Genomic DNA, 243,793 nt, shown 5'->3' with positions numbered 1-243,793 from the left:
CTTACTTTTATTAGTAGTAAACAAGGATAGGTCACTCAATGGTGTATAATAGTAAAATAGTTTTATACAACCATTTAATAAGTATTAGCATTTTTATCTGCCCTATAGTTTCCTGTTGATTGTATTCAAGCTCTAACCTTCATGATGTGCTGGGTGATTATTTGATTATTGAAGCCAGCGCACGGATGCCTGCCAGTGCTATCTTTATAAAAAATAAAAAAAAATAAAAATAAAAACTCATAATAGAGTTTCACTGTTGTATCTTTAAAAATGTATGCACAAAATAAATAATCATGAGGCAAACAAAGCTATTCCTGGTACATTACCATTAGTATTGAGAGTATGTATTAATATTTATAGTCTACTTCACACTATTACATTTGCATGGCTTTGCTCGCCACAGTCTAGTTTCTAAAAATGGATATAGGACATTTCCTCTAGATTTACAAAGCGGCAGTGAAGAGCAATCTCATTATGGTGATTATGTTTACACACAACGTATTTAATACCTTCACTGTAACTCATTCTCAGAAATTGGTTTGGTTTCTATTTTCAGCCTCCATCTCATACTGTAAGAAATGGCCCAGGATACAAGGTGAATGAATATCTTAGAGATTATTTAACATTACACAAGTCTCTCTCTCCATGGTGTTTGTTTATCACCCAGTCATCTGGAGCTTTGCATCTGTTTATCAGTGTGTACATATTGTACACTACAGAATGTCAGACTGAATAGGAGTGAAATACATTGTGTCTGTGTGTGAGGGAGATAAAACATTAAAAAAGAATAGGAGTGGAGAGAGAGGGAGAGAGATCAAAGAATATGGCCCTGTATCTAAAATGAGTTTGGAAGGTTCTCCCTCCTCTCTCCATCCGGCTCTCCCCTGATCATCGACCCTGAGGAGAATAAACTCAATCCATGTTAAATTATGGATTAAGGCCTGGCGTTGGCTATGGTTTGGCAGCTGGCGGCTGCATGCGCGTTCGAGCTGCACTGAGTTTTAAACACTTCTCCCTTCTGCTACTGTTGCCTCACCTCGCTGCCTTATCAAAATCAACATCAAACACTACACAGATGAATAACTGGATTTAAAAGAGACTGTATGAATATGTAAATAATCTCTCTGCAATGTGCTCTCTGTGAGGCTGTGGCATGTGTTTCGTTTGCTTTGTGGATGAGTTACCCTTTAGCATCACCTTTTTCAAGTCACGTGTTTTTCTTACTGGTGATTTTTTTGTTCACAGATGAGCTTTGTTCTTTCAGCTTCGTGATAAGATGATTTCAAAGGTTCTTGTTAACATTTTAATTGATATTGCACTCTGTTATCAAGCTAAATTTCAAGTACATGGTGTAATCACAGGACTGCAGAGCACCAGAAATGCAAATACTGATTTCAGTAAAAGCTATCAATATCCATATACATTGAAACTCAAGTATGACACGAACAATAAGCAGAAATATTTTGAACTTCAACTATTAATAATCAGTATTGGCAAACAGCCAAGTCACTATACAGTGAGCAGATGTTGACATTTGATAAACTATATGTGAGCAGTCTGTCACATACCTGCATATTTGTCTCTGCAACATTGTCACAGCAACATAATGTTTGTTCAGTCAGCCCTCAGGCGTAGCTCCACTTTTGCAGTTTCGGGTAGGCAGCACTGGCTGAATGCACGCTTGGCCTTGGCCCTCTGCTTACAACATGTTAATGCACTTTATATGATGTAGCCTAAATGAGTTACTTTAGTAATTCTGTCATATAATATCATCATCATATAAGTGTTCTCCTTTTTATTTAGTCATATTCATTCATGTATTCTGTTTGTTTTGTCAATCACTTTGTGACTGGTACAGTGTATTTACACCATTAAGGATCCTAGTCTAGTTCACACTCACACGTCTGTTGTTCTTTCCTCCCTTATATAGTAGTATGAGTGTCACAGTTTTGTCAGTAAACATTCCTATAATCCACTGTTTGCAATTGCAGTAATTGTGAACAATAGCCATGGAAATCTACCTAAATGTATAAATCACAAATTACAACAAATATTCAGCCACAGCCTTTTATTCACAAAACCAGCTGGATATTGAGTTACTCCCTTTTATCATAAATGTAGCACTTTCTTCTCTTCTTGTCTTCTCTAATAATATCTTTTTAGTGGACAGTTATAAATACCAGGAGAAAATGGCAATTCTACATCTTGCATAAATATAGATGTATGAGAAATAATTAATGTATAATTTTGGGAGAGTTTGTGATCGAAAATAGAAATCTTTATCTGTTCTCAACAACAATTAGTGCAGCAAAAATACGCTTACAACACTTACAGTAATTTCATGCAAAGCAAATCTCATAGGGCAGTCAAAGGCATCAAGATAATGTCCAGTTTTAACATCAAACATGATACATGCAGTTTCAACATAATCAGCATGCTGCCCAGAACTACAAAACACTGTGATGAATCTCAAACAATGGAAACAAATTAATACATACATACACATTCTACTTTATAAGAACCTTACAACTTTTACTTTATATGTACTGTACAATACTGAAGTCTTCTAAAGGCATTGTTCAGTTTTTGGAGAAATCTTTCTTTCTTACCCAGAGTGAGACAAACTCACAGATGTTTTTCATGCTGTTGTTTGCAGCTTATAGATATATACTGTAGAACAATAAAACTAGCCAAACTTGGCTCAGCTAATGCAGTGTGGAGTCATCACTAGCATCCTGAGGGTTTACTGTAACACATTGTACTCATTCGCCTATCAGTAACAGTTACAGTTATATGTGGGCTCTTGTAAACAGAATGTAGATCAGGCATTATGGACTTACAGGCATTTGGCGATTTGAATGGGGATGAGATGCCCCTTCTTAGAAAAATGACCAAAATGCATGCCCCTAGTTAACATTCCACCCCCCCTCTTCAGCCCCTAGTAGTAGAAAGTGCAGGGATAGAGGGGTTGTTTAGTTGAATATGTTATTCTCATTGATCCTTTATCTGAATAAGGTGTGTGCAAGTTAGAATCTATGGCCCAACAATGGCTCTGAAATATCAGCAGCCTAACTGTGCTGTGTATTGATAGGTCCATGGCGCTGTCCATGGTGCTGAAGTAGCAGACAGTCCCGCAGGTCTTGGATCTGTAGTATTCTCTGGACTACAGTATATTGGCAAGGGTGGGTTGGCCTGAGGAGTTAGGATGTTATCAGTGACCTTCCTTACAAAATCAATACATACATACATTTGGTCTTTCACACTTATCTGCCTAATTCCTTACCTAGAGATACAAGGTTTTCATGATACACATTCAATTCACAGAAGTTGACGGCCGAAGGCTTGGTAAACCTACAAACATTAAAAATAATGCCATGCAGTCAAAGATTTGCAACTGAGGTAAGACAGTAAGAAACATTCAGGAACAAGATCATGCTCCGGTCTACATTCATAATGGCAATTTGCGTTTTTATGTGAGAGAAATCACAGTGATTCCAGTGATTCCTGCTTTGATTTGTAAAGGCGTTCCAATGGGCTTGTGGTTTTGAGGCAGTTCCCATTAGAACACATTACAGTAATAAGTGGCCCTCTTTGGTTTCAACACTATTCTCTCATTTGTATAATGTACACCTTAGTAATGAAAAGCTTTCAGATAGATAGATAGATAGATAGATAGATAGATAGAAAGTGGAAACTGCCCTTTGAAATTTAGTTATACTGGTATTATTCACGCTCCTGAGTTTAACACAGTGACACTTGGGAGATTTAAAAAAAAATCCTTTTTGGGGAAGTGCATGTGTTAGAAAATCACAGGGCATGGGAAGAGTCCCATGTGAGCCATTTAATGGATAAACCTATACATGTATAGCTTTCTTAACTTTTTCTTGCAGATGTCATGTTGCCAGCTGATGCTGGTTAATCATCACAGGAACCTTTGTTTACTCTGCACCTCAGATCCTGACTGCACTTCGACTTTGACTCAAAAGTGGCGTTTTCAACTGGCTTCAGAGTCTCTGGCTGTTGATTTGTTTCTGCATCTTCATGGGGCTCAGGACTCTGATCTGATTCAGCACTCTGATTGGACACTGAGAATCTGCGTGTCTCCTGATAGGATGAGCAGAGCTTCTGCCATTTATTTCGATTGGCATCTATCCCATCGACCATCGGCTGCAACTTCCTGTTGAGCTTCAGCATTGACTGGGTGTGACACATGAGAATACAGTTGATATTAAAAACTCCCAAATTATGCTTTTATTTTTGTGATTTTTAAAATGAGACCCACCACACAGTTTAACTTCAGACATCAAGGGTTACCTACCTGGTAAAGGGGTTTACATATCCCATCTATCCACTCCAGCTGTAAAGCAGGCAGTTCATCTTTGCGATTGCGGTCAAATATGGCCTACAGAAAGGGTAATAATCTTCTGTCATCCAAAACATTTCTCATAATTTAATAGCATGAGTGTGTGCTGGCAACTCTGTATGAGATAGAAATCTGTGTGAAAAGTGAAAAACAAATCCCAGTGAGAGATGAGACTTTGAAAGCCAGCTTACTTACCGCTGGGGTCAACTTAAGCTCAGACCTCTCTCTGTCACCTTGTTCAAAGAATTCACTCGTCACCAGCTCTGCAACCTTGGAACATGAATGCCATAAATCATTATTTCCTTATTTTACTCAAACATGATGTAACATTTTGATGTTAAAACATAGGGCGCAAAGCTAGTAGGTGCATGCATTTTGCTATATGTTGTGCTCAATTTACTTTTACTGGTATAGCAAGGAAAATTCCTGTATTTTTCACAGAGAACATGCACATTTCTCGAGTCTAAAACTGCCAGTATGAAATAGTTAGAACATGCAAACAGGTCCTTTGTTAACCAAATTCCACCTATAGTTTTACATTTCCAAGTCCTCAAACATAAAAGCACAGATGTGAGAAAAATGAAACCTGTTTGGATATCTTCCAAGGACGAGTGACCGCACCCAGATCGCATCCTGTCATCAGCATCGACCTGTCGATGACATCAAAGCTCATTTATAGCTGCTTGTTTTATTCTTTACAGTTAAAGTGATATTGGCACAGGACATTTTTATTTAGCACAAAGTTAGAAACCTGAGAACTTCTCTGTGTCCTTCATCTGTCCAGCTGAATTCTCCAGACAGAACACACTCAAAGAACTTGGTTCTGCGCCTTACAATGCAATGAGACAGTCAAGGATACAGAAAATGTTAAAAGACAAAAAAAATACACAGTTTTCACCAACCACAATATCCAACCTATTTCAGTTTTATTATATAATCATGACGTATTTCAGCTCTGAATTCATTAAAAAGACCACTTACTCAAAGTGCAAAGTAAGGTCAGTGGAGAGAATAGCCTGCTTCAATAGTTGCATTATGTTGCTATACTCTTTAGAGCAGAGGTTTGCAAAGATATTGTGACCCTGTGAGAAAAACAAATACAACAGCATGCAGTAGGGACACACACAAAAGCAGGCAAGGATGAATAATAGTAGCTATTATATAGTGGCTAATGTCTCCTTAAGGCCAATGCATTGGTAAAGTCATTGCTCACTGTCAAATGCGGCTCCCATTATCAATGTTAATTAGCAATGTGTATAGACTTTCTCTGCCCTCTGTTAAAATAAATCAATAGAGAACACAGTTCCTGATGATCAAACTGATCAAAGCAGTCTCATAATGTCACTGGTGGTCAGTGCTGCTGCCTACAGCACCGGCCCAAAGCTCAAACTGCACACCAGTGGCTTTCCATTAGCCCAAAGACAAATTGAATGTTAAAACTGTCTCCAAAGAGGGATCCGGCATAGTCATGGATGATCAGGTCCTTTTTTTAAGTTTTTTTGGTGTTCTTTATTGTGTGCATTTGTGTTTTGTATGTGTTTTCTTATTAAGTTGGCTGTCAACACTTGTGGTGTGTGGCATTGAGCCATTATTGTACAGACTAGAAAATAAACACCATGACACCATGTGATATTGAAACTATTTGTAACATGCAACATTGTATTTGATGCTTCTCTTACAGTAAAAATGATCCAATTCATTGGCTAATCCAAGTTAGAATTCAAATTTCATTAAGGAGTAAGTGTTCACAATATGTTATATCACTTCAAGTTTGACACGTGCAGCTCCTTGGTAAAGGAAAGCAAACTAAGGAAAACTCAGCTAAACCAGTAAAACTGTATCAACATATGAGAAATTCTGGTCTGACCTCACTTTGTAGGATCATGACTGCATGGTTGAAGTGATGATGCTCCAAGGTGGCTGACGTCCCGTAGAGCAGAGCCAGAGCAGAGCCGGTCCTGCAGGACAAAACAAAGCAGTGACACTTTCAGACACTTATAAGACAGTTGTTCGTCATCATACTTCAGGCCCTAACTTACTTAGCTTGAAATGCGTTGTTGGTGCCTCGGTGGTCCAAGTCATGACACAGGCAGCCGACCATTAGTGCCAGTATCTCAGCCTCTGACAGGACATCCTGGAAATTGGCTGTCTGTTATAAAGCAGATAGGCATATTCTTACCAATCCAATCATTATCTATCTATTCTGTTTAATTCTATTTATACTGTACTAGCTTTTGCCATTTGGTGGATGTGATGGGATGGGAAGTCTTTGATCAGGAGCTAAATTTGATAATTTGTTTATTGATGTTTGCAAGCTCTCAGCTTACCTGATCATTTAAGTTGATCATTCTCTTTGAGGCTTAACCCAAATATTCCTCTTTTGAAATTTTTCTTAATGATGTTTCTCCTGGGATTTTTCATCCTAATGATGTTTTCTTTAGCGACTGATTGTTGATAAGTCCACTGAGACTTAAAAATAACCTCAACAACTTGTTATCCTCATCAAGGGTCTAAGTTTGGATGGGTTTTTTTGGTGGAAATTTGCCAGACAGTTTGACAGTAGGGAGGGAAATCAAACCCAGAGAGAGATTGCAGGGGGGCATCATCTGACACAAGACTCAGATGATGAAAAAGAAAAGTTGGAAATCTTGAAACGTACTGTGATCATAACGAACATGCACTGCGACACATTGAAGGCATGTCTCCAGTTGTGATAGGCCACAGTTCGATAGTTCTTCCTCACAGTCAAAAGCCAGCGGCACAAAACCTACAAGAAGACAGGCATACAGGTGAATATACATAAAAACACACTGCCATATCACAGAACATATTCCAGGGCCTCACCTCATAGTCAATTTTAAACTTTTGGACAACACCAAGATCCAGAAACATCCGGAGTGACGCGGTGATCATGGCGTCGTTGTCCAAAGAAAAGTCGTTGAAGTGAAACTCATCGATGCCTAACTCATTGCTCAGGGGGATCTTAGCTGCCTTAGGGGGGGCAGAGGACAGAGCTGTCAATCACACAATGCCAGCAAGGTAGGATGCTAAGCACTAAAAGGTGTTACACTCACACTTATCAGATTTTGTACATTTCAGAGAGTTGGTATAGTGATAATGTGCATATATAAATGTTGTTTCCTCTGAGATTACCTTGAGTCTGTCAACTTCTACCTTGGAACAGGTAGCATGGTAGGACAACATCTGAAAAAAAAGTAATCATGCAAAACAGTGAGACATTAAACAGATTAAAACAACTCTTAAAAAAGACACTGTTGCAGAAGATAATATGTTCCAAGAATTTTGAATTCTATCTAACTTTCCTACTTCTCTTTATGGTATGGTAGTCTTCTCTTTATATTTATGGTAGAGAACCAGAACCATGTTTTCTGAGGAAAATGTGGCTGCTCAGGTTAGATACCGGGCAATAGATCAGAACCCAGATGGAGACGCTAATGAGAGCCACTTTCCTCAATTACTATTTTCTTATACATTCAATATGTTGCAGTGCTTACATCCAGTGCTACAGACTGCTTTGCCCATGTCTTCTTAACTTGATTGTACATCATAGTGTTGTTGATTCCAAGTCCACAGAATATCACAAATGCCTGTACACAAAGAAAAAGTCAGAGAAAAAAAACAAACACATAAAAGGAACCTTAAAAATGTGGCATAATGTGTATCCAATGCAACAATGAACACTTAAAACAAAGTTTACATGGAACAGCTGTAATTTAACAAACCTCAAACAGTCTCTGATCTGCATCATTGAACGTCTTCCTGTCTAGGCGGTTCAGAATTTGTGCAACCCCTGCATGAAGCACACACACACACACACACACACACACACACATTGTTGAGTTTCCTGTAACATGAAAACTGGTATCCTAGTGAGGACAAACTGATTATTTCTGGTCAATTTACCAATTATCTGGTGAGTTCGATTCCAGATAGGGACACATAACACTGATCTAATGTGGAACCCAGAGGCCTGGTCCGCCTGTGGAAGACAGTGACAATGGAGTTTATGTTTGTTTGAGAAATGATCAGGCCCACATTCTTTCTTTGACTATGAAATTAATTAAAACAGAACGCATACATTTGTATTTGTTGGTGTTTGTGGTGTGTGTCCATGCATTTGTGTGAGCTCTAATAGATCTAAGCGGCAGACTATTCTGTCCACACCTCCGCATCAAAGCGTGGGTCCTGACACACATCACTGATGTTAACAGGCAGTCCTGTGGAAGCCACCAGCTCAGCAATGCTGTTATTGATTAGCCAATCGGAACACGATAGCTTCTCCATGCTGATGTGGCCAATAACACAAACAGGAAACAATAGTCAGGTCTGGGCACTTACACGTGCAACACAACAGCAGTAAATATTGACTGAGTTTATTTTTCTTCCTGCTATCTACTATCTTACTATGGATTTGTATGAATGCACATCACATCCATTTATGGTGTGTGTTGCTGTTTTGGCATTCCCCTATGTATAACCCCCCCACCCTAGAATTAATAAGCTAATCATTCTGTCTTTTTCACGATCCCTCTTTCACCTGATGTCATGGTCCACGTTGCACAGGGGAGACATGAGCTCAAACGTCTTGGAGAACTTCACCACCTAATGATAAAACATGCATCATCACAACTAGCAGGAACAACACTTAGAAACAAAGATAGGAGAGTTTTGCATAAGAAAATCTACATTTATTAATAGTAAAGTTAAAGTAAATGAATCTGTGAGGTCGGAAAAACGTAAGAATTGATAAAGAGCCTCACAGGTGAGTCGATGTCTTCAAGTAGAAGCACAGAGCAGCGTTCACACTGCAGCAGCGTCAGCGCTCGCTGCATGATCTTCCTAACAATCTTCTCCAGGTCGGTCTGCTCCTCAAACAGGTCGTTGACCACCTCCAGCAGAGCCTGTGGCAACAAGAAAGGACCCTAATGACTTATGTGGATTGCATAGTGTTGACATATGTTTGCATCTACATTTTTTAATCAAGTATAAAAATGTTGATGTTATTGTTGATTCTCCAGTGGCTATAAAACAACCAAACATATTTTTGTAAATGCACAGTTTATATTCTCTTACCCTACTCCTTTCATACTCCTTGCGAGACTCAGAAAACAACTTGGCATTGGAAATCGATATTCCACAGAACGGTAGATACATCTGCAGTACCTGAGTAAAAGTAAGAAGAAAGAAAAAGTTCTGAAAAGCATGCATAATCAATAACAATGTTTGTATGGTAAACAAAATGGCATAAACTAGGTAAGAGACAAAGAAAGAGTGAATGGGGATGAGGGTAGAAAGTCATGATTGAGTTAGTTGCTTCTCTGCACAAATTCCTCTCAAATAGATTAATGAAGTATTGATTTGGAGAAAGAAGACATTTAGTGAGACATCAAGGGCCCTTAAATGTTGAGATAAGCTGAGATGTTTTTTCTTTTCTTTTTTCAGTGTCTTTGTTGTGGTAGTCCAAGATCCCATTTTGCAATAATGACACACACACACACACACACACACACACACACTGTTGCAGCTGGTAAAAAGGCTTACATTACTGCAAACTCAAAACTTTGTTTAAGGTTGATTTCTTTGAAGTGGAGGCCACAGAACAAGTTTAATTAGAATAGATGATTTTCCACAACTTTATTCTGCCACCTTGTGGACAAACTGTTGCATCTCAGTGCACCTGAACTCTTGCAAAGGTGAATAAACATAAAATGTTTGATGACTACAGAGATTTACTGCACCAGCATCTCTCTGTCTTTTCAATGTATTTACCCTACACAGAGTGAGTCAAATTTTGCACCTTTTCTTTCGTATTGCCTAGCTACACACTTAAACAAGAAGACAGTACTTCTTGCATGTTCAAGATACACAATGTGTTACAGTTTTTTTGGATTGCTAACATGCATTGTTCAAAACTCTTCACACAGTCAGCGAAACAGAAGTCTATGTGGACTATATGAACTCTTTTCTCATTCATGTACCACCACCTGCAAAACACTTTGCAATCTGCAGCACATTGTTCAAATGCCAACACCCTGTTAAGACACATTCAAAACAGACTGATGGCTGTTTTTGTGCATTTCTGCAGTAACCATATTGAAATATCTAGAACATTTTAGCAGAATATTTACAATAAAACAAAGTAATAATTCCAAACAGCTGATTCCAACTGAAAAAAAGACATAAGATGTGATGTTGATGAGAACTTGTGGCCAAATGCAGGAGACAGGGCTGACTAGAACCCTCACAGTACTGTACAGTGTGAGGGATTATACTATAGCCTACATGTTGTTGATGGTTTTTGTTGTAATTACAGTATTGTTGCAGCCCTGGAACTTCAGGAATTTGTTTTTGGTTCAACTTTTTATTTTTCACAAGAAAATTACTATATGCACAAATATATAACAAATAAACGATATTGAAGCAACTTTCTGATTCATTCTTGTTACATTTACTTTAGTAAAGTCAATAAAGGGAACTGGTATTATTCTCTTTTTATAATGAACTACTAATTATTGTGTTTTGATTGACAATGTATGCTTTCTGAGTGAGAGTTGTTGCCAATGTTTTTGTCCAACAAGCTTACAGTATTTTGAGACATGTAGGAAGTGTTTGGTGGGTTTGGAGGTGAGGTTAACTTTGGCCAAGATGTATGTTGGTAATGCCGACGGTATGAAGAGTTTAAAAAAAAGTGGCTTTAGTATTGACTGATGCTTGTTAGAAAATCGAAGAAAAAAACTGTATTTGCTCATCAATAACCTGGAGGAATGAAAATCTATTTATAGGCTGTGGAATTGTTAAAACATATAAATTCTAGGAAACCAATTCCAAGTGGAGTATTCACAGAGCAATTGAAAGTGTATCATTCAAAATGTGTTTCCTAAGTGTGCATATATATTGCACAGCCAGACATAGTAATGTGTATTGCACAAGAATCCAATTTTAACTCCATCTCTAAGATGCCCTTAATGGTCAAACCAACTGCAATAATACTGAAGATGTTACATAAAAAGCCAATAAAGTGGAGGTGAATGTGAAAATCCCAACATGGATCTGAGACATAACAGCGGTTCACCTTCTCATCATCCTCGGTAAAGGGGGTGCCCATGGGATTTTTGTTGATTGCTTGTACAACACCTATGACTTCTCCATCACTGTTACAGATGGCCATACAGAGGATGGACTGAGTCTTGTAGCCTGTTAACTTGTCTATCTCATCACTGAAGCGGTGGTCCTGGAATAGTGTACACATAAACACGTTACAAATATATCAAACATGCACAATGCCACATTAATACACATATACACACATATACCTAAATGCCAGCACGTTTGACGGTGTAGTCCTGAATGAATAGTTGCTTCAAATATTAGGAGGTTTACGCACTTGTGTCACGTGCAATAAAGCTGGAGGCCTCTTGTTTTTACTATAAGCAGGAAAAACTGTAATACCTCTGACACATATCTACACTATTGCAGTAATAGACCTCAGGGGGATCAGCATTACCATGTAGCCCTAGCTTCCCATGCAGCCCAGGGCCATGATATAATGATGTAGAGTGCAACTATTATGGTATAGGACAAGATCTGGCTTGTGGTAAGAATTATAACGTTTGATTCCCTGCCATTTTCTTTGAATCTTATAGAGAGAGATTTTTATTCTGATGTAATTACCCAGAGTCTTTTCTCCATTTCTTTAAGTTTGAGTGACCCTTCTACACTGAGCGTTCCTTTGCTCAACTCACAGAGTTCAACTTCAAAAACAGCTTTCACTTGTGAATACTTTGTATGTATGAATGTGGCCAAAGGGGCGCCCCTTTATGTCATTTATTCCCAATAGCGAGCCTAACACCAGTCAATCATTAAGCAATAGCTTCACTCACTGTAAATACCTCTGCATTAACTTTAGTCTAAGTAAAATAGTGTGTAGTTATCGTACACATGTAGTTACTTTTACCTCATATGCGTTTGGGATGTTTACAGTTTCCCCATGCTCTGCCACATATCCAATGATTCCTTTTCCCCATGGCACCTGCACTTCATTGGAGTTCAGGGTGCTGGATGATGGTCTGACAGTGGTGCCAGAGTGCACATCAAAGAATTTGGACACCAGTGTCCTCTTGTGTGCGGGTCCCTCCACAAGAAAAAGCGAACACCTGTCTGCATCCACCAGGATACACACATTGATCAGGATCTTATAACTGAGGTTTGTCAGGTCCAAATCATTGGAGATATCCTTTACTAACTCCAAGAAAAACTCCCTCTCGTTGGTTTCCTTAAGTCTGTATTTGTAGTCGATGGCGCTGGACGCGTACTGGGGCACGTTGACCCTGGACTCCAGCAGGGCGCTCAGGATGTGCGCGGTGGTCGGAGGCAGGGAGCTGGCTTTACGCAGGAGCGCACGGCGCCTCATGCTGGACTGGGACTCGTGTTCGCTCAGGCTCACATGCTCGTCGTAGGTTCGGTGTGCGGTGGTGGCTTTGGAGCGGGCGAAGTTCCTTCGCAGCTCCATGTGGGACGATCTGCGCCTGAGCCCGTCTGAGTTGGTCGGCCAGAGCGGGTCCCTGGCAGCGCCGCGCTTCTCCTCGGCTGTGGACACTTGTTTCGACGGTTGATGCTCCTTCAACCATCTGCTAACTTGATCACATTTTGCCTTTCGAATGAGATACTCCTCGAAGAGATCTGGGTGGCAGTCCAAAAACGCTTCTATATCCGAGAAGTCAAATGTTGTCATGGTGAAAGCTGCTGTGAGAACCAAATGAGACACTCAAATGCAAAAGAACAAGAGTTAGAGGAGAGGAGGACGGGGTGATGCGGCTGCAGCCGAGTTTTTCAGAGAAGTGATGTGCTCAAAACATGTGTTCATTCACTCCCCTTTATTTGAGACTGCCCATCGTATTCCTCCCTGAAACACTGGGAGCAAACGTGGTCAAACAGATTCAGTTTACTTGAGACCGGATCGATGATGCCTAAGAGACGTTACAGCTGTCAGTCAAGTCGAAATTGAGCTGTCTCTGGGGTTTTTTGTGGAATACTATGCAGAGGTGTAGAAAAACATAGCGCCTACATATTCTCCTTAGAAATTGAAAAACAAACTGCAGGGTAGGCTGTTCACTCGCTCTCTTCATTCTTTACCACCAGAGACACTGTACAGGTCTCCAATCAAAACCGAGTACATATTTAATGTTTTCTTTATATTTTAAAAGTGCAGGCAAGACACCATTTTTTTATGCACAGTGTGTAATAAGAGTAAGGTGTTTGTTTGAAAGTGACAACATGACAAATATGTATATTTAAACAATAAAACATGAACACACTCACACTCAACCTCTATGTTTGTAAAATGTTTTTTTTTTCTGCCCAAGGCCCCTGAGCCTCAGATAGGATGTGGGTGGATGGTTGGGCATACAAAAAGTCTGACCTTGACACCATGGACCAGTGCAACAGTCGATGCATTGTGGTGTATTTTGTAGCACACTGAGAAACAAACTGCAGTATTTCATTGTTCTGTATGAAGACTTGCTGCACAGGCCCTGTGTCAAAAGTCTAATTTGATGACAGTTTATATGCTTACTTATAGAACAATCCTAAATCAAATTACCAAAAACTATTAGATACACAGCAAACCTGGGGCTGGGGCCTGGTAGTGGTTTGGGAGTAAGGACCCAATGCTAGTTTTTGGGTCCCTAGCAGGTTTTTTTACCCGAGGGGTTAAATTGGTCATTTGCAAAATTAATGGAGAAAATACCCAAAATGTTACATGTTTTTCCTTTAGAGAGAAGCAAGTTCATTTATCAGAGTGTTTGCAAGGTTATTGGTAACTATAACAACTACAGATTAAGTTGAACTTCAACCCTGTGTACAACCCTGTAGGGGTTAAGCATTGCCTGCATGTGCACAATAAGTTAATATTATAGGGTAATCACTGCAGGCTGTGGCACATTTATAATGCTGCTGCAGCAGCAGCAGCAGCAAGGAATGTAATCCGGAGAGCGGCGGCTCCGCTAGGGCAGAGCAGGATAATTGGTTACTGGACTTGGCTTAGACTGCTTGATAGGTCTTGGGTGTTTTGCTGAGACTTTGGACAGGGTCTCTTGGGAATCCCAATTAAAAAGCAGAATGCAGAATATGGGTCTTGTGAGGGCCAACAAACAAGGCAAACCTTGCAGCTTGGAAAGCAGTCTATGTCATGTCCAGGGAGAGGCAGCTGCATTGATTATAGTGTTAGTGTTCCCAGTGTGCTGATTGAAAAGTATTTAGATGCAGTTTACAGGGGAGCAGATCAGGTGTGCTGTCCCATTTTAGAGGGCCTGAAAATGTTCTGGGATCTCGTAGTAAAATCAGGGATTACTATGCTTTACTTTTATTTCACTACAGGGATTGACACAATGAGGTTCCTTAATTGGGACAAAATCTCATCAAATGGAGTTTGAGGATTAATACAAATCCTTTTATATGAAAAGTTTTAGAAATTCTCCTAACACACACACACACGCACACACACACACACACACACACACACACACACACACACACTCACATACACGCACACACACACGCACACACACACACACACACACACACACACACACACACACACACACACACACACACACACACACTCCAAAATGGATAAATCACTTTGCATTTTGGTTACTTTGGTTATTTTTTACTTTCATCAGAGTCTTTTGTGTCTGATAAGTTAGCACTATTCATGCTCAATCAGTCAGTAATAGCACCACAGATAGCGCATAGCCGTCCACTAAATCCTGGAAGAAGATGTTCTACAAAATGAGCACGTTATGTCTAAATCGACATTAGAACAGGATGATCCTCGGACTGAAATTGTCTTCCAGACATGTGGCTTTTTCTAAGACATGCAGTTTGAATGTATAACTTGTTATGTTGCAGAGGAATGGACACAACGAAAGATGACTCCTGTAACCAAACACCACACAGACACACATAGCTTGTATTTGGTGTCAGTGTGTGCTGGCTGGACCCAGCTTGATTTTCATTCCACCCCATGCTTAGTTGTATGAGTTCACCAAACTGTGAATGTGTAATATTATCAGATCTGCACTTGATGACTGAATGATGGGCATCCGGGGCACTGATTGCCCACTGGATATAAAAATAGTGACATAATATGAAATGTCAGCACATTTTGACCCCCCCAGTTATTACAACTGTAAGCCTAGCAGTGTGACATGGACAAACAATTACATTCCAAAGGTTACAGTTGATATTTTTTCTGATCTTATCAAGCAAAATGTGAGATGTTGTTTCAGTCTCTCGTCTTACAAAAGCTAATTAAACCACGCCTCGGTTTAAACGCTATGTGCTGTGGGCTGGATTGGGTGTCACTCACTCCGATTCTATTGTTCTTTAATGTAACACCATCACTCTGGCTGAGCCCGGAATCCAAACAAACCTCACTGGTCACAAGAGAAGACGAGGGAGTCCTGTTCTGCCAAAGAAGGCTTCAATGTTTCTACAATTATCCATTTGGACTAAGAAGACTGCTATTTTTCTGCCATTTACCAAAGACTGAAAAAATCTATCCCATTGATATCTCTAAACCACTGGCCAGGTAAGTGAACATGACTGTGGGTTGTAGGGATTCTTTCTGATTAATTGTTGTTGATTAAATCTTGTAGTCGCAGAGTTAAAACGTTTTTTATTTAATTGAAATAAACATACATGTTTGCATTAGTATGCTTTAACTTATGTTAAAATGTGTGTAAACATAACATTCATTTATGAGCCAAGCTGGTTGTGTTAAATTTAGGAAGAAACAGGTAGAAACATCTGTTCTCCTCCTGATTGGTATTGTTATTATCACCAGACCAGTGGGTATAACATTCATGATAAAAAGAAAAAGGTTTCACCACAGATGTGGCTTAATCCTCTGTATTCTTGCCCTCATTTACTCATCCTAGTGTTTCATCCTGCCTTCTTCACCCTCCTTTATTCTGAGTCAGAGCACCAGCAGCCAGATGGAGCCCAGGTCCTCCCTTAAACCTGGCATCCCTCCGGCTTTACATGGCCATTATCACTTTGGTAATGGAGGAGCCATCATATCTGAGTGAGTGTAAAAACATTCTGCGTAGAAATTTAAAATGGAATACATAAACTGCAGCACCAATAGATTGTTGTTTCACCTTTACAGGCATACCACCAGTCAAAAACGATATTACAATACTGGCAGAAAGAAAAGTAAAGTTCGTCTCAATGACCAGCTGTGAGTAGCCATGATTAATCATAACTATTGTCATTATTAACAAGAATGATAACATTAATTTCATTTCTTTTCTCAGCATACCAAAACCAACTGATGTAAATATGGCGTGAGTGCTTTTTTTTTGCAAAGTTAAAAATAAAACTGGTTTCTTGCGTCTGCCTCAAAATCATTTCATTTCCTGGTGCTTCTAACAGGGAGAAAATGATAAAGATAGCAACTCCAAAAGAGCATCCCTATTCATCCCATATCTCCAAGTTTGCAATGTTCCCATCCTTCCACTCTCCAGATGACCCTAAAACAGGAGTCAGAGCTGCCTCCCAACCATTCCTCAACCCCCTCATCCCAAATAGTGCGCCGGACATCACTCTGCTGAGCAAAACTATAGGTGAGAGGGCGTTGTGGTAAAAGGGGAATGATAAAATAGATGTTCTTAGAGAGGTTTAAGATGTCCTTATTTCCATGTGCAGGTGGTCCATACAGACACGAGGTCTTGGAGACAACCATGAACACCAGGAAGAAAGCTGTTATGTGGACCGGAGAACACGGCTTCTGCGATGTGAGTAATGAAATATGTGGCTTTACATTATCATTAAGGTTTGACAAATCATCAAATCACAATATTGTTCTGATCATTTTCTAAATGCTCTAACATCTTCCTTCTAGCATACAAAGCCATTGAAGGGAGATTACCAGGTTTTCTACCCAACTCCTCCAAAGACAGTGTTGCCCAACCCTAAACTTCGTGACTGGGATTTGTCGATATCTGAGCGGACAAGCAACATGCTGAAAAATTTGGAAAGGACACACTGGCTCACCTCATACCAAATGCACCACACAGGTAAAGAAGCCTAAATGTATGTTAATATATTAGGGACTGTACAAACTTTATTTGGGGCGGGGAGTGGGCCTGAATCTTCTATTTCATTTACAGAACTATTCTTTTCTCCGCATGTGGCAAAGTACATTTTTATAAACTGTGACAAACTCTCCTTCTTTTCTGACCGCCACTCCTCCCCAATCATTTCTGTTCAGTCCCTGAGCAAGAAGCTGAAAAATAAGAACACAGAGTACATTTTGCTATTAGAGAAGATGAAAGCCTCTTTGCAATGTAATAATCTAGTAATAGGATATGCATGATTTTAACATTTAAATGATTTAAATCAAATACCATAATATAGATTTTTGATTTTTCAAAGGATCGGGGCCAGCAAATCCTCTAAAGATAGATGACTTCAAGGACAAAATCTGTGACATTACTGGGATGAATTCACACACTGCACCACTGGTAGAATCCTTGAGAACATTGCACCTTTAACAGCAATAGTGACAGTGTGTAACACTAATCCTATTGAATTCCTTTCCCTACAGAGAGAAAGGTCCTTTCCGATGTTTGTTCCCTCTAAACCCAGAGGAGAATGTAGAAGAAGACAGGGGAGCACCTGCAGTCCCGCTGTTGCTGAACTCCTTAATCTATCTCCAGCTCCAAACCAAGGCATTGCTTCAGATGCTATAAACCAACATAGGCCAAGAGAGATCACAGCTAAGTGTAATGAGGCACCAGATCCAAACCAAAAGGGTCACAGTCAATCAAAGTACAGCTGTGGCTCCACAGAAGCATGGAGCACTGAGCCGTACCAGGAGGTCCTACACAAACAACAAAGTGAGAGCAAACGCTCTGCATATAAGAGCAGAGGGAAAGAAAACTGCAAAGTCCAGTTTGATGTAAGTCCAAGGCAAGAATCTGCCTCACAGAGCAGCCAAGAGGCTAACGCTGCCCCGATCGCAGGTACAGAGCGACCCCTGGACCTGTACAACCGGCCTCTTTCCCAGGAAGAGATGGAGGTCAACAAGAAGAAAAGCCTGATTGAGCTGCATGTAAACGATGAACCAAGTAGTAAAATGCAGTATTATAAAGCTGGAAGAAATGTATCTAGCATTAGTCAGTCATCTGTGGCCAAGGATCTGGCAGGTATTGAATCACATGTTGAGTTATCCTTAAGGGCAGCTTCAGAGCAGGATAAGCTGGCAAAGGGCAGAGAGCTGCCACACAGTATTTCTAACCCCTGCATCCTGCCGAGGACTCCTCTCATGGCGAGCATTCATCCAGTGGACAGAGTCGGGACTGTGGGTAGAGAAGGTGCAGCTCTCTGCCTCCTGGACCTTCAAAATTCATTCAGTAAGACGAAGGCCCATCGCAACTTTAACAGCTCCATCACACATGCTGCTGTGAACCTGAGGGACAATGTAGTCACAGGGAAGAAACATGACTTCTATGGGATCAACTGTTACTACCTGCATGGCTAACCTAATGGACATGAATTCTCACATCCTAGTAAATAATAATAATAATAATAATAATAATGATGATGATTTGAATTTTAAAAGCAAGTGAATACCTAAGATTTAACCACTACTGAATACTTGATGTTGACATTTAAAGACCACAGAGTTTATAGCATTGCAATATTTGACTTTGAAAATCATCTCTCTGAATTTATGTGCTTTGAATTCCACTTGAAATTTCCAGAAGGTCATCTAAAATGGTGAAATAAAAAAATAAAAAATAGATATTAGATTTAGGTTTGATGAATTCAGGTAAAAAATTCAAGTGTCTGATATTTAAAACGTTGCTTAGTTAGTCAAATTCTGATTATTTTCTTTAAACGGTCAAATAAATCAGGTTGCTTAAATTGGATTGGTCAAATCAAGACACCACAATTCAAATTCTAACATCCAGCATTAAGCAATTAAGCCTGGAGGAATCCATCAGACCTCTTATATTTGAGTTTGAATCTTTCATAATGAATTTGGCTGATTATAATTTTTAGATCAGAATTTGAGAAACTTGAATATAGTTTCTTAAATCTGTGCATTTGAATGTTTTATCAGAATTTATAAACCTTGAAAAAAAAATCTGAGTGTAAAACCACATACCGGTACATTAAAACTCAAATTCTGATGGATGGTTTTCAAAGTAGAATATTTTAATGCAATAAATTCTGCGATGTTTCCATTTCAACATTACCTAAAACAATCATGGTTGCATTTCACAATAAGATACTCAGTTGCTTCTTGGGCTAAAAAAAAAAAAAAGCTATACATTTTTTTCATAATATCCACACTGAAAAGGTTGGCACAAAAACAGAGTAACAATAAAAGAACTGCAGAACATTGTTAATTTGCTCTTAGGTTCTAAGCATTTAATTTGCAATATTCAATAGAGTTCATGATGAATTATAGAATAACGGTCTTACATAAGGTTCTCATAAGCCACAGCTCATTGAAAGGGGAAAAGGCAGCCTTGAAAGCTCACTTCTGTGAGTTCAGCCTGTGCGGACTATAGCCTACAGAAGGAATATTCAGCGGCTGTAAATTCATAATGCTTTCCAGATGAATACTTTGGTCTTTACTGTAACCTTTCTAATTTTACAGAGAAAAATACTATTATGAAAATTATTTTTTTCTCTCAAATGTCACACAAAGCTCACAGCAGAGCATTATGTTGGCTGTGTTATGGAATCCACCTCTCTATATCGTAAGTGCTGCAGTAACCTTCTAGCTCGCCAGTGTTCACACGTAATCTGTTGCAATCAGGCTGACTCTCCGTGAAAGGTTTTTTGTGACAGGGAGTCCTTGAACAGCAAGCCTGCAGCCTTGTGTGATATAACAGCCTTTCATTCAGACTTTCAGAAAAGGAAATGATAATGGCTCTCACAGCCAAATAGACAATTCTCTTACTGATTTGGACAATCCTAAATTGTGATGCTATACCAAAAAAAGATAAGGTTGGTGGTGGTGTTGTTTTTGTTGTTGTTGTTGTTGTAATTTTTGTTTGTTTCTTAGTTTTTTGCTATTGTGCAACAAAACCTGCTTTTTTGGGCTATAAAAAGAAAAACCTCCATTTATGTTGCATTCAAGGTCACATACATTTGCAAACCTGCATAGTCACTCACTATGCATATGCAAATCTTTTTTTCTCTCAGATTTTTTGTACATTTTTCTCATTATGCCATGAGCACGACTGAAAATCTGTAATTCTGCAATATGTCCAGCAGGTGACAGTATATCATAATTTACGGCCTTTAAGTTCTGTCATTTATTATTCTGACGTCTTGTCGTTTTGGAGACTTTGACATCATGTTGATTATTTCATTTGGTTAGTAAAAACAAAAAAGAGTAATTTACCTTCTTATCTACAAGTGGAAACAATAATCTAAAATGGAAACACATCTGCAATTAAGTACACTAATTTAAAAGACCAGAATTAAATGCCTCACTTGCAAAGTGATGAGTTTGACCGTGTGTCCTTGCTTTTGAGGTCATCCTCAATACGTCACGGAAAAATATGCTGTCAATGACACAACGCCCGCCTCTTTAAGGGGACGCTGAGCTCTGTCCTACATTTCAATTGGAGGTGGCTTCAGTCAGTTACGCACTGTGGTGCCCTCCTCCATATAGCGGTGGAGAAATTGATGCTTCTCAGAGCGGGGCTGGACGGTGCGTGTCTGTGCATGTCAGACTGGAGACGGCAGGCTGTCTGTTTGACGCTGGCATTTGAGTATCTCTTCATTGGCCGCGTTCTCTCATTTGGATTCAGATAAACCGACTGTTTCCAACATCTCTGTCAGTCCTCATCACCTGGAATTCACATCTGTTACTCTGTCAAGGTGAGTGCGGTTTTTTCTTTGGCAAGTAAAATTGAGTTGTCTTTTGCTAAGTAATTTAATTATTTGGAAATCATGTCAGTTGAAGAAGTCTTTTAAAAGTTCATTGCAGTAACTGCTTTCTTTGAGGCAGCATGTAACTGAAACATTTCATAGCAGTGAGAGAGTGCTTTAACATTTCATGAAGAGTGCTCCCTTGTAAAGGTTCAAAGTTAAACATGCCTAATGTAAACTAGGCTACATTTACTACCACATTACTTTAAACTTTGCCTTTAACTCTCCTGTTGGGTTTCCCCAAACAGTCGAGCTTTTGCAATGTTCCTGTTATGATCATGACGTGATTCATACAGTAAACACCAATAGATTATTTTAGTCTCCATGGTAACTCTGATCCCCCTTCCTTTTTTCTAGACAAGTAAAAACAAGTTGTGGGGGATCAACTGTTAACTGTTAACATATAAATCAATAGTATAACAGTAGCAAGCTATCAGTATAACCTAGTCACAAGCCAACAGTGTGAATAATATGTCTGTGTGTATGAATGGCTGTACCTCTCATGCTGAGTGGATGTAGGTGTGTGTGTAAAAGTGAGCGCAGATAGGATCCATTTTCAGATTTAATCAGGGCTTGAGCTCATCATCTCATACTCACGACACAGTGTTTTGAGCAAAAACATGAATATGGAGGACTGTACAATATTGATGTTACCATGCAGATGGCGTAAAAGAATATATGCCAGTTATCAACACACTTCCAGATAATTACAGTTCTGTGTAAATCCACCAAAATAATAGTGATTCTCATGCTAAATAATATTGGGTTTGTGCCAAAGCGTTCCAGTTAAATGTCTATGTCAATCATAAATAATTTGGTTGAGTCAAAGGTGTTTTGTTTGGTACTGTGGCTCACTTACAGTGTGGCTATCATTTTAGGACTTACTGGCTTACTTTAGCTCTTTTGGGTGTTGTGTCAACAGTGCAACAGAGGAGGCTTTTCTGGGGCTGTGTGTTGGAGCATGTGTGAGGCTCAATAGGGGCCATTGGAGTAAAGACATGGAGTAAAGATGGTGGATGGGGCGCACATCCTGCCACAGATTGGTTTACAGGTGAAGGACAAAATCACAAACAGTGGAAAAAGTTTCAAAAACTGGGCACTGCTTTTTGAAATACTCTAATAAACACTTGGGAGACGGTTAAATTCAGCATGTGTACTACTTCTCTTCTTCCTCTGTCACAGCTGTGTTCACCGGGCTCAGTGGATTGTTTGTTGCCCAATGTTATTCTTGCAGCTTCTAAGCTTTTGTTCCTAACACACCCAAATCAGTGATTGCAGTCAAACACAGGGAGACTGTGAGGGAGAAGATCACTAGAATTTGAGGAATGCAGCAGCAAGAAAGAAAAAACTATGTGTCTGTGCAAGACATGTATTTAAAACAGTAGTGGGACATTGCATTGCATGAGGTCACCTCCATGGTAATTTCAGCTTTCCCTTGACATGGAGCTGAATCTTTAAATGTATGTGCACAACCTATAATCTATTCAGTCACCAAGTTATATTGTAACCTGTGTAGCAATGCTCCAGGGTCTGCACTAAAAAGATAATATGAATGAATATCCACTAAACAACAAGTGAATAATGCAGGAAGTGGTTGTATAGGACCAGCAGAACAGCTGTTGTGAGCATCTTGTGGCCAGGGGTAGCATATTTTTGCATGGGCAGGCCTCTATAAATAATCCATGTGGTTTCACATGTAAAAAGGCAGGTGTGGTTTAAGGCAATAGAGAAATGAAAGTAGTGGACCACCAACAATTTTTTTTAGCCTGAACAGGATCGGCTACATTTCACCGCTGCTTGTTTTCACAACAGTAGCAGTATCATATTTCATTGAGCGAGACAGACAGTTTTATCCTCACTGATTAAAAACCAGAGCCGTGTGAGTTTTAAACATTTAGATGTAATAACATTGTGCACCTTAAAACAATGTCAGTCTAGACACTTTCAGGGGTCCTTTTGGTTCACCCAGCCATTGCATCCCTGGTCAGCAGCTGGGCTGTGTTTAGGGTCAGAGATTCTAGAGACTGGGTACATTTCGTGCAGTGTGTGATAGATGGCTCTTGGGATGGCAATGTTAGTCCGTTAGTAGGTTCACCACTTTGATGAATTGAACCGATTAGAATTTGGTGGCCAAAGGTCAAAGGTCACCTCACCTCTGTCCCATTCTCATGTACGCGATATCTCGGGAACACCTTTAGAAAATGTGCACTCAAGGATGAACTGATTAGTATATTGTGGCCAAAGGTCATAGTGACCTCACAAAACATGTTTTTGGCCATAATTCAATAATGAATACGCTAATTATATATTTTATATCCAAAAGGTCAACTTCATCATAATGTTCTGCAAAAATACTTTTCTGGACATTATTCAACGCCATAACTCAGGAACAGAAGGGGAGATGGGTATATTTCACATTTGATCAAATACTGAATTGGTGACACTAATCCTAAAACTGTGATGATTGTATTGATCTTCTGCTGGTTTGAAGTTGTGTGTGAAGCATCCCCGTTTTAGAATTTGTAGCTTCTTTGCAGCAACATCCATATCTGAAGCATTGTCTTCTGTAAAGGCTACAACTTTGTGTTCTGTCCTGTTCCTCCGGGAGTCCACCACAAGCTCATTGGTTGATGTTGAGCTTCAGGTGATTGTCGTTGCACCATGTGAGGAAGCTCTCCACCAGTCCTCTGTAAAAGATATATAATATATAATATAAAGAAATCTCTAAGTAAAGACAACATGTTTCTGACTGGAAATTATTCACTGGGATTATACATGGCAATATAATGATAACTTCCTTTTTGACATAAGATACACTTAATTTGTTTTATTACATTCATAATATATGTAGTCTTTACTAAATATATTATATAAGTGTGAACAGACATGGATGTAAACTGCAACGTCACTGGTTGGCGGAGGCATACAACCATGATGCGGTAATTCTAAGATGATTCAGTCAATAAAATCAAGCCAGAAATAAATGGTGTTGTTTCTATTGTTAGGATAGTGAAAATGTCAGTGTGGGATTATACATTGTTCATATTTTGCAATAAATCAGGTCAATAAAACTCAACTACAAAAAGAAAAGGCAGGCTTAAAAGATCTGTGGGTGAGGCGTGATCACACGAAAATTTTAAAAACACACGCTGCAAGTATTGTCCTTTAAAAAACACAACTGCAGTCTAACCACAAAAACACAAGCTTATCAGCTACAGTTTGAGTCAGTTTCTGGTGCTGTGATTGTCTATCTTCTATGATATACTATAACAGAGAGGGAGTCATGCTGTGAGCTAATCCATACTCCAGTCCAGAGTTTAGGAATTAAGTAAATCTCTCAAGATGTGGTAACTTTTCTCAGTCTGACAGTTTATCTCTCTGTCCATAAATACTGTAGAAGGTAATGGAAGACGATGCCACATCTAAATATATCTGCACAAGAAGGATTTAGAGATTGCTTGTGGCAGTGCAGATGTTTGTTCCAGTTTTTGTGATACCTTTTTTAGGCCTATTTTTTCTCCAGTACCACCTCAATGTCATCATCCTCTATTCTAGGTCAAGACCTCTGGATTAATATGAGAATAGATGTAGAGTTGCTGCTGATGGATCCTAATCAGAGCAGCAGTTGAGTGGTAAGCACTGTAATCTTTAATTTGGGAAAGCAACGGCTGAATCGTGCTGTCACGCAAGTTGCTTCATGTGACACATCGAGAAGAGCACTTTGAACATTTATGTTTTTCCCCACTCTTTTGTCAGTGAGTGTTGAACTAAGCTGCGACTATACTCTCCTTACCTTATGAGCTGGTGTTGAGTTATGAGGCTGTCAGGCTCCCCCACACTGTGACTATAACAAAAGAGAGGACCTCTGCCACACTCGGGGCAGATAAGAGACAGAAATAGAGATGGGTGGGGTGGGGGGGGGAGAGAGAGAGAGAGCGCGTGGGTGTGTTACGGGAGGGAGCGCATTGAGGATGTGGTTGATTAACAGGATGCGTTTGTGAGTGTTTAATGTAAAGCCTGTCATGTCAGAGAGCAGTACACATGAATGAAAAGACGTCTTGTGCTGCAGGAAGTTATCGAGGAGGGACTTTATCTGTCTCTTTCTCATTATTACAACCATAACTCTGCATGCATTTTCTCTTGGGGTGAACATGATGAGTAAGTTCACCTCACAAAAAATGTTGCAGATAGCGAAGACAGGCGTGCATGCTTTTAGCTTAGCAGCGTGAGCCTGGTTTTTGGAGTGGCTCCTTCTGGCCCTGGCAACCTTTCACCACAACGCCTTTGAACACATCAGGGGCATGCTTTGCTGCCATCTGTGTGTTTCTTTTAGAGAAGGAGTGGCCTCACACGCAGACGTGGGCTGGCAAACGTTACCCTGCTGGGTCCAGAGATGTACTAATGAATAATAGATCTCATGCTGGGGTTATGCCAGTTTTGTCTCTCTGTTAATTCTCTGTGCTAATGGCTTGCTGGATGCTGCCATGCTGACATGTGATTGATGAATATATATGTTTAAAGACAGAAATACTTTTACTTTGACTCTGTGATGACCTGATTCTGCAGATGGATTTCAGAAGAGTGCATTTTTCCCCTAGTCCTAGTTACACTTTCAGGTATTTTTGGGGAAGGATAGGCCTACGGGCCGAAGTAATGGCTGGAGTAAGCAAATTAATTACTGCGCTAGATAAAAGTGACAGTTTTTCACAGGGAGGAAAAAAACAAGAGACTTTCAAGATGGTTTCCTGTGAAACTGCCTGTGTTCTACTCACCACTCTTCAGAATTGGATTCAGACAGCAGTGTTACTTCTGCTTTTCGACTTAATGCAGCCTGTTGAAGGGCCTTTTCTGAAACTCTAATCACATCAGTTTTGATTGTCACAACATTGCGTTGTCTGCCTTCCAGTTGATTTCTCCCCTCAGAGACATTACATCAGCTTGATGCTGCGCTTAACGTAAAGAAATATGGAATGGTATTAAATCACAGCACTCTCTCTGTGTCACACATTATTTCCCTGTGGCCATAGTGACCAGAGAATATTGTTTTCTGCTAATTTCTGATCCCACCCTTTCCTTCGCTCCTTTTATGTCAGGGTTTATCTTCTCATTCCAAGAAATAGTTGTTCTACATTTCACATAATGAAATAACAAAGAATAAGTGGCATCATCCCAGCAGGGTAATGCACCAATGTAATAAGATAACATTAAAGTGGTAACCTTTAGACGCAGCAAATGAGAGCCCAGCGCGTCTCCTTTCGTGGGTAGTAGCTATTAGAAAATGTTCTTAATGACTGCTTCAAAGCAAACAGGAAGAATAATCAGTGTGCTCATAACAAACCAGCTTCTGATGCAGAGAAAGATTAAAGGCAATCAAAATTAAGCAAGGTGTTCTGATTTGGGTTTATCCGGATGGATGGGTGGCAGCATTAGAGGAAAGGGAAATGTCTCTCCTCTCCAGAGTTACCAGAGTTTGCTTTGTCGTTAAAGAGCTTTGTATTGAGAGGAATGATCTGTCAAAGAATGACTGGTAGACTGTAGAGTTAAGGTGGTTACCACAACACCATTAGGTGTTTGGTAAATGCAGAGGCCATTTGTTTTGTCAAGTTTGTGCTGACTGTTCCAGAGCTGGAAAGACCAGAGAGAAGCTTCAAGCTTTTTTTTGTCTTTTTAAGCAATTTTAAATCAACATTGATTTTCTTCTATTTAGATCATTCTGTTTCATCAAACCAGCCCATCACACATTAAAGAAAATCTAATTGGATTTAGTCCAAACTGAAAAGCCATTCTTTTAATCTTTTTTCTTTTAAGTCTTTCCCGCAGCTTTGTTTGTTTTATGCATAAACAGTGGCTATTTTATAAACAAAGGCTTCATAAACATAAGGAGCACCTGCTTTTCAGGGGCTGGAATTGGAATATAATTTGACTCACAGCTGAGTTTTGCAAAGTAAATGTTATTTAAAAGATTTGGAAACCTTTATCTAAATATAATCTTATGGTCTTGGTAAAAGTCATTATTCTATCTATATTACCATCCTACCTCTGGAGTAGCTTCAGGTACACTTTCGCTCACTTGTCATTGCTGAACGTCAGCAGTATTGTGTCTCTCCTAAAATGAGTTTCACTACTTTCACTTCATATGAGCAGTATGTTTTAGAGTCCTTTACAACCCAACTCCTTTAAATTACTGTGGTGCATCAGTGTTTCTTGTCATTTGTGCAAACATGACTCGATTTCCTAAGAAAGCTGCACCAAAGGGGGTTCAACCATATGACGTTTATTCTGGTCATATCCTAATGATGCCTGAAAGCCTGTTGGGCTTGTACATCCTTAGGCAGACTCTGGAGAAAGTGGAAGGACAGTGGAACATCTGCAACATGAACTGCAGAATGTAATAGAGGGCTTTCAGCTTCTGCCAATCTAGTTAGTGCATCTTAAAAGGATATTAAGCCATTTATAACTTCAACCGAGATCTAATAGCTGACCAAGGATTTGTTGACAGTTGTCTGGAACGCCTAAAGGCTCCGACACACCAACCCGATTATCGGCCGTCGGACAGTCTGGTGAGGTCGGTGATTCAAGTCTGTTCGATGTGTTCGGTGTTCATTTTGGCTAATTTCACTTGTTGAATTGGCAAGTGGGCAGACGGCCTCAATGACCAATCTGATTGGTGTAGTGCTAGCCCTTGACTAGCAAATCAGTGCATGAGAAAACCGGAGCTGACAACGGCAGTATCTTCTTATTACTAGCCATCGTATGTTCTTCCGTTCAGTGAGTAATGACAACAACGATCCTTCTTGACTATCAACACTCTCTGATGAAAACAATGACTGACGACAGCGTGCTCTGTGTTTACTAGGTTTAGAGAGATGTTTCGTCATTTCTGCTTTAAATCTTTTGGGCAACAATACAGATTAGCGCCACCTGCTGTTTTAAGTATTACGTCTTGCACACTTGCAAAACATATGTTCAAGTCGGCATCACTTTGATGTGTTCAGAGGCACTTTTTTGAGAGATGGGATCCAACTGATCAGTCCGACTGCATTTTCTGCTGACGGTCGGCCGTCGGGTTGGTGTGTCAGAGCCTTTAAAGTAACATACGTAACTAGGCATATTAGTTTTAAAATGCAGAAATCTCAGCAGCTAGTGACACGTTTTGTCAAGCACCTGCAGACATTTATAGTTATTTTGTGCAACTGGACATCATGAGTTATATTTATACTATATAGAAATATAAAAAAAAAATGCTATCTATGCACAGTGGTGCGTTTTTGGCAACATGCTCACAATGACAATGATAACATGCTGGTGTTTAGCGGGTAAAATGTCTACCATGGTCATCATCTTAGTTTAGTAGTTTAGTTTAGCACTAAAGGCAGTGGAGTTTGATGCTGATGGGAATGTCATTAGTTTTTAAGGTATTGGACAATTAAATTGACTTCCTGGTGGCATTAGATTAAAAGTCAGGTGATCACCAAAGTGATTACAATTCGTCCTGAATGAGACACAATTGTCTGTATCAAATACCATGGCACCTATCCAGTAGTTTTCAGGACTTCTAGAGGAGAAGTCAGGGGATCACCAAAGTCATCATAAACCATCCAGTGTTTTTAAGATATTTCAGTCTGGACCGACCAACCAAGATGCCAACACTGCCATCTCTAGAGCCTTCAAAAATGTAGGCTAATATTTGCCCGCTGTGATACTTTGATACTGCTTCCCCAGAGAAGTTGAAACTTTTTCTCTGCAGTCCCGCGGTCAGATGGAGGTTCTCCAATAATATGACGATTCTGCTAAGTGAGAAAAACAGGACAGCCAGTATGAGTTTGAAGCTCCTGCTTGTTACACATCTGTCTCCTCCAGGTGTCATGCTGGTTTCTCATCATAGAACAGTTGTGGGTTTTACCCACCCACACTTTACAGGAATATTCAAGAGATTTCTGTTACATCTCCACAGAACTTATTTAGCATTTTGTGTAAGAGATACTTTGAAAAGAACATCTGCTTGTATATCTGTTCATTTGACAAAGAGATTACAGGTTAAAGTATGACCTGCGAACTAATGATTTACATGAGTGCTTATATTATACTCTAAATAGACTGAACTCCAGTTAGCATGTCACTCAGAGAAATTATAGCTTTACTGTAATACACAGGGAGTCTGAAGAGATGTATAATGATGCCACATCCTCTGATATTTCTCTGTATTTTAATTTTAAAATTGTATCCAACCCAGAAAATATAAAGGGCACAGTGACATGGTCTAAATGGTTGCTGAGATATAATATCATACCACGTAAAAAATGGGTCCCAGAATAACATATTAAAGAATTTATATGTGAATACTAGAGAGTATACTGTATACTTTACAAGTATTCAGTTGTTGTCCACTAAAACTTGGTATACCAATTTACTCAATGTAATGAATTTGACTTTTTCCTATATGTTGCTGTATCATGTTATGGATTTTATCCACACTGCCTGCTAGATATGGATTTAATGGAATACATGAATCAAAATCATTCTTTGTAAAGGTCAGCATGATCTTCATCACAAAGGACTCCTTTATTCAAATAAAGCAGTCAGCAGTTGGTGTACAGCATGATAAAGATCTATATTTTGTATTGCTTTTTCATTTTATTGTTACCAAACCTCCGTGAGATTACTTCTCCTTATCCTCAAAACATTATTTGTAAATATTTGTGTTCATGTACAGTTTATGCACTGCATAAACAATATGTCCATGTGTCTTTTTGTGTTCATGCATTCATAAATGTAAGGGAGGCCGTCTTGATGACAGTGAAACTTTCCCCTGGTTCGTGTTTATCTTTTGTCCTCAGTAGCTGTCAGTGTTCATGTGATCCCCTCTGTTTCTTTGACCACTGGACAAACACATTTAGCACTCACTGCCTGTCAGCGTCCCTCTTTTCACCAAGCTGTGGTGTCAGGCATGACTGTTCTGCTCATTAGCATGAGCCACAACCGCTAATGTGAGACTTACACTGTCTTCATGTTAGACTACGCTGATTCTTTTCTCATATCTTCATGTGTTTCCTTCAGTCTGTAAACAACAGCAACAACTGCCAAGTGAAGTAAAAATTCATACTAACAGTAAACCCCAGCCCCTACATCACTGCTCCTCTGTAATCTAATATAGTTTTATTGCAATCACGTACTGCATTTCTTCATTGCCATCATAGAGCGTGTGCTCTTTAGTGAAAAAGGGTAATTACTTGAGGGGTGACGTCTAATACTGCTCTCGCCTCGATGAAAGCCTGAGAAGTGGTGTTGTATCAGATGAAAGGGTGCCCTCATGGTGTGACGGTGTGACAGACCTGTGCATGCATAGCTGGTGTGATCAGTGGAAAGTGGATGAAATAATCATAGGAGATAGATAGATAGACAGACAGACAGACAGACAGACAGACAGACAGACAGACAGACAGACAGACAGACAGACAGACATTTAACATTTAGTGTCTCATCAATCATGGTCGGTAGCTCAGTTTGCGTCTGGGGGCCTCTTTTTGTTTGTCCTGCCACTTTGATCCATTGTTGTGGTTGCATTTTGGTTGTTGAGCTCCATCAGACAGAGCAGTGGTGTAGGCTTGGCCGAAACACGGAGGTTTCACATGACTATGGTTTTGTCTGTCCAACACGAGAGGCTGTGGCCATTATGCAGCACAAAGCTTGCAGATGCAGAGCAGGTAATGTGATTAACCTTGCTAGGGCTTCAAAGTGGTTGTCAAAACGTGGCGTGTCTGATTCAGTCCGATACTGTTTTTGTAATGCAGAAGAAAAATTACCCAAATATTGGATTATTATTATTTGGGTCCTTCCTGTTATCCAACAACATATATATATTTCCATGAATTACTTCATATATGCTTTAAAATGTGTCAAATATTTATAACATGGTTTTAATTATAGATTAAGGTCTTTATCATATAAATGCAGAATAATGCACATTAGAAACACATTTTTCTTTCTTTTTTGTACATATGCTCAATTTTGTCCCCAATGCATAGTAATCAACTTCTACTATAAGCCGTAAAATTATCAAATACTCAGTTTGATAATTTTATAGCATGCATGCATTTGCCATATCGTTATAAATTTTCATATGGGAAAAACATCCTTAAGAAGCCCTAACCCAAACTATGAAAAAAACAGACACTACACTAATAAGAAGAAAATAAATTCAGACCAAAATTTCATCCTGGCGTTGTCTCTCAGACTGAATCTCACAGATGTTCATTTAATGCAGCAGTGATCTCAGACCTAATAGTCCACAAACTTAGTACTTCTGTGTGTCCTCAGTAAAGCTAAACTAATGTCCTGCTTGTTCCCACATGGATCAACATGATTTACACATCATGCCTGCTTGTTTATCAGCTGTGACAAACTGCCACTCACAGTGCATTAGCTAAATGTGTCTCTATATGCTGACTGGTATACCAGGCACATCACGTTAATTAGTCTGTGTGAAGTGTGGCAGTTGACTGAGGATTGCCACAGTTATTTTCACATTCTGTTGACGTGATAAAATTACATTCCACTGCATCTTTACATGTGATGCTTGCCTTTTAGTCCCCCATCACTGAGCTGTGATGGAGATCAGCTACTAAAATACTGAACCATGAGTATTTTCAATAGTATGCTACTTTATACTTAATTTCAGAGGGAAACGCTGTTTTACTCCACTATGTTTATCTGATGGTTGTAGGTACTTTGCAGAATAAGCTTTTTGATTATTTGAACAGATGCTTACACATTAATGCATCAGTAATAATATAATACAATATATAGAGAATAGTGTGGCTGAAACTGGTGTCTATTTTTTCAATTAATCAAATAATTGTTTAGTCTGTAATAATGTCACAAAATAGTGGGGGAAAATCCATTACAGAGCATTAGGTCTTCAAATCTTCATGTATTTGTTTGTTCCAACCAGTGTTACGTTTTGTAATAATAGTTCTGTAGTTTTCCTTAAGTAACTATCTGAAGAAATGTTGCATGTACTGAGTACTTTTTCAGTGCGGTTTTGCTACTTTTACTTTGGGTCTGTCTACATCTTCCAACACTGCTGTACGTACTAGTGTTTGCTTTAGATTCATATGATCCTTAAACGCTGACAATCCATCACTCTTTGTAAGGGTAAGATTTGAATTATTCAAACATGCGGTCTCATCTCTGTGCAGACCAATTTATGTCCTCCAGTCTGTCTGTCAATTGCATTCGCTTATGATGAGAACCCTTCTGTGCAGCTTTTCTTATTACATCCCATATTCTGCTCTAAATAACCTAATGCATTTTTCAGTGAAACAGAGCTAAAAGCCTTTTAAATGGCTTGCCTCTTAAAGCCATCTTTCTCTCCACCCTCTCTCCTCCTGACCCCATCTCCACCCCTTCTGCTCTCAGTAAAGGGAATGTTCCTGGTACTCCAGCCTTAGCGTGCACTGGCCAGTCTGCAGCGAGATGGGCTCAGAGGAGCACAGTTCAGCCATGTCGCAGAAGATGTCACGCAGCAACAGCAGCTCCTCATCCAAACTCGACAGCCGCCAGGTAATGCACAACAGCGATGACACTGTAGGAGTCTCCACATTCCTTTTTTTCCTGATTGTTCACTTTGTGTATTGTGTAACTGCCAGTCCTTAGGGATTTCTCTGTGTTATGGGAGGAGAATGATCTGACAGTAAATGTCTTAACCATACAAACTTCTGCTAATAGGCCCTGCGGTTTTCTCAGATGTTCTTGCAAGGCTCTAATTGGCTCTTAATAAATGCAAGCTGGAGGAGACAGGCTCATCTGAGTCTCTATTTGCATTTTCTATCTTCAACAGCAAGGACCCCATGCTGCCAACTTGAGAAAGACTTTTTCCCTGCCTCAGTCTCAGACCTTTAAAGTCCTCTGAATTTCTAAAATGCTAATTTGCAACAATTCCCTCGAAAGTATAGTTCTCTCAAACACATAATAGTGAAGATAATAGCACCATGTACAAACTGTTGTTGCATTTGCAAGTGTTTATCTGCAGGCAGCAGACTCATAAATTTTTTATTACACGCAACAGCTTTGGAAATGAAATCCTGCCCACAGGATACACAGACACTAGTGGCCCATCACTTTAGAGTAACAACAAATACAGGGACTGAAAAAGAGTTTTAAAGGTCCTATGAGATGGTGCTCTTTGGATGCTTTTATATAGACCTTAGTGGTCCCCTAATACTGTATCTGAAGTCTCTTTCCCGAAATTCAGCCTTGGTGCAGAATTACAGCCACTAGAGCCAGTCCCACAATGAGCTTTCCTTAGTATGTGCAATTTCTGTGTCTGTAGCTATTGAGGAGGAGGGGGGAGAGGGGGGGGGGGCAAGGTGGAGGGTGGGGGTGTGGCCTTGACCAACTGCCACTTTGCTCGTTTGAAAGCCATGATGTCTCTCTCTCATGGGTGGACCAAATTCTCTGGGCGGGCAAAGCAGAGAAAGGGGCGGTAACCTTGCTCCTTATGATCTCATAAGGAGCAAGATTCCATATCGGCCCATCTGAGCTTTCATTTTCTCAAAGGCGGAGCAGGATACCCAGGGCTCAGTTTACATCTATTGCCATTTCTAGCCACTGGGGGACCATAGGCAGGCTGGGGGAATGCATATTAATGTTCATGCCATGGGACCTTTAATTAAATTAATAAGTAAATACTCAAATGGCTGTTTTAAACCTCATAAGCCTGAGATGTCCTTGGATCTAAGTTTCAAATCATCAATAAAATTGAATTAACATTTCCTCAAAGAAAATCTAAGTTGTATTTGTGGTTTTGGGGTTGTTTTCTCACTCAAATGTGTAAATTTGAGGATTATGTTCAAATTATAATAACAAAAAAATCACTTCAAATCTTTCAATTTCTGCTGAGCAGTTGGTCAGTGCATTAGAAGAATAGTTGAACTTTTTGCAATATGAGAGTGGCATCAATCTTCTCATCTAAATCTCTCAGCAAGAGAGCAAATTTCCCAAAATGAACATGGGTGATAGTTATGGTTAGTAATGTAGGTTAATGTTTTGGTTTTGCAAGGACATGGCTCCTTCCTCACACACAATGGTTTTAAAGCTGCAGCAGGACATACACTGTGATGGACAACTTTGGAAACATTCTTGATTTACAATGTTCTTATGTTGAGAGCTCTCCCTCTAGCATGTCATGTCTTCTTCAGTCATATTTCTACGTTATCTCTGAAAGTCTCCCTTAACCTTGAAGGAAAATGCTCAGGCAGTGTGTGACATGAATCACTGTGTGACTGTGTCAGTGGGAGCAGTGACGAGCGCTCAGGGAGAGTGAAAGAACAATCCACAAGCTACACCCTCTCCATCCCCAAACCTCTACAGAAATGAGGGTTTATTTTAGACAGCCACGCCTCCAGCAGTCAGCCTCTCTGACTGATGCAGTTTGTTAAGCCAGCACTATTATACACTGGAACATTCAGGCACAACAAACACATTCACCTCAAACCTCTGTCAAGAACCCAAAGTCTCTCTGGGTAGCTGTATTATGAACATAATTAATTAATTAAATAGTTTTTGTCCCACTTGGATAAATGTATTAAGTTTAGGATATGATCCTAAAATACTGCCTTATCAGCATACAATATTTTGTTCCTGCAACAGTACCCACATATATTCTATTTATGATATAGAACAGAGAAATGCAGCAAAGCATCATGTTTGGATAGCTGGAACCAGTGAATGTTTTGCATTTGTGCTCTATAAATGACTCCAGCAATTCAGCATTGCACCTACCTGAAGTTGGAGAGTAACAAGATTTTTTTTTTTTTTAAATGGTCAAGGGTACATCCAGTTGACCTCATGTTTAAGATGCTAACCATATAACCACAATTTTCCTGGTGTGATTCCAGCTGGGGACCTCTATCTCAACCTCTTTCCTCTCTATTCATTGTCAAACTGTCAATAAAGACAAAAATAAAATAACGTTCCATGATGGCACCACATTTTTTCCAATGAAAGTTGTCCATTGGGCGCATACACTGAAAAAGCATTCAGATGCAAAGTCGGTTGACTTCCTGGTGGCTGTTGCTCTTTTTCTAGTGATTGTGAATGGAGAAAACATATTTTTGAGCATGTGTGCATCACGTGATACTGCAATACCGAGCGTGGCCACTATGTCAAAATCGCCCCACAGCCCAGCGCTGCACCTGGGGGCCTGTCCTACCTTATTAAATGTCCCTGCCTTTCCTAGCTACACACCCCCAGTTTCTGTTAAACATGTATAACCTCCCAGCCCAAGCCAAGATAACCCTGACGACATCCTCAGGGGTTATTTTTCAGTGATGCAATATTCTCTGTGTCAACAAAGATGTTACAAAACCCTCTGTTTATGCTGCCTTCCTAGAATCCTCACCACTGAAGTACATGACAGAGCTATCTGGATTAGTCTATGATGAAATATCACCTTAATCTCTGTATTTGCAGGGGGATTTGGATTTCAGCGTTCTAATCTCAGTCAGGAAATTATTATTGTGAAGAGTTGAGATTAGACAGGTAAGCTAATTTTGTAAATGGGACCATGAGGTGGAAGTAATGTGTAAAGTTGTGGACACCAAACCTCATAGGGCTGAATTTTCCCTACAGCAAGTCAGTCTTCTCCCACTCCGACAGCTTCCCACTGACTGACTGACACTACCTTGAACACACTATATGGTTTTGACTTAGGCATTGACTCTGTTTTGTCGTTAGTTTTATGTTACCAAAGCTTACTGCAACTTTGATCTGCATGTGTGTGCACAAGAGTGTCTGCAAATGGGTATCTATCATCTCAGAGTTCTAACCATCTGTGCCCACAGGACAGCTGGGAAATAGTGGAGGGTCTGCGTGGAGGCTTCAGCAATGTCCTGGAGCCCCAGAAACAGGAGGGCTACATGTTAAAGAGGAGGAAGTGGCCCATGAAGGGCTGGCATAAGGTATAATCAACCACCTCTGAGGTCCTTAAATGACCCACGTTACCTCGCACTTACTCATCTCTTAGATTGATGGACTGCATGACATATTTACACGTAGAGATGGTCCGATACCATTTTTTGCTTCCCGATACTGATTCCTATACCTGAAATTGCTTATTGGCTGATACCGAGTACCGATCCGATACCAGTGTGTCATATATTTTATTATGTTTTAACAACTGTATACTACTAACCCTGTATGGATGTGATATAATTTCTGTCTTTGTTGTTGGTCTGGCTCAGGTTAAACTCTTTGTGAAACATGAACAAACACAAACAATGAATGCCACAGAACTTTCTTTTACTATCCAGTTTGACAGTCAGTTATAACGGAAAAAGATCATAAATAAACTACTGTACCGTAGATTTTCTTTAGGGCTTTATTACGTGGTATCGGATCGGTGCATAAACTCCCGTACTTCCCGATACCGATACTAGCGTTTTAGGCAGAAGCGGAGCCGATACCGATATTGGAACATCTCTATTTACATGTACTTGACAACTGAACGTCATTTCCATTTCCCAGTTTTACCCAGGATCCTTTTCCAAAAAATCTGCTGAGATGACTCATTTGTGTTTTAAACTAATTGATTTCTCCCTCAGAGGAGTCACATGTGACCTGGGTCAGTGACTGTTTACGCTCTGTCTAAAAGCTTTCACTGGGATGATACTACCTAGCTGCATTAGCTGATGGCATGTAGGTTAATAGAGCTGTATACATTTAGTATTGACTTATAGTCAGAGCATTTAAGGTCTTGGTGCTTTCAACAGAGCACCAAGAGTCACATTAAAAAGAGAGTGGAGGAGAAAGATTGCAAAGTGAGGGAAAGAGTAGTAAAGGCAGACAAGATGCAAGGCAAGAGCCTGGGATGACAAACATTTCACTGCAGAGACATTAACAACATTCATTAACAAAAGGCAGACTCTGTCATCATCATAGAGTCATGACAGTGATTTCAGACTTGCTGTCAGGGATATTTCATATAGTCCTGGCTGCATCTCATTTGCTTATTGTCCTCCCTTCTCCCTACAGAGATATTTCTTCCTGGACAAGGGCATCCTGAAGTATGGCAAGTGCAGTGCAGATGTGAGTACAAAAGCCTGCTGGCTGCATACTATGTGGTTACAGAAGATGACAAAGGACACTTTGTGTGTTGTTGTACTGCTGGCTGTCTTTCCCAGAATATCTATATGTGCCTGTAGACACAAAAGGCCCTCATTCCCTCACAATCTCATTGTCATTGATAGGAATCACACCGTGCACTTTACCTGCCAATCTCACATAATTCTGTATCAGCCATGCAGAGGCTCTGCCTGGCCAGGGCGGCCAGAGCCAATAAAAGCATATAAGGATAATAGTGAATTTTAAAACTGAAAAGCATCCCGTTGCATTTGTATTAAGTCAAGTCCAAAATATTCATAACACTGTGTTGACTTTGCCTTGCAGATTGAGAAAGGGAAACTGCATGGCTGCATTGACGTGGGTCTCTCAGTCATGGCCATTAAGAAGAAAGCCAAGTGCATCGATCTTGATGCTGAGGAAAACATCTATCACCTGAAGGTAAACCACAAGGCTAATGAATATAAAGTATTTTTGTAGTACAGATTTACAGAAAGTGATGTAAAACATGGATTATTCAGATTATTCCCTTTTGATTCCTGGAACAGATGCTAACATTAAAAATACTTTAGAATGACAGAACATGTGTTGTATATGTGGGTCAGGGAGAATTACAGTACTTGTGTGTGTTTTCTCACCTTCACGCCTTTGTCACCTTACTTGTCCTTGAGTTGATTTCTGATATCTGCTCTGCAGATTAAGTCACAGGAGCTGTTTGATGAATGGGTTTCCAAGCTGCGTCACCATCGGCTCTATCGGCAAAATGAGATTGCCATGTATCCTACTGAGAAGTCCTTCTACTATCCCCACTACCCCTCCCCCAACTCTCCGAGCATGGCGGAGACTGCCTCTATCAGAAAGGTATACCAGTGCACACTGTTACTGGAAACGCTGTGGTCTATTTAAGATAGTTATTCACTAAATGCTTTCAGCTCTACTTCTATACAAATTGTTATTGGACTGACCTTTGGGTTTGTTTGCTCTTTCAGTGCATGTCTATACGAAGGCAGTCCACAGTGCATTCTGCAGGAGCCTTCCCTTTAAGCTGCAACAGCCAGGCCAAAGTAGCTGCCTGGCTCCAGTCGTCTGACGACATGGACAAGTGCTCCAAAGGTGAGGCAGTAGAACTGACTCTCGTGATTTCTCAAAGTTTCTCCACACTCAGTAGTATTCTAAAGCACTTCTTAATACCATTTTATGTGACTTCCCTCCTGCCTCTTGTTTTCTAAGCAAGATGATAAAATGTAAAGATCTGATTTGGCTAAGAGAGCTAAGAACCATTGGTTACATTTTATTGTTATTTCCATCCACTTATTTAGTGTGCCTGAAAGTTTGTGATCTATTTAGAGCCTCCTATTACAGTACAGTTGCCATTGAGATTAAAAGAGGCAGGTGATCTAACGTTGAGAGTCCAACTTTTTAATTTGTCAAATGCTTCAGTTAATACTAAAACATCTGTCTGCCTGTTGTCTTATTTGCAAGTAAGATAGGGCTGGCATGGTGTTGTTGTTTATAAAGAAAGAAAGCTGTTGATTATATAAAAACGGTAGGTCTCAGTTTTCATTGTGTCACATGTGTCAACACCTGCTACTTAGTGAGAAGTTTTGCTTTTCTAAACTAGAAACTTGGAAACTGTACACAATAATCCACTTTTTTAAGTGAGTTACTTGTGTGTGCTGTCCTTTGTCCCTATGAACATGAATGAAGTCTTGGGTGTCACTGACACCATGGATCGTAGGTTAGGGAACAGCCATTTGTACAGCCATTTGAACAGTCTGTACATGGAGAAGTTCTTACTGGCCAAACCAGCACATGCAAGTGTTTCTGCGCTGCTCCTTTCTGATTCCTTTTCTCTTTCTTTTACTCTCTTCCCGCTTCTTAACCTTCTTATCTCAATGCTGATCTTTTTCCTCCTCTCAACAGACTTGTCAGTCTGTGAGGGCTACCTGCTCGACCTCAACCACCTGCTTCAGAGTATGGAAGTCCTGCACCGTACCTATTCTGCTCCATCTATCCAAGCACTGCAGGTCAGCACTTTATTCCTGATTCATTTCACTTTTACATGCAGAGTCATGCTGAATCACATCCAAAATACTAGATGACTACAATTATTATGCAATGTAACTTGTCTTAATTCGTCTTTTATCATTTCTCTCCACCAATAGTTTTTGTTGCCCTCAAGTCATTTGCTACTAAATATAGAATACTCTCTGTCTCGACCATCAGTATCTTCCTTTATGTTCACTAGGCAGCTACATTTGACAGCCCCAAGAAGGAAAAGAGACTACCAAAGAAATGGCGCTGTAAAAACTACAACAAAGATGTCAAAACAACTCTGCAGGTAAATATCGTGACAGTGTGATCATATTTTATATTTTTTAGAATTAGTCCCTCCAAACTCTACTTCTCCTGCTCCCATTGTAGGTACCCAGCTGCATCTCCTCTGGCTCTATCCGGCTGCACGCTTCTAACCCTAACCTCTCCACCGCTGCACTCGCCAATGATAAGGCTGACACTGAATCCCTGGATTCCACTTTTGACGTGGCCAAGCTTCAAGAGGACTTTTGCCGCGTTGCCACCAACTGTGAGTAAAATATTATGAGCTGATATTTTTACAAACTGAGAAAAACTCCACAAGTGCACATAAATCCATCTGCCTGCTGTCTTATTTGCATCTAAGACAGGACTGGCATGGCGTTGTTGTTTATAACAAATTAATGTGACAATGGTGCAGCCATAGCAGCTGTTGATTACTGAAAAACTGTTTACATTCATTAGAAGTCTGGTGATGTGCCCTGTCAGTATGTCCACTAGCCGTTGCTTAGTGAGTACTTTACATTTTCTAAACCACAAAGCTTGGCGAATAGGGAGTCCTAATTAGTTTTCTGCTACTTCTCGTTGAAAACTTATATTCAGACAACTGATGCTTAACATCATGGCATAATGAGAATGATTTATGTTTTACATAATGGCGTTACAATTCCCACTTTTTCTGTAAAATGGGTTTAAAGTTTGCCCCAGGGAACAGCTGTCGATTCTGCTGGCAAATTTATGAAGCTAAGGATGTGTGATGAGCTTTATCGAATGAAGTGATTGCATTAATATTGCCAGCGCTTTTCAACAACTTAGCTTCCCACGCACCTATTGTGAAGTGTGGTAAAATGTACATTTTACACTTAACATTGTAGATGTACACACACACAGATTGTGATTTCATAGGAGATTTCACACTCATTCCATTTTATTAGAACCGTGGTGTGATAGACTGTATCCACTGTGACTGGATCTGCATTGCACTGAAATAAATGCAAATTCTTTTTTTCTGCAGTGCATGCAACCATGAAGACAGCCATGAGTTCACTAACATCTGAGAGAGAGAGATTAAAACAATGCTTGGACCACGAAACAATTCCCCCTACATCACCGCAGGTTGTCGGTTTGAAGAACACGCTGGCAACAGTACGTAAAATAACACAAACTCACACAGACAGTTATCAGTCAGGAAAAATAAATTAGGTATTCCACTTTCTTTTAGACTGTTACACTCCCCTCAGATGCCGTGTCCTCCCACACCACTTGTCAGGCGTGACACATTGTCAAGCCTCTTAGAGGGATTACTAGCTGCGGTGTGATGTCTGCCCACCTGAACATGACCATGTTCAACAGTCATGTTTCCTGTGGCTGCTGCCTCCCACCCACAGGCCTTTATTTTCTACTTTGATAGTTACACACACTCATTGTCATGCTGACTAGTACTAGGACCAGTAGAACCTCTGCGCTCTCTATGCCAACATGTTTCTTTGACTTTAAATACCCTGATGGGTGTTTGCTTCTACCTACCTCCACCTCAAATAGAGTCAGTAATGGGTGAGTAATATAGTTTGGACTCCTGTGGCTTCCTGTCTGATATTATCGCACATATAGGTCTCTATAGAAAAGATAAATAGGATGTGTTGATGAGCGGTTTAAGTAGTAAGGGATTCATTTCAGCTTTCAGTATTAAAGGCTTTAGTGGTTTGGTGTGTGCTATAAACAATGTTTATGCTGGTTATGTTTTCAGGCTTTAGCCCAGAACTCTGAGCTGAGAGAGCGCCTGTGCAAGATACACGCAGAGTCCCACATCGTAGAGCCCACACTAATAAATCTCACTGCCCCTGTGCAGGTGGGTGCAGGAATGCAGTGACTCTACTCTACACCCCCCCTTCCCCCCTCCCTCCCCCCGCGCCCTCCCCAAACACCCATCATGATGATTATTATTATCTCCGTCTTTATTTTCATCCCACACAGTCTTGACTTTGCCACAGAATAAATGAGCTGTACTTTCCATCTAATCCACATTCAACAAATGTTGCTTTCCTCCTCACCCCCTCACTAGACTCACTTTCTTTTATAATGACAGTGACTATAGAAAAACAATTCTTCACTTTAAACTTTTCAGGGAACACAGCCCGGATGATGAGTTATTAGTAATGAAATTAGTTAAATTTTCATTATTTGCTATGAGAAAGTGCTTCCTCTCAGCCCCGGTGTTGTGTCTCACGATCACATGGCTCAGGGGAAGACTACCTGTCACATTATCGTCTCCTGCAGTAAAGGAAGCTCTTTGCTCTCTTAAGCAGATTTGCTGACCAGAGAGTGTGAGCTGATCTACTTAATTGTGTCCCTGGAAATTTGTTTGAACACACGGTGCAAAACTAATGTGCCTCCTCTGAGATTATCTCCAGGCTAATTAATCAGCTTCAGCAATAACAAAGGATGGAGGGGTGTGATCACTTCCATGTGTGGCTCTGTGGAAAGCACTTATTGTTTGTAATTGGTTACATGTTTTAAATTGTTTTCAGAAGAATTATATGAATGCTATGAATCCATTTTGAATGTGCATCTTGTTCAATGTCCACCTCTTGTCAGACAGAAGAGTTGGTGTGTACACCTGTTGCACACTTGCACTTTTGACTGTCTCTTGATAATTAATACAGGAATACATTGTTATACAGTCTCTAGAAATAGGTTTGATTAGTACAATATATTCTCAATATGTTGTTTCATTGGTCCTACCTTTATACAAATTTTAATTCTGAAGAAGTATGGCCAGTTTATGGTTGTTAAACACTCAAACAATGGCACATTAACGTGTTGCTGTGTATTAAAAAAAGAAAGAGACTCTTTGCACTTTTTTACATAATGTTTCAATTCAGTTGTCGCTAAATGTCTATAAGCTTCCATGAAACTGAATAGATGACTGTCTTTCAATATATTGCATATCGGATGTGTGTTGTGATACTCTCATTATCCACACATTGTGATTGTATTATATTCTGAATTACCCTCTGATTGCCGCCCCTTCTGGCTATGATGATGTTGCCATTTTCCTGTTTTTAATTATAGCTATGAACACTGTGTCTCCTAGAAACAGGACTGTGTTGATGAATCCCGTCCCCTCATGCACCAAGTGTCCAATGAGAGCAGAGCTTCAATCACAGAGTCTTTGTCCGAGTTCTTTGATGCACAGGAAGTTCTGCTGTCCGCTAGTTCCTCTGAAAATGAGGTGAGAGCTAAACTGTTACAATTAGCAGTTGTACTGATGTGTCTTACTCAGAATCAGCCAGTGGCATAAACTGACATTTAGGGCTGCAAAATTGAATTATATTTATTGTTAATGTTATGTAATTTGTCTTGTTAGCTTCAAATTGAAAAAAAGAGCTGCATGATAAAATGGAGTAAAAAATTAACAAAGACAGAAATTACCAGATGTTCTAAATGGATTTATTATCATCCAACATTTCATCAATTCTCTCTGCAAAATGTGTTTAACTTTTAAGCACATTATGGCAATTCAGGGCTGTTCAATTGCAAAGAAAAAAACATGCCTTTAACCTAGCATCGCTTTCTAGCAAAGTTTTTATCACTTCAGTTTCATTTTTCTTCAGTGTTCATGCAGCTTGATCCGATAGCAGCTGGAGTGGAAGCAATGAGAAAATGGCAGTTAATTACTTTAATCTAAAAATACAGCAAGTCGGGATGCAAATTAGTCACCAGGTCCGAAGGGACCATTCATTTCTAATACAGGATATTTTCTGCTGATGTGAAAGGATGTTGAAAGAGATTTGCCCATTCCCTTTCTGCAGGTGGTATTAAAAATGTATATATTAACTAAATTGAGGATGTTTTTTTTTTTAGGTATCAGAGGATGACTCTTATATTAGTGACATTAGTGACAACATTTCCATGGACAACTTCAGCAACGAGACAGAAACTGAGAGACCAAACTCAGGTAAATGTGAGAGAGAGCTATAGGACATAAACTGTGTGCTAGATTCAATAAATCTTGACCTCTTACACCATCTGTTGCCAGGCTCTGTCCTTTGTCAGCGCAGATCATGCCTGCCCTCGCCCAGCCCCAACAACAGCACCATCAGCTTGTGGAACATTCTCAGAAACAACATAGGCAAAGACCTTTCCAAAGTGGCGATGCCTGTGCAACTTAATGAGCCACTCAACACCCTGCAGAGACTGTGTGAGGAGCTGGAGTACAGTGAGCTGCTCGACAAGGCTGCTAACACACAGGACCCTTTTGAACGTATGGTGAGATTGCAAATTCACTGTTTGCTGTTTGAGTGTGTATGCAGAGTATTTTTTGCTCAGATAACATGTTCCCTTTTAGCACATAATGGGCCTCCTCTGACAGAACTTCAAGCGCAATTGTAAGAGCCAGGAATAAGCCCTTCCTTTTTGCTGGCTGTTATTCCTCTCGACCAGGGACTCTAGCTGACCGCTGACAGAGGTATTGTCCAGTGCTAGAGCGTGTGCCAGCCCTGCTTATTACACATTATGTGGGAGAAACCCTAATCTCTGCCGGCAGATTTCCAGCAGGAAGATTTCTGCCTCTTTCAGTGTTTCACTTTTGTTCACATTTGCATTGACTGACTTTGGAGTGATGGAGTTCGTTGGTTGAATTTTGTTCACTGTTGTGTGGGAGGTGTAGAGATACATCCTGTGGAGTTGCCTAGTTATAAAGGACAAATGTGCCATATACAGTATATAAATAGGAAATGAATAGCAGCTGAAGTCGGTGTCAGCTCCAATCTTTGGCCTCACATTATGATGTTGAAGTAATTATCAGTGCTCTCTTGGCTCAGTGCAACTACTGGAGGAGAATTCAGACAGTTACTCTGCTCGTTACAGCATGTAGATAAATGAACTAATAATATACGGTACTTTAAAATAATGATACAGCTCAGTTAGTTTAATGTGCTGATGTCTTTTTCGACCACAGTCGAGGTGACTCATTATTCTGTAATAAAAATGATAAATTAAGCACTACTAACTGGATTGTTTATCTTTGTGCAGGTATACGTAGCTACGTTTGTTGTATCAGGCTATGCATCCAGCTACTACAGAACTGGGGGAAAGCCTTTCAACCCTGTCCTGGGGGAGACATACGAATGTGACCGGCCAGATAAAGGCTTGCGATTTGTTGCAGAGCAGGTATGCATGAATCCCAATTTGGGTGCTATTAACAATCCCAGTATTCCAATAATATATTCATTGAAGCATTTATTGAATCAATTTACCAACCCAGTTGTTTCACATTGCCAGGTCAGTCATCACCCACCGATCTCAGCTTGCCACGCAGAGTCTAAAAACTTCCTCTTCTGGCAAGGTAGTGGAAGATAGAAATCAGTCTAATCCATTGTCAGTGTCTTTAAAGATTGCAGTAGTAGCTGTTCATCCACAATAAATGTTAATGTGTACATTTGCTATTTTCTGATTGATTTTGTAGATGTGAGGTGTAAGAACAAGTTCTGGGGGAAGTCAATGGAGATTGTTCCTGTTGGTACCACTCATGTAACTCTGCCGGGGTCAGTCTCTTCTGCATCATGTACTATAGGACTGGACAGATACACACATACACACTGACTTGACAAACCACTGGCCGTGTCAAATAAGAAGCAATGTCAACAGGTGTCAAGTTAAAGGTGCTGTAGGTAGGATTGCGAAGATCCAGGACTTAGCCAAAAAATTTGCACATCGACAACTTCTCAGTCCCTCCCCCCTTTCTGCTAAAGCCCAAAATGGTCTCCTAAGCCCCTCCCCCCACAAGGGAGAATGAATGTGTGTGCATGAGCAGTGATTGACACGCAGTTAGACACTCCCCCTGGCCCCGATTGGTACATCTGAACAGGGAGCGGTGGATTTTTGCAAATCGCACTACAGGCTGTATGTGGCGCTTTTTTTACCTGCTTCATATAGTTCTACTCGAACATAGGGTCGGTTTCAACAAATATGACAGAAAGTTGGTTTTATAAGTCTTACCTACTGCACCTTTAAAGGAACACGCCGACTTATTGGGAATTTAGCTTATTCACCATAACCCCCAGAGTAAGACAAGTCCATACATACCCTTCTCATCTCCGTGCGTGCTGTAACGCTGTCTGACGGCTCCAGCAGCATCAGCCCATCACAGAACATGCAGGTGACTGGTTCCAGTAATCCTACTGCTGCGAATAAGTGACAAAATAACACCAACATGTTCCTATTTACATGTTGTGATTTGTAGAGTCACAGTGTTTTCAAAAAACAACGTAACATGAGACACAGCCATCTTCTAACCGTAAAAAAAAAACGGGAACTATATTCTCAGGCGGAAGAATATAGTACTTTGTGCGGAGTGATATGCTCGCAGCAAGCCTGTCTGAGAATATAGTTCCCGGTTTGTTTACGGATAGAAGATGGCTGTGTCTCATGTTACGTTGTTTTGTGTACATGCTGTGACTCTACAAATCACAACATGTAAATAAAAAACATGTTGGCGTTATTTTGTCACTTTTGTCACAATTGGGAGCAGTAGGCTAGTTGGAACCAGTTACCTGCAGGATCTGTGCTAGGCTAAGCTAATGCTGGAGCCGTCAGACAGCGTTACAGCACGTACGGAGATGAGAAGGGTATGTATCGACTTGTCTTACTCTGGGGGTTATGGTGAATAAGCTAAATTCCCAATAAGTCGCCGTGTTCCTTTAAAAGAAATGTTGTTTTTATTAACATTTTTTTCTAGATTTGGAGACCACTATGAGTGGAACAAGGTGACGTCCTGCATCCACAACATTCTCAGTGGACAACGCTGGATTGAGCACTATGGGGAGATCTCCATCAGAAATTCCAGCAGTGATATTTGTCAGTGCAAGATCACTTTTGTTAAGGTGAGGCAAACATGAAAAAGGTAAAGTTATATTTAGTAGCTGTATGCAGGGCTGCACCCACCCTAATGGCCCCCATTACCACCTTCAACAACTTTTTCTGATGGAATGCTCTTTGAGGGCTTTATTATGAAAATTGTGGCCCTTCAAACAGTGACCATTATGCCAACAGGGAGTGCTATGCGCTTTAGCTACACAATACTTCCATTTACATTTCTCATGACAAATGTATTCTTTATTTTGTAAACAATTTTTTGCCCGTTGAAAATGTTTGGAACGGGCAATTGCTTAGCCTGTGGTATTGCTGCTTGGAGAATTCTTCAAAACCAAATTGTACCCCAAAATTAAAGAAGGACCCCAAACCACTTAATATGTACCTCCACTGTATAGCCTACTACTGACTTACAGTGTAGGCTATGTCTATATCAGAGGAAGACATTGTACTACTGTATGTACCTGACAGAGAACGGGACAGATTCAGAATGTAATCACAAAATATCACAATGAAAATGTTGAGTAATCAGACATTGACATTACCGTCATGGACTCATGGCAGTGTGCTATCCATCCGGCCCGTTATGAGAGCTAATCAGCACATATCTGTGTTCATCAACCAACAGAACCGGACTGTGTGCGTGCGCACACTCAGAGAAAGAGAGAAAGAGAGAGAGAGAGAAAGAAAGAGAGAGCGACATCTCGTGTCGTATGATCATTAACGAATTTAACACTTCAGCAGAGGTGTTCATTTCCATACAGGTTTAGTGGCGTGACGGTTAACGGTGAAGTAGGGATTTGGTATTTTGGCAACGGTAATGTTATTAGTGTTGTAAGTTAGCAGTAGACTTAATTAACCCGACCCAGGGTGAGTCTGATGAAAACTGATGTGTCTGCCCGGTTCAACTCTGAGATTTTCTCGCATTGCACAGTGCTGTGAAGGAATAATCTCAGAGATTACATTATGTTCTGCCAGCTCACAGTAACTTAATACAATAGCAGGAAAAGAGTCCCCCCCCCACTGGCACTGCAGACAGACAGACAGACAGACAGACGCTCCTGCAATTTATATATATATATATATATATATATATATATATATATATATATATATATATGACACTCTAGGCTGAATTATGCTTCTCTGCAAGGTACTGCAATGCAAGACATTATTTGCATATGTATATTTATTTGTATAGCATCTTTCAAACACAAATGCTGTAAAAGGTCTCTTCCAGTCAAATATATCCAATACTGTAAAACATAGTGATAAATAAGGCACAAAATGTAAGTATAATCCAGGTCCTTCATACTGTAGCGCTCTCTTTCTTTCCTCTCTCTCTCTCTCTCTCATTCCCCGTATGTTTGTGTTGGTTGACATCCCTTGGTGAACACCAGGGGGTTTGATCAAAATAGCCTACAAGCATTAAAGAAAGCATTTTTCCATATATATAAGTCCCATGTAATCCCCAGTAAATGCTGTAGTCCCTTCATTAGTCCATAAACCTTCTACACAGATGCTCTTTACCTGCATGCCACCAAGAACCCCTCGATGTTTTTTAGTGTTTGAAGTATGGAAGTCTTTACTGTGAGGAGAAGGTTAATTGCTTTAGTGTGTGTCCATTTGAAATAAAAAAAATCCTGAAGCTGTGCAGGGTAGCAGGTCCAGACATGTCAGAACTTATTATTACTCATCTTCCATTAAACACACCAGCCCAGCAACACAGCTGAGGCTTGGGATGGTTTAACCAACAGCAACATCTGCTGACTACAAGAGGACGTGATCACAATACCTGCATTGTCTATTCATGCTCCCTTATAATACTATGTTCTTCCCCCACTGCAAATTATTTTCGCAGGCCAAATACTGGAATTCAAGTGTGAATGAGGTGGAGGGAGCTATCACAGATAATAAAGGGAAGGTCATCCACAAACTCTTTGGAAAGTGGCAGGAAGCAGTTTTCTGTGGAGACCCACCCTCAGCCACATGCATCTGGAGAGCAAGTATGACATCTTTCATAAGAATGCACTGAACGCCTTGTTATGCATATCTCCTTACGACAGTATCTGATGCAGTGGATGTTATTTATTTGCATTGTAGATGCAATGCCAGTAGACCTTCAGCAGTACTATGGTTTCACAAAGTTTGCTATTGAACTGAACGAGCTGGACCCATCCCTGAAACTGCTGCTACCACCCACAGACACTAGACTGCGTGTGGACCAAAGGTACATTCATGCACGTTATTGATGACTTTTAATAATCTTGATAATAAATCAATTTAATAAATAATGATTTATTAAACGTATTGTAGATGAGTAACACTATTTTTTAATTGGGGTAAAAGATTTCGAAAAACCTGGTTAAAATAGTTATATTTCCGCCAGAGAATCATCATCTGACATCTGATTTTTTTTAAACAGTGCTATGTCAGTGAATATATAAGCACCTATTATTATCTGACATCATGGATCTCAATCATATCCTCTTGACACACTGTTTTGAAAAATGTCCACCCAACCCTATGGTCAAAATAGTACAAAGATAGACACATCGATACTCATGTTACGAATAATAAGTAACTGCAGAGACTTTCAGATTAATCAAACTAATTTTAGCTCACATTTTTAAGGTTTAAAATTCTGTAAACACTTCTGCAAGAGCCACAGAAAGAAGAAGCATTTTTCCATCAAATTTAAAAAGTGGCACTGCTTTTAGTCCTTCAGTAGTCTATATCCACGACGTTCAGCATTGCTCCATTGCCGCCGGAAATTCTGCTTTTTTTGGCTAGATGTCCCATTACCTTAGGCTTTCTTTGTGTTGGAATTTTAAACTCTGGTCGATTTATGAGGACTATGGTTAACTGCTCCTCAGATCTCTGTAGGGTAAAACAGCTAGCTAGACTATCTGAGTTTTCTGTTTAACGACTAAAACAACCTTTGAACGTACACATGTTCCACCAAAACAATATCCTTCCCGAGGCTATTTTGCAGAGGCACCTTGGCTCCGCTCGGCCTTAGCACCGCCCAAGACGATTGTGATTGGTTTAAAGAAATGCCAATAAACCTGAGCACGTTTTTCTCCCATCCTGGAATGCTCTGTGGACTAGCCAGACCCTCCTTCGCAGCGCTGTGAAGGAATGTCTGGCAAAGCGAGACTAGTCCTTTAGTATCCTAAATTATGTATTTTCTTGTCTCTCCATAATTAGGTTATCTTTCTGTAAGGATGCAAAACCAAAGAACATGAGTGAAGATTAAATTGGAATATTACAGATTAATGTTTTACCATGTTTGCATAATTAATGTGTCTGTCCTGCTGGCAGACTGCTGGAGGAGGGGAACTTGGAGGCTGCAGAGGAGCAGAAGCAGAGGATTGAACAGCTGCAGAGAGAGAGACGGAGAGTCCTGGAGGACAACAACGCAACACATCAACCTAAATTCTTCAGGTAGCCTAAATATCCAGACCTATTTGTTTTTCACGAAGAAAGTAATTTATGTAAAAGTGAGCATGTCTGTTCTTAATGCTAAATACTTAATACTTACTTACCTACTACAGGAGGTCAAAGGATGATACCTGGGTGAGCAACAACACATACTGGGAGCTGAGGAAGGACCCTGGCTTCGTCCAAATAGATTTCCCTACGCTGTGGTGACCCCTGAACTGCAGAACTCACACATTTCGACCTGCACATGCTCTACTGTGATCCAGGCTGGGTTCTGGTGATATCCCAGCCTTACCATCCACATTCAGTGCAGTTCATCAAAGTTAATGCCTTAATAGCAAATGCTTATGTAAGTTGTGAAAAAATGTTTATGCAAACATATTATATGAATGTTGATACATTTAGGCAAATTTTGCCCATGTTTTCACCTGGATATGTTACACTGTATCACCAAAACTGAGAAAATGAAAACTACTTGGTATAAAGGATGACAAATCCTTTTCATAACTTGTCCACACTAGCTTAAAATGTATTGAACAAACGGGTCACTTTAGCTGTCGTCTTATCATGGACATTCTCTACCTCTGAGATCATCTAGCCTTGATATGCCATTGATGAAGTGTACATATCCGTTATTTATTCTCCACCTGCCTGATGCCTTACTCGTACTCATATTGTTTAATTTATTTTTGTTGCATCTCTGAGATCTTTTATTTTAAATGTATGTTTTGTAAGGACCAAACTAGAAACGATCTTTAAATCCTTACTCAGCTTTTCTTTCTGTCTCATAAAAGTAATTACTGCTTTTTGCTATGACTGTGTGAATGATTGTGCAACTATGAGCAGCAGTAGCAACCATTTTTCACTCTATCAATTGCACCATGGACCCTGGGCTTTAGGACCAAAAGTGTCCAAAACTATGCTCCATGAGCTCAAATAAAATTCTGATGCTTTCTTTTTGTGGAGTCATTTGTGACGGTTAGTTTGAAACACTGAAAGGTATGAACCAGACCGTTATCATAATCTCCGCTTAACTGAGATGCTGTCGTAAATGTCAGTTAAATTTCGAAACAGGAAAAGAGAAAACTTCACATCCCCAGAGGAGGAAGTTCATTTTGTGCCTTCAAAGCAACATCATTCTTATTTTCAGTGCTATCATGTTATTGTGAGCAATAGGAACATCCCATGAAAGTTAAGTTTAGTTAGCTCTGGTACTTTTGGAGGCCACAAAAGGCTATTTCTGTCAAATGATATAGTTTTTCCTCAGGGATGCAGGTTTTGTGCTCCTCCCACCATGGTAATAATATGGGTTGGCCTCAGATAGTGTAGCTCACAATGTGCAGTTTTTATTGTGGCTGTGTCACACAGATGCTGGAACTGTTTACTGCCTCGAGCCACTTTGAAAATTGATTAAATGTTGGCACACAGGCAGCTAACTCAGTTAATTTCACAGCTTTGTGATCTAGCCACTTTACTGTGGTGTAGGTGACTTATTGTCTATATTTTTTGCTATACTGTTACCAAAATCCAAGGTTAATGAACCAATAATGGAGCCCTGAAACAAGTATAGGTTATCAAGTTAAAAATATACAGGTATATCTGAATACATAAATAAATAATAAATAAAGTAATAATAATAGATTTTATTTGTAACTTTACATTTGGAGCAAATCTCAAAGTGCTACAGTTAAGATCACAATGTTAGGCTCCAGTCCGACCCGGAACTGAGAAACAGGCACACGAACACAGATGAGCAGTTTAGTGTGTTTATTAGAAACGATGTTTGATAGTGGAGGAGGGAGATGGCCAGGATAGCTGCTCCAGGTAGGGTCAAAGCCGGAGATCAGAAGGCGGGTGTGGCCAGGCAGCGAAGATGACGGCTGGGTGGAATGGCTGGTTGAGAGCGGAGTGGCGAGGTGAATAGGCAGCGAGGAGGCAGATGAAAGCTGGTGAGCAGCGGGTCCAGAGGCAGAATCTGAGCAGAGAAGGAATGCGTGAGCCAGAGCATAAATGAGGCAACAACCAAACTGGAAACAGAGAAAACAGGGATAAGTCTCTCAAGCACAGAGTAGAGCCACGTTACCACAAGAATGGTTGCAACGAACTGGCGCTGAAGAGGTGAACAGCCCGGGTTGATAACTGTTGGTTGATTACTGGAATGATCTGCAGCTGGCTAGAGCAGAGCAGGTGAGAGTGGCCACGCCCCTTAACCTAGATCCTCTTGAGTGACATGGAAGCGGGTGGAGACCTGGTGGAGACAGACAGACAACACACACACAAGGGAAAGGGGAACAGGAAAACAGGCAGGGACAGGGAGACAGACACTGATCCACAACACACAAAAGCATGGTAAAAACATCAATATAAAATACAAATAGACAGTGCAAAGACTTGCAGGGTTAGTTAAAATTCATAAGTTCTGATAAAAAGAAATGTTTTTAGTGCTTTTTTAACTCAATAGTCTCAATAGTTTGAGGTGCCCTCAGATGGTCGGGGAGGGCATTCCAAATCTGAGGAGCAGCAGAACAGAACAATTAGCCCGATCACCCATGTGATGAACCATGTTACATTAATTTTATCTAATAGAAGGCTACAAAGGTGTTAGTCAAAAGAGAAGGAACAAGATGCTGATGATTTTGCCATCAGAGTGTACACAATGCAACATACAAAATGAATGTGGTGAATAGTTTATTCCTATAGGTGGCAACAAATAGCCATCAATGGTGCAGATACAGTACAAAGACCTCCGTGAACTTGGCAGTGCTAGATGATTTGGACTGAGCAAAATCTTTGAACTAGACAGCAACATGAGGTTTTTACAAAGTATTGATGAAAATATCACAGTTTTTTTTCATATAATACCAGGGGTGGGTGAGGGGTGGGTCATATATCACTCACCCCTGGTTTGAGTAAAAAATAATTAACAATACACAGCAGGGTATAAATACATACATAATATATACCAATGCTTAGCCATTTGCTGCCCGTTGTAGAGCTGGGAAAAAATAAAACAAACATGCAGTGCAATTATTATCATTATTATTATTTTGTTATATTATTATTATTATTATTATTATTACAAGTGTTTTGACCGACACATACAGTTGCCTCAGTAACACATCAGCAGCTTCCTGTAGATATGAAGGCGGAGCGTCTGCGCGTTTTTTGTCCAAAACAAGATCCACTTCACTGCACACCATAACCGATACATGGTGAAGCCTTGTCTGCTCTAGAAGTCTGGCCGCAAAGAACGTTTCTTCATCACTGAAACAAGGACTTCGGGTAAGCGGTAATTAGCGTTTGCATTTAGTTTCGATGTTTGTTTGTTTTTCTACAAATGGAGACTGATGTGTTGGCTGATGCTGCTAGCATGTAGCTACTTTTTCAAAGTGAAGAAATGTTTGGAAGTGTCTATTGCTTTACACGTACGTTATTTTATGTTGTCTTGCTTGCTGTGCTGTAAAAGTGCATTAAGTGTCATACGTTGTAGTGGTGTTATGTTGACTTACTTTAAAGAAATAAAAGAAAGAAAGATGATTGAAGGATCGTAGCAACTAACGTTACACTAGTTTTCAGCCTGAGGAGGAGCTCACATGGGTGGTACTTTTCTTCAAGCGCACTCTTGGTGCTTTTGTTTTAAACCTCAGCCTCGCAGGTTTAAGGGATGTTTGCCACAGCCACCAGAAACTTCGTGGAGGAGGTGGATAATGGGGGTTTGCTGATCCCAGTGTCCAGTCTGAATGACACTATTGCTCTTCTGACAGTGGTGGTGAAGCGCAAGCGTTTCTGGGTCTGGCAGAAGCCCAAGTATATTCCCTCTGATTTTAACCTCAATGATATACTAACAGGAGACATACCTATAAAGCCAGGTAAACATCAAACCACTCTATACCACTATACTAAGTTGTATTGATTTCTTTTTTTAAGTTCTCAGAAAACATAAATGTTTCACTGTTCACAGCTGTCATAGAGACAGACTTCATTAAATACAATGGGACATATAGGGACAACCTCCAAGGGACTGTGGACGCAAAGTTTGCCCACGCCAATGTGAGCCTCGAGGGTAAAGACTCTTCCAAACTCCAGTCATCTTTTGGCAGTTTGAAGAAGGACGAAGTGGATGTGCAGAAGCTGCTGCTAGACTCCAAAGGCCGGTTAGTCGCCCCCCCCCCCACCCGTTTCCACTGTCCTGTTAACATGACAGTAATTTTACTGTAAATGTCATCTGACATGCAGTCAAAGATCATGTTGTTAAAGATGTGCGCAAAGCAGGAATGATCTTTGTCCGACCATAAAGTTGCATGCAAAAAAAATTGAGGCTCTGTTGAATAATTAACACGCTCACAAGAAAATTGCTTGTTTTGGTTCAGGATGAATTGGTTTTTTTTATTTTAAAATTCAAATCAGTTTAAGACAATACTTTACAGATTTCCCAGTCTGTATACATTTCATAATATTCCAAGAATGTTCCTTTTTGTCAGGGTCCTGGACATGTCCCATGATCTGATCAAGCAGACAAAGGAGAAGCCCAGACAGGTGTTTGGGGTTGTGAAGGAGCGTATTGTGACTACTCAGCCCTGTTCGGTCATAGAGGAGGTGCAGCAGGGAGGACAGTATGCAGGAGTACTGAGCCTCTGCGGGCCCAAGAGCTCAAAGGTACAGTACAGTATTAAACTTATTCTTATGGTTGTGTAATGTTTGTAATTTAATGCGTAAGAGTTCATCACAACAGAAAATCCCCCTTTCACTGTTATATTATAAACAGGAGTGAATGCTGATTCAGAAGCATTCACAATATTGTTTCTGATTGTTCCGTAAAATATTTGGCCACCTACTACTTCTGCATACTTTCAGCTACAAAAACCATTCAAATGTCAAAATGTTCAGCACCTTAACGACATTTGTGCTGGTATTCAACTTTTCTCCACCATTTACAGTTTTTAAAATATTAAGTTTTTTTCTTTTTACATTGAAATTCAATGGAGCAATCTTTAAATCCTCTTCAGGCTTCAGGCTCCACTTCTAAATGCTACTGCTCCCACATACTTTCACCTACAGACGTCATTCGAACTTTTCACAAAAAATGATTCAGGTTTTTGATATCTTTTTACAGTTTTTGTGTTATCACTTTAGTGCTTCTTTAGGCTTTCTCTGTGTTTTGAAGGGCTGCTCAGTGTGGGTGATGTCACAGCCGTGTAGAGGACAGAGAACATTGTCTTAAAACTTTCTCTTTAACTTGCTCTCACGTCCACAATTCTTACTTCTCATACACCATTTCTACGTCAAAACGTAGATATACTTTATACTACTTTTTTGCCAATGTGCTCATTTAAGCAACAGGCTCAGTGAGCCTCAAAATGACAAGAGCCACAAGCAATCCTTCATTGACAGCCCTCCTTAAACAACCTCAACTTTTCTGGACGAAAGCACAAAGTAGTAGTTTTTCAAATCACTGATATGCCCACATTTTTTAACTTTATCTACACAAATGATTTATCAATATGTTTGCAAATGCTTTTTGGTGCTGGGCGATATGGAGAAAATCAGATACCACGATATTCTTTTTATTTAAAGATTCTTTTTTGTGCATTTTAGGCCTTTATTTGACAGAACAGCTGAAGGCATGAAACAGGAGAGAGAGGGGGGAATGACATGCAGCAAAGGGCCGCAGGTCAGAGTCGAACCCAGGCCTACTGCATCGAGGAGTAAACCTCTATGTATGGGCACCCGCTCTACCAACTGAGCTATCCGGGTACCCACGATATTCTTGACCAAATGCCTCGATATCGATATTCCGGCGATATTTTAGGGTTGACAATTGGTGCTTTAACAAAATATCCTCACACTTAGATTTTAGATAAATAATCCTCAGTAATGTGGACATAATATCTAAGTAGGGAAAAGGCAAATAATAGAACAGACTGGTAAGTTCAGAAAAGTACATCACTTTACTGTAATGCAGCCTTTAAAACCAATTCAATTTCAATTCAATTAAATTTTATTTATAGTATCAAATCATAACAAGTTATCTCGAGACACTTAGAGTAGGATACAGATAGAGTAGGTCTAGACCACACTCTATAATTTACAAAACCAGGAAAAGACACCACTTATGTCATATCACGATATTACGATATTCAAAATCTAAGACGATATCTAGTCTCATATCATGATATTGATATATCGATATCTTGCCCAGCCCTAGCTAACAGTGAGGTCATTATATTGATAACACGTATGTTTAGGCTTTTTTCAGGCTTCTTCAATGGGAAGTTTACCAAGGCTCTTTCAGTTAATCTCAGATAATATGCTATGACTTTTTTCTCTCACTTTTTTCGACATACTATACTGTAATTTTTTAATGGCTTTTTTCGACATACTATGCTATCACTGTTTTCAACATAACATCTTTAGTGGTACAATGGCTCAGTTGTTATCACTGCTAACAATAGGCAACCAGTAAGAAGTCACTGCACACTCAGACCCAGGTTTGATACCCAGTCCAGGATATGACTTTTTTTTTTTTATCAGTTTTGTTTTACATACTATACTATGACTTTTTTCAACAAACTATACCATGACTTTATAACTTTTTTCGATATACTATACTATGATTTTTATCATACCATACTATGACTTTTGAATGGCTTTTTTTGTCAGTTACATTGTTTGGTGGCACACTGGCTCAGAGGTTAGCTCTTCTGCCAATAAGCAACACTTTATTGGTCACAGCAGATTCTAACCCAGGTTTGATACCCAGTCCAGGCTGGCCTTTTTCATGATGCTTTTTTCGACATACTATACTATGATTTAACATACTTATACTATGATTTTTTTAAACATTCTATGCTATGACTTTTAAATGGCTTTTGTGACATACAATGCTATTACTGTTTTTAACATGAGCTCTGTTGCCAAGAGGCAACCAGCTAGTAGTCATTGCAGACACTCTGATCCATGTTCAATATCCAGTCCAGGCTGGACCTTTCCGTGACTCTTATTATTAAAACATTCATTCATGAAGATCAACACAAACTATGACTGTTTTTGTCTTTTTTGACATAGTATACTAAGACTGATTTTTCGACATACTATACCATTACTTTTGACATATTAAATTTTTTTCCGACATACTATACTATGTCTTTTTTATGACGTGTTTTCTGAAGCAGGACAACCGATGCCATGTTGTCTGGTGGCAATGTTTTATTTCATTCACGTAAACATGTTTTGTCAGTATTAGTCCCTACTGAGCAGAAACAACCAATCAGAACAGTTTTACCTTCAGTTCAGTTTGAAGCAGAAAAGTGACAGTGAAAATTAATAATTGTATTGAATAAATTAAACAATAGGAAAATATCAAAGTGAATCTTCTGGGTCAGATCCCACTCTTCATCATTAGCCTCGTCTTCATCAGGAGCAAACTCACTCCAGGAAACCTTGTTCATCTGAGACGGAGTTCATCCTTAATGACAGGTTACATCTGTGTGCAGGTTTACAATACACAATAATAACTTTATTTAATACTCAAACACTTTCATTCATGAAGATCAACACAAACTATACTATGACCTTTTTTCTGACATTCTATACTAGGACTTTATTTTCCTTCTATACTATGACTTTTTTATGGTATTATTCAACATTTCAGTAAATTCGTACTAATCAAAACCATTCCCACTTTTCCAACTATTCTCAATACTTCACCTTCTTCTTACGCAATTATGCAAAATGCAATGCATTTTTTTTTAGGGATGAAATCTGTTGCGGTGTAGCAGGGAAGAGTAGGGAATGGTGGACCCAAAATGCAGAGGCAAGGCCGGTAGGCAGACAGCAGGTTAGTGGTAGAGGATCTATTTAAAATAAGGAGTCCAAACAACAAAAGGGAGTCCAAAAAAGCCAGCAGGCAATACAAACAGAGTAAAAAGAAGCAGGCAAAAACTAAAGTCCAAAGGGAAGCAACAAAAGAACAGAATAACAAAAACAAAGGAAATCCAGAAACAGAAACTACTGACCAAAACTCACGGACGAGAAGACAGGACTGAACACGGTTGGGTAACACGCAAAATGATCTGACACTGGACAAGGGGCACACCAAGACTAAATACAGAGGGTAATGAGATAACACAAGACAGGTGACACAAGGGGTGGGAAAAGGGTGAAACACATTAGGCTGGGCAGAGCAATCAAAAAAGGTGGGGAAAACACAAGACAAGAAGTAAAATAGACAAGACAGAAAACCAGGGACTTCAAAATAAAACAGGAAACGGAGCAAAATACAACACAGAAAACAGACTACCAAAATAAGACAAAACACCAAAACCATAACAGAAATCATTTTATAAATACCTATAGTTGTGCCTGCATTCCCTCAATATGTTTTTGGTATTTCTTTCCAGGCTGGCCCTTTCAATGACTTTTTTGTTATTATTAAAACATTGATTCATGAAGATCAACACAAACACACATACTGTACTATGACTGTTTTTGTCTTTTTCGATATACTATACTATGACTTATTTTTCGACATACTATACTATGACTTTTTTTTACATACTTCTATGACTTTTTTCGACATACTATACTATGACTTTTTGGGACTTTTTGTCGACATACTATTCATTGACTTTTTTTTGACATACTATACTATGACTTTTTTGTCGACATACTATACATTGACTTTTTTCAACAAACTACTATGACTTTTTCATTGCTTTTTTTGATACTGTAAACTGTACTACATGCTATTATATGACTATTTATCACTTTTTTGACATACCTATACTATGACTTTTTCACATGCTATACTATGACATTTCTTTTAAAAAAAAAAACTTTAAATTATTCCACTTTTGTTCAATACATTATTGGTATTATTCAACATTTCAGTAAATTCGTACTAATCAAAACCATTCCCACTTTTCCAACTATTCTCAATACTTCACCTTCTTCTTACGCAATTATGCCAGCAATCATGCAAAATGCAATGCATTTTCTATTTAGGGATGAAATCATTTTATAAATACCTATAGTTGTGCCTGCATTCCCTCAATATGTTTTTGGTATTTCTTTCTCAGTTCATGGCATCCTACTTGCATGCTATGCGAGTAGGTGGAGAGAGTAGAGCAATATTTTTTCTAGTTAGGAAGAAGTGGAATTTAGTGGTTAGTTTGATGCTTCCTCTTATACCTTATTTACTCTCTGTGTTATTAAGTATAAGAGAGAGCCTTTGCTCTTTGACTCAGAGCATAAACTGTTTATGTCCTAGAACTAGATAGATCAGTGTTTCTCAACGGGGGCGGTACCGCCCCCCAGGGGGCGTTCAGAAGATGATGGGGGGCGTTGGAAGCAATATTTTGGAAAGGGGGGCGTTGAGGTGCCGTTGGGGGGCGTTTGTTAGAAAGCTAGTTTAAACCAAAGATTCACAAAAATGCTGAATAAAAAAAAAGCTGCCAGTTTATAGCACTGCGACTGGACGAGACGGGTATCCTAACTTTTCTGTGCTTCTGTCAGCTTTGTTTGGCGCAGCTCCGTGCTGCCTTCATTGAAACGGGACATCAGAGTATCGTCTTGAGCTCTGTAGCTACTACGTGACGCTGCGTTCAGATAAGAAAAAAAAGCAATCACCGCGACGTCCTGTTGTATTCTTTAACCCCCCCAATGTAGCACAAGTAGACTTTATATTTCACAGTAACAGTTTTTCATCAGATGGTTTATTAAACACAACGTTTCCTACTGTACCTGAATGCAGCTTCATTTCACGGAGAAAGAGAGAAAGAAAAGAGACATGCGAGAGATATTGACTGTGCTTTGTTGTTTGGGAAACATTTAGCTGTTCCATACACTCCCGGACAGTTCAGGGCTTGTGTTTGGTGTTTTAAAACTTTCTTATGGAAGCGATAGAGGCAGTGATGTCACGGTTTACTGTACGGGACTCTCACACCACCAAACACAGCGCGATGTGGGGTTTCGTTTTCTCCAAACGTTTTTTTCTGCTATTTACTCCCAAGACAGGCGATAGCAAACATAGCTAGACTCTTCTAAGCATTAAAAAACGGCTCTCACTAACTTTCAAAGGTTGTAAACTTATTTCCATTCGGCAGTAGGTGTCGTTCTTTCAAGTCGTTTGTCATCACCAAAATACTTTTGTGTGTGTGTGTGTGTGTGTGTGTGTGTGTGTGTGTGTGTGTGTGTGTGTGTGTGTGTGTGTGTGTGTGTGTGTGTGTGTGTGTGTGTGTGTGTGTGTGTGTGTGTGTGTGTGTGTGTGTGTGTGTGTGTGTGTGTGTGTGTGTGTGTGTGTGTGTGTAATCCTTCTGCTTTTACCCCTTGATAAGTGCCAGCTTGTTTTCCGTTGGAACAATTCGATTTTAGATTTGAATGAAAAATAGATTTTAATGTTAAATTGCTAGCTGTTTCTGATTGGCTACTGTTAGTGTTTGTAATAATAATAATAATAATAATAAGCATAATACATTTTATTTAAAGCGCATTTCATGACACCCAAGGTCACTTCACAAACAAAAAAGGACATTCAAATTCTAGTCATCTTATAAAAGTGCTGAGGTTCACACCAGGGACATGCAGCAGGTCTTTTGATAATACCTATTTATAGTTTGAATGTTACATATCTAGTCGTTCTGATTGGCTGCTGTTATTTAATTTGAATGTCAAATGGTTGCATTTCTTTTAAAAACCTGTAAATATATATAATTTCTATTTACATGGCGTTTTTGATACCTGGGAAACTAATACATGTGTTGTTTGTCATTCAATGATTTGATTTTTTGATTATTTTTGATAACGATAGTAACAACAATAATAGGCCTATATTAAGGCGTAATCATTAATATTCAGGGCATTTAGCCTACATAATATTTGATGGGGGGCGTTAGGGACCTGGATAATGGATAGGGGGGCGGGGGCACAAAAAAGGTTGAGAACCACTGAGATAGATACGTAATAGGTTCCCTATAATCAATTCCATTGTAGCCACATCCTCATTTTTACATCCTTTGGAAGCAGACACACCAGCAAAGTTGCCATGCATCACCAATAACTGTTATTCAGCAGTAATTGTTTTAGAGTGATATTTCCTTTACAACTGACTAAATTCGAACTAATCAAAACCATTCCCACTTTTCCAACGATTCTCAATACTTCACCTTCTTCTTACGCAATTATGCCAGCAATCATGCAAAATGCAATGCATTTTCTTTTTAGGGATGAAATCATTTTATAAATACCTATAGTTGTGCCTGCATTCCCTCAATATGTTTTGGGTATTTCTTTCTCAGTTCATGGCATCCTACTTTGTCCAGAATTGGTTTCAGTTCCACATGCAACTGCATGCTATGCGAATAGGTGGAGAGAGTAGAGCAATATTTTTTCTAGTTAGGAACAAGTGAAATTTGTGCCAAATGCAAATTTTGGACAACTGTTAGTGGTTAGTTTGATTTGTCTTCCTCTTATACCTTATTTACTCTCTGTGTTATTAAGTATAAGAGAGAGCCTTTGCTCTTTGAGTCAGAGAGACTGATCAAAGCATTCACTGTTTATGTCCTAGAACTAGATAGATAATAGGTTCCCTATAATCAATTCCATTGTAGCCACATCCTCATTTTTACATCCTTTGAAAGCAGACACACCAGCAAAGTTGCCATGCATCACCAATGACTGTTATTCAGCAGTACTTGTTTTAGAGTGATATTTCCTTTACAACTGACTTGAGTTTTGTTATTATTTGTGTGTTTGGTCTCACACGCCTGCGGTATTGTTGCAAATCTGCAGGTTTCATTGAAAGAGAACGGCAGCTTGAGTAAAGACAGTAACATCACCATGGAGATTCCCATCCATACTACCATTGCCTATGGTCTTTTAGAGCTAGAGATCAAACAAGATGGGCGCTTTGGTGAGGAAGCATTCACGCACAACTGATTCAACTCTTACTGTAGTTACATTTCACATATTTGAAATGTAACCTGTTGTATTTTCTACAGAGCTGTGTCTGATGGCAGACACCACTGGAGGTTTTGAAGTCGATGGCCTTGCTAAGAAAGGACTGTTGGGTGTCTCTGAAAAAAACTACCTTAGACAAGGTAAATTACAGTTTTCTTCTCTGCAGCCATAAAACATGTGACTTTAGATGGTTGTTGCAGCTGATAACATGTTCAGAAATGCATGTTTTCAAGTTACAAAGGGCCACCTTATCATAACGGTGTGATAACTGTGTGTTAACATGTGCTTTGACCTATGATACAAGGTCTAGTGTGAACTTGTGCTGTTAACTTATTTGTTTTCTATACATTTCTTCTAATAAATGCCTGGTTCAATCTTAGTTTTTAGTGACATGGTGCATGCCATGCACACATTTAGTCTGAATGGTGGATGAGAAAATGTGTTCATTTGGTATTTTATTCAGAGATGGAGCAACTGAGCGATCATTTCCAGCTGCTTTCAGCTCTTCCTGCCACCACAAGGTCCTTTCTGCTCCAGCAAATCACCAAAGTTATGGAGGACCAAGAGGCCGTCAGTTCACTTCAGAATGTGGTAAGCAGGGACAGAGAGGTCTTATCAACACAGAGTTATATTGTGGAGTTAGCAATAGGAACTCTGGGTGTTTTCCTCTGTCTCAGCTGGACCAGATGTGCCTGGATAAGAGACCTGCCCTGGGTGATGTCACAGAGCCCCAAAAACAGAACATCCAACCAATTCTGGACCTTTTGGAGCAGTCTGGTCAGGTTGAGTCCACACCAGTCCTTACAGCCCTTAACCTTGTTACCAGCGCAATGGATGGTGAGAAAGTTGTACTCAATTGAAATGTTGCTTGAAGTTCTCAAATTATGAAAAACACTCCCTCAGTTTAAGGTCAGGAAGATAAGTATGTGGATTTGCAAAGTTCCCACTGCATGCAGAATATCCTGAAAGTTTTTTATCCTGTATCTGGGTCTTTGTCTTTCAGAGATGACAAATGATTGTCTTGCTGTCTTGGGAATGTGCTGCAGCCTCACAGTGTTACAGGCTCTGGAGCTACTGGTTAGTAAAGTCACTTTTTTACAAGGAAGACAACACAACAACATGTTATGTACGTTTTTTTTTCATCTTCAAATCACATCAAATCACACTTTTTATCTTTGTCACACCTGTTCCAGGTGCAGTGTGTATTCGGCAAAGGGGAGTTGCAGCTGAGCAGCGCAGGCCTAGCTGCACTGACAGAAGACGTCTTTGAAAAGACTGAACATCTATTTGCCTCCTCTAATGTGTCCCTGAAGAGAGACGGGGACACAGTAAAGACAGAAATAAGCCACCTGGCAGGAAATCGCCCTCTGGTCTTGTGTATCGCTGTCAGAGGTCTCGCCTCGTTGGCCCACTGTGATTGAACTGAAGACACGTTTACAGTTTATCCGCCAGAAACTTGAAACGTTACACTGGAATGAGGTAAAGGGGATCGTGTAGATTACGTTATTTTTGTTATTTGAGTGTTTTTCTCTTTTTGGTGCAGTGCACGTTCCTCTAAAACAGTGTTGCATTTCATTGTAGGATAATTATATAGATAAATGTACTGGTGTTAAAACAATTAGTGAATTAATGCTTTTGTCAATCGACGACAAATCGTAAAAAAAAAATAATTGACAATCAAAAAGTTTAGGTCATGGTTTGTTGGACAAAACAAGCATTTTGAAGACGTCACCTCAGACTCTAGGAAAGTGTGAGGTGCAGTTTTTTTAATTTCTGATTTTATCTAGAAAAAAAACAATTGCTTACAAATGTAAAATGATCCACTTTGAGATTATAACTTATTAAATAAGGCATAATACCCTACAAGTTGTGCGTTACTTAAAGGAGAATTCATGCCTTCAAGCCAATGAAAAGTAATCATTGTGCACACTCTTTGATATATAATTTAAATCTTTAATTTACCACTTATTATACACAAACGATAAAGGGGTTAAATGATAGGAAGGCACCTGGTTCTTACCATCTTATTTTGGGTCATAGTCTCTGAAAGAAGCTTGTCTTTTTTGTCTTGTGTTCTCATGTAATTACATTTTAAATACAGTATGATTTGTATACATGTGTCTCATTTGTCAATGTTGTGAAAACTTAACTAAAACATCTCACTTTTAAAATAAACACTAATGGATTTTTGTATGTAGGGTCTAATGTCACGTCTCAGCCATGGATCTGTAGGATAGTAATCTTGTACTTTAACATTCTTTGTGGCTATATTTTGTCTGCAATAACATTTCAATGAGTTTCAATGTGCCTTTTTAATTGTGAAGCTTTATTTCAGGTTTTGACAATATTGGAAATTGTTTAAACTTGCTACCTTTTTTATCTGTGTCTTTGTATGTTTGTAAAAAAAACATGTAAATATTCTTTTCTCTACCAGTTTGCAAACACATACTCAACACAACATGTTTGTCAAGTAATTGTGCCAAAAGAGCAAAGTAAAACCAAAGTGGATCATTAGAAAACACGAGTTATTTACTTGACATCTGAAAATACATATTTATTTGAATTCTTGTAAAATATACCATTTAATAAGTAAATATGAGCTTTATTTTAAACGGTTAAGTTTTAGTAATATCACATCAAAAGGGATGGTTCTCTGAGATGCAGTACCCTGTTCAAGAGTCCTGTGGAAAGTTTTTCTTTCAAGCAAACACAGACAGCACCATCTCAGCGTGTCTAACAGTCTTAATTAGAAATACTGATGCCTGACAAACATAATTCATGTAATCTGTTGTGCTTGAGTGAAAGAGAAATAATTGCTAAACACTACAGAAATACTTTTTTCTTCTGTACAACATAAAACAGTAACTGGCATGACATTTTCTATGTATGAGATTAAACTGCAAAAACAGAGCATAAATATCGCCTTGAGGAGGAAAAAAGGTCTCAAAAATGACACTGTTCTACATGAATGTTTGTAGTCCCAAAATGAGATGAAGTACTGAAGGCATACGCACTGTAAACTGTAACATTGAGGTATCCTTCTTTTCTTGCAGAATAAATACTTACATCTTACATACAGATGTAAAATTAAAACAGGACATGACAAAAATTGCATTTCCTTTAAAACACCCTGACACATGGCCAGTATCTTCTTTCAATCCGCAGGAATAGAAAAGATTCTTTAAAAAGTATTTTACCAATAAATAAGTACACTTCATGTGTTGTGAGTTGCATAGTGTGCTAGAAAAATAATCTGGCAATTCAGATCAAGGTGACTCTGATGCAGCTTTGTGCTGGACCCATTTTCACACAGGTCTGATGTCCAACACTGTCCATGTGTGCAGTACAGTGTTGAATCCTACGTCCCTTCAGGTGTCCCCTTTCATCACAGCTTGGACAGCCATGTCAGTCCTGTAGGGTGTAAAATATCAGTAGACCCAGCTGACTGGAACCCACTGCGGCTCTATGAACAATCGCTCCACCACCTCCTGCAGTTGGTCAAAGGCTTTGTCCAGATTGTCGTTGACAATAGTCAGGTCAAAGTAGTGGCAGTATGCCCGTCGGATCCTGGCACTCTCGTCCACAGTCTTCTTCAAGTCGTTCTCCTGTTACAGAAAGAGATTCAGCCCGTTAGGATGATGGAAGCAACAACCATTTCACGAGTAATAACCCCTGAAAGGTCCATCATCATTTATAAGTATTTAGGAACCTTAAATCCTCTCAAAACGTACCGTGAGTAGTTTGGTAGTAAGTCCAGCATCTATAACAGCTTTGTGCATAGCTCTTAGTGTGTCCAGTTCAGGAGCAGCAATAAACACCACAAATGGCATAAACTCAGCAGTCCTCAACACTTTTAGGGCCTGGGCAGAAAATAATATTTCACAACTAAAGCTTTAGGGGGAAAAGAAAGAGATCTTCACAATGAAAGTGTGTGCCTTTGACTAACCTGAGGGTTGACGTCCAGGATGCAGGTACGGCCCGCATTCACCACTTCATGGATAGAGTTAATATTGGTGCCATAAAGGTTGCCATCGTACTCGCCATGCTCCAGGTAACGGCTGGCCTTGATGTCCCTCTCCATCTCTTCCCGTGTCACAAAGCAGTAGTTCTGGCCGTCTCTCTCCTCTTCCCTCGGACGGCGTGACGTGACTGGAGGTAAAAGGTGAGGAGAGGGGTTACATGTACCCTGGCAGGGAATCTAGTTGCAGGCAATGTAACTACCTCTGCTGTCTGTCCCACGCACTCACAGGGTACAGTGGTTCCATATCGCAGTGGGTTCATGACAATAAGTCTGTTCTTCAGGCTCCGCCTCCCAACTCCCTGGGCTCCAATCAGAACCAGCGTTTTCCTCTGAAACGGCGGCATCTTGGCTACTTCCTCATAGATCTGCAGCTCATAACGGTCAAATTCTGTTCAAGGCAATTCACAGGCCGGATGAGTAGCGTAATGTCATCTATGCACTAACAATTTAACACTGCAAACTTTTCACAAAATCTCTTGTATGTAGAAACATTTGCTCCAGTGGTGATGCACACCTGCATTCTTCGAAGTGAGGTACATCATTTTTTTCTTCTTTTTCTTCGCAGTACCACAGAGCATCCCTGAGACAACAAAAAGAAACGGTCAGAACAGCACATGGTGGTGCTAAAGGAAAGAGTTTCCTGACTAGCATAACTAAGCAAGAAAGAGTAGCGAGGAGCATGGTGTCTATAAGTTGGCTTCTGTGATTAGAACAAACCTGTTCCAGAAGTATCCCAGTCTCTTCTCACAAAAGCTTTCCTCTTCTCCTCCAAAAACTGACTGGGGATGAGACCAGTGGCTCCACCAACAACTTTGCGTGCCTACAATGAAAGAGTAGTTGAAAGATGATACTTCACGTAGTAAAGGAATACCATGCCTAGGTATCTGTCACAAACGTGTTCTTCCTTATCGTGCAGCGTTCAACAGTCAATTCCACCCCATTTCTAATAAGATGTGCAGCTCTGGTTGAAGCAGCAATGTCCCTCACCACCATTGCTGAGTAAAATGTGTCTACCCACCTGCCACCAGTTGGGGTCCTCCTTGTTGACTACATGAAGGATGTCTCCTTTGGAAAAGGCCAGGCCTGCCTCTTTACAGGGGATCAAGTTGTCTGTGGCCGGATTATAGTTGAAGTGTGGCTTCAGATAAACCTACAATTTAGGGTGTGAACAAGATAGCAGGCAATTTAATCATACAGAGAGCATACACAACAGGATTGAGCAATACCTTAAATCCCTATTAAAATATCTCGTCACATTTTTTTTTTTTAAGATTTGTGTTTTTGTCGTAGCAGATTTTGTCATATCTTCTTTATTTGGTAGTGAGAATGATGCACAGGAAAGGCAGGGAAGACATGCGGTAAAGTGCCCTGGGCCGGACTCAAATCCGGGCCACTGCAGAAGGACTCAGCCTTGATGGTACCACACTACCTAGTGAGGTACCAGGGCGCAAGCTGTGTGATGTTAATAATACAATTTGTTCATCTTGGTTCATGAATAATTAATTTATCAGTAGTGCCATGACTGTAGAACAAACTACTCATGTGTCTGACAGCTCTAAAAATATCAATATAATGTTACACAACAAAATGTGTGCGTGCCCACTTCCTTTTTTCCCCTATACATATATTTTTTTCTTGTAATTCACAAGTTAAACTCTTACAATGACTGTGTGTAACAAGCATTTAACCAAACAGTAAAATTAGATCATTCAATCCTTCCCAGCACAAAGGTCAGGAGTGTCAGCTGCTGTGTGTGCCTGTTACTGTAAGAAGGAGAGGGGTGCTCCAGTGAATAGAGTGGTGTGTGTCCCAGATAGTGTGAGAAGAGTGTTATTAATAGACCCTCACTGGGCTCAATTTTCAGAAGCCTGGCATTCTGAGATCACCCAGGTCAGGCAGTTCTCCCCCAATCACTGAAAGGTACAGTACGACTCCTTGCCTCGCCTTGTACACCTGGCACACCGGGACTGACACATCCTGTCCTCCGGTGCGCTTTACACACGGATTTCAAGATTTCAATAAAGTTTAAAAGCGCTAATAAAAAAAGATTTCCCAGTGTAACAACATTTTTAGCGTTCCACAGGTGAAACACTAGACAGGAACACATAAAATGCAGCCTGCTTTTTTCCTCACCCACCTGTGGAGGAGCCGGTGTGCCTCTGTAGCTGGGCAAGACCTTGAGTGAGATGCTCCCACTGCAGTCCCCCAACAGCTCCTGGAGTTCATGGGGGTTCCGACTGACCTTACGACCGTTCACCTCGTGAATTATGTCCCCTATGTGTAGCATGCCCTGCCTGTCAATCGAGCTGCCGTGCAGGATCCGTGCGATCACCATCTCTCCCTGCTCCACACGGAACGTCACCCCCTGAAAGAGAGTCATTTAGTATCACACATCCGCACTTCCAAGATCATACGGGAGGTCTATATCATTGCATAGTCTGTCTGGTTGCTGAAAAAGAAGCAACTATGTCGAGTTATTGTGTAAAACTGAGTCACACCGTTTTAACAGATGGTCAATAAAAGAGGACATGAGTAAAACACTTATCTAGCTTCCTCTGTAGAGCTGTGGTTGATATAAATTCCTGGCTAACTCACCAGTGGTTCGCCAGCTTTTTTCTGGATTCCAATCATCCTTACAGCATCAGCTGGCATGAGTGAACTCGTCAACAAGGCATTGCTGTTCACTGCAGCGTGGGGCATTTCATAGCACTTTGCAGCCACTTTGTCATGAGCCTCTACCAAAGACTGAGGCAGAAAAAAGCAGGATGAGAGAGAAGAACAGACAGAAATAAGATAAATATTCTGGTTCAGAATCTCTGTACCACTAAGATATCTTGATGTATATTTCCAACACCTTTTTCTCACTAAGAAAGAAAACAATCACTGCAACGATGTGGTTCATCTACCAAAAACTAACAGTGACATGCATTCGATAGATTACCATCAAAGAGTTAAGACATAAATCACTTAACTGTGCACATTAGAAAAAAATGCTCTTATGACTGCATCAACAGATGAATAACATATATAGAGAAGATAAGTCAGTCTTGTTCTTACCGTAGCAGCCACAACACAGAGTTTGCATTGGTCTGACTACAAACTGCATCAGCTATTGTGAAGGTTTACTGAAACAGTAAGTCTTCTCCCCCTGACTTTACCCACATAACTCAGCCTGCTATTGGCCCAAGTAAGTACACCCCTACCTCCCATGACGCAGCTTGTAAGTAGTTGAGAATATACAGGGCGACAACGGAGCTGAACTGCCATCACTTCAGAGAGTAGTAGCCAATGGTTGGTGTAACATGCTCCGACATCCATTCCCACACAAGTAGAACACAAGCTAGACCATTCACTCTACAATCTCTGGTACGTTCACCCCACATTACAAATTGTGTACAAGAAGAATGAGGTCGATACCTTAAAGTGCGGCTCCTGAAGGATTTTGATAAGCTCAGCTGCGGCAGCATCTTTTTCTGGCAGGTTGTTGAGGGAATCCAGGATCTCCGTGACCAGCTGAATATTATTATCCTGCACAGCTTTTAACTTAACTTCTTCGAGACGCTCATGGGCCTACACACACACACACACACACACACACACACACACACACACACACAAAAATCCAAACCTCTTTATTTCTATTAGTAATGGGAAAAAATGTAGTTTGAGGCACAAATCATGATTTTTTTAACCCCAAAATTTGGTATTTTTGAGCATATAACCCTTTACTATGTTTAAAGTAAATAAAACAACACTGAAAGTGCAGAGCTGAAACAACACATTCAACAACTTTGTCGAGCAGGTGCATGCCATATAAAAAAACATGTTCCCATACCAAATTCCTAATAACATAATTTAAGTGGCTACTTTATGACAACATTTTTGTCCCTTCATGTAAATCTTGTTTCCTTGTCCTAAGGCATCAGTCATCTGGCTAGTGTGTGAGCCAGTCATCTGGCTAACATGAAGAGAATTTCACAGTGAATTTCTCCACCAGCTACACTGACCACACAATGGGCTTTGGTTCTGTTTTTACAGAAAGATGAGAAAGAGGTAGACACACAACATTAGGGTGCACCAAAAGGATAAAATGTTATTTCACGGTAATTTCGGATCTCAATATTGATGTAAATAGCGATATAGTACATTTCTGGGAACTCAGCTCAGAGTCCGTATGGTAGTGTTACTGAGAAGAGTTTAACACCCTGCTGTAGGCTTAGTTTTATCACATGGGGAAAGGAGATCATATGTTATTCCTTGACTGATAGAACACTGTATTGTTTCAAGTGTTGCTCTTGTTCTGTCCAAATACTGAAGGTCAAATTACATAAATGAGACACCATTAAAATGCCATGTTCTTGTGACTTCCATGTGAAACATTAACAGATCTCAAATCAAACTATCCCTGTGATACACACAAGACAAAGGGAAATTACACTAACTGTTCAATATACAGTATATATGACCTCATTCAATGGTTCGATTTGATATGACATTACACTAAACTACGGTACATACAGGCCTATGTAGCAGGGAAAAAAATGTGATATCCAAGGAAAGCAGTGCTCCGTTTGTTAGAAATGAGAACAAGAGCTTGCCTTTTCTATAGAAAGCCATTTGTCCTTCATGCTGTCAGCGTCAGTCCTCTTTTAGCTATGTGAAAATTTGATTTAACTGGTATTAAAAAGGAACGTTTTCTGTCTACTCAAGCTTAAGCAGATGCTTTAAATTCAATACAATATGTAAAAACTACACGAGGTGTGAACTACCCTGCACATAGCAAATCTGATGCTTGTTTCTCTCTTCTAATGACAAGTAGTTGTACCTTGCACTGGCCAGCGTACCTTGCATTTCCTGCAAGTAATTTAAACCTTGACACCGGAACAGTGGGTACACTATAAGATTAGTTAACGTCACAGGGTAGCACATTATGAGATGCTTTACATACGCTTGTTCAAAAATCATGTTTAAGAGAGAGAGAGAGAGAGAGAGAGAGAGAGAGAAAACGGCTTGAACTATTTCTCCTTCCAGACCGCAAAATTAAGAAATTACCCATTGTCTCCTAGTTGAAATATGTTGTTGAGCCTCACATTGTACACCGCCAGGATGCAGTCGCAATCCTGGACGTGTGGCAACATGTGACACTACATTACACCTTCATTTCCTCGGGCTCACAGTGACATTTGCTCCTCTTCTAAACTATAGCTAGAGCTTGATGACCAGCTAATGACATTATAACTCTCTGTGTGTGTGTGTGTGTGTGTGTGTGTGTGTGTGTGTGTGTATATATATATATATATATATATATATATATATATATATATATATATATATATATGTGTGTGTGTGTGTGTGTGTGTGTGTGTGTGTGTGTGTGTGTGCGCGTGTTTTACCTTTGCGAGGGAGCGAATGATGGGGCTCTCCATGATGCCTCTGAGGAAGATGAGGTCAATATCTTTGGCCCCTGAGTCTGATGGCAGGTCTTTCAGGTTGTCCAGTACCTGCTGCATTGCTGAAGGGGCAAAAATACACGTCAAAGGTTGGGCTAACAGAACGCTACCCACACCCTTGACCTTTTTGAGCTTGAGCTGCTTTGGGAATGCAGGCAGAGATGTTAGTGACAATGCTCATAGCCAGTAATACTGAAAACAATTAAAAATTCTGAGTCAAAACAATGTGACTATAACAAGAGCTTACAAGGCAAGAACAATAAATGGACAGTCTATCAATGGGCCAATTCACAGAGAACACCCCTTATTTCTTCTACAGCAGCAACAAGCACGCAAAGTCACAAAGGGTTTGTTCTACTAACAGATCTGCCTTGTAGAGGCTGAGAGCACACAGCAAGAAACTTGAGCTCGAGATCCTGACAAATACAGCTTTAATTTCATTTTCAATTATTATAATTTCAATAAAATGTATACAAAACATCTTACTGTACTTCCCAGTAATTATCTTTCCATTAACATTTGTCATAAATTCTGTTTTTTCAGAAAAATAAGTAGTCCATTTGCATTTTTTTTAAATAGAAGATACTATGGGAACCAAACATTTGGCAGTTTTGCAATCACATGTCAAAATTTTTTTGGGTTTTGCCATGTTTCACAGAGAGACAAATGTGAAAGTTCAGAGGCAGCAACAAACCCGCCCACACAACTATGTCTGGGCAGTGGGCACAGTACCATTTGAATGGTAATGAAATGTCAAATCTTGCAAACAACATTACAACAGTTCCCATGCATTCGATTAGTTAGGACTTTGTCTTTGACAGCTTACCTTTGCCTGACTTTGCATTGGCCACAGTCATGTTTAATATTCCTCAGCTCAGGGCGGTGAAACTCTCTTAGAACGGCTAAAAGCTGCCCAACTGCCCGCTTGCAGAAACCAGTGTAACTGCTGCAAAAGGTAGAAAACCTGTTCAAGTCAGTAAACTGTACGCCAAGATCGCCATACTGTACAAGCCATGTCATTAATTTAATCAAGCTGACATTTACTAACACGTGTTGCTGTTGAACAAATGCCGATACAGTATGGAGGGATGAGACACAAAATGACAGAAAACATTTCTTTGTCTTGTCTTGAGCTACTGACATGCTCATGAAAGAGAGCATGTTAGTACAGAGAGCTCTAATGAATTAAGAGAATGACAAAGAGGGCCATTGAATGACGTCCCGTCCATCTTGCTAAAGGTTGTGCCAGTTACACAGAGGTGGCCCCTGGAGACTCTGTACAAACATGATCTTCAAACAGAGCAAGTAAAAACAGCCCTATGCCTTAGTGCAGTGGTTCCCAACCTTTTTTCCTTGGCGCCCCCCCTACTCATGCCTAAGAAAAGCCGAGCCCTCCCCCTCCCCCAAAACCGAAGTTGAGGTAACTCTGGAAATAGAGCCTTACTTTCTTTTTTGACACAGAGCAGTTATCAGCACTGTTACGTTTCTCCACCATCTTTCATTCATAAAATAGTGATGCCGTGGCAGCAGGAAAAACGAGGATACAACAGAATATATAGTTTTCATACAGACTTTTGTATACATTATATATTCTAGTGTATTATCATAATTTGTTTAACGTGCAAATATTATTTTTTTTTACCTCAACCTCAAACCAGATAAAGACTCGCGCCCCCCCTGTGATCTTTGCCGCCCCCCCTGGGGGTGCCCGGACCCCAGGTTGGGAACCACTGCCTTAGTGGGTAGGTGGACAAACCAAAACGAATTCTGGACTTTTTGAGCACAGGCCCCATTTAACTTTAAACTGTGTGAACAGCAAAAATGCAGAAACAACAAAAAGGCAGATAATCTTTCAGAGTCAAAAAGAAACAAGAAAGGCTCAAACTCACCTACAAACTGTGTTCAAATCATCAGTGCAGTACTCCAACACGGAGCCCCACGTTTTCTACAAAACACATTATTCTTCTTAGTTTTGGTGAAATTGACCAAGGCAATCTAAAAAAACAACTATGTATTGATAAAAGCAGCTCATGCTAGTAAATAATTACCATGATTACTACTCATTACCAAGTCTGATAAAGCTCAGCTCAGAAAGAGTGATAGTGGGGACAGTGAAGTATTCATTGTTTAGTTTTCTGTAGATATAAAAAGATCAAAAGTAACTAAAAGAAGCCTTTTATTAATGGGACATGGGTCTATTTCACTGAACTACTATAAAGATTGTTCTAGTTGCTGTCATCACCAGGTCTTACTGCTCTGCAGTTGCCCAAATAGGCTGGAAATTAAAGCAACCATTCCATAAACATTTAAATCAGACTTGTTTACAACCATAAAACGTTTTGAAGTAGGCTACAATTCTCACCACCAAACAAGACCAAAACTAGAGACCAGCTTGCGATGTCTTCAAAAAGGTATATTGCTTTCAGTACTAGTAACAGTCACCCACTTTGAGCTCATTCACAACTTTCATAAATTAGGACCCAGTCTTGATGAATGAAGTTGAGCTGAGGCAGAAAGCACACAGTTGCAATTAGCTAGAGTAACGTTGCACTGCCTTTTATCAGACAGCCAGGTGGGACGTGAAAGCTATGTGCTCATGGTGGCAGATAAGTTCATAAATAGTAAGTTAGTTCTAATGTCATGGGAGAACACTAAAGAACAGTGGAGCTTAATAAGCCTTCAAGAAACGTGTTGGCTGCAGTGGTTTAAATTTGCTATCAAGCTACACGCGCACTAAGCACGTGCAACTACCACTTTCAATGTAAGGTAACGTTAACTTAGCTAAACATGCTAATTAGCCATTGGTAGCTAATTAGCAGTATTATAATTTTATATTTGACATATTTTAAACTGCAGCCACATGCTGTCAGATCGTCATTGGCGTTAACTCCACTAACGTTAGTGCCCGTTCCGTACCAAGTTAATGCAAGCCATTGCTAGTTTGTAAAGTTAGCTCATATAGGTAAGTTAGGAATGCTAATGATTGCTAGCAAACACTAGCGTGCGCTTACAAGTTAGGTAGCCATCTTTCAGAATTGACCAATGCCGTTATTTTATTACAAAAGGTAAGCGCACTTAACAGAGCTAACTTCGCTGGTTTAATTAATTATCTCTTGCGAATTAACTAGCTAGTATATGAAGTAACAGTTAGCTGCAAGTCCAGTCATTGGCTAGTAGTAATCGTAATATCATGTGGCTCAGACTAGCTAACGTTAGCTAACGTCAGCTGGTCGTGAGAGCCAATAAACGAGGGTCCCATGATGAGACCCTGTTAAAACAAATAAATGGTAAGTTACCTGATTTAAGCATTACCATCCAGTCACACTTTCATGCTTCCCTCAGTTTCAGAGTTTGCTATTTCGCAGACCACTTGCGCAATAATAACTTGTTAGTGCATTTCCAGTGTGCCTGCTTGCGCCTACCCCATCTAGTGACAGTGTGATGTGCAAATGACATGCCGTTCAAGCGATATCTAGGTCATCGAAATCCTGCACAGCACAACCCGGCCATATTATTTATTGTAAACATTACCTTACAATAATTCAATTCAACTTTATTTCAGACAAACGGGTCCATATCAATATAAAATACCTGTAGATGAAAAAAAGGTGTGTGGAGGTAAACTGCATCGATGGTTTCTTCAAATACTGTTTCCCCAATAAATGCAATGAGACCCTAAAGAAAAATCGTAAATACCCTCTGATTGCTTTTGATTGTACACTGTACATACTCACTGCAATATTGTGAGTTGACCGATCAATACAACTATTTGGTCATCATAAATTAAAACATACAATAGCCCTTACGATAGTTTGTTCAGCTACCAGGACTTTAAATCTGTAGTTCTGAATTAAAAAATGTGCCAAAATAGATGGAAAATTAGAGCGCTTTACTGAATCTATCCATTGTCAGTAGAGTGCAAGTAATAACTGATTTATCTTTTCGCTCTAGCAAAACATCATGCGCCATATCAGTGCCTACTATTGCATAGCCAACAACATGTTTAAGAATAAGAAACTTTGTGGAAACACTTACCCCATGAGGAAGATATACTGTATTTGATCTTGCTATCATTGGCACCTGTGATAAACCATCCCCACATCTGGCTACAAATAATCCCATTTGTACCACCCATCAGCATAAAGAACCAAACAATATTCCATTCCCCAAATCTGGTAATTCAGCTACACTGAAGCTTCCTAAGAGAGCCAGAGCTTAGTTATAGAGAGCACAGTAGCTTGGACCAGGTGTCATAACAGAGTTAACCCTGTGTTGCGTGATTCGCTTTTGATGTATCCAGGTCACTTGATTGGATTAAACGGTTAATCTGTTTACATCGTGTACATCACAGCTGGCTTGATAGAACAAGTGAAATATACAATACTGTAGTGTACTCATTTTACAGTTAATTTGTATTTTACTCTCCCCAAAATATAACATTAGTTACACTTCATGTCCCTTGTATGTGTTTATGCAAATGTATGTAGGTGTGCGTGTACATGTGTGCTCATATTCATTTATGTATGGGGGGGTTTTTCTTCATTTTTTTTTTCTTTATCACTGGGTAAAGATTGCAAATATATGAGAATTTACTGTAAACTAAGTGAATGAATGGCAATAAAAGTATCAACATATAAGATTAGCAGACATGAATTATAAACTATTTGCCCCACTTGAAAATGTCTTAAAATGTTTAGATGCCTGTTCACCAGTAGAGAGCACTGTTACTCCATCAGTGCATGACACACATGATATATTGTTTAACATACCTACACTGTAGATACTCCACATGCAAGGTATTTTATTTTTATTTAACCTTTATTTATATTCGTAGGGCATTGAGATTTTCCTCATTTTCAAGGACGATGAGTTTACATCAAGAGTCATACACAAAAACAACAGCAATGACAAATAAACATGAGCAAAGTAGCAGATGGGAGTACCTCTAACCTTGGAGTTTGTTGCAGAGCGTTCCATGTGCTAAGGGCATCGAAGAAAAAGGCCGTTTTACCAAGATCTGAACGCGCACAAGAAACCCTAAGAGTGAGCTAATTGTTGGATCTGGTTTGGTATATGTCAATCCAAATGAGTCAGAGTGAGATAATGGGTCAACATGTAAAACATGTTATTGACATGTTGACCCATTTAACAACATTACAGACTAAAATAGTTGCATTACACAATGTTTATTCCATGCAGCACAAGTTCATTTCATATCAGTAACAGATGTGGCAGCAGCTTTGTGGGAAAGCTGGTCTGGCTATGAGAGCTCCAGCAGCATCACCACAGTGGCAGCCCATCATACCTATAACACAAGGAAGTTAAATAAAAAATGTTGTTTTCGACAAACATTAAAACCTATGTAATATGTTTTCCTGTCCCTATTCATATATAAGTGGAAGACAATTAATTAAAAACATCTCTCAATACTAATTAATCCAACACCACCACTTACTACAACCTTAAAACTCAGCACTTTTTTGACACAATGCAAACATATGGCTGTTGTATTGAATTACACTGCATTGATTGGGAGTTTGTACTTTTCTGGTATTTCATCTCACATATTTTATCATGCCATACCATACATTATATTGCATAAAACTGACATAGACAACACAATTTAGTTTTTTTTAAAAAGGCTTTACAAAATGTATAAAAAGCAACATTTTAATATAATTTACCTGACGTAGTTTGATTCTGGAATACTCTCTGTGCTCTCCCTCACCAACACATCTGAAAATATAGTATCTGGGGTGTCTCTTTTCCCGTACCTATGCATGGAAAAGAGTCAAGCAACATATCAATACTTATTTGCATGTACTTTAAAAATGACCTGAAATTACAGTATGTGATAGAAATATGAACGAAGAAGAACTAACCTCTGTCTTGTAATGAGATTGATGTAGTGCCTTAGTGCAGAATAATATTTGGCAAGCTCCTCAGGTGGTGCGCCTTCCCGGGGACTGGCCGGCTTGGCTGGGTATGCGTTTATGCCAGAGTGAATACAAGCCAGCAGACACAGAGCCAGAATACTCAGCGACATCACAGCACTGGAGCGAACCCTGGATCACAGTCAAAATGCATAATACAAAAGTATTATTCAACAATGTCACAATGCCAAAATCCGAAATGGAAGCTCCATATTGGAGTGTTACTCCACCATAAAAATGAATAGACAAAATGTATAATACAAAAAGTATTATTCAACAATGTCACAATGCCAAAATCAGAAGTAGAAGCTCCATATTGTATTGCTACTCCATTAAATAGATACAGATACAACATTAAAGCTGCCAGATCCAACCATACTTACTGAAATTCAGTCGAAAGTGTGCCTTTCAATTTAAAGGTAAGAAATAAAAAATATTGCTTACATTATAATGCAACACTTCTGCTGTAGTTGGCTTTCTCGCTGTTCAAGGTACCTTTGTCAGATTCCCAACATTGCCTGTGCTTTATACAGTGTGTGTCAGATGGGGAGGGAGGGTCATTTCATTCACTTTTAGGGTACTCCTGAGAAATATCTACTGCCTTATTGGTTAAGTAATCCCTGAGTGTCAAGGCAATGAAACAAATGGAGATACTCAGTTACATTATTGTGAAAAGAATTAATTAACATGTTAATTATTTAACTTGAATGTGTATGTGTTTTGTTTTTCAATATATTGAAATTAACTGCATTACACATTTCCTGCATAAGTCAACATGTGTGCTTTAAGGATTGAATTATTCCTGAATGACCACTCTTGTGTTTTACAACATGATCACCACCTTGGCAGCAAATTATAATGTTAATTACGTATAGATTCACATACGCACACATAATTGATTCATATCAACTTGAAATGTAGTTATTTTATCCTTAATCATTCTTGTTTCTACATTAAATCCACTAGGTAGGCCTTAAATGTTTGAAAGGTAGAAAAGCGTACCCTTAATTACAGCAAATTTCACTTCTGTTCAAAAGTAAGTTTTAATGGCAAAGTATATTCCTTGCCAAAGTAGTGGCAAGAGCGGAGACAAACCTCTTTTCATTTAGAGTGTCCACTTAAGAGTCACGGCCAGCGTGACAAGTCTCAATAAAACCAATGGCGTGTAACTTGAAATGGCCAATAATGGTCTGTTGTTTTCACATTAAGTTGAAATATGTTTGGGAAGATGATGTTTCAGTTTATAGAGAAATGCAGAGGGGGTCTGCATCAAGAAACAAAAACATTTAATTATGCATAGATATTCTGAAATATATAATCCTGTTAGAAAACTGTAAGAATTTAAAGACAAGGCAGATGGTAGTCCTTATTATCACATGATGATAAAAGTCCTGGTATAATACTTATATAAGTGATTAAGTCAAATGTTTTGAGGGGTTAGCAGTTGTAATACAGCAGGAAAAAAAAAATCTTCAAAAGTCTCAAACTCATTAATAAATGTAAATACTGTATGAATCCATTAATTTTATATTAAAATCTAATGTACATAATCTACATGAATGCAAAACCGTGGCACTGTAACTCCACTTTAAACACTACTGACAGAGACACAGTTTTATTAAGACAATATAAGAAGAATAACTGAACAATTTTGGCCAAACCAGGAAGCATCCCTCAAATGACACCAAATCATACAAGAAAGGACAGTAAATCGCTCAAACCCATAGATTTTCCATTCCAGTTGATAGAGGGCACAAAAAGCTTTCAGCCCCTAAATGGTAAGATTACTTTAATGGCAACTACTTTCTTTGAAGAGCACTCTATTGAAATTTGACAGTAGATTGTTTTCTTATGACAGTCATAGTTCTAGTCGAGAACTCTATTCCAGAGCGTCTTTGAAAAGGAAATACAAACTTCTTACTTTTTGCCTCATTATAACAGAGCATATGAATCAGCAAAAAAGTGCTTACATTTTAATACAATGATTTAAATAGACATATCAAAGTATCACTCCCCATATCCTCTTGACGGGCAATACGAATCTGTCAATATGAATACTCCAAAATTTCCAGAGAGCAAAGTTCTAAAGCACTGTCAAAACTAAAATACATTGGAAATGTAGTGGAGAAAGAGAAGGCCAATAATAAATGCCTGATTTAAACACTTAGTCACATCAGCTTGCAGAATACCTTGCCAATAAATGAAGACCGGGTGGATAAAGCACAGAGAGCCCTTTAGTGCCATGTCTGATACGGTTGATGTGCTCTCTCGTAATACTCCTCATCAACACCCTCCACTGAGAGAACACCAGATGCAGCCAAATGCCAAACCACCTGCAGGACACAGACTTGTATCAAAGAATTTAAATACTCACTCCTTAATAATATTATTATTTACTTGATTTGATGTATATTCAAATACAATTCTAGAATGCTAACAGCACATGTGCTATATGGGATTTTAGCAGAGGATTGAAGCGTGGTTGGGGCAAGTGGAGATAAATGATTTATGCACAGCCAATTGCATACAAGAGAGTAATGAACATCTTTCAATTAATTATCTCTTTTCTCTGTGCAATATGTGGTTGCCATGCACATACACTGGTGAAAATATATCTGCAAATAAAAGATAACCGTTATACTGGTGCAAACAAGTGCAATGACAATACACTTTTGTGCTACCTAATGCTCCTTATCCAGCAATAAATCTATTATGCAAGACTGCTACTGCGGTTTCCAAAAGCTAACTAATCTCCCTCAATATCTTCCATCATAGACACTATGGCCATTAGTGGCTACACAACAGCGGGTAAAATGGCTGTGCAGCTAATGAGAACATTAGCCACAGTAGCAATGTTTGAGTCAAACAACTATTTTTTTCACCTGTTTCATTTTTCCCTCTCAAGTCATTTTGCTAACCCACTAGAAAGCAGTTGGTTTAACAGTTAGTGACATAAAAGGTCATAAACTAAATGTATTAAAGGATTGCATTTATTGGTTTTGTACAATCTCACACATGCCAGCATTAACAAATTAAAATAGTTGACATTTTTTTGTCTTTATTAAAACTATAAATATTTAATATTGATCAACAATTTCAAGTCCATATAGTTGCTTTTTAGTGGGTTTTTGATGGGTGTAAAGATGGAAACTTAAGATTTCACTATTATTGTGAATCATTCTTCACTTTCAGACAATGTAAGTACAAACAACACAACCACAAGGCACGTAAACATTCAAACACCAAGTTCCATCAGGCTGTTTAGGCATCTTCCGCTTCATTACATTTTTACATTTGGCTAATGTTCTGATCCAGCATGACTTAAAACAAGTCAATGAAACGGAATGGTCACTTGCTAGGAAGTTATAAAGGTACTCGGGGTGTGGGTGTGTGTGTGTGTGCTGTTTGGATCTCATGCTCCACAAAAATGCTGGTCTGCTTAACAAAAAAACCTGCACTTTTTAATCTTCAAATGATAATGTATCAGTGTATTTCAATGTGATGTCATGACAGGAACTCAAATGTTTATAAAAATCATAGCGATGAGATCTGAAAATGTTTTATAATTTAATCAAAACAAACTGTATTTTATTTAGAATAGCACAGCATGTTAAACCCTAAATGCTGGTTATTTGCCAAAGACGGCACAGTTGCAGACTGTAGAAGCCCTTTATGTTGCACAAGTGCTGACCAACCTATCTGTATGTTACCAGTTCCCTGAAAAATCTCTTTGCACATGTTAAACGCTGAGTGAGTGGATGTCACAACTACTACTTTGGCCAAGAACATCTCTTTTCCTGGAGGGAGCAATCATCCCGTTTGATTTGGTTGAAAGCATCAACTGGAATGGCTTGTTCCTGGCAGACAACTGCTGAGTGAATGGGAAACTGTTTTGGTACTTTCTTGAATATTTACTTTTCATGAGGCTTTATTATTTATCTCCACTACATTCTTAAGGTCAGTCATTTAACAAAAAAAAAAGAAAAGGACTTTTAGTTTTAATAATTTGAAGATATCTAGAATGGTATTAAAATAATTTATTTTTAACCATCACAATATGTTAAAAACATACAAATTTTCTCCAGGACTCAAAAAAACATTCAAACAAACACTGTGATTTTACAAATACCACCTGATGCCCTCTATCGGTCAAATAATATATGAAAAGGAAAGGTGTACACAATTAATCAACATGACGGGGCAGTGATTCCTACAGTATTGCTGTACAATCCATTTTCATTTCTTAAATAACATTTTTTGATAATTTAAGTGACAATGACAATGAATGCTTTTAGTTCTACTCACAGGGATAGGAAATTATGCATCCAAAGTGACAAAGCAGTAAAGTCTGTTCACAACTTAGATGATGTGTCATTTTGTTACTTCTACATCATATATGAAGTCTTCTGGTAGCATCTCCGTGGGCATGCTCATCAGCTGCTCATCATACATGCGGAGAGTCCAGAGTTTCTCCAGCTCGTAAACTTCTCGGGTCTCTGGAAGCATGAAGTGAACAACCATATTCCCTGAGACAGAGAGAGGAGCAGGGAAGTGAACACCACTGGTAACTATCGACAAACACCAGTTTATATAAAAGAATGTTAAAGTGGACATTAGAAGATAGGATCTCTACGCTTTGCATACCGAAGTCAATACACATCCAGTCCTCTGCATCCTTTCCTTGGATCTTGACATTCCGAGCGCCATCTTTCTTTAGAAACTTGTACTGGGAGGAAAATCATTCATTGTGTAAGTTTCAAAAACAAAACGCAAGTTGCACATATCAACATTTGAGAATGACAAAACAAATGTTAGTTACCACTTTGATGGCATAAAGTGCCATTGCGCGGAGGTGTCTCGGCGATACACCGCTGACAACAATGAAGTTCTCTGTGTATTTGATCTGCTCTGGTACTTTAATCACACAGATGTCCACTGCATTTTCCTGACGCAGTAAAGACACCAGCACATCGAGAGTGAATGTCTCAGAGGCTCCTGAAGAAAACAGTAAAAACATTTTGTCTGACAATAATCAAAAGTATGTGAACGCTATAGTGCATCTTTTTTCACTCATTGCATGGTATATCTGTGTTGAAACAGAGACATGCAATCACATACAATAATTAAAGCAATGCAGGGTGACTCAGGGGCCTCATCCATTACAGTTACTAAGGCTGAAACTAACAATCTTCTCAATATCCATTAATTTGCTGATTATTTTCCTGATTATTCACTTTATTGTTTAGTTGGCGCATCAAAAAACACACAAAAAAAAAAAAAAAGTCAGTCACAATTCCTAAATCTGATACAATTAATCAATTAGTCAATCAACAGAAAAATACTCAGCAACTATTTTTTCTGCTGTTGCAGCTCCAAAACTTTGGAATGGACTGCCTCTGCACATTAGACAGGCCTCCTCTAGGTCTAATTTTAAAAATCTTCTTAAAACCCACCTCTTTTCTTTGGCTTTTAACACCAGGTAGAGTATTGATCTTATGTGCATACTTGCATATTTTTATTGTGTGCGGGCAGTGCATTTTATTTTATTTTTTTTAATCTATTCTACTTATTTAAATTTTATTTAATTTTATTGCTTTTTATCTTTATATTGGGTACCTCATCTTTTTATTGTGCTTTTATTGTGTTATTTATTCTGTTTTATCTTTTTGTGCAGCACTTTGGAAACCTTGTGTTTGTTAAAATCATGCTATATAAATAAAGTGGATTGGATATTTTAATAATCAATTGTTTTAAGTTATTTTTCAAGCATAAAAAGCCACACATTTGCTGGTTTCAGATTCTCAAATGTGAAAGAGTATTATAATAAACTAAATATGTTTGAGTTTTGGACTGTTGATTGGACAGTCCAATACTCAAAACAAGCTATTTGAAGAAATTGCGATGGGCATTTTGCACTACTTTTGGACATTTTATAGGCAAAATGATCAATCTATTATCTGGGGAAATAATCAGCAGCTTAATCAAATTAATCATTGTTAGTTGCAGCCCTATAAGAGCCCAATGTGATGTCTTTAAATTTGTAGTTTTGTTCAACAACTAAAACCCCCAATATATTCAATTTAGGGTTGTGTAATGTTCATTATAATTAATTAATTAAAAATATATATTATTCTATTAATCGATTCATCATTTGGTCTATTAAATTTCAGAGAACAATGAAAAATGTTCATCACAGTTTCCCAAACCCCAAGGTGACTTATTCAAATGTTTTATTATCCAAACATGGATATGTAACACAACAGTGTCCAACTAATAGTTCAACAAGAAAGATACAGTTTACTTGACGTATGGTAAAAATTACAAGATTACTCAATTCTAAGAGATTTTAAAAAAAACATTATAAAAAGAAGCTATTTAATCTGTTATATCGACCCGTTCAATGATTAGTCGACTAATCTTTTCAGCTAACAGCTACTTACTTTGACTCAGGGAACTGCTGTCACAGTCCATCTCATGCGATACCTCTTGAAACAGGCCAGTGCTGCTCTTGGAATCACTGCTTTCACTACACATCTCTGAATAAAATCGTTTTGGGTCTAAGTGACGGGCGGAGACGTGATGCCCGTACGGACATGAGGATAAACTTGATGTAAAACGTCGAGGCAAACACAGACTGTCACGAGATTTGGGGATCGAACAGACGCTTCTAAAAACACCTGTTTTCTCCAGTAAACCGCTACTTTTAAATACCAATGATACCAGTTTCTTAGAGCGACTTAGCATATTCATATTCATTTTAACTCGTACAACATAACACTATCAGTCAATGCCATCCACGAGCCCATGTTAAAATGAGCTAAAAACAGGAAGTAACTCTCGTCCTTGTCTTTTAATTGGTTCGCGCGGCTCCTTCGTTGGTCACTTGCCTGAAATAAATGTAAAGCACCCCCTATCGACCACAAAGTGTATCTAACTCAAAACATCAGATGGGCATATTCAAATATTACCACTTATAGTTGATGGCAAATTAAAAACAAGAGACAAGGTATACAATTGTATTATTTACATTTATTTCTGTAGGAAACATTTCAGAGTGAAAAATCCTAAAAATATATTGTTTTACAAAATCAATGCATCCGTCCTTAACGGGGTGTAATGTATAAAATTGTAAACATACAGTGATTGTAAAAATTTCAATAATTCTATATTAATTCAACCTGAGGTATAATCTAATTGGTCAGCACATTGTCATAGAAACCACAAATTCAAGTATGTAAACAAAATGTTGTGCATGTGTAGATCAGAGCAATGTCCATTTTTGTATATTTTGTTCCCTTTGTTGTATAGGACACTGTGTTCGCTGTAGTCGTCATTGATCAGCACCGTCAGAGTCCATAATTACATTCAGTCTCAAGCCCACAGGAATATGGTCTGTAAGACCAGCCAGCTGGGTTATAAAGGTCACCTCTTCAACTTCCTGGATGGAGAAATAGAGAGTGCATGTTTTTTTATGATGCTTTATGCTTTTTAAAAATGGGGGATAACTTGTTTTAAGACCTTTTCTATAAGTACTGACTCATAGTCAGTAGTTTTGCCATATGCAAATGTTTAAATTAATTATATGGCATCTAAAAGTAAATTGTAACTTGAATGAGAACTAATGGAGAAGAAGACCGAGTAGAAGAAAAGAAAAAACACACAGGGACACGTACTGTTCGGCAGTGCTTTGAAATGGAGCTTTCGCGATATAGGATGTAGTCGATCCGACGACCAATCCACGGCTGACCAGTCTCAGGGTAAACCAAAGGGCAGCCCTCTGCAGCAACAGGAGGGGAGATATACTGCTTTCTTAGATCTACTCTCTCCAAGGTTCTACACAGATACACAGAGAGAGAGGACAGAGTGGATCGTCAGATCAGCTTCAGTGAATAAACAGTGAGTAAGGAGTTCTGGTCATGTTACATTAGTAGTGATGTGCTGTGCAGAGGCTTAAGAAAGTAGAACTGAGTGTACCTTTGTAAATTTTCTGGGGTGTTTACGTCATCTTCATACAATGTGGGCTGCTCCAGCAGAGTACCTTTAGATGCAAACCAATAAACTGTTATTATTTGTCTTGCATGTATGCCATATTTGCTGTAGTCTAATTGCTTGTAATGGTACGCACCAATGACCCAGGGCTTCTCTTTTCCAGGCCCTGCCCTGCAAGGATCTTTGTATTCCTCAAACAGATGGTGATTCTGTTCCAAGGTGTCATCTTGACAAACAGAAAACAATTAAATACAAAAGGTGCTTTCAGAAAAGAAAAAAACATTACTTAATTAAAGAATAGAATACTGTCAGAAACACACCAGGTGAGCAGTTGTCAAAGTTGAAATCTCCACTGAGTACATCAAAAGCGACATCCTCGTCAGGCAGTTTGTTGGCAGTTTGAAAATCACCAATCCACTTGGTAACCATGTTCAACTGCTCACAGCGAATTTCCCCTTCACCTGATTAAAGAAAACCGAGACCAGCTGTAATAGGCGTATCTCATCTTTGTTTTCTCAAAGGAAAATGCCAAATTTTGAGTCAATCTGAGCAGACCAAATCAGAAAATTTGACTTGCCTTCTGGTGCATGAAGATGTGTGCAGTTAAAATAGCCAACCACATTCTTCTGTTTCTGATTCTGCCCGATTAGCACCTGAAAAAAAAAAATCCAAAAACATTAGCATTACTGAGTTCTCTAAAACTGTCATCTTCAATAAACTGTTTGACTAGTATCAAACAGTGGTTATGTGACAACTTTCTGCTTCTGAACTCGCCCCTGAAAGTTGTATCCCTGAGATAAAGCAGCATATTGGGGACTTAGGCTTGTCTGTCCAGCAGAGTCTCAGGAGCTTAGGTGTGGTTTTTGATTCAGCTATGTCGGTGGATCACCACTCTAAATTAGTAGTTAGGAACTGGTTCTTCCAACTGAGAAATATTTCTAAGTTAAGAACACTTGTGACTAAGGATGAATTAGAGATGATCATTCATGCTTTCATTTCTTCACGTTTAGATTACTGTAACAGTCTTTTTACCTGTCTGAGTAAGAATCGGCTTTATCGTCTCCAGACTGTTCAGAACTCTGCTGCAAGGCTTTTAATGCACATTAACAAAAGAGCACACATCACACCTGTTTTAGCAGCACTTCACTGGTTACCAGTCCAGTACAGAATTCAATTTAAAATCCTGGTAATTACTTTCAGAGCCTTGCACGTTAAGTTCCTTCATACATCTCTGATTTGATACAGATACATACCCCCACCCGTAGTCTGAGATCATTAGGTCAGATGCTATTAGTGGTTCCCTGCACTCATTTTAAAACTAGAGGTGATCGGTCATTCCAAGCAGTGGCTCCTAGGCTGTGGAATGACTTGTCTCTCTCACTACGTTGTGTGGATTCTCCCGAATCTTTTAAAAAGCAGCTGAAGACTCTGCTGTTCAAGCAGGCTTTTACTTAGTCGAGCGGGTTTTATGGTTGTTTGCTATGTTTTCTGTTTGTATTTCAATTTGCTTGTATTGTGACTTCTTGTGTTGTATTGCATTTTATTGTGAAGCACTTTGTGATTTTTATCTGTGAAAGGTGCTATACAAATAAACCTTACTTACTGTGTTCATACTGTGACAAAAGCATGAGTAATAATAAATATGAACTCCACAACACAAAAAGGACAACTGCATTAACTGATAGTGGCCTAATACATGATATTAAATAAGGTACCTTAGCAGAAAGGAGGCCCTTTGCAGCCAGTGCGTCTTCCCCACGGCCGTTGGGAAAACAGCGGTACTGGGCCTCGAGCACAGGGAAACGGCTGGCTAGAAACAAGCCACTGTTTAAGAACTTGAAAGAGGAACATCTGCATGGTGGCTGGCAGGCATACACACCAACGTCATACAGTATGTGTCCAAATACAGGTCTTAGTGCTTTGGTGAGCTTCTGTGCTGCCCTCTTATCAAACACCTCTTCTAGGCACAGTATGTCCACATTTGCTGGAAACAATGACGACACTTCCCAGGGTATATCGTCCTGCTGGTGGAGACCCTGGGAGAGCAATGCTCGGGGGGCACTCCGGTGACCTACTCGGCCCTGCTGGTTGGAAATCTGATTGGAATTGAAAAGGGGAGAAGGTAAGTCAGACGACGGCTCCTCTGTATCATCACAGGGCACACAGACCACGTGACTATTGGACTCTGGAATTGAAACATGTACTTCAGCTAAATCGGAATGATGACTCACTGGGGGCTGTGCTTGTCTATCAGTAGCCCCGTATGTAGGTGAGTTAACTGTGGGAATGAGGCTGTTTGAGGGGCTGAGAGTACCACAGCTGCTGGGGGAGTCAACAAAGATGCAGATATGAGGTCGACACACACCCTGCACAATGTGCTGACCGATGGCAGCCGCCCTGCGCTGGGTGTGCCCCAGGTTGTTGAAACGAGCCAGGCTGTCAGGCAACAGACACAGGTTGGCTGTGGCAAATCCAAATGATGCCTTTCCTACCAGCTCAAAGCCCCTGTGTGTCTCCTTCTCTGGTGAGGATGGTGTCTCTCTATGGTAGTAAAAGGGCCTGCGGCAGGCCTGAAGAGGTGCCCAGAGAATAAATCCAACAAGAGCCAAGGGGGATGTAGCGAGAAAAAGAATTAAGAAGATAATAGAGCTGAAGAAGACTTTGAGTGGGTGGAGGTAGCATTCCTGCTCCAGTCGCTGGGTTTGCTCCAGGGTAGTGGACTTGACCACAGCAATGAGGCGATCAAGAAACCAGAAGCAAGGCAGGATGAATGCCCATCCCACAGCATGGATGCCTGCAACAAACCCATTAGGAAATGGAGACGACTGCAGGGCCATGCCTCTGCCCCTTTTCTAAGCAACAAACAGGATGAGCAACATCAGGACTTCCTGTTCTAGCCTCATTCCAGGACAAAGTCTCGGTCATGGGCTCCACTGGACACTAAGACAAGAGAAAGAAATTAAAATGATTAAAATGTAATGGCGTAGCTCTATTCTTACAACCCATATTAAACAGTTACATTGTGGGTTCTCAGGAATAACTGGATTTCATTCTCACATTGACTTCATGTCCTTACATGCAGTTGTAAACAGACAAGACCAGCTTACTGCATGCTTATGCAATGCATCATGATCACTTTTGAGGAGGCAAAGAGCAAACAGCCTATAATCCAGCTGTCACCATCTGCACAGTGTTGCTAACCACTGGCGATATGGGCCTGTCTGAACACCACACCTTTGTGTGTATTAAAAGATTAATTATACAGTTTTTAGTCATTGGGTGTGTCAAAGGTAAAACCTAAGACAAATTTTGTATAGATTTTATTTTTTCCATTTCTAATCTGATAAAACAATTTTAAATCTCTAATATAATATTTTCAGAACATGTGATACAATGACATAAATTCAAGAAGTCTGGATACTATACATTTTAATGTGAAAAATCAGACCATATAATGCAAACACTGTTTTAGCGTGGATTTGCCCTTTAACCTTCAGTATGTTGCACTCAAGCGGTCACTCATATTGCAGACGTCGGGCTCTATACTTTACTATACTATACTATAATAACCAAGGGACCTTTTATCGGTTCCTTGGCTATTAACAGGACAAAATAGGACAGAATACAACCAGGAACAAATCCCTAGCTAACACCCCAATTATATTTACAATCACCCCATTCAAAGCAAGCTACCATAACTTGAAGTGTTTTATCGTCAAGGAATGCGAGCTTTCTGTGTCATTGTGCCTGCCTGGTCAGTGGATACTCCTACAGATAGCTAGCTAGGTTAGGTGGGTCACAGCAATGGTAACGTTACTCTGTTAGCCTGTGTGCAGGCATGCTAAAATAACTGTTTCACTTATAGACGATTTAGAAAGAAGTTCAAATCTGCATAAACATTGATGTTTATAACCGCATATGGTTGCGGTATAATTATAGCACCTGAGCATTGAAATCTCACACTTAACAAATGCTTTAAATAGTCTACCTTTTTAATTATCGCAAATGAACGCTGTCACTTGTTCTGTTGCGTAGCTAGCTTAAAACAATCGGCTAACGTGGCAGCACAGATGCGGTCTTACCTTAGCACGAAAACTGGGTCAGTCCGTCTGGTGAACCCATACAGCAAACAAGGTACTAATACACTTATTTAATTATATTTATTTATTAGGGTTGTCAAATGTTCAAAGGAAATGATCAGTTTCTAACTTAAAAACAGATAACCGGTTCAGTAAAGAACGTAAAACACTAACCCACACTTCTCTCAGCGGCTTCTCAGAGGCTTTTATTAAGCCACACCCTAATGGGGTTGTCATGGTGCCAGGCCCGTCTGGCACGTGATCTTACCTGAGCTCGTTTCACTGAGCTGACCTACTACTGAGTAGGATAGTAACTAAAGCAGACAGACAGAATAATATACTAGTTCCTGTTTGATTTTAATATTGAAAATAAAGGAAAATATTTTATAATAAATGCTATATTTACTTTCTAAATACCACATCCACAAATGCAAATTCAATGGTTATAACCCTTTCTTTCCTGTTTTTAAGATATGCAACCTTTTTGGAGCATCTTGGACTAAAGTTGGTGCTATGATTTTTAGACTATTGAATAAAAAGCCTTGTTGTCCTCTTTGCCTGTATACCCCTGAACCTTGTGTTGTCAATGTTGTAATGTGTTTGTCTTTGTATGTCCTATATGTATTGTATATACTTTTGTATTGATTAAAAATAAAACAGTAGGATAGTTACTGTAACCAAGTGAGTACTCTTCGAATCAGAATATCCAACTAAATATGCAGTGACTTCAGGACAATTTATTGTGCAGTCATCGTGGTTGCAAGTATAATACATGTTTACATTTATTTATTCATTTTGACAAAATGTTTACCATTTCATGCCAAAAACCTATAATTAGGTTAAGTATTAATCTACAGGTATCAAGTACACTGTGGAGCAAGCTATAGTCCAGCATGTGTAGCCTACATTAATGTTGCTGTTAAATTAATAAATGATGAAGATTATTTCACCTGCTAGAACAATTATCTTGCAGAGAGATAATAGGAAGGCCCATAATAAACTCCTGATGATAGCTTTTAGTCCCTTGAGTGATATTACTCCAACCCAGTGGTGGAATGTAACTACATTTACTAAAGTACTGTGCTTGAGTATAAATTTGAGGTACTTGTACTTTACTTTATTCTTTTCTTTTTATGCCACTTTATATTTCTCCTCCACTACCTTTCAGACAGAATTATTGTACTTTTACTCCACTTCATTAATCTGACAGATTTAGTTTCTAGTTACTTTACAAAACACACAAATATATTTTACTATAAATTAAACTACTCAACAATATATACTGTAAGTCCAACTGAAATGATTATGAGACGATTAAACACTTAGTTGACTAACAGAACTATTTTCAATCATTTTCCTGCATTGAGTACTTTTACTTTTAATACTTTAAGTAGATTTTCCTGATGATACTTGCATACTTTTACTTGAATAACATTTTCAATGCAGGTCTTTTACTTGTAACGGAGTATTTTTACAGTGTGGCATTAGTACTTTTACTTAAGTAAATGATCTGAATTCTTCTTCAACCACTGCTCCAACTCTAGACATCACTTGTCAACTAAACAGCATTTTTTTTTTTTTTTTTAAATACATACATAACACATAGCATGCAGTAGGCTCATAGCATTCATAACATAGCATTCAGACCTCTGAATTGCTGCTCACATGTACTGAAACAAAATGGTAATTCAATGTGATTATCAGGCTAGGTCCCTGACCGACTCACTCATCTCATGATCTATGATGCTAGGCATACAGTACATCCTTTCTGTTTAGCAGGCATCAATATGCTTAACTGATTATTTCTGTAACAGGTTAAGAAATTAAACTGCCCCTGTTTAATACTGAATATTGGTTAAAATAAGAACCCACTGTTAAATGTCTTTTAACAGGTTGACCTTTTTGTTTGTACATGAAATCAGTTTGAGAAAGACTGAATGCTTTGTCTTTATGGCCTCAATAAAGTTGGCTGTTCAGTTTTACCATGCTTACTTGCAAAGTGTATATGACTAAGCAAATATGTAACTGTGATTTATTTTGTTGTGGTTTGCCCATTTTTAGAATGGCAGGTTTTATTGTGTGCACAAAATCATAGCAGCACAACATTTATCAGTGTTTATTTCCAATTTGTATAAGTTTTGCTGGTCTCATACAGTCATGTCTACCAGAGAAGGAGAGGCCTTCCATCCTTCTCGGCCATGTCGCAGAGGCAGGTGAGCACAAGGAGCAGGTCCCTCTGAAGTTTTCTCGGTGCAGTGGTCATTATCCTCTTTCTCAGGAAATCTGAATTATTGTAGTCAATTGTCTGTGTGCTGTTTTCGCAAGGCCTCTCCTTCAGGATCCCATAGGCGTTAACAATAAATTCAGTGAAAGAAGGGTGAAGTTTTAATTTATACCCGAGCTGGTTCAACCTCTCCATGAGGTCAGCATACCTCTGAGTGAGATGAAGCTGATAGCCTTCATCTACCTTCCCTGTCAGAGGGTGTGTGGATACCTGCAAAAGAGGAAGAAAGGCACATGACTTCCTTCTGGTTTATATTTTCTGTGTGTGTGTTTTTTTTTTTAATATACTGCTAATGGAACTAGTTGTTCAGATTTGATCTCTTATTTGTGCAATGTCACTCAACCACTTTTTTGTAGATAAGTAAATACTAGTCTTCCTTTCTGACCTCTCTAATTTTTTCTGGAAAATTGAGCAGTGTGAAACCATAAAGCCTCCTGTGGCTCTGGAAGACATGGGACAGAATCCTCCTATCGAGTTGGTATGCAATCTCTCCCAGCAGCCTGTTTGGACCTGCGGTGAAAAAATACCTTTTAAAAATAAATTTTTTTTCTTCTTTTTGTTACTGCTCTAAAATGTCTGTATGTCTGGCATCGCTCACCTTTGACCTCAAAAGGCAAATCAGCCTGGCAGCTTTGAAGCTCTGCTTTCTCACTTGTATCTGCGAGCACCGAGCTTTGGAGGAAAGACTTGAAGTCGACAGGGGATGAGGTCCGTTGGTCGTGTATTAATCTGGTTTGTTGCAAGTCTTTTCTGAATTGTCTCTCGTTAGAGGTGTTTTGCCACAGACTGGATGGGTGCCTTCCTGGGAATGAGCAAACTGATGACACAGAAACCTTACATGCTTCCTCACTGCAACAGCCTTTTCACTTGCTGGTATTGACTAGCTACAGACTGTACACATCTGTTTTAGCCTCTTTCCACTGTCTCCCAGTATGTTTTAGGATCGATTTTTAGATCTTTTTGATTAATTTGAAGCCTCTTTGTGGGCTGGGTCTTTCCTTATCTTTTAGTCCCATTACAAGGCTTTTGTCTGTTCCAGAGTCACAGCTTAAAACCTGAAGAAACAGAGCTTTGCACTCAGGACAATGAGGCTCTGAAACGATCTGCCTGAAGGAATAAGGCTTGCTGAGTCAGGAACAGCTTTTCAATCTTGTTAAAACCTTCATCAGAGAACTTACCCTGAATATTTTTTTAACCTGATTTAACTTTAATTGTCCCTTTATCTTTTCTTGTGTATTAGTGTGAAGTCATGTACTAAATTTGCAACCTCATGAAAATGCTCTTTAAAGAATATAATTACTACTCATATGTAAAAATGTGGTAAAAAGAAAAAGTAGAAAAAATAAGAAATTTTAACACTTTCTATAATTGTGAATTTACCCTGAAGTCTTCGAAAGATTTAACGTTAGAGGAATATTTATGTTACATAGGAACATGGAGACTGTTGCTTACATTGATTGCGATTTTTCTTAAACTGTTTAAATGTGCTCTAGAAATAAACTTTAAGTACTTACCATACTTGCACATGCTTAGCTACACTTTACTGTACCATTACTCTGCTTTAACAAGAAAACAAGGGCAACCAGAACTCCACACTGACCTCAGTTTACAGGGGTTTCTATTCTAATAATTTTGCCACTGCCCTGACTAATCTAAACTGCACCGTGGCTGCCATCTAGTGGCAGAGAAAACAGTTACAATACCTGGCAATTCCTCGAGAGAGTCACTGTTGAAGCCCTGCATCCTGGCTCTCCACAGGTCTGCGTTTTCCTGGATTACGCTAAACACGGACTTCAACAGATTATTTTCCTGTTCAAGTAGTTCATTTTTTGAAAGCAAGCCATTAATGGTTTGCTCCAGGTCCATTATGGGGCTCCTGGTTTCACTGCTGAGCCACAAAACACCTAAAACCTTCTGGACGTTGACAGAATCATATATATATATCAAATCACAACAGAGCAGAGTTCTGTGATGCAATTCCGTCAGGATTCTTTCACTCAATACAAACGACAGAGATCAGGTTTAGAAAAGAACATTTATGCACAGCATTAAAGTTTATTCTTTACCTTGGACATAGTAGTTTGACAAAAAAAACAAACAGGATCTGCTCACTAGCTTCGTCTAGGGCTTTCCACCATATCACAGTCTTCAGCAGCTCATGTAGTTTGCTCGGTTGCCATGGCGATGGATCTGTTAACATGCAAGTTCAGCAGTTGCTATGCTTTCATGCACTGCACTTTTTTTTTTTATTCCTAAAAGTGCAAGGGCTACCTGAGCTCGCATGTCAACAGATTCATCTCCATGACAACTGATCGAACTCCTTCTGCGGATGAAGACTGCTGAAAGCCCTGAAAAAAGCTAATGTCAAATCTTTATAGAGTTAAAAGATTTCATAAGCCATGAGATATCAATTTCTAAATCAAAGTAGAGTATTGTACAAGACGTCATAAAACTTCCCCAAAACTACAACATAGACAATCTATATATTATCAAAAAAACAACATTTACACTGGGTGAAGCAAAATATTCTCAAACTATGCGATCAATGCACATCACAAAACTAAATGAAAACCAACTCACTCGTCTATCCATGAACTAAAAGCAAATTTCTGTCAGAATTTCTACCTGTTGTTCCTCCTGCTCAGCTCCCCCTTGCCCTTCCAAAGATTGCAAGAATATAGAGGAAGATGTTGATGATGTCTGTGTACAGGTTAAGAGCAGCAAAGATGTATTCTTCTGGACTCAGGGACAGTTCCTTGTTGCCGAGCAGCAGCTGTGTGTCCACCGCCAAGAACTGTACCATAGAAGACATGCACAATGGATTCAATATTTGTCTTTTTCTATCATTAGTGAAACACGGAACTCACAAAATCTGACAGGTATTTAATTCATTATGATGCACGACTAAAACAACTTTTCCACGAGCAGATGATCCACCAAAACACAAACCGCCCAAGACATTTGTGCTTGGTTTAAAGAAATGCTAATAAAACCAGAGCACGTTTTTCTCCTATCCCGGAATATTGTGTGGACTAGACAGACCTTCCTCCGGAGTGCTGTGGAGGAAGGTCTGGCAATGCTAGACTATGACCAATCAGATACCTTGCCTTTAATCTATAGCAACACTAGCGTTGTTGTATTATAATGCAAAAATGCATAATTCCAGTTGTGTTAAACCAGACAGGGGTGACTGAGATTTCATGCTACTCCTACAGCACCATCATCATCATATACAGTAAAGCTGGAAGACAATTGTTGGTCTAAGTACTCACACAGGTGAAGAGCAAAGCTCCCAGGCCAGCATACACAATGTGCAGAATCCTGTCACGGATGAAGATGCAGAGGAAGCCGAAGATGATCAGGACAATTAAACAGACGAAAAGCACACCGTAACAGGAAGTGAAGTCGTACTTGGTCTGTGGGAGGAGGCCAAGAGAGACATTAAGGTCACATCAGAGTATGAACAATGTACATGACATGCATACAAGAGAAAGGCACGGTCGCATACAAACCTGCAGAGAGAAGATGACCACTGTGAAGCACACAACTGCCGTGATGCCCACTGCCATGACCACCGTGTCAGTGTCATGAAAGCTGGCGATCATTCCCACCATGTAGGACATACTGAGGGTCAGGACGGACTGAAAACAAGAAACACAAATACATCAGCCATGCTGCATGTGTTTGCGTGAAGTTTTATGGCAAAAATAGGAAATAGAAAAATCATTTATCATATTGTAGTTACAAAACAGGGATTTGTGAGACTCAGTCTGAATTTGATCTGTGTAAACTTTTAAGAATAGGGAAGTCTTATATCATAACTGTAGGCACAAAATTTTATAAATACAAAATCTCATCTTTTCAGAAAAGAAGCAGTCTCATCTCTCACTATACCGCCTCAAAATACATGTTGTTTATCCAATTCAATTAATAATGGGAAAAAATGTTTTATCCAAGGCAGTTGTATGATTCATAAACCAGAAGGCCTACACAATGATGATTCAATCGTCCAGATCAGACAACACAGTACTTTCTGAGCTGTACCTTCTTCCCTCTCTGTCTTCTATTTTGAAAATGAAAAAGAAAAAAAACGGGCTTACTAATGCGACCAGGTTCCAAGGATGTCTTCGGCGAACGCTTCCACAGCAGCTGATCACACAAACCGACACAAAGAATATGACATAGGACACCAGGTACGTCCAGGTGTTCACCATGACAAATGTCTTGATTTTATCCACGAAGGTGAAAACAGCCACAAAGGCAAATGTCACCATCAGCTGAGCAGTCAACACCAAGAAAACCTGGAGAGAAGAATGGATTATTAGGCAGCAGACACATAATATTTTTAACAAAGAATGCTTTTTTTAATTATTTTTTTTAGATGGATCTCAAGTTGTATCAAAGTACATGATTAACTCCAAAAACAGAGATTATGTTTTAGATTGTGTTTGTTTGTCAGCACAATATGTCAAAAATGTAATTTCAATGAAATTTCGTGGAAAGTATCGTGAGACAGCAATAATTATTTTTGGTGCAAAAAAAATCTTTTAGATTAAAAGATCATGCTTTACTTGACATAAATGTATATTGTGCTTGTTTATCACTACATGTATTTTTTGCATTAAATCCATATGTATATTCAGATAAATACATTTACAAACATTTTGTATTCCTAAAACAGGTATGGCAGTTGTTGATAAATCCAGCAAATTTACATAAAAGGTACTTCATTGCATTGATGATAATTCATATTTAAATTTTTTTTTTTTTTTTTTTTTTTAAAATACAATTATGTCAAAAATCTGTCCCGCGCTAGCCCGGTTAACACTAGACCCTTCTCAGTTGTAACTGAGAGTGGTTCTGGGAAAGGGGCGTCCAACAGACACCGCTCAAATGCCTCTGGGTGCATTGGATAGTCCTTCAACCAATCAGACTAACAACCCGGGTGACGCTGCGATTCGGTAGCCGTCATGTTGAATGTAAACAAAAAGCTGCTCGCCGTCGCTGCGCTATCATCCTCGCATGAAGCCCGCCTCAACATTTGTGAGTGGTGTAAAGCCCGCCTCAGCGGTTGTGATTGGTGCCTCAATTTTGGGGACATTGGAAATGTGTTTGAATGGGCTCTTCGTCAGACGGACTTGCAGAGCAAATCTCAAATTTGCCGGTAGTTCGTCAGGGTTTACCCAGGCATTGGTTTGCAACACTTCCCATGATGGCCTCATACACCCAGCCATAATAATGTGACCTTTTCTTCCACTACACTCTCTCCTTACCTTTCGAATGAAGGCTCTTCTTATGGTCTTGTTATCTAATCCAAAATCAAAATCCTGATTCTCATGAAAGGGTGGTGGGTCCTCTTCGCTATGGTAAACATCATCTGCAGTGACACCAACCAAAAACATCAAATTGATTACATTACACTACGAATGTAATTCCATATATTTAAAAAAGATGCAACAATGTTAGAAACACTAACCGCTGAAGTTGCCATTAAAGCCCTGGCCTGGTGGAGAGTATGGGGAGGAAGAAGGGTTGGCTCCAAATCCGGAGCCGCCTTGAGGGTTCATTCCGAAAGCTCCAGGGACGCCCGGTCCAAAAGCAGTCGGTGGAGGGAAAGGGAAACCACCAGGAGGAGGGACACCACCAGCAGCATGGAAACCAGCAGGTGCAGGGGCTCCGAACATGTTTGGACCTGGCATATTCATGTCAAATGTGACCGGAAACGCTGGCTGCCCAGGAAGCAAGGGTGGAGAGGGTACGCCCTCCACGGGAGCGTATGCAGTCTTCTCGGTGGTCATCTCTGGCTTGGATCGGGAGCACAGATCCGCTGGAGTGTTTGATTATTAGGACAGATGGAACAGAATAAAACAAAAAGGAGAAGTCACATGAAAAGGTTCATCAAATAAACAGCGCTGTTTAGATAATCACGGTTGACATTTTTATTTTTTATCTAAAGAACATAGGTACATCGCCAGTATGTACACACACAAAAAGTCAATACCAGAGGTGCATATACAGAGAAAATATATGTTAAAAAAAAAAAAATAATAGAAAATGTAATACACATTAAATCTATCACCTGTACATGAGAAATGTATCAAACACAAAATCAGTCTTAATTGCCTTTTTATTCTTAATGTCTCTTTATGTGTTGCTGTATTGGTGCAGTTCTTGATAAGTGTTCAAAGTTTGGTTTGGAGTCCGCCCACTTCTTCCTGTGAATGTGGAATTTTCCCAATAACAAGATTAACTGTTGACAATATCTTAATCCACGTCATTGCCTTCAAATCAAATAATAATAATGCATTTATACTTAAAATTGAATTGATTGCCCGGTTTTCCTTCTTATACGATGTTGACTATCAACCCAAAATATTCTAGTATACATACAGTGAAAGAACAACTAACGGATTGTTTTTTCTTCTAGTTTACAGAAAGCGCAAGAATATTCTATATCAAGTTTGAATATCTTTTGTCTTTTTTGCTGGATATATTTTACACAACATTTTGAAGGAAACCTCTTAACTTTGTTATTAAGACACAATTTGTCTCCAATTAACCAGATTTTCTGCCAATTCATTTCTCCATAAAGTGAAGCCCAAAATAAACTTCCAGAGGGCAGAGTTAGATCTTATATAATTCCTGATGTGTTTATTTGAACATTTATTATTGGTATGTCAACTCCCCCAAGGAATATACCACTATTAAACGGATTGATTATTGAAATTTCAATTACTGAACCTCTAAGAATTTGCAGCACATTCTTTGGCACAGCATCCAAAACTATACTGCATAGTCTCTTGGCGTGACTGTAACCGGAATTTGGAGAATAATTAATTATACGTTAGTAACTGTCCATCAGCACTAAGGAGCTGTTTTACCAATACAATACCATTATCAACCCACTTTCCAAAATACAGAGATTTATTTTTATATTGAATATTCTTGTTATTCAATCACCGTTGACCCGAGTCCACAGCGCGATAACGCTGTAACATCACCGACAAGACGATGCTCACTTCCGGTATATACCATAATGACAATTGATAACCTATTGTCTATGTTGATAACCGATCGACAACTTAATTATAACAAGCATTTACATGCGTTGTACATACTGTGTAGTTTTACCACTAAAGTCGCATTAGTTTGAGGGTTAAACGAAGGTTTCAGCTCCGGGTTGGATGTCAGTGAACAGCATTTCAATTTCCCGAGTTTCCAGGGGGACTCCCGAGGTTTGCTAAATGTAGCTAGGCCACATAAATCCCTTTTAGGCAAGAAACGGCCATTTAGCCCACATAACAGCGGGATATTTGCGTTAAGGCACAAAAATAACTAATAATGTGATAAAGAACGAGTTAGCTACGTTTGGGTATAAATCGTACAAGATGGCCATGTTTTTTATTTTTTTACCAAACGTTAGCGTTGGCCAATACGACTGGACAACTGAAAGGCAACAAAGATCATCAAAGTCCAGATATTAAAGTATTTCAGAGCTACTTACATTGCCTGTAATCAAATGTTCAATCCCAGCTAGACCCCTCCAAAAATATTTCTGGTAGTATTTCGCAGGTTCTGTCCCACTTGGAATTTTTATGTTGCTGCCTGTAAACTGTGGGTTACATCTCCGCCCCCAAGATGCGGAATGTTGCGTTCAGGACATATTAAATGGTTGGTAGGGATGGGAAACTTAACAATGCAAACCGCAATGGGGAGGGTTCACTTTCTTCGGACAATCACGGTATGAGACAGAGTTGGACGTGTGGAAAATAATGTTCATTAACAATATCGAATTATGTCGACTAAATGTGGGTTTAATTAGGCTACATTGAGCGACTCGATTGGCTGAGATAAGCCAACAAGACAGCCATGTTTTCTTGTTTTTCTTGACACTTCCATATTTTTTCAGCAATAACGTTGGAGCTTTTAGAAAAGTCCGACTATATCTGCGACTGGTATGTTTACGTGAACGCTTTTTACAAGCCGAACAGTCAGATTCAGAAAACTCCGAAATTACATGAACGCGGCAGGAAACCCGTCTGCTGGAATTGCTAGAATTGCGTCAGTAGCCTAAAATCGAAAGTAAAGTGCGCATAACTTCCTGTAGAAAATTGCTGGGCCTACAATAAAGTGTAGAGCGGCCTAAATCCTTTACATAACTTTTTAGTGCATAGAATATTAACCAATTCAAATAATAATTGTCGGCATGATTTTATAAATTACACATACATGTGGCACAGTGAATCCTTAGGATTAACTGTATCTCTGGATGGCTAGCTTAGTGATTACCTATTGTCCAGTAAGCCTATCATCAGTGGGGATTTATATTTGCTAATAATATGTTGGTTTCATGTTAAGACATAAAAAAAAACTTTGAAAGATTAACAATAATTTGGAGGCCCCCCTGACTGACTCTGGGGACCCCTTAGGGGTCCCAGACCCCCTGTTGAAGATCCCTGGCCTAAGCGAAGAGTTCAGAAAGGATCTTATCTGCAGTGGTGTAAAGTATCTGGAAAGTGCATTCACTAAAGCACGGTACTAATTGTACTAAAGTGCAATTTTGAAGTGCTTGTATTTTACTTGAGTATTTCCATTTAATGCAACTTTATACTTTTTCTCCACTACTTTTTACTTCACTACAATTAGCCTATATGACAGCTTCAGTTACTGGTTACTTTACATATAATAGTAATAAAATCCTAGTATAATAATATCATATAGGCTAATAATATAAAATGTGTCATGCCAATAAAGTATCCTGACTTGAATTCAATTGTAGAGTTACACCCACTTGAGAGAAAGTTGTGAAAACATTTTCGAAGATCAGGAAGGCACCAGGCCCAGACGGCATGTCTCCCTCCTTCCTAAAAGTCTGTGCTGACCAGCTGGCCTCCATCTTCACAAAGATCTTCAACAGATCACTGAGCTGTGTGAAGTCCTCTCCTGCTTCAAATGTTCCCCCATCTTCCCGGCCCCCAAAAAATCCAACATCACAGGATTAAATGACTACAGGCCTGTCGCCCTGACGTCTGTGGTCATGAAATCCTTCGAGAGGCTGGTGTTGAGCCACCTGAAGGACATCACAGGACCCCTACTCCACCGCCTGCAGATTGCTTACCGGGCAAACAGGTCAGTGGATGATGCAGTCAACATGGAACTGAACTACATCCTGCAACACCTCGACTCACCAGGGACATACGTGAGGATCCCGTTTGTGGATTTCAGCTCAGTGTTTAACACCATCATCCCAGAAACCCTCCGCTCCAAACTTACCCAGCTTACTATATCAGCCCCCACCTGTCAGTGAATCACAACTTCCTGGCAGACAGTAGCGAACCGGTGAGGCTGGGAAAAATCTCATCTAGCTTCTGGCCCATCAGTACTGGCGACCCACAGGGATTTGTGCTCTCCCCACTGCTCTTTTCCCTCTACACCAACAACAGTTGGTTGTTGTTAAACTCCTTACATTTGCAGACGACACAACAGTCATTGGCATCCTCCAGGACAGAGGTTAAACAGCTAGCCCTCTGGTGTGGTCAGAACAACCTGGAGCTGAACGCTCTCAAAACTGTGGCGATGACAGTGGACTTAAGGGAAAGCCCCCCCATCACCATACTCATACTCACAATACTGTGGTTGTTGTGGAATCCTTCAGGTTTCTGGGATACACAATCTCACAGGACCTGAAGTGGATTTCCAACATCAACACCATCAGGAAAAACGCCCAGCAGAGGATGTACTTCCTGCGCTGGCTCAGGAACATCAACCTGCCTCAGGAACTGCTGATACAATTTTACTTTCCTGACTCCTCCAGAGTCAGGAAACAGGCAGGAGGCATCACTACAGTACCATCACACCCTGGACACAACCTGTTTCAGCTTCTCCCCTCTGGTAGGCACTACAGAACACTGTTCACCAAAACAACCAGACACAAGAACCATTTCTTCTCACAGGCTGTCACTATGATATCACTTAACACCAGTCCATAGTGTCAGGATCAATCCGTTTGAGATAATCGTGTAACACCAAGCATCCACCTTTCAGTAATTTATATATTTAATAGTGTTAAACACATAAATTAAACATGTAAATATCTGTCAATTTTACACTGTGTAAACTCTCATACCTACCTACCTCAGATATATAAGCAACCTGTTATATTCATCATTTTTTATTTATTTTAGCACTATTTGCACTTTAGCATTGCCCTCTGCTACTGTCACACTGTTTACAATCCTCATAGAGCTGCTTGTTTACATGTGTGTATGTATGTACATATGTATGTGTATGCATGTATATATGTATATACACTTTTTAATATACAAATGTGTATCTGTGCATAGTAGTAAAATTGTTATGTTTACCTTGTTCAGCTTTGTTGTCCTTGTTATTAGCTGTATGTCTCTTTCTGTGTATGTATGAGAGCAACAACAAAAAACGTGTTCACACTTACTTGGCCATTAAAGTTGATTCTGATTCCACCACTGCTTAGCTGCTTAATGCTTGGCGATAAAGAACCAGCAGGTGTCAGGAGGCCACAGCTTTTGTGAACCTAAGCAGGCAACCAGGGAGACTCACAAAACGGAATTTGTTTTATTGGAATAAACAGACTGGTTATTCCAGACTCTGCAGCTGCTTGCCTGCTCCTCTGTGGTACCATAGGTCACATCACAAGTTCCTTCACAGCTGTACAGAAACATAAGTGGTTGGGACTGTAGGGAAGGATTGTAAACAGGTGAACAAAACAGTGAATGGAGAGGAGTGTGCATTTCAGCTGTTTTTGTCTGCTCAGCCACAGGAGAGCAAAGATATTGCAGTATCAAATTACATGTTTTAATAATTTATCATAATTTATACAAACATATTGCAAAAGGTTTGGTTATTTTGAGGTTTTTTATTTATTTCATTTGGTCAGCCTGAGGGAATCTGGCAAACAGCTTCTTTCAACTAATGGTTGTGTAATGTGGGAAAAGGGACTTCACCTACTTACTATTTTGGAGTCATTGCAGGCCGGATTCATGTTACGCAAACATCTAAGATTGATTTAACATGTAAACAGAGGCAAGCATCAAATTATTCAGCAGTGTTTCAAGTGAAGATCCATTTCCAAAATTGTGTAATCCAATATTAGTTAGTGACACAGGTCCCCGGAGATGCAGCTTGCCAATTTAGTTTCTATCTTGAAATTAGTTACGCAAGACTGTTTCTTGCTGAGAGATGTTAATAAAAGTCAAACAGATTATATGACTATCAAATAATAGCAACACTTATGCTGCAGCACTGCACAAAGACAGCACATACAGTAACTGAACACTAAAGGCAGTTGTTAACATGTACACATGCATTATTTTGCCATTGGTTAGTTTTTATCCACAACTGAAACCATCACGTGACATGATTTCATCAAACAAATGAAAGGCTGTAAGCAAAACCGACATCAACACAAAAGAATAAAAAGTTGAAGGTAAATTTTCCTTTTATTTCACATATTAAATGTTTGCAATATTTTGAGTCATGCATTACAAAATGCAAGGTGAAACAGGTGATGCCCTTGCATTGGAAAACATTTTATGTCTAATGACATCAAATGTAAAAATTTTAAAAAGTTAACAGTTCTCACACTGTCTATCAAACTGGTCAAGTATAAAAAGCGACGGATTTGAGACATTAAATCTACAGAAAACAGAAAATGCTTTGGACTTATTGCTACCTTTACACTCATCTTTTGTTCTTTATACACAGTGTATCCTTTTGTTAAGCCAAGTTTAAACATCCAACAAATGCTTTTAATCATTAATCATCAATCATTAATCATCAATCATGCAGCAGCACATGTGGACATGTTTAATAGTAGGCTTCATACTAACATATGGACACAAAATAAAGGGTTTATTTCTGTAAGGCTCCATAATAAATACATAAATAGCATAATTTAAAAAGGCACATTATGAAAAATGTCATCAAAAAGAAAGATTCACATTCATCAATGTTTCTTCCCTTATGCTGAGTTTACTTGAGGTGCAATTTAAAAGGGAAGAAAGCTGAGTACTTTTACCAGCTTCAGCTGTAATTTCAGCATTTCGTCTTACCAGCTATCAAGAAAATGCATTTTAAAAGGGAACTAGTTGACAGTGTCTAATCTATCTCACACCAAACAGTTATAAAAAAAAAAGAGAACAATCTTAACAAAACACTAACTTCTATATCAATGTCTGCATAGCTTTACCAAACTAAATACTGGTCCAAAACTATGAAATACTGAAAACTGCATGATGACGTGACATACTGTTCTCATATGTGTTTGGGTTTGTTTTCAAAGAAGTGAGGAAGAAATCTGATCATAAGACGTGACTGCAATTTGACATTTTATACAAATTCCACTGCAATATTTACATACAAAATTCAGCAATGGTTGACATTAGGTCCAGTGAGTCTACTTCAATTAACATTAAATATTTTACGGTTGAATAAATATTAAATATTCATATATATTCAATAGTGACAAAATACTGCTCTCACTTGAATAAAATATACAGTAATTACTAATTTCTCTCCACATTTTAAGGTGATTTTCTTCAGGCTCTTTGGTAGAAGGACTGCTAAGTTAAAACCTGGGAGTGACAACTATCATTCAGCCCCTACAGGCTTCCCATCTTATAGCTTCGCCCTCTTCATGACATCCTCTGCTTTCCTCCTTTAAGGTAGTTTTCATGGTTTTACTGCATGCGATCTGTCTGGAGCTGCTGAGGTTGGTACTGGCTGAAGGCGGCAGCAGCTGCCGCAGCTCCTGGGGTAGCAGCAGCGGCAAGTGGCTGCTGGACAGCGTATCCATACCCTGCTGTAGTCATGTAGCTTGTTGGTGCTGGTGAGGCTGCGTACGGATACTGCTCGTATGCAGCAGCGGCGGCGGCAGCAGTGGCAGCAGCCGCAGAGTACTGGGCATACGCCGCTCCAGTATAGTCAAGGTATGGAGAAGTGGCAGCAGCAGCTGTTGCTGTAGCAGCAGAAGGCTGTACATGAGGGATCATCATGCTGGGTTGGACAAAGGCCTGAGGGTAGACGTAGTGGGCAGGGAGTCTGTAGGACACAAAGACACACAGGGTCAAAACAGAGCCACAGGCAGTCATCTTTTCAACGCAGAAACTAAATTCTGGAAAACTGAAAAGCAGGCCCCTCAAAACTGTCAATCCAGTTCTCAGAACACAGCAAATCCATTCATTAACAACTGAAAAACCCTACCTAGAAATGAAAAGTTAAGGAAGCAGCAAAACCACAAAGAAACACAAGCGCGGCTTTTAATTTCAAAAAGCATCTGATCTGAAACACAGTAAGGCATTAAAAGAAGACACAGCCCAGCTCTGCACCCAATGTTTCACTGAAAACAGTATTTGACAAAATGCGAACTTATCGCACAACACCACAACATATCAGGAAGAGAAGTGGACATTATTCTGTCCACATACGGTCACACCAACACCACATGTACAGGCATGCCCACACATGTTAATAGGTTCTTAAACACAAACAAATAGGGCATAAAAAGAGGCTTTTGGTTTCTTGAAAATGCAATAAATTGCAATTAAGCTACCGAGTTAAGCAACATTAAGTGGGTGCTTTCTTGCATTAGGTTCTGCAGAGGCCCTGTTGTGTTTATTTGCTTGAAAAAATTAATTTATTTTACTATTTTAAAGGGGGAAATTGTTTAAGAGTAGATTAGGTAGGAGCTCTCCATTGGAAGAGCAACATTCTGTATATAGACCAGGGTATAAATGGATAAATACAAGCCTGGGTATCTGGGTAAATTTGGCTCCACTTTAAACTTGTGTTAAAGTCACCCTCAATAAATATATTGCGGAGCAGGTGTGAAACTGTTATATCTGGCCATAGAAAAGTGTCCCCTCCCCCTCTTACAAACGGACACCCCACACAAACATACACACACCAGCTTGACTGACAAGGGAGGCTGGAAGCATGCTATTTTTGCTCCCCTTGTCATCTCCAAAGGACAAGCTGATCTTCTCCTTCAGTAACACATGGCAGGGCACTCGTCAACTGTAATGGTCGTAAATGCCACTCGACTGTCTCAGTGACTTTCCATAATTTACTTGTTTATTATCAGACTAAAAAGGTGTCCTGGCTGGTCAAAGTTACAAAGTGGAATGCTAGATCCACTGCTGTAAACAAGAGCTAACTGTTTTGTACTAGAATATGTTACAATTCTTGTGTCAGACATGACAAATCCAACTACGTGTATAATTTCCAACTTGCCAAGATAGGAACCAACATACCCTTTCATACCCTTTGTGATATGACCTTGTTTTAATATCAACAGTTCACACGCCAAAAGGGCACAGCTGACTTAAACCATCTCAGTTGAAAGAGATGGGAGGAACATTTTGTGGTCCTGCACGTCAAAAGCTAAATAAAGGTGCTTTGTAAATCACCAGGACACAAGGGTAATCCCCAGCACATAACCAAAGACTTCATGGGCACATGGCTCGGCCCACCTGTTGTCCACAGCTGAGCGGCCCTGTCTGTGCCATACATTATTAACAGCGCTGCTCAGTGACTCCCATTTTCCATCTGAATTTGAGAGGCCTTGGAGATCACTGTAGCCAACAGCTGCTGTGTAAGAGACCGACTAAGATCTCTGTCTCCAACCTATAGTGCAGTGAATATCTGAATGTGCGTGTGTGTGTGTATATATACACACACATACATACATACACACACACACACACATATACATACACACACACACACACACATATACACACACGTCTGGCTTTTTTGGTTTATTGCAAAGCTAAATAATGAATCCATAATCACATCTATAGTTAGTTAACATCTAAAAATAGTTTTATACATTAGCTTTCCTGATAGAGTACCAACATGGGGGCAATTGGACATATTCTTCTGTGCTATCTTGTGGTGATAACACATTTTTTGTTTTCATACCCCCTTCACATTTTAATTTGATTGTTAAATGACAGCCGCTGGAGTGATGAGGAAAAATAAAAAATAATACAAATGCTCAGCATCATGTACCTGCAGATGTAAGCTACAAGTGAAAGCAATGGGTTAATAACAACAAAAAAAACACAGCATCATGGGTAAGGAAACAAAAACAGAACTCCCACATGCAAGCCAGTGTTTGTTTTGTTGTGGGGGATCGATTTTCAAATGAACACACAGTGTGAGTGATCATCAGCCCCCTTTTGACAACAAAACACCATCAACTTAATGTTAACATGAAACTGGGGGGAAAAAAAGAAACCACAGGCTAAAGCACAAATCAATTATTAAAAAGGGAAAAGAATCAACACCCCGTTGCAGAGTTACAACTCCCTATCCAAACTCACAAAGTCTGCACAAAAACCTCCTGCACACCCCCCCACCTCCCCCACTGCAAGTAGAAATAAGCACACAGTTAAGCTGAACACCACATCATACTGAAAACAAGGCACACACCAATCTATGTACTATGGAAAACTGGGAAAAAAGACTTCCATGCATCTAGTCACCATTTCAGTTCGTTTGTGTATGTCAGAGTATACAGGTAACACTTTAGCGCTCTGCCCAATGCAGACTCAGCTATTCCTCAAATCATCATGTCCCTTCATCAGCTATTTTAACCGTTACCGACCCTGTCAGATCAGAGAGAGACAACATGAAGTCAAGTCCTGCAGTGGCTGGGGACAAATGATCACTTCCTTCACAGTCAACACCAAGCAGAAGAGCACACATCCACACTCACATGTCCCCATTCAGGATTTAATAAGTGGAGGCAATGATGAATGACACTTTCACAACAATAAAAACACATTATATTAGACCATAAAAGACAGATAAATGTCATTTTAAACAGACAGATTTTGTGAAAGAAATGTCATTTCTGCAGCATAACATACCCATAAGGCCTTTGGATGAATGCTGGATGGATCTGAGGCATACCAAATGCAAATCCTAGAATGAAAACACACACTTTAGTTTGAAGTACTGACGCTTTTTTAAATGCAATAGAGATGATTTTGAAGAAAGTGTCAACTTTCATTATCCAAACATCAAGACTACGTCACAGTGCCTGTATGAGAGTGTGTAAAGATAGTTGGGCTGCTGCCCTTGTATGCCACCTTGATTATCTTGAAGTTGGGAAATAAAGCTGTAGTCCAGTCCCTCACCTGGCTGTATGACCCTGGGCTTGGCCCCCAGGTATGCCAGGTTCACATTGGCTTTCCTGCCGTCTATTATGGGGTTGGGGTCCTTGCAGGCTCTGTCAGCAGAGGCCCGGTCTGCCATGGTCACCTGAAGGAAACAGCACATTTTCCATTGACCTCATGGAGATTTCTACCTGTACAGTTTTGTCACATTGATTAGGTGGCACCCACAAATTATGGATAGTTTGTTTTTAAGGTCAATCTTAGTGTGGTCAGGTTATATTTGACTAAGGGTGACTAAGGGTTCTGCTATATGAGCAATTTCTAAGCTGGCTGCCTGTCACACAGAACAGGAAACATGTAGGCTACAGTCTACAGGGGCCAATACTGGATCAAATGACCGCCGACTCTGCACGTGTACGAGCAACTTTAAAAATGGCAACTCAGAACTAGTAGTCAACAAGTTGGTACTTACAAATCCATAACCTCTGGATTTCCCCGTCTGCCGATCGGTGATGACAACAGCCTCCTCTATGTCTCCAAACACCTCGAAATATTTCCTGAGACTTGAGTCCGTTGTGTGATAAGGCAGACCTCCCACAAAGATCTTGGTGAACGTGGTGTCTTTCTGTGCCGAGTGCATCATTTGGAGATATGTGTTTAAAGCGCTTTCCTGGAAGTAGTAAGTTGAGATAAAGTAGAACAGCGTTGAGAAGAGTTGAGTTAAAGGGAGAGAGTGTGCAGCGCGGACAGGCAGCCCCCCGGTGATGTGACTGTGGCTCTGAAGGAGAAGGAGGACACCTGTTAGTTTGGTGCGGGAGGTTTCCCAGTTGTCAGTGTGTGACACAGAAACTTAACTCCACCCAGATCCAGACCACCACCCTGGTGCTCAGTCTGCCTACTGGTCTGCCTCATAAAGTTGGTCCCAATCATCACAGAGAAAGAGATATTGGCCAAGGCAAGTTTGAGAAGACGTAAGCTTTAAAACTAGATGGATTGCAATGTTATTTTGTCAGATATACTCCCCTGACCCCCTTGACATTTTTGACCAGGTGCCAAAAATTGAGTTTTTAACCTTTACATTTCAATGTATATGATCATTTACATTTTTATTCCCCAACACAAATGTCTAAATACTTTTTCAAAGCCCCCCGCACTGCCAAGAATAAGATTCTGGTGGGAAATACTAAATCCCTTTGTATGTCTTTGGGCTAAAAGTTGTATAAAATTAACTGAGTGTGAACATACTAAAAATCAGCCTTTTATAAAAATACTCATTGTTTGTTTGATTTTAACTCTACAATGTAACTATCCGAGGTTGCTAAAACCCACAAATGCCCAGAATAAATATCAAGGACAGAACCTCAGTGTCCTCAATGGTAGCCAGTATAACAAGTCTCTTATTAGTTAAATAGCCTGCTGTATAATACTGCTCTATAATCTATTTTCTTTTCTTTAAAAAACTGTTGTGAATTCAGGGATGATTTACAAACCTTATAAAAAAAAAAACTTTAACTTTCTTAACAAATCCCCAGCTGCCCATTAATTAATCAGCACATTACATACTTAAGTGACCTAGATGTTGATATGGAGTTGTGTCCATTGCTGACACATGAATTTTCATTTGTGTAATATAACACAAGTTTAGAAAAAATACACCAGTTGAGCCCATGGGGGCGCTTTAATTAATTTAACTCAAATGTGACATCTTAGGCAACACTGGCCTAATTATGAGACAACTTGGAAGCACCACACATTTTGGCAATGTTTGATTGCCACTAATAGTGGGTCAAGAATTTAAACAATAACAGGCTTTCAATTTAGTACCACATCCGTTCTTATTATACATCTCATGTTTGTGTTGTTTACCTTGCCAGTGACAGGAGACATGAGAAGCCAGAAGGTGGAGCACACATCACTGTTGACGTCTCATCTAAGGGATGTAGTAAAGAATCACACCCCACTGTGATGGTAATGTTGTGTACAGTGCTTGACTAAAGCAACACACACCATGGGATTTCTGCACATTTTCCTCTAAAACACAATCTGTTATAACATAATTTAAGGTAGGATATTTTTGGCTAAATATACAAAATAATTGTTTTTCGAGAATGTACGAGCAAATTTCAGTAGGAGCAAAATCCACTGCAGAACTATTCCCTCTTTCTGCACGCTTTAGATATTGACTTATAATTAAAGGTCCCATTAGGGCATAGGGATATTTTCTGGATTTTTCTTGAATACACTGCAACACAAGAAAGGACGGGAACTAAAAACATAAAACTGATAGTCATGCTGTTCTCCTGCACTATCACACCCAACTTTAAAAAGGACCTAAGTATACAACCTCTCAGCAGAAAAAAAGTAAGATTAGAGAAGATTTGAAAATAATTGAGTTTAGACTGAGAGTCATTAGATGTGTAACGGAAACATGTTTATCAGTGAGATAGACAAACTACTAAAACTACTACTAAAACAGTAAATTATACAAATGCAGTGAGCTTGAATCCAAATAAAGAGTCAACACAGTACGCTGATTGTAAATGTTCTATTCTAGAACATTTTGTACCAATTAAAACAGTTTGCGATACATTATAAATACAATTCTGTACATTATAATAGTGTAAATACTATGTTCAAATACATTTTTATTTACAACTCCTTATGAGGGAGAGCAGCTTTGTTCTCTTCTTTTAAGTAAGGTCTTGGGTTTGTTTCATTTACTTGATTACAGCTTGGATATACAACTATTTCTAGTCAGTTCCACAGTTCACCACTTCCATAAAAATATAAGTTCATAGGACAGCTCTTCTTCATAACTAAACTACTTTTTGTTCTGTAACCTGATACCTTCCATCACCCATTCATTCAACCCTCCATGTGAAAAAAATGCATTATTGAGTACCTTTTAACATGTAGTATTATATATCAGGCAGTTACATATAAAATGCAGATGGACAATCAGTTAAAAAGGTATTTAGTCAGTCAGCGAGGCTGGGTAGCATTTTGAATGCCTTTGGGCATCATGATATACATACACAGGTTTCAGGTCCATACAGTTAGTTAGTTTAAAACTCAGTCAACTTGTTATGGAGTTCATTGAGTAGCCTGGGGTCAGCTCTGGGGTTTATGTGCCTGCCTTTATTAAAAGAAGGCATTAAGGCATCAGTGCATCCAGGCCTTGGTTAAAGCCTAGCTGCTTTGTTCCGCAGATTAAAGTGATGACACATGGTTTCTCAGTCACTTCAGTTAGACAATATCTCATCAGTCCAATATGGAAGACAGTCGGCGAACTCTCCAAGAATCCTTTCCAGTGCAAGCATTCAAACAGCAACAGTCTCATGCTGAATGGTGATTATTTCCTCCACAGTGTTACAGTACTTCAACAGGATAATTTAACATGATAACTGCAGTCAAACACTGAAAGCAACTCAGGTTTAGCAGATTTGTCCTCCGTTCAGGGTATGTGGCATTACTCCTAGAGACATGGCACTAAGCTTTACTTGGACACACAGATATGTAGTGTTTACCTCCACATACGCACATTATAAAAACAACACAATACTTGTAACAGCAGATATGGAACCGTAGTTCTTTGGTTACCCCTGACAGATCATATTGATGTAAATATCAATTTTATTAACAGTAGTACATTCTTAATCTTCATATTCCAAATTACTCCACTATGAGCCTCAGGGAGGATGCATTGTCTTATAAAAATATTATATATAATGTTCAGAAACCAATGCAAGAAAATGTATGTGGGTAATATTTCCATATGGACTACCAGTTGAAAGTGAAGTTCTCTATCAAAAATATCACCGTATAGAAAACTCAGATATGTGCATAGTGAATTTTCAGTGAACAGTAATTAGGATAAACCTTTGTTAAATGCACAGGTCAGATATGTTTTAGGAAAGCAGACACACCCAAAGAATACATCAGCATCTCCATCACACAGAGAGGAGCCATGCTGAAGTCAGCTTGCGGTTTACCCTTTAGGCACTAGATCTGAGGACCACCCTTGGGTCCCTGTCACTCCTCAGAAAGGTGGCCCTTCTTTGGGTCCTATCTGATGAGAGTCTGTGGTTCTGTGTCCATGGAGGGCGGTCCTCTGGTGAGACGAGATGGCTTCACAAACACACCGTGACCTGGGGGGCAGCGGAAGTACACCCTGCCCTGGACAGTCCCGTTGTGCTTACCTATAGGAAGATCAATCGTAAAAGATATGTAGAATAATTGTGGATCATTTGTAGTTCTGGACATTTAAACTATGTGGACCTCTCATACACAAGGGAAAAAGCATTCCATGCTATTTATATTAAACAGTGGAGCCTGAGCAATCCTGGACTTTTGAGGCTGATACCCATGGAAAAAAGCCTGCAGGCCCATAGCCACTTTTTATCCATGGCCCCATCGTGGGTTAAGCTGGTGTAATAATGGTTGGTATTTGTTTTTTTATGAGGATCCCTAAAATATAGTTATTAGAGAATTGTGACCAACATATGTACTGAGTGGAATGTTTAAAGGCGCTCTCTGGTGGACAAACTATGTCATTACGACACTATTTCTAAATTACCTCAACATATTTCAAGCAAAAAGTATATATACTTTTTATTAGTTCTTGTTTTTTTTAAAAGGACTTACCCACTGCCATGTCAAGCTTCACACCGATCCAGATCCCTTTAGCAAACTCCACCCCTCCGACGTAGTGGACCGTTCCTCTCCTCTTCCCCACCCACACCTGCTCCCCTGGGGCCATCCAGTCAGGAAGCTGAGCTACAGGGGTGCTCTCATCTCCGCTGGAATCTCCTGAGGGCTCTGCGCTGCTGGGGTTTGGGCTGGGACAGGGACTCCCGTGGGGCAGATCTCCCTGGGCCGGCTCCTCGATCGGAGGTTCTCCTCCTGCTCGCAGAGTCGGGGCCGAGGATGGGGCTATAGATAAAGGTGTGACTGGGGATGGGGATGCTGAAGATGGAGCTGGAACTTTGTCAGGCACAGATACTGGGGTACTCGCTGAAGTGCAAACTACAGTTGTGTTCGGGCAGGACACAGCTACACTAACAGAGCCTGTATTATTTGGACAGTTGCATGTAGTAGTTGAAGTGTCTTCAGGAACAGATGAGTTAATAATACCAGAGAGATCAGAGGAGCGTTGATTACCAGTGTCACATGTTTCTTTCTCCAAACACTCCTTCTCCCATCCCTCTGTAAAATGTGCTAAATCACTGTCTCCACCACTGTCATCTGCCCCTTTAAAGTCAGTGAACTCCTGGCTGGCACTGAGAACAGAGTTGTGAGGCAGAGGAAGTGTTTGGTGCTTGTCTCTGACAGGCGAGGAGCCAGGGTGGATGAGCAGCTCCTGAACCCTACCTGCTGAGAGAGGAGTCTGCTGGGCGTCACTTCCAGCAGAGACACTTTTGGTTTGGGTGCAGCCTCTTCCAGCAGGGCAGCCGAGAGAGTCATGCGGGTCTCTGGAAGGGCAGCTGAGCTGGTCAGAGCTCTCACTGGCACTGAAAGGCATGTCAGACAGCGTAGCGTTGGAGGCACTGTGTGAAAAGTAGCCACTAGTGCAACTGCTGGCCGTGGGGCTTCGGGGCACCTCTTTCTCTCCACTCCCACCTCCACACTGGCTTCCCTTCAAGTCAGACCGGGATGATAGAAACCCCTCCTGGTTCTCCAGATTGGCGTTGTAGATCTCAAAGTTGGCAAAGTCCTCTGGGATGTAAGGCTGGAAGCTGCTGTGGTCCTGAGGGCCCCGATTGAGATTCAGAGTCATGTCCACACCCGTCTCCTCGTCCTCAGAGTCCTGTTGACCAAAAAAAGTGTGGCAGGACAAAAGACACATCCCACCAGACATGATGTCAGCTGTAGCCTGTAGCCTGAACATTAGCTTATATAAACACTATTTTTAAGTGAATGAAGACAACGAAAAATGGCGTGATGGAATGTGGTAATGGAGCTTGAACATGTATGTATTTTCTTTTTTTTTTCTTAACCTTGCTTTAGGGGTTTGCTGCTGTACTATTGTACCCATGTGTGGGTTTACACATCATTGTTGAGCAACTGTTACTGTAACATGGCAGTGTGCTACTGCCACAAATTCTACAGTTCTTCTGAGCTTTTCACTGCAGACACTGCAGAGAAAAGACCACGAGACAACGTAAACCTAATGGTCTCAAGGAACTGGTGATCTTGAGAGTTGAGAGAGGTATATATAATAATGTGAGGGAAGTGCAAAATATGGGTGCTCCAAAATAAATTAGACCTATGAAAAATAATAATTATTAGGGCTATAATTACATCATATTGTACTCATTCGTACAATATTATCTTGACAGCGCTGTAACAGTTGTCATTAACTTTTCTAAAACCTAAATATTAACATACTGAAGAAAAAAAAGTCAGTTGTCTCTTTTTCTATACAGCAAATAACAGTTTTCCCTTCTCTACACCATCATAAATGTATATGTATAAAATGTGGTGAGTCCAGTGTATGGAGCAGGAGGGGTTTTATCATGTGTTAAGACATCAAAAACTACAATCAAAAATGGGCACTACATGGTGCAATGCAAAGATGAGGTTTCACCATTATATAACTTTATGTCTTTTTGACTTACTTACAGGTGGACCTTTTAAACAAAGTATGTGTGTTGCTAGGGAGCTCACAATTTTGTGTTTGAAGTGTTTGACCCTCATTATGTGGAGATATACTTACAGCAGTGTGAGTGTGTCACATTAGTGTGTGTGTGTGTGTGTGTGTGTGTGTGTGTGTGTGAAAAACTCTTACAGTAACCCTCAGAGCCGTGTGTGCTGGTGTGTGTAGCACTTACAGCAGTGTGTGGCAGTGTGTGGCTGAGCTGCCTGCTGGTGGGAGTGGAGGTGGGGGTGGAGGTGGAGGTGGAAGGCTTGCAGTGGCCCTCGCTGCCTGCCCTGGGCCGGCGCCAGGGACAGGGAGGAGGGAGCAGTGCAGGGCTGTCCACACATGAGCGCATGCTCTGCGGATGGGTCAGAACAACACTTCACACACACACACGCGCACAGCATGCATGGAGCTGGGCAGGCCAGTTACACAGTTAGTGCCATGCAGTTTGACATTTCACATAACAAACAGTGCTTGAAGTGTCCTAAGAGTGAGTAACTGTACTTTTTAGTGCACCACCACTTCTTGTGATATGTTTGTAGTCTCTTGACCCTTGTTCTCTCATATCCACACACTATTATATTACTATTACTACACTCTAATCCTGCTGTTTACTGAACCATTTTGCTGCTAGCTAAATACCTCTACTTCCCAACCACAGCATCCCTGACATGGACTGATTTGTAGCTGCACCTCTTGTATTCCACTTCAAGCACAGTTGAAGACAAATATACAAGGTTAGTTTAAATAGTTGGAACAGGCACACTATCACAATGATCACAAACAAAATCAGGCATGAGATTTTATAGCATAGCTTTGTCTAATATACCGTTGTGGCTCTTCCCAGTTGAAGTCATGCTCCTGTGAGTCATGCTCTTTCATTTCAATACAGTGACATAACCACAGGGGATGGTGCCATCGTGTTTTTTTCGGCCAGTCACACAATAGCAAAGCAATTTTCACAAAACTCATCAAGCAGCTTTGGACAATTAGTAATTGTTGTCAATGTCAATAAGTGTACCATGTTGTGGAAATGCAATTTGATGTGATAAGTGACTTGGTAAAATGTAAAAATGAGGTTTGACAGAGGACTGACAAAACAAGGATATGTTAGAGCAACATGGCAAAAACATGAATTCTCCCCTCTTGAGAAAGAGGGAATTTATCCTCCTTACCTCTTGTCCCAGCAGTGGCCGGGCCTCCAAGACTTTTTTCGCCTTGTTCTCCTCTTTGACAGGCAGCAGGGACTTGAGGAACTTAGGTGGCTGAGGGGAGAGGACTTTGAAGGGGCTGGAGTTGAAAAACGAAGGGCTGTCTGGAACCAAACCTGTGTGGTTGCATTCAGAGATAAGTAACCCAGTTATAATGTAGCAACACAAACACTGTTTCACACACAAAATAAGTTAAGGATGCAATATAGCTGCTGCACATTTGCTGTTTCTATAGTTTACCTGGATTCTCCTTGCTTTTGATGGGTGTGGTACAAAGCAAGCCCTCTGGGGGATTGCAGTTGGTGCTGTCCACATGATCACAGTGGTCCTAGACAATAATACACATGTTATATTGCAAAGTATTGCAGTGAGGTTAAAGTAGAGCTGCAGCTAAAATACTTTTAACTGTGTACAAGGTCAGGGCTCAAGTGAAAACCCCTAGTGTAAAGGAGGGGGCAATTATGACAAGCAGCATTTAGCTCAGAGAAAAGCTATGCATTTTGAAAAGGCTAATGCAGCCAAGAGTTAAATGTAGTCTAACATCAGACCTGACTTACCTTACAGTCTTCATCCTCACAACCAGTCAGGTCTGTTTTACTACATGAAGACTGGAGAGCAAGAAACAATGTGTTATCAGCGTCATATTATCTAATAACAATTATTTCCATATGGATCTGTGGGCAGTGCAGTGAGTGATGTATTCATTACATGCTGTACATTTGGTGTGCTGATACTTCTTCTTAGGTGTCTCCCCTTGGTAGTGAGCACTTCCTTCACTGTCACAGCCTTCAAGGGAGAAAAAAACAAGACAAAAAAACAAGACAGGTGCATCTTAACATGTCAGTCACTCAGTCAGATTGTTTGTGTTTCAGTATGTCAGTATGCTACTGTGTAAAATACCTGTCTTAGCCTCTCCAGACTGAGGATGTTCTCCACTTCCAGAACTCCCCGTGTGTACTTCTCTATGTAGGTTTCTCCATCCTGAGTCTCCTCACTGTCCCCGCGAGCAGCCATGAGGGCCAAGGTTTCTCTTTCCTCTGGCTCCTCTGAGGCCTGAACAGGAAAGAAAAAAAACGAAGAAAGGGCGGATGAAGATAAACACCAGTTATTTGTCACACATCTGGAAAGCAGCCATTGCTAGACACAGAGAAAAAATGAAAAAGTTGTACCTTTGGTATGTTGGAAACGATCTCATAAGTCACACCACAAGAATAAAGCGCATTCTTTAAGGACATTCTTCTCTTGAGGCTCTGAGTGAAACTCTGTAGAAAAACAATACTATGTTGATCATCAAAACACAATCCATTGCTGCTAACACCCACCTCTGCTGTGGGCTGACCCCCCTCTGATTAAATCTGATCCCTCTTGTACCAACCTGTTTGTTGTAGATGTTGACAGCGATCCTCTTGCGGAGCACCAGCTCCATGGAGGCAGGGTGGCTGAGCTGCACCGTGGCTTTGATGATCAGATAAATGCGTTCATTAGGAGACGTGATGCGGTTGAGGTGCACAGAATCATGGATGGATGAGTCCCAGGAACACACTGCCGACACCTGGTGAATTGGAAGAGTTGTGTTTTTATTAATGTAGCTTCACAATCATCTACAAAGAGAGAATCTGTTCCAGTCGGTTGTGTCACATGGATTACTGTCACGTAGGTGGGCTGTAGCTTTGGGTTTGCAGCAGTTTGCTAATGAGCATTAAAATCACCACCTCATCACACTTACGCACAGTAAAGAGGGCGGTGTGCCCTGTATGGTTAGCGCTGCTGTTCAACATCACACAAAAGGGAGGACTTTTCTTTTAAATCATTGCTTTCATGCATCATGCCACACGATTACATGGCTGTGTAATTGTTCAATTATGTGCGTAATTGTAGGAAAAAAAAATATGTTGCCATAAAGTGCTCTTGTCTGTGTGTAATTATCTGAGAAAAAAAAGAACATCTAGCAACAATTGAAGTAGTAAAATCAGCAAAATTCTACAAAGAGCCTTTGTGAAACCGCTCACGACGAAACATTTTTACAAAAATACACAACATACAACTAGTAGATGAAGAAGCAATGAATACACCAATACTTTATGTTTATGCAGTGTCACTCAGCTTTGTAAGTCACATCACAAGCTTTGAAACAACAGCTGCATTTGTACTTGTTTATGTTTCCTAGAGTTCCCTTTTTGGCCACAGGAGGGCAGTAAAATCAAACCAATTGTTTACCTCCTCATCACTGTGCCTGATAATGGGCAAATAGAAGAACTGGCTTCCATGCTCCTTGGGCAGGATAGAGTTAACGCCTGCAGCATGTGGGCCGGTCAGCTGCTCATTCATTGTCAGATTATCCGCTGGGGGCATGAAAGACAATAAAAGAAAGTTAGTGTTCGTACAGGCCTGAAAGGAACCTGTGAAATATCAGTTGAGATCAAGGATGTGTCTGCTTTACCATTTAAATCCAGGAAAAGAACAGGGATGTGAGCTTCCACTCCTGCAGGCGGGGTCCTACAATTAAGTGAATATGAGGTTAATGGCTCCAAATGAAGTGAGTCTGTCATGTGCATGGGAGTGTGTTTGTGTTTTTACCAGTCTGCGGGAGCTCCAGGGATGCCACTGCCAGGTGCAGGTACCAGCACTGCGTTTCTCTCTTCAGTCAGGCCCACCCACTGCTCCACCAGCCGGGCCTCACGCTCAATATCCTCCTCTGACTTCTCTGCATACATGAATGAAGAGAGAGGTTTCATCACAACACTAAAAATACAGACAACACACGGCAGCCACGCTACAGGTCCTTCAGCAAGTGGTAGCTATAACACAGGGCCGAGGACTTGCCGTGTTTGTTGATGATTTTCTTGATTTGTTCATCGAGGTACTCCCGACGTTTGATCAGGGCCTCTGACCAACGCTCTCGAACACAGTTGAGGTCTTCCTCCTGGAAACAGGCAGAGACCAGAATCAGTGCCAGCTGGCTCAGTAAGGCAGAGGACCTGCTGCAGGGCACAGAGCAGTGTTAACAGGGCAAGGTGAGGGTGCACAGGGCGGATTTGTCTGAGGGAGCTCTTTATGCCAAGCCAAGTGAACGCTAATTCAGACCAATTTAAGTTCCAAGGTGCATTTTTTTTGCTGAAAAACGATTATGGTCAAAATCTCAAAACACACACACACACACACACACACAAATAAAACCACCTTTTAACCCTTTTGCAACTCACACACATGCATTCACTCACACACACACAATGTCCACAGTAACCAACAGACCTCAAAGCCAACCTTATTACGCTTCTGAGGTGAGCACACTTCCACCAAGCAAAGTACTGTAAATCATGCAGCCATGCAATGCCCATATGAAATAGTGAGGCTTATTATTCCTGCAGCTCTTCAGTAGTGACAAGCATTAGTGTGCAGCAACCTGAGGGGGAAGACGAGAGAGCGGGACAGGATCCCTGGCAGACAGACTGCTGGCTGGGAGCTCAGCCATGGGTGGAACTGTATTTTGCATCGAGGGCTGCCAACGAATGGTTGGTGCAATTGCTAATTACAGCGTCAGAAATCATCCACATGTGCAGCTGCTTTTTAATAAAGCACTCGTTTAGTTGGCACAGCCCTCTGCCTCCTGCCTCACATGCCCTCAGCAACAGGCCTAGTTGCAAACATACGATGAAGTTGGTTTCCTTCATGCTGCAGAGTGAACTACAGGGTGAGCAGCAGCAGTGGGAGACTGAAAGGGTACCTGATAACTATCCATATCGTCTTCCTTCTCTCTCTGGCAGGAGAGAACACACTCAGTCAAATGTGGTGAACCAGAAATAAGCCCTGACATGACAGCTCATAGTTTACCATTCACTGCTCATGTAACTTTCTAGAAATCTGAGATGTGATGTGAAAGATACATTTACGTCCATGTATGCATGCTTTTGAGTAATAAATGCCTTTAAAAACAATTACAAAACCAGTATTTACTCCTCTCTAAAATCAAATTGTCGCTTCCTTTCTACATCAGGGCACATCAGTGCATGTTAACAGAACAAACAGGGCACTAATGAGATTGCACATTCCTTGGCCTTCTTTAGACTCACTGCCAGCTACTCAGATGACACGAAACCAGAGTTGGACTAAACATACTTCCGCTAAATCAGCATAATATTGTACATCACTGGCATGAAACCAGCGTAATGTTCCCAAAACGCAGAATCAATTACATACAAACCATCATCCTATTTTTGTTCACACAATAGGTTCATAGTCTAAGTTGCATGTGAATATATGCAAAAATGTGTATTTGTGTTTCACAGACCTGGTAGCTGTCGAGTGGTCTCTGTAGTTTGGTGGAGCGAGCAGACACACAGCCGATAGAGACAGACAGCACAGCCTCCACCAGCAGAGGCAGAGTGCCTGAGTTTTGGACTGGCTTCACACACACCTGCAGCCTCCTGGAGTGACCCTGCTTGGACAAATCCCCATAATTCAACATCAGAATGCTGCTGCCAGCGCTGCACTCTCAAAGTACTGTAAATAATTGCAACAGTTAACAGTAGTTACAGTATGATTCTCTTAAATGTGTATTTGATATAGTGCAGCCAGTCTGACCTAAAGGGAAACTTGCTCATAGTTTTTTTCTGACCTGTCGGAGTTGGAAGACTCCTCCGGTGCTGATGTCTTTTCCAGGATGCAGCTCCACAGATGAGTACTCTCCCTGCTCGTTCAGCTCCTGGATGGAGATCACCAGCTCAATCCTACGAGACACCTCACTCCACCTAGAACACGCAACAGCCAAGATTAGTGAGGTGTGAAACCGCAGTGTGTGTGTGTGTGTGTGTGTGTGTGTGTGTGTGTGTGTGTGTGTGTGTCAGAGCATATGAGCAGAGTAGACAGTGAGAATTTCCACTGCTCGCTCACAGAGCTGTCCGTTTACCTCCGCTCCCCTGCTCCCCCGCTCCAGGCCGCTCCGCTAAATATCGCTCCACGCTCAACTCAGATTTCACGCCTCTCCACTCAATCGCTCACCTCTCACTCACTCCAGCTTTGTTGTATTTATCAGATGAACGTAGCCAACCCATCCTTTATGCCTGGAGCTCGACAGCAAAAGTCTGCCGGATGGAAGGCACTAGCAGCATGGAATGGGCGGGCGCCATTTATCTGCATGTACTGTGCTGCTGCAGTAACACAGAGTAGAGCTTGGGCATGCTTCAAACTCATGGTATGAGTGGTACCAGACCTAAATTGGAGAGGTATGGGGCAGGAAATAAGGCGATGCTCCAACATTTGAAAAATCCACTCTGCACTCCATCTAAAATCCCCCCGCTCGTGTTCCACTCCGCTCACATGCTCTGGTGTGTGTGTGTGTGTGTGTGTGTGTGTGTGTGTGTGTGTGTGTGTGTGTGTGTGTGTGTGTGTGTGTGTGTGTGTGTGTGTGTGTGTGTGTGTGTGTGTGCAAAAGTGTGAGTGAAACATGTGATGCATGTACCTGTCTCTGAGCGTCTGGGACTTGGCCTCCAGTGCGTCTAACTCCCAGAGCAAATGTCCATTCCCAGCACAGCGGTGACCCCACACTTCTATGGCCAATGCTCCATCTGATATAAACTCCAAAAACTCATCTGTCACATGCACAGCATAGTCCTGCACAAAGACAAGAGGTTTGTAGTGGAGTTGATTTGAAAATAAAAGTAGTTAACAAAACTTACGGGAATTTAAAAGCTAATGCTTCAAGCTGAGGCATTAACAGCCTCAAATTGAAACAACTAGCAGCTCCTTTTAATGTACCTTGCAGTGATCAAACTGGACAGTAAACTGGGCATCTGGGCTTCGAGGGGAAGGTCTGTCTGGGCTGACCATGGGAGGAGCCACAGTGGGCTCACCGTGCTCCCAGAAGGTGTACTGACAGAAGACAAAGTTGGAAAGGTTGAGCGGCAGACCTGTGGCCTCCCTGATCCGCACCTGCAGCAAAGAGACAAGTAGACAGGATGAAGCTGAGTTACTGAGCATTGTTGTACTGTTTTACTAAACTATCCTTGTACAATTCCAACATGTCCATCTTTGTTACCCTGCAGGTTAGCCTCTTGGCCATGTGGACGATCTCCCCGTTGGTGTCCATCACCTCATAGCAGCTACACTCACTGGAGTTCTCTGACGAGTCGTCTCCCCCAGACAGGCGCTCTGGTACGACTCCACTCACTCGCATCAGCTCAATGTGCAGCCTGCCTGCTACCTGTACATAGAGGGCAGGGAGACATCATCCCCCTCCATTCAAATAAAAATGCCTAATAATATGTACATTTTAAATATATGTATATCATACATACATCTTACATATGGACCTGATGTAATAAAGATATTGGAAGGTTGCACCATGAATCATTTATTTGTGTATTAATCTGTTAATGTTGGTGCACTCTTACCTCTCCCTGTTGGCTGATGATGGGGACTGCATACTGCAGTTTGACATCATGGAAAAGGCACTCCAGAAATATGTTGGCCACTCCTATCAGGTTGTGGTTCTCTTGGGCCTCATAGAATAGGTCACAGTGTTTATTGTCTGCCTTGTTATACTGAGAAAAAACAAACAACAGAGAACAACCTGAATAATCCCGTCAATATGTTCTACTTATCTGATTCTGATTCTGATCCTCTGTTTCTTACCATCTCATCTGTGCCTTCCTTCCAGTCCCTGTAGTGGTCTCTCATATCCACCAGTTTGTTTTCCAGCTTCTCAATGGTCCACACTTGGGTCCCCTTTCCTTTTCTCCGCACCTGAATGGCCGGCTCGCTTACTATTGCTCCACGCTATATAAAAAAACAGAAGACAATTCAACTTTAGCACATATTCATACTTCAACAGCTGACAATGACATCTGTCCAGTAAGGTGATGTGGTGCTGGTATGTGATTGCAGGGGGTTCAGAGGTCTGACCTTGCGGTTGGCGCTGAGGTTGGCTGCAGGAATCTGAAGGGTGACCTGATAGTCAGTCAGTTTGTTCATCTCCTCTGCCAAAAAGTTGGCTTCTCGCACCAAGGTGTTGGCTTTCACGACCTGCTCCCTGAGTCGAGACAGGCTCTGACGAAAAAGCTCATCACTGACACATGCACGCAGACACACACACACACACACACACACACACACAAACACAGACAACAGAACACAGAGATTATTCATTCATTCATGAAGCTGAAGACCTGTCACCTATCATGTACCCTCAGTGTGGACTTAATATGCACAGCATTCCTATATACAGGAACAGCTAGTGAAAAACATACCCAGAGCTGTGTATGTGACTGACTGAACTTTGACTTGTGATGCTTACATTTTAGTAAAAGGGTCACTGATTCTTGCATCTCAGATTTGGCTCTCAAACCACAGTGGCTGGAGTTAACCAAGGGTGGCAAAATAAAAAATAAATATCTGTAATGGCTAAAGCTAACTAGCTGTCACCTCAAATATCAGGTCACTGTTACAATGATGTGCAGGAAAATGTTCAGCTTTTCAGTCCTGAGGCAGGCCTCCCTGCAGTGGACAGAGAGGGTGTGTCAGTGCATTCCACAAACCGCTCCTCGGTCCACAGTCGCAGTTTGCCGTGTGGTGTGTGCGTCGGGAACGTAAGGCGCTCGCTGCTGCTCCGGTGGTGTTGGGCCGTTTTCTCGGGAGACAGCTGTTGCCGTAGCGACTCCAGCTCACGTTCATACATCACCCTCTGCTCCTCTAGAGCCGTCTGCTTCTCCTCCAGATACTGCTTCTCCAGCACCTGGACCACATTCTGCATGGGGTCTACACACATGAGAAACAACAAGTCCTGATTATAACTAACAGGAAAATGACCGTACAAACACCTGAAAACAAATTATTATTCATTTAAAAAATATATATTATTGATAATTGCCTTATAATGCACTTCACCTTATGGACTCTGGCTTTAATAGAATGTATTAATTTATTAAAATCCACGAATAGTCTCTGTAAAATAAAAGAATTTTAAATATTTTTCTTATTGTTACACAAAGTTTTGTTTTTGTAATGTGTGTTGTCGGCAGTTTAAAAAATATTAGAGCTAAAATTATCGTTTAAATTCGACAGATTGACCGAAAAAGACTATTTTGATAATTCATTTCAAGTCATCATTTTAGTCTTTTATCAAGCACAAATACCTTTGGTGACTCCATCTTCTTTTCTCTGTTTTGTATAATTAAATAAAGTAAAGTAAATCATCACACAAAACAGGCAATTTGAAGATGTGAACTTGAGCTCTAGGAAATTGTTATTTGCTTAAGACTAATTGTCTAAAAAATATATAATCAAAAAATGTATCAAAACAATAATCGATAATGAATATAGTAATACTTTCATCTGATTTCACTATTATCAGAATAATTTTTCGAAATCTGTCTTGCATCCCAAGAGGTACACAGTTTCACATACATACAAAAATACAAAACACAACATTTAACTTAAAAACAAAACAATGCTACAAACATGTATCACATCAGACATTAGGAAGAGTGGATGCTAATGGACTTTCAGCCCTAACTGACTGTTCGTCCCACCTCAACTCCACTCAGGTTAACTCTGACCACAAACATTTACATTTGTAGTAACAATCTGCTGAGAAAATAGTCAGCGGATTGTTGTAATTAACGCTAGAATTTTTTTATTCAAGATAAGGAGTATTTCTTTACAGTAGTGGCATTTCTAAAAGATGGTACTATTAGGTTAGATTAGCTAGAACAAGCTGAAGCTTCAGAAACCTAAGTTGAATATATACTGTATACAGCTGTGGCCTGGGGATCATATAGATTGCAGAAGGCAGATTAACCTAATCATACCGTTGTTCCCCAGAGTCTTCATTATGACCTCCATCTGGGCAAACTCATAGCTGTAGTCCTGCTCAGAAGAGGCCTCGCTGGCGGTCTCCACATCTGCCTCGATGTAGCTCTCTCTGGGGGAAGCTCTCTCCAGCTCCTTTAAACGGTCCCGCCGCTTTCGTTTAGGCAGATTAATCCTGCAGAGCAACAGGACTTCCAATCAGTGACATTTAATTTCATGACTCTTCACACATTTCAATATGGCCACACTACAGCACGTCTTATACCTGAAGAAGTGATTGTTGCCCCATAAGATACGATCTCCATGCCACAGGTGCACCAAGGAATCAATCATTGTTCCATTCACACAGGTCCTGCAGAAAACAGAGAAATTACTCAAACTCTGATAATGAAGATGTCAGACGGCATTATCATCTTCATATTCAAACAGGGAAAATTAATTGAGAAGGAACAATCCTTTTGTAGTGAGAGGGAGACATGGCTCTGATATCAAAGCGAGAAGCTCAGAGCATAGATTCCTGTACAGTGAGGTCATGTGAAACACTCAGGTCCACTCATCCATGAAGAGAGAGACAACAGCGATAGATAGATAGATAGATAGATAGATAGATAGATAGATAGATAGATAGATAGATAGATAGATAGATATGTATGTATGATAGATAGTATGTTGAAGGTAGTTGTATTGTAGCTCACCTGGCATTCCCTATGGGCATCAAGGTGACATCACCGTCTGGGCACAGCTCCAGGACGCAGTGCTCCGGCTGGATACCGATCCCAAAGAGTTGGATGTCCTGGGACGTGTCTGCGCCAACACGCGTGTGCTCCTACACACAAGTGGAGGAGAGATTATTACAGATTATTATTTATTATTATATAATGACAGATGAAAATAATTACACCCAACATATTGATCCAACTTTTAGGTCATAGCCTACAAAATGTTGTTTGCTGAACCAATTTGCACAGGAGTTTTGTCATTCGCAAAACATAACATTTCTAAAACCGAAGCAAAATCAGACCTAAGTGAAAAAACTTGTGTGTCTCTCTCATTGCAGAGTGGGCGTTGTTAAACAAACATCCCAGCTTCGAGAGGATGTCCTACCCTGCGGCGAACTAACCCATTTCACATTACCATAGTCATTCCACACTGATATGCCAGGCTGGCCTGCAGGACCCAGACAAAGGCCTGTTGTTCTGTACGCCGCACAGGCTGCTTTCTCACATGCCTGTGCTCTTACAGGTCCAACTAACTGGTTGGTTCCACTTCAGTGCATTGCAATGTCTCTTACTGGACTCTTCTCTGCCTTCACAGTGTCATCTGAATCACTGCACCATATGTGCTGTGTTTCCAGGCCTTAGTTAATGAGGAAGTGACTAAAATGCATTTGGCAGCAACTTATCCCTAAAATTAGATAGTTATTAAGAGAACTTTCTGGCTTTCGTACAAACTTTAGCCATTATGAGGTGTTTTGGATTTGTGACTATTCCAGCCACTATACACCAAAAATACAGCCTTTGCCATGAACAACATGACAACATGGCACACAGATCTTTCATCCATTCATGGCCTTCACCCATACAATTGTCTACAAATCTACAAAATTTCCATTTTATTTAGTGGTGCCATTAAAACAAAATGGGTCTGCTTCTTTGGGTTGTATATTTATCTTCTTTTAAAGCTCCTGAAGTTGAAACTAAATGGGAACAGATGCAAGTTCAGATGTTAATAAAACCACATAAATTAAATACGGATACTGGAAAGTCCTCATAAATGCTTTTAACTGTTTATGTTATTTTTCCAGTGTGGCCACCTGGGACAAATAAGTAAAATCCTGACGTACTTAAGGCAGCAGAGTGAAGATGGTAGTGAGTACTGTGTAGTATCTCAGCTAGATATCATGCGAATAATGCATTATCACATTGTAAAAACTCCTATTACCTTCAGGTAGTAGACCAGTAGCTCATTTAGGGCAGGATCAGCATTCAGATTGACAAGGAAACACTTGTCTTCACCCACTTTAATCCCTGATGTTTCCAGAGAGATGCCCATGCTCTCCAGCTGCTTCTGACGTTCCTGTAAACAAAGATAATGACAGTTTAACTGTATGTATAAACGTGCTTATTGAGATTTTGGAGTCTGTTTATGACTGTTGTGCATACAGTGGCGATCTCCTCTGTCTTTCGTAGTTTCTCCTCCCAGGTGACAGTCATCTCCTGAATGAGTTTCTCAGACTCGTGCAGTTTCTCCTTCAGTTCAGGAGCCTTCAATGACTGATGGGAACAATGAGAGGAGAAAAAAAATCTGTATCATTGTATGATTAATGACAAGTCTGGCATGAATTAATTAATTTAATTTCGGAGCGTCTTGGGTCCACCCAATCCTTCCTCTCACCTCGGCCTGAGAGAGTTGAACTTTGAGCTTCTCCACCTCTTCCCTGAGCTCTCTGATAATCCGGGCGTTGGGGTCTTCGTTCACCACGGCGTGGTTGACGATTCTCTTGGCTCTGTCGGCATAGCGTAGCGTGGACAGAGTCTCCTCGTAGTTATCAGCTGCTGGACTCACTGTGGCTATCATGGCTGTCTTGCTGTTGCCGCCAAGGTTGTCCTGAAGACAAGAAAACATGTTGCAAGAAAGCATAGCTGCTAAGTCTTCCCTTTTTGGTCTGCATGCATGGCACAGTGCATGTAGTGCAGTGCCAGTTTTTGGTCACTTTAAGTCACATTTCAGCACACCTAGAACAACCACATATCATTACAACAACCAAGACAGAAGGCAGTTATAAATATGGGTAATTTGTGGGTCAAACCTTTAGTAGCCAGGTGAGCACTGAGTCTCTGTATGGCACAAACTTGGCCTTCCCCTTTCCTGCAGACTGATCAGCCAGAGCCGAAATCACACAGCCCAACGTGGTGAGAGATCTACACACACAGACACACACACACACACACACACACACACACACACACACACAGACACACAGACACACACACACACACACACACACAATTAGCTTTAATCAGTCAAATGGTTAATTGGACTTCAAACATTTGTATGTCTTTCATACAAAAAATATACCCACTTGTTAATATTGCTGCCCTCTTTGAGTCTCTCTCCAGCAGCTCCAGTCTTTGACACTCGCTCACTTCCTGCCAGGTCAACCAGACTCATCTTGCTCACTTTCTCCCCGGAATTCTGTTCATCATCACGACATGAACAGTCAGTCAGACCCATGATAAGACAAGTTGGATAAACACAAACTAGTTTCAGTAAATTCAAGGAACAATTTATCGTGAAAGTGGCTGAATAGCAAGACTGACCCCAGACTGCAGATCATAAAGCGTTTGTGTGACAATGATACTGAAGACGCCGTGTGATCGGCTGCTTTCCTCATTCATGTTGGTGGCTGCAACTGTGCGAGATTTGTTCCCCTCTGACATTAACACCTCAATGTCCTAAAAAGATAGAGAGTGAGGTCATAAAAGAAAATACGTTGCAGGAAATTTAAACACATTTCTCTGGATTTAGGTAAAACTTGCACATCGACCATTAAGATAACAGGAAAGTCAGACGGTATTCATGCTTATGGCTGTGTGCCATATGATTTAGCTGGGTCACAGCAGGCAGTGGGCCAAGGCTGTGGGAAACCACTGCACTAATATCAGGCAGAGCAGAGCACGAAGGAACAGGGTGGAGATGTTTAAACTTAATTAAGGAAGACCCTGCCAAGGCTTGGCATTAAAACTACAAGAAATCCCATGACTACATACCACATTAGGAATATGTGTCATTACAGTTTCTGCACTTGGGAGGATATAAAACATAATGGTTATTCCAAATGTAAATCAGCGGCTTGACAACTGGGGATGTGATATTGGATTTAGCTTCGCCTCTGGTCGCAGTGTGATGACAGAAAGGTGAAAGACACACCTCAAAGTTTGTCACAGCCAGCTGAGACAGACCATCCACGTATGGACCCAAGACTTTGTGTTCCCGAACTTTTAGGGAATGTCGGCTCCTTCAAAAATAATGAAAGCAACACAATGAGTAAGCGAAAGAGAAGACAAAGGGAGGAACAATTAGCATTTCAATTTGGGACATACATGCAAAAAGAAAGAAGAAAAAGTGCAGTCCTTGTCATGTAAAACCTCTTGGCACTTATGGCAGTTCAATAAACTATATCTTTGAGAAGCTAGAAGCATCTCCTCTGTACTTGAGTCTTTGATTAGAATGAAAACGTAATGCTTCAGGGTGGGTTTCGAGAAGCTCATATGACTCATTTTCCCTTCTCTTGAAACAGTAATTTAAATTCATTTTTTGGGAAATAAGACAGCTTCCTATTGGTAACCATTGCAATTCAAAAGAACTTCAATAGCATAAATATCTCTGGCAGGATTTCTCATTTTATAAAGTTGCATTTGTTATTAATTACTATTTGTGGAAACGGAATGGCTCGCATGTTATGGCAATATCTAAATAATTAACTATTAATCAATGGGCACTACAACTGCAATACAAATGTTAACAAGAGTTTGATGCCAAAATCATTCATGTAAAAAAGTTTCTGAATTTCCTTAATTGTCAACAAATCATATTTAGGACCAACACAAATAATGCGTTTCTCCATCTCTAAATATTCTCTCACTTCCCCAGCCTGCCAAACATTCACAAATGCTTCATTAAAAAAAGGCAAAATAATGTTCTCACTCAGCCGAGACAGTGTTACTAAACAGGAGTAAATTATAGTGTATTTGTTGACATGAAGAATAAACATTATTTTGTAAGACAATGCCGATTAGACTTTCCTGATCCTAATAAAATACATGTGCCGTGTCACAAGCTTTAACTAAGGGTAGGTAGGTGTTTCACAAGATGGGGGCAGGTGGGTAAACTGAAACTCATCTTCACCTGGCCGCCTGCCAGGTGTTGAGGAAAAATCGCATAGATCAGTAAGTCACTGAATCCCTCTTCATGGCTACAGAACGACAGATGTTGGCGGAAACCAGCTTCCCTGCCTCCACTCTAGTAATCTACCACCCACTGCAGCAAACAAGAGGATGCGACCACAAGAAAGACCACGGCCAACTCATAGTGTGACAGAGATCCTATTTAAACTTGATGTGTCTATACCACAGCTAGAGATGGTCCGATACCGATACCAGTATCGGTATCGGCTCCGATACTGCTTAAAACGTTGGTATCGGTATCGGAAAGTACTGGAGTTTATGAACCGATCCGATACCACGTAATAAAGCCCTAAAGAAAATCTACGTTAAAGTAGTTTATTTATGTTCTTTTTCCGTTATAACTGACTGTCAAACTGGAGAATAAAAGAAAGTTCTGTGTTTGTTCATGTTTCACAAAGAGTTCAACCTGAGCCAGAACGACAACAAAGATAGAAATCATATCACATCCATACAGGGATAGTAGTATACAGTTGTTAAAACATAATAAAATATATGACACACTGGTATCGGATCGGTACTTGGTATCGGCCGATACGCATGTTCAGGTATCGGAATCGGTATCGGGAAGCAAAAAATGGTATCGGATCATCTCTAACCACAGCCAATGTTTACTCCTGAAAATCACAGAGGCAGATAGACCAAGAGAGTGTCAGGCTTGTTATATAAGCGAGAGGAAGTTGCCATCAAAATGGCTCTGGCTGCATCTTCAGACATCTGCAGTACACAGTGCACTCCACTGTAGTCCCTCTCATGGGCTCGGCTCCCAGGCTGCTCTGATCGCTCTCTTGCTCCCAGCTTCACTAACAGATGTCCCTGAAACACACTCTTTCACAGTTCGCTCTCCCCTGCAGTCTGTCTGCCAACCCACATCAGACCACGGAGGTGAAGAATGCAGCAGTGTCAGAAGACGATGCTGGCCGCCGTTCTGCAGGAAATGACTGGGTTGAGCTTCCTACTCACATCATTCTGTCGCCGTCCCCCATACAGGCTACTAGACACAACAGAGCTATAAACAGAAATGCTAAACTAACACAAAGTGGAAGCTGAGGCAGAGGTCACAACTCGTGCTGGAGTTGGAGTGAATCAAAGCTACGAGAAAATGTCACCACAGTTTGTGTAACCAGCTGTCACCCCAGGTCAAAAGCATTAACAATGAATTAGCTCATTAAAATCAGGGAGGCTATGCAGGTTACATGTGCTTACTCTGAAGAAGACGTCCACACTCACCCTTTGGGATCGAGCAGGTCACGGACCTTCTCGTTGTAGATCTCCATGTAGGACACCTCCACCTTAAACGTATGGCCCTCGTTCTCCTCTCTGTGGACCCTCTCAAACAGCGAGCAGCAGAGTCGAGGGATTAAACCCGGCTGATCCCCATTCCCCATCATGGAAAAGGACTTGCCTGAACCTGGATGGACATTGCAGAGTCACACATGATTGTATCCCCTACAGATAGAGGTCCACACAGTGCAGTGCTTCAATAACAGTGAAACTTAATATGAGTCCCTTCTCTGAGCACACTAACTGTTTGATTTCAGAAACAACTTAGCTACATCATATGTCATATATCATGATCATGAGATAACAAATTCTCTACATGTTGTAACAAGCCTACAGCCATGAATGTACTTTAGCAGTAGCTAAATGCTAACGTCAGCATGCTAACAAACTAACAATGACGGTATTAACATGCTGATGTGTAGTAGGTATAATGTTTATCATGGTCACCATCGTAGTTTAGCCCTAAACACAAAGTTCATTTGAGGCTGGTGGGAATTTCATTTGTTTTGGTCATTAAGCAAAGTATTGGACAATTCAAAATGTTGACCTGATGACGGCGCTAGATAAAATGTTAAAGGATCACCAAAGTATTATTGTATTTCATCTTCTGGGGACCATGAATTTGAACTTGTTTTGTTTGTGTGTTACTTGTTCCGCCTTCATGTAAAGTGTCTTTACAGATTCTGTATTTATATATTTATATATATTTCAGTCTGGACTAAAATGGCGACCAAACCAACCGACTGACCAACCTTCCCATCCCTACAGATACACTGCTTAAAATATGGGTTATTGATTCGACTAAGACTGCTAAGAAACAGCAAACTAAATGCTGTGTGCCTTTCTAATTCCCATCATGACTCATTTTTTCTACTTTCATACATCAGGTGATCGGAGGGCCACTAAAAAAATATGTGTGATCTTCTTTCCAAACTTTTCACTAGCTGTGTCTCTCTACCAAGTGTTTCCCTCTGAGACAGGAAGTGGGATAAAGGAGCTAATTTGATCCAGGGTGAAGAAAGGATACGAGTTAAGTGATTCACCAGTGTGATTACAAATGCAAGTCTTCCTGTTCTTTAAACTTTCTACGGACACATCTGCAGACAACTTGACTTGCCAGTATACCTAAGTATAATAGAGGCAATTCATCATTTATAAATGCTTCAAAGGCAGCATGATGTAAGGGATTTAGCAACAAAAAGTGACTCAATGTAGATTTCCTCTGGATGTTTAGTTACCTGTTTGTCCATAGGCAAATATGCAGGCATTATATCCCTGGAATGCATTTTCAAGTATTCCCTCTCCAAGGCACTTGAACACCACCTCTTGACCTTTTAGACAAAGAATCACCATGGAGATTAGATAACCATTCAGATTTAGAAGTAATACTAGTCGTCTGATTTGCGTCCTTAAATTGGTTCAGTAACATTAACACAGAGAAATGTATCGACAAGGGCCAATAAACAAGGAAGAATAAGATTCTATGAAAGATGACAGATTCCTGTCTGGTCACGTGGAAAATGCTCACTGTTATGCACGCGTTGAATGGGACAGCTGTTTAACGAGCTAAATAAAGCCCGGGCCCCGGCCCTTGAGGCAGCCCTTCACTGAACAGATTGTCTTGTCAGTTCAGCACAAAGCAGATGTAATCATTAAATTTCCGTCAGAAAATGAGAGCGATATGACAAGGAAAACATGTACAATGATTACGTAAATCTGCCCTGGACTGGCAGTAATAACCTCTTTTTTTATAAATGTTACAAAAAATGTAGCTGTAACCTTTTCTGTGGAGCACTCATTAGAGTAATGAATGGTAGATGATAACATAAGCACAATGGTTTAGTTATTGTACATGTCCAATATTTTAGCATATATTGGAGAAAAATAAACACGTGGTTTTATTGTTTTGAGACAATACAAAGACGACTAACTCAATTAGATATTTGAATGTGTTCTCTCAAAACGCAAATGGCCGTGTCTGGCCTCACTGTGCTTTGCTTTGCATGATGCAAAAACAGCTTTCCATCAAGTAGGGAGCTTCCCTGCTCTATTGCTGCACAAAGCTCAGCATGTCTTTACATGGACACGTGATTTGAGTTCTTTGGTGATGAGTAAAGGATCAGTTTCAGCATTTACAGTATGACTCACCAGCATATTTGGGAACGTTGGACTCATCCATGGACCAGAAACAGTGGTCAAAAGCGAACACCTGCAGAGGAGTCAGCACAGGGAGTGTAAACACACACTTCTTCTCACACTTGTCCAAGCATGTACAGTACAACACAACCTGATCTTAGTAGTGGTCTTACTTCTTTTGTGGTACTAAAAAAAAAACAGGCTTATTGTGCTGTACCATGCCACCTTGCAGTAAATCAGCAGGACTAAGCTTGTCTGAGTGAGTAAGATGAAGTCTAACCAAGTATTGTTCGAGGTAATGCTCGTTAAGACCGCACCATGACTGTCTGCACAAATCCACTGCTAGCTGCCCCGAGTTTTGTCATAGTGGCTGGAGTTAAATTAATTCATAAATCAGGGTCAGCGCTCCCCAGAAGAAATTCCAGCACCCGGTGACCCTCGTCTCCAAGGAAACGGGGCAGTAGCTGCTCCCGGTGGTGCAGGCTGGCTCTCAGCCCTCAGCGCTGGGTCTCACAACACAGGCTTCAGCAGCAGAGACCCCTTGTGTCCCCCAGGCACCTGCGTGAGCCATGGATGGATAACACACAGAGAGGATGCTCTCTGGGAAAGAGCAGTGGCCTCATTCACCTCCTGACAGACAGAACAGCTCCTGTTACTGTATATGCTGCAGATCCACATCCATCTAACTTCTCCTTTGAGTAGTTTCAATTAGTTAGTATAGAAATATCTCATTTATATTTCATATCTGCTTGTTTAAAACACTCTGCCCATGTTGATAGGAGATATATAACTTCCCAAAGTCCACAGTGAACTAGGTAATAGAGCTTTTATGTACTGTATGCTCCCTCCCTACCTTCTGTAATTAAATCTATAATTACGTGTCTGTGGTGTCTCTCTGTGATTTCAAATTATTGCTGCAGAAACTATGTGCTTTCTCTTTCCTGATTTATGGTTTGAGGCCACTCTTATGGTGCCATTTAGATTGTTTCTTGGATGCAATCTTTTACATGACTGCATTAGAAGGTTTATTGATGATTTTATAATCGCACTTAATTCTGATTTTGTGGCTTATTTTGTGTTATTTTCCTTCATGTTGTTTTTCTGCAACTCACTGTAGCTCAGCCACTTGTTTTTTTTAACATTTCTTCCATGTTCAACAATTGCTCCTGCACTGTCATCCTGCAGTGCAAGCACAACACTGCTGCACATTACTACTCCTGGCTTCCAGTGGACTGCTGCTGCTCTGCCAAAGCACTTTCCCCTATACAAATACCCCAAATAATCGAACTCCCTTCTAATCATAATAAGGGCTATTGGCCAGGGAACCACTGGTAGCACAGTCAGCACGGGAAGCACTGAGATCACTGATTGCTTTGAAAGAAAGACCTCCTCTTGTGACTTCAGACAAGTGAGTGGGTGCCATTCAGAGGAACAAAAGTGCCATCATTCTCAATTAGAGCTGGTTTGGTAACTAGGGCTTCAATCTCCTCTGGCCTGTCTCTGTCCAGCCTGAGGGTGTAACTGCGCAACAAATTGTTCACGATTGGACAATTACTATTAATCAGCAGTGCAAATAACGATGAAGCTGAGAAGCAGAATGCCCTTTTTGTCATTTCTTGGATGAACACTGGTCAAACGTGACTGGATTGCAACCTCAGTTTACCCTTTAGAATGCAGGGAGACTAATTTGAGTGCCACTATAACTTAGCAGACAGCCACATGCTCGTCTAGCTGAAGGGTATTACAGGGTAACTCAGGTTCACAGGCCCCCAGAGACCACGCACGCCTGTGGCCCGCGCTAACGCTCCCCCGGTCCCGTCAGTGGCCGAGTGCACTGAGCACAAAGCCCGTCCCTGGTGTGTGAAACATCTCTGAGCTAGTCACCAGCATGTTGTCAAGGGGGGAGATGGGGGTGCACTCCAACAATGCAGCTTTGAATGCGCACACACACTGCCCCAGTGTCTGCGCTCATCCCTTTCTCATTGTAGAGCCTTTGTGGGTGTTCACGAGATCTTAAGAGCACTGACACATTCACACGGACATCTATCCGCCTCCTGCTGACCAACCAAACTACTAAAACACTCTCAATCATGTCCCTAGAAACAACGCCACAACAGTAGATCGACCTGTGCAGGATGCTTCTCTTCCCCTCAGGGGAACGGTGTTGCCTGTGCAGAATCCTGCTTCTGGATGATTTCACTACGTGTGATAACAGGAAAGTCAGTGAGAAGTACCTACCAGATGACTATTGCTGCTGACAGTTTGCATCAGCTCTGTTGACACTGGCCAGTTTTTTGTCGTTGTAGCAACAGAGACAGATTTAATTTACATACCTTAGATTGTTTCCTGTTGAATGAGACAGGCAATCCATCATAAACAGAAGAACACCATGGTGGGTGAAGCAGAAAAAAGACAGAGAGAGAAAGAAATGGTTAGCATTGATACACAATTTAACAGTCAGAACATGTTCACACTCAGTAAGATGCAGCTGCACTTCTCACAGTAGGAAACTTCCCACTGTCTGTGTCGACACAAACAGCTTTTCTGAACTGAAATATATGCGTTGAAATCAAAACAACTTTTTTTATGAAACCTCAGACTCCTTTCTAACTTTCTACATTTCTCAAATTTCTGGTGTGACTTCTTCATTCACTCCTTCCCTCATTTATTCACTCATTCATTCACTTGCATACAGTGGCGTTTCCTGGTGGTAGGTGCTGCTGTGATTGGGTTCATAATTGGGCCAGTGGAGCGTGAGGAAGGGAAGAGATTTAGTATTCAATGTCCCACTGACTGTTGAGTAAATAGCTCTTATGCCTGTGGACTTAACAAAGAGGCCAGGTTGGGGAAGCCGCACTCAGAATAAGCAGCTGCCGGAACTAAGGACAAAAGGGTAATATATATATATATATATGGCACTAAGTTATGTAGGATTATTCTCTTGGAGAGGGAATTCCCCAAAGCAGAACTATAACATTCAAGTCCATACAAATGTTACAGCCATTATAATACATGGCGAGGAAATTATTATTTTCTGCACATGCATGTTGCAGTATGATGCATTGCAACCTATACACCACCCTAGTGCTTCTACATCTGCCACAATCCTGTCCTTCAACAGTCAGCAGATCCCTCCTGCAGGCGTCTCCTGGCACAGAGACAGAGGTGGGCATCACCTTCACACAGTAACTAATACAGGGCAAGACTGAAATACTGCACCAAAGTGTCTCACACAAACTGAGCTGAGTCACCTACAATAGCATGCCTGGAGAGCTGCACGAAAAAATTAAAAAGAATGCTCTTCTGCACTTTTATTTTCATCTTAAGTATTAAATTATATAAAATGAAAGGTATGAATTATGAACAGATTTCCTTTGAGGACTATACCCAGGCCATTAATAACTATACCAAGGCTCAAGCTCATTATGATGGGAGACAGAAAGAGAGAGAGTGGGTAGAGGAATAAAAGGAAGAGGGCCTTGTTTGGGTTCATAGCCTAAATCTGAATCTGGGCCACTGACAACCACTGTGACTGGGTCTCAATCAGAGCGGACAAAGACCGCAGCAGGGCCCCGTCCTCTGGTCGGGCAGAGCAGAGCGGGGATGTCTGTGATGATCTATGAGATATGTATCAGCATCAGACAGCAGGGAGCACACATCTAAGACTTCCTATGGGCAGACTAGTAAGTGTGATCAAGGACCACTGACCTAATGCATGCTAACTTGAAAGGTAAAAAAAAAAATCTTCAAATGTCAGCGTTGCTACAAAGTGGAGATGTCAAAGATGAAAGAAAAACGTGGGAGAGTTATGACAACAAATAGATGGACAGCAGCCACAGCCCTGCGAAGAATGATAAATGGACAAATACAGAGAACAGATGTATTCCTATGGAGAACAAAAGGACAACAGATACAAGACCGGAAAGACACACACACACACACACACACACACACACACACACACACACACACACACACACACACACCAAATGTGGAGACAAAAGACATGCAGTTATGGAATGCGTGCAGTCTAGACTCTGCAGAGAAGAAACTAACTCTACTGAAGAGCTGCTGCAGTGGTTTGGTGGCTGTTGCTCATTGTGCCTTATACTGTATGTACTGTATATGATATGCCGGGTATGATGAACAAAACAATGGGGGGAACTGTTTCGGACAGGCTTTATTTAGGATTTCATAGAGCTACAATTTCCTCACAAAGTCTCATTCCAAAAATGGACTTAATTTCATTCTTGTATTCATGGAATAGCGTATTCCCCTACCTCCTCCATCTATCACAACGTTAAAACCTCCCCCTTTAATAAGTTACATTAGGCTCCAGTTCTCCCACTCTGCTTTGGACATAATCTCTTTAATCGCCACAGAAATCTGCGACCTTCTTAGCAGTTTTGTACTATGCTTGTAAATGCTATGTACTCCACATTTGGTTATTTAAATCCTTTATCGTTTTACGCTGATGTAATAACATTTATCATTACTAGTTACTCCAAATAATCTTGTATTTTCCAAGGTATTATGGTCAAAATCTATTAATTGAGACCATAAAACATGCTCAATTGGTAGAACAGAACAAAACCATTTTGTTGCACTTCTATTACATTCAATACAGTGGGTGTTGCATGTGATTGTTTAGCTCCGCAAATAACAATTATTTTCATTATTGATTAATCTGTGAATTGATTTTTCAATTAATAGTTGTTTTCTATTAAGTGTCACAAAATAGTTTAAAAAACTGACATAGTAATCAGAGTCGAAGGTGATGTATTCAAAGTGCTTGTTTTGTCCAGGCAGCTCTCTAAAGCCCAAAGATATTCAGTTATTGTTATAGCCTATATGACAAAGACATAAATCCTCAATGCTGGAACCAAAGCCAAATGACTGAAACATTGAATTGATCAAGAAAATAGTTGCAATGCAATTTACAAGAAATGCTACCGGTGGCAGCTCAGTCACAAATGCTGTATGGTGCAGCTCCAAGGGATTCAAGCGCGGGCATTAAAAATGAAATGCGGGCCATTTATTTAATAATCAGCATGCATGCCAAGTCATGGCTCGGGGGCTTATTAAAGGCTGTGTTGTGGTTGACCAAGTGTGTGACACACATGTATGGCACAGAAGTGCCAGATAGCATCAGATCCCCCCCCCCCTCCCTCCCTCAGAGGCAGATGCAGGCGGACACTGCAGCCCCAGCAGGGCATGGCTGAAGTCTATGGGGGGCTGGTTCTGCATGCTTTAATGTGTGTGTCATCAAGGGCACGCTCAGGCTCCCACGCCTCCAGCTACCTGATGCCAAGGCACCCATGAATGATTTCAACTTGGCCGAGGGTGGACATTGGCCTCTCACACTACTATGATTCTCCCCCTCTGTACTGATTCTTTTGTCGTGGCAGACAGATTAAAGGAGCACATTTTTGATCTTTTTTATTAAATTCTTATTTCTTATCACTTTTAGAAAGAAATACCTCCTCAGAATCCGACTGTGATCGTTTTTTAATTCATTGTTGATGGTCAGATTAATTTAGATCACACATGATTGTTGAACTTTTACAGCTCAGAACCATGCTGGTGCCCAAAAGGAAGGTATGAAGAGTGGGTGAGCTGCACTGGAATCCCCCGTGGTTATGTCGAAGGATTAAGGCCACTGGGTTATTATGCCACCGAAAACTGCAGTCTTCTACCCCAGTAGGCAACACACCAGTTTAATCTACTATGTCATCCACCTACAGAAGCATCTATCTACCCAAAAATTTAATTAGATTGCATGCCCACCCCTACAGAGGTATCAGACTAATAGATATTTCAAATTTGTAATGTATCATTTAATTTAATCTCACCAGAAGTGATGTACGTGATGTTATCTTCAGAAATCAGGGACTTACAGCACAGAAAAATAGTTTTTAAATCATATCGAAAAGAAATGAATCCAAATCTATAAACGCAATGTTGTAGCTCCCGATTTTCCAATGCATGAAGGATACTTTGTCGGATTCATCAGTGTGATTTAGCAGGCTTTGCAAGAGTTTCTGATGATATAATCCTGCCGCTCAAATGGAATATGTAAATCACATCGTTGAGGTGCACCCCCCCATTAAAATGACATTCACAACATGCATCTGCCCTGCCCACACACACTCACAAACATAGTACTTCGAAGTTACACCCCCCCAAAGATTCAAATTCCTCTTTCTGATCTGTTGCTGAAACTGTGCCTCCCCTTTCACCTCCCTTTGACAGCACACATGAATCTTTCTGCTGTTTGGCTGGCGACACACTTCAGACAATTACAATTCAACAAGCTTCAAAGCCAAACAAAGTGTGTGTTTGTGTGTGTGTGTGTGTGTGTGTGTGTGTGTGTGTGTGTGTGTGTGTGTGTGTGTGTGTGTGTGTGTGTGTGTGTGCGTGTGTGTGTGTGTAAAAGTGTTGGGTTGCAGCGCACTGTGCTCTCACAGGCAACAAGTTAACATTTCAGATGGTCCTCCAGTATGTTTAGAACTGAACACGCCGGCCCCCACCCACACAAAGCAGAGGTCACCCTGCTGCACAGACAGACAGGAGAGAGCAGTAAAATACCAAGCTCAAAGTTAGAGTAACGGAGGGTGGGTCTCTTTTCTGACCAATCACACTCAAGACAATTCCAAGGAAGCATTTGGCTTAATGTAAGATGAGCAGAGCAGGCTGTCACTTTAGCATGAGTAATCCAAAAGTAAAGATGAAAAGTGGTTGAAGTCAGATGTTTACATACAGTACATTCAGTATTCAAAAAACAGAACCAAAGGAAGTTGGCTTGCTGATGACAGAAACAGGTGTGGCTTGGATTGATCCAAGCTACTGAGACAGCGAACTGTGACTTCTGATACACAAACAATTTCTGGAGTTTCTTCAGCTTTATTACGTACCATATCTACTCTTAAGTATGCAATGTCTTGGCCAGTGGCGGAAGCATTTCTCAGGTCTTTTACTGAAGTAAAAGTACCAATACAACAATGTAAAGATATTCAATTACAAGTATCACGTAAAAGTCCTGCATTTAAAATAAAAGTGTTTTGCAGAAAATGGGCCTTTGTGACTTATATGTCATGACGAATTACATATTAATAATGAAGCATCATTTTACTGTAGTAGCTAGAAAACTTTATATACAGTTTGGTAGTTTAGTCTAGTGGTGCCCCTGCAAAAACTCCAAAGATAAATCTGAGGGGTTGTGAAATGATTACTAGAAATAATTGATACATTGAACAGGTATTTAAATGAAAATGAAAATGTGAGAAGTTTAAAGAGAAAAAGTCTCTTCAAAGGAGCAGCTAACACCTGAAATGTGACAATGAACTAGACAGTTTTTTTTTTCTGTAAGGGTTCACCCCTGATTTAATCTTTAACAAAGTCTTATATTCTAAAAGTAACTACACATGTTATATAAATGTAGTGGAGTAAACAGTACAGTATTTCCCTCTGGACTGTAGTGGAGTAGTAGTAGTATAAGGTACTTGAGTGAACGTACTTTGTTACATTCCACCACTGGTCTTGGCTAGTTTTTCAAACAAATGTGTCCATGGCATTGTTCTAAAGGCTAAAATTAGCTTCCTATGAAAATAGTCGGGGTGGTGGTTGATATCACTCATTAGGTCATCAACATAACTCCGGAATGTTTCTGTAACTTGGCAACTGCTGTCACTGAGCAACAGTGGTAAACATGGAGTCGAGACAACCTACCATCCTCATGAGTCAAAGTTCCAATGTGAAAGCCAGGATCTCAAAAACAGCTACGGCACTGCCATCAGCAGCGCACATGATGCTCAGATTGACTTCTGTCTGGGCCTTTCGAAGTTTCCATAACAAATGTTAACAACACAACATATGATGCAGGCAGGGTCTAATTTAATCCCCTGCGCTATTTCTGACACCACTGTGACAAGCTGGGTCAGCAGCAGGCTGTGTGTATGCTTAAACACAGAGAAGGATACTGACCACATCTGCTCTAAAGCCTTAAATCTGGTTAGTTTCAAAGGCAACAAACAAGCCAGAAAGAAGTGAAGTTCATCAATTTGTTCAATATGGTAAGGCTTCCATCCCAGGGAAAATAAAGTGACACATTTACTACCAGGACACACCTCCTTTGACCCAGTCTGCGTGCTAGATGTCACTTATCTTACTGCATGTGCTGGGGGCTGCTCAGGAACTCAAAACATATGACAAAAGTCATAAAATGCAAAGAGAAATGTGCCAAATCGATGTTTACATGAATTATGTACTTAAACATAATTAATCTAATAAGCATTTCTGATGAGTATTTCTTTCCAGACAGAGATGAGTTAAAACCTTGTTTTTTAGGCTTTTGTTAATGTTGCCTGGCTCTACTTCTCCCAATTAAGACTTAGAGAAAGTCCAAAATAAATCCCACCATGACATTAAATTCATGTAAACACAACAAGCTGGCTTCAAAACCTCAAAAAGGCATCATCTGAGAGAATTATGCAAGAAAGAAAACCAGAATCGTTATGGAAGAAATGTCCATGAGTGTATTTTCACAGGCTGCCCTCAGAATGAACAGCCACATCTGAAATTAATGAGACACAGGCTTGACAAAGAGGGAGGGCTCCACCTTTTCTCAATTCCGGATCAAGATGTAAACAATGTCCCACCCTCTAAACAAACAGGGAACAGTCCTCAAGGGAATACAATCGCTTTATCAGCGACACACAACACTTTCTCCTTCAGGCACGCATGAATGAGCCTTACAGAGAAAAGTTAAGGCTGAGTGCGTATTTTAGGCAAACTAACTCTGAGAACAACATCTTACTGAATGGAAAGGTTGATTATTGGCACATAGGGAGCAAAATGGAAAGACAAAGGCAACATTCCTGAGAGCAGTCATTAGACAAGGCAGCATTGTCTTTCAGTAAAAGGCTTGTTTTGGAAAGCATGATGGCAATTGGTCATAATGTGACCTGAGAGAAAATGTGACCAACCTCCAAAACTTCGACAACATGGGAGACTGTCACGTCTACTCAACACCTTTATTTAACAGATATGACTTCTATGTATCATAAGGATTGGCAAACAGACAGACATCATTAGAGGCTATCTGTAAAGGCCTTAACAAAACACACGTTGACCACGTTGGGTTGGTCTCTGGGGGTCATCAGGGTCATCAAATTTAAATGGAATAGTTCCAACATTTATTTACTTCCTGGCGGAGAGTAAGACGTCCAGTATACCTGCCGATCCCGACCTGTCACTCGCCAGTGTGACGTCATGGGAGCGCCATAACTACTTGTACTACTACCACTACTTGCGTGGTGGTCGCGACACTAGTTGCAGTCTTCTCCTGAACAGAGGTGGCGCAACTGAGGAAAGGCTACCGACTTTGCTATTTCTACGGACCAGAAGAAGAAGAAAAAGGTAAACAATGGCAAAGAGAAGAAGAGAAGAACTTTGAATACTTCATGTCTGCACAACGATTCGATGACCTACTTTGTTGGATCAAGCCTTTCATTCACCATAAAAGAACTCATCTTAACCCAGTAAGTTTACAAGAGAGACTTGCAGTCACTCTGAGAGTCCTGGCATCCGGTTGTCCTTGAACTCGTCCATGCTTCCTGTTTCCGTTTTGTCGTGCGCCGCAGAAATAAATAGAGTGGTGCGCAACCTCTGGTCCCCAAAATGTTAAACAATTTCTTTTAAACAGCTGCATTTTAAATAACAGTTGTTACCTTTAAGGTTGTGAGAAAAAAGACCTGGAGGACCTAACCACACAGCTGTCTTTGAACATACTTCAAAATATATTTGTACGAGACAATTCAAAAAGATGAGCAAGGACAATACAAGTAGCGCCATCGTAGTCTATGACTTTTTTGCTGAAGCTCGTCTCCACACAATAGCCAAGTATTCAAGACAACTCAGTCAAGTTGAGATAAACCCAATTGAGCTCTTGTAACCATTAGTGATAAGGAAGAGATAAGATCAGAAATTACAAGCTTGGTTACGGACATTATCAGATAAGGAATACTTCCACTGATCATGTTTTAGTTAGCTACAATGAAAGGAAAATAAAACACCTTTTTCTGACATAAACCAGACTCCCAACCGCCTCTCTAAAAAGTTAGTTGGGGTTAGCTTTTGGCTTTTCAACACAACTCTGTGTATTTAGACTGAAATGTGCAGAAAAAGGGGGATTTACATAAAGAGGACTTGACAAACTCGATGGCCCTGTGTTTAATTGTTGCACGTTGACGGACATGCTGGGGCACGATAGATGTAATATGGCCCCATTGTGTGAGTCGGAGGGTATTTTCTTGTCATGATGCTCCACCACTCAATCCCTTTGCAGACAGCAGCCTCAGGTATTTCTCTGCCTCTCCACCCCCACCTTCATTGTGTCTAAACCCCAAAGGAGAGCAGACTGGCGCGTGAAAACAAAACTACTCTCCCAGATTCCCATTTCAAATCTGCCATTCGTGCCAACTCAACATGCAGATGAAAGATTAAACTTGGGAAACTTAACCTGTCGCCCTGGAGTCACAATCCTTGTTTCATTTGCCCACTACAGAGATTATTGTTCATTTCTCAGGGAAATAGGAGAGGGGGCTGTGGGTCACGAGTGTTGCATTAATGCTCAGCGGTGCAAAGAATGAGGCTTAGCCATCAAAGGAAATCCCTTATATTTCTTCAAATTCTTTAGGTGACTGGCATGTTTTCATGGAACTGTGTGGTCTCTTCAAAACCTGATTAAAATTCAGACACAATCTGAAAAGTTTTAAATGTCTAACTGATTATCCAACATGAAAGTGGCTCCAGGTTCACCTCACAAGAGACTTAATTTCTCATCAGACGGTCATATGTAGTATTTTTAGGTATTGATAAAATTATCGGGGCGAAAAGAGTTTTACTACAATACAAACAATGTTATGTAATTTGTTTTCCATTGTTCAATCCCATATTTCAAAATCTATCTACAGCTAAAGAAGTAATCATAAAAATATCTATTACTGCTGTCTCCACTTTGAGGCTGTGCCTGAGTATTCCCATGACAGAGAAAAGGTTCCCATGATCCCGGCCCTGTAGCCATATTCGGCATCCTAATACCACTAAATCTGACACACAGGAACAGGTGTCTTCGAAACAAGGCAAAGTTGTCGTGATCAGGGTATCCCCTTCTGCGGCTCCATAAGAAGCAGAGAGGAAAATTATATGGTTTAAGAAAACCATGGCAGCCTAAACACAGAGACCCAAAACACACACACACACACACACACACACACACACACAGCACTATCATTGAAATGTTAACAAGTAATTATACATATACACACACACACACAGACACAGACACACACACACACACACACACACACACACACACACACACACAACAAACACAGCACTAGCATTGAAATCTTAACAAGTAATTATATGCCTGGACTAAACTACAGAAAAGAAATGTGACATAATAAAACCAAAGTGAACTGAAGTCACTTTACAGTTACAGAATGTACTACCTTATGAATTACAAGTGATACAATTGGTCAAACTTTGAAAATAGGTTGGGCAGAATAAAAAAATGACCGTTGATAAAAATCCAGTTACAATGAAAGTTAATCCAGCAGCAGTTGAAAACATTTAAGACCCAATACGACAACTAAATCAGATATGGAAACTTCCCCTGACAGGTAGCAGTGGAAAGATCTGGCATCAGATCCACACACTAATCACTTAACTGAGAAAATATTGCAGATGTTGTCACTGTGAATATCTGTACCACTCATTGTCGTTCCTCTGACCTCTCACCCATGACAGCTTTGTGTTCTGTTGTTATGTATCCCGTTCCAACATATGTTAGCTTTGAGGGTGATTTGTTTAATTGTCTGGAACGGCGCCATTGTGTGGCAATGTCTGTTCTGATTATTGCCTTAAATACAGGTTAATGTGTGGGGGAGCGAGCTCATTACCATTTAATGCTGAAAAAGTGTTACACTTTAACAAGACTGGATGTGGGCTATGAGAAAAGCCTTGACTGTGGCATGTATTTGTTTTCATTTTAGCAACACACAGTGGACTTTTTACTGTAGCCAGAAGAGATGCTGACACTATTTCAGTGATAAATCAAAAGAACAAACAAATAGTCTTTTTTTTCTAATTGAGTAGCTATCCTATTAGATTAATTTGCGCCTGTGGGTAAATAGGTCAGCTGTTTAATCATGTGTGACACCAACAGCAGATGAGAGCAAAACCAAGCGCAAAACTGTAGAAACTACTTTAACTACAATGGATGAAATATGTATACATCTCTGAGCGTTTCTACTGTATCACGCATAACATTTCAAAGACTTCCCAAGCAAACGGTCATCATTAGCCTACATTTCAATCTGAAAGCATGTCAGATCACAAGCCAGCAGAAAATGCAGCTTTTTTTGCTGACCTTCACTGTCCAGGCAGAGTGTGATACATTAGAGGATGCTTAGCTTTTCATTTTGTCGTAGCTTTTATCCACTTTTTCGCCATAAAAACGGCTGATAAAAGTGTGCAGCATCTTGCCATTTAAAAAAAAGATACAGTGTGGTCTAACACCTCTTTGAACGCTACATAAGTGAAATTAGTTCTGACTCCAGTGATACCCTGAGGCTCGACATTAATCTCTTCCTAACCGTCTAACCGGCGTCTTCATGTGCCAAACATGCTCAACCACCTGCCCTGGCCTTGAAACTCAACATCAGATATATGAGTGTAATATTATTATGCTGGCTGGAGTGATTGGTATTGGAAAGTTCAGGTGAATTACATAACATAATATCATGTTTCAAGCAGGTGGGTGACAGACATCATGTCCTCAGCAGCAGTAGAGCATTCCTGTTTGTCTACTGCTTTTATTTACTGGCATTTATGTAAATAAATAAAAGATTCAAGATACAAGTTTATCCTCATTACTGTGTATCGGGATCATGTTTGTGCTGTCTAATGTTCTGCTTTATTTTCAGACATTTCAGCTCACTGGATATATAGTTATATGCTAACATTGAATGTTACTGTTACTGTATTACAACCATCGTGGGATAAGGTTATAACAGTGAAAGTGCAGTTTTCATGTTTCTGCTCTTTCACTTACAAGCCCCCATATGTGAGCTATATTGCACTCAAACTGACCACAATAATGCAAAAGATGCCTAATCTACAACAAGCTCACTGCACTATAGTGTTTGCTATAATGTCTATATTCATTTGTAAATACAAAGATTTGGCAGTATTTCAGCTTTGTTTACCTGTTGTCTCCTTTTGTATTTGAGGGTGGTGGGTGCAGAACTGTTTGGTTGTCCTCCATATCCACGACACATTTTGTATTCAGTTCAATTTCTGTGGAGAGAAGTTTGTTGGGGGAAAGTAAAGCAGAATGCGGGGGTGTGAAAAGTAAAACCTTAGCTACTTTAACCGTGTTTCAAACGAAACTCAAGTCTGACTCCAGGCTCATAATTCAAGCTGGTAACGCAGCAATGGCGAAGAAATCCAAACTTTATGATAATGTGGCATGAATCCGAGGAGACAGACATGCGAGTATGCAAAGAGAAATCATCGTTATAACACTTACCCCTGCGGTTCATGGGCCGAACTCTCACTGCAACTTTTACCTTTGAATCCGACATTTTCGTCCACTTTTCACTCCCACCCTGTATATGCGACGAGCTATCAATAGTCTGTGAATCCCCGACAAGAAGCCCGGATTTCTGCCAGAAAAAAAGGCAGCAGACCCTAGTTAAACAACCCCTAAATAGTCCAGACCTCGAGGAGAATAGATAGGAATATGTTCATTTTTTTTTTTTTTATCGTTTATATCCATCCGGGTTCGCTTTTGTGCAAATCCAGCACTCTGCTCCAGCCCCAGACAGCATCCCCACCGCCATCTTCCACTGGGAGCACGACTGCTATCCTCTGGCTGACTGGACACGGCTGTGCCAAAGAGGGGGAGAGGATTTACGCACCGCGCCGCTTATTGGGGGGAGGGGGGTGGGGGGGACCAGTGGACGAGAAACGACAGAGAAACGAGAGGCTGTCTGACAAGTTAATTTAACATGCACCGACATAAGCATCGTTTAAAGACGGCATGGAGGTCAGAGTGAAGAGCAGAGGGTTCATAAAAAAGAAGTTTAAACATTCATAACACACATATTTCTCGCCCTCTCACACTAATTGAAATAGTGTATATATTATTTTTAATAAACAATATGAGATTGTATTCAAATAATAATCATAATAAATAAGTCATATTTAAAACTTTATTATGTACTATTATATGACCAGGGCCGTAGCCAGGTTTTTAGAAATACTGAGGGCAAGGGTCCAAGTGACCCCCATACCTCTACCCACAGCTCGATTTGACCCAACCAAATAGTCTTACAAATATATTTTTATATCACAACAGCATTACAAACAATTAATAGAATTTTCAATTTGACCATTTTCTATTTCTTTAATTGATCAAAAATGTATCTAATTTGTAATTTACATCTACACATATTTTGTTTATCAGTTTATCACATATACCCCCAAACACCTAATTAGTTAATTTGTAAGGAGTTATTTTTGTTTCTATTTAATGCAAGCCTAAAAATATGTGTAACAGTCAATTAGAATGCAAAGAAAAGTGAAAAGAAATAATACAGAAGACATGATTTCAGAATCCACTGTGTAGGGCTCTGTATAGTTCCCTATCTTTTGACGTAGTCATTTCTATTTGTTCAAGCCCTCATCCGAGGTGTTTGACCATGTGGAACAAGAGTTATTTATTTATTTATTTATTTTACCTTAGATGGTTTCATTTGAAGGACTTTTGTGCCTCCAAAAGGTAAAATTATCCAGTTATTCACAAGAAAACAGCAAACATAAGTTTTATGTAACAAGTATGCATTTTATTTCTTTTCTTATTCCTTTAATCATTGCAAAATGTTGCATAAATAATTTTATAATGTGTAAAACAAAGCATACAGTAGCCTCTAGCACTCATTTAATTTCAGAAATTTAGTATTGCCAGATCAAGTCATCCCTGCATGATATAAGCCTCATTTCACATAGGCTGCTCTAATACTGTTCATAGATAAACTACATGTATATCATGGGCCCAGCATCAATATTTAGCCGAATACATCTTCACTGTATGGTCTCCACTGTCCAAAATGATAAGCGTGTCATTCAGTGACACCAGTCCAACTGGGCGGATGAGGTGGTCTCCCACAAGCGGTGTCAGGACTGGGCCATTCTGGAGCTTCCCCAAACTCCAAACCATTCCCTGATTGGAGTCAATCACAATCACATCTCCATCTCTGTCAAAGGCCACGCCTGACATGTTCAGCCTCACTGTGGACTGCAGGGTCAGGCTGAAACTGTCAGTCTGATAAAGGGGGTGGAAGTCTTCTGTAAACACTCTCAGCCTTGTGAGTTGGTGTCTCCCTGGTGAATATATGTCATCAGGTAAATGCTCCATCACTGCAGTGTTCCAAGTCACCCGACAGCAGGCCACCGCTTTTGGATGCTGCAGGTCTGAAATGGCTGTTTGATGCTCCAGAGCGAGACCGTGAGCGTAGTCCATTTTTACCTTGGACAGCGTGCCGGCCTGGACGTCTGAGACCAGGATGTGCCCACAGTTGTCTGTATCCACACCCCAGGGCATCTGGAGGGAATTTCTGACTGTCAACACATGGTGTCCCCTGGAGGTGAAAACCTTCACAGCTTTATCTCCTGCATCAGTCACCACGACATGACCACAGCGAGTCACTGCCACATCCACTGGGTAACAGACCTCCCAACTGGCTCGTCCTCTTTGCCCAAAACTGTGCAGCTTCCTGCCCTGTGGATTGAACACCGCCACCCTCTTCTCTCCGTCATGCACCACAATTATTGTTCCTGAAGATCCCAAAACAGCTATCCCAGTGGGATTGATAAGAGTCCCCCACCCGCCAAAAGCTGTGCAGAGGTGCAGAGCTGTGGATGTCCGACCTGGGGCCAGGCCAAGGCTTGCCTTTTGCCTGTGAAGAGGAGCAGAGGATGTGGGACTCCGGGACAATAGCAGCTCCTGCAGGTCACTAAGAGCCTGGCAGTGGGAGGTGCTGTCAACACTGCACAGCTGTCGACAGAATGGGCACTCCAGCTTTCTCAGGAGAGGGTGGGACAGAGCCCTGATGCATTCCAGACAAAGTACATGGCCACAGGAAAGATTCTGTGGTCTGTGCTCCCTCTGCTGAGTGCTGAACTTCTCGAAACAGACTTTACACTCCAGCAAGTTGATCTGGATCTCTCTCAGAATCCCCTCAGGACTCAGGCTGCCACGACTCAGGGAACCAGGACTCCTGGCCATGACCGAAATGTCCTGATGTCCTTTAAACCTTCTAAGACAGATCAGTCAGCTGGTGCAGGCTGCAGGAGGTTCAGTAAACCAAAGCAAAAAAGACCGGTGATTTAAATGGAGAGAATTATGAAGAGAGTGATATGAAGGCTGAGCACTGCAACAGTTTTGTCAACGCAGTCATGTCCTGTGCTTTAGGCCCACTGGGTCACGTGACATTTTGCACAACTCTGAGGCTCTCTGCTGCCCCCCTTTGGAAATCAGCTTACACAGACATATTGGAGAGATTAAGTGTTTACAGCCCATTATGTTTTGAACACATAAAGCAGAGAAAAATAGTAGAAAAAACTTGTTTAGAAGTATTATAATATAAAGGTATTAGGCTGGATTTAAAGCCAGAATCTTAGATGGTATTACAGTGTGCCTGAAGACTCACTGTGTGTGTGTGTGTGTGTGTGTGTGGGGGGGGGGTTAGGGAATGATAACTTGAGGCTTTTTTCTTCCAGCACTCAGAATTTCTTTTATTACTGTTCACGTTTAGAACACCACTCTTTGCTGTTCTTTAAAAAGGGAAGACCAACTGTACCTTCAAAAACATGTTGTCATAGGTCAGCACGAGGCAGCTATTTCAGTCTCTAAATGTCACGGTTTGCAGACAGAGTGAAATCTGATCTGAGACGGGCAGTGCAGGAGTCAGCCAATCTGGCACTCCTTTGCTGCAGCAGGGTGCTCTTTAGGGGTCGAGCAAGGTCATTCATGATTTCCTAAGTATTCAAAATTCCCCCTACTTCTATGCTACTCCATTTAAATAAACAAAAAAGGGCAAACACAGAGTTTAAGAGGAAATGTAAAATACTTTATTATGTTTCATTATTTCACAGTGAAAAAGAAGAGCAATTTTCATTGGAATTGTTTTTGGCAAATGACATCTAAATCCAAAGACAATGTACCAGTTCTAGTGGCTACTGTAGCACGGGAGCCTGGTCCCTTCCACAGAGGTCAACGTCTGAATTTTCAAGGATTATGAGGGATATATCTGTACTGAGATGATGCTGACAGATCAAACACAAATAAACATTCAAAAAAGCACTCGAGAACAGAAAAATCAAACACAAAATGCCCAAATTTAGGCTATATTAAAAACTGAGAAAAGTTGGGAATAGAAATAAAGAACATGCAAACAGGCACAGGGGTGAATTAAATGTTACGATGACAGTGAATGACATAAATAACAATACTGGTGCTCTGGAGTGTGATGTTATACAAAGATCTGTTCACTACTCTTGTAACATTTTCTTACTAAAACACTTGGTTTGATTGAGCCATGCAAATGCAATATGTATATGCCATAACAAGGTCGACAGTAAAACAAAGCCACACCTGCACACAGACAGGTAGAACCTGACAACACATGCAGGAATTTGAATAATTGCCCTCCGTTATCAGTACAGTAAAAAAAAAAAAAAAAAAAAAAAAATAGCAGCCACAGATGGACAGGGAGAGTAAAATCATTCAAGTTCACAATGATTCACAAAATACTCGAGCATTACAAAATGTACAGTATTTGCAAGAAAACATTCTGAAAAGTGCTTAAACTGCGTGCTTTGCTTTGTTCCAGGCCAAAAACAATCCTCAGTCAATGATCCTAGCAAGCTAAAGCCGTCGTTGCATTGAAATCCTTCCCACATTCAAGTTAGAAACACAAAACAAATGTGAATATCTATGATGCAAAAAGACAATTGATGACAGATGCTGTTAAAAAAAAAACAGTTTAGCCTTTCTGTGCTATAAACAGAGGCTTCAATTAATGTGATAAATTCTACATAATGGCTTTTAACATTGAAATGTGTTGAACCAACATACTGGAGTTAAGGCTGGTGTAAACCAGTCAAATATACATTGACCCATCAATGATATACTGTATCGTAGGATAAATGTTTGTAAATTATAGTTTATCAGCTATAATGATCATGCAGTCACATCTATAATTGGCAGTTTTTAATGCCACCTTTCCCTCTCACACACAAACTACTACGCTCTCTCTCTTCACACACACAGAAACCTGTGTCAGTGGTTAAGGAGTTGTTGTTTTTTTTGACTACAGCACACAGTCAAGTGTGCATCTCTGTAGTCCAAGCCTCTGTGCACTCCTAATAACACTGCATGGGCCTGTTCATCCACTTAGTCTATCCTGGCTCCACTCCCTCTACTGTAGGTGGGGGCTTTCTAGACTTTAGGAAGTTGTTGTATCATTAACCCCATCTCAACCTATGATCCTTTCCACCTGGCTGCTTGGAGTGAGTTTGGGAGTCGCACACCAGCCTCCGGCTCCAACTCCTACTGGCTGTCCAGGCCGTTGATGGATTTGGTCTTTCCAGAGCCCTTCCCTCTACGTCTGGTTGTCGGGCTGTCGTCGTCCAGCGCTGTCTCTTCTGAAACATGAGGGTCAAACACTTGGGAAGGAGTATATAAAAAGATTTAAAGGAACACGCCGACTTATTGGGAATTTAGATTATTCACCGTAACTCCCAGAGTTAGACAAATTGATACATACCCTTCTCATCTCTGTGTGTGCTGTAATGCTGTCTGATGGCTCCAGCGGCATCAGGCCAGCACAGAACATGCCGGTGAATGGTTCCAGCAATCCTACTGCTCCGAATAAGTGACAAAATAACACCAACATGTTCCTATTTACATGTTGCGATTTAGAGTCACAGCGTGTACAAAAAACAACATAACACGAGAATCAGCCGTCTTCTAACTGTAAACAAAACGGGAACTATATTCTCAAGCGGAAGAATATAGTACTTGGGCGGAGTGATAAGCTCGCAGCAAGCCTGTCTGAGAATATAGTTCCCGGTTTGTTTACTGTTAGAAGATGGCTGTGTCTCATGTTACGTTGTTTTTGTACACGCCAGACTATACAAATCACAACATGTAAATAGGAACATGTTGGCGTTATTTTGTCACTTTTGTCACAATTGGGAGCAGTAGGCTAGTTGGAAACAGTTACCTGCAGGATCTGTGCTGGGCTAAGCTAATGCTGGAACCGTCAGACAGCGTTACAGCACACACGGAGATGAGAAGGGTATGTATCGACTTGTCTTACTCTGGGGGTTACGGTGAATAAGCTAAATTCCCAATAAGCCGGCGTGTTCCTTTAACTGAACTTTGCAGTATGAGTAAAACGCCATTCCAAACACTAGAGGTCAGCCCTTTACAACATAACAGTTCAAGATTAATGTTTTACTGTTATGAGTCATTTCTACGTGGTTGAAGAATTCAAGTAAAGTCACTCTACCTTTAAATACTTCTGACACCTGGTCATCAAATTCACCATAATTACTGTCTTCACATTCTGAGAAGCTCTGTGAGAGTAGAAGAGACACATGATGCACATACCATTAACTGGAAAGGGAACATATAGCAACTAACAGAGCGTGTACAGCTTTCATAGTACACTGAATGATAACAATCTTTAAAAGGAATAAGGTCTGAAGGTTTATATTGACAGAGGGTCCTCTAAAGTAATTCAGTGGATTCTTTCTTAGGAACATGCAACATTGCTGGCTTCGCCCGTCTGTTAAAGAAATGGCTTGTTGTCATTCAGACAAAGGTGTCTGTTATGTAAATGACTGACAACTTTATTCCGGCATGACAGGACCTTTAAACCTTTAAAGCCACCATGAATGTGCAATATTGGACAGAGACAGAAATAGAGAGTGGTCCCACAGCTAACAATGGTGGTGAGTGGTCGGTTTTTTCACAGGCTGCATCAAAGATGGATTTCAAAACTTATGGTCCATTGTGAGCGCAATACTAGGTCGACCTAGTGACTTTTAGATACGGAACTCATTCTGACATGTGACCACCTTGTAAAACTGCCACCATATTTAAATAAGGAGATGGATGTCCACAGGACTTTTGCTTTAACACTTGTGTAGTAACCCAACTACCCAGTTCCTTAAACAAGGGGAGTTCCCATGCATCCCTGACAAGATTAAAGATTGTTTATAGTGAGACCAACAGTAGTTATATTTAGTCTTTACAAGGGCAAAAAACACTAATACAATTTGAAGCAATAGATGTACCTTTTGTTTTGGACCATAATTTTCAGCATACCACACCATTCCATACAGGCACAGGAATGTAATGAAGGCCTAAAAACAGGTCACAGATAACAGAGACGGTTTAATGTTTCATTGAAAATCCATACTCAGTAACTTGCAGAACAGGACGTTTTTAATGTTTAACTGTTTTTCATGTTGAAAGATGTATGTGAAAATGTATGGTGTGTTGGGAGCAAAGTTAAGTCCCAAGAGTCCATGTATTTTAAAGCATGACGAGCCTACTACTGACTGCAGAAGGCCACAGTAATTCATTCTGACACAGAAATGCATCATTACTGTGACCCTGATCTTACCAAACACAGAAGCCAGAGGATCACATAGAGGATCTGGGTTTTTGAGAACAAGTCCTGTCCAAACTTAATACATGCCAAGGCCTCCAGAAAGGCTATTGCCCTGTGAATGAGAGAAGAAAAAACAAACACTAACAACTGAAGCTTCTGATCTACCTGCAGTAAACTTTTAATTTAACTGAAAAAAAGCTCAAACCAAATATGACCTTCTGTTGCTTTTACATGAGACCAAAAATAATCTACTTTAGTCAGGGCTAAAATTGAGGTTTCACTTACCCAAACACCCAGCACTGGGTCCCAACTCTCTTGCACTGTGTGTCTGTAAGGTACGCATAATACTGCCTAAAGCAAAAAACAAATGCAAACATAAGCAAATTTTACCTGCAGTTCTGTTACTTGTCTTACCAATAATCTGACTGTCAAAACAAAGAACTAAATATAAGCATTTAACAACGTACAATATCCTGTGTTTTTACCTCACTGTTGGAGCTGTGATGATACCAATGAACAGGATCCGACACCAGCTAAGAGCATGGCTTGCAGGAAAGATGAAAATGTGCTTGAGGAAGAATGTGTTTAACTCTGTAAGCTATGGACAAAGAGGGAAACAGGCAGAAGAGAATAAAGATTTCCATGTGTATAATAACTACTTTATATAACAGAGAAGTAGGACAGAAACACATTTCTGTTTTACCTATGACCTCTGTATTCAATCACATTAAGCCTAAAATGATGGGTATATGAACGTTAGCACTTTTTATACATAGTCCCATATAGTAAATAATATATATATTTTTAAGTGTTTAAGAAGAAATAAAGTATTCATATTTAATGTTTGGTTACAAATCTTGTGCAAATACTTATAGTCAAAATGAATATCCATGGTGAAGTTGGTTGTTTCAGGGGGAGTTTGTGTGCAGTGGGTTTGTTAGCACTGTTACACAGTAGATTATGGTCAGGTGACAGCTTAGCCAATCAAGAACATTGCACATTGTTTGGCCCTAAAACCTTCTGTTTGCTTTGGCTTTGTCCTTCTTAACTGTTGTAAAATTACTGTATGTATGGAAGGGCAACAGTTCCTACTTCATTGTTAATGCCACTCAACACCCTTAAGGCTGCAAACCAGCATCAATCTCCAGTGTACTGGAGTACAGAGCCAACACAATAAAAACTGTGTCACTGCTCTATCACTTATGGACTGTGTTATACTACGTGTTACTAATAACAGTTTTGTTCAATTGTCCGTAAGCCATGACAGTTTAAGAGTCAGCCAGCATGCACAATAGCAGGACCCTGAAACTGGAGCAGCTAAATGGAATTCATTCATCATTCATTTAATTATTCAACCTGTGCTTTTCCTGCTGTGAAATGTCAAAATGTCTTTTGTGAAAATTGACACTTACACATATGTGTAAACAAATTTTACATGAGGATTAAAAACTATTTGAAGGTGGAACAGTTAAATGGTGCCTGTAGATTAAAGCAGGGTGTTGTATACACAGTCAAATGTTTAACACCCTATACCACATCACACACAATGGGCTCATTATATATTTAAGTGAGGAACTGTTGATGACTATAATTTATCACAATTAATTAATCCTACTGGAAATACATGCACTGTATACTTTCTTTCCAGATTGTATGTGCTCTTTGATTGTTTAAACCACACTGCATAAAGATAATCTACACTTTCACTTTTCTGGCAATTTTACAGCAGGGCGATCTTTAATCTCTCAAACTATTTTTATATTTCCTTTTCTCTGTCCTGTGCTGACTTTTGTCTCACATGATGAGTGTTTGTGCTTAGCTATGAGCCAGTTTTAGTTTTTAGGGACCATTAGTCTCTTGCAGATGTTTTGATGTCATCGCAGGACAAGGACAGGTGTAGCAAATACCATGTAATGACAGCTCTGTTCCGTTAACTGTTCCATTGTGCCAATAAGCCATGCCAGTGAGACCGTGTGCACAAAAACAGATCCCTGAAACTTGCCCACCTACAAGGAATGCAGCCATTAGTAATGTTATTAGTTACACCTGTGTTCGACAAGTTAAAATGTGTGCTAGGAGTAAGGTCTTTTGGCAGCGAGACCTAATTTGTGCTTTGTGCACTGAAAAGGTCAACTAGTTCAGCCAGGACACTAACAAACAAAGATTCTCCTACAATGCAAGTCACACTTGGATTAACAAATGGGCAACAATAGTAGCAGTTCATTTAGGGGGAAACTCTGTCCAAGTCCCTCTCATCATCACTGAGAGATAATAAGAGGGAGGCCTGCTGCTGTGTTATTCACTCGTTTGGCCTGGAACCTGTATGGTTGAACCCAGTGAAAAGCAGCTCAACTGTCACCATGCTGAGTAGATTCCTATTTTCCTATTAGGCCTAATGAGAGTTGGGACCTGCCTGTATAAGGGAGAGAGAAGGACAATGTTGTTTCATCACCACGTAAAAATGCAGCAGCTTTCATCGCCAATGTTGCTACTGGTTAGAAATTTGGCAGCCACAGTTGACTCTCCAGTGGAAAGCAATGGAGCTTACTCAATTTCTCCAACCATGGTTTTTCTCATTACCATAAATTGCTCGCAAGTAATTGAAGCGTGTTTTTCACCCATATGGGATTAGCGGTTAATGTGTAGACAGCAAGACACTCACGCATTATATGGATCCATGTGAGACGGGTTTTAGATTTCAACAACAGAGGAGGCAATTAGATTAGTAGGGATTTAGCAGGCACACCGGATGATCTCCGACTAGTCAGCACTTAGTCACCGTGAGATGGCGAGAAAGGATTTCCCAGTGACCCACCTGCCAGATGATCATGAACAGATAGACGCCCATCACTCGCTGCAGAGAAGACTTTGGGTCCAGCCAGCGTACATAGGTCCAGCTTGCAGGGGTGAACTGTAACGCAGCTCGTTTGATCTTCCCTGTGGTGGTGTGGATGTCCCTGAAGGGGAAGCACAGGAGAAGGATTACAAAGACTTGCAGATAGGTTTAACATAAGTGTTATGTTAGCACAGTAGAAAAAGCTGGATGAAAGTAATGCCATCACATTAATTATTCACGTCCACTCCGCCTTGATGAACTTGAGAGATCATATTTCAAAACAACAATTTATGAATTTAAGATTGTATCTAAAAAGCCTTGCTTTATGTATTATATAGCACTTAATCATCTGAATTTACATGTCTTACTCATTCTGACTCCTTGAAGTTGAACTTTTATAACATGGATAAAAGTTATCAATGTAATGAAATACAGTAAAGCTATCTTTCATCGGGCTCACAACAAAAAAACATTACGGAATTTACATAATAAAGCATAAAGGCCAGAAAATAAAGAACTATATAAACATTCTTTAGCTTGTGATATCATCCTTTAAAGATATATTTTACATTTCAGTTTAAATTAAAGTTATTTAAAAAGGTTAATAATATATTACTGCTAATATATATGACGTATTGTTATTCAATCAGGGCTGATACGGTGAAATGCATGCACCAGGCTTACCATATAAATCCTACGTCCCTCATCACAACCTATAACAAACTTAACAAATCCAACAGACTAAGGATGAACACAAAACTGGATATTGTTACTTGTAGTTTTAATTTACAGACTGCAAGGTCATACTTAATACTGGCCCAGTGGTAGGTCCTCATCTCCAAAAAGCGGCAGACATTCATGCCAAGCCAGATGCCTCCTCCATTACACAGCAGAATGTCTAGAATCACTTGGTCCCACCAGCACTCAGCAAAGTTAGGCAGCAGATGCATGAAGAATAGCTGAACAGGAGATTACAGTCAGAATCTACATCATGTCTGAAAAACTGTTCACTTTTCAGTCTACAATAACATTTAATATGTTATATGAAATTACTGAAAATAGCCAAAACCTCATTAATTTCTACTGGATAAAACATCACCAGCTTAGTGGTCAGCTTAACATTTCTCCATTGTAAAGAAAAAAAGACAGAGGGTGAGACAGGCCGCCACAGATAAAGTGATGGTCACAGCATACTACTGGATGTTAACTGTTGGGGTGTGTGTGTGTGTGTTTCCTCACCTCAGTAAGCTCCCAGGTAATACTGATGGTCCAGCAGAGGCCATAGCTTCGAATGAGCAGGGCTTTCATACCCCAGCCCCAGAAATGACTGAATGCAAAAATGTCAAAATGGCTCAGGATTCTCTCCCAGGTGATGACATGGCAGTTCACAGCATAGTCCTGCAGAGAGCACCACAGATAAGAGCCTTATTACAATGTTTGATAATCTCCTGGTAGTGAACGCAACTAGTGCATGTAAATCAATATGAAAATTATTTTCTGTGTAAGCCTACACCACTCACCATTATGTCTGCCTCTCTCTTGGCATAACGCAGGTTTGAGTCCAACCAATACATTAGCTGCTTCACCTGCTGCCAGTTGAGGAAGATGATTAAAACCAGGAACAGGAAGTAGAGGACACTCAGACCTTAACAGCAGAGAGACATGACATTAGGAAGGGAAATCTCAGGTCCAAAATAGTTTTCATCCTCTGAGACTTTCAGTAAAACTCACCAAAAACTATTCGCCATATTGCTGGATGTGGTCTGGTGAATGGACCTAAAGTGAGGCAGATAAAGATACCATGTCACAGATATGATCTACAACCCCTTCTCTCCACATTAAAGAGGCTAATCTCATCACATAAATTGTGGGTATTGGTATTACAACAAGCCCTCATGTTTGGTATGGTCATAGTCAAAAGGTTTATCCTTTGAGTGTGGAAATCAGTTTCTCCTCCTTGCTTTGAAAATGGCTAAATGACATGGTTTCTTGCCTATACCTTGAATAAATTCGGTATACTCTGTCCAATGCCCACCCTTAGTTTCTTAAGATCTGGGGGCCCTTTATTGAGCATGTTAGGAGAGAGGTGTCAACCTGGGAACTAATTATATCTGACTTTATTATATTTTTTTGTACTGTATTGTATTATGTTTATTTATAACAGATGCAATGGACACAGGTATATGATTATGCGAAAACAATAAAATCTGTTTTTTTTGTATTGTTGTTAGCACAGGAAATAATGTTTGTGAAGCACCATAAGGCTAACTGTAATTTATGGCTATGCAGACACACTTGACTAAACGAAAATAATAACTTCAGGGTCGTTTTTTTGCTCACCGTTAGGAAATGCCAAAACACTGATAACAAGGAAGAAGGAGATGACCAGGATGAGCCCCACCCAGAGATTACTGTCTGGATTTCCATCATCCCTGCAGGCAGGGCGAAAAGAAATTTCCCAAACGAACAGTTAATATCAAAAGTGATAACGTCACTGTGGTAGCTATATGTTAAACAGCCTATTTTACAAGAAGCCTATGCTTTGTATATCCCCTACATCCCCTCCACGGCTTTAGTGATGTGAATGTGCCTCACACATCTTCAAGTTACAAACACAAGACATGAGGGTTTGCATTATATTATATTTCTAGGGACAAAAGTGGTTTGTAAGGCAGACAATCATTGTTAATGTAACGTTACGATTCGTATCCTCGCTAGTTACATTGTTGTAGCTAATGTTAAAAAACACAAAACTTCTTTTTATGAGCTCAGGATTGACGATTAATGACAGCAAAATCAATGTAGGGAGCCATCACTGAGATTAGTTATTCTAGTGCCTTCGTGCGGATTCAAAGTTTATTTTAGTGAGAACATCCATTGAAGAGTAGCTAAAGGCTAGCTAACCTCCCTGTGTAACGTTACCTGGCACTGTCAGAGCATCACTGCTGCTGTTAGCCGAGCGTTAGCTAACTGAGCTAACCCCGCGAGCTAACGCTATAGCTGTGAACGACTTACCTTGCGAACGCGAAATACATCAGACTGAGCACCGTGCATGTCAGCAGCGTTATCGTGTGCGGCCTGTAGAAAAACTCTATCGTGATATCTTCAACTTGCTGCTCGTTTATCATTCGGAAATGCATTCTGTAATTCACATCATCCTTGCTCAAGGTGTGGGATCCGCTGTACACGGACGCCATAGCAGGAGGACGGAACCAGCCAGGAGAGCAGCAGCAGCAGCTCCTCACAGTCGCATGAGAAAGTGATCCAGCACGGCCAGCAACCAACACAAACTGTTAATAGGGAAATCGTTGAAATATGTATAAATAACGGTTACATAGTAGTAGTGACAAGTAGATGTGAATGAGTTACAGGGTAAAAAGAGGGAACGACAGTTTTAAAGAAATTGCTCACTTTTGATTTTGATTGGCGTGTGTTTGTAGGGAGTGTCCCAAAGCGGAAGAGTTCACATGCCTTCATGCCTTTATCATGTGCTGCTATGATTGTTTTTAGCGTGACCTCCAGGCAAAGACTTTTAGCATGACAAATGAAGGTTAAAAAAGAAGTGGACTACTTCATCTAACAAATCATTTAACCATATTAAACTTTGAGCTCGGATCCTGGAATAATATTTTAAACAAAATATGTAAGCTTACAGGTTTTGGAAACTGGAAGTACAACAGTACAGTTATTTGAATGTGTTTCCAATAATACATTCTTCACTTACTTCACTTGATTTTGTCTGTGTTTATCTCCCCCATGTGGCCGCTCGTGGCTTTACAAGTTTACTGAAACCAAAAGCATCCTCAGCTCCCAGCGGGGGGCCCTATCGAGCAGCATAAACCGAATTAGGGACCAATTTTCTAAAGATTTACTGGTTTTCCGTTTGTTAAGGAAACGTGCAGGGAGATTTGACAAGTTATTTTACACATAATATCGCAACGTTTAGTAATAAATTGAGCACATACTACCTACTGTATAGGACTACAGGAAATAATACACAAAAAGAATTATGAGCAACAGGGTTGCAAAAAAACATGTTTTTTTTTACTACAGTGGCCTACCTGCCTAACCAAGTTTGCGTAGCAATTATAAATTTTTTGAATGTAGCACTCCATGTAAAAAGTCTCTCTGGGAATTGTTATATGCTCGCAATTTTTCTTCTTTATTGTTGTATCATGAATACATAACACGTCATTTGTAGTTTGTAGCAGAAAATGTGTTGCATAATTATTCTTACTGTTATCAAATGTAGATTTTGTCATTTGCATATGTTCCTGATCTTAAAACCAGTTAATTATTTTTTTTTGCTGATTTTGTCCACTCTAGAGGAATGTGTTTAGGCCCACAAGAAGACAAATGAACCATACACAAACAAAAATAATAATCCCCTTTATTTGCCAGAAACAAGGTTACAAAATGATTCACAGAGAACAAAATAAAAGCACACAATGATTACAATACAATACGTTTTAAAATATGATCTAATCTTCAAGGAGACAATACAACATTCTCCAGGCTTTAGGAATTGAAATTGATTCTGGAGTGTAGAATTTTAGTGATGACTTATGTTATGAAATTATGAAACAATGCAGTATAAAACAGATAGATGTACACAAATAAAATAAAGGTCATATATATTCAAGAAGTGACTTATTCACATGCTTTTTTCAAATACTTCTGAAATGAAAACAATAGTAATTTTCACATGGTTTGCATGTTTTATATTGAGGAGTAGCCTGTATGACACTGATATCCTGTTAAGCACTTTTGATACAATAAGGAAATACCATGTACTGTAAATAGGTGGTTGGTCGTATGTTGAGCTCCATCAAGCTTTCAGTCTCCCTGTTTCAGCAGGATGATGGGCTGCAGAAAAAACAATGACTGTAATGATGATGGTAATAGACTTTGTAATTGTCTTAATGTGGCTGTTGAAATTCTGGTCTGAGTCCATGACTACACCAAGATTTTTGGCTTTGTCTCATATTGTCGTTTGAAGCTGAGCGCTCACTTTTAATCTTTCTTCTTTTGCTCCAAAAACAACCTCCTCATTTTTTTCTTCATTTAATTTAAGAAAGTTCTGGCACATCCAGTCGTTAATTTGTTCAATGTTCTTACTCAGTTTTTGTGTCGGACTATAGTCCCCTAGCGATAAGGTTATGTCAATTTGTGTGTCGTCCGCATAACTATGGTAACTTATTTTGTTGTTTTCCATAATCTGAGCCAGTGGAATCATGTAGATTGTATTCCTTTTACAGTATGTGTGTGTGTATGTGTGTCTGTGTGTGTGTGTGTGTGTGTGTGTAAATAAAATGACGTACCAAAGTGTTGAAATGTTGTCTGCATACAGCCTTACTTAACCAGTAGATCAAGGAAATGGCTATTAACTTTTCAACAACCAGCAGAGTCATAATCAGTCCATTGATTCCTTGCTGGACCTATGAAAGTTGAGACAGTGGTGGAAGTTAATACACATTTGCTTTGTATTTCAGAAAGCCACAAAAATTACTTAAGGGCAAATGCTGTTTTCCTTCACCTCGCTGTTTGGTGAATGATGAAAACTAGTTATGCAGAGACAAACTGCCGCAACTGACCAGAAGAAGCTGACGATGTTCAGAGAGAATGACAGCTTTGTCTGGAGAGTGAAAATTGCATGAATAATGCAGGCGTTACAGAAAATTATTAGGAAAACAATAATAAGCAGAATCAGAGAAGCTGCCATGATTTTGTGCTTCTTTTTTAGTACATAAATACAATCATTCTATTATTGGTTCAAATTTACAAAGAAAAGGAGCTTAAAAACAGCAATTCAAAGTGTAATTGGATGGCAAACATAATTAAAATTTCATTTATCCCTAAAAGTGCTTTCATTTTTTATCCACTTCTACTGCTGATGTTAAATATGTTAAATTTGAATACTATGTTATATACTATGTCACTATGTTTTAGTTATTCTGCAAATCCCTTCATTTTTTTCTGCATACACTATGAGCCCATGTTTTTGAAGTATTTTAAGTATTTAGGAGATACAATATAACATCCTAAGACAAAAGCCTTTGAGAAACATTACAAACAATATACTACCATATACAAAATTATACTATCCAGTCAGCACATGCCATTATTTTTTAAATCAAGGGGTTAACTCACCTATTGTAGATGTAGCTAACTTTTCACTTATGAACAAAAACCTAATTTTGTACTTACCACATGCATGTTTGGAGATTGTCCAGCAGCATAGGACAGCATACCACAGACCACAAACTAAGATGTTGATAAAACATGTAAACTATTATACACATAAATATAATATGTAGAATATCAAAACAAGATAAGATAAAGACCCCATGCAAGGAAATTGAAATGTCGAAAGAGCAGAAGGAAATACAAGTTCTCTATTAAACAACAAGTGAAACGCAATGTAAATGTAAATTGGTTTCTAATTGTATTTTCACAGTTATCTAGAGTGGTAACTTACTTATGGAAATGAGTTACATTTGTAGTTTTGCAATTATATTTACCAGAACACTGGGTAAAGTGTAGAACCTGATGAAGTTTTCACTCGGGTGTCCTGTCTGAGTAAAAATCAGACCGAGTGCAACAATGAACACACCAGCGATGGCTTGGGCTGCCTAATAAAAAAGAGATAATTACTGCATTACTATGCTGCACATTTCGGTGAGTGTTGAAGCCAAACATATAAATATAAAGATATGAAATAGTCTGTGATCATGACTCTATCTGTGTAAGAAACAATTCAACTTACTCCAAGAGGTTTGGGTTTCCCCTTAATAACAAAGATCTTGTAGGAATCTTTGTACACGCACTGGAATTTCTCCGGCATCAGTTGTCCTTCTCTAGCATCCCTCAGACTCCCAATGGGAATGGTGATGATCATTGATTCATCACAGGCAAATGTCTTCTTCATTCTGCTGTGAACACAATCGAAACAAAGAATTTTAAAGCAGTTTTTATCACTGTGATGATCTGCTGTTGAGGTTCTTTAGTAACGTACCTTTTTTTTTTTCTTCTTATCTTGATTCAGACCTAAAATTTTCTGCTTTGTCAAATGAGTTTGACAAGGAAATGACCTGGCACGCCAACTGTCTTTGTTTCTTTCTCTCTTCCCTTTGTCACACACACACACACACACACACACACACACACACACACACACACACACACACACACACACACACACACACACACACACACACACACACACACACACACACACACACACACACACACACACACACACACACACACACACACACACACACACACACACAAACAAATTAAACAAACATTTAAAACTATCCAGAATTGATATTTAAACTTCTGTTATGTTCATAAATAAATAAAGAAAACAGTTTTTTATATCAGAAATACTGTACCGTAACATAGAACTTATGGCATTGAGGCCCTGAGGGTGGAACATAATGATGTTGTTGAGACCACTGGTAAAGTGCGGAAGTAAATGTGTCAGGTGACCTCATCTTTCAAAGTATTTGCAGGGAAGTGAACATCATGCCTGAAGACTGAGGCACATCTTTGAGGCAGAGTGTGAAATAGATACATCTCAAGCCAAACCTGGTAAGATCTTTATTAAATTGCAATGAAACAAGCTGTGTTGTACATACTGTATTTGCGATAGAGAATATGAATTTCAAGCATCTCAGAGTCATCATATGTGCATGTTTGCTAGTGGAACAGAGGTTTTTGTGAATATCGAATGTGTCATGTAAGAAACACTATAATTCTGTTAGGTATATGAGAATGAGACTGTTGGGAGCTTTACAATTCCTGCAATAACTATGACTTTATTTAATATGTTTAGATTTTATTGGCATTAGTCCATTAATTGTTTGGATGTTTACTTAGTTCCATGGTTGTTTTCAAAGCTGTACTTCGTGGTGATGATGTATTGGATTGTATTACAGTGAAATATATCTCCATATGGGTATCTCTAATATCTTGTCAGCTTTATTTACATAAATAAATAAAATTAGGACAACTTCAAATATAATGCAATCCAAATACACTATAACAGCAGTCTTAAACGTGTTGATTCATCACCTCACAGTGTCAGAAAGAATAAAAAAATCTTAATTTTCAAAAAAAAATTCAGGACTGTTGTATAGCATTGCATTACAATGTACAAGTTTGTGTGGTCACTCTGTGTACTTATTAAAGCTACTGCAGTGTTTGTCCCATGTTAAGACTAAAGACAAAACATATTGATTTTTTTCAATCATTATATTTTTATACACCAAAAACCATCATCCCTTCAGGTTGAAGAAGCACCATGGCCTGTGCCGACATTGACATGGACATTGATGAAGCTGATGTGGCGCCACGCAGAGCCGGGCTGAGAGAGCCACCATTAGTGCGACATTACCAGGCAACAGAGCTCGTGCCAGACAACAAAGGGCCGCTGCATGACCTGCTGCAGAAACAACCTGCTGTGTTGGGGGTAAGAGTGACAAAACTTTAGGATATCATGCCAATACACAAACTCTTTTATTATTTTTTATTTTTTATTATTTATTTATTATTTATTATTGAGACAGTGTCACAGAGGTGGTGTTGATGTTGTACTCTAACCCCATTTTATTATAAGAAAATCATGGTATTTTATCGATTAAATTTCAATCAGGAGAGACTCCGTTGCAGATATGCAAGCATTTATTACTAAGATAACCACGTAGGTACAAACAATTATTTGGAGATTAATCTCCATTGTAAAGGGTTATCTATACAAATCTAATGTGTAGGAAAACCAAACACATCCCCCAATGGAAACTAGACACTGTTGGTGGTGAGAAGAATCCAAAGACGGAACACGAGCCGCCAGCCGGGAGAAGACCGAGAACACCCTCGAATAGGCCCGGAGGTGGAAGGGGAGGAGGCGGGTCGCACTTGTCTGAAAACACAACTGACAGAAGCAGGAGAGAGAACAGATTTAAAACAAGGTAGACTGCTGTGATTGGTTAGAACATAATTGCCCGATTCTAATTGGTAGACCGAACCGAAACACCCACTGCCCAGCTGATCAGTTAAAGAGAAGAGAGACAACGTAATAGGAGTCTACCTGACTGAATTTACGCTGAGCTACATTAGGGTTTGTGACCCCCCATTTCTGAGTCTCAAAACGTGTATGACCCCAGCAGAGTGTGTCATAAGTTTATTTGAGGGGCGACCTCTAGCTCACCCAGTAAGAGCGTGCGCCCCATGTTGGCTGAGACCTTTGCAGCAGCCCAGGTTTGAATCTGACCTGTTGCCCTTTGCTGCGTGTCATCCCCCATCTCTCTCCCACCTTTCCTGTCTATCCACTGTCACTCTGAAATAAAGGGGGAAAAAATCCCCCCAAAAAATAAGTTTATTTGAATGGAGAGGAAAAATTACATAGCAATGAAGATACATTGAAAATGATTATCAAACAAATATTCATCTTTAAAAAACTGTCGAGTCTGTCAATAGTAGTAGATGAATCTAATTATGGTTTCTCTCTATCTACTCAGCTAACTGTCAGCATGGGAGCCCTTAGCCTGTATGTCCACACACACACACACACACACACACACACACACACACACACACACACACACACACACACACACCAGTGCCAAAGGACCATTAAAGTATTGAGGTTTCATTCTATTTGCTTGCTTTTTCCCCCAAAATAAAGTTTGTTGTTAAATACATTAACCAAATCTTTCTTTACCATCTTCTGTATGGGAGAGGACCAGCACACACACACACACTCACACACACACAAACCCACAAAATGCTTGCTTGCAGACGGATTTGGCAAACATTTAAAAGTGTCAAAACTTGACATTTGAACCTTCTTATGTTCATAAATGTAAAGAAAAGTGTATTACGTTGAATCAGAAATACATGACATACAATTTATGGAGGTTGGCTATTGTAGATTGAGGAAGTTAAGACGAGAAGTGACTGTTTGCAGATTAGAGTATTTGCAGGGAAGTAAAAATAGTACACACACTTTTTGTCCACCCCAATTTGTGAAATAATCCAGCGCCTCTCACACATTGATACACCAATGGTAGTGCTGCCATGCTCGGTACTGACTTGCTGATAAGCAGATATTGTGGCTTAGTGTCTTGTTCAAGGACAAGTAGTTGTCCAGTAACAGTATGGAGCTACTGGACAACGTGGTGGTCTACCTGAGCTACTGTCTGTTTGCATGTATTGCTTCATAACAACGCAATTAAAATATAACATTACAAACTGCTTTCTCAAAAAGTATCTAAACCTGTGGCTGGGTCAGCTCAGTTGGTGGAGCAGGCGCACATATATAGAGGTTTACTCTTCGACACAGCGGCCATGGGTTCGACTCCGACCTGCGGCCCTTTGCTGCATGTCATTTCCCTTCTCTCCCCTTTCATGTCTTCATCTGTCCTGTGGAATTAAAGGCCTAAAATGTCCCCCCCAAAAAAAAATAATAAAAGTATCTACACCAAACAAATAATGAACAGTATGAGCTTCATGTGTTAATATGATTGTTATCAGGTCTTTATGGTAGACGCCTTTAAGTATGTGTGTGTGTGTATTGCTTCATAGTTTGCAACACTATGTGTATAGTCATAGGAAACCGGAACTAAGACCGTGTTTTATAGTTATATATATTTTACTAACTTAAGTCCAGGCATTAGTGATCACAATATTTTACTCATTCCTTCCTGTCATGTCATCTAATGTCTTAAAAAACATTTACAACACAGTTTATGAAGACATCACAGACAGATAAGTGGTGCAGTAAAGAGCGATGTCCAACATAACTTGTGCTCATTGTGCAGATTTGGGCAACAACAACAGGAAATGCCTGGTTGCAAGTTTTGTGGTATTCTATTTCTTGAGAGTAAAATATCAGATAATCCTATCTATATAATACTGTAAATATGTGCACTATATTTGTAAAAGACCATGTGTGTTATTTGCTCATGTAGACTGTGTTTATCTATTATCATCATTTGGATAAAAATACATCTCAAATTTGGAGTAATATATATACTTCTTAAATCTGTGCTATATACTATTTTATACATATATTACATATATTTCTTTTTTCATTATTCATTTAATTTTAGTGTGTTTATTTGGTAACAATTTCCAGCAAGGACACATATATTGTAATGAATTCATTGTCTCTGTTCCTCTGTCAGTCTCTGCAGATAGTGAGTGGTCTCCTCAGTGTTGGAGTGGGAATTCTTTTTGCAGTAACTCAGGAGATGAAACATTCCCTTTTCACTCTGTTCAGAGTTTCCCAGCTGACTGGAGCACTCGTAAGTCCCAGTCCTCAGTCCCTGCTCTGATTTCTTCCATTGAAACACAAATTATAAAAATCATGCACTATGTAAAGGAGATGACACTATAACTTAAAACATGGGACACACTTGTCTTTAATATAATGACTCCACGTTGTTCTCCTCTGCAGTTCATCATTGCTGGAATTGTTTCCAACCTGTTGTTCAAATATCCAGTATTACTACCTGTAAGTACAACCTAATACAAGCCCAACAAATAACACCTTTTAGGTAATTAATAAAAAAGATTAACGTATGGCTTATGTTCCAGGTGTCCCTTGTGGTAAACTGTGGCTGTATTATTGTAGCTGTAGTTTCAGCGTGTCTGATAAGTGTTGACCTGTCTCAGTGGAGTAAAGAAAATGAACAGCATTTGAGGGTAAGCTCATGTGAATATTGTGACTAAATGAAACATTTTAAAGGGCTTATTTAGCAGTAGATAGTTATATATATTTGCTTCTATAAAATGAATGTATACATGTTTGTGTTTCTAACAGATGGAGTTGCTGGAACTTCTTGTATTGGGGCTCGAGGTTTTTCTCTCTACAATCCTCTGCTTCTGGTTCGCTAAAGAGAAACGTGCCAAATCCCCATGATCAAGCTGATGAAATCATTTGAGAAGAACAAAATTAAAAATAACTTTCTATATAGGAGAGCTAGGGGGCTGTATATTAGTGCTTAAAAGAAGTTAGGCGACTGTATTAGTAGACCTTTTGTATTTTTTTGTATATCAAGTGTGGCTTTCAGTTCTGTCTCGATTGCCTATCGGAGCTGAAACCCCTGCTGAACAGCCCCGGGCCGTGGTCTGCATCTGATGTTTGACTCGGACTGAAAACACAAGAATTGTGGTAAATAAATGTCAGCTTCCCTCATGTGAAAGAAAAACCACTCTACATCCTCCTCAACCTCTCCTTCTTTGTGTTTAACGGTAGTAGTGGCCTCATAGTGCTGCTCTGTCAGTCTATCTGCAAGGGTCTCTAGGTGTGTGGTTTGACACTCGTGCTTTGGTATCAGTGGAAATATCTGCAACGCTTTCAGCTGCACTCACACTTCCAGCTGGTTTCACATACAGAAAGCTTTACTGAGCTATGAAGGATTTGTATGTTACTGGCGTTAGCCACTGGTGAAAATACTTAATTTCATTTCAAACTTTACTGTGGCAAAGAAACGAATACAACATGTTTTAAACATTTTAATCATCTGTACAAACTTGTCATAACAGATGACAAAAGAAAACAAAAGACATATGACAGTACAAGTTGTCTGGATTGATCTTCTGGCTATTCTTTTTGTTTGTTTTGTAAAATACATATAAAAAAACTCATCTACAATATAAACACTGATTCATACCTAGTTCATTAAAACAAATGTACAGACCACTGACGTACCATCATGGCAGTGTGTATTATGTGTTAATTTCCAATTTACAGTATTGTAATGAAATGTCTAGTTGAGCTTCATCCATTTAATTCTTAGTGCTGCGAAGATGGACTCCACTTATTTTCATCTCCTTGTCCTGATATACAAGCTGCTGTTGCAACAAGTTGCATTCAGCTTGAGCACTTCACAGCTATGAAGAAAGAAGGAAGAAAGGGGATTTAGAAAAACATCTTTTCTACACATTATGCACTCAAATTATTGTACTTGAGTCAGCATGCAATATAAAGAATGCCATTTAAACACATTTAAGGTGTAAAATGGTATTATACAACCAACACATTTTAAAGATTATAGATTTTGTCAAACCAATAATTTGGTTACCCTAAAGTTGTAAAACTTCCAGTAATGACAGGGCATCAGTGTTGCTTACAAGATCAAGGGGGCGATCAAATTAGGTATTGAAGATGTAGCAAGTAACACAGACATGTCCGATTTCTGTTTGTTTTTTCACTTCCTTAAACCAGTGGTTTTCAAAGTTATTTTCAGGTGTTTTTATTTTAAATGTTTTACAAAGAAAAGGGGAATACAACATGTATTTTCAGTGCTGAAGCAATTTTATTGTCAAAATATGTACATTTATAAAGTCTTTCATACTTATTTAAAATGTTTAAGTCCATAACAATGCTATAACTTTAGTGTTGCTAGATAAAATGTTTACAACTGACTGAAGCCTCAGGAATGAACAAAGAATGCTTCTTAAAAAGTAAGACCGAAGATTTAAGAGAAGCATATTTAAATGCATTAAAAGTAAAAAACATACTTTAACCTTTATCAAAATATTTAGAAGAAGGAAACAGCTGTTTCTTTACTCTATTTGATGACAACATTCTTAACAGACTCTTAGTATTTAAGACTTTTGAGGTCCTACTGGTTAAAAGTTGACCATGATTTTTAAATACTATATAAACATGGGGAATAATAAAAAATAATGTATGGATTGTGAGTGTTTTTTTTTTTTGCCATTTGGGTCCTACAATAAAGGGCAACACTGAAGTTATTCCACATGAATTAAATTTGCTTAAATGTAATTACAAATGATGCTATTCTCATTCTGTTCAGTCTATTTCAACATCCAGGTCAATCAATGGAATGCTGCTATTTGCATTGTAATATTGTGGTTATGCAATTCATTATTTTTCAAATTAAGCACAATAAAGGCTACACTTGGACATTAGACAACAAATAAAAACAAGTTAAACAGTTTGTTTAGAAACAAAACTCAGGCATCAACAACAACAAAAAACATAAATGCATTCCAAAGCCCCAAAACAAAGGTTGTAACAGCTGCATGCGTGTGTTCAAACACTTGACAACATATATATTTCATGAAACAAATTTTACCTATCACGTCAAACGGATGCACGGAGGAAAAGAGAGGATGAGGGAAACATGAAAAAGAGCCAGAAGTTTACAAAACAAACCACCCATCAGGAGGAGAGCCCTCTAACCCATGCAGCACACAACACAGGCAACAAAAGCACATTTTCACACAGATTAGTAGTCACAGTCGGGTTTCTCACAGTTGTTAATAAGACTGCAGGGAACAACACAGATGTCCGCTCTGGTGACACCGGTTACTTACTGAGCTAAAACCCCTCAGCTCTGAGTCAGACCACAGTAGAGAGGCCTACTGCTATATGAGAGGTCTTGCTCTGGTAAAAAACAAAACAGCAAAAAGGTGGTGAGTGAAACTGAAGCTTCAAATATCCTCTACCACTTAAATCCTCAAAATCTGAAATCCAAATAAAAAAATATACCCGATTATTTAAATAATAGTCAGTCTAATCCGCTTGGGTGGTTTGTTGGATTTCATTAATATGTAGCTGTTTATGAGAAGACAGTATACATCTGAGAATGAAAGCTCCACATTCAGATTAATGTGTGAATAAAGAGAAGAGAAAAGTCTTTAGCCATCTAAAGACTTTTGAAGGTGACAGTTTTCTCTACATGAAGTACAGGCTGATGTTCAGATTTATGCATTTTACAGGTAGAACAATCAAACATGTTCAATATAATTGCAACAGCTTTGAGTAGTCTAAAGCTTACTCAGACGGTGACATTTGAATCCTAAACCTCTTCATATGATCAGATACCAGTGCAGACTCAACGTGATTTTTACAGTTGATCATCATATATCATATTAGGGTTATAAACTGAATTTTAAATCCTGGCTTTAGGTTTCTTTAGGCAAATACTCAACATGGTTTCTAATCCCTATCCTTTCTAACCTCAACCTCAACTTGTTTGTGTATAACGCCAAATGCAAAAACTACGTTCAGAAAGCAGGAGCTGTTTAGATTGATATGCAGCGCACATTTTACTCTTGATTGACTGATGTTTTCGACGATACAATAGTAACACTATAGCACTGTATTAACCCTGTACCAGTTGTAATACAGTACATTTGGGGCTGAATTTCCTACACAAGTAGGTTAAAAAGGTTCAATCAAGTAGATTACCTTTTTTCAATTAAAAAAAGACATAATAGAGTAAAAAAAAAAATGAAGAACTTTATGTAGTAACTGTCCCTAAACCTAAAAAAATACATGCAAATGTTCTGCTGTGAAGTATTCATACCTCTATATAAAGGTAGTCTTGAGCAAAAACACAGGACTTAAGAGAGAGACAAAAAATATAAAGGGGTGTCACCTTATCTAAAACTGTACTTCTCAATATATAGTCTCATGAAACAACGCGAGGATAGCAGTAGTACAACACCAGGTCATCTTAGTATAAGAAGATAACAAGGAAGATAATCAAACACTCACTGCTGTGATGAACTTGCTGCTCTGGGGTTGGAGGTCCTCCTCTTTCTCAAATATGGAAGGAGACGCGATGGAGGAGGGAGGCGTGGAGGAGCACAGGAAAGACGAGGGCTCGTTGTTGTAGGAGTCCATGACAATGCTGGGGTGCCCGGGTATAGTGAGGGTACTCAGCCCTGTTACACTGTCAGTGGAGGTACACTGGGAGGATGTCTCTGAGCTCTCAGTGACTGTCACACAACACAGAGAGAAAGATACATTAATACTGCAATACTGGATCGAGCAACACAGAACTCCATTAATTTCCTAATGAGGCAATTTTGTTTGGTTTGTATGTTCAGACTTTGGCAACTCCTAATGGTGGCAGCGAAGAAGACACTGTGGCAAACAGTAACCCCCATCTACCCCTGTAAAAATACACAAGGCGCACTATATACTTTTGTATTTCCTTGTTTACATTTTTTTTATATTATTCTATTACAGCTTGTTTTTTTGTTTGTCTTTGTTTCATTTATCTTATTTTTTTATTAATTACGTTTTGTGAAGCACTTTGTTACACACAGAAACTGACTTGGAGTAAGTGAATGCAAGTATTTTGTATTTTATATTTGTAATTAATTTAGATTACTTTAAAAAGGTTATTTAGTTTGGTGTGACATCAGCAGCTCGGATAATACTTTCAGTAGTAAAAACTGAAGAGAAAAATGAGAAGAAAAAACAAATGGGCGGCAAATTATCTTTAAAAATGTTTTTTTTACTTAAAAGGTGCTGTAGGTTTTTTTTTTAAATTACCTGCTTCATGTAGTTCTACTCGAACATAGGGTCAGTTTCAGCAAATATGACAGAAAGTTAGTTTTATAAGTCTTACCTACTGCACCTTTAACTGAAGATAATGGGCCTTATGGGTTCTACACTCACTCATGGAGGGCTGGCTCCCATTGTCCTGCTCCAGCTCATCTTCCTCTATGCAGTCGTAGGGCCACTGGGCGAAGGAGGGAACGCTGGGCACTAGGTATGGATGCGTGTGCGGGTGAGAGGGTGATGAGTAAAGATGAAGATTGAGCGAGCCCAGCAGGGAGGACGACGACTGGCTGCTGGAGGAAGAGGTGCTACTGTTGGAGATGGTGGAGTGAGGTCTTTTGAATGAAGTAGCGTGTTCAAACGAAGGCACCGCGATGGATGCCCTGGTCCTAGACTCTGTTGGTAAAGACAAACTAAGTGAGCTGCGAGATCATGGGAGGAATGAGAAATGACAAGAAAGTACGATAATGACGATAAGCATCTCTGGTGAGCCATGATAGAGGAGTAATGTAAAACAGTTTACTGTTGCTCTGATGACTTCAAATCAGTATGGCTCAGATTACATCTGGTGTGTTAACTTGACAAAACTCTCATAATACTACTTGCATTAAAACACCTGTAAGCAAGTGGTTTAAAACGTTTGTGTTTTCAGCAAAGAAAATAATTGTGTTTCTGCATAATTACAAGGTGAAATATGAAATTGCAATAAACTGTAGAGAGAAAGAGGAAGAGAATACATAAAGTGTACAAGAACAGCTCACCTGACCCCTTCATGATATAGTCAATAGCTCGGTCACTGATAGCTGCATCACTTGGCTTGATGTCCATGAAAGGCTTGCTTCCAATCCCCATGGACACCATCTCCTTCATGCGCAACTCTGGAATCCAGAAATACATATTTTTAATGACACAACCTTTGTTTTACATGGGATAAAGGGTCTGAATGTCTCATTGATACGCAGATCAAAATTACAATTATAAACACCTCTGTTTCTGAGCGCCTGCCTCCACAGAATCTTCCCTATGATGGCGGTCCACACAGCCTTGACATCTGCGGAGCTCGCTTGGAGTATAAACGTGTCCTGTGACTTCCTCCGACGGAACCAAATCTCAAAGCGTAGGCCGCTGTCGCCAACATTTTCAGTCATACCTATCTCTGCTGTCTAAACAGGAAAGAATAGAACAATGACAACATTACATTTATTGTCATTATACAAGCAGAAGAAACTGCCACAAAAATAATCCTCAAACAATAAACTCTTACTTTGAAGGACTGTTTATATATGTAAAAGTCATATCCTCCTTCTATCTTCTTGGTCTTGCTGAAGAGGATGAGGTCTTCAAACAAGAAGACGTGGCGGAGGTATTTCCTCCGTCCACACCAGACTATGAACTCATCCTGGCAGCGGAGTTGACCCTGCTCTTTTAGGTTCACCTGGAGAGGAAACGCGGCCGTTCACATGCGTCAGGGAGAACAATACAGTTACTGGTGGGACTCTGACCTCACTCTGCTGTATACATAACAACATGAACTCCAGTTCAAAAATAGTATTACTGTCTTGCCAGAATGTCTTATAATAATCTTAAGTAGTACTTGGCTTTTATGCTGACATCAAAATATTCATTATAGCATCATGTGGCTCTGTGCCCGTGCATTACTACTTACATCACAGCCCCGAATGGCATCCATAGCCAGCAGGTCGTTGCCATGGCGAAGCTGAAACTTGACCATCTCCTCTGCAGTGCGGAGGTCGCTTAGCTCCTGCTCCTGGGTCTGACTGCACTCCTTAATCAGGTCTTTCAGCAACAGCGCATATTTACTCATTCTCTGGATGGGCTTCAGCAAGTAGGACGCCAAGTCCATCTTGTCTCCGAGCTCCAGCTGCTTATTCTGGAGAGAGACAGTGAGGGTTATTATCAGAGTATTTTTGCTTTTTCTTGTGTTTTGAATGTGGAGCTACTTTGTGCGAATGTCAAAGATGTGCTGAGTTGCGCAACTTTTCAGTGCTCTCTGGTGGACAAACTATGTAATGGTGACACTGTTTCTAAATGAACTCAAACATCCAAATCCCAAAACAGCAACACGGGTTATTATCACTTTTATCATCTCCATGTCAACTGAGCAGCGCCATCTGCTGAGGAAGGTCATGAGATGTAGCATGTAAGTTGGACCTTGTGTTGAGAATGTTTTTGTCACATTTTTGGGCATTTCTGTACATTTTATAAAGCAATAATATATATATATATATATATATATATATATATATATTTTTTTTTTTTTAACCTTTATCAAGGTTTATTGCAACGACGACCTGTCACATTCACACAGTTACACATTCATACCTGGAAGCTGCCCAGTACAACCACAGTCTGTGTAGTGTACAACCAAAATATCATGCATTTGCCCTGTGACCTGCCACTGTGTGAGGAATGTAGTTTCCAGACGCACCTTAAAGAATTCGTTCCCATGGCTGCTGAGCAGAGCATCCGACTGGGGCTTATTCTTGCTGTACAGGGCATACATTCCAAACTGATCTTCCTGCACACAAGATTAACAAGTTACAACACTGACTAACGCAAGAAGTATGCATTTAAGTATGATTTGCCAAACATTGTGAATGATTCAGCTTCCAACAGATAAACTGTAAATGTAATGTATGGGTTCATTACGCTACTGACGAGGGACTACATGGTTATACAAACAATAACAGAGTGATAGTGAAACCCTGACACAACGCTTAAAACATTGCGTTAAGTTGTTTTGAAAAACGTCAGAAACTACAGGTCAACACAACATTAAAGTCACTGTTATTCGGAGCCACTAGACCTGAGTGCTGTTTTTAGGCTGTCAGCGTGCCGCATTAGGGCACATTAGGTCTGTCTGGACTCACATGTCTGAGAAAACAGCTACTGATGGACAGTGGGGAGTGGGCACATGATTCCAGCTCCTTCAGGAAGTACTGACTGTGGAAGTCCCACAGTTTCTCCACATTGCCGAAAATGATGCCACGCTTCCCCCGCAGGTCCTGGGGCAAATCCAGCCGCTCCATCTCGGGGAAATAGTGCTCGATGACATAGCTGAGAGAGCGGACGTACTCCCTCTCGGTGGAGATCATCTCGTCCATGATGTGCTGCACTTTACTGGTCCACAAAAAGACATAAGGTGTTAGAGTATTCATGATTTACAGTGCATTGGTGTAATCGTTAATATAATATCAAACTTAAAGCATGTATTACAACCAACTGAATGTTAGTTTCTAGCCCCTCCCATTCCGAGCGCGTTTTAACTCCTACAGTGGCCAAACTCGAAATTAGCTCTTAGTATCTCCATCGCTTACATGCAGCTGTTCTAGCCACTCCAGTATTAACTTTGGTCTTGTTGCTTTGCCTGTCACAGTTGTTTTAATTCTCTTTTAAACTTCCTTGGCGACTCTGTTACATGTCCTCGAGAATAAGCGTGATCCTCCATCTTCAACCGGCTTTCAAATCTACCGGCAGTCGTGAGTAATCTTCTCCCCCTCCCTGGCATTCTTCACGGTGCCACTGAGCGTAAAAGCGCGAAAGGCGGAGGTATGTCCCTCTTTGGCTAATGTATTTTAAAGAAGGAGGCGCAACATGGTGGCTGCCATTTGAGCAACTCGCTTGTATGTATTCTGAATGATTCTAAATGGCAGATTCTAAGCTTACTAGAATACATTGATTAGTTGGTGGACGTAATTACACATGAATGTGCACATATTTGTGAAAGGACAAAGGGGTTTTTGCTAAGAATCAACTCAAAAAAACGACACAATATAGGTTCAATAGTGTTTGGTGTTTCTTGTATTTTGTCCATGCTCTATACATATATAATACATACACTTGTTTTAATACAACAAGTGTAAAGTAACATCCCAGTGTATGTATAGCATCAGTGATTCACTTCCTCACCTGCTTGGTTTCTTGCCATCTCCGTCACTGTGTCTGCTGTGAGTTCTGGAGGGCGTCGACATGCTGCGGCTGCGTCCTAATGCGGGGCTCGTTACGTCGGGTCTCTGCAGCTTCTTCTCTGCAGACACGTTATTAGCCACCTCCAAACCCTTGATGTACACACCCGTGTAGCCGTGAATGTGGCTGACGTCTGAGTGACCACTGTCCCTCGGGGTCAACTCATAGCTCATTGTCTTCTTCATGATCTTCTTCATTGGCTGCTTGCGGAGGCGGGCGGCACCGGAGTAGACGGGCTCCGAGTGGCAGGAGATGGTCGAGTCGATGGTGCAGTCGCTGTCCGTGTCGTCAAACAAGGACGGACTCTGTCTCAGTTTGCTGTCGCAGTCGGGGGAGAATGTGAAGTGTGAGGAGGAGGAGATTGAACTGGTTGGGCTCTTGGAGAAAGGCCCGGCAGAGTGAGGCTTGTTGTCCTCAAAAGTCAATGGTGGGATTACCGCAGGTAAAAGCACACATGCTTTCGCTCCACGCTGTTCTGTAGTGGCAATCTGGTTTCCTGCAGTCTTCACTGAATCCGCTGTATCCACGGCTGTGAGGTTCGGGGCTGCTGTCATGGCTCGGGCCAAAGTCTCTTCCAACTGCTGTTTGGTGTGCTGACATTTGTGCCACACTGTGTTCCACTGCTGCAGCTGCTGAGGACTCTCCAGGGAGAGCACCATGTCGTTGAGGGTGCTGAAGTTGTCCATGGAGAACTTGGATGCCTCAGTGTAGTAATCCTGCAGTATCTGCACAACAGATGGCGAAAGTCCGACACCTGTACTGTCCAGACTCAGTTGACAAAAATAATCCTGGCAGTGCTCCATCCACTGGTTCGCCTACAGATTTGAAACAGTGATTAATCTTTATAACATAGTTAGAGACACAGTATGGTTAACCCTGGTGACAAACAAAAATCCCTCTGAAATCTGCATCAGTTGTGAAGGAATCCTGTAGGTACTGTGATATTTATTGTAAAGCTCTCTGGTTGAAAGTATATGCTTAATCCTAAAATGTAAAATGTAACAGTACGTTTGACAGAATATCCACATTAGTTTTTAATACTTACTGAGTCATAGAAATCATACAGGTTGGTTAGGATGTCTAGCTGGGCCTTCCTCCTCTCCACACTGCTTAAGATAGAGCCCAGATGTTGTTTAAAGTCAAGCAGGACTGAACCTGGAAGGGACTCCGGAGACTTTTTCACCAACTGCAAGCCATGCCTCTGCTGGTGCTGTCAGGATGAAGACAAAATAGATAAATTTAGCTCTGGTTGTCTTCTCAAAATTACACATCGGCGGTGTGGAATGTGTGGAATGCGTTTAAAAATGTCACTTTTACCACTGACTCCTCCAGAAACTGGTCCAAGCTCTCTCTCATCTCCTTAACTTTGGGCACAGACAGAGTTTGCAATTCCAAAGGTGTGAGCTGCTTCTCTCCCTCAACACTGAACCAGAGTTTGATCTGGAAAGAGATTGTTTGATTAAGTATCCTATTTTTTGTCAAAAAAAGCAGCAGAAGATGAAATAGTTGAAGCTCACCTGTTGTGTTTGCTCCTCAAACTTGCGCACCTCCAGCAGGCTCTCTAACTGTTTCTGAGACTTGTTGGAAAGGATCACAAGCTTATGGACTTCTTCATCTACTTGGTTGTACAGTGCATTCAACATGTCTACAGCATCTCTAAATGAACAAAGAAAACAATAACAGGTTATGAAAAAGTTTATTTTATTATCACCCCAGGTTTTGCTCATATTGACTCATGTTCTTCCTTCAGTACCTGTAGTTTTCATTGTCACCGGCCTCTTCCTTCCTGATGCGAGCGAGGACAGTTCCTCCTTCTAGACGCAGTCTGTTTAGACGGGTGTCATCCAGTACGCACTTCATGAGATGCCTCTGCTGTTCCATCACCTCACACACCTCCTGAAATAAACATGCACAATGGTGAATAAAATCAAATGACTGGATACATTTCCACAGTGGATGTAAACACAAAGTCCTGTCATTGACCTGAACAGGCACAAAGATCATAGAAAGTAACCACAAAACAAACTCCTGAACTGTTTACTCCAGTTAAGAGGAAAGAGGCCAGCAGAGCTATTGTGTTAGTGGAGACATAAATCAAAAGGCCAGACTGCCTGCAGGGGGTTAGGGTCTGACCTTGGAGGTCTTCAGGTTGCCGCTGTTGCTCAGTGTGCTGATGGACTCCTGGAGGGAGGAGATGGCTGCGCTACAACTGCTGGCAAACGGGTCAATTTTCTGTGAGAGAGATGTAGAGAAAGAAATGGATGGAGATTATTAGCACTAGCAGTGTCAAAACATCATGAATTTGTGGAGCCCCCTTGCCATTCTTAGAAATCTGCAGGCTGTGCTGGAGAAAATTTAAAAATATCGGTCCACATCCAGCGATGCCAGTAACGCGTTACTTACTTAGTAACGCGTAACTCTAATCTGACCACTTTTTTCAGTAACGAGTAATCTAACGCGTTACTATTTGCTTTTTTCTTGCGTCTCGGGGAGTGAAGTCACATATGCGACAAGTCACTTTTTCAGCATGTGGACAGTTCACGTGTACCACGCAGCAACACAAACGTAAATAACAATGGAGGGAGGAGAGAGGTGCGGTTTCTAGCTGGAAATACAGTCACTATTTTGAGTTTGTGTCAGCTAAAGACTGCAATATTAAGGTTGGTTGTACACTCCGTGCTGGTGGCGACAAAGTGCTATCTAGCTAAAAAAACACTATGTCAAATTTGAAGAAACATTTGGAGTCGCAGCACTGCAGTCAAACTTACAGAGCAAGTCCCACCATGTGGTGCGAAGCAGAGAGCAGGAGGTCCCCCACCACCCAAACAACAAAAGCTGGACTTCGGTGCAAAACCAGTAAGTGGGGGTTAGTTGAAGAAGTTGGTCGGGCAGTATGTTATAGAGGAAATGCTTAAATACAGTTGACTCGCTCTCTTTCGTGCCATAATAAGATCCCTACTAATGGCAATGCCGAGCTGCCTCACAGTAAACCGGTTGTCATTTTTATGTTGAGGCTGTGGGGGTGTTGTCGGCAATTGCTGAATGTAACTAATAAAGTAACTTGTAATCTAACTTCGTTACTTTTAAAATCAAGTAATCTGTAAAGTAACTAAGTTACTTTTTCAAAGTAACTGTGGCAACACTGCCCACATCCCTGCCTGCAATGCAAGGGATTGATTCAAGAAAAGCACTATTTCCATACAACAAACAGGCCGTGTTTCAACTGGCCCAGAGAAGCCATTTCTTGTAACTATATACTTTGGCAAAAACAAGTAATATCATTTAATAAATTAATTAATTTTACTAGGAACAGCAAACTAGTGCAGTGTAAAGTGAAAAAAATATATTTTTAGAAAAGTATCTTCACCCTCGCCAAGCTCGTAAGTAGGTTTGCAAATATGTTTATAATGGCCAGCCACCTCCGGCACACTCACCTGTCTGAAGCTGATCCAGTGGTTGTGGTCGTAGTGGAAGGTGCCCTCCAGGTCTCGTGTGAGCTGGGTTTGGTCGATGTGCTTCAGCAGGGCTTTCAGAGAAGACAGTGTTTCAGTCTGTGGCAAGAAAAACACACGCTCAGTTTGATAATCTCATCATGGACTACAGTGATGGCATTATATCTGAATTCTTGCAAATCCCTCATCAAATCTGATTAGGTTTAGCATTCAACAACATGAATACATCACTTTATATGAAATACATCTTATTAATTTGATAATTATTTACCTGTACATTGGTGTCTCTCTCAGGTTTGGCTGCTGTCTCCTTGTCCACCAGGAAGAGAACACTGTAAAGTGCATTTGGTGCTAACGCCTGAGAAAAACATGCACACTCAATTATATAGTCACTTAAATAGAAGAAAATAAATGATAATACATGTAGAGTATAAAATGTGTATTAAAATGACTATGTTGTGGTTTGCTGAATTATCATCCCGACATTAGTCAGAAAACTCAAAATCATAACATGATGATGTGTGCCTGCAGTCAGCACGCTCCCAGTGTGCGGTTAAAAACAGACAAGTAAGCGCAGGCTTCTCCACAAGAGCACTAAGGCCAGCCTTTTTTCAGAAAAATGTCTTGGAACAGCAGTCACTACAAATTTAAAGGTGTGCCTCCTTAAAAAAAGAAAACTGTGTCAGAGACTGAGCGGTAGAACAATATGAAATGTGTAAGGAATGCCCTAGTGTAATAACCCAGAGATAGATGTAACATTACAGCTCAGAAGACAACAGAGATTTTAGCAGGGCCTAAAAACTCTTTGGGTGTGTGTTGGAGAGTAATTACATATTTTCCACTGTGGGCTCACCTGCAATTCAGACAGAGATGACAACAGAGCTGGAACAGGCTGCTGCCTCCTGCTGTCTATTACAACAGTTAAGCCTTGATCACACCTTTCTTTCCTGAAAGCAAAGTATTACAGTTATAGTACTGTACTACTGTACTACAAACACCTGACTGCATGCAATTCCATATTTTGAAAGCTAAAAAATTGGTACTGTCTGATAAATGAGGGGGAAAAAAGTATAAGATTATTTTATGACATTTATAGATGGTTTTGGAAAGTCCAACAATTCCAATTACACCTGAAAGACAAAGAAATATTTAAGACTCTGTGAAACTGACAACTAACACTTTTTTCATTCTCAGGTTTACGGATTATGCCATAAAAAATACTGATTTTTTCATTCATCTATAAGCTTTAAATAACAGCTGCAGTGTCAAGGAACATTGGAAAAAAAATAAATAAATAAATAAATAAATAAATAAATATATATATATATATATATATATATATATATATATATATATATATATATATATATATATATATATATATATAACATATTATTAAAGTCTGCACTGGACAGCATTACCTTAGGGGTAAGGTACAGCTGTGAAAGTTACTGGAGTTATTCTTAACACAGACAAAACAAACCTAGAGTATGCGTGACTCACCGCAGCGTTGAGTAGTAGTAGCCCAGTAAACAGGTGAGGTCATTGACCGTGCAACTCTCACCTGCCCACACCTGATCTCTCGTGCACACCTGCAGCACTGGCCTCCCACTGCGATCTCGGTTTCCTGGAAGAGAGAATGCCAGCAGGGGGGTCAACACTTAATACTCACATGTCAACTATCATTGTCATTGTCAGGAATGTTGAAGCAGCTCAGTATTATCACATTAATGTTATCCTCTATGTGGGATCAGATAGGAAAGTTACTTAGAGCGAAAAAGTACTTGAAAGTTTCTAAAATATCAGTTAAATTAAAAATGAGGGGGCAAAAAAACAATTGCATGATAAAGGAATACCCAGTTTTACATTCAGCCTTTTTACCACAGACCAAACACAGAACTATATTATCATGAACTTATTTGAGGATAATAGCAGTGTACGCTCTATTAAGGCCTGTTCCTAATTTCCAGCAGTGGAGAAAACATGTTGGACATTGGAATTTTTAGAAAGCAAATGTGTTGAAATGAAATGAAATGCATCAAAAATTAAAACTAGATGAATGAAAGCATATAATATCAGAAGTCGTCCTGTACCTGGCAGGATCACAGCACCTGATGTGAGCAGGTCTTGATTGACCCCTGACACCAGTTTGGGGAGAGCGGAGTTCCTCTCATAGGAAGAGCCTGATTCTGAAGCAGGCCTGATGGCAGTCCCATTGGCAGCTTTAGGACTGTGTGACTCTTCTCCACTATGCCTGTGCCGCCTGCTCTCACTGCTGATGATGTCATCACACTGTCCTGTAGAAATAATTATAAATAGCGGGCACATATTTTCTAAGTGATACTTACTGAGCTACAACTGTACAAAAATACAGTAAAATCAATAGCAATTAGAAGCTTCCTTTCACCTCAGTGCTTTTCGTAATGCCACATGAAACCAGTGTTTATTAGTGGTGAGATAGCGGTGCTGTACTATTGAGTTCACACTGACTCATCACTGAGGCCAGGTGTTAAGTCTGCCTGACTCATGCCGTTATTGGACTCTTATTCATGTCTTCTTATTCTCCTCTTTGGCCTTCCATACCTCGAGGCTCTTTTTATAGGAATGCTGCTCCTGACATTCCCAAGCGGTAACACAGTTTATGGACTTGAACCTATTCCTAAGGCAGTGAAACACAGTATCTCTGTATAACCAACTGGATACTTTACTGTGCCTTGACTAAGTACTGTAAGATTATCAAAATGGATAGCACAGTATGCACAGCATACAGAAGAACTGCAACAATTAATTATCTGGTTTTAGCAACTCTAATGCTATGATTTGCTGATTTCCATACAGAATATATCTGGGTTTGTACTTGGTAAGACAAAGCAAGACATAAATAAATATGTCCCTTTGGACTTTTGGAAAATTGTAATTATCATTGTTCACTATTCTCTAAAAAACAAAAACAAGTAATTTATCAAAATACCTGGAAATATCTGGTAGATCATTTGATTATAAAAATAATCATTAGTTTCAGCCCTAGTATAAGGACAGAAAGAGACAGCTCCAAGTATTTGATTTGTCGTAAAAATTGCTACAGCCCCGCTGTTTTGGTGCATGTTTGTTGCTCATTGTCTTCCTGTTTGCAGGGGTTGGACCTGAAGGTAGCTCCAACAGTGGCATGGTACCCCCATGGGTCCACTGTGAGTATAGCAGCAAGATCTCCTCTCCCCACACACCCCTTAAAATTACGTGGCTTTATGTGTTGGATTTTACTTTGTTTTGGCAGGACAAAGCCCATGCAGCTCATACACTTTCTACCCTAAATATATCACAGACTTGACCTATTCATTGATTTCAACTTATTTGTAATAAATACAGTGATTTTACTACCAAGTATACTCTTATGTCTGCCATCCTTGTAACAGTCTAAGAACCGGGCTGTGATAAATGTTAACACTTATATTTTATACGAACATTTAAAATACCATAAATTACAACAGTCTACATGCTTGTGGCTATGTTAGGCTATAATTAGACACAGTGATGCTTTGAGCTAAATGCTAACACCAGCATGCTAACATGCTGAGGTTTAGCTGGTGTAATGTTAACTGGGTTCACCATCCTAGTTTAGCATGTTAGCATGCTTGAATTTGCTATTAAGCACAAACACAAAGTACTGCACACGCTGATGGAAATGCTAATAGTTTTGCAGGTATTTGGTCATAAACCAAAGTATTGGAGAGTGAAATTTTAACCTGATGGTAGTGGGATTACTAAAGTTATTATGATTCATCCTCTGGGGACCATGAATATCTGTTCTGGCAATTCATCCAATAGTTGATGAGTTATTTCAGTCTGGACCAAAGCGGTGGACTGACCAACTGACTGACATTCCATAGAACCACAGTCATAAATTACTGTAGGTCCTCTCAAAACAGCAGTGATCCAATAGTTAAATAGTCTCGAAAATAAAACCTTGATAGGCCATTGCTCAACCAACTCTGATGATAGATCTGTGATTATGGATCTGTGTCTGATGGACACCTGTTGTGTGTTGTCTTTTTAAACAGTTTGAGGCCTCTTGCATTGTCCCGCTCTGTTCTGTGACAGTAAACCCTCCCGGCTCAGCCTCTATTGTCTTCAAATAGTCAGTGCATTTCCTGTGCGACTGTGTGGCCAGCCTGTGTTTGCTGCAGGTTTCCTAAATTGCTTTGTTTTCAGAGGAAGTGACAAATGTAGAGTAAAGCCTCCTGAGTATTGTCCTGTGTGAAAGTCTGATTTTTGTGTAGTCTGTGGGACACATTTGTAAGCTGTCAAAGAGGCTAAATCTGCACTGATTGCTGAAGCTTTGAGTTAGTTACTGATCACATAAATAACGGAGGATTTATTTGGATATTGCAGAGTTTGCTGGCTCATATCATGAGTAAATCAACCCTTCTGGAGTTTTTTTCAGAGTGGTGTGAATCAGTGCAAGTTAGGTATTGTGTTTCTGGACTGAATGGACTCTCCAAAGACACAGGCATAGTTTGAAAGGCTTTTTTTTTTCCCGTGGATCCCCAGTGACTGATTGATTCACAAAGGAAACTTTTGTAAATGAGGCAACCCATCTGGGATCAGTGCAGCCCCCAGCCCCAATAACACTGTAGGGTCATCTCATTGTGGGATGCTGGGGGTCCCTGTGGTTGGTTTACAGGGTTTACAGGATCCTTTGTTGCCTTTGAAATGTTGTTGTGGGAAACCTGCTTTGAAATAGCTGAAATACAATCCCCTCTGAGGTAATCTCAGGGACGCAGTAGTGATGTGATTTAACTACTGTATGTTTGCTGCATGGTGTAATCACCTATATTTATAAAATCAGTACTAACAGCCGTAGCTATCATCTGGCATTAAACTCAATTTTCACCTCACATTTCAATTCACGGAAGAATCTGTGTTTTCTAAAAACAGCATGATTCCCTAGGTGGAACTCTGACACATCGCCACTTTCCTGAGCTACCCTGTCTGAACAAACAGAAAAAAAACACAATGTAAAGAAAACGCAGTGTTTTGAGTAAAGTTCTGTTTCCAGGGCAGGGCCATACCTGTACCCTGAACGTGCCAATATATACAAGGTGGGCTTTGAAAAGCAATCTGTCACCAATGACAGCGTTAATGCTTCAGGGTTATGAGCTGTCTCAACTCAGACTCGAACTGTTGTAATCACTCCTGCTGCAGGGTATGATTACACACCCTGGTGAGAAACCACCATTATCTGTCTATTAAGACAGAAACGTGTATTTCACACCCTTAGGTAATATTATTTGATGAGCAAGAAATGATGGGTCATGAACAGTCATACAACTGTTGGAGAAAACCAAACTTAAGAATATTGAAGAAGTCTAAGGTTCTGTAAAAGAGCATATTACTACAACAAAATTGACTATATTTTGTATATATATATATATATATATACGCTGTGTTGGAGTTTACCCCGGTGGACGAGAGGGTCGCCTCCCTACGCCTGCGGGTTGTGGGGGGGAAAACTCTGACTGTTGTTTGTGCATATGCACCAAACAGGAGTTCGGAGTATTCGGCCTTCTTGGAGACCTTGACTGGAGTCCTGCATGGGGCTCCAGTGGGGGACTCCATTGTTCTGCTGGGGGACTTCAACGCACACGTGGGCAATGATGGAGACACCTGGAGAGGCGTGATTGGGAGGAACGGCCTCCCTGATCTAAACCAGAGTGGTTGTTTGTTGTTGGACTTCTGTGCTAGTCATGGAATGTCTATAACGAACACCATGTTCGAACATAGGGATGCTCATAAGTGTACCTGGTACCAGAGCACCCTAGGCCAAGGTCAATGATCGATTTCATAATCGTTTCATCTGATCTGAGGCCGTATGTTTTGGACACTCGGGTGAAGAGAGGGGCAGAGCTGTCAACCGATCACCATCTGGTGGTGAGTTGGGTCAGAGGGTGGGGAAGACTCTGGACAGACCTGGTAAGCCCAAACGTGTAGTGCGGGTAAATTGGGAACGTCTGGAGGAGGCCCCTGTCCAACAGACTTTCAACTCACACCTCCGGGCGGAGCTTTTCGTGCATCCCTGTGGAGGCTGGGGGCATTGAACCCGAGTGGACAATGTTCAAAGTTTCCATTGCTGAAGCTGCAGCGAGGAGCTGTGGTCTTAGGGTCTTAGGTGCCTCAAGGGGCGGTAACCCACGAACACCGTGGTGGACAACGGTGGTCAGGGAAGCCGTCCGACTGAAGAAGGAGTCTTTCCGGGATATGTTATCCCGGAGGACTCGGAGGCAGTTGCAGGGTACCGAAGGGCCGAAGGGCTGCAGCCTCTGCCGTGAAAGAGGCAAAGCAGCGGGTGTGGGAGAAGTTTGGAGAAGACATGGAGAAGGACTTTCGGTCGGCACCAAAGTGCTTCTGGAAAACTGTTCGCCACCTCAGGAGGGGAAGGGGGAACCATCCAAGCTGTGTACAGTAAGGATGGGACACTGTTGACCTCAACTGAGGAGGTAATAGGGGCGGTGGAAGGAGCACTTTGAGGAACTCCTGAATCCGACTAATACCCTCTATGTTAGAGGCAGAGCTGGAGGATAATGGGGATTGTCGCCGATTTCCCAGGCGGAAGTCACTGATGTAGTCAAACAACTACACAGTGGCAAAGCCCCGGGATTGATGAGATCCGTCCAGAAATGCTCAAGGCTCTGGGTGTGGAGGGGCTGTCCTGGTTGACACGCCTTTTCAACATTGCGTGGAAGTCTGGGACGGTGCCAAAGGAGTGGCAGACTGGGGTGGTGGTTCCCCTTTTTAAAAGGGGGGACCAGAGGGTGTGTGCCAATTATAGGGGTATCACACTTCTCAGCCTCCCTGGTAAAGTCTACTCCAAGGTGCTGGAAAGGAGGGTTCGCCAATAGTCGAACCTCGGGTTGAGGAGGAACAATGCGGATTCCGTCCTGGTCGTGGAACAACGGACCAGCTCTTCACTCTCGCAAGGATCCTGGAGGGAGCCTGGGAGTATGCCCAACCGGGTCTACATGTGTTTTGTGGATTTGGAGAAGGCGTGTGACCGGGTCCCCCGGGAGATACTGTGGGAGGTGCTGCGGGAGTATGGGGTGAGGGGGTCTCTTCTCAGGGCCATCCAATCTCTGTACAACCAAAGCGAGAGCTGTGTCCGGGTTCTCGGTAGTAAGTCGGACTCGTTTCAGGTGAGGGTTGGCCTCCGCCAGGGCTGCGCTTTGTCACCAATCCTGTTTGTAGTATTTATGGACAGGATATCGAGGCGTAGTCGGGGTGGGGAGGGGTTGCAGTTTGGTGGGCTGGGGATCTCATCGCTGCTCTTTGCAGATGATGTGGTCCTGATGGCATCATCGGCCTGTGACCTTCAGCACTCACTGGATCGGTTCGCAACCAAGTGTGAAGCGGTTGGGATGAGGATCAGCACCTCTAAATCTGAGGCCATGGTTCTCAGCAGGAAACCGATGGAATGCCTTCTCCAGGTAGGGAATGAGTCCTTACCCCAAGTGAAGGAGTTCAAGTACCTTGGGGTTGTGTTCGCGAGTGAGGGACAATGGAGCGGGAGATTGGTCGGAGAATCGGGCGCAGCGGGTGCGGTATTGCATTCAATCTATCGCACCGTTGGACGAAAAGAGAGCTTAGCCAGAAGGCAAAGCTCTCGATCTACCGGGTCAGTTTTCGTTCCTACCCTCACCTATGGTCATGAAGGCTGGGTCATGACCGAAAGAACGAGATCCAGGGTACAAGCGGCTGAAATGGGTTTCCTCAGGAGGGTGGCTGGCATCTCCCTTAGAGATAGGGTGAGAAGCTCACTCATCCGTGAGGAGCTCGGAGTAGAGCCGCTGCTCTTTGCGTCGAAAAGGAGCCAGTTGAGGTGGTTCGGGCATCTGGTAAGGATGCCCCCTGGGCGCCCCCCTAGGGAGGTGTTCCAGGCACGTCCCAGCTGGGAGGAGGCCTCGGGAAGACCCAGGACTAGGTGGAGGGATTATATCTCCAACCTGGCCTGGGAACGCCGGATCCCCAGTCGGAGCTGGTTAATGTTGCTCGGGAAAGGGAAGTTTGGGGTCCCCTGCTGGAGCTGCTCCCCCCGCGACCCGACACCGGATAAGCGGACGAAGATGGATGGATGGATATATATATATATATATATATATATATAAATAGAAAAAAAAATGTACAGTACAGGCCAAAAGTTTGGACACACCTCATTCAATGCGTTTCCATTATTTTCATGACTATTTACATTGTAGATTCTCACTGAAGGCATCAAAACTATGAATGAACACATATGGAATTATGTACTTGACAAAAAAGTGTGAAATAACTGAAAACATGTCTTATATTTTAGATTCCTAAAAGTAGCCACCCTTTGCTTTTTTGATAGCGCTGCAAACCCTTGGTGTTCTCTCGATGAGCTTCATGAGGTAGTCACCTGAAGTGGTTTTCACTTCACAGGTGTGCCTTGTCAGGGTTAATTAGTGGAATTTCTTCCCTTATTAATGTGGTTGGGACCAGAAATCAGGTTGATACACAGCCAACAGCCCTATTGGACAACTGTTAGAATTCATATTATGGCAAGAACCAATCAGCTAAGTAAAGAGAAATGACTGGCCATCATTACTTTAACAAATGAAGGTCAGTCATGTACTTAACAAAAAAGTGTGAAATAACTGAAAACATGTCTTATATTCTAGTTTCTTCAAAGTAGCCACCCTTTGCTCTGATTACTGCTTTGCACACTCTTGGTATTCTCTTGATGAGCTTTAAGAGGTAGTCACCTGAAATGGTTTTCCAACAGTCTTGAAGGAGTTCCCAGAGATGCTTAGCACTTGTTGGCCCTTTTGCCTTCACTCTGCGGTCCAGCTCACCCCAAACCATCTCGATTGGGTTCAGGTCCGTTGACTGTGGAGGCCAGGTCATCTGGCGCAGCACTCCATCACTCTCCTTCTTTGTCAAATAGCCCTTACACAGCCTGGAGGTGTGTTTGGGGTCATTGTCCTGTTGAAAAATAAATGATGGTCCAACTAAACGCAAACCAGATGGAATGGCATGTCGCTGCAGGATGCTGTGGTAGCCATGCTGGTTGAAGTATGCCTTCAATTTCAAATAAATCCCCAACAGTGTCACCAGCAAAGCACCCCTACACCATTGCACCTCCTCCTCCATGCTTCACGGTGGGAACCAGGCATGTAGAATCCATCCGTTCACCTTTTGCTGCTAGAACTCTGTGTGGCATTCATCTGGTCTCTAATCTGAGCTGCTGTTAACTTGCGATTTCTGCGGCTGGTGACTCGGATGAACTTATCCTCAGCAGCAGAGGTGACTCCTGGTCTTCCTTTCCTGGGGCGGTCCTCATGTGAGCCAGTTTCGTTGTAGCGCTTGATGGTTTTTGGGGACACATTCAAAGTTTTCGCAATTTTCCGGACTGACTGACCTTCATTTGTTAAAGTAATGTTTCTCTTTACTTAGCTGATTGGTTCTTGCCATAATATGAATTCTATCAGTTGTCCAATAGGGCTGTCGGCTGTGTATCAACCTGACTTCTGCACAACACAACTGATGGTCCCAACCCCATTAATAAGGGAAAAAATTCCACTAATTAACCCTGACAAGGCACACCTGTGAAGTGAAAACCATTTCAGGTGACTACCTCATGAAGCTCATTGAGAGAACACCAAGGGTTTGCAGCGCTATCAAAAAAGCAAAGGGTGGCTACTTTTAGGAATCTAAAATATAAGACATGTTTTCAGTTATTTCACACTTTTTTGTCAAGTACATAATTCCATATGTGTTCATTCATAGTTTTGATGCCTTCAGTGAGAATCTACAATGTAAATAGTCATGAAAATAAAGAAAACGTGTTGAATGAGAAGGTGTGTCCAAACTTTTGGCCTGTACTGTATAGTTTATTTTTCTAAAAAAGCAAAGCAATTTCTGTACTGTAGTTAATAGAAAACGTTGCTCAAACAGTTATAGCTAGGATTGAAAAATAGTACATTTTCAGCTGTGGATTAATACACATTTTGGTGCTCTGGTGAGTATTTATGGCAGCAGCATGGTGTATTGGATCAACTCAAAATAAACTACAGTGCCCATGTTCATTGTGATGAAGGAACATGTCACCCTGTACATCAGTGTTGCTCATTATTGTGTTTTTCACAGCTTTTGGACACAAATGAACGTCTATGGCACAGAGGAATAGGTTATATCATGCTTACACAGGCAATACTTGTTATTGGTTTTGGTGTTTTAAAGAGATTCTCGCAATAACGTAAAAATGTAAAGTTGTCAGCCTTATCCTTTAAGTAAAAGTAGCAATAACACATTGTAGTATTTCCATTATGAGTATATGTCCTGCATTCAGAACTTACTTTGTTAAATGTACATAAGTTGGCAAAATGCACATAAAGTTATTAAGAAAAATGTCTTCTTACAGATTGTTTAAATACTGTATTGAATAATACACATATTGTATACTAGGATTATTTTTTTAAGCTGGTTGAGGAGGAGCTGATTTTATCTACTTTATAGTGTGTACTGTACACTGCTGGGTGTTTAATCGCTAATGATGCTTCGTATTTTATAAGTTGGTCATCTTAACCTGCAAAGTAACTATAGCTGTGAACTAAATGTGGTAATAAGTAAGGAAGGAGTGATAAGTACTACTTGCAGTTGAGTAGAATAATAAAGAGCCATACAATACAAGATTATGTATCTAAAGTACAAGTATCTCAAAACTGTACTCAAGTACAGTAGTTTAGTACTAGGTATTTGCATGTACTATGATGAACAGTAAATTAAGTGTGATTTTTGTACATTGTGACAACATAGGGGTGAACATCAGTGCAGCATCACATACCTGACTCCTCTTTGCTGCTTCTCCTCTCTGATCCAGGAAAAGCCGCCTCCGCATCCAGCTTCCCAAAACGAAGAGAGTAGCCATTCATCAGCTTTTTGGGGGAGGTGCTAGCTGAGCCTCCAGAGGAGGATCGTTCCCGGTAGCCTTTAACCTGGCCTGCCTTGTTAGTCCTTTCCAGTGACTTTGAACGTCTTTCTGCCCGTCTCTCTGCGCTCCTCAACCCCCTCTGTAAGTAAAGTAAAGGTGTGCTGGGCCTGGAGTCATCACCACTGAGCCAGCTCCGGCTACCCAACCTCCAAGATAAGTGTTCTCTGGAGGAGGTCCGGGTGTCGGGGCTGCTTCCTGGTGTCACTGGGCTCTCTCTTAGGGCAGCACTGTGCTCTGGGCTTTCCTCCAGGATGGATTCAGAGCTGGAACCGAGGCTCATGGGGTTCTGCAGGGCCTCCATGTAAGATTTTCTGAAAAGTCTCCTGCTCTCAAATGAAACAGAGTCCCTTGGGAGGCGGCGTCGAGGGCCTGGGTTACTGAGGTCCGTACTAAAAGAGAGCATCTTGGACCCTCTCTCTCTCCCACCACTATCCTCACTCCCTATGCCACTCTCTTCAGTGGGTCTTTCGATTTTAATGATAGGTGCCGCAGCGTCCGGTGCACCAACACTGTGGTTCTCACTGCTGGGGTCCGTGCGGTGTGTGTTTGGGGAGGTGGGCTCAGAGAAGATGGAGTCAGCTCCCTGAGAGTGCAGGGACTCTCTGGAGCTGCGGTGGCTGTCCAGAGTACCCGTGGATCCACTGGTGCTGCAGGTGCTGAGATGGCCGCGGAAGCCACCTCTGCTGCAGCGTGCTTGCATGATGGCGTCCGCCGTGCTGCTGACAAACAGTGGGTTGACCACGTTCTTCCACGGCGTCCTGTACACAGCCGTACCAGTGGTAAGCAGACAGTTCTGTAGTGGGTGCAGGTTTCGGTCTCGTGTTACATTCTGCAAGAACTCAGCTGTGAAGACGCTGCCATACATGCTCTCTGCAATGGGGACTTCTGTGATGGCCTGCCCACTGACCGACAGACATTTTATTACGAGCTTGGCAGTCTTGCGGCCTAAAGGAACAATCTGTAAGTAGAAGTCTCCTTGCTTTAGGCGCACTTTGTGCAGAGGGGCAAGCTGCAGGACAACTTTCTCGTGGATGCAGAGAGGCCACCCCTCATGATAGAACAGCAATCCTCTGAACCTCACCTGAGAGAAAACAGAGAAATCAGTCAATACCCACTCCCATAAAAGATTATTATCTTTATGTCATGGCTCAGCTGTGATACGACTGACATCTGCAAAGCGTTCAAACACATGTTTAACTTTAACGGAGTGGCGAGATGTTTTCACGGGACACACTGGATGAATCACTTGACTAAAGAGGAATACCTGCCTGATCAGGCCTGTTTTTGCAGATAACCACAACACAAATCTTCATTGTGACAGAATAAAAAACAGACCCTAAGAGCAAATACACTGTGCTCAAGGGTTGGCTTTTTTCATCTCTTATGAAGGCAAAGACTGAGGATGTGATCGTCTTCTGAAGCCTCTCATATTGCCTGCAATACAAAGACGCTCATGCATGGCAAGCTGTTCTCGGGGGCTAGGCTTAGGTGAAACTATTGCTCTATGGCTATCGTCACAGTGTAATCACCGCAGAGATGAATACAGAGGAATAAAGTTTCAGTGCTTTGGTTGTAGAGCCCTAACCCACAGCAATCAAAGCTTGTGAGAGAGAATATTGAATTTCATTTTGGGCCCAAGAGTCCATGGCAGCCTCTCAAACAGACCACAGTTTCCCTCAGTTTCCCTATTCAGAGAAATATGGCTGCTTTTCAGCTTGTTTTCAGAACAATGATCAACTGTCTCAGTCTGATGCTCCCCTTTCTCACTCAGAAACTAAATTCACACTCGGCAGAGCTGTTCTCACATTCTTTTGTCACAAACATTTTGTCTTATCACTTCAGTCATTTATCTTTCAAGATGTTTATTATTCCATATTCCATATTATATTACTGTACATGTTTGAAGTGTTTAGGGAAGGACATGAGTTAACATGTCCTGACACACAGATACATTTTTATTGGGGCTTTAAGTTTTTCCTTGTTGTGTTCTCACTGCCCTTTTCTCAACATTTTATTTCCAACAGTCCAGCAGGAAATCACTAAGGTTACTACCAGATAAATCTCTGACTATGCTGTAACTCAAAATGAATTCTGAAATAAATCACAGGATTCTGTGGCTTCCTCAATTAAACCTCAGGTGCCACATCTATCAACAACTCACACAGGTTTCTTGTTGGATGATCTGCAAAATCCTCTTGGCAGGAAGCAAGAAGTCAATGAGGCAGCGGAGGCCGTCTCCTCGGTACTGCCTTTCCACCACACTGAAGAGCTGCCACAGGACGGTGGCAGCGGTGGCACTGAAGGGCCGGTACAGGGCTGACAAGGTGCTCTGGATACAGCTATCCAAAGACTCAGTGTCCTGAATGAAAAAAAAGAGCTGGATTAGTTTGATATTTTTCATCTGATGAAGCTTGTACTACATATGTCATTGTAACAAGAAGACTCAAAGCCACATAAAATGCCATATTTGCCAAGATATAGCAAAATACTAAGACATATGCTACATGGTTATAGCCTTGGTGTGACAACAACAACAGGCCAGCCTAAGAATTATTTTTCCCTCTGTGTTTTATTCAAATTATTTTTTAAAGCGTGTAGTGACAGTATCCAGAATTTTTTTTTCAATAAAAAAAAAATAGAGAAAATTCAGAAAGAAAAATAACAATTCTTTTTTTTTTTTTAACATAATTTATTTTTGCGTATGCCTTTAATTAGCCTGTGATTTTTCTTTGGACCCTTTGGGATGTCCCGGACCTCAGTTTGGAAAACACTGGTCTTGAGTGCTTGAAATGCAAAGAGGTTATATTTGTTGTTTAACATTTAAACAACACTAAGGGCTATCTTGCACTCAGCGCAATTGACTTTGTACACCGACGCATGTATCATTCCTATTTTACACCCGACGCACAGCGGACTTTTCCCTCCACAGACGCACGTCGGTATATTAGGGAATGTATTTGTGGTGTTTGGATAGGTCAGGAGGCATTTTACAGTACAGTCCTCAAAAAGTCGCAGCATTCTTTCATTTCCATGAATCCATGAATCATGGATGTGTTGATGACATAAATGAGGAAATATTAGAGGACTTAAGGAGACATGATGTTGAATACGGTGGGATTGGACACTCTGGCGGGATCTGGTCCGGAAGCAATGCGCGATGTCCTCCTGATGGAGTGGGTGGACGGAGATGGAGTGGGGGGAGGAGGAAGGGGCACAACAGGAGCAGGTGGTGTGTTTGGAGGCCCACGCTCCATGGCTGCAGCAATCCTCTCCAGACTTGAGGAGATGCGCCTGAGAGGCCGCAGCAACATCGCCACCCAGTCAAGACGGGCATTTTACTTTGCCGCATCCCGGACAGCTCCCGCTGCCGTGAGCCCACCAGGCAAATCCGCCGTCATAATAGCAATCCGCCATGGAACAAGCGCGCCTGCTCTTAAAGGGAATGTGAGATGACGCTCTGATAGCTTCATTGCACGTTACGCCCAAACCACACCTAGCTACTTCAGACCAACCCATTTTAGATTTGCGTCGGGCGCAAGAGTCATTTATCCCGCCGGTATAATAGCAACAGTGCCCGATATCCGACCACAAAGCTACTTGCGTTTCACATTTGATACTTGAGTTTCAGATCGTTAAAATAGGGCCCTAAGAGTCTTTAGCCATGCTAGTGGCTCACTGAGGCTTTTTGGGCTTAGAGCTAAATGCTAAATAATATTCAGCATACTAACAGCCTTACAATGGCAATGCTAACATACTGATGTTTAGCAGGTATAATGCTAGACACAAAGTAAAGCTCAAGCTGATGGAAATGTCCTAACAAATAACATGCCAATCTATCCAACAGAGTATTTCACAAAAAACAGAAACATTTTGATAGTTTTTTAGGAAAACCTAGTAGGATTCATCCTCTGGGAACCATGAATTTACGTAGTGATCCATTCAAAAGTTTAGATATTACAGTCTGGACCAAAGTGACGGAGCGATCAACCAACTATCAAGCCTAGCATGGCTAAAACTATCATACAAATGTTGCACAACCATGATCAAATAACAAGGCATCTGCTTACTGTACATGAATTCAACCAGATCAACATTGCATATGCACATGAGTTGCTGAGAATTATCCCACTTAGCCAGACAGTCGGGAAGTTGGAACATGACCGGAAATGTCAGCCATGATGGTCTTTCCATCAGGGAGAGGGGAAACACCTGGTGGGAGTGACGTCACTGTCAGCAGACACAAACAGCAGAACTGGAAAGTACAGACTGGACTCCAGTTTCGTCCGGGATGGTGCAATGCTTCCCACTAATAATAACAGCCATGTCATCGCTGACTTTTATCTGACCCCTACATTGCCTGGGCCGCCAACGCCTGTCCCCACTAGAGCAGATGACATGTCCCACACCGTTAGTTACAACTTGTCCCGGGATGAAACAGGACAATTGGGATTACAGCCATCCAGGATGAGGTTGACCTGGTCTTTTAGTTAAGTTTGCATTACGGGCTATGACCTTCCTCTCATCAGTCGGAGCCAAGGCCAGCCAAACATCCCGGTCTTTCCCGAATGGAACACAACAGTGGAACAGAGACATCTGCCTCCAATGATAACCACCTAGATAGATAGCAATGCCAGGGAAAGTCCAACACTATGACTGAAATGTGTACCATGCAGAAGAATGTGGGGGGGTTAAGGACGCAACTCCTAACTTTCACTTGAATGCTTACGCTGCATTTACATGACAATAAGTGTGTAAAAACAAAAAGGATGTCTAGAATTCAAGATTCTCTATGCTCAAGTGAATTTAGCCTGTCAGACAGCCCATGTTTCACCCATTGTAGGATCTGTCCTGTTGATCTAAGCAGCTCAGCACCATCAATTAGAGGAGCGTAAGTACAGTTCAGTGCATTGGTACACATGCCACGACTCTACTACAAGGCGCTCATTGTGCACTCCGCCTCTCTAAGTGGTATGTGCTGTACAGTGTTTGGTGACATGAAACAAAAACGCCCACCTCCATTAGCAGGCAGTCTGATTTTTAGTGAGACAAAAATGTCTCTGGGCATTAGTCACTGTTGCACCCAGTAGGAGAAGAATAACATGCTGTTTTTTTGGAGGAAAGCTAACAATGGGAGGAAAGCCCTCGCTACATAGTTAGGACACACCAGCAAGTTGCTCTTGAGGTTCCCAAGGCAGAATAAAAACAGTGGTAGTGACAAGGTAGTGTTTTGAAGAACGATTACTCAACATAGCTGAGACTTGAGCTTTATGATCAATCAAATCCTATTCAACCTGTTGCACAGGAGTGGCTGTCCAAGTAATCCAATGCTACAATGTGGACAGAAATAAATGCACTTATCTGAACAATAGCTGCATGACACAGTGTTCACATTCAGAGTAGTGGAAAATAAACATTACATCATCACCCTGTAGATAATGTCTTACATGAAGTAGAGCATATATTGCTTTCCATTGTAAGGAAGCATTTGAAGCTTTTAAAAAGTATCACCTGGCTAGTGGGAGACATATCTGCATGTCTCAGCAGAACGACTGAGCTTAGCCACCAAAGCTTAGCTTCCCATCCGCTTTGAGCCACAGAGGAATGCAGCGTGTATGGCTGTGTATGTCTAGCCTCAGACCCTCAGCCAGGACAGATTGGGAAGTCCCACCCCTTCTGATGCCAGGTCTTTGAAAGCGACTGCCTGTGTGATGGTGGACTGAGGTAGTAATTATTGGCTTCAAGCTACAGGTAGGACACTTTTGTCTTCACCGTCAGTAAACCAGCTGTTCAGAAAGGTGCACAGAGCCGGTAAGTGAGTGAAACGATGGGTGGGGTTTGTCTCTCAATGAAACAGAAAAACATAGAGGCTGGATTGTCTTTGATATTAAGTTGTGGTGGGAACATGGAGACATTAAATGTACTATAGGCAAATGTTTCATTAGCTGGTAACTCTAATAGTAGGTTACACAACTTTTAAAAGCATGTGTCAGAGTGCAAAGTGGAAGAAGACAATAATCAAAGTCAGAGGAATAGAAAGAGATAAGGGGTGCATCACAGAGAAAGAAAGAGCGAGAGACCTACAGAGACAGAGAGAGCGAGAGGTGGTCACTGACACATTTAGTGGGTCAGGGACACAAAAGGCGCTGCCTACCAGGCCTCCAGTGGAGCATGAAGCCACCAGGGGAGTGTAACAGGAGAGCCCTCATACAGGCTGCTCACTAACCAACCTGCTAACAGCCTCAAAGGCAGCGGGCTCACAAAGGCCACAGGTTGCTCTGAGCTGCCTGCTGCCAGGTGCCAGGACGCCAACAAAAGAGCCTAGGGAGACCTTATTGAACCTGCAGTTTGATTCAGCTTTTGATCCGTGGCAATAGAAATCCTATCTCATGAGAGGGGGAGAGGCGAGGAGAGGGGCTGGAGCATAAAGTCAGATCTGACAATTGCATTAATAACTCCATAGATCTTAAATCAAAAATATTGCTCTAATAAACTGAATTTATTGGGAGATATCAGTGCAGTCTGTAGATTTTTTTTATCTAACTTATGCATTCTCAGCTTAAGACACATACTTCCAAATCGTAGTGTTAAAGTAAAACTGAATTGTACTCGAACACACACATACAGATAGATAAGACAAAAATACACTCTGTCTCTCTGTGTATGAACACTATAGAGCAAGCTCTTCAGTATAATACTAGAAGGGCATTGTAAAAAGACACTAAAGTAAATGTTATAATGTTATCTCAGCAGATAAACTTTAACCCCGAGAGGCCCACACTGATTGTGTGTCAAACACAGCTGGGTCCGTGAGGTGACAGCGAGATCAACAATAATGGAAGTCTGGAGGTGATAAACTGGCCCACCCACTTCAGCAAAAGTTACTATTTTTATTTTTCTCTGACCATCAGGCTGTTTAATACATCATTAAAAAGTACTGCACAAAACAAAAGACGCAACCTAAGACACAGTTCTAAATTTTTCTTTTTAAAATTAGACAAAATGAAACGGTTACCTAATGGAGCAGTGGGAAATATTTGACAAATTCCATTTCAGTTATCGAAAAAACTTGATTTATGTATGTGAAACAGGATATTGACAGGATATTGTTCCTGAGCAGCCCTGACAGGCTCTATAGATAGATGTTTTACTGTATACAAGGCACACATTACACATTTGATTAGGCCTTTGCAAAAAGGAAAACCCAACAACAAGAGACAAAAAGTGAATGGAGATTCTTCAACCAATCAGAGCGGTGATGAGCAGTGACAGGAGAGACAAAGGAGACTAACAAACAGTCTGTTATTACCTCTGCAGGGTAAATATAGCCTGGGTGCATACCAAGTGGGTGGATGATAAAGGAAACTGACTTATCAGAAAGGATACAAACTTGTGTATTTCACGGACCCCAGAAATGAACTAAACACATTCACACATTCATCAAATCTTGTTTCCATTCTTCTTCTTGTTTAGCTAATAAAAGCCAACCAATGCTGATGATGGCACACAGCTGAAATACATTGTCGTTGTTTGTATCTACTGAAGAAATAAGATGTTTTTTTTGTTTTGTTTTTTTTAAAAAGAATTACACTCCCAATGCCCTTCGAAGTGAACACAGAGTATCTCAAACAGGCGTTATCGGAGAGCAGCAGACAAAGTAATACATCACACAATGAGATGTATTAAGTTCTCTTACTGAAACGTACGTTCTACTCCCATCTCCCTCAATTTATGCATGTCTAAAAATCTACCACACACACACACACACACACACACACACACACACACACACACACACACACACACACACACACACACACACACACACACACACACACACACACACACACAAACACACACATGTTCCAAAGAGGTCAGGTATTACACTCAACACAGAAAAGAACAAATGCAAAAATCACACAGTTGGAAACAGCAACGTCCAAAAAGTCTCATTAAAACTGTAATGAAGACACATTTAAAGCTTGTACCTTAATACTCAGGTAGTTGTCACAACTCCGGGACTTTGCTCTGGAGTGCATTTTTCCCAGTGACAGCATTTAGGCACCAGACGAAATACCAAACTTAAATAAATAAGTACAAATAAAAGTCAACTCCAAGTGCTAAAATCCAGTGTACAATCCACTCTGTAAGTGCTGTAAGTCATTGCAGTGATATCAACAGGTCCCGTGCCTTCTCTCTCCAGCTCTGTCTGTGTGCTTCAGTGTAGGCAACTGGAGCAGAATAAACTCCTGTCGGAGCGTGAGAGAGGCAGTGCGCTGGCTTCCCCGTCACCCTCCCTCCCTCCAACATAACCTCCCCCGCCCTGCCACTGCTCTGCTACTGAAGCCTCTTCCAGCTGGATAAATGCACACTGCTGCAACTTCAGGCTCATCATTCAGAGAGAAAGAGAGAAAAAACACACTACCTGACCTGCACACCCCCACCGCCCCAAACCCCCAACACTCCACCCAGCAGGGGTCGGACTGACTAACTCCTCTCTGCCCCCCCTGACCCCTTGCACCCCTACCTCCACTGGCAGCTCCCCTCCACCCTTCCTGCCACAATGGTCTCTCTTTGTCCTGACAATACAAATGGACTAGGGTTTCAGCTTATTCTGCTGCTTTTCAAAAGGAAAAAGAAAGGAAGACATCAGCATAGGATTGGTGGCTCAGGTCACTCACTACAACAGCGTTCCCCTTAAATATTGGCAAGGGAATACCCAATTCTTTAACTGGTCCTTAGAAACCACTGACATATGCGGGCCATCCCCCTGGTACATAAGCCAGGAGGATCTTCAAAACACATTACCTCTAAAACAATATATAAACTGTTTGTCTTTAAAGATCTCTTCTAAATAGTGTGTCTTTGAGTTGAAGACATGGAACAATAAACTCGATTATATCGTTAGTTAACATTCCTCGATGATGACATCACAAGAAAACCCTAACCGAGACACAACACGGGAGAGGTGAGCATGTTTTTACCGCTGGAATGCAGCAAAGTGACAATTTGTTAGCTCCTTCCCATAACTTCCTAAACACAGGAAATCATTGTTCGGGGAAACCATGATCGGTGAGAATGCATGCTTTGTGTAATAAATGTGTAGATCACATTTAGACAGAGACGGTAGTGAGGATAGGTAATTGGGTTGGTTTATATTTAGAGAGAGGTACTAGATTCTTGACTCACAATGACCCGATGAAGACAAAACGACACGCTGTCACTGCCAGTCACACGTATGCTCACACATAAACACTGTAGTTACTCTCATGTTGACAAAAGTATCCAGAAGCATTTGCACTACACACAAAAAAAGCAAAGGCATTACTGTAAACCAAGAGGTAAGATCATAAATCGTAACACCACATATTGTTATATACAGTGGATCAAAATTTAGTCTTATGTATATAGCTACTGTATAATCTGCTATTTAAACAGAGACACACATACCTGGCATATGCACTATGCAAATATACACTCCTCTCTTTCCAAGTCACATAATGTTGGTGCCATGTCTGACCCTATAATTTCTGCTACCCTGGCCATCTGCACTGCACTGGTTTCACTGAGGGCAGATTGTCTTCTTTTAAGTCTCATTTTTTTCTCCTTTTCCTTCTTTTTAATTCTTACTTATCTCACATGAGCAACAAAACGGTTCAAGTTGAAGTCAACAAAAGTCTTGGGTCGGCACACATCCAAGATGCAGGCGCGTCAGCCAACTGAGCCAGCAGGATGCCCACTAAAGCAGATTTTAAGTCAGCCCTGTATAATTTTGGAAGCGAGGCTGCAGCCCTGTCTGAGTGGTGAGTTTGATATGTTTTTAAGATATTGAAGTAAAATAAATGAAGCAAACAGTAGAGAGATGACAGGAAGTGAGGGGGAATGACATGCAGCAGAGGTCCCCCGAGGCACTTGTGCTGAGAACGTTGTGTTCCATGGCCGGCGCCTGGGCCACCCTAATGTTAAACTAAATTGTGCTCCAAAGTCTTACAATCTAAAATGTTATGATTTTTAATTTTTATCAAACAATGGTTAGATTATTAAAGTAAAGTATTAATGAGTGTACTACTGCTATGTTAGGTGTACACTTGGTGTTGACTGACACAATGGATTTAGTTTCTTTTAAGAAACATAGTCCAATATGCTTATGATAGTCCAATATGCTTATGATTGTGATCAAATGTTATACTTAAGAGAAAAGCTATATAAAAAAATAACGTTGAAAAGGCTCCCAACAAAAATGTATTTGTGGATGATTACCTTCTAAATGTAAATTAGAGTTAAATTGGTTAATATCAGATTAAACATTAATTGAAGAATTACGGGTGGATTGAAAGAAATTAAATGTTTTAAGTTCCTAATTCTCTCCTCTTTATACAGTATTTCCTGTTTGAGATTGTAAATAGGTGGTTCCTCTTAGGCCACTAGAGGAGGCATCAGTGTGTGATTTAGGTCAGGATCAAGCCCTGCTGCACTGGGATAAACAGTCAACAACATGTATCCTGGAGCCGAAATGAATGCGAATTAGTCCACAGAGCTGATGTCCCCTGTGCTAAAGACAAAAATATGTGTGGGCTTCATACGTTCTTATCTACAGTATGTTCTGATTCATATCAAGACAGCAGTAAACTTGTGGACAGTAAAACATCAGCTCCTGTTAAACTACTATGTTTGTACAACTACAAGAATTAAACCTTTCCTGTTTTTTCCATGAGCAACCATAAGGTTTAAAATAGCCTCGTTTACGCAGACTTCTGGTAAACAATATTTATGTGATCTGAAAAAGCAGATAGGGCTGTCCCAGGGGTGGCACCCCATCTGATAGAGCAATCAGGGGAAGAAATTAGTCAGAAGACATGAGAGCTGCAGTTTTAAAAATTTTCATCAACATATCTTACCGTAACTCTACAGATAAAAATACAAGACAGATTTAAGCAGAGAGGATGGACACAGTAGTGGTTTGAATTAAGACTGAGAAATGTTTGCAGTCAGATGTACACACATGAACACACACATGAATTCAACCAAACTTTAACTTGAATATGAAGGAATTCATTGGAGGCGATATCATAAATTTAAGTAAGATTAGATAAAGTACATGCTCTGTTGTAAATAGATGGGTGGTCATTTGTGATACACACACACACACACACACACACACACACACACCAAACTGTGGAATGTGACACCTTGGTCCTACCTCACTTCGTACCAACCTCACAGTGCCACACAGGCCACCCAACAACAGTTGTTATGAAAACTTTAATCTTCATACCTTTTCCTCTTAAACTCCAGCATGATATACAGTATTTTAAAGTGTGACAGTAGTGGAAATATGTTGGCAGTTATCACAGCATTGTATAGTCATTTAAGTTTATATGTCTTTACGGCAGCAAAATGTCTGTTAGATCCATCTAAATTGCAAAAGCTCAGGAAATCCATACCAAGTAGAGTTGCAACTAACAATTAGTTTAGTGTTGAATAATCTGTTGTTGATTAAATTTCTTGTTTTGTGTGACCAACAGTCCGATACCAACCATATTCAATTTAATATCATGCAAGACCAAGAAAAACAAATGTCCCTTGTAAAATTACTCAAAAGATTAATCGATCATCAAATAAGAGCACCAATTAATGTCAATGTCTGAGAAATATATACTTTCTTGCTCACAACAGTCTGTCATCCGTCTCTCAGTGCAATTCCAACAATTCCACTATCTGACTCTTCCAAAAAGATAAAGCAGAAAGTCACTGTTTCACTAATACAGAGGAACTGTGGGCAAACAAAACGAAAAGAACTGCATTTTGTAAGTTTTATACTCACAGATCAGACTGAGAAGCTGAGTCCATACAGAGGACCGAGTGAAAGAGTCATCACTCTCCTTCTAACCGCCTCACACAGCCATGGGAACTCACATCCCATCACCATCCAGGCTCACACACTAAACCGTTCCTCCTCTCACAGACGGACACAGTGGCGCTGCTGCACACTAAGGCTCCAGGATTCAGATTGATTACCTCGCTACACAAATGCACACAGCTACACAAACACAAACAACCACATAGCGCCCCAACCCCCAGCCTCCCACAAACATGCAAAGAGAGACCCAAATCTGTATGGCGAGACATGCATAAATTGCACTTTTACACATTTAAAAAGAAATGCGTCTCAAGTCAAATTTAAAGTGTCTGTCTTTTTCTGATGTCTTTGTCAGGAAAGAGATTTACCCCTTCCTCCACGGCTGTGTGGTGCAGCTGTTCCACCAACAGCCCGACCATATTCAAGCACAGAAAAACAGTATGCCACCTGTCATAGCCGCCTAATGTACCTTAGTCCCCCTGCTGTGTGGACGTCTCACTCCAATACAAAAGCCAGTGTTTTCTCTGGGCGCACGAGCACAGGTGGCTGGAGGAGGCAAGGTCGAGTTACAGCAGCAGCTCCCACAGTTGAAATCATCAAGGAGTCAAGGAGAGGACAAGCTCAGTCTGACTCAATTATACATACACTGCAGTATGTACTGTGTGACGTATGTGAAGTGAAGTATGACTAAACTTCATTGTGTTAAGCATACGTTTTATATTTTTCAATAAGTAATCCCTATTGTAAAACTAGAGTAATCAAGCTTTCCTTCCCTTCAGTGTCTAATTGCATGGAATCTAATCTAATCTGTGCTGTTGGGCAGAAGAATGAAAACATCTTCCTATAATAAAGACACTAATGTTAGATGTTACCATCCTTGCACAGACTTGCCTGGGTACCCACTCACCTGTAAATCTGTTTCAACAAGCAGTTAAAACATACATCCACTAAATACTGTACTGACTTACTACAGTATGTCATATAAAACATTTCGTTGGCAGTATTGTTTTGCATTTATTTTATATTTTTTTTTAATCTTTATTAAAACAATAGAAACTCTTCCAGCCAAAGGAGTAGTGTATAGCTTGACATAAGCAGGTCATAAAACGTTTGTACTATTACATTTCTATTAATTAATCTGTGTCATGTGTACTACACTGCTCTTTAGTAGTTAAGCTTTACTTCTCCTTAACAGATTCCAAATTCCCTTTGAAGATAAGCAATTTCACTCACTAAAAACTGCCAAGAATTCTCTGGATTACAGACTGTACAGCAATAATAATGCTAAAACTTTGCTCTTAGATTAAGTGCAATTAACAATGACAACAAATAACCTGAGACAGAACAATGCCCCAAAGTTCAACATCCAAACTAATCCCAGCCAAAGCAGTTAAAATTGTTTTTGAAAATCAGCACTCACCTCGCTCTGCTCTACTGCTTTGAAGTCTCCAACAACACATGGAGGAGTCACTGGTTCTCTGGGCTCTGAAGGGCTGACAGCTGTCTAACCAGAGCAGAGGACCAGCCCCCAAGTCCTGGAAGAACCTGACATGTTCCATCAAACAAACTGCTTTGTTGACTGAGGAGAATCACAATATTAAGGCTAGCCAGGCAGAAAGTTTCCCAGTCCCCAAGGCATCCCAATTCCTCGGCGGGGCGTAACCCAGTCGTTTTATCTGCACCCATCTCCCTCATGTGTACACTGTAAGGGGAACCAAGAGCAGTGCAACTCAACAAAGCCATGTCAACAAAGTCTAGACAACTGCGCTTTACCTGTGCTTTCTGTCAATCTATAGTGTGGTATGGTCTTTAATGTATACAAACTTTTGATTTAGAGTTATATTATTATTTTTTACAAATCAGTTCTATAACCTCATCACCTTTTCGGTTAATTAGAAAGACTCTGATCATATAAAACCCTGTGGACTCTCTATTGTGTCAGTAATAAAAAAAAAAAAAAAAAAAAAGGATTAAAGATAAATGTCACAATAAAGGGATCTAGAGCATCACAGCCACACTGATCTGTAGAGACAATCCAGCGCCTGTCAGTGCAGCCTGCCTCGAGTGCTCTTGATGGCAACAGATGTCAGCCTGCATTGTTATATGGATTACTAGAGCCACTCAGCAAACACCTCCAGGTGTGCATTCCACACCAGGAAGGGAAAAGGTGGGAGCCACTCCTCCGAATCAATAAAAAGTGCTGACTTTTCTCTCTCTTAAACTCTGCAAGCCTGAGCAGAGGGAGACTGTTGGAATTGGGTGAAGTGCTGATGCACCCCTTTTAATGGTCAGCGAAAAAGAGAGAAGAAGAAGCTTTCCTGCTCAAAAAAAAAGGAAAACTGTGCGGTGCATGAGCAAGTCATTTATGCAGTAAGATGAAGGGCAGTGCGATGGGTGTCTAATCTTTGGTCTGAACTGTACACCTGGTCTCCGCAGGGTCTTTAATCTTTGGAGGAAGGAACAGAAATTAGAGGCCCCTCTTCTACATCTCTGACGTTGGGTTAAACTACCAAGGGTGTGTAAATATCCACTACAAATGAATCACTGGCATGCAAAGCCAAAGCATTGTGATGCAAGTCAAGCTGAAGACAGTGGGAGGATTAAGGTTTGAAATTGCAGTAAATGTCATATTAGCGAGTCACATCATGACAACTCTCAAAATTAATATAAACAAACATGTCTGCTTACTTCTTATACATTTGTTATATTTGCCACAGCATGACAACTAACGCTCAAACAACTACCTAATTAATCGACTGGTCGACCAACATTTAAAGGGTTTTATCAAGTCATAATACCAAACATTTGGTAGTAAAAGCTTCTAAAATGTAAAATGTTGGTTGTTTTTGTGTTTCTAATCACTGTAATTGAATTAGTTTGTGCTTTTTGGCAGTTAGTTGTAAGGCACCACTTTAGTAATGGAAATGTTTTGACAACAGATAGTAGAAAAAATCTACAATTTAATATATAATTAAAATAGCTGTGAGTTTTCATTCTAACAAGCAGATAGATGAGAGCAAAAACTGAATGTGCAGCTTGTTAACTGCTTTCTGGAAGAAGACGAAATCAGACACAAGCCATGTCCTCATTTCCAGTAAATGCAAGGATGTAAGATACACTGATAACCATCACAGGACTCATTATAGGCCTTACGTCTCTGCACCTGATAATTTGTACAAATAAATGCACATCTGAGAAGAGAGAGACGAGGAGGAAAAGAGAGAGAGAGAAAAAGGGGGTAGAGAGAGGAGGGAGAAAACGATAGGGAGGGCGAGGTGTTTCCTGTTTCCATAGCTCTAATTATACCTGTCTCTTGAGGATAGGGCCTATCGGGAAGAGGAGTTCTGTCATTGAGGAGTTCCTCAATGACAGAATGCTGAGTTTCTATACTTTCCTATATCTATGCTTACATATGTGGTTACACAAATGAGCATTACATGGAAAACACAAAGAGTCTCCAGATGAGTCTATAAGGGAAATACATACTGCACTTTACAAATAATTTAAAGTGTAACATTTACAAGTGCAAGAGAATTATTATTTTTCAATTTAAAACTCCCTTCCCTTCGTGGCCGGGTTTGCTCAGTGGTGGAGCGGGCGCACATATACTGAGAGGTTTATGCCTCAACGCAGAGGTCCATGGTTTGAATACAACCTGTGACAATTTCCTGCATGTCTTCTCCTCTCTCCCCTTTCTTACCTAGCTGTCCTGTCAAAAATTAAAGGCGGAAAAGCCCCAAAAATAATCTTCAACAAAAAAAAATTCCCTTCCTGTGCATATTTATATGGGGAAATAATTTACTTTGAGATATAATGTAGCTGTTCCCGAGTCCACCAGCGAGCTGTTTTAATCCTTACTCAAACAAAAAGACAAAATAATCCAAAAACTAATAAAAACAAACAAGGTCAATACACTGATGTGGTATTGTGCAAACTGTTGGTGTATTGGTCTTTCTTTGCAATTGATAGTGCCTGTTTTTATACAAACTAAACACTCACTTCATCTGGTTGTGAGTTGTTGTCAGAGTAATGATTCTTTCCTGCAAATATGGAGTAGATAGTCTCTTGTGTTTGCAGCTCCCAAAGATATTTCACTAACATTTTATCAGAGCACATCACAGCAAAAACAGTTAAAAGTAGGTCTACTACTCTACTACTGGGTTTGCTGCTTCTCAACAGGACTTGAACACTGCCCTCCTCTGGTGGACAACATAAAGACATATAAAAACGTTCCTGCAGAATACAAAAGGACTTAAACACATGCACCTGACAGTAACTGCAGACTGGTAGACTTTCTGTCCACTGTATTTCACAGCGAATTAGTGAAAACCATACATATAAATAACAATAGATGAAGTTCCCATAAACTACTGCCCTGTAAACCAGACCACAAAGCAAAGAATATTAATAATCAGTTTGACAGCCCTGGTTTGTAATCAGCTTTTTGTCCATCTATTAGTATGCAGCAGAGGAGAGGCAAGCTGAGAGGAAAGGTGGGGGGTTGTGAGACAGAAAGAGATGGAGAGAGCAGCCTTCATCCAGCAGCTCACATTGCCTGGCAACCTCACCACAACACAGAGAATGTGTACAGTGGTCTGCACCTCTACTCTCTCACCATTAGAGACTTACAAATACAGGAAAATCAGTGGAGAGTAATGGATTTCAACTGCACTGTTTAGATTTGGAAGATATCTGAGCTTCAGTAGCAGAGGGAGGTTTCTAGAGAGCAATAAAGAGCCATCAACAGGAAGCTGTCAGAGCCCTATACCTGAATTGTAAAGAGTTGTCATAAACTGCATTGGTGGCATTCACACCGATCCCTGGAAACTAGTGTCCACATCTAAATAAACAGCCTTTTAACTAATGCCCATGCATTTTTTTATGGATCGTTACACATGCACGATTTTGTTGCTTACATTCTAACACAGCCGAAATAGCATTATGCTGACATGATGATATTATCAGAATTCAATAGTTAACCACTTGCAATCAGGTGCATTGGTTATGTTGCACAACTGATGTACAGTATTCATGTTATAATTAATACAGTATATAGTACACAGCAAAACATCTGTATATCCTAAGGCTAGAATAATCAAGCAGGAGCTAAATAATTTGGTTTGCTTTCAGTTGTCTGTCACTTCTTCTTCTTCGTCGTCTGTCTATATTTGTCCAACAATATGTTTTTTAACCCTGCAGAGAAAACTCTTGTCAACTTATTGAATCAGACTCAAATTAGAAAAGAGAGAACAGTCTTTCTTCTTTTGTGTCAGAACTTGAGAGTCAGAATTAGTGAACCATTTTCCCTCCAGATTTAACTTTGCTCAGTTTAGGGCTTAATCAAGTGGAAATTGGGAATAGGGGGTTGTGGGTTGGTTGGGGTTGGGGTGCGGGGTAGAATGGAGCAATTGTTCAGATAAAGGCCTCATGTTGAGTCCGCTTTGATGTCTCTCTGGGGGGATATGCTGGGACTTTACAGTAGCATTTCATTCCATTACTTTTTGATCAACGCTTGAAAAAAAAGTGCAGGCTGCAGAGATTTTGTTAAAATGGGGCTCAGAGTTGACTCTTTTATTTGAATTTTTTTTTAACCAAATGTTTTCATAGACTTTTCTGGCCCACATTTAAACGCCAGAGGGTCAATCTCACATGTTCCATGTCATATTTCTCAAATTTTCTGTTTTACTCCCCAAAATATCACAATTCATGTGGGAATCCCCTCCATTCGCCCCACGTCTATACAAGCAGACAGGCTCCCACTGATCTATTATGTTGCAAAGCCTTTCTCATGCATGTCTTGAATGAAAGCCAGCGTATCGATGGTCTGAGGATAATCACATTTTCCTGAGACAGGCTTAGCTGCACTAAATAAGCCGCAGAGAAAAAAAGGTGGGTCGAACAAAACTGTTGTATGTTGGGGAAAAACTTTTCCACTGTAAGCTTCGTACAGAGAAATGAACCTTAGTCGTGAGGAATGCGAACAAAATGGGGAAATTTCTTCTTGACTGTTAAAACGTCGATAAGGAAGTGGAGGAGAAAGTTTAGGAAATAGGGTGCTACTTTAACAGTAGCTACATCGGGATGCTGCACTTGTATTTGGACAACATACGGTTCCTACCTCTCTGTTACTGTTTCTTCCTTCAGCAGGTGCACTTGGCACGTTTCAGAGATGCTGCAGCGTCCTGTCTCCAAAAACCATCTGCACTCCGCGTTCCCACTTGTTGCTGAAGCAAAGAAGCCTCCATGGAAGAACTTGGTCAGCAAATGTAAAATACAGCGACAAATAATAAAAAATAAAAAAAATAACTAAGCTGTTATACAGTCAGCGTCTGTAATAGGCCTATGCTACGTACTTAGTACTTACTTTGGGTGGAAGTTGGTAGTTGTCAGTGTTAAGTGCAGGTTCTCCGAGGCGCCCAAAGTGGATATTTGCATTAGACCGACCCTCCCCTCGCCTTTCATAGCTGCCATTGTTTGTCTCAGTCGGGGCTCAGATTCAGTCCTTCCCTAAATCCCTGACGACCGGAGCAGGGAATGCTGCTTTCTCTGAGCTGGGCTGGCAATTAACAAAAGCGCGTTGGTATGAAGCGACACTTATTTTGTAAAATAATAATAAATAAAATACATTATGCCAACCGTTTAAACATTTTTTTATAATAGGCCTACATTAAAAAAAATATATATCTGGTATCTTACATAGCTGAAAAGTAGCTCACATTTAGGTGTAGTAGCTCTTTTCTACTCTTTACTTGAATGACAACGTACAGACTGTTGCATCTGTGATGTGAAACAGCCATGCCCAGCAAGGTGACAGCTCAACTTGAGTTCAAGGTCTTTCTTTTAGAATCTAATTAAAAACCCAATTTATGTTGACAACATACATTAGCTATAAGTATTCATTAATGCACTTGAGTTTCAATAATAGATTTTAAATCAATGTTGTGGTTTCACCTAAGGGTTTCACAGCTGATTAGAGGTCTGTTTGAATATTGTGTTGTTTACAAACCTTACCGCTGTAAGCAAACCTTTAACAACTCCTGCAAACATGATTAATAACTAGTTGAGGTTCAAATTGAACTCTTGACCCTTGGACACAGCAGTTGACAAAACAATATGAGCTGTTTTTGGAGCTTTTTGTTTTTTCATTCGCTGATGAAGATCATTTGATGTAATCAAATGCTCCAGAACAGCTACTAAATGGACCTTGGGGGAGATTGCTTTGTCAGTTAATAACCAGATTTAGCGGTTGTCTTGTCAATGTGAGAGAGATAGCAGGTTCCTGTGTTTTGCTGATGGAGCAACCCTCTTGTTTACATGTGGATCAGACACTTACCCTTATTTATACAGGGGTTAAGGTTGGCTGAGCATGTATGCTGCTCTACAGTGATGCTCTCTTTAAACTCACTTCATGATTTCAACAGATCTAAGATTGACCTGTGGTCCTACTAAATTATACAGTATCTCAAGGAACACTTGACTGATGTCTTCCTTCAGTATTTACCATAGATGGCTATTAGTTGCCACCTAGTGGCTGACACAGAGACAGACCTGGTGAATGGCTTCAGTGTCCTGGTTTGTGGGCCTTTTTTCAGGACAAGCCCAGAGGTAAAGACAAACTTTTTAAGACATTTGAATTTCATTTCAGGGTCCTGGTATTGTGCATGGTGGTTCACTGTCACACTGTGATATTATCACTAACACTTCTGCTTTTCCCATTATAATACATCAAAGTGTCAGCTGTTGGTAATATGCACAATTGAAGCTTAATATCAACTGAATTATTAGGAGGTTGGTCCTACATTATTACTTCAGCTGGAGGCCCTGTCTTAAAGATATTTCATCTAGTTTTCCTATTTCAGTTTGTATTGTCCTTACATGGTGTATATTGCTAAATGCAATTGTGTTTAATCAAATTACCACAAACTAATTGACACACAAGGGGCCAGATGCTGCAGATTGTCAGCACTACCATGTGGCATAATACTATTCCCTAAGTGTCCCTGTACTTGGCATACAGAACCACCACAGGGAAATGTTTTAGTCTTCAGTATGAACCCTGTAGGGAAATGCAGCACAGTCATGCATTACCAAAACAACCAATGCTCTGTTTTCTCAGAAAATGAGATGGAAGTGCAAACACGAAGAAACACGAGACACTTCTGCTTTCAAAAATAAGGCCTTTCTGTTACAGTCACCTTTGTGGCCAGACACTCATACACCATCCGGCAACCACTGCATTTGTATTACTGGTAGAAAGTTGCTGCTGTTCCCACAGTATATTCATGTCATTGATAGTACGGTCAGATAGAGCTTTTCAGTTACTCGTGCTGACCAAGATCAGCTGTCTGTCTCTGACCTTTAAATAACTTATCTGCTGCTGCTTCTTTATCTCCTTGTGATAATTAAAACAACCTGATCCAATAACTTAAAACTACCTTGTTTTTTTTAATGGAATCAATAATCTAAAAAAAACATCAGCCTTGATTCCAAATTGTTCCCATTCATTTAAATGGCCAGTAAACAAAAACGAAAAATCTTTGATCTACTCTCAAACCACAACAAGGTTTTAATTATTTTATTATTTTCAGTTAATGTTAAAGTCTCAAACAATAACTTAATACTGAGTGGCTTTGTGCTGTAGATGTTCTGTTTTTATCCACACAGTGGCAGCAGACACCATAATTAAGTGTGTTATGAGCAGAAATAAACAAACTGTTGCTGCAATAATATAAATGAACTATATAATGTTTATTAAAATATATAAAAGACAAAATACATATATGCATAATTATGTCCATGATGAAATATGCATATACAGTATAATAATTATACAGTAAAATGTGTTTACATATATAGATTTTTTTATACATATAGCAAAATATTTTTGCATTTAAACTGGCAGTGGTGATTTCATACTCCAATCCCCCCCCGCCCCACCCCAAACAGGAAGCCCCTCAGTCCACATAAGGCTTCCCAGACGAAGAAGCCTCCGTAAAACGCTCGAGAGCAGCAGCACCTTTACACCTGAGATCCATGTTTTGGAAAGGTCTCACACAGAACAACACACCTACTCTGACACAAATAGCTTCCATGGACTTTAACCCACAGCACCAGGAGGGAAACGATGTCTCGTCAAAAGTCCTCTGATCTGTTCCTTGTACCCTTACTGAACATTGGCAACGTTCGCAGCAGTCCCAGCAGAAAATCTACAAAAACTTCAAAACCGTGCCACACATCTTTTGTTATTAAACAATAACTCAGAAAAACATCCTTTCGTTCGGATATCATCAGCCATCGCACTACAGGATTCCCCAGTACATCTGATCTCAGGATATATCTGTATATAGCTTGCAAGAGTTGAGTAAAAAGATCCTGGACAGAGCGTAAAATACTCCCGTGGGATGATGTTAAGTCCTTCAGATTGGTGTGGTTGGTTGCGGTTGGTCCTGTACAGTTTCAGTCACTGCACACTAAATGCGGTCATGTCTGATGGTAATGGTGGTAGTGGTGGTGGTGGTGGTGTTCATGGTGATGGTGGTGCTCATGACGCTGGACCACAGGGACCACAAACCCTGGGCTCCCAGCGGGATTGGACGCCTGCTCTCTCTCCAGGCTTGGTAGTACAGGGGGCTGCTGCTGGGGGTGGGACTGAGGGGACAGCGGGGTTTTGGATGGGGACATGGCCTCCCGGGCTTTTGCCCTAAGGCGTTTGCTGTGACTGTATTGCAAAGGGTGCTGGTGGTGGCCGGAGGATTGTACTTGGTGTGGCAAGTGGTACACATCCTGACCCCCATGTCCTGCTGCGCTGCCACTGTGCAGCATGCTTTGCAGAGGCGGGTGGTAGCCGTGACATTTAGTGGATTTGCCACCTCCGCTGCCCCCGTTATTCCCTCCGCCTCCCTTGTAGGTTCCTTTGGGAGATTTGACAAAATGTGTACCCTTGCTTCGAGACTCCATAGGGTTGTAGCTATCGCTGATGACCTGTGAGCGGCGCTGGTGAAGAACTTGGGTTTCTGGTTCCTGGGAGCGTGAGCGGCTCTGGCTTTGGGAGCTCCGGACATGAGCCTCCTGGGGAGGGGTGGTTCCTAAAGGACAGGCAAGAGACACAGGGTCATTGGCTTATACAAATTATTGTAATTTATAACACTGTACTTTGAACTACTGTTTCCTCTCAGCATCCACATCATCTCTTAACCTGTCATTGTAATATAATACAGCAAATTTGAGTCAACAACAACAAGCAGGCTATTAACACACAATAAAAAGACACTTACCTTCAAATCTGGAGGTGTAGTTCTCTATACCAGCCAGGTCCAGGTAGTGATTCCTCCTCTCTGTGTTCTCATCCACACAGTAATGCTGACCCTTGGTGGCCTGCGCTTCATTGCTCTGCCCTTTGCTGCTAAAAATGGGTAAAACGCTCATGATTAGTGGACTCTGAATTATTTACACAATTCATTTGCAAGAATTATTACAACACACACAGGCCAGCCTCTAAGCAAAGTATACTTGATGTGTACTGACCTGACGTAGGAGGACAGCCGCTTTTCAGCCAAACGCCCTTCCTCTTGGTGACAGCGATCTGAAGAGGTAAAATACAAGAACTGAGACCAGGAAAGTCCAGTCCACCTGCACCATTACAGTTTGCTGCTTTTGCTGTTTTACGCAACCCATACCAAAAAAGCCTTCAGAGGAAATCCGTTTGAGTGAAAGAAGTTATGACATTAACAATGTAAATGATGTGTTTGGAGAGTCCAGAAATATTGGTAGACAATGAACCAGGTAATGTGAACAGAGGAACAATCTAAACATCTGAAAATGTACAGAAAAAAAGACATCGCAGTAATGACACCAATGGTTGATTGACAAGTGTTCTGCAAAAACAACACATCATCTACAATCCACAAATATGCAGGAAATGCTGAGTTGGCTCACAGCATATTGGGGTAATAAATCATGTCTGAGGTATGATGGTGTTTTAGTTGTCATTTACCTGTTCCTGTTTCTCTTCTGTGGCACCTGGGCTCTGGAGTGACGGTCAGTTTGACACGCAGAGTCTTGCTCTTATTATGACAGGAGTGATTCACAGAGGCATCCACCACATCATAGATAGTGTGCATCAGGCTGGACATGTCCTATAGTGACAGATAAAACACAGTTAGTACAGTTGAAAAGGACAGATGATCAGTAATAAGAAGACATGGCACATCAAGGAGCACAGATAGAAAAGAACATCACTGCAGGGAAAGGCATGAAAGCTAATAAACGCACATCTTTTGTAACTTTCCCGCTGTTGTCAAAGTCGTAAAGTGTAAAGATCCACTCCTGACGGTTGTCATCCTCCACAGAAACATCACACTCCAGGTCCTGTGGATCCAAACATCACCATACTTAATACACATAAACAGTTGGAAGGTTTCACTCTACACATTTTTGTCAATAATAAGCAAAGCAATAATACTTCTACTGTACAATATGTCAAAGACAATGTTTATGACAACAGGGGGCAGCATTTACTCTTCAGTCTGATTCATAAACATTTTTCAAAAGGAAATGAGTGTTGTTTTCCTTCATTCTGCACGGGACTATACTGTTTACCAGAGGGCTTCATGAAACTATGCCTCTGATCCCAATCAAATCGAACAAACATAAATTCAGCATGTACTTTATCAGCGAGTGCATTTAAATACTTCTTCCTATGCAAAACAAAAAGTGTACATGTAAACCGATCACTTCTCTGCTGTCTTTCCCTTGTTTGGGGGTAGCACAGAGAAATAAGTCAGGGTAGCAGGCCCTGCCACTTTGACCATGTCTTTCTTCCTTCTTCCAGGAAAAATGAGCACAACCACTATTCTCAGTTACAATTTTTTGGCAGTAACTTTGATTCAGATGTATCTAGTAACATGGCCATAATTGGAAAAATAAACATCTGGAATATAGGCCCTGCTGCAGGCATGGTGGAGAGCTGACACTGGCAGTGTGCATTTACAAGGGAGGAGACCCCTGGGAGAAAGGCGGCCCTTTATGGTTCTATAATATCTCCTCAACTCACATAACCAGGAGTGATCACCAAAGGGCAGATCTAAGCAATTATTTTAAACATGCAAGTCTAAACATTATAATCTATTTTTTCTATTTATTGGTCCCTAAATTCAATCAGGATATGGTCTGGAGCAGTGTCAAAATACAGACAGATGTTTTGTGCACAAGGTGAAGGCATACAGCTGCGGCTAGGACCGAGGTTACCCACCATGCATTTATTTTCTTACCTATGTTTAAATAATTTTCACTCACTGGAACACAAAACTTTCTTCTATTTTTTTTTAAAGACTACTTTTTGGTCATTTTTAGGTCTGTGTTTGACAGGACAGCTGAAGACATGAAAGGGGAGAGAGAGGGGGAATGACATGCAGCAAAGGGCCGCAGGTCGGAGTCAAACCCGGGCCCGCTGCGTCGAGGAGTAAACCTCTTTATATGGGCGCCCGCTGTACCAACTGAGCTACCCAGGTGCCCACAAATATTTTTTTTTTAACACTCAAGTCTCTTGACCTTTTTCTGACCCAGGTTCTCAGACCATAACACAGCTAACACACAATAATTATCAGTAATTTAGAGTTTCATTCCATTTCATCTGAGGTTTTGGAATAACTTTGCATCTGGCCTGGGTCGGAACCTGGGACCTTTTGGTGAGTCCCTGTGCCACCCGTTTGTTGTATACTCATGTTATAAACATGTCACTTGTACTGCAATTGTTAACTCAACCACATTACAGCATTGCAATTATGCCAGGTCATATAACCACTTACATCCAGACTGATGCGTTTCTTCCCGGGAGCTTTGGTCGAATCTCTAAGTATCTCCCGCACTCCATCCTCTGAGTGCAGGTACTGCAGGTAGCTTTCACAGCCCTCAGCCTTCTCTGGAGGAAGAACCACTGTCAACACAGGAGAACACATTTGAGTTAGTTAAACACAAAGAAAACCTTGCAGAAATTGGGCACAGTTTTGTGTGGTTCAGTTAGTTACACTAGAAAATCTCAAACCCTCACAAGATCATAAACTTTACTTAGATGTTGATTGTGCCTTTGACGGCCCATTCATTTGTAATGAAAACTGCTCACCAAACGCACACACCCTGTTTTGTACTGTACCAATAACATGCATTTGTGTTGTTCTTCATCTTCACAAAAATGAAACCAAAATATCTTGATAAATAACTTTGCTGCTTCCGCAAATTAAAATAGATAATAAATGCAAACAATGATACATACACCTGCTTTAGGATTGTTTTATGAAAGTAATCATACCTACTAACGGCACATACAGGTTCATCTATCATACAATGTTAGTAAGTATGTTAATATATTTTTTTTTGCAACATAAACTATTCAAGCATTGTTTCAGCGTGAAGCTTATCGATGAGCGAGAAGACACCCTTCTCAACCTACCCTCTAGGGGACAGTGTTGATCTGTGAATTGTCCTTCCTTCAGCTCACCATTTGGAAACCCCTGGGACAAGGAAAGAAATGAGAAGAGAGGGGGGTGGTCAGAGATGTAAGTGAATCTACAGTTCAGACCACAGACACAGAGAAAACAAACAGTTCCAGCTAAAGCATTTCCTACTCAGATGAGAGGAGAGGGCTGGAGGCTCCAGCGCGGCCAAACACTTTGAACATCTGCACGCTTATTGTGTTTCACTGTCTGGGACACGGGGAGTGCAGCCAAGCCGAGCTTTCAAGATTTCTCCAAGCCCTTTAAACGGAGCCCTCGCATCCATCAAAAAAACCATAATGCACTTCATCACCTGAGCTCTCTCTCTCTCTTCGCCAACCTGTTTATTCTCATGCTGTTTGACATGGAACTCAGCGAGGAGAGTTTGACAGAAGAAGCCCAGAGTTTAGGGAAAAGTTGTGTTGTATTTCTCATTGAAAACTTGACTCTGCGATGTTTGGTTTATGTAAAACAAACCTCACAAAGAGCTCTCAGCAACATGCGTGTATTTATTTTGAATGGAGAATAATTGCCAGATGGAAATTTCCATGCAGATAGGATGGGACTGATTAAATACACAATTCCATAGCCATAAAACAAAAGCAGGCCAAAGGGATGGAAGGGGGAAAAAGCTTTGCTGTCATATGTGAATAATCTATATCCTGCATGAAACAGAACCACAATGTGTTCATAACCATCCCACACATGTGCTAATGCAGAGGCACACTGAGGCAAAGGCAACATGGTCTCCATGCGCGCACACACACACACACACACACACACACACACACACACACACACACACACACACACACACACACACACACACACACACACACACACACACACAGCCATTCTTTAATTACAACAGGATTGTGGAAACAATGAAAATTAAGTGCAGTACAGCCCCTAAACCACAAGTATTTTATATTAACAAATGATTCATCTTATTTACGTCATCTCAGTCCTCTAAACTGCTCCACCCACACTTTGAAATAAAATCCCACCAGATTGAATCAAGGAGGCCCAGTGAAACGAGACAAATAAAAAACAGATAGATCCTAGAAAACAAAAGAACTCCATGTACCTTCAACAGAGCCGAGGCTCAAGCGAGAGTCTGAACATCTGCATGCGTTTAGGTGAACAAGCCCCCCTTTTCCCTTCCCCTACTCCTCATTTTCAGAGTAATGACAGCACCAGGGCCTGTGGTTCTATTTAACAATCTCAGAGCCCGTGATTATTCCTCACTTCAGAGGATGATACCTCCAGCCTGTAATCTGGCTGTGACCTTCACCGCTGAAATGGGGAGCGGGTTGAGTCTCCGGGTCAAGGCTCGGACACCCACTGCAAATTGGCCACCGGAGACACTTTGGGAGAAAACAGCAAAAAGAATGGGAGTTGAGCCTTGGGGAGAGGAGGAGAGGGAAACAGGAGAGCAGCAGGAAATAAGCGGGAGGAATAAAGAAGAAAGAAATTAAGAAGCAGAGGAAAGAGGGCAAAAAGGGTAAAAGGAGAGAAGGAAAGATAAGAGGAACAAAGATGAGAGAGGAGAAAAGCAGATAAGAGTAGAAGCAGAGGAGGATGTGGTTTGTTAAAGGGGAGATATGGCCTATCTATTGCTTACTCCAGTCCCTGAGAGCTCAGTGGGAGAGTCGAAGGTGGGTTTATACAGACTCTAGGAGGCTTTTGGGAAAGGTGGAGACAACTGGTACTGCTCCCTGGGCCCCAAACAAGCTGCAGTCTTTAATCACCAAATACACACCCTAGAAACCAGACAAGTGTATTTGCATCACTACACAAAAAAACACACATAGTTTCCATCTTTTGTGGTTTCTGCAGCCAAGTTGTTGTTTCCTTTGTGCACTGGAAGCTTTTATCTCCCCTCTTTGTAGCGTAGCCCCTTAATGAAGGGCAGTGTGTAAGGAAGAGGGAGTTCACACTGACAAACTGTTCTTCAGCTCAGAGGAACTTCAAAGACAGCCATTGATTCTTCTTATCCTCGTTCCCATGATGGTGCAGAGCAAGGTATGAGCACCTCTAAATGGAAGACAGGATTCAGCGTTAAATATAATGAAAGAAATCAATCAACCAACTGCCAAAAGTGAATCTTGTCTCTAATTAAAATTCTGATATCAGGAGGCGTCTTGCTGTGTGCACAAGGAGGGGACCAGCAGGGCTTGTGTTGAACACATGGCTCCCCCTCACCACCACCGCCACCTCCACGCTCATTACATCCATCGGGGGAGCTAATGAGAGAGCAGGCTAGGTCTGACCGCAGTCTGCAGTTTAACGTCTAAACACATGGCATCTCCATCCACATCGCCCACAGTGTCAGGCTCAAATCTGCCCACCACATGTGTAATTAACTGCTTTCTGGCATCTAGCTGCTCTCATTCTTTCACTATCAGATCACAAACTTCTCTGTAGGTTATATGCAAATGTGTTAGCATTTTGGAGCAAAGTGTTCCTTTTTTTCCACCAGTAACACCTAAAGCATGTGATATATACAAATCTGCACAGTGTGTGATATTAGGTGTGGGGGAGACTGATGGAAAACTGCACGTGTGGGACGGACACTTAAAATGACTATATCATAAGGTATTAGATCTCTGTTTTCTTGTTTCTTTGAAAGTGCTCTGAAAATATGCACTGACTGTTCCATGTAAACAGTCCAGACGCCTTGACATAAGAGACAGACAGAGAGGTGTGGGATGTTTGTTCCTGTTTAATGCAGCAGTTGTGCCAAGCTTTCCTAAAGCCTCAGCCTACTGCCAGACTTTTATGTGGGATAGGGTAACCAGGGGAAGCTTTCATAGCTCCCTACCAGGTGACATCAGACATCCCCCAGCAGTCTCTCTCTCTTTCTCTCTCTCTGCCTGCCTACCACCCATCCTCCCGCTGGGAAACACTGCACATCTTTGTTCTCACATCCCCTCTTCTTGCTAACCCCCTAAATATAAGTACACACACTTCTTTTAGTCCATTCTTCAAACCATATGATGCACAACTGATTTTGAAAATGACATCTTCAAAAACAGGGGGAGGCTATCATGAAGATTGTTTGCATAGTTCCTCTGGCCTTGGGGAATGAAATATGGCAACTTGATCAGATGTCTGCATGTGAATCCAAGTACAAACATATGTTGGGAAGAATACAAACACAGGATATGTCTGGATGCTTCCTCAGAATCCTCATATACTTTTAAGTTACGTGGTTTTCTGGAATACTTAAGATAGTTTTTATGTGTAATTAGTTTAAAAACATTTACAGTGCAGTAGGTGCTAAAACTGTACATTTAATTCTGTGTTTTTGTCTGTGCAGTTTGTTGTCCAAACAAGACCAACAATCTCAGTTATTTCCGTAATTTGATGCAGAGAGTGTCTTGGGAGACAAATACTGAGCGGCTAACAGTGGGAGTTCTCCAGATATACAAAGTCACCTGGAACTGACACTTAGGAGGGCGCCACAGGAAAGCCTTGACAACCACCAGCCGACCAGCAATCCCGTTCCCACTGGCCAATGATTGGGCATGATTGTGGGGTCCCCCAATGATGAAAATGAGAATTGAGTAGAATCAATATAAAGAAAGGAACACCAGTTTGTAAACAAACTGCATACTCTTCCCCGCAGAATGAAACTGGAGATGGAGTGGGGCCATTGAGAAATAAAAGCCCTCCATTCCAGAAGAAACCAACCTGGCCTTGACTCAAAACCAGATGTGAGCGGTTACGCTGAAGAGAGGCAGAGTAAAAGAGAGGGAGATGAGGGGTGGAGAGAGGAGGGAAGGGGCTGAAAATATGGGGAGCTAAAGAGAGAAGGCCAGTTGCACAACTTCTGTCTCTTCTCTTGCAAGACAGTAAAAGAACAATATGTTGGCCTCTCTTGACGGCTGAACAGAAAGCTCTCTGGTTCATCAAGCGTCAGCTTTCAGTCCAAGTCAGGGTAATTATGGTGCTCAGAGTCAACAGAGAAGATTGGCCTCAGCTAGTATTAAAGCGCAATATTAAAACTAACAGCACTGAATATACTGCTGGGTTTCACGTTCAGCCTCAACCTTACCTTTTTAATCCTTGCCATTACTTTTTATTATTGCCTTTGTACACTAATTAGATTATTTTATGTATGTATGTGCCTTGACATGTCTTTCTATGAATGGAAATGAGATCAGAGCAGAATGCCATCCTGTCATCTGGACTGGACCCATGTGGCCAAGATGGCCCAGATATGTCCCTTTCAGGGTAGCGGGACTCTCTCTGAGGTCAAACAGGAGGCAAAACCTCTCCCTTGGCAGGACATGAATCACCAGGGTGAAGCCTTCGGTCCTAGTATAACAACAGCTGTGGGGAGAGATGAGCATGCTTGCCTGTCTATGTAAGAGCAGCACCTAAACCACTAAAAGTCATCCGCTCGCTTCAATCAGTGGGGACTATCTCCTAAACTCTACACGCCCCTCCAGTCCCCTCCACAACTTCTCACTGATCTTTCTCTCACTTTGATTATGACCTGCTGGATGGCATAAACAAAGATTAGCATCACTGGCTGACCACCCTGCATCTGTCACCAGTGCTGTAATCATCTTGCCTTCATTAAAGTGGGCTTTGATAGGAGTCTGATGTAATGGACTGCCCTCCTCTCAGCTGTTACACAGGCAGCTACTGTAGAGACTTGGAAACCATGTGCTTCATACCAGGGACTAGAATCACACTCATGAATCTGGGTTAGGCAAATGTATTAAATTATAGAGGTAGTAGATCATAACACTATTTTATCAGTTAATGGAAAGAGAAAAACACAAAGTGGCTTTCATGGTTAATTTCATTCAAAATACAAAAAACTAAAGTCTAAAATGTGATGCCACACACATTATGACTGCACCACAGTTGCTTTAACTTAGAGGTACTAACTCTGCGCGGACTTATATATGACCAATGTCATGTGTTATATGCACTCAAACATTCAAAGATCTACCCAAACAAAGGTTTAGCGAAAGGGGTTCTTTCATAAGTTTATACTTTATTTTGTAAAATCTCAAGACTTAAATGTTTTTGCTTGAAGGTTTCAAGTCTTTAGAGGGAGAAGTCTCACAGTGGTCAAGTCCCAGGCTGAATCTCAGTTCTCTTAAACTGCATCCACGGTTCCTTCACTTGCTTCCCTTCAGGGAATCATGCGAGGAGAGAGAAAACAACGAAATGTGTTTTTAAAGGGATGAGGATGAGACGTCCTTTCCAGCGCCATTTAAGCTGCACAGCTTCCAGGAAGGCTGCTCTTGTGTGATCCCTCCTTGCTCCTTGCTCCTCGCTCCTCCCTCCTCTCTCTTTGGGGCAGGAATAAGAGCTTTGAGACAGCCTTCACGAATGAGGGCCAGAACAAGTTCCGGTTCAAGCGAGGAGCGAGGAGCTATCAAATAAGATCTGAGATTCAGCCCATGTAGTAGTTATGTATGTAAGAATCAAAACTATCTTAACTTACTTTGTTAAATAATTGCTAATAAACTGCCACTATCAATGTCATTCATTATTGACTCTATCAATCATTATTTCAATTGATTTACGTTTAGTCTATAAAATGTCCGGGAATTGAGAAAAATGTCACAATTCCCTAGTGCCCAAGGTGACGTCTTTAAGTATCTACATAATAAGTCCAAAATAGTTCCTGAAACTAGACAGGAAATAAAGAGTCAGGATTTCAAACATGCAAACACACCCTGACAAACAAGAAAGCAGCGAGTACACAAGGCGACGGCATATCAAAGCCAGTGTGGGACAGGCGGTTTGACTCAAACAGGATGTTCCTCTGTTTCTGGCCTCCATGTGAAATTCTGTAAGCTCCCGCGCAGGCCCCCGGCTCTTAAGCCCGGCCAATGGGGAGCGTGCCCAGGCCGATAAAGCTGAGGGGATTTGTTCCACATTCCACAGGCCCTTTAAACAACACAGTGTATCTGAGAATGCCAGGTTGTGGGTGAGATGGCTGAAACACCAATAACATTACTGTCCAAAGCAAGTCCACCTCTCACATGTAGGTACTGTCCACAAGTGTCCAGCAGAGCAGCATATGAAACTGATCAGCTGCAATGACCTCATGTAGCCAGGGATGTAGTATAAATCGACTCTTCAAACTGTGTGTCTGTCAGTTAGAAGTCAACAAAGCTTTGTAAGTTCCTCTCCACCTTGTCTGCTTCTGCTGGGTACAAAGCATTTCAACACAATCACTCTCACCTGTGAGGGTGCTTTTTGTGTACTGTAGTTAGTGTCAGGTTTCCAGCTGTCTGTCTAGTATTGAGATGTCAGTTATAATTGCTCTCACCTGTGAGATAACCACCAACACCAGTGTTTTCACTGCTCGTTTTGTTAAGCTGCAAGGGATTTAAGTCACAGCTTTGAAAACCAGGTCTGGCAGTTCATAGGGGCGAGGCCCTGTGGTTGGAGGCTGGTGGAACTACAAGCCTTTCAGTCCTCCTGTGGGTGACTGAGAAATGTAAACAAACTGGGTTGGGGAAGGACAGCTGCACGCCAGTGTGGAAGAGCAGCAACATTGCCAAACTTTACATTTAGAGTGGACCACAACCTTTTTTGTCTGATGTACCCCCTCAGCCCTATCAGATGAGCTCAAGTACCTTTTTTTTTTATCAACAACACCCGTCTCGTTTCTAACATGTTCTCATAGTCAAATCAAGTTTGCAATTGTACTGCTAGTGGCAGAGGCACCGCCATTTATCCATAACTTAACTTAACTATTTCAACTGTTAATCCATATATTTAGCTAACTTTTTCAACAGTTTTTTACAGTACAGTTAGCTATTTTAAGAGTTTATTTATTTTTTAACTATTCTTCTTCATAGTTCTTTTTATTGAATTTTACATTATACATAGATTAAGCACACAACAACAACAACAACAACAACAACAACAAAACAACATTCCCACCACACATCAAACATAATCAATCCCCCTGCTGTCACTCAAGAATAGAGACTCTGGTTAATATAGGAATGTGCAACATAGTATGCAAAAATGTCACAGCGTACAAAGGCAGAACGCAAGGCACTTAGTATTGCACAGTGAAGTTGAAATGTGAAAAGTCATTAAGGCCCAATAGGCGGTGAAACAGAGGCAGCATGTCCGGTCCTGGAATGTCAAGAGTCACATCTGGGTGCATATTAAGGGTCAGACATGATCATTTGAACATTTATTCCTGTACCAGTGTGGAGGGTTTTTATCAAAAAAAGTCAAAAAAAGATCTCCACACTTTGATAAATTTCTTTTAAGAGCCCTGTAGCGTACATCTGATTTTGTCAAGCTTCAGATTAGACAACACATCCCTTATCCAGTGGGAGACTGAGGGCGGGGCAGTATCCTTCCACTTTAAAAGTATCAGGCGGCGTGTAAGAAGAGTTATTTTTAACTGTTTCAACCATTTATCTATTACTTGTTGCGTGTTAATATACCCATTTCAACTTCTCTGCTCCGTTGCTAACAGGTTTTTAGTCACTCTCAATTGCAACATGTGGTGAAAACTGGTTGATGGGCAGCTTAAACACCTATTTTTAATCCTGGATGGCTGTATATTTTCCTCATTAACACAAATATGTGGATATATTATAAAATCATATTACAATTTGATTTAAGTTAACAGAGTTTACTTGAGTTAGTTGAGCTTTTCACGCAACCTTTAGAAAAGTACCCCTGGTTGGGAATCACTGGAGTACACACTTGAATGATGCAGCTGTCTAACTCACAATGACTTTTTGGCTGCTCACTTAAATCTGAGGCACGGGTGGATGAGCTGCCTGCTGGTTTCCTGAACATGTCTTCCAGCAGGATAAGAACAGGTTCAGGGTCAAAACCACAGCTCTACCGTCCACTAGTTACTGCTCCCTATGGATAACTTACACATTACAGATCCAGTACAGATCCATATGACTGACCATGATGAGAGGAGCTTTTGCAGCCGTGACCAATTAGCCGGTAATGTAGCATGAACTCGCAACACATCCATCTGTGAAGCACACCGGGCAAACAGAGACGGGCGGCTGTTGTACTGTACTCTTATTGCATTCAGACCCTCAGGGAAAATTAGGCTTGCTGGTCATAGACTGCCAAAATAAAGAGTTCTGTGCAGCCCATGGGCCCACCACCTGTGGGAGGAACCGCTGGGGTCGGGTGCGCTGCCAAATGGGTGGCAGTGAAGGTCAGGGGCCTCGACGGACCAGACCCGGGCAGCAGACACTGGCTCTGGGGACGTGGAACGTCACATCTCTGTGGGGGAAGGAGCCGGAACTGGTGCGGGAGGTGGAGCGCTACCGGTTAGATCTGGTGGGGCTTACCTCTACGCACAGTCTCGGTTCTGGAACCATACTCGTGGATAGGGGTTGGACTCTTTTCTTCTCCGGAGTTGCCCAGGGTGTGAAGCGCCGGGCGGGTGTGGGGATACTCACAAGCCCCCGGCTGAGCGCCGCTACGTTGGAGTTTACCCCGGTGGACGAGAGGGTCGCCTCCCTACGCCTGCGGGTTGTGGGGGGGAAAACTCTGACTGTTGTTTGTGCATATGCACCAAACAGGAGTTCGGAGTATTCGGCCTTCTTGGAGACCTTGAGTGGAGTCCTGCATGGGGCGCCAGTGGGGGACTCCATTGTTCTGCTGGGGGACTTCTACGCACACGTGGGCAATGATGGAGACACCTGGAGAGGCGTGATTGGGAGGAACGGCCTCCCTGATCTAAACCAGAGTGGTTGTTTGTTGTTGGACTTCTGTGCTAGTCATGGATTGTCTATAACGAACACCATGTTCGAACATAGGGATGCTCATAAGTGTACCTGGTACCAGAGCACCCTAGGCCGAAGTTCAATGATCGATTTCATAATCGTTTCATCTGATCTGAGGCCGTATGTTTTGGACACTCGGGTGAAGAGAGGGGCAGAGCTGTCATCCGATCACCATCTGGTGGTGAGTTGGGTCAGGGGTGGGGAAGACTCTGGACAGACCTGGTAAGCCCAAACGTGTAGTGCGGGTAAATTGGGAACGTCTGGAGGAGGCCCCTGTCCAACAGACTTTCAACTCACACCTCCGGCGGAGCTTTTCGTGCATCCCTGTGGAGGCTGGGGGCATTGAACCTGAGTGGACAATGTTCAAAGTTTCCATTGCTGAAGCTGCGGCGAGGAGCTGTGGTCTTAGGGTCTTAGGTGCCTCAAGGGGCGGTAACCCACGAACACCGTGGTGGACACCGGTGGTCAGGGAAGCCGTCCGACTGAAGAAGGAGTCTTTCCGGGATATGTTATCCCGGAGGACTCCGGAGGCAGTTGCAGGGTACCGAAGGGCCCGAACCATCCAAGCTGTGTACAGTAAGGATGGGACACTGTTGACCTCAATTGAAGAGGTAATAGGGCGGTGGAAGGAGCACTTTGAGGAACTCCTGAATCCGACTAATACGCCCGTTTATGTTATAGGCAGAGCTGGAGGATAACGGGGGATTGTCGTCGATTTCCCAGGCGGAAGTCACTGATGTAGTCAAACAACTACACAGTGGCAAAGCCCCGGGGATTGATGAGATCCGTCCAGAAATGCTCAAGGCTCTGGGTGTGGAGGGGCTGTCCTGGTTGACACGCCTCTTCAACATTGCGTGGAAGTCTGGGACGGTGCCAAAGGAGTGGCAGACTGGGGTGGTGGTTCCCCTTTTTAAAAAGGGGGACCAGAGGGTGTGTGCCAATTACAGGGGTATCACACTTCTCAGCCTCCCTGGTAAAGTCTACTCCAAGGTGCTGGAAAGGAGGGTTCGGCCGATAGTCGAACCTCGGGTTGAGGAGGAACAATGCGGATTCCGTCCTGGTCGTGGAACAACGGACCAGCTCTTCACTCTCGCAAGGATCCTGGAGGGAGCCTGGGAGTATGCCCAACCGGTCTACATGTGTTTTGTGGATTTGGAGAAGGCGTACATGTGTTTTGTGGATTTGGAGAAGGCGTATGACCGGGTCCCCCGGGAGATACTGTGGGAGGTGCTGCGGGAGTATAAGGTGAGGGGGTCTCTACTCAGGGCCATCCAATCTCTGTACGACCAAAGTGAGAGCTGTGTCCGGGTTCTCGGCAGTAAGTCGGACTCGTTTCAGGTGAGGGTTGGCCTCCGCCAGGGCTGCGCTTTGTCACCAATCCTGTTTGTAATATTTATGAGGACATGGACAGGATATCGAGGCGTAGTCGGGGTGGGGAGGGGTTGCAGTTTGGTGGGCTGGGGATCTCATCGCTGCTCTTTGCAGATGATGTGGTCCTGATGGCATCATCGGCCTGTGACCTTCAGCACTCACTGGATCGGTTCACAACCAAGTGTGAAGCGGTTGGGATGAGGATCAGCACCTCTAAATCGGAGGCCATGGTTCTCAGCAGGAAACCGATGGAATGCCTTGTTCGGGAGTGAGGGGACAGTGGAGCGGGAGATTGGTCGGAGAATCGGCGCAGCGGGTGCGGTATTACATTCAATCTATCGCACCGCCAGACGAAAAAGAGCTGAGCCAGAAGGCAAAGCTCTCGATCTACCGGTCAGTTTTCGTTCCTACCCTCACCTATGGTCATGAAGGCTGGGTCATGACCGAAAGAACGAGATCCAGGGTACAAGCGGCCGAAATGGGTTTCCTCAGGAGGGTGGCTGGCGTCTCCCTTAGAGATAGGGTGAGAAGCTCAGTCATCCGTGAGGAGCTCGGAGTAGAGCCGCTGCTCCTTTGCGTTGAAAGGAGCCAGTTGAGGTGGTTCGGGCATCTGGTAAGGATGCCCCCTGGGCGCCTCCCTAGGGAGGTGTTCCAGGCACGTCCAGCTGGGAGAAGGCCTCGGGGAAGACCCAGGACTAGGTGGAGAGATTATATCTCCAACCTGGCCTGGGAACGCCTCGGGATCCCCCAGTCGGAGCTGGTTAATGTTGCTCGGAAAAGGGAAGTTTGGGGTCCCCTGCTGGAGCTGCTCCCCCCGCGACCCGACACCAGATAAGCGGACGAAGATGGATGGATGGATGGTGCAGTAGGATGCAACAAATAACCAAGGTAGACAGGCAGGTACACAGGCAGAGCCTCTAATAACTCATCTGCAATAGCCTAACTATTCTCAATGATACTTGCCAAACCTCAGGTCCCAGGAGACAACGCTTGTTTGCATAATTGGTACGGTTCCTTGTTACTATGAAAAATGTCTAGGCTTTGCCGACTGCTGCACATTTCTTGACACTAGATATCTTGAATCTGACATGGAGAAAAAAAGAGCTGCTAAATATTCAAAGTGCTTGCACCTCTTTTATCTCCTGTCTTGTTGTGTAAAGCCTCGTTTTATACTTGTGCGAGACACAGTGACGTTGGCCACTTCATACGGCGCACAAGCTACAAGCATGCACAAAGGCGTTTATGCTCAATGCGTTGTTCGTTGCAGCAAATGTATATGAAACAATGATTGAAAGAAGGTTGAATTCATTATTTTACTTCTCAATTTAGTTCAACTGCTTTTATCAGTATTTGTGGCAGACATGTCTGAAAAGCCCGCTGACGCAGCGGGCACCAAGTTACAGAAGTTTGGAGGTGCACAACCAAGCGGCAACTTAACATACGCTTAACGCAACATATGTCAAAATGATGACGTCATTTGTGGCTCACGCACCCTCACGCCGGGGACACAACGGCAAGCATAAACTTAGTTTAACTCTCTCTGACTGTCTCCTTCAGTCAGTCAGGATTGCCAGTCTCAAAGACCACGAGAATTCTTGACACTGCAAGAACAGGCTTAATTCCAAGCTGTGAAGTTCCTCACAGTCCTGGAACTGGACAGCGGGTTATCCCAGGGTCAAACCAAGTGTTTTCCTGAGGATTCCTAAAAATACACTACTGCTGGGCACAGGAAGCAGAGGAGACTCCATGATATTCAGATGATGTGAAGGAAGCTTGAATATGTAAAACGAACCATTGCCAAAGGCCCAGTGGCTGTAATGTTTTGGCATATGATACACAACTTCCCACGAAAAAGGGGACAAAGTTGAAAGCTGCAGATGAACAGATGAGAAAAAGAAAGTAGCACATCAGCCAATTACTGATGCACCAAAATCATGCATAGCTCATTCATATTTCTGTTGAATTATTCTCAAAGAAAATTACTGGCCGAAAAACTAAAAAGCATATGAGGGTATGATGAATAATTTTTGAAAACATAGCTACACTACAAGAATTGTAAAGCCTCATGGTGCAAACAATGAATTATAATTTGTATTTGTGACACATCACAAAAATATGTCAAGTAGAGATTTTGAGGCCGCAGTCTGCGAGAACGAAACATCTGTGCTTCTTCCTTTTGGACTAAAGCTGCCATGTGTGCACTTTAGTGACCTAGCAGACTAGCTGTGTGTGTCTGAAACACTGTTCCCCAGTGTGAAATTCTGGAACGTAATTCATCCATGGCACAAGCAGAGATCAAAAGGCTATGGTGCAGAGGGCAGCTCAGCAGAGCGCACAGAGAACTGCTGCTTTCACAGCCATAATTATTAGAAACCAGGGCTGTGAGGCAGTGTGAAAGAGCATTTCAACATGTAGTGTTCAGTTAGCTTAGCTCAGCTGCTTGTATATTCTTATCTTATCTCAGGTATAAAGAGTCTGATGGAGTCTTGTTCTCTATCACACAGCACGTCTGGAGGCAGTCCACTTAAAAGCACTTAGTGCGACACTTGATGTTTGATAAAAGTCCTTGAAAGACAATTTATGCTTCAAAAAGCAGAAGGGCTGATGTGCAATAACACCTTTAAAAGGTATACGATAATCAGGTTCTGCCAGTATAGAGTAGTTCTCAAAGCTGAGCACATGACACTGGGGGTAAAAGTTTAGATATTCTGATACACTGGCATTCTTGAAGTGATAGGATCAGTCACCCCCTATCAACATAAAGAAATAGGTGCTGGTCATAGAGAAAAATCTTGCAGAGCTGCTTTGTCTGAGCTGTATTTATTTATAGGCAAATCTACTGCTTAAAATCGTCACTGTTTGTACCACAAACCGTCAAAAGCCGACTTTTACGAGCAGATGTGTTTTTAACAGTATTTTTTAACACATTTTGGTTCAGTGCAAGCTTTTTGTGAAGCTACATGCTACAAAAGTCACTCAGCTGCAATATTAGAAACAAAATCCAGATTTAGAAGAGAGCGTTTTCTTAGTGAAGCACATCCTACAAGCAGATGGTGTCTCTGAAAGGCTCTCAGTGAGGGGGGGAGGCATCTCAAGGAGAACTGCTGTTTATTTGAAACGAGCCTTTAGGTAAACAAGTTACATGAAACACACAGGGCCAGGTCAGCTTTTGAAGTGGACGGGGCTCAGGAAAGAAATGGGTGGGGGAAGAAAAGAAGGCTGCCTTCAGAGGAAATGAGAACAGTGGCCTCTTTCAGCACTGTTTCATCCTCTCCCTCCCTTTCTGTCACATATAGGAAAAGCACAAAAGGTGTTTCGGTTTATAAATACACCAGTGCAGAATGTGAGAGCCGCTGATTTCTTATTTCTCCTAAACAGTAACCTAAATAGAATCATTCTGTAGTCATCTTTCCCCCTGAATTAAATCCCCCTGAAAAATTACCACCCATGACAAAAATAAACCACCTCCTTTTAATGGAGACCCATTGAGGGTTTTGATGACGGGAACAGGTTTGTGTAACAAATGCAAGTTTGCAGCCATTCCCCATCAAAGAGGAATGTGATGTGCAGAAGGAGAGCCAGGCCTGTGCTGTCTGCCGAGCCTGGATCAGAGCTTTGAAGCTGCTAGTGTGTTTCAACAGCTAACCACTTTCAGATGGAACTGTGGCGTTTTATGAGCTGAGTAATAGCGATACCTACACATGTGCAGGCTCGGGGTCCCAAAGAGGGGGAGGCTCAGCTCAGAGCAGAGAGAAAGATGCCTAACTCCTCGGGGGTCTGAGTTTGGGTGTGTTTTTGATAAATCTTGTGCTATGGTATTCTGTATATGAAATTGGAAGACAGGAAGATGGATGTTGTGTAAAGTATGTTCACCTATGAACACAGTTCTGCTACAACTGCACATTTTTTCAAGGTTCTTGAACATTAAATGAACTTAACAAATTGACTCCTTGTATGGAATAAACACTCAAAATCATGGAAATATCACAAGAGACACCTGGAGTATATACTAAAAGCATAACGCCATAGCAGAATGCTTGATCTATATGTAAAGAATACTTTGAAAAGCAGAGGCAGCATCACAACAATGAGTAACAATGCCAGCAGCTCTGAGTGCCTTCCGTTGGGCTTTTTTTTTTTTTTTTTTTTTCGCATACAGGAAACCAGGGTTTGTGGTGTGTGGTGTTTCAGTCTCCAGTCTCAAACCTAGCAGGGCGTCAGGTTCAGGAATGTGGAACAAGAATGAAGTTTCAAAGCATTCAGGGGTGTCTCTGAAAGCTTTTGGTACAAGAACAACACAGAAAGTGAATGTAATCCACCAAAGGGCCATAAGGAGATGCATTGTGGCATCACAACATGAGGATTTGTTGATGACAAACACAAAGGTCTAACAACATTTTACATACATTTTAGAGATTATGTTTCTTCTGGCAGTGCGGTCCTTATTATGTTCTGTCCTTATGTATCTGGGGGTTTTTTTCTCACAAGAACACCACAAGTAGAGGTATTCATGCCAAAATGTATGTTCTAAGTCATTCATATATCTATTAGCTTATTGTGCTGCACACTACTATTTAGTTTCCCTTGTGCTTATATTGTGGAATAAATGTCAGGTCAGCAGCTGACCTTTGTGAAGACAATCTCAAGTTTCCACTGGCTCAAATTGTAGGATAACAAACTCATGTACAAAAGAGGAATCCCCTGTCCTCTTTAAACAAACAAGCAAAACCTCAGCCCCTCTTTTAATCTGCAAATACTTAAAGCAATAAAATATAGATCTGCATAATAATGTTTAAGATATACATTGAGTCTGAAGCTTTCTGTGTGTGTGTGTGTGTGTGTGTGTGTGTGTGTGTGTGTGTGTGTGTGTGTGTGTGTGTGTGTGTGTGTGTGTGTGTGTGTGTGTGTGTGTGTTTGTGTGCATGTGTGTGCATGTGTGTCTGTCCCTGGGCACCACAAATGCACTACACTCACTGAAGATGTAATTCAAACAATGTAATCAATTAACAATGGCTAAAACAACAGCATATAATAACTACACCAACAACCATGGCTGAAAAAATATAATATTCCCTTGGCTGCTCTAAGGCTTGCAAAATGAAGTCCACTTGGAAAAGAGCTAAAGCTTTCTAAGGGGGAACAGGGGTTTATGTGGAAACATACCTTACACACTAAAATGCAATAACCTTTGAGTCTCCCGGTGTTTTACTTGGCTGGGAGACGCATAAGATCAAACACAGACTTGGATCCAGCAGCCTTTGCCAAAAATGTCAGCGCTAAGCACTGGGCTCCAGCTTCAGGTATTTTCTTTCCCCTGGCAGGGAGCAAAAGCAAAGACACAGACCAGTGTTAACCCTAGGCGGGGCTGCCCCAAACAGCCACCAGCACTCTAACCATGAAGGGGAAGTGAGGTCTCCCTGCTGTCATCACTGACCATGCATGTCTAGGTCATGTAGTGTCACCGAATACCTGGGATGGGCTCCATTCAGGAAGTTGAGATATACACAATTGCATGCTGGATGACTTGCTGCAATCCGGTCCTGTAAAAGCTACACTGATCTCTCTGAAATACTTAATCAGATATCTCATAAATACCATGAAAAGCAGTGACAAGAAGTGATTTCAAAGCAGCGCTGGAGGGACTGAGATAGCTCCACAGGCGACAGAGCTTTATTCCATGTGTGCAGATAAGAGCTCCAACAATGAAGCGAGCGACTGTCATTTCTCTTGTCTAAATATATACTATTCTCTAAATGATTATTTATGCCATCATATATCTGCCATAAATATGTGGATAGAAATATGGTTGTGTTATATCTATTTTGATATAGCTATTTTTATCTTAACCTTGGCAAAAAAACTAGACATTAAGTATGCTACACATGCATATATAATGGACCACTCTCATGTCTGTATAGTAAATATGAAGCTACAGCCAGGAGATGGTTAGCTTATTTTAGCAGAAAGACTTGAAACAGGGGGAAACAGCTAGCCTGGCTCTGTCCAACAGGAACAAAAATCTGCATCCCAACACCTTCAAAGTGCACTATTTTAAACGCCATATCTTGTTTTTTCTGGGACTATTTTGTTGGCAGGGCGCAGTGATTTCCTAAACAAACAAGATATAACGTATTAGTTAACGACCCATTGGTGTGGGTGGAAGCCCAGTTTAAGAAATAGATCCTGATTTTTGAAGGCTTCTCATACACCAAAACACTGCACAGCAGTTTATAATACTGTGGCAGAGGATTTTACAAATCTGGTGGCAATAGGGTTAGGTATCGTTAGGTTTTTTTCCGATACCGGTGCTAAAACGATACTTTTAAAACGGTGCCGGTGCCTGAACCGAAATAAATATAATATATTGATAATGTATATAATATAAAATATAAAAAAGGGGCACAAAACGTCATTTGGCGACATTAAAGAACGGCTTGTTTATTGCTAAGGCCATATGGTCAAAATTAAATGATTGATTAATAATGTAATAACAATAACTTATAACAATGACTTATTTCACCAGTAAATTGCTGGTAAACGACAAAAACAAGCACCAGATGGGAAAAGGGTATTTTACAATAACTTAAAATGCACCACAAGGCTGGCGAGTTTCAAGTAAACGCACCGTCTGTGTTGTGTTGTTTTCTTTCTTATTCGGTCTTGTTACTACCGTTTACTTTTTTTGCGAGGTAAACAGTAGAAACTATGGAATGCCGTTGCATTCAATATTAAATAAATGAATAAATATATAAATAAATACATGAATAAATAAATGATGCCTTTGAAATACATCATGAAATAAATAAGTGAGGCAATAAATACATAAATAACTATGTAAATGTAAATATTCATATATAAATGAATCAATTAGTTAAATAAATATATTAAAAGGTTTTACTTTTACTTATTTCATGGTACTTTTATTTCATAAGTCCACGTTTATTTATTTCAAGAGACTTTTATTTCATAAATCCAGATTTATTTATTTCCACTGACTTTTATTTCCTAATGCCACATTATATTATACTAATAGTAAACAGTGTTCATGGTACAAAGTAATCTTGTATGTGATTGGCCAACTCAGCACTTTGCCACATGATGTTGCGTTGCATCAACAGTTGAGCCAGGTTCAACTTTTTTGCCGCAAGACCAAATGTTATTTGCCGGAGACCGTGTTGGCATCCCCGCTGCACCACCAGAATGGATCCTTTCAAATTAATGTGAGAGCTGCGTTTTTATACAGACTGTCGGTCTAAACACCTGTAGAAGTGCTTGTAGGAGATATGTAGATTTAGTTATCTTTGACATAGTCAGGCTAGCTGTTTCAACCTGTTTCCAGTCTCTATTCTAAGCTAAGCTGCTGGCTTGTAGCTTCATATTCACTGTATAGATATTAGAGTGGTATTCATCTTCTCATCTACCTCTTGGCAAGATGAGCGAATAAGCGAAAACCAATTTGTGGGTAAAGCACAAGGGTGAATTACGCGAAAATGTCTAATTGGAGAGACAACGGGTTTTGTGAACTTCTGTCGGTTAAGTGAGAACACATCTGACACAGACAATCTTGTGTTATGTGCTACATGTATGAAAGGGAAACTTCGTACAATGTTCTCCTGACATTGTCCCGAGTTCATATGAGAAAATGGTTACTGTGTGTAAATTATTGTAACTGCACAATTGTTTGTAAAATGCACCAGGGTCAATGCGGGCCCACAGCCGCCTACTGGTAGAAAGTAATCTGTCCGTGGTTTGTGCTAAAGGATTGTGAACCAATGTGTGATGACTCTTTGATTCCACCTGATGGCCAGGGAGAGGCCATGAGTGCAGGTCACATGGGAATTAGGGTTAAAGTAAGCGAACTGCTTCAAAGTACTTCAGACTGTATAAATATCCTCAGAAAAATAAACATTTAATCTGCCTGCAGTGTTTCTAATGTCTTTCTCCATTAGGCACTGGCCACATAAACCACTCTTTGCCTCTCACTCATACATTCACTCACAAGCTCACAGACAGAGAGTAAGAGAGGGACTCGACCTCTGACTCACAGGTGATACACACTCCAACATGAAAGAATAGCTAAACAAGCATCTCGCACTTGGATGAGTGTTGGAGCCAACCAGGTGATGATGTTTACACTGACAGAGGGGTGAATGTTTGTTCTGGACAAATGGCAACTAACATAGAAAAAAAAGGTGGAAGTGAGTGGTGTGATTAAAAGGTGAGATCAATGGTCAGCTCCCGCCTCCCCAAACAATGCAGTGAATGAGGCGGATGAGGTTCTCCATTACTCCCCTTCCCCCACTACCTTCAAAACCCCTCAAATATCTCCCCCGTGAAGAAAAAGAAACCACCCTTAAACCCCGCACTCCTCCTCTTTTCCTCTTCCCCGCCACCCTCTCCCACCCCCTTCCCACCACAGCCCCTCTCCTTGCTCCAGGATTTTTGCTGTACAAACCAGGAACAGATGTCTGCCGGGGCCGTGCTGAAAGACCCCGCTGTTCTGGATGCCAGCCACATGCTTTTCATTCAGAGATGAAGGCTCACAGCTCGCCTTCTTGTGAAGCCAATTTCCAAAAAAAAGAAGGGGTGGAAAAAAACAAACTCTCCAAATGCCTTCAAGTCCCTTCAAAAGCAGTACATATATATGAGCACACCTTTTTGTCTCCTCTCCGCCATGTATTGCTCTCTGGTAGTGCCGCATCAGGGACAGGCTTTTTTTGTCGTTTGTCAGGAAAAGTCATGAGATGTTGCTGACAGGAATATTTCTTGAGAGAAGCTCGAAGACTTCAGGAGCTACACCATACTGTATATCCAGTGCACACAACTCAAAACTAAAAAAGGACGGACCTCAGTTTTAAACTTGTGGCTGTGTACTGAAAAAAAAAAGTCATTCAGGGCCACAGCCTTAAGATTACACAGATATCCCAGCCTGAGCTCCAAATCAAATACTGCTAACTCAAAATGAACATGGTGACTAGAAGATATACCCAAATGCCCAGCGGCAAAATTGTCCAAACATAACTTTTTATTTTTATATAAGGGGAAAGTCTTATTCACAGATTCCAAATGAATGTTAAAAAAACATTAGCTTACAATTAGTTGAGTGAGCTGCCTGGGAACGCTGCTCTTAAACTAAATTTATTATTGAGGGGTGAGTGCTATGTAACTCTCAGCAAGTCAAAATAAATTTGCGACTCGGAGCTTTTGGCACATCATTACATCCAACTGAATCCCTAACCTTTTTAACTTCAAGTGTGATATTATTAACCTTTCAAAGTGGAATAATAAAGCTCTTTGTTGTGGAATTTAAAATGTAGACACACTCCCTCTTCATAGGCCAAGTCTGTGGGAAGTTTTGAGACAAAAGATGGTGCTGAAAGGCTGAATTAGCCTGTCATTATTTTGGCATTCAAGCATGTCTGTTTGAAGCTCCAAAATGAAGCACTGTGGTTGTGTGTGTGAGGGTCTACACTGTTGATGTGTTGATGTTTCCAGAGGTGAAACAGTGAACCTTAACAGAGCTCTTCCACAAATGAACGCAGGTTTGGGTAAGTACAGGGTTAGGAGTTTTCTGCAATTTTACGTATTCAATAACCACAGACTAGGCTAATTTTTTTGAGGGTGGGGTGGGCGATTATACCTTTGATCTGTAATATTTCTACATCACACCAGGTGCTTGAACAGGTAAGACTTGTCTTGAGCACCTGCAAAGAAGTGTCAAAATCTTGATGACTGTAGCCAGGATGAGCCAAGTCATCCTGCTGAATCAAGCTCTCTTTGTCCACTAATACCACTCTTTAAAGAGCCTTACACACTGAGGGCAACCTGCCAGCTGCAATGTTGAATCATGGTTTGAAGCAATATCAATATTTAAACAGGTTTTTGCATCCTTTGATCTTTTGTTATTACAAAGCATTCACATGTTATTGCAAAGCATTCACAATGTGTTGAATAGAAATGACTGCTTTGCTGAGGAGATTCATAGGTTTACACAAACTGATGTTGGGCACAGGCTATGTTAGCACTTGTTCTTTTTTTTCTTCTTCCTGGTTTTGCTCCATCCCTCAGCCCATCCCCCAGGACAGGGCAGGGGGATAGAGGGGTGAGGGTTCGGAGGCTCCACTGATATCAGAGCCCTTTTATAACTCCCAGCTCTGCGCTTTGAAGTCGCAGCCAGACAGCTCAGGAATCCTACTCCCCCATTTGACAATGAGGAGGGGGGATGGTCAGCGCTAAACAGCATGTTTGGCCAATCTTCTGTAAAAAATCATAAGTCATTTTAACTGTCCCTGCCGTTTATCAACCAGGACTAAGTGGTGAAACTACTATCTGGTGAGAGCTATATGGTAAAAAACTCAGGAGGAGAAAATGTGGCTGAAATGCATCTAAAAACTTATTTTTTTCCCTTTAAAAATGACATAATTATTGCTATTTTCTATTTGACTTGGACTTGTTTAATCATGGTCAAAACCGCAGACATCTAACAACCTGTAATCCAATAATTATATCTGGAAATGTGACAATGTAATCCGATCCTGGTGAAGAATTAATTAAAGACGTGGGATCAAAAGAGGAAATGGTGTCACCGTCTTACAGTGGAGATAAATTCTATCTGTGTTGAAAGTCAATCTGTTAGATGAGAAACTATACAGCATAAAAACCTCCCTGGGGACATCATCCATCTTAATATTAATGTAGACATTTACGCTCATTTCAAACAGTATGAATAGAGCTGTCATTGTATACGAGCAGGCAGTCACATATTGCGTCTGCGATACAATAGTAGGCATATATGCAACCTATCCTCATAGTATCAATTTAATTCATGATACTGGATTTGGCATTTGATCCTTTGCATCAGAGCTGCAGCTAACCACATTTTTCATTGTCAGTTAAGCTGCAAATTATTTTCACATTAATCAATTATCGTCCAAAGTGACGTCTTCAAATTGCTTATTTTATCCAAAACTCAAAGTCACACTAGGCAAAGAAAAGCATTACATCCTCACGATTGAAAAGCTGGAACTACAGAATGTTTAAGCAGCTATGTATCAGTTAATTAGCAAAGTATTTGTCGATTAGTTTTCTGTCAGAGTAACCTACTATTGTAATTAATTAACTTACCATTTCAGCTCATACTTTGCATCATGCTTTGGGTTCTGTTACACCCAGCACATTATTACCGCTTCCGAAGCATCTGCTTAAAACTTTGATAAAAAAAGTGATGTAGAAATGTTACTTCAGTTAACAGTAATATGTTACACTTCTCCAATACAAAAATCAATACCATATAAGACTTTCTTTCCATTTCTTTTGACTGGCGATTTCTCACATTCATAAAGAATGATACGGCAAAAAGAGTGCTACAGGAGCAAATGGAAATGCAAGTAAAATGTAATTATTGTTATTTTCTGCCTCAAAAAAAGGCTTACTTGCTATTTACTTTAATATTTTACCATCAATACTATATAATATCAGGACCAGTATCTGTTATAACAGATGTGACTGTATTTTGGTTTGTCCACCTCCTCTCAACCAATCCTAAACTTCTCTCAAAGAGAGCAGGAAAAGTAAGAGGCTGGTTAGCTAAATGCTGATAGTTATCCACATGGGCGGCAGATAACGTAGGCTCAAATATTCCATTCTACAAATGCGAACAGACGGCTATCATTGTTACTGTATTGTGACAATCTGCAGGATAATTCCCACATTACTGAAACGCATTGAATGCACCCTCACTGCCCAGAAGCTATCAATCCCCACCCAAGTCGTCCTTTGCGTTCCACTTCCGGGATGCGATATTACGAATCCCACTATGGCCACGCCAAGACCCGCCCTTCAATAGCGTTCACACACTACTATTGGCCAGGCGTCCATGCTTACATGTACAGGTCCTATCCCCTGACCAATCCCCTAACCCTAACCTTAACCACTCGAGGTGAAATGCCTAACCCCGTAATTTTGCTTCCGGCATTGCTCTGGTGCCGCAGGAAATTCCGACAGATGCATGTATTTTTCCGTTTCCTTACGCTTTCTTTGTGTTGGAATTTTAAATTCGGTGGATTAATGAAGACTATTTTTGACTGCTCCTCAGATCTCTGCATGGTAAATTGAGACTAGCTAGACTATCTGTTCAATCTGAATTTTCTCTTGCGAGACTATTTTCCAGCGGCTCTGTGCGGAGTTTAGCGCCGCCCATGACGATTCTAATTGGTTTAAAGAAATGCCATTAAACCAGAGCACGTTTTCCTCCCATCTCAAATTGCTATGAGGAGTAGTTAAACCCTCATTCAGCACGCTTTGGAGGAGGGTTTGGCAACGCGAGACTATGGTTACACCAATACATGTAGATAAACCTGAACCCTAAATCAACCTCACAACACTTAAACCCAGGTAACATAAATGCACACCCAAAACATTAACAGAACATCATTAAAACATTCTTCAACGAAGACAGTAACCGTTCAGAACAGTCCCATGAGCCTTTGCAGTGTTTCAGCGCAGAGCACAACGGCGTCCTGTCGGCCGTTACAGTATTGTTAAGTAAGTTAAAGAATACAAATTCCCTGTATTACCCTACTGCTTTTGTCGCTATGACTACCTTCTCCACTTTTAGCGTTTATTTACATCTTTTGAATGTGTCTCTGAAGCACTGTGGCCGCTCCATGGATGTATTAAGAGAAAAGTTTGGTTTGGTTTTCATGGTAATCAAAGGCAGTGTCGGGAAAAGTGAAATGGGTGCTTCGGGAGTGGACTAAAAAAATAATCAGGCTACATAAAATATATTGATGACAATGTCGTAAATTATATTTTTCAACACTGAGCCTGCTACACGTTGAGAGTGACATGACAGAAAAAGTCAAAGCAGAAGAAATAATTGATGCCAAAAAGAAGCGGCGTACATTGCTACATTAAGGCAAGACTTGGTTAGTTTTTTTAAATAACTGTGATGTATTGATATGGCATGTGTGGAAAATATAATTAATATTGTAATCTATTTTATTGTGTAGGCCTAACTTCTCAGTGAAATATTCATAGGTCGTAGAGCTTTTGATTGTGAAGAGTAAAGCAGAAAAGTGTTGAATTCTGACTTGTTTCCATTGACTGTGTAACGTTATTCGATCAGGCTATAAAAGAGAAGAGGTGTAGTGCCATCTTGGTTCAGAAGTTGAATTCCTTGTTTTTTTCAGATGGCCATTAATCCAGTAATCTCTAATCAGCTGGCGGATCAATTTCTTTATTCATTTGGGAGACTGATAAGGTCTTGGTCCGTATAACAGAATGTATGGTCTTATTTTTTAATATAAAGCCAAACAACAAGGAAGTTGGTAATGTGATCAAATTGTTGTGTCTTTTGGGCAAATATCATATTCACAAGGCCAGATTTCGTCAGTTTCTTCCCAGCACATACTAGTTGTATGGTGAACTTCAGACATTCTTTGACTCTGTATGTAAAATATTTAAAAACAAAAAAGCTTTAAAGACTTCTCATCTCATAAGGAGCACTATAGACAACATGATTGGTTGGTTAATTATTTTTTTTAATTGAAAATGTAAGCTGTATTTTTATGTGCACATTGGAAAAAATAATCCCTGTACATTATGTTTTTTTGTATTGTAAAAACACCGTGTTAATCAAGTTTGCTAAAATAAAAGTCTAAAGCCGTGCTCAACGTAACTGGTCCTCCCAAGTCACAATCTGCTTGAAAATTCCCACATTACTTATGGACAACGAACGCACCATCACTGCCCAGAAGCCATCAATCCCAACCCAAGTCTCGGTCATGGTTACAACAATATTCTGAAATATAGGTCGTAGAGCTTTTTATTGTGAAGGGTAACGCAGAAGTGTTGAATTCTGACATGTATTAACATTGACTGTGTAACGTTATTGATCAGGCTATAAAAGAGAAGAGGTGTAGTGCCGTCTCGGTTCAGAAGTTGAAATCCTTGTTTTTTTCAGATGGCCATTAATCCAGCCATCTCTAAACAGCTGGCGGATCAAAATATAAGGTCGGATCAAAATAAAAGGTCGTCATGCAACATTACGGATCATATCCTAGTTAACGGCAACGAGCGCGTCCTTACCACGGATCACGTGTAGGCCTATGCGGCTTAGGCTATCCGAATCTACCTCTCACATTACCCAAACCTCCACCTCACCCGCTGCATAGAGTTCTCCAGTTCTGGTCTGTGAACGAGCCTCTAATGTAACCAGCTAATGACACAAAATAAATCAGGGGCCTGACTTTGATAGAAGCGAGGGAGGGATCCACCTACTAATAAGTGCCAAGTTTATGCCTTTGGTGGTTTTCATTGAGGGGAGTGTGAACTCAGACTCCTCTGAAGCAGAGTAAAGTTCTTTAATTTGCCATGAGTGGGTGGTTTATAGCCGTGATATAATCCATAACTCTTTCACTATTACAACCACCCACCTCACAGATTGTCAGTACCTCTGTGTGAACTGTTCTGTCTGAGAGCTCGGTACTCTCTTAGCCCTCAAAAAGACACGCTAATTGAAGTGATGTAATGTTATGCCACAGAGGGCTGCCCACTGGGAGCCGCACTAGAATGGGAGGCATTGAGGAAAAAGACACAGCCCTGAGTCATGATGCCAGCAGCCACAAGAGCAAACGTTATATCTCTCAGTCTGAGAAATGACTACATTTCCATCCAGTGTGTGTGTGTGTGTGTGTGTGTTTTGCTTTGGCAAGCAGCTTCACACACGGGGCTCATGGCTGTCATAACCCATCCAGTGATGCTGGCAGGGGAATAACCGCTGCAGTGTTGTGCCGGAGCCAGACATGACAGAAAGAACAACAACAACCTACAACTTGCATGTCTTCACACATGCCTTATGAATACAGTTTCCCTTCCCCTCAAGTCAAGATGTTCTCAGCTCACCTTTCAAGAAGAGGGAATGTAACAACTTTGAAGTGCTTGACAGACTCATCCCAACAGAAAACAAAACACAGACACACGCACGCGCGCACGCGCGCGCGCACAGACACACAAACACACACACACACACACACACACTTTTGGAACCACTATTCCAATAGCCTAATGAATTTTGTTCATGTAAAACTGAACATGAATGTTACACATGCAGCGTAACAAAAGGGAATGCCATGGTTATTTCTAAGAGTAACTGTCAATATTTTACCATTCAGACAGAACAGGATGAAATCCTCTTTGCCAAAATTAATTTAGAGAGCTTCTTTGATTTCTATTGGATACTAATTCTAATTTTTGTATTACTCTTGTAAATGCTTTGTAGTATCAACACTTGTTTCCACACAGTCTTACTAGACATTACAGGAAAAAAACCTTAATAGCCGTCTTTTCAATTATCCTTATTTAATTTGAATTACTAAGAAGAAAGAGAAAATAAAGCCAAAATTGCCTGATACCTGCATGTTCTTCAGCTTGTGATCCGTCGCGCTGTACCTCTCACATTCCTCCATCCCTCTCCGGAGGAAGGCGTTCACAACAAAACTGTCTCCTGAGACACGGAGAAAATACACCGATCAGCTGATATACATCTCAAGCTCAACCTATAGCATATATCAGATTTTCATAATTCATAAAGCTTCATTATACAAAATAATCTATCTTTATTCTCACCTTCAGGGTTTTCTCTGCGCTTACACGCTTCAGATCATCAGAAACAGGGATGCAAAACAGACAATTGTTACTTTTTGTAAGACTTTAATCAAAATAGGCCTACCTAAAAATGTGCCAATCAGTGCTGAAAAACTTCAATATTTCTTACCATGTTTTGACTGAAGTTTCCCCATTCTTAAGTCACTCTTCCCTGGATCAATAAAGGTACTCCGATGTCTGCTTCAACATGGTCACATTGTGTTTGTTCTGCAAGAAGAAAACTCCAACTTCATCCAAAGGCAGGTAATTAAGTCGCGTGATCATTAAAGCATCAGTTGTGTGTGTGTGTGTGTGTGTGTGTGTGTGTGTGTGTGTGCAGAAACAAGATCAATCTGTAAAAATGATCAGTGGAGGAGAGAGGGCAACACTCGCTGTCTGTCTCTAGACTTCCCTTCAGTCGAACTGAATGTAGAAAGCGCTTTGAACACAGCAGAGATCCCGGAGTGTCAAGATAGACAGAGCATGTACGGTACTTCCGGTTAGTGCTTTTACCAAACAAAATATCAATATTGATGAAAATGTTGCAACCAGTGTTTCAAGTATACACATTAAGAAAATGTTGGGAGAAATGTGTACAAAATGTATGGAATAAAAGTGGGTCCAAATGAAATAGCTTGACTCAATCAGACATGGATGTTAGATCAACATCCATTTAATTCTAAATCTGCTTAACTATAATTCAGGATTTCTACCTTAATTTCTTCATTTCATGAGTGTTGCATTAATTATTCTGTGCCAATCAATTGTTTTTTAATAATTGATTACTCACTCGGTCTTAAAAGAGTCTCTGAAATGATAACAAATAACGAACAAAGTTAAGTCTTAAAATAGTTTATGGCATTTTAGAGGGGAACTCTAAGTACACTCAGTGATTTTCAACATTTATTAGTGCTTGTATAAAAGTGTTTGTTTTCTCTTAAATCATACTGCAAACATAATAATATAATATTAAAGGATTACAAATCAGTAGATGTGCTCCAGACTTCCCCCCTCTACAGTTTATTGTCCCTGATCTGAGGGGCGCCTAATTCAGCTGCACATTACTGGAATATGTGTGGGAAAACTTTGTCTGAAAAACAGTACAAACAACAACAACATTTTCAGTTTACACCAAGACCTAGCAAATTCTCACACTTTATGAGCTATAAACAGCATGCTGGTTACCCAATTATGTTTTGATTTCTAGTTGAAATACAAATATAGGCCTACCACTATTTTGAAAAGCACTTTCATTGATTTCCGGTCATAGGTTTTGTTTAAATTGACGCAATGAACGCT

At 40.7% G+C, this 243,793-nt stretch overlaps 15 protein-coding genes and 2 long non-coding RNA genes across 37 annotated transcripts; 2 read left to right on the top strand and 15 right to left on the bottom strand.

Annotated features, from left to right (window-relative positions):
* Nucleotides 1-2,110: 2,110 nt before the first annotated feature.
* pde11al (phosphodiesterase 11a, like) lies at nucleotides 2,111-13,203 on the bottom strand. Its single transcript, XM_028580407.1, has 20 exons — nucleotides 12,339-13,203; nucleotides 11,457-11,615; nucleotides 9,458-9,547; nucleotides 9,145-9,285; nucleotides 8,922-8,986; nucleotides 8,549-8,669; nucleotides 8,288-8,363; nucleotides 8,107-8,174; nucleotides 7,879-7,971; nucleotides 7,517-7,567; nucleotides 7,208-7,354; nucleotides 7,023-7,130; nucleotides 6,403-6,512; nucleotides 6,231-6,321; nucleotides 5,345-5,445; nucleotides 5,115-5,192; nucleotides 4,950-5,013; nucleotides 4,559-4,633; nucleotides 4,319-4,402; nucleotides 2,111-4,197 (listed from the first exon to the last, which is right to left on the bottom strand). The coding sequence occupies exons 1-20, from the start codon at nucleotides 13,113-13,115 to the stop codon at nucleotides 3,916-3,918; spliced, it is 2,781 nt and encodes a 926-aa protein (XP_028436208.1). The 5' UTR covers nucleotides 13,116-13,203; the 3' UTR covers nucleotides 2,111-3,915.
* Nucleotides 13,204-21,119: 7,916 nt separating this feature from the next.
* Nucleotides 21,120-51,046, top strand: osbpl3b (oxysterol binding protein-like 3b). Of its 2 annotated transcripts, XM_028580177.1 has the most exons (23): nucleotides 21,120-21,292; nucleotides 32,762-32,905; nucleotides 36,187-36,303; nucleotides 37,376-37,429; nucleotides 37,790-37,903; nucleotides 38,159-38,323; nucleotides 38,452-38,575; nucleotides 39,386-39,489; nucleotides 39,711-39,803; nucleotides 39,887-40,046; nucleotides 40,791-40,921; nucleotides 41,523-41,624; nucleotides 42,870-43,007; nucleotides 43,640-43,733; nucleotides 43,815-44,044; nucleotides 44,810-44,947; nucleotides 45,059-45,122; nucleotides 45,243-45,321; nucleotides 46,515-46,659; nucleotides 48,510-48,654; nucleotides 48,752-48,878; nucleotides 49,973-50,095; nucleotides 50,206-51,046. In XM_028580177.1, the coding sequence occupies exons 2-23, from the start codon at nucleotides 32,819-32,821 to the stop codon at nucleotides 50,300-50,302; spliced, it is 2,631 nt and encodes an 876-aa protein (XP_028435978.1). In that variant the 5' UTR covers nucleotides 21,120-21,292; nucleotides 32,762-32,818; the 3' UTR covers nucleotides 50,303-51,046. The 2 variants fall into 2 exon arrangements, with proteins under 2 accessions (XP_028435978.1, XP_028435979.1); XM_028580178.1 differs by lacking the exon at nucleotides 41,523-41,624.
* Nucleotides 51,047-51,844: 798 nt separating this feature from the next.
* Nucleotides 51,845-52,353, bottom strand: LOC114556492 (uncharacterized). The gene is made up of 2 exons (XR_003692688.1): nucleotides 52,176-52,353; nucleotides 51,845-52,067 (listed from the first exon to the last, which is right to left on the bottom strand). It is a non-coding gene; the product is annotated as an uncharacterized LOC114556492 (long non-coding RNA).
* An 829-nt stretch (nucleotides 52,354-53,182) lies between these two features.
* gsdmeb (gasdermin Eb) lies at nucleotides 53,183-65,145 on the top strand. 2 transcript variants are annotated; one of them, XM_028580035.1, is made up of 10 exons: nucleotides 53,183-53,374; nucleotides 53,740-53,961; nucleotides 54,054-54,246; nucleotides 54,574-54,748; nucleotides 61,880-62,000; nucleotides 62,089-62,187; nucleotides 62,511-62,638; nucleotides 62,725-62,884; nucleotides 63,051-63,124; nucleotides 63,241-65,145. In XM_028580035.1, the coding sequence occupies exons 2-10, from the start codon at nucleotides 53,757-53,759 to the stop codon at nucleotides 63,466-63,468; spliced, it is 1,383 nt and encodes a 460-aa protein (XP_028435836.1). In that variant the 5' UTR covers nucleotides 53,183-53,374; nucleotides 53,740-53,756; the 3' UTR covers nucleotides 63,469-65,145. The 2 variants fall into 2 exon arrangements, with proteins under 2 accessions (XP_028435836.1, XP_028435837.1); XM_028580036.1 differs by having other exon boundaries at nucleotides 53,183-53,381.
* On the bottom strand, nucleotides 57,407-58,179 carry LOC114556908 (uncharacterized). The gene is made up of 3 exons (XR_003692750.1): nucleotides 58,108-58,179; nucleotides 57,800-57,945; nucleotides 57,407-57,575 (listed from the first exon to the last, which is right to left on the bottom strand). It is a non-coding gene; the product is annotated as an uncharacterized LOC114556908 (long non-coding RNA).
* On the bottom strand, nucleotides 64,035-75,572 carry pals2a (protein associated with LIN7 2, MAGUK p55 family member a). 9 transcript variants are annotated; one of them, XM_028580029.1, is made up of 15 exons: nucleotides 74,530-74,756; nucleotides 73,881-74,022; nucleotides 73,408-73,463; nucleotides 72,345-72,464; nucleotides 71,462-71,580; nucleotides 69,486-69,638; nucleotides 68,664-68,813; nucleotides 68,206-68,433; nucleotides 67,087-67,218; nucleotides 66,786-66,888; nucleotides 66,583-66,648; nucleotides 66,295-66,456; nucleotides 65,994-66,196; nucleotides 65,779-65,907; nucleotides 64,035-65,652 (listed from the first exon to the last, which is right to left on the bottom strand). In XM_028580029.1, exons 4-15 carry the CDS (start codon nucleotides 72,373-72,375, stop codon nucleotides 65,476-65,478), a joined length of 1,653 nt encoding a protein of 550 aa, XP_028435830.1. In that variant the 5' UTR covers nucleotides 72,376-72,464; nucleotides 73,408-73,463; nucleotides 73,881-74,022; nucleotides 74,530-74,756; the 3' UTR covers nucleotides 64,035-65,475. The 9 variants fall into 9 exon arrangements, with proteins under 9 accessions (XP_028435830.1, XP_028435832.1, XP_028435833.1 ...); XM_028580031.1 differs by lacking the exons at nucleotides 73,881-74,022; nucleotides 74,530-74,756 and adding an exon at nucleotides 75,554-75,572; XM_028580032.1 differs by lacking the exons at nucleotides 73,881-74,022; nucleotides 74,530-74,756 and adding an exon at nucleotides 74,815-74,988 and having other exon boundaries at nucleotides 72,345-72,482.
* Nucleotides 75,573-76,688: 1,116 nt separating this feature from the next.
* On the bottom strand, nucleotides 76,689-77,582 carry LOC114557197 (peptide YY-like). Its single transcript, XM_028580562.1, has 3 exons — nucleotides 77,401-77,582; nucleotides 77,203-77,292; nucleotides 76,689-76,823 (listed from the first exon to the last, which is right to left on the bottom strand). The coding sequence occupies exons 1-3, from the start codon at nucleotides 77,562-77,564 to the stop codon at nucleotides 76,799-76,801; spliced, it is 279 nt and encodes a 92-aa protein (XP_028436363.1). The 5' UTR covers nucleotides 77,565-77,582; the 3' UTR covers nucleotides 76,689-76,798.
* A 3,922-nt stretch (nucleotides 77,583-81,504) lies between these two features.
* malsu1 (mitochondrial assembly of ribosomal large subunit 1) lies at nucleotides 81,505-84,295 on the bottom strand. The gene is made up of 4 exons (XM_028581127.1): nucleotides 83,892-84,295; nucleotides 82,271-82,446; nucleotides 82,096-82,177; nucleotides 81,505-81,977 (listed from the first exon to the last, which is right to left on the bottom strand). The coding sequence occupies exons 1-4, from the start codon at nucleotides 84,205-84,207 to the stop codon at nucleotides 81,823-81,825; spliced, it is 729 nt and encodes a 242-aa protein (XP_028436928.1). The 5' UTR covers nucleotides 84,208-84,295; the 3' UTR covers nucleotides 81,505-81,822.
* Nucleotides 84,296-84,506: 211 nt separating this feature from the next.
* On the bottom strand, nucleotides 84,507-89,769 carry smpd5 (sphingomyelin phosphodiesterase 5). Of its 3 annotated transcripts, XM_028580514.1 has the most exons (9): nucleotides 89,523-89,740; nucleotides 87,672-88,380; nucleotides 87,156-87,536; nucleotides 86,018-86,093; nucleotides 85,761-85,901; nucleotides 85,577-85,666; nucleotides 85,426-85,489; nucleotides 85,125-85,284; nucleotides 84,509-84,889 (listed from the first exon to the last, which is right to left on the bottom strand). In XM_028580514.1, the coding sequence occupies exons 2-9, from the start codon at nucleotides 88,275-88,277 to the stop codon at nucleotides 84,782-84,784; spliced, it is 1,626 nt and encodes a 541-aa protein (XP_028436315.1). In that variant the 5' UTR covers nucleotides 88,278-88,380; nucleotides 89,523-89,740; the 3' UTR covers nucleotides 84,509-84,781. The 3 variants fall into 3 exon arrangements, with proteins under 3 accessions (XP_028436314.1, XP_028436313.1, XP_028436315.1); XM_028580513.1 differs by having other exon boundaries at nucleotides 84,507-84,889; nucleotides 87,156-88,380; nucleotides 89,694-89,769; XM_028580512.1 differs by having other exon boundaries at nucleotides 84,507-84,889; nucleotides 87,156-88,380; nucleotides 89,523-89,742.
* Nucleotides 89,770-91,619: 1,850 nt separating this feature from the next.
* Nucleotides 91,620-93,752, bottom strand: LOC114557095 (speriolin-like protein). Of its 2 annotated transcripts, none has more exons than XM_028580386.1 (4): nucleotides 93,507-93,752; nucleotides 92,402-92,620; nucleotides 92,189-92,313; nucleotides 91,620-92,013 (listed from the first exon to the last, which is right to left on the bottom strand). In XM_028580386.1, the coding sequence occupies exons 1-4, from the start codon at nucleotides 93,667-93,669 to the stop codon at nucleotides 91,681-91,683; spliced, it is 840 nt and encodes a 279-aa protein (XP_028436187.1). In that variant the 5' UTR covers nucleotides 93,670-93,752; the 3' UTR covers nucleotides 91,620-91,680. The 2 variants fall into 2 exon arrangements, with proteins under 2 accessions (XP_028436187.1, XP_028436188.1); XM_028580387.1 differs by having other exon boundaries at nucleotides 92,402-92,605.
* A 72-nt stretch (nucleotides 93,753-93,824) lies between these two features.
* grinab (glutamate receptor, ionotropic, N-methyl D-aspartate-associated protein 1b (glutamate binding)) lies at nucleotides 93,825-99,456 on the bottom strand. The gene is made up of 7 exons (XM_028580385.1): nucleotides 99,308-99,456; nucleotides 97,280-97,630; nucleotides 97,077-97,180; nucleotides 95,904-96,104; nucleotides 95,316-95,444; nucleotides 95,076-95,219; nucleotides 93,825-94,597 (listed from the first exon to the last, which is right to left on the bottom strand). Exons 2-7 carry the CDS (start codon nucleotides 97,599-97,601, stop codon nucleotides 94,445-94,447), a joined length of 1,053 nt encoding a protein of 350 aa, XP_028436186.1. The 5' UTR covers nucleotides 97,602-97,630; nucleotides 99,308-99,456; the 3' UTR covers nucleotides 93,825-94,444.
* Nucleotides 99,457-103,254: 3,798 nt separating this feature from the next.
* rbm24b (RNA binding motif protein 24b) lies at nucleotides 103,255-108,688 on the bottom strand. Its single transcript, XM_028581328.1, has 4 exons — nucleotides 108,436-108,688; nucleotides 107,985-108,108; nucleotides 107,715-107,769; nucleotides 103,255-104,880 (listed from the first exon to the last, which is right to left on the bottom strand). The coding sequence occupies exons 1-4, from the start codon at nucleotides 108,604-108,606 to the stop codon at nucleotides 104,520-104,522; spliced, it is 711 nt and encodes a 236-aa protein (XP_028437129.1). The 5' UTR covers nucleotides 108,607-108,688; the 3' UTR covers nucleotides 103,255-104,519.
* Nucleotides 108,689-110,489: 1,801 nt separating this feature from the next.
* Nucleotides 110,490-146,941, bottom strand: kif13a (kinesin family member 13A). Of its 6 annotated transcripts, none has more exons than XM_028579669.1 (40): nucleotides 146,598-146,941; nucleotides 146,275-146,365; nucleotides 135,337-135,349; nucleotides 133,016-133,076; nucleotides 132,106-132,198; nucleotides 130,814-130,994; nucleotides 128,550-128,637; nucleotides 127,940-128,074; nucleotides 127,702-127,814; nucleotides 127,429-127,540; nucleotides 127,014-127,226; nucleotides 126,782-126,892; nucleotides 126,561-126,695; nucleotides 125,315-125,445; nucleotides 124,885-124,971; nucleotides 124,619-124,794; nucleotides 123,347-123,566; nucleotides 122,715-122,877; nucleotides 122,445-122,588; nucleotides 122,204-122,353; nucleotides 121,849-122,013; nucleotides 121,569-121,742; nucleotides 121,273-121,424; nucleotides 120,430-120,562; nucleotides 120,103-120,249; nucleotides 119,539-119,571; nucleotides 118,638-118,737; nucleotides 118,392-118,518; nucleotides 118,255-118,310; nucleotides 118,032-118,156; nucleotides 117,190-117,366; nucleotides 116,984-117,076; nucleotides 116,715-116,867; nucleotides 116,523-116,600; nucleotides 116,372-116,422; nucleotides 116,055-116,142; nucleotides 115,779-115,930; nucleotides 114,794-114,958; nucleotides 112,608-113,769; nucleotides 110,490-112,162 (listed from the first exon to the last, which is right to left on the bottom strand). In XM_028579669.1, the coding sequence occupies exons 1-40, from the start codon at nucleotides 146,650-146,652 to the stop codon at nucleotides 112,029-112,031; spliced, it is 5,937 nt and encodes a 1,978-aa protein (XP_028435470.1). In that variant the 5' UTR covers nucleotides 146,653-146,941; the 3' UTR covers nucleotides 110,490-112,028. The 6 variants fall into 6 exon arrangements, with proteins under 6 accessions (XP_028435470.1, XP_028435472.1, XP_028435474.1 ...); XM_028579671.1 differs by having other exon boundaries at nucleotides 116,532-116,600; XM_028579673.1 differs by lacking the exon at nucleotides 114,794-114,958 and having other exon boundaries at nucleotides 112,608-113,772.
* Nucleotides 146,942-147,998: 1,057 nt separating this feature from the next.
* LOC114557711 (E3 ubiquitin-protein ligase NHLRC1) lies at nucleotides 147,999-149,526 on the bottom strand. The gene has a single exon (XM_028581340.1). The coding sequence runs from the start codon at nucleotides 149,355-149,357 to the stop codon at nucleotides 148,131-148,133; it is 1,227 nt and encodes a 408-aa protein (XP_028437141.1). The 5' UTR covers nucleotides 149,358-149,526; the 3' UTR covers nucleotides 147,999-148,130.
* Nucleotides 149,527-150,179: 653 nt separating this feature from the next.
* ptdss1a (phosphatidylserine synthase 1a) lies at nucleotides 150,180-160,270 on the bottom strand. Its single transcript, XM_028581518.1, has 14 exons — nucleotides 160,004-160,270; nucleotides 159,608-159,882; nucleotides 158,933-159,024; nucleotides 158,324-158,368; nucleotides 158,113-158,237; nucleotides 157,832-157,990; nucleotides 157,400-157,551; nucleotides 156,572-156,713; nucleotides 154,242-154,354; nucleotides 154,042-154,107; nucleotides 153,769-153,868; nucleotides 153,437-153,505; nucleotides 152,647-152,713; nucleotides 150,180-151,777 (listed from the first exon to the last, which is right to left on the bottom strand). The coding sequence occupies exons 1-14, from the start codon at nucleotides 160,067-160,069 to the stop codon at nucleotides 151,683-151,685; spliced, it is 1,566 nt and encodes a 521-aa protein (XP_028437319.1). The 5' UTR covers nucleotides 160,070-160,270; the 3' UTR covers nucleotides 150,180-151,682.
* An 8,832-nt stretch (nucleotides 160,271-169,102) lies between these two features.
* Nucleotides 169,103-199,636, bottom strand: plekhg4b (pleckstrin homology domain containing, family G (with RhoGef domain) member 4B). 2 transcript variants are annotated; one of them, XM_028580291.1, is made up of 24 exons: nucleotides 199,355-199,636; nucleotides 193,531-193,728; nucleotides 191,223-192,450; nucleotides 182,461-182,664; nucleotides 181,871-181,994; nucleotides 181,221-181,314; nucleotides 180,639-180,725; nucleotides 180,350-180,466; nucleotides 179,049-179,147; nucleotides 178,669-178,811; nucleotides 178,433-178,571; nucleotides 178,233-178,355; nucleotides 177,961-178,125; nucleotides 176,859-177,730; nucleotides 175,820-176,069; nucleotides 175,378-175,467; nucleotides 174,595-174,819; nucleotides 174,193-174,363; nucleotides 173,914-174,091; nucleotides 173,690-173,806; nucleotides 173,046-173,324; nucleotides 172,134-172,357; nucleotides 170,948-171,017; nucleotides 169,103-169,495 (listed from the first exon to the last, which is right to left on the bottom strand). In XM_028580291.1, exons 1-23 carry the CDS (start codon nucleotides 199,421-199,423, stop codon nucleotides 170,973-170,975), a joined length of 5,241 nt encoding a protein of 1,746 aa, XP_028436092.1. In that variant the 5' UTR covers nucleotides 199,424-199,636; the 3' UTR covers nucleotides 169,103-169,495; nucleotides 170,948-170,972. The 2 variants fall into 2 exon arrangements, with proteins under 2 accessions (XP_028436092.1, XP_028436093.1); XM_028580292.1 differs by lacking the exon at nucleotides 170,948-171,017.
* A 12,547-nt stretch (nucleotides 199,637-212,183) lies between these two features.
* On the bottom strand, nucleotides 212,184-242,901 carry nkd2b (NKD inhibitor of WNT signaling pathway 2b). Of its 2 annotated transcripts, none has more exons than XM_028581105.1 (10): nucleotides 242,625-242,901; nucleotides 242,477-242,503; nucleotides 242,263-242,354; nucleotides 216,674-216,734; nucleotides 216,033-216,160; nucleotides 214,498-214,593; nucleotides 214,220-214,361; nucleotides 213,751-213,808; nucleotides 213,501-213,628; nucleotides 212,184-213,311 (listed from the first exon to the last, which is right to left on the bottom strand). In XM_028581105.1, the coding sequence occupies exons 1-10, from the start codon at nucleotides 242,647-242,649 to the stop codon at nucleotides 212,707-212,709; spliced, it is 1,362 nt and encodes a 453-aa protein (XP_028436906.1). In that variant the 5' UTR covers nucleotides 242,650-242,901; the 3' UTR covers nucleotides 212,184-212,706. The 2 variants fall into 2 exon arrangements, with proteins under 2 accessions (XP_028436906.1, XP_028436907.1); XM_028581106.1 differs by having other exon boundaries at nucleotides 213,501-213,625.
* Between the last annotated feature and the right edge of the window lie 892 nt (nucleotides 242,902-243,793).

This window comes from Perca flavescens, chromosome 6, assembly GCF_004354835.1.
Source record: "Perca flavescens isolate YP-PL-M2 chromosome 6, PFLA_1.0, whole genome shotgun sequence".
Classification (NCBI taxonomy): Eukaryota; Metazoa; Chordata; class Actinopteri; order Perciformes; family Percidae; genus Perca; species Perca flavescens.
Note: the sequence above shows the minus strand (reverse complement) of the source record. Positions and strands in the feature narration are given on the sequence as shown.

Coding starts and splice junctions, on each gene's coding strand:
- pde11al (XM_028580407.1), bottom strand. CDS start 13,115: ATGACAACATTTGACTTCTCGGATATAGAAGCGTTTTTGGACTGCCAC. Junction 9,548..11,456: donor TTACCGAGGATGATGAGAAG/GTGAACCGCTGT, acceptor ACTTTTACTCAG/GTACTGCAGATGTATCTACC. Junction 4,634..4,949: donor CTTGGAAGATATCCAAACAG/GTTTCATTTTTC, acceptor TCATGTTCCAAG/GTTGCAGAGCTGGTGACGAG.
- osbpl3b (XM_028580177.1), top strand. CDS start 32,819: ATGGGCTCAGAGGAGCACAGTTCAGCCATGTCGCAGAAGATGTCACGC. Junction 44,948..45,058: donor TGCGATTTGTTGCAGAGCAG/GTATGCATGAAT, acceptor TCACATTGCCAG/GTCAGTCATCACCCACCGAT. Junction 48,879..49,972: donor AGACTGCGTGTGGACCAAAG/GTACATTCATGC, acceptor TCCTGCTGGCAG/ACTGCTGGAGGAGGGGAACT.
- gsdmeb (XM_028580035.1), top strand. CDS start 53,757: ATGTTTGCCACAGCCACCAGAAACTTCGTGGAGGAGGTGGATAATGGG. Junction 62,001..62,088: donor CAAACAAGATGGGCGCTTTG/GTGAGGAAGCAT, acceptor TATTTTCTACAG/AGCTGTGTCTGATGGCAGAC. Junction 63,125..63,240: donor TACAGGCTCTGGAGCTACTG/GTTAGTAAAGTC, acceptor CACCTGTTCCAG/GTGCAGTGTGTATTCGGCAA.
- pals2a (XM_028580031.1), bottom strand. CDS start 72,375: ATGACTGTGGCCAATGCAAAGTCAGGCAAAG. Junction 68,434..68,663: donor AAAAAGCTGGCGAACCACTG/GTGAGTTAGCCA, acceptor ACTCTCTTTCAG/GGGGTGACGTTCCGTGTGGA. Junction 66,457..66,582: donor CCTCACTTCGAAGAATGCAG/GTGTGCATCACC, acceptor TGCCTTGAACAG/AATTTGACCGTTATGAGCTG.
- LOC114557197 (XM_028580562.1), bottom strand. CDS start 77,564: ATGTCGCTGAGTATTCTGGCTCTGTGTCTGCTGGCTTGTATTCACTCT. Junction 77,293..77,400: donor AATCTCATTACAAGACAGAG/GTTAGTTCTTCT, acceptor TTCCATGCATAG/GTACGGGAAAAGAGACACCC. Junction 76,824..77,202: donor CCAGAATCAAACTACGTCAG/GTAAATTATATT, acceptor CTTGTGTTATAG/GTATGATGGGCTGCCACTGT.
- malsu1 (XM_028581127.1), bottom strand. CDS start 84,207: ATGAATATGAATATGCTAAGTCGCTCTAAGAAACTGGTATCATTGGTA. Junction 82,447..83,891: donor CAGCAGTTCCCTGAGTCAAA/GTAAGTAGCTGT, acceptor TGTTTTCTTCAG/GAGCCTCTGAGACATTCACT. Junction 81,978..82,095: donor CTGGATGTGTATTGACTTCG/GTATGCAAAGCG, acceptor TCTCTGTCTCAG/GGAATATGGTTGTTCACTTC.
- smpd5 (XM_028580513.1), bottom strand. CDS start 88,277: ATGGCCCTGCAGTCGTCTCCATTTCCTAATGGGTTTGTTGCAGGCATC. Junction 85,285..85,425: donor ACCCCAGAAAATTTACAAAG/GTACACTCAGTT, acceptor GTATCTGTGTAG/AACCTTGGAGAGAGTAGATC. Junction 84,890..85,124: donor TTTCAAAGCACTGCCGAACA/GTACGTGTCCCT, acceptor TTCTCCATCCAG/GAAGTTGAAGAGGTGACCTT.
- LOC114557095 (XM_028580386.1), bottom strand. CDS start 93,669: ATGGACCTGGAGCAAACCATTAATGGCTTGCTTTCAAAAAATGAACTA. Junction 92,621..93,506: donor CTCTCTCGAGGAATTGCCAG/GTATTGTAACTG, acceptor CTGTGTCATCAG/TTTGCTCATTCCCAGGAAGG. Junction 92,014..92,188: donor TTCCAGAAAAAATTAGAGAG/GTCAGAAAGGAA, acceptor CCTCTTTTGCAG/GTATCCACACACCCTCTGAC.
- grinab (XM_028580385.1), bottom strand. CDS start 97,601: ATGACCACCGAGAAGACTGCATACGCTCCCGTGGAGGGCGTACCCTCT. Junction 95,445..95,903: donor CTTGGAACCTGGTCGCATTA/GTAAGCCCGTTT, acceptor TCTTGTTTTCAG/TCCGTCCTGACCCTCAGTAT. Junction 94,598..95,075: donor GAGCTTTGCTCTTCACCTGT/GTGAGTACTTAG, acceptor TCTATGGTACAG/TTCTTGGCGGTGGACACACA.
- rbm24b (XM_028581328.1), bottom strand. CDS start 108,606: ATGATGCACTCGGCACAGAAAGACACCACGTTCACCAAGATCTTTGTG. Junction 107,770..107,984: donor GCCCAGGGTCATACAGCCAG/GTGAGGGACTGG, acceptor TTTTCATTCTAG/GATTTGCATTTGGTATGCCT. Junction 104,881..107,714: donor TTCATCCAAAGGCCTTATGG/GTATGTTATGCT, acceptor TGTGTCCTACAG/ACTCCCTGCCCACTACGTCT.
- kif13a (XM_028579669.1), bottom strand. CDS start 146,652: ATGTCGGATTCAAAGGTAAAAGTTGCAGTGAGAGTTCGGCCCATGAAC. Junction 120,250..120,429: donor GAGTCTTCCAACTCCGACAG/GTCAGAAAAAAA, acceptor TTGTCCAAGCAG/GGTCACTCCAGGAGGCTGCA. Junction 114,959..115,778: donor GGCCACTGCTGGGACAAGAG/GTAAGGAGGATA, acceptor ACCCATCCGCAG/AGCATGCGCTCATGTGTGGA.
- LOC114557711 (XM_028581340.1), bottom strand. CDS start 149,357: ATGGCCAGGAGTCCTGGTTCCCTGAGTCGTGGCAGCCTGAGTCCTGAG.
- ptdss1a (XM_028581518.1), bottom strand. CDS start 160,069: ATGAAGGCATGTGAACTCTTCCGCTTTGGGACACTCCCTACAAACACA. Junction 158,369..158,932: donor TGTTTTGGCATTTCCTAACG/GTGAGCAAAAAA, acceptor GCCTCACTTTAG/GTCCATTCACCAGACCACAT. Junction 153,869..154,041: donor ACCCAGTGCTGGGTGTTTGG/GTAAGTGAAACC, acceptor TCTCATTCACAG/GGCAATAGCCTTTCTGGAGG.
- plekhg4b (XM_028580291.1), bottom strand. CDS start 199,423: ATGCTGTCACTGGGAAAAATGCACTCCAGAGCAAAGTCCCGGAGTTGT. Junction 180,467..180,638: donor AGAGAGACACCAATGTACAG/GTAAATAATTAT, acceptor TTCTTGCCACAG/ACTGAAACACTGTCTTCTCT. Junction 174,092..174,192: donor TATATAAACAGTCCTTCAAA/GTAAGAGTTTAT, acceptor TTTCCTGTTTAG/ACAGCAGAGATAGGTATGAC.
- nkd2b (XM_028581105.1), bottom strand. CDS start 242,649: ATGGGGAAACTTCAGTCAAAACATG. Junction 214,362..214,497: donor GCGGGAAAGTTACAAAAGAT/GTGCGTTTATTA, acceptor CTGTCACTATAG/GACATGTCCAGCCTGATGCA. Junction 213,809..214,219: donor CAGAAGAGAAACAGGAACAG/GTAAATGACAAC, acceptor TTACCTCTTCAG/ATCGCTGTCACCAAGAGGAA.